This window comes from Equus asinus, chromosome 21, assembly GCF_041296235.1.
Source record: "Equus asinus isolate D_3611 breed Donkey chromosome 21, EquAss-T2T_v2, whole genome shotgun sequence".
In the NCBI taxonomy this organism is placed as follows: Eukaryota; Metazoa; Chordata; class Mammalia; order Perissodactyla; family Equidae; genus Equus; species Equus asinus.
The window spans coordinates 9744379-10032736 of NC_091810.1; the positions used below are offsets into that span (position 1 = coordinate 9744379).

The following is a 288358-nucleotide window of genomic DNA, read 5'->3' on the forward strand; positions in this document are numbered from 1 at the left end:
ATGCTCCTGGGAGGAGGAATGAACTCCTGGGTTAGGCCAGCTGGGAGGGAGACAGTGAGGACGTAGGTGTGCGCGATGTGGGGCAGCGGGCAGGAGAGGGAGGGGCGGCCCTGCAAGCTTGGCGGGAGGAAGGTGCGAGGGCGGTGCGGGTGCTTGAGACTTGGGCAGGGGCCACTGGAGCAGCCGCCAGGGAGCACAGGACCGGCCTGGGCCAGCCCGGCTGAGCGGAGTGCAGCTGGGTGCGGGAGGAGGTGGGTGCGGTGGCTCCATCCGGAGGTGGGTGCGGGGCTGTGTCCACAGATGGGTGCGGAGCAGCGTCCGGAGGTGGGGGCAGGGATGTCGGGGCCCGTTGGGGGGTGGGGTGTAGGGGCCCCATCGGGAGGTGATGTTTGAAGGTCCCAGGTCCACCGTGGGGCCATCCTCGTGTCTTGGCATGTGTGAATCATGCATGTTTAAGGCAGTCCTTCGTAACTCTACAGGACATACATGCAGCGTTGAAATTACTGGACACTGTCAATTTACTGTTGCAGATAGTTGACTTTGCTTCCCAGAGGCTGTATTTGCATCGGTGTCTCTGCCGTCCCTTAGCCTTCTGCGGGGAGACGCTGGCTGTCGGGCTCCTCATCAGGCCTGCCGCCACAGGGCTCTGGGGCTTCCCTGAGGCGGACGCCTGGGCCGAGGCACCTGCCTCTCCAGCAGCCACGGACGGTGGCTGAACGTTAGCCGCCTGTCCTGCTGTGGAGCACCTGCCTGGTCAGGGAGCTCATCCGGTGCAGGGTGGGCCCCTGTGTCCACGATGTGCAGAGACCCTCAGTGCAGCCCCCGCGGGTTTGGTATTGTCTCCTGGCCTTCGGAAGTTAGGTGGCTGATATTTGAAGATGGAGTGCTTTCCCGTTTAGGACCCAAAGGACGAGGAAGGCTGCTCTGCTCTCAGGACTCGCCTGCTCCCGTCTGGCGCCCCCCGTTTCCCTGCACAGCCAGTGTCGGCTGTTCCACATCCTTCAGCGACGTCTTCTGCACTGACGAGCGGGTCCGTGCCAGCTGCGTTCCCATCTAAGTGGCAGACTGTGAGGCTCCCCAACTTTCAGGTTCAGTCTGTCTTTCCTTCTTGCCTGGGCGGGTCCATGGGTGGCGCTGCCGCACTTGTCTCCCTGTGAACGGACCTGGGCTCGTTTCCCGTTTCGAGCTGTCTGTTAATCCTGCCGGGGGCCCTCGTGAGTGAGTCTGCGTGAGAACCTGCGTTTCCCTTTCTCTCGGGTGGATTCCTGAGGTGGAGGGTCTCTGCATTCCATGCGCTTTTTGGGATCCTCCTGTCCAGCTTTACGTAAAGCCTGCTGAGGTTTTGATAGCCATTGTCTCGACCCGACCCGTTTATCCTTGGAAGCAGCCCTGCTCCTCTAGGCCTTGAGCAGGAGCGACTCGTTTTTGAGTCTGTCGTTTTTCTCAGCAGTGTGTTCTCTTTGCTGGGCAGCCTTCCAGGAGTGTGCTGTTCTGTTCTATGCTACTGTGAGTGGAATTGTCTTCTTAGTTCTAGAAGCACTACTGATTTATCTTTTTAGTCTTGTACCCTGTGAACTTGTAGACCTCACATGTTAGTTCTAGTAGTCAGTCAGAGATGCACAAGGATTTTCCACATACGGGAATAAAAACTCTCTTACTGCTTCTCTCCCAGTCTGTATGCCTGGAACTTCTTTTTTCTTTTTCTGTTTTTTTTGCTGAGGAAGATTGGCCCTGTGCTAACGTCTGTGCCCATTGTCCTTTATTTTCTATCTGGGATGCCTCCACAGCATGGCTTGATGAAAAATGCATAGGTCCATACCCAGGATCCAAACCAGTGAAGCCCAGGCTGCTGAAGTGGAACGTGCGAACTTAACCACTATGCCACCAGGCCAGCCCCTGTAACTTCTTTTTCTTGCCTGAGCGCTGTGGCTGGGATCGTGGACATGCCGAGAGCAGACAGCCTCCCTGTGTCCCGTCTTGGGTAGAGACCACCTAGTCTTCGTCAAGGATGGTATTGGTTATGAGTTTTTCTATAGACGCTCTTCACCAGCTTGAGGAGGTTACGTGATCGTCCTAGGTTGTTGAGAACTCTTAACATGAAAAATCACGTTCCTTCTAATCTTGTGGCCGGTGATGTGGCGTTTTGTGGGTTGGTTTTGGGTGTTAAACCTGCCTCGCTTCCTCGGATAAAACCACTTGATCACAGTTAATACTCTCTTTCGTGTGCTGCTGGGTTCTGACTGCTGACGTCTTTGTGAGATCTGTGTGCGGTCAGGGGGACATCCGCCTGGTTTCTTGTTTCCATGTCTTTGGCTTTGGGATTGTGGTAGCACTGGCCTCGTGAAATGAGTTGGGAATCATGTCCCCTCCTCTGTTTTCTGCAGGAGTGTGTGCAAGATTGCTATCATTTCCTCCATAAAGTGCCTTATGAAGTTTAGCCCGGGCAGTAATTCTGGTCTCCATCCCTCCATTTTGTCTGCAAGCAGAGGTCTCACCTTCATTTTTGGAAGGTATTGTCCTGGGTGTCGCATCCTAGACCACAGAGAACAAGTCTGAACAAATGTCAAAAACTTCCTGTCCTGGTGGCCGGCCCCGTGGCCTACTGGTTAAATTTCCTCATGCTCTACTTTGGTGGCCCGGATGGGCTCAGGGCCAATCTTCCTCAAGGGAAAAAAAAGAAAGATTGGCAATGGATGTTAGCCCAGGGCTAATCTTCCTCACAAAAACAAACAAAAAGAGCTTCCTATCTGCAGACAGCATTCTCTCATCACAGTGCAATTCAGAAATCGTTTTTGGAAGATAAACTTGGAAACTCAGGACCAGACTTCATAAAGCACGTCGGTCCAGCAGAAAGCCATCGTGGGCGCTGTAATGAGTGCTCGGAGCCGTGCAGGAATGAGGACATCCCCTCGCTCCTCGCATACTCCAGCTGGCCTTGCAGAGCCTGTGGCCTGGCCGCCTTGTCCTTTTCAGGAGCCAGGGAGCCGGGAGATGCGACCAGAGCCGGGGCCGTGGGCCGGCCTGTGGTGCCTCTTCCTCCCCACAGGCAGTTGACTGAACACGGCGCACCCTAGACGGGCCTCTGTGCCGGTTTTTGGGAATAGCTGTTTTATTTTATTTACAGTCAATTACAGGAAATAAATCACCTCTTAGTATTCTGGGCAACAGTTGGCTCCGAGCTTCGAGAATTACAGGACGAGCATGGAGTTGGGAGGAGTCTTGTCCATGTTGCCACCCAGGAACTTACCCCTGGGAAGGAGGCCAGGCCTCAGAGGTGCCCAGCCTGGGTCCCGGGCCCCGAGCTGCAGGCGCTGTGCACGTGGAGGTTTTTCACAAGCGTGTTCCCAGAGAGCCGCTGCCCGCTACCCCTACGGCAGCAGGCTCCCTCTGCTTCTCATGACCGTGTCTTCAGACCGGCCCGTGGCTCGGGCGTCGGGAGCACAGGGGCCTGGGCTGCTCCCACACGGTCAGAAAATCAGGGATGTGTTGTCTGTCCAGGTGCTGAGGGACCACGTTCCTGAGCAAGTGCTCCCACGGGGTGTGGCTGTCAGAGTCGTCACACGGTGGGGCTGAAGTTCTCCAGCTGGGAAGTGGCCTCAGTTCGGCGGCCAGTCCAGGCCCGCGGTTGCCTCCCTCCCCATCCCAAGACTGCTCCATGCCTACTAGTTTCTCTCTCTGTCTCCTTCCCTCTCTCGTAAATGACCTTTGAGAGTTTGAAGAACTGTTAATCTTTCCCCAAAGTTTATTGAGGAATGGACAAATTAGGAAAAGTTTTCTTTTTCTATTTGTATTAAGATTTCTGGTTTGTAACTTTTTTTTTTTTTTTTTTTTTTTTGCTGGGAAAGATTGGCCCTGAGCTAACATCCGTGCCCACCTTCCTCTGTTTCGTATGTGCAACGCCTCTACATACACACACTGTCAGCATGGCTGCTGAGTGGTCTAGGTCCACACCCAGGATCTGAACCTGCAAACCCCAGGCCGCTGAAGGGGAAGCATGCAAAACCCTAACCACTGTGCCACGGGGCCGGCCCCTAGCCGTGTTTTAGTTGAAGAAGTTAGGTCAGTTTTTATCCAGCCGTCACTACTGGACTTGGCACGTATGTCCTGGCACCAGCTGCAGAGTTTCCAACAGAAACTGGGGAAGCGGGATTGCAGTGGTTGTTTCACCTGACCTGGCGACTCCACAGTGGGGACCTGACCGGTTTGCTGGGTTTCTGCTGGTTCCCCGTCTACCTCCTCTGCTGTGGGCTCTCACTGTTGGGTGCTGCACCGGGCAGCTTGAGCTGTGCCGCATAACCAGCCACCCGGATTCAGAGCTGAGCGCGTCCTCCGAGCTTGTGAACCTGTGCTGGGCGGTTCTGTCACTGCTCAGCACCACTGCTTGTCTGCCGCCCCTGGGCTCTCACCCCGGCCCGCTGGCCCCGTGTGTCATGGCAGGGGCGCTCCAGGAGCCATGAGGGGGCACTGATGCGTCAGCACCCTCCAGTCAGTGCTGGCATGGGGACGCGCGGCCGCCCCCTCAGCCCAGCCCGGCTCTCAGGTGGCACGTCCACACTGCCGCCTCGTGGGACCAGCTGTAAGGCCAACTTGCGGGGGCTGTGGGCCTGCAGGGGAGCACCCACCACTTTCTCAGGCTGCACTGAGGGCATCTCTTCCCAAAGGTTCACAGGGAAGGAGGGAAGCAGAGTGAATGAGCAGGTGCGGCCCGTTGTGCGTGGAAGCCCGATGCCCAGTGAGCGCCAGGACTGTGCTGGCCGGGGAGGCGTGGGGAGCCGCTGCTGCTCGGGGACAGCCCCATCGAGGCCCGTGCCCTCAGCATAGAAGTCTGCTCCACCCTGGGAGCTCAAGTGGTGCTGGGCGGCCGTCCTGCGTGTGGCTCTGGGTCTAAACAGCTTGCAGGACTCCTGCCCCAGGGCCCACACCCGCCGTGGGTCACGTGGCCCCTGATCTTACTGTTGCCTCTCGCTGTCGCACGTGGCCCGGTCTGTCTGTTTGGAGGACTTGGAGGCTGACCCAGGTCCTGGCGGACGTTGGGGTAGTGGGGGAGGAGGATGCAATAGGGCCGAGGGACGGGGAAGGCAGAGGAGGAACGGGAGAGGGGCGCCTTGCAGGACTCTGAGACACGAGTGAGGCTGTGAGGACGATGGACGGGAGACAAAGCCTCCATCCTGTGTGATCCCACAGGGGACCCGCTGGAAGGGATGAGCTAGGGGACAGTGACAGGACCAGTGTCCCAGGGGGATGGATGGGGACAGATGGACAGACGGAGCACAGGGGCTTCAGGGCAGTGAAACTCTTCTGCACGACCCATAACAGTGGACACACATCATTACGTATCTGTCCAAACCCATAGACCATCTGACACCAAGCCTGGTGACCACCAGGGTCGTTTCCTGGGCATCTTTGTCCCCAGGGGCCGGGACGGACAGGCCACATCCACCTGTCAGGTGGCCGGGAGAGCTGCGGGCTGGGGAGGCATCGCTGGGGTCCTGGGACATCTGGGGGGACACAGCTCGACCCGGGCGGGCGGCCGAGTGGGGCCTGGTCCAGGACGGGGTGTGTTCTGAAGCCCAGGGCCTCCCGCCGCGTGGGGCTGCTCGGGGCTGCCAGGGCTTATTCTCGGGACTCCTGTGTTTGTGGGTTTGCTTTTTTCTGCAGCACCAACTCCCCACTGTGTGTGGGGCTGAGCTTTCCATGCACACAGGGCTGGCCCGCTGTCCACGTGTGTGGCCCCTGTGCCGGGCTTGCAGTGGACACTCATAAACTTCGGTGGGAGGAGGGAGGGAGGATGCCCGAAGGAGGAGGGAGAAGCAGTGACAGATGAAACCCCCTTCTTCCTCTCGGGGTCGGGGTTAGAAGGTGGAAGCGGAGCGGGGAGCCAGTGAGCACACTGATCTGCAGGGAAGACTATGCCCTGTGGGCCAGGACGCAGCCCAGGTGGCTGGGGGCCAAGGGCCAAGGGCCAAGGGCCAAGGGTCAGGGTGAGCGGGCCCCAGGGGGCGTCTGGAGTGCGTGAGGCGCTGCCCCCTCCATGCAGTGGGGCCACCCGGGCCAGCTTCTCTGTGGCCGGGAGGGAGGAAGGCCTGGGAGGGGTGTCTGGAGGCTGGCCAGTGCCAGAGGCTTGTGTCACAGAAGACGGGGTTGTGTGCCCCACACACGCCTGTCCTGTGTCCTGCCACCTGCAGCAGAGCCACATGCTCTCTGCGCCCGTCTGCTCCAAAGGCCTCGCAGGGGCGGGAGGGGGACCCTCAGGGACGCCATATTCCCACCCGCCTCACATCCTCCGGCATTTTGGTTCCTATGGGTGTGGGTGTGGGTGTGGGCCGGGCCGGGCCCCGCAGTCCTGCCCTGCTGCTCCAGGTGCGTCCACGGCGGGTTCTTCCTGAGAGATTCTCCCAGAAGCCGTCTGGGCTTCAGGAGGCAGCGCCTCCCCCAGGCTCCGTGCCCGCAGCACCCAGCGTGGGCCCAGGCGACTCAGCCCCCACCACAGCCTTGGCCCTTCCTGCGGGAGAGGGCGGAGGTGCCGGGTGTCCGTGTGTCCGCTGGCCGCATCCTCAGTGCACCTGCTGTCTGCTGCACTGTTGGCGTTTATGTGACCGGCTCCTACCTTACGGTGTGTGTTAGCGCTACATCCTGCGTTGTGGTTACGTTCTGCCCTGTCGGTACTTTGTGCGCTGTCGTTATTTTGGACGTTCTGGTTACTTGGTACTTTGTCGTGACGTTCCACACTGTCGTTCCATATTGTTACCTTGTATGTTGTGGTACTTTCTGCCCTGTCCTGACATTCTACGTTGTCGTGTGGAACCGGCACCAAGACTACAGAAGCCAGAATACTCATTCCCTCACCCGATTTTTGAAGAGAAAACTTTCGGGTGTCCTTTGCAGCTTCAGTATGTTTTCTCAGCCTCTAACAAGCAGGGGAAGCTGGGACGGGCAGACCCCTTTGTTCCCAGTGCCTTTTCAGTGAGGGAACAGCTGCTTGGCTGCATCTGGGTCCCGGGCTGGGGCCTCAGTGCAGAACCCGCTCCTCCGCGAGGAGCCTGTGGCAGGTCCCCTTTCACGGGGCAGGCGGGCAGGCTTTGCTTCTGGGGAGAGCGCCACCTCCCCGCTGTGCGAGTGCTGGCAGGCGGCCCCAGATCGGCTGTCCTTGCTGACCTGTTTGTGCCCTGTGCGTCCGCACTGAGCCACAGCCGGGGTCCCTGCAGACACTGCCCCCTGCACGGCCTCCCGCACCCTCAGCAGCCGCGCAGAGAGAGCTGCTCGGTCAGGGCGCATCGGGTGTCCGCTCCCGCCTGCACAGCCGCCGGCCCACCCGCCCGCGGGAGGGGTGGCCTGCCACCCCTCCTCCAGCCATGTGCCCTCCTCAGCCTGTGGAATGGGCCGCCGGGACCGGCCCCACAGCGCCTGGCCGGCAACGCACGGAGCGCGCTGAGCCCAGCCACCCCAACCGTCCTGCCGGGCGCAGCTGCCGCCCCGAGCCCAGCAGCCCCGGCCAGGCCCAGCCCCGAGAGCAAGAGCCAGAGCGAGGTGCCTGGCCCGGGCCCTGGCAGCCCACGCGAGCCGACATGCGGCTCCGCAAGCGGTTGCTGCGCCAGGACCCCAACCTGAGGCAGGAGCTGGCCTCACTGGCCCGCGGCTGCGACTTTGTGCTGCCCTCCCGCTTCAAGAAGAGGCTCAAGGCCTTCCAGCAGGTCCAGGTCTGCCGCATGTCACCCCCCGGCCCACCCGGGTCCCTCCCGAGTCCCTCCCTGGTGTGGGGGGGGGCCAGGGGCTGCTCACACCCACCCGTGCAGGGAGCGTGGGTCCCGCGTGAAGTTGCTGGGAGAGCTCCTAAGAGCTCGCCCGTTGCTGGAGTTTTGGCAGCAGGTGCCGCGGTGCAGCCAGGATGAAAGCCCCCGGCGCATGGACAGGTTCCGGCTCAGGTGGGGGCCTGACCCTGTGGTCCCAGTGGGAAGCCTGGCCCATGGTCACGGCCATCTCCGTGATGACACGGCCCTGTGGGACGCCTGGCCTTCTCGGCCACGTGGTGTTTACTGGGCTGTGGGGATCTGCACACATGGGCCGGGCAAGTGGATGGCTCGGTGCTGATAGTGAGTACTTGGCATGTAGACACCCTCTCCATGGTTGTGTGTGCTCAGAGGAGTAAGACCTGCTGTGTCTACACCTTGGACGTGTTACGAGTTAGTTTGAGGGACCCAGTCGTTTGGAAGCATCAGACAGCCCGTGATCCCCAGAGTCTGTCTGTGACTCGAGGGGTCTCCGTGGCAGATCTTGTCCTCGCCTCAGCTCTGGGCCGGTGCCGGGGGCAGGGCCACAGGGCTTGGGGCCGGGGCTCCTGCCCCTGAACGCCTCGCCTCTTGCAGTTAGACACCCACACTTTTTCTCCAGGCCAGGACTTAACGTCCTGTTGTGGCCAAAAAAAATGACATCCAGTCAGACTGGGCCATCTGGGGGAAAAAAAGACCTGCTTTCTGCTGATATTTTAATGGGAGTTTTTCTGGGATCATATCTCAGCTTTTACACAGCTTGGGAATTTTTCCTGTCTTGTGTCTTCCAACTTCTAAAGTTTTGTCTGCAGCTGGGGAAGGTGTGAGTCTGTCCCTAGATTTTAAGGAAAGTGCCTGCATTTGGAGATCCAAGAGTGGAATCTGCCCCACACGGGTCCTGCTTTGACGATAGGAAGACAGATGTGGGGCAGTTAGGGTTTCTCCTGATGGTCCACTGGGCTGTGTGGGAGACCCGGAAATCCCTCCAGCCTCGCCCAGGAGGATGGTCGTGCCTGGGGGCCCGGCTCCCCGCAGAGCCCATGCAGGAAAGTCTGCATTGCTTTAGGGCTGCTGCTTATCAAACGAAAATCACTTTTTAGGAATCAAACTTTATGAATTCATTTCATGGGAAGTTGTTTCTTGTCACAGAAAACATGTCTCAACCTTGTTTCTCAGCCGTGACGATGTGCATTGCATAACGTGAGTGCTCCCTGGGGTGCAGGCGGTGGGCCAGTGGGTCTTTCTCATGGGGGTTGTGGGAGGAGCAGAAGGAGAGTTCTCCTGGCTCCTTTCACCCCAGGATGTTGGAGGGCGGATTCGGGACACAACCTTGGGGGGGTCAGCAAACATCTTTGGGAGAGGCTGGGGGTGGAGGGAGAGGCTGGGGGTAGAGGGAGAGGCTGGGGGTGGAGGGAGGGAGGTGGTGCTTCAGCCTGACGGCCATGCCACCCGCTCAGTGGGCCCCCCTGGCCCAGAGCAGAGGACTCTGGGGCACGGCTGTGCCGTCCACAGTGGAGCCATCCCTGCTCCCGCCTCCCATGTCCACCCGCCCACCCTGCCCAGGGATTCTCGGGCCTTCTGGGCTCCGAGCAGCGCCAACTCCCGGTGGTCACTGCAGGCTCCCTCAAGCCCAGGACGTGCTCGGCTCACCCCGCTGGAAGGGGTCCTGAGCGTCCTGTACCCTGGGGGTCCCATCGCCTGCTCTCCACAAACAGGCTCAGGCACAGTTGACGGGCGCCTCTGCTCCTCCACTCTGTCACCTTGCTGTGGGCCCGGACTCGCTGTCCAGCCTCCCTGCAGGGTCCTTCAGGTGGGCACACAGACCCCGCTGAGCATCATTCCAGACCCCAGTGTGGCCACCCCCTGGGGACAGTCCTGGACTCTGAGCTGACCTCCCCTCCCTGGGGTGACAGCTGGGCCTCCCAGCTCTGCCCGTCCCAGCTGGCAAGTGGGTCACAGTCTGGGGTCCCAGTCTGGGTGGGGTCACAGTACCCTGCAGGAAGGGTCATGAATACCCCCTTTGATCCACATTCCCAGGACCCTGGCAGCTGGAAGCGGCCCCTCTGTCCACTCAGCTGTGGATGCAGGTTCCCCTCATAGGCCACTCCAGAGCCGCACGCACGCCCCCATGGGAGCCCATCCTGTGGGGCAGGTGCAGAGCCAAGCTGACAGTCAGTGTCCAGGCCGGGGACCCCGCTCAGCCGGGCTCCCCCGTCTGTGTCAGTGTTGGGGACACAGCTCTGCTCCCTCCTGTGAGCGCGGGTGGCCCAGCAGCCTCCACAGTGAGCCCGGCCCCTCCTGTGCTGGAGGGAGATCCTTCGCACGAACCCGTGTGCAGGGCCTGGCTCCCCCGTTGTTGTCTTTGGCTCCCCTGTGTTAAACTTTGACCTCTGGCTCCCATCTGTCAGAGTGGAGTGTCGTTCGTGCGTTTAGTTGACGCACCTCCTGCCAGCTGGTGTGGAGGGTCCACAGGAGCCGAGGAGAAAGCTCGGGTGGCAGCATCTTTGGGGCCTGGGCTCGCCTGGAATCCACAGTCTGCCCCCCTGAGCTCCCTGGCCCCGTCCAGGGCCCCGTCCCGGCCTCGCTGCTGTATCCGGTCTCAGACGGGGCTGCCCAGGACGCTGCTGGGCTTGGCCGCTCCGGCCCAGCGTCCCTGCCTGGCCTGCTCTCATTCTGCCACCTGTGCCCTGTCCTGGCCCGTTGGAGTCGGAGGGACCCATCCGATGTCCCAGCACGTGCTGTCTGACCCCTCTGGGACCTGACCGTCCAAGGCTGGTGTTGGGAGGTGTGACCCCAGAGACACAGCTGGACGGATTTCTGCTGGGCTCCCCCACACCCTTCTGTGGGAAAAGAGATGCCTTTGCTTTATCCCAGGGCTTGGATTTTGGTCATGGGGGCACCGCTCAGCCCCACTGTGTGTTCTGGGAGGCCCGCGGTCGAGTCTGAGGTCCCAGGAGTGGGGTCGAGTCAGGGAGCAGGCGGCCGGGGCCCTCTACAGAAGTAGCTCTCCGTGAGGCAGTGCCCCTTGATCGGGGCTGCAGGGGGCCTGCGTGGGGCGGGGCGGGTGGGAGCCCAGGCGAGAGACTTGGGGACCTGAATGCCACCTGGTCGGCTGGTTGTCATTTTTTAAGAGGCCTGAGCCGTACTTTAGGACTCTCCTTTCACATACACACGTGTGTGTTTTTGCCACTTTTGTTCATCCCAGTCATCTGGCCGCGTCCCCTGGAGGTCGGGGAATGCGCCCCACGGTCCCTGCAGGACCTGCTGAGACCTGTTTTGTGGCCCAGGAGGCAGCCAGCCCCCAACGGCGCCCTGTGTGTTGGAAAAGAATGTGAGAGCCGCAGCTGTGCTGGGGCCTCATCTATTTCTGTCCCGGAGATTAAACTTGTAAATCTCCCCTGTCCGCAGAAGGCTGTTTGTTTCTCGTTGTCCGGTCAGCTCCATCATCGCTCCGGGGAGCTGGGCCCGGCCTCCCTGGGGGCTGGACCTCTGCTTTTCCCTGCAGCGTCTGCCGTGTCCATGCGGGGCTCCTGGGGCCAACGTCGGCCAGCTCTGAGGCGCGTCGTTTTCCCTGGTCGCCCGGCCTGACGCGGTCCCTGTCTCTCTAGTACTGTCCACACCTCCACCTCCTGTGTGCACGTCAGTCCAGCCACCCCATGGCCCCTCTACCCTTTTCCGTCTTTTGAGAAGATGTTCACCCTCTGCGCCCTTACGTCTTATGTGTGTCTCTTGTGAATAGACACGATTGTCTTTTTCCTTCTGATCTTCATCTTTTAACTGTGTCGTTTGTCTGTTTCCACGTGTTATGACTGTTCGTCCATCTTGGTTTATTTTCGTCCTGTCCTTTCTTGCCTCCTCTTTCTCTTTTCCTCTCCTACTTTGGAGTATTCCCTTGATCCTGGCTGACTGCTCATCCTAGAAATGGCCACTACTGGATTTTTCCAGGTGAAAAATTAATACCTTTGCCTTCCAGCTCAAAACACTCAGATGGGGTCTGGCCCAGTGGCGCAGCAGTTAAGTGAGCATGTTCTGCTTCGGCGGCCCGGGGTTCACCAGTTCGGATCCCAGATGCAGACATGGCACCACTTGGCAAGCCATGCTGTGGTAGGCGTCCCACATATAAAGTAGAGGAAGATGGGCACGGATGTTAGCTCAGGGCCAGTCTTCCTCAGCAAAAAGAGGAGGATCGGCAGATGCTCAGGGCTAATCTTCAACAAAAAAAAACAAAACTCTCAGACACTTCCATTCCATGACCCCATTCATTTTACACTGCTGTTGTTGCCTTCGGAGGGTTTTTAAAAAGAAATAAAATCACCTTCTTATGATGATTCACACAGTCAGCGTGTTGAGATTTGCCCCCCATCCTCCCCTTTCCTGCATCTCCCACTTGCGTCAGGAGCACTTGGCTTCTGCCTGACGCACAGTCCCCCGCACATCCTGGACCAGCGTCTGCTGACGGTGGCCGGCTCACTTTTGCTTTTCTTCCGTTTTGGTCTCAAACTGTCTCCATGTTGGTTTTGTGTGGCAGACACCTCCTGGGAGGTGGCGTTTGGGCAAAAGGGCAGCCGCTCTCCTCCAGCTCTGGCCCCTGCATTTCTGTTGAGAAGCTGGCTGTAGGGCTCCTGGGTCGCTCCTTTGGAGACGGTCCCCTTTTCTGTTCCGTTCCGTCTCCTTGTGGCAGGTTCTGAGGATCTGCCGCTGTCTTGGGTGTTGTCCAGTCTCGTCGTCCAGTGTGCAGTGTGGGTCGCTCCAAGGACTCCTGCTTGGGGTTCCTTGGGCCTCAGGTCTCAGGATGTGTCTCCAGCTCTGCAGCTTCAGGCTCAGCACCTGCGTCTCCTCCCTCCCGGGGCACGAGTCTCTCCCAGCTGTGCTGCTCTGCTCTGCAACCCAGAAAGCAAGTGTGTTTCCTGTTCTTCTGGACGTTTTATTTGGGGCTGTCTTAAGTCTCCTCACTCTTGCATCTTCAAGCCTCTCCCTGTCTTGATATACGAAGCGTGTCGGCTCTCATTCTCAGCAACGTCAGAGTCCGGAGTCTTTGCCAGCCCGGCTGCTCCCTGCTTGCCGGCTCTCCCCCATGGTGCCTTCCTTCCATGTGTGTTTGTGCGTTTTGATCATGAACGCCTCACTTTCCTTGGAACTTGGGGCATTTTCTGAGTCCCGAGTTGAGGATGGTTCGCCTCAGCACATCTTGCTGCTTCCGGGCACTGCTGATCTGCGGCAGCCTGACGTCGTCGGCTGGAGGGTTTGGGGACCAGGCACAGGATGTACATTTGGTTTGCACACTTGACTGGGAGTCTGCTGTGAGCTCTCGGGAGCTTCGCCACCACCCCCTGCCCCCAGCCCCTTGATGCAGCACCAGCTTCCAGGCCTATGATTGTCCTTTCCTTCCTGGGGTCAGAGGTTGGTGGGGATTTATTTCCAGTTCATTCTTCTTGCTGCAGGGGCAGCCCCCGGGATCCCGCTCAGGGGGCAGCCTCCATCGGATGCTGGATGTTGCCTCCTGTCCCCGAGCTCTGCAACACTGTGAGGTGACGGTCACTTCACCCCCTTGAGTGCACTGCCTGAAGGCAGCACCTGTCCAGCCTCTCCTGTCCTCGCGGGGTGCCCCTTCCCAGCGTCCGTGCCCTGAGAGTCCTTCCTCTCTTGCCAGTCCGTGAGGCACTCAGGAAGATGTTTGTCAAGTGCTCTCGCCAGCATTTCCAGCTGCCTTCCTCAGAAGGGCTGGTCCGGGCACCTGGGTCTTGACAGGGCCACAGAAAGAGCACACGTGTTAGCATTTACCTCTCCCTGCGTGATTCTGCAAGTCCAGCACCAGAACTGGGTCATCCAGCGTTGCGCTGTGCCTCAGGGAGTGAGTTGGTGGGAGACGCTTGCTTCCCCATGAGTGTGAGAGACATGGAAGGTTCCAGGCTGGGAGAGACTCACTGTGGACAGAGGGAAACAGAGTCACGTGGCCAAGTTCTCTGAGGTAGCAGCTTTCCGAACACAGCGAAAGGTGTTTTCCTTTCAGGGGAGCTCTTTGGGATGTGTGTTCCATCACTGCATATTGTTGGGGGCCTGCTCTGTGCCAGGTACTGGAGGGTAGCTGCACCTTCTAGATGGGATGACAGAAAAGCCTACAGAGCCTGACTGGGGTGACAGTGCCTGTGAAGGGGCGGCAGGCGGGGTGGGATGTGTGTTCTGTCAGGGATAACCTTGTGACCTGTGGTGATGTATCCTGTGAGGGGGCAGCAGATGGGGTGGGATGTGTGTTCTGTCAGGGATGACCTTGTGACTTGGGGTGAGGTTCCTGTGAAGGGGTGGAAGGTGGGGTGGGATGTGTGTTCTGTCAGGGATGACCTCATGACCTGGGGTGTCCTGTCAGGGATGACCTTGTGACCTGGGGTAATGGTTACTATGAGGGGGCGGCAGGTGGGGTGGGATGTGTGGTGTGTCAGGGATGACCTTGTGACCTGGGACGATGGTTGGTGTGAGGGGACGGCAGGTGGGAGTGGGCTCAGGCTGGGGGTGTTGTGTTGTCTGTTGATGACATGCTAGTGGCAGGTGGGATCTGATCATGGTCTTAGATGAGGTAAGGCAGTGTTTGTGGGGCACCTGGGAACAGTAGGCACAAAGGCCCTGAGGTGGGCAGTGACAGGGGCAGTCGTTAGCGCCTCCACACACCCGCTGTCCCCCAGGGAGCTGTGGTGCAGTGGTTCTCAAACTCCTGACCCAGGGGACCGTCCTCCTGTACCAGCGTGTTGGTGGAAGGGACGTGTGGCGCCCTCAAGGGAAGCCCTCCTGCTGGCAGCAGCCAGTGTGGCCATGCGGGGTGTCTGCAGGGCGCTGTCAAGAGCACCAAAGACCTGTGGTTGTGTCTTTGCCTCTAAGTTTGTAGCTGCCTCCCTTCCTCCCTCCCTCCATCTGCCAAATTCCCCCTGTCTGCATGGCTCTGACCACAGGGGCCGTCTCTCACTGCGCAGCCCATGTGGGTGTCCTCCCTCCACCGTGGTCAAGCTCCCCAGGCAGTAAGCTCGCTCGTGTCCCGCTCTGCCCGTCCTGTGCCGCTGTCCAGAAGGTCATGTCTCATGGAGCCATGCGTGTGTCCTCGGGGCCAGGCCTCAGGGCCCAGAGCAGAGGAAGACAGGAGCTCTGCTGTGTTCCAGGGTCAGAAGGACCCAGGCTGCCGCACGAGGCGAGGGGTTCCTGGAGATCGGCGAGCTGTGTGTCCACCCCCAGGAACAGACACACGAGCTGAGGCAGAGACAGGCCCTCGCGTGGCAGCCCTGGGCGTGGGGGCCTCACGCGTGTGTGTGCATATGTGTGTGTGTCTCCATCGCGACCAGCAGGCCCTTCCCCGCCAGTCCTGACTGGGAGGCCCATTTGGCTGTTGAGCCCCATCCCCTTCCTGTTCCTGCCCCTGGAGACAAGCGGACCAGCAGACAGTGGGGGATGGAGAAGGAGGAACAGGTGACTGAGCCAGTGCCATCGCTGTCGTGGGAATCTCTGCCCCATGTGCTCAGGAAGCGGGTAGAAACCGTCAGATGTGGTTCATCCCGTGCAGTGTGAATACTGCCTCCTAGAGTGCTCAGTCTTTGCAGCTTCGGAAGACGCGTTGGCGCGTCTCCACCCACAGAGGTTTGGTGAACTCGCTTCTGACGCGTGGTTTCGGCCCCTTGCGAGGCCCACACAGGACCTGGGGCTCCCCGTGCCCTTGGCCCAGGCTGGCCCCTCTGCTCTGGTGGCCCATCAGCTTCCCCCTCCTGGACCGCGGCCGAGCCTGCGTCACGGGGGCCCGGTATCCATCCTCCTTGGAACTGGTCCCCCATGTCCTTGTCTGTACCTCCGGCCTCTCCTGTTCTCCGAGGCCTCCCCGCCCAGCAGGGCCATGGAGGGTCGATTGGCCACTGTACAGACCTCAGACGTTGTCCCTGTGGTGCCCGTCGTTCTGAGTTCACGAGCACAGGGCACGTGCTCAGATGTCATAAAGTAGCTCCCAGTGCTGCCTTGGACCATCTGTTAGACCAACGAGAGAATGAAGCTGACTACAAACGTGATCTAAAAACTCCCGTGTGGTGACAGACGTCACAAAGTAAATAAAAAGACGTGGGGCCTGGGGACGGAGGACAAAACTCACAAAGCCGAAGACACGTGCCGCCCTGGGAATGGTCAGAGGAGGAACAGAAATGACGGCACAGCGTGGAGCAGAGAAGGGGCAGGGAAGATGGTGTCCTTGCCTTTTAGACAAATGAGGAGATGCTCCACCCGGTTCAGAGTACGGTGGGGGTGGAGTATGATGCCCGTGTGGTGTCTTAGTTCCCCCAGACGGCACAACCTCAGTGTGATGGCGCCCTCTGCTGACGGGGCAGGAGGGAATGCAGTGTCGGAGATGGTGGTGGCCCCCGGAGCTCCTCCCACAGGAGCACGTGGATGAGCCACACTCTCGCGGTGCTGAGGCCGTGCCGGCCGCCTCCCTGTGCTCCCATTCAGATCGGGGCCTTTGTAAGCTTCTTGCACTCGCTCACCTTTAAACAACGCAGGACAGGCACCCAGCCCGTGGTGGGGATCGCCCACCTTTAGGACTGTGGTGTGTGCAGACACCAGCACCAGGGACACCAGGCCCCCGAAGCCCCGTCAGGAGGTGCTTGCGTGTATCCTCACGCCCAGGACAGGAGCCACGAGCACTCGCTGCTGCTGCTGCTCCACAAAGGGGCATGCTGGCCTCCCGCCCTCCCCTCACGCGTGCTGGCGGCCGGGTCACTGCAAGGTCACCAGGGCACAAAGGCCACATTACTTCCCCAGGCAGAGCCGCCAGGACCCCAGGGCACAGCCTTCCTCGCGGATCCCAGCCTGGATTCGCATCTGCGTAGACAGCGGATTCATGAGCAGGTCTCGTCACCACGCGTGACTTGTGCAGATGAAGACAGACTTCCTCGTGAGTGTCCAGCAAGGTTCCAGAGCTGTCGCTTGGCAGCCCTTGGGCAGGAAATGTCCCTATGTCTCCACAGGAGGGGGAATGGATAGTGGGTGTGAGCGACACAGGGCCTGGCACCACATGTCCAGGACGCCCCAGTGAGCCCACCCCGCTGCTCTCAGGGCTTCGTGTGGTGGAGTCAGCATCACGCCGTCGCCAGCTGGAGTTTGCCTGTGGCCATCCAGATGGAGGAGGGCGCCCATGGAGACACTCGGGCCAGCCAGGGGGGCGAGGGTGAGCCTCGTGGTGGATTGCTGTGCACTGACAGACGCAGGAAGATTTGATTTAAGTTCTTTGTCACGTTCTGTCCATTTTGTCAAAGTCCATTTCTCAGGACCGGCCTGAGTATTAACTGTGTAACGGGTTTGGCAGAAGCCGGCTGACACGGTGACAGCAACTTCGTTTTCAGGAATCACACCTGGTCGTAGGCGAGAGGCCAAGCAGTGGGTCTGCATGGAGGCGTAGCAGCGCTGTCATCCCTCTTCCTTGTCCTTTCCCAGGTGACCAGGTGCACGGCCTCCTAGCACTGACCAGCAGGGAACGACGTCCCTGTGACTTAGCAGCCCAGGGGTCTGTGTCAGCCCAGCCATGTACTGGGGAGAAGGCACATGGTTGACAACTGCTCCAGAACCAGCCCAGGGGCAGCCACCCCACAGTGTAGGTGCCCTGCCCTCTGCCTGGAGCGCCAGACTCCTCGTGCCTCAGTTTTCCCACCGTGAATACAGGATGCTGGTGGCACGTCAGTCACAGATTGTCCTGAACGTGGCAGTTGAGTGAGATGGTGCATGGGAAGATGTGGTCGGTGCTCAGGAAACACCAACACCGTCTTGCACAAAGGTACAAGGGCAGCGACTGTGGCCGACAGCTCAGGGCATTGGGCTCGCAATTGATTCCGCCTCGCTGGAGAGAGGAAAAGAGAAAGACGGGAAAACGGAACCACCGCCACAGGGCAAGTAAACATAGGCACTCAGGGGCCTGCCCCGGGGGCACAGCAGTTAAGTTTACAGGCTCCACTTCGGTGGCCTGGGGTTCACCGGTTCGGATCCCAGGCGCAGACCTAGCACCGCTCGTCAAGTCACGCTGAGGCGGCTTCCTTCATATGAAGTAGAAGAAGATTGGGACAGATGTTAGCTCAGTAACAATCTTCCTCACAAAAAATTAAAAAAACGAAAAACGGTCCTCAGTCTTTGTTCCAGAAATCGAGGGGAAAAGTTATCTTCCTCAAAGCGAATCGTGGGCACCCCCAGCAGGTCTGTTGAACCGAACCCTCTCCTTCCAAGGAGGCAGCTCTGGGTGTGGCTTCCCCTCCCGCCTGTCCCTGGGCCACAGTTGGTGTGGTTTTGGCCCAGTGCTGCTGTGCAGGGCTGTCACATCAGGACTCAGCGATTCTGACACTGTAACCCAATCCCTGTGGAGCAGGACATCCTGGGCTGGGAGGAGGGGGATCAGCCTGTGTCCCTGGGTGCTGACTCGGGCCAAGTCTCGTGAAGGGTGGGCCCGAGGTCATCGTCCAGCCTCTGCTCTGCAGCTCAGTCCACGGTGTGGTCCTCGTGCTTCCCACCGTCCATGGCAGACCCGCCTCGCTCAGCACAGCCGGCCTGCAATAGGTGCCGGAACCTCAGGGCCGCCCTTTGCAGCCTCTCCTTTCTGATCACCGCGCTGTCCACATCTGCCTCTAGGCTCTCAGCACTGAGGTGACCCTGCGTCAAACCCCTGACTGTTTTATTTGCCCTGTTGTGATCACAGGGCCCATTGTCGTGCGTCTGCAGGCTCTCCCCATAGCCCCCCAGTACAGCAGACTCAGGACAGCAACACCTCTGGACGTGTTGCTGCCGTCTGTGGGTCACGTCAGTGGGGCAGGACAGAAAGCGTTTACAAGTGACTCCTCCTCCTAGTGCTGGAGGGAAAGCAGGTGACACAGGGCGTCCCGGGACGTGACTGAGAGGATGCAAGGCCGTCCCAAGACGTGACTGAGGGGACGCGGGGCCATCCCGAGATGTGACTGAAGGGGACATGGGGCCATGCTGAGACGTGAGTGAGGGGATGCGGGGCCACCCCGAGACATGACTGAGGGGGACATGGGCCCCTCCTGAGACGTGAATGAGGGGGATGAGGGACCGTCCCGGGACGTGAGTGAGGGGATGCAGGGCCGTCCTGAGACGTGACTGAGGGGACTTGGGGGGCCATCCCAAGACATGAGTGAGGGGGACGTGGGGCCATCCCGAGACGTGACTGAGAGAACATGGGCCGTCCCTGAGATGGACTGATGGACTGAGGAGGACGCTAGCCAGTCCCAGAGGCTGCAGCTAGGTGGGGAAGAGGCCCCCGTTGCAGGACGAGATGTGTAGGACACCCGCAGGTTTCAGTGTGGAGCCGTGTTGACTGTGTGTCCTGGTGGCAAATTGGTAGTGCTGTTGGTATCTGGTGTTCCAGCCCCTGGTCCCTGTGGCATGAGGCGGTGGCTGCATGAGCTGTGCTCTGTCACTTGGCCTTGGGGAGGGTGGCTGACATGTGAGTGCCCCGCGGCGCATGGAGGGGACCCCTCCACCTGGGCGTTCGGGCCTGCTGGCGGTGCCGTTCCTCTGGGTAAGAACCACGCTGTGCCCGGTCACTGGGCCCGCCCTGAATCCTCTGTGTCATTTCCTCGGCCTGCTGTGTTGTGTGTGTGTCTCCTGCACGCTCAGGGTCTGCAGGTCCTATGTGGTCCCATGGTGTCCCGTGTGCATTGGGTTCCCCAGACCTTGTTGAGTTGGGGACCGTCACAGTGCACTCTCCTGACCATCTGCCCACTCCCGGCCCCATCAGCCCCCGTGGCCTCAGGCATTGGGTTTTCGCTGCTCAGTCCAGTCCTTCCCCAGTAGGACGCTGGGCTGTTCCTGCCTCTTGAGACTGTGGCCTCGTGTCCCCAGCCATAGAATGCAGGGTGTGGACCGGAGATGCGTCCACGGGCCAGACTGTGCCTCCCCGTCACTGCCCGTCGAGGCCGACCGGGTGCCTGGTCCTCAACGGCCGTCTACGACCCGGCTCCCAGGAGCTGTTTCTGGCCCCAGAAGGCCTCTCCTGAGTCAGCGGGGAGATGCTGCTGAGTCCTGCTGGGCTACCGTGCCCGCTGTGGCGGGAACAGCGAGCCTCATGGGCTCGGCCTCAGAGGAGGCTCAGAGCCTCTCCCCCCTCGGTGCTGCAGACCCAGCCTGGGGCCAACTTTCGGCAGTCATTCCTTAACCAGGTCCACTGAACAGCTCTTTCTGCTTGGGGGCATTTTAAACAACCGTGTTTTATATACAGAGTCCCCCCTTCCGCCTGTAACGACAGCCCCACAGCAGGTCAGCTCCCTGAATCCCCGAGGGCACGTCCCGACACCACTGTGTCTTGGAAAGCGTGTCAGGAGGTCAAACTTCTCCGAGGTAGTTGCTGCTGAAGGTGCTGGCTTCACTTGGGGTGGCTCAGCTGCCGTTCTGCCTTCTGGCGAGAAAGAGGCCGCAGGGCCAGATCCTTTCCTGGAGGGCCATCCCAGGTCAGGTGACAGACGTATGTCCCATTCTCCGGGAGGCACACGTGGGAACCAGCGACTGCAGGTGTGGGCCCCAAAGAGAGGCCACACCTGTCCTGGCTGTGAGCGAGTGCCATTGACGGCCCACCTGCAGGACCCTGACCCCAGGAGGACTGCGGGGCAGGCTCCCCACAAGGACCTGTGCCGGCCTCCCAGGCAGCCTGGGCCATCAGCTGTCGCTGTTGCAGGGTCACACTGAGGCAGGGCTGGGGCAGGCTCAGCAGTGGGGATCAGTGGTATGTGACACTCCCTTGTGGTGTGTGACCTTTCGGGTGTGGGTGGCCTCGTGGCTGGAGTTGGCCCCCAGGATTGTCTGGCGTTCTGTGCACATTGGGGTTCCGTGGCCCCGTGCGCTCACTTTGAGAACGGTGCCGCCTCTGTCTGTTACGGGTTCATGTGAGGACGGTGGTTCCTGTTCCCAAGTCCTCACCACCTGTCTCATTTCTCAGGTCCAGACAAAGAAGGAGGAGCCCCTGCCACCAGCCAGCAGCCAGAGCATCCCCACCTTCTACTTCCCCCAAGGCCGTCCGCAGGGGACAGTGAACGTCGATGCCGTCATCGCCAAGATTGAGCGGACCTTCCCCCAGTTTCCGCACGAGAGAGCCACCATGGAGGACATGGGCAAGGTGGCCAAGGTGGGTGCCCCGCGTGCTGCCTCTGGGCAGCACCACGTTCACGGGTCGGTGCTTGTGTTCTGTTTTCAGGATCTGAAACACAGTGGAGACTCTGTATTAACGGTTGTGCCAAATATTGAAGACAGACATGCCTGTGCGTTGTTGCCCTCCCAGATGGAGCAGCGTTCACCTTTGCATTTTTTAAGCAACTGATCCCCTAGGTCCAGCCTGGGCCTTCCTCTGCGCCCTCCTGCCCCGTGTCTCTCCCTGTCTAGGGTGGGTGCCAGTGGACCCACAGTCCATGTGCAGCAACATGTTGATTTTGAACTTAGCCTAACACACGATCCCCCGTGCATCGTCTCATCATTTGGTTTTGAAATTCGGTGGCATGTCTCTAGGCCATCCATGTTGACATGTGTAGACACGTGTAGACAAGCACAGTCGTGGTTTCCCACATCGCCTCAGCCATGTGGGAAGGCTCCCGTGTAGCCGGCGGCTGGCACGGCCCCTCCTGGGTGCTGGCGTTGATGCGTCCCGCTCCCCCATGGATCGGGCTGCCTTGGGCTGTGCTTGTGAGCTCCGCCTTCAGGCTGCATTGGGGTGCTTGTGCTTCTTCCCCTTTGCCCTTGTGCTTCCGGGGTGGTTTCTCTATCTTTCTTCATCCCCACCCTCCCCTCTGGAATGTCTCTTCCTGTTCTGGATGCTGAGCCTCCATCCATGTGTGTTGTGAGCAGGTTCTCTTCCGCCTGCTGAATGGTTCATGTGCTTCCCTTTGCTTGCAGTTTTTAGGGCTTGTCCTCTTTTCTTGTTGGAACTGCTTTATTGAGATATAACTCTCGGACCACAGTTCACCCATTTAAAATGTACAACTCAGCACAATGCAGTGTATGCCCAGAGTTGTGCAGCCATCATCGTAGTCAACTGGAGGACATTTTTGTCACCCCCTAAAAGAAACCCTGTACCCTTTAGCTGTCCTCCCCCCTCCCCCACCCCCAACTAATCCACTTCCTGTCTCTGTAGGTTCGAGTATCCTGGACATCTTATGTAAACAGATTCATACCGTGTGTGGCTTTTTGTGTCTGCCTTCTTTCCCTCAGCACACAGTCAGACCCCGGCGACACTGCGGGCTCGGCTCCAGGCCCCCACAACAAAGTGAATGTTGCCATAAAGCGAGTCACACGAATTGTTTGGTTTACGAGTGCAGATAAAAGTTAGGTTTATGCTACGCTGTCGTCTAAGTGGGTGATAGCATTATGGCTAAAGAAAACTGCATACCCTAATTAAAAAATACCATATTGCTAAAAAATGCTAACCAGCACCTGAGCCTTCAGCAAGTCATCTTCTCTTTGCTGGTGGAGCGTCTGGTGAAAAATGCAATAAAGCAAAGCGCGGTAAAGCGAGGAGCAATAAAGGAAGTGCTTTATTGCAAAAATACAAGTGAGCCTGTGTTTTCAAGGTTCGTCCGTATTGGGGCGTGTGTCGGTGGCACGTCCTTTCAGCGTCCCGTTGTGCATTTATCCATTCATCAACTGATGGACGTCTGGGTTTGCCCACCTTTGGGCTGTGGTGCACAGGGCTGCTGGAACACGTGTGTGCGAGTCTTGGTGTGCAGGTGTAGGGTTCTCTCAGATATACACACCTAGGAGTGGAATTGCTGGGACACATCGCGACACCATGTTTAACGCTTTGAGGAGCCACAAGACCATTTCCCAAAGCAGCTGCCCCATTTTGCGTTCCCACCGGCAGCGTAGGAGGGTTCCGATCTCTCACACCCTCGCCAGCACTTGTGTCTTGCTGATTGTAGACAGCGTGTCCTAGGGGGCACGAAGTGTCTCCTGGTGGTTTTGACTCGCATTTCCCTGAAGACTGTCATGTTGAGCAGCTTTTCATCTGCTTATTGGCTATTTGTGCATCTTCTTTGTAGAAATGTTTGTTTAGATTCTGTGCCCGTTCTTTAACTGGCTTGTCACTTTATTGTCCAATTGTAAGAGTTCTTTATATATTCTAGATTCAAGTCCCTTATCCAATACTTGGTGTGCAGACATTTTTTCCCATTCTCTGAGTTGTTTTTTCTTTTTTTTAATTATATGTACTCAGCACCTGAAAAACTGAGAATTGACCTGAGTCTTTTTTAACCTTTTTTTTTTTTTGCTGAGGAAGACTGGACCTGAGCTAACATCTGTGCCAGTCTTCCTCTATTTTGGATGTGGGCTGCTGCAACAGCATGGCTTGTTGAGCGGTGTGTAAGTCTGTGCCCAGGATCTGAACCCACCAACACTGGGCCACCGAAGCAGAGTGTGCAAACTTAACTACTGTACCACCAGGCTGACCCCTTTTTTCAGTTTTTGATAGTCTTCCATGATGCCAAAAAGTTTTTGTTTGTTTGACAAAGTTCATTTTATCTATTTTTTCATTTGTTGCCCGTACTTTTGCTGTCATATCCAAGAAATCATTACCCGATGCAAGGTCATGAAGATTTGCTTTTGTTTTTTCCTGAGAGTTTCTAGTTTTGGCCTTTACGTCTAGGTCTTTGATCCATTTTGAGTTAATTTTTGAATATAGTGATGCAGCGGTCAAACTCCATTTTTTACGTCTGGAAATCCAGTTGTCTCAGCAGCAAGGCTGAAGAGACCATTCTTTCCCCGTCCAGCGGCCCTGGCCCCCTTGTTGAAAATCAGTTCCCCATAAATATGAGGGTTTAGTACTGGATTCTGATTCTAGCCCTTGACCTGTCCTTGTGTTTTTATGCCAGTCCCACCCTGTGTTGACTACTGCTGCTTTGTAGTCGGTTTTGAAATGGGACGTGTGAGTCCCCCAGCTTTGTTCCTTCTCAAGCTTGTTTTGGCCCTCCGTGGACCCTTGCAATTCCTTATGGATTTTAGGGTCAGCTTGTCAGTTTCTGCAGAGACGCCAGCTGGGGTTCTGCTGGGCTCACGTTGACTCTGTAGATCGGTGTGGGGAGTATGGCCATCTTACTACTGTCTTCTCATCCGTGTACATAGGACGTCTTCCACTCATTTAGGTCTTAGTTTCTTTCGAAAATGTTTTGTAGTTTTCAAGTATAAGTTTTGCACGTCTTCTGTTAAATTTGTTCTGAAGCATTTTATTCTTTTTGATGCTATTATAACTGGAATGCTTCTCTGAATTTTATTTTCAGCTTGTTCATTGCAAGTGTATAAAAATGCAATTAATTCCTGTGTACTGATCTTGTATCCTGCAGTCCTCTGAACTCATTTATTCGTTCTAATAGTGTTTTAGCATATTCGTTAGGATTTTGTGTGTACATGATCATGTCACCTGCGGCTAGAAATAGTTTCGCTTCTTCCTTCCCGGTGTGGATCTGTTATTTCCTCGTCCCGCCCGACTGCTCTGGGAAGAACCTGCAGCGTGGTGTGGTGTTGATGTCCGAGAGTGGAGATTCTTGATCCTGGCCTTGGGAAAAGCATCCAGTCCTTCACCGCTAAGCATGCTGTGAGCGTGGGTTTTCACAGATACCCTTTATCAGGTTGGGGACATTCCTTTCCAGTCCTGGTTTGTTGAGCGTTTTTATCAAGAAAAGATGTTGGCTTGGTCGGATGCTTTTCCTGTGTCTGTTGAGAGGCCCGTGTGGTTTGGTTCTTTATTCTATGGATGATGTGCATTACGTGAGTTGGTTTTTCCAATGTTAAACCAACCTTGCGTTCTGGAGCAAATCCCACTTGGCCATCGTGTGTGGTCCTTTTTCTGTGTGGCTGGATTTCACTGGCTGGTATTCTGTGGATGGTTTTTGTGTCCGTATCCAGAAGAGATACTGGCTGGCAGTTTTCCTGTGATTCCTGTGTCTGGTTTTGGTATTAGGGTAACACTGGTCCAAGAGGAAGATCGGAAGTGTCCCCTTCTCTTCTGTTAGAGATCGCCTTTTTAAAGTGTGTTTTTAAATTTTGTTTTATAAGTATGTAAAAACGTACATGGTTCCAAGGTCAAAACTCACAAACCAGATCTATTCCCATAAGTCCAGAGTCTACCCCTGTCTGTTCAACTCTGCTCTCTTCCTCCCCCATAAGTAACAGTTTTCATAACTTTGGCTTATCCTTTATTTTTTAATATGAGCAAATACCTACAAATATACGTCTGTGTATGTACACACATATTTAATTTCTTCCCTTTCTTGGATGAGAAGTAGCACCCTGTTCTATGCTTGGGTGTGTTCTCTCTGAACATTATGGGTGGCGATCACTCCCCATTGGTGAGGTGGTCCTCGCTTTGCATGTTTGTGTGGGAGCATGAAAGTGACCCCACGAGCTGAAACCTGTGTAGCTTTTCTACTTCTTTGGCGGCTTTCTCCGGGCACGGTTCCTGGGCGAGAAGCAGTGGGTGTCTGCTGTGGACAGTTTGGTGAGCTCCTGTGGGCCTGTCAAGCCGTCAGCACAGTCAGCATGGTGAGCGTCTCCACTGGCCCCTAAACTCTGCTCGATTCTCATCCCTCCCGCCCCCAGCCCCAGGCTCCCTGTGGTCACTATTGATTAGAGATTTCTAGAATTGTACATAAACTAAATCATACTGCAGATACTTTCATTCTTTTTATGGTGGTAAAATTCACATAAAGTTCCACCAACATTTTAACCATTTTAAGACGTACAATTCAGGGGCCTTTATTTCATAGACAGTGTTGCACAACCATTACCACTGTCTGGTTCCAGAACATTCACATCCCCCTACAAGGGAATCCCGGGCTCTGTAGCAGTCACTCCCCATTCTCCACCCCCAGCCCCTGGCAACCATGAGTCCCCTTTCTGTCTGTGGATTGGCCTGTTGTGTTTCAAAAAGATCTGGGCAAAAGTTTTGATACAAATGAAAATAAAACCAAACCCACCTTCCCTAAGCGTCATTTTTTAAGAACAGCCAGAGAAGTGTGATGGTTTGGTGCCTAAGCTTCCTTTCCTGCTGAAATTCTCATCCAGCCTGGCACCAACCTGAAGGAAATCACCTCACTCCTCATGCTCATTGCCCTTCCCTCTTGGGACCTGTGACCTTCCTCCCAGGACCGTGGGGTTAGGGGCTAATAATGGAAGTGAAGTCACTTAGAAAACACAGAAAAGCAACTTTAGGAGATATGTCACTTCAGGTAATCTAATCCCATCCATCAAACAAAATCTGCAAGTGTTTGGTGGTGAGGATGTGGTCTATTTTCCAGAAATCACAGACAGCTTATATTGCTTCCTGTGAAAACTTTTTCACCTCCTGTACAAGCTCCCATCCAACCCAAGTACGTTTCTTAAGTAGTCTCAACAGAAAAACTAACCTGAGAACGATTTAACGGGACTTTCGATTCTAAAAGATCCAGCGTCAAACGCTTTATGATCAACTTCCTTTGCCACCGCAGAGCCCACGGCCTCAGCACGCTCTTCTGGCTGCATCCTCTCTCTCATTGCCTTCTTCACAGCAGCGAGGCGACCCCCATCTGGGATCCCAGCATCGTCCTGTTTTGGTTCACTCGCTATACCCGAGACAACTTTTTCCTACAAAGAGAAATTATGACATTTACTAAAGCAACTCATTACCATCTTATAAGAAAAATGAATAAAGCATGCCTAAAATATTTCACACATCCATCTTATGCTTATCAAGTTCCTAGTATGTGCTAAACATGCTGGGGGTCAAAGGTAAAGGACAAAGTTCCTGCCCTCAAGGAGTTAGTTGTAGTGGTCGTTTAATGTAAACAAAGATAGAACCCTTCAACATGTCTAAAAACTGATGGAAAAGAGAGAACAAGGCTAAGTGATGGGATGAGAGGTCAATGAATAAGAGATCTGGGGGAATGGTTCCAAAGTACAGATAAAAGATTAGTTTGATTTTAACTGTTCAGTAGTCTTAACGGTGGCCTATAAAATAATGTAGGAGAGAAACACTGGTGGTAAGGGGCAGAATTATAAGGCTCGGATATAATGCTATCTTGACACAGCCGTTATCTGCGTCACTGATGGTGTTATGTCCCCAGGACTAAGCACCCGATAAGAAATGGGCACGGCAGGTCCAAATGTCCCAGCATCCTTCCTGTTTAACAGACTTGAAATTCATTCAATCAATCTCGTCACTGTCCTCAGGGCCTTTGTCATTAGTAAGACATTACTAACGTCTTACTAAGACATTACTTCATTAGTAAAATAAGGAGACTTCATTAGTAAAACAATCCTACAATAATCCTTTAATACTCTAACATCTTAAACTCCTAAGACAGAATTCAAAACAGAGTTTTTATTTGGATTACACAGCATAATAAAGTACCAGGTTAGAAACCTGATTTTACAACCAGAGGCATTTTTCTAAAATCTAAAAGAAAAAGTGGCAGGGCTCCAAGCTGGCTTGAGAAGTAGCAATTCTGAACCAAAAGCTTGGAGTTAAAATATTTTAGGAAAAAAATTACTACAAATAGATAAGAATGGAATCTATCATGTCAACAAAGCCAATTTTACAGAGAAAATAGGAAATTTTACATGATAAAATTTGGGAAGAAGAGAGAGAGTCTAAGAGTCATTGTTCCTCTTTTCTACTTAAAAAGTTCTTTCGTTTTGAAATACGTCATGCACAAGAGTATAGAAAGCAGAGATGGCATAACCTGTGGGTTAAGAACATGGGTTCTGGAGTGAGAAACCCAGCTCCACCCTGGGCACGTGCTCGAATCTTCCTGGCCTCAGATTCCCCACCCTGGGATAATGGCACCCACCTCACAGGACTGTTGTGAGGATTAACTGAGTCAATGTGTGTGAGGGCCTGGGAAGCATAGTTGGCACATTATATAAATTATGTACTACTGGTATTACAAAACAATGTATAGGTACAGTTTAAAGAATAAAACACACTGGTACATACCGTTACTTAGCAACTCAGAAGCTCTCAGGGGGACCAAATCCAATCTCAGCCCCACCTCCCCCCCCAGAAATAACCATCCTGAATTTTGTGTTGACCTTTCCTCACTCTTTCAAGACAATCAGGACGTTGTAATAGATGACACGTTTTGTGAAATGATGAAAAACCTGAAGCTAAATGTTTCTAAAGCTTAAATTCATTAAAGTAAAAGTCTATATTAGAAATCCACAAATTTACCTGAAACACATCTTTGCTCGTATTGGTGGCTTTCTCCCATCCACACTCCTCAAGTATGGTCAGATTGTTGAATTTCTGGCGCAGATCCTGTATCTGTTAATAAATAAAGCACAAGTTTATCAGATTAATGCTAACCATATTAAATTTACAAACTAATGCACAAAAGCTTCAAACAAATTGACAACGACTTGGACTGGTGACATAAAATTAGACTGTCATTGTCAATTTTGTATTCAAATCAATTCTTATGGTAAAATTGTTCATTGTTATTTTATGTTAAAAATCTACATAAAGGGTGTCATATGTGAATAACTCTCCCAAACTATTTTGATGACTAAAATGGTAGGAGAGATATCCTAAATTATACAGTGTGAACACAATCTCTCCCGTTTTTTTTTTTTTTCTTTTTTTTTTTTACAGTTTATTTATCCCTTCTCCTACTGAGGAGCATATCCATTGCTTCCAAGTCTTGGCAATTATGAACAATGCTGCTATAAACATCTGTGCACATGTTTGTGTGGACACAGATTTTCAGCTCATTTGGGCAAACACCAAGGAGCGTGACGGCAGCATCGTATGGTAAGATTCTGTTTAGTTTTGTAAGAAACTGCCAAACTGTCTTCCAAAGTGGCTGCACCATTTTGCACCCCCACCAGTGATGAATGAGCGCTCCTGTTGCTCCACATCCTCACCAGCATCTGGTGCTGTCAGAGGTTTGGATCTTTGCCATTCTAATAAGTGTGTACTGGTGTCTCATTGTACTTTTAACTGGCAGTTCTCTAAGGGCATATGATGTTGAGCATCTTATCTTTTCATACACTTACTTGCCATCCATCTGTCTTCTTTGATCAAGTGTCTGTCTGTTCAGTTCTTTTGCCCATTTTTAAAATCAGGTTGCTTGTTTTATCATTGTTGAGTTTTAAGAGTTCTTTGTATATTTTAGAAAACAGTCCTTTATCAGATAGGTCTTTTGCAAAAGTTTCCCCTAGTCTGTAGCTTGCCTTCTCTTTCTCTTGACATAATCTCATTTTATTTTCATTTTTATTTTTTTGGTGAGGAAGATCGGCCCTAACATCTGTTACCAATCCTCTTCTTTTTTTGCTTGAGGAAGACTGGCCCTGAGCTAACATCTGTGCCAGTCTTCCTCTATTTTGTACATGGGTCACCACCACAACATGGCTTGATGAGTGGTGTAGATCCATGCCTGGGATCAGAACCCGCAAACCCTGGGGCAATGAAGTGGAGTGTGCCAAATTTAACCACTATACCACTGGGCTGACCCTGGCACAATCTCATTTTAAAGGATTCAAATAATATACATACTAGCAGGATGGGAATATATGATCCCCATCCTTCTGGTATTTCCAATCTCCTCAAAGTGGTAACCACTGTCAACAGTTTGGTAAATATGCTTTGAGTCTCCGTACTATGCATTTATACAAATAGGTACTCTCAATCTCCCTTTCTCAAAAAAATTTAAATGTCAAAAAGACTCAGGATTACACTTATGACCAATTGATTTTCAACAAAAGTGCCAATGCAATTCAATGAGGAAAAGATAGTTTTTTCCAACAAACAGGACTGGGAAAAGTGGATATCTGCAAGAAAAAATATGAATTTGGGCTCTTTCCTACACCATACACAAAAATGAACTCCAGAGCCAGCCCTGATAACCTAGTGGTCAAAGTTCAGTATGCTCTGCTTCGGCAGCCCAAGTTCAGTTCCTGGGTGTGGAACCACACGACTTGTCTAGCAGTAGCCATGCTGTGGTGGCAGCTCACACAGAAGAACTAGTAGGACTTACAACTAGAATACACAATTATGTACCAGGGCTTTGGGGAGGAAAAAAAAGAGAGGAAGACTGGCAACAGATTTGCTCAGGGCAAATCTTTCCTAGCAAAAAATAATTAATCACAACTTAATTTTTTTAAAAAATGAACTCCAAATGTTCACAGACCTAAGTGAAAGAGATAAAGCTTTTAGAAGTAAACATAAGATAAAATCTTTGTGACCTATGGTTAGGCAAAAAGACTTCTTGGAAATAATGCCAAAATCACAACATTAAAAAAATTGATAAACTGAACTTCATCAAAATTAAAAACAGCTGCATTTCAAAAGATACCGTTAAGAAAATTAAAGAACAAGCCACAAACTGGGAGGAAATATTTGCAAATATTTCTGATAAAGGACTTGGATCTGGAATATACAAAGAACACTTACAACTCAATAATAAAAAGACAAACCCAATTAAAAATGGGCAAAAAGATTCGAATAGATATTTCACCGAAGATGACATACGAATGTCTAATAATAAGCACATGAAAAGATGCTGATCATCATTACTCATTAGGGAAATGCAAATCAAATCTACAATATGACAGTTCACACCCCACAGGATGGCCGATACTAAAAGAGACAGGAGCAAGCACTGGTGAGGACGCGGAGCAACAGGAGCTCTCACACACTGCTGGCGGGCACGTGAAAGGGTGTAATCAATTTGGAAAGCAGTTTGGCAGTTTCTTAAATAGTTAAACAGAAATTTACCACATGCTCCAGCCGTATCTCCCCAAGCGAAAGAAAACATGCCCACATGAAGATTTGTAAGTGAATATTCATAGATTATTCGTAATCGTCAAATAGTGGAAATAACCTATATGTCCATCAACTGGACAATACAGACTGATGTCTCCATGAACCGCTACTCAGCCATGAAAGGAACCAAGTACAGGCATGTGCTGCAACACGGAGGAACCCCAGAGACACCACGCCGAGGGAAAGAAGCCACATACAAAAGACCACATATTGGGTGATTCTACTTAGAATGAAACGTTCAGAAAAAGCAAATCTACAGAGACAGTAAGGAGACTCGTGGTTGCTTGGGACTGGGAGTGGCAATGGGAACTGACTGAAAACAGGCAAGAGGCATCTTTCTGTGGTGATGAAAACGTTCTAAGTTTGGATTGCAGCGACGGTTGCACAACTCTGTAAATTTACTAAACATCATTGACTTTTACACTTAGAATGGGCAAATTTTATCATATGTAGATTGTTTATCCTCAGTATAGCTCTTTAAAATAAATAAAAGCCCTAGGCGCCAACTTGAAGAGGCTCCCACTGGCCAAAACTGGGAAATGAGCATCACTAAAGATAATGAATGTAAACGATGCCAACACAAATACTTTTAAATCCATAAAATAATTATGATACTAAGAAAGACAAAATTAATTGGTCAACATTGAAGGATGCTAGTGAACCAACTCATTATTATGTCAACTGGTCATAAAGTAATGCTGACATTATTCTGACTCCATAAACACTATTCACTTCTGCGCCATATAATTACCAGAATATTGTGTTTCTTCACATTTTTCTCTAGACTTCATCATTGCTTTGCTTTTTGTTTGCTTAGTTTTTTAATGTATCTATCATCAATTTGCCTCTAAACTCTTCACACTGTGTATAAATCCCCTCTTAATACAACTAGAAAAGCGAACCAATTGGGTATTCTATTCCGTTCAGCCTCAGAGACAGCATCTTGCCGAGCCCCAGCTTCCTGCTCCAGTCTGAACAGCTGCTTCCTAAGCCCGCTGCCCACCCTCTTTACTCACCTCAGCCAAAATTCCCTTAGACTTTTTGGGGATCTGTCCCAGCTCCTTCCCCTTTCTTGGCTTACTCCCTCATTTTTGTGAGGGCCGTTCTCAGTTTCCTGAGAAAGGGTGCATGGGAGGTAAAATTTCAGACTGTGTGTGTCTGAAACATGCCTTTCCACCCTCAAGCGTGATTGGCTGGGTATACAATGCCAGGCTGAGTGTTATTTTCCCTGAGAAGTTTGAGGGCCTTGTTCTCCCAGCTTTCGATGTCGCTGTTGAGAAATCTAGGGCTATTCTGATTTTTGACCCTTTGTATGAAACTTGTTTTTGCTCTCTGGAAGTTTCTAGATGTTTCTCCTCATCCCAAGAGTTGTACAATTATATTTCATTGTGCATTGGTGTGTGTCTACACTGACATACAGTGCTAGGCACTCAATGGGCTCCTTCAATCTGGAATTCAGGTCCTCCAGTTCCAGGAAAATGTCAAACTATTTCATTGATCATTTCCTCTCCACTATTTTTTATTTGGATATTATACTTCCTAGACTGGTCCCCTTAATATTCTTATCTAATCTCTCCTCTTTTATCTCTCTGCTCTAATTTATGGGAGATCTCAGCTTCATATTCCATCTTTCTAGTGAATCTTACATTTCTGCTCTTATAGTTTTTAACTTCAAAGAGCTCTTGTTGTCGTTCTCTGAATGTTCTTTTTTGCATAGCTGTTCTTATTTGGCAGAAGAAATGCCTGGTCTCTTTGAGCATATTAACACTTGCTTTTAAAGTTCTTTCTCCTGGATCAGCCCATGGCCTCATCCAGACAGCTTCCTTCCTGTGCTGCTGCGGCCCCTTCTTCCAGGTTTTGGGCTGTCTGCAAATGTCTCATGGTTCTTGGCCACTGGTTCTTGAATTAGTATTTTATATGCTTATTTCTAAAATAAGCTCAAAAAGCTAGAAATTGTCATCTCCCAACCTTCACTGATCTTCCTAGTAACGGCCTCTATCAGCACTTTCTACACCAGATTGGAATGAGGGCTATGTCTGACTCTGATAAAACTATAAACTCCTCTGGGGTAGAGAATGTGCCTATTTGTCAGCTCCTCATACAACGCCTGACACACAGCAGGGACAATAACTGCTGGATGGACCCAGCTACTGAAGACTCGTCCTCATTTTCGCACACATGGAATCATCACAGACTAGGCAACAGCTGAATAGAATCTCAATTTCCAACCCAGATAGAAATTACCCTGACAGTATGCAGGAGGAGGGGACAGCAGCCATTAAATTTAGACAGTGCTTTACAGTTTGTAAAGGGGCTAGTATCTCATTTAATATTACAGATACCTAAGCAGCCTCTACTACTCCCATTTTACTACTGTTACCTCACTTCCAAAAACATGCGACTCGAAAGTTAAGCCATTCCAAATCCTGGCCACATACCTGAAGGCTGGCCATGTCCCAGAACCCATCCAGGTCTGCACACGTGGTATCCTTTTTGCCTCGTTTGTATTCCAAATTGTCCACCAGTTCTTCAAACCGTTTGAATATTTCTGCCTTAAGGAGTCTTTTTTGACCAACTGCGAGGGGAATAAGATCTTCTGCTAAGGGATAGATGAGATTTTTAAAAGCTAGAGAACAAAACAGGACCTTGATTGCAAGTCAGCCAGCTGATAAGACGACCTCACCCCAAATATCCTGGGGCTTCCAGAATCAAACTCTTACCTTAAAGGAAAACAAAAAAACATCGACTACCAAACTTTGTCATACAAATACTGAGCATTGACTGTCTGCTTCTGTTCCCACTAAAACGTAGCAATATTCATTCTCATATATGTTGCTACATAGTAAACAGCATTCTGCTTACCTTGTATTTTACAAGAATTCAACCTCAAACAACTCACTGTACATCAGCATCTAAGGACTTCACATAGCACACAAATGATTTTTTCTAAAAAGCTTCTCCAAATAAGATTAAGGAAATATCAGAAAATTGGTTCCATATTTATTTAGGTAATTTTCATTCAGAAAATATTTTGCATAATTAAACAATACTAGATATAGATGTCACTCAAAAAGTCATAAAAAATCTAACAATAAAATAGGCAGACGTTTAACTCCCAGGAATGATGGCTAGCATTCTAATTGCTTACACCTTATAAGTCATCTACCATTTTAGCACAGAGATACTAGTGAACGTATGTTGAGAAATGAAAAGTCTTGCTATTTTGATTAACAAAACTATAAAGTTAGGCAACACTAGATTTTTGTTTCAGATAAATGTAGACATATTAAAATAAACAATGCAGAGCCAGCCTGGTGGCCAAGTGGTTGGGTCCATGCACTCACCTTCAGCGGCCCAGGGTTCGCTGGTTCAGATCCTGGGCCCGGACCTACACACCGCTCATCAGGCCATGCTGTGCTGGCATCCCACGTAGAAGAACTAGAATGACCTGCAACTAGGATATACAGCTATATGTCAGGGCTCTGGGGAGAGGGAAAAAAAGAGGAAGATTGACAACAGATGTTAGCTCAGGGCCGATCTTCCTAAAAAGAATAAATACATAAATAAAATAAAATAAAGCTAAGACAAAAAACGTAAATGTTCCCTCCCCTTTGTTTGGAATCTATACTTCAAGCTTCCTTTCCCACTCAAGGCAGTCGGTCAATATTAATTCCTCTCTTTCATATTGGAGAATCTTTCTAAAATTATGACATATGTTTCAGTTTTACAAATGTTTCTCATACTAATATCTAAGTATTAGCAATATGACACTTATACAATAGCAGTTTTCCAGAGCTGATGCTTATTTTATGAACTGTGATATATTAAAATCCATAAATACAAGTTGATATCCTATACATGTCCATCTTTCTACACCTAAAACTTACGTGGATGGTTAATGCCAAGAGCCACTTTCCAAGCTAATATTTCTAGTTCTTTCCGTTCTCATTTATCAGAGATGAAACAGAAAGAACCAGACATGCCTGAGTTCTGTCTTTAGTTCTGGTATTGCCCATGGAACTGAGACCAACCCAACTGCCCAGAGTAAGTTGAAGCTAAACCCTGTAAGACTGGAATTACAGTGTCAGGGCCTCACGGATTCTAATCAGTAGGCTTTGCTTGTCCAAGGGCAGTAGTTCTCAACACTGGTCAATTTTGCCCCCCAGGGGACATCTGGCAGTGTCTAGAGCACCTTTGTCACAAACCAGAGGAATGCTACTGGTCTGGGACGTTACACAACATCCTGCGATGCAGAGGACGGCCCCACAACAAGAATTATCCAATCTGAAATGTCAGTAGTGCGAGTTGAGAAACCCCGGCCCAAGATAAATTGAATCTGTTTCTTTATAAAAAGCATCTTAGCAGGAGAAACTGAGGATAGTTTTTTTTCTTAGAAGAAAAAATTAGCTGTTTATATCTAATGAGAACTTAATTAATGAGAAAGGAGACTTGTCTTAGATCCGACATTATTTAGTTGGGTAAATTGCTTATTATCTCAATGTCTCAGTCCAACAACACAGTGGACTAGCTCATCTCTAAAATCCCTTACAATCATAAAACCTTACGTTCTACAAACAGCTGAAGTGGCTCTGAAATATACTCATTCATAATAGAACAAATGAGTATTAAAAGTATAGGAAGATAATATTTCTCCTCTATTTGATTGTCAAAGCCCAAAAAAGTGGTTAGGACTGCAGTGGAAAAGGTGTGAGAATCTCCTTGCTACATTCACTCAAGAACATAGTATGTCATCATTTCCTGTGTGATGTGGAGTGTTGGGGCCTTTCTCCAGATGCAGTCCTCTGATCTGTGTCCAAGGCATTTAGGTGACATGGCATTTAGGTTCCCAAACAGGAACTCTAATTTTCAGTCTTCATAGTTGGAGAAACATAATCCTATCTTATGATTTAGTGGGCCAAGGAGCCTACCATCATCTCCCTCTATCCTTCTTTTGTAAAATAAACATTAACTTAGTTTGTTTGTTTGAAAAAAAAAGGTATGATAAAATAGGAACTCCCATATTTTGCTGAGGGAATGTAAATTGAGGTCTTTATATATTTGCACAGGAGAGGATTGAAAAGCATCCAAGCTTGTTCTTTGCAGGCTTGACAGTAATACTACTAGACTGAACTCAATGGAAACAACCAGAAACGGGCCTACTAAGTAAATCGTGGTGTAGCCATACAATTGGATACCATGCGGCCATTAAAACACACACAAAAACAGCATGAGAAAGTTCTTAAAGGACTCAAATGGAATATCTCCTACATTTAACATTAAATGAAAAGAGAATAGTATGCTACTGTTTACATTAAAAAAAGTTTATCTACATATGCATTATGTATCTCTGGAAGAATTCACAAGAAATGAATAACTTGCCTCTGTGGAAGGTTCAAACTGTAGAGTTGGGAGCAGAGTTGGAAAAAACGCTTCTCACTTGTACCTCTTTCTATCTTTTAAGTTAGGAACCACATGAATATACTACCCATTGAAAAAGATTTTTAATTTAAAAGATAAATAAAAATCACTCAATGTCAGTTTCCTCCTAATTCATCTACGTATTATATTAAGGTTAAAATAGTTTAATTTTGGTTTTAAAAGTCTAGACATTAATACAAAATGCTTACACTGGGAACAAACGCACAGACCTGAAATGCAGCACATGTCATTGCTGAGATGTCTGATCTTCATTTATTTCAAGTGATGGGACTTCTTTTATTGGAAAGCCATGTAAATTTTCAGTAGTAGTTTCATTTTTATTTAAGACACGATCTATAGATTAAAGAAAACATTACATATACATTTCAAAGCAGCAACTCCTATAATGACATCCCCCACAAGACAAATTTCTTAAATCCTTCAATTTTTTCAACATTGAAATTTAAAATTGTAAATAAATTTAAAATTTAAATAAAATTTTATTTCTGCCTCAAAGATTTCATTCATCAGATCTCCTTTTACAGTGTGTCTCAATGTTCTTCATCTCTTCAAATTTACATTTCGGTCCCCCTCTCAGTCTGTAGTCCTCATTCCAACTCTGTCGCCAGATAGCCTTCCCCATGCTTTTCCGTCTCTTCTGACCCTGAGATCACACCCTGAGCTACATGGTGAGACACATGGTGGAAAAGACCCTAAACGATCTCTGATAAACCATAACCCAGAGAAACAAGTAAAAAATTCATGAAAATACCATACCTGTGCTCCCAACTGTCAGAGAACTCAAAGGACGGCGTAATTCATCGGAATCTTGATGTACTGAAGTTTCACTTTTGTGTGCCAACATTTCTTTTGTTACTTCTGGAGCCTCATCACTAAGCAAGAGCAAAAATACACTTCATGAAACATGAACCCCATACATCTCATTGAAGGATTTCAAAATTATGTTGTTTTTTTAAAAACATGGGATAAAATAGAAATATGTTTCTGTTTTTTAAAACATGTCTAATCTGGAGGGAAAAACCGTAAACACCTCCAGCGGGAAGGCCCGTCTCTGCTCCCTGTGATGAGATCCACAGATGCAAAGACCTCTCAACTGGACATACACACTTAGGAGTCTCAGATGCCGCAGAGCAGTTCTCAGTCAATCTGCCGCCAGCCAGCCTTTGGAAAGCAACCTTGCTATTTCTTTTAAAGATTCAAACTGATTTTTTCTCCCCGCTTTACAAGTTAATCTTTTTGTCTTTTGAGATAGCTTTATAAAGTAATAGTAAAAAAAACACAAACAAAAAAATCCAAACCATGTCTGAGCTGCAGTATAGCAATTTCTTCTTTCTAAAAATTTATTTCTAAGTGTTGCAATTAAGTCACTTCTTAAAAGCAAAAAAAAAGCAAATTGAATCGTGAAAATAATGTACAGAAAATATCAAACCTGTCAAATACATTATTGTATCCTTCTGAAAAATTTTTTGGAAAGGTCAAATTTTCATGATTTATAGTGAACATAGTTTACTAACTAAATAACTTAAAAAGCACAGGCCAAATCTAAGAAAGGCATTCATTCTCCATGTCAGCAAGGAATTCATTAATAACATCTCATTCTTACACTTCTGTTTTTAAAGTGATGCAGCTGTAACTGGCTGTCAAAGTAGCGGTGCTTGTTGGAGTCTAGGTGTTACGTCATAGCTCTTCAGACCATCTGGTGGCCGAAACAGAAAATCTACTGGTGCGAAGGATGGCCTCCCTTTCACTTCTGCAGGATTTGTCTCAGGTAACTTTTCCACTTTGGATAAGACTCCATCTGGATCCCTTCCGTTTGTCACACTGGTTTGTGATTCCAAAGTATTTACTTCGCTATCAACTTTAAAAGACATGACCTGGATGTGAATAAACAGAATAGAGTGAGAGTCTCTCTTCTTGGGATATATTCCACCAATTTTTTAGGCCCGAAAATGTGAAAGTTAAGAGATATGTCCCATGTACATAATTTAAGAAACAAAAAAATACAATTAAATGTTTACATGGAGTCAGAGGACCAGCTACATAAACCATTGCTATGGTCCAGAAAGAGGGAGAACCAATCCATATTAAAAAAACAATATAATAGGTTTTAGGTATTACCAAAAATTAAAATATATGAAAACTAAGGTGGAAAAATTCACTCACCTAACAAATACGTATCTTTTTACTTAAATTATGTTGATAATTACAAAGGTTTGAGAATCAGAAATCCAATGTTTATTGGATTACCAGAATTGTCAAGGACAAAATCTTTTTTAATAACTTTGGATTATTATAAATATCATATGAGCAAAACTATTTTTCAGTGTGACACAGTAAGATTAATGATATAAAATGTGAAGCGTATTTTCTTTTTCAAGTCAATTTGTTATTTGGTATTTTTTTTACTGTAATATAATTGGCATACAACACTACATTAGTTTCAGGTATACAACATAATGATTCAATATTTGTATATTGTGCAATGATCACCCCAGTTAGTCTAGTTTACATCCATCACCATGCACAGTTACAAATTTTGTTTTCTTGTGATGAGAACTTTTAAGATCTACTCTTAGCAACTTTCAAATATACAATATTATTAACTGTAGTCACCATGCAGTACATTACATTCTCTACTTACTTATTTTATAACTGGAAGTTTGTACCTTTCGACCACCTTTGCCAATTTAATCCATCCATTTCAACATAATTTTTAGAGGTTTCTACGTTTCTGAGTTTTAATGAGATACGAATTGAAAGCAGAGTATTTCTTCCCGGACGAGAGTTTAAGGGTAACACTGTGCTTGAGGCCTGTATGGCTGCAAAGGTAGACACTAGCGATAATCCTTAAGGAGAAAACCAACCTTGAGGGAGGAGCTGTGAGGTCCAGCTGCTCGCCTGTGAAGATCACCCTGTACTGCCTTCCTTGGAGGATCTATGTCTGATTTTTGGTAAGAACCTAGCCAGGTTTCTTACACTTTGGCATAACTTTGTTGTTTTTTTTTTTTAAGGCTAAGGAATTGTAGCATGGATTATAAATTAAGGGATTGGGTCCTCGAAATGGTGGCTCTTTTTGAAGACTCTACCAGGCACTATGCTAGATGCTGTCAGAAACGTCAGGTGATTTCATTCTTGAAACTACTCTGTGTAGATGTTACAGCTGGGAGAACAAACTCCTAACTTCCCCAAGATTATATAGCCAATTGGAAGCGAGACAATAGGCAAACTCAGGCCTAGCTGAATCCAGAGTCAACGCATTTCACCCACTATACCCATCTCCTAGCCGATGCTCACATGAAGGTTTCCATCAGCTGTGTTTTTATTTTCTCTCTTCTGTTAACCAAACTGCACATTCTCTACCTATAAGGTTTTAAAGATGAGACACCTCACAAACCATAACAGTAAACCCTCTTGACGCTTCCTTGTGCTTCAAGAGGTTTTCACACACGTGGAGGTTAACCTCTTGAAGCAGTTCTGTAAGCTTAATTTCAGCTTCATGAAAATAAAAATGAGATTTTCCAAATGTCTAGAAATAAACAGATACTTATACTCTACCTTGCCTAGTTCTTCTTTGATCTTTTCGGCAGGGCTTCCTTGATCTGGTACTTTTCTTTCTGTTATATTATCTAAAATAAAAATGACATAACAGATCCATTTTGACTAGATAGAAAATTCTGCATTAAAAGTGCTAGGTAAGGAGCCGGTCCAGTGGCATAGCAGCTGAGTTCATACACTCCACTTCGGTGGCCCGGGGTTTGCTGGTTCAGATCCTGGGCATGGACCTATGCACTGCTTATCAAGCTACGCTGTGGCAGATGTCCCACATATAAACTAGAGGAAGATGGGCACAGATGTTAGCTCAAGGCCAGTCTTCCTCGAAAAAAATTAAAAAGTACTAGGTAATTTGGGAAAGAAAAAAAGGCAACGATACGAATCTATGCCTTAATGGATTTTATGATTAAAAGTCATTTTAAAATATCCTATTTAAAATATCCTATTTAAATATGATAAATACAGATAAAACTTCCTGCCAAGTATAGGATATGTGTTTACAAAACCAAAGGTGCTAAAGTATTTTACCTTTTGCCTCTATCAAATGCATATCTATTATAGAAAATCAGGAAAAGCAAAGCACAAAAACAATGCAAAAAAAATCACCCCAGAGGGGCTGGCCCCACTGCGCAGCAGTTAAGTTCACGCTTCTGCTTTGGCAGCCCAGGCGCTCAGATCCCGGTGCGGACCCACCCACTGCCTGTGGAAACCATGCTGTGGTGGGTGTCCCACATATAAAGGAGAGGAAGATGGGCACGGATGTTAGCTCCGAGCCACTCTCCCTCCGCAAGAAAGAGGAGGATTAGCGGCAGATGTTAGCTCAGGGCTAGTCTTCCTCAAAAAATAAATAAATAAAAATCACTCAAGATGACATTATTCAGAAATCATCACTGCTGACAATTGAGGGTATGCTTTTCCAGTTTTTTTCCTATGTTCACATATTCACATACATATTTTAGAATTGTGATCACACTGTTCAGAATTTGACCTGTTTTCTTTGCCCACTTAATATACCCTGAACCATGTCATGAAGTGTCTTTCGCAGGATCGTTCTTAAACGCTACACTGTATTCCACCAAACAAATGGGCTGTAATTTACTGGGGCCATTAATCTTCACTTTGTGGCGCTGCCCACCGATGCACATACTTCACCGCTTAAGCGCCCACTGTGTGCTAACTGGATGGTGGGGCACTGAACCTGTCTTTGGGACCTGGAATCTCCCGTTTCCTCCTCGCCAACTCAGAGACGTACACGATGACTTTAAAAACTGAACACGAAAAACCTCAGGGACCAGAGCATTCTACTTCAGCCACTGATGAAGGAACAGTTCTCACCTCGCGCCGCTGGCGTGGCCGGCGCGGCGGAGGCTGCTCCCGCGGAGGCTGCAGTGGCGGCGCCTGCCCCCGCGGTCTGCTTCGCTCTTTGAGTCATCGACCAAGTGGTTCTCACGCACGTGGGCATTGCGGGCTGCCCTGCTGCGGGAACCATGAAATTAAATGCTTTCGGCAATTACTAAAGCATTGTTGCGGCAACATCAGAGCTTATAATAATTGCTAACACCCCTACCTGTTTTCTCGTTGGACACTTTCTTTTCAGAAGTTTGTCTTTGACCAGATCATGTTGCTCGAACATCACTCCTATTAATGATCTATTGAAAAGATTAGGTGGTATGTGATTTAATTGCTTGATGAATCAAATTACCACATTTTCAATCGGTATTTTGACCCCTCATCTGAAATCTATTGTAAATGACCCAGCAAAAAATCCACCACCCCACATAAGATGAGATGAAAAAAGTTTTCCATTATATAGATTTCCTTACAAACTTTTTGTAGAATCCTAGAATTTTGAAAATGCTAATAGCCTAAGCTATTCAAAATAGCTGACTATAATCTTCTGAGAGTCCTTAAACATACCAGCATGTTTTCGCTTCAAAACTTTTGAATTTTGTCTGGAAAAATCTTCTCCTGGATAGAAAACTCTTCCCACAGTGCACTCTCCAACTTCCTTGGAGACTTCATTCAAAGCGCCACTGTCTCAGTGAGGCCCCATCGGAAGCTCACCCTGTACCAGCTTCAATACTCCCCATCTGCCGCCTTTTTTTTTTTTTTATTTCCCGCATAATACTTATGACCATCACATACTATATATTTTTCTTTTCATTGCCTATCTCACATGTAAGCTCCATGAAAACAGGGAATGTTGCTTTATTCATTACTATATCCTAGAGCCTAGAGGAACATGGCAGTGACTCAATTTATTGAATACATGAAACGGAGCCTTCTCACCTGATAAAGAGACATACTATTTACCTCCTTGCCCACTTCATTTTACTTTAGTAATCGTCCTATTAACTTTGTCCATAATGGTGTTCTGAAGACCCGTAAGTTTATCCCCCACCCTCTGTGCTTTATATCCCTATCTGCATTTTATAGTGACATGGATGCATAATAGAGCCCAGTAAACAAACAGAGTGACACACAGAGTTGGTATAGATCTCATAAGGGATGTTTGGCAATGAATATTTCAAGTGAGTACTTCCTTAGCATCTAGCCAAAACTGCTCTATGTCACCATACCAATAACAGGGAGTTTGGTACTGTTAACTCTAGTAAAATAATCACTCTGATTGAAGCTGATAATAGATTTAAAATGAATTTACTTACTCTGAGAAAAAGAGCACGATTCATCATTTTAGTAACAATTATCTACTATCAACTACACCCTAGTCAGCTCCATTTGGGCTTTGGCCTTTGACCTGGCAATCCATACAAGATGGAACAGCATTAAAACAATCAAAAGAAGATAAAGTTAAAAAAATGAACTGCCATAATTTACTTCCATGTCTCATTACAAAATAAAGTTTCCATTTTAAAGTTAAATTTTACCCTTAGTCATCCAACCCTTACTCATTTATGGCAAAAAGATACTTGCCAAAAAGATACTTGCTAACTTAAATTACTCTCTTTTCTGGTTCTGGTTTGATTTAAATTATGCTTAAAAGCCTCAAAACGTACTCATATTTCTCAGTGAGCACAAAGGAGAAATTTCATACTATATTTTCCAGGTATTAGAATCCTTGTTAATATGATGAACTGGAAATATTTGGAAGGGGTCGATGAAGAGACTAGAGTATTAAGATCTCTTCTCTCCTGTTTATGAAAAGATGCTGCACAGCTTACTTTCTTAGCTTTGACAGTTTGCCTTCAAATCCAATGATTATGCACTTGTCCTCTGTCCATAAGAAAATGGAGACCTGATCAGAAAGCAAGGAAGAAATCCAGCAAGAGAAGGATTGATTAAAAGTGATAAGATATTTATCAACTCTAAAATTCCTGAAGAAGCACAATCAGACTTCTCCTCTAGATTAGGAGCCACTTGCTTCTCCAAATCTCAGGGAAGATCTAGTGCTGAAGAAATGAGGCACAATGTAAACAATATTCAGCGATGGCTATTGTCTAAGTAGACAATAAAAAACTACTGGTGAATCGTGTTATTTAACACAACAATGTGTGTCTTCCCCTCCCCCCCCCCACATATAACACTTTGTAAATAGCTGTTTACAGTTTAGACCAATGACTGGTGCCTTACATACTCTTGAGAAGCCAGATTAAATTCAGCCCCTTCCAAGAGGTCTTCTCTGATGTTCCTCCAAACAGAAATAATCTCGTCCTCCTCTAACACATACACACCATATTTTTCTGTATCTTTCCACCTTGAGCTACATTCTACTAATTTTGGTCACTTCCATGTTATCCTAAGGTCACACGCAGAGTAATCAAAGCTCTCTCAAATAAATCAATGACATTCCTGAAGCAAACAAAAACAGGCGATATCTTGAGCTTTTATGTTATTCACTTCTTATTTAAATCAGGAGTGAATACACAGCCAACAAGAGACTACCTTGAAAAGAGCAAATCACCAGTGACTACCTAATTTACAAATCCAGCTGACTGTGTTCAAACTTCATCCCTCTTCACTCATGGATCATTCTCTTCTTTAGATCACCGCTCCTCCAGCTTCTGTCCTGTTTTAGCTCTCCTGCCAATCTGACCTATCACTGGTACCTGATTTCTGCCCACTTGAAGGTGCTCTCTAGACCTCACTCTTTCACAATGTGTATATCTTTACTGGAGTGGTCTCATTTAGCCCTACAGCTTAAACCCCCATCCGTACTCCCAATATCATATCCTAAATCCACCACTCAGCATGGATCTCTGTCCTGATTTTCAAATTTTTATTCCCAACTGCCTGTTATCCAGATGGCCCAAATGAGCTTAAAAAAAAGCAGAAAAAGCATTATCAATATGCACCCACTTAGGCATGTTCCTTTTCCTGCCTTCCACACCTTTTTTAGCAGCAGCACAATTTATATGGTTGCTCAAACTAATTTATCTTCAGAATCATCTTATCTCCGATTCTTCAATTTCCTTCACCCCTCACCATCTGCTTGGTCCCCGTCAAATTTCTCTCCTAAGATGTCTCACACCTATTTCTTCCTTTAAGCCCACTGCCCCAGTCCCCTTATCCTGTCTCATCTATTCTATCACGACAGTCTCACTACAGTCTTCCTACCTATAAGTTCTTCCCCTTCCAGACTACAATCTTCCAGGCTAGGGTAATCTTCCTGAATTATTAATCTGATCATGGTACAAGCTCATGTATAAACCTCTCTTGACTCTCTGCATCCGACAGGGTGGACGCCAAATCCTTCACCCGGCCTTCACCGTCCAGCCCGGCTCTGACTGCTTTGCTGGTTTTATCCCGTGTCAACCTACCTATGGCTGCACCGAGAGACCTGATCTTTATCTTCTGAACTATTAGGATGTCCTTCCCGGCTCCTGCCAACTAGCTAAGTGAATAAAGGGACTACAGGGAAAGGGTTATTTTAGTCATTTAAACTCGCAAAGAATCGCTTCTTGGCCTCTTGGCTAAGATCAAGTATAATCTCTTAAAGAAAATCTGGTTAAGAACTATTCCCGAATATCAAGTTATGATATTAAATTTACCTTTTTTGGTTGGTGTGCTGGTATTGATGAAAGAAAAATAGGCTTATCAGGTCCATAAACACCCACTATAAATGGTCGTCGCTGAGGTTTCTCTCTTTAATTTTTTCAGTCGCTTTTCCTCCAGGTATTTCTGGAGGATTTGTCTTCGTTGATCACTTAGAAGAGACTTTGCTGATCCTAAGCAGGGGGCAAAATAGCATATAAAAGATTCAAATAAAAAGTTATCCAAATGTCTAAAATACCCTTGTCTAACTTCAACAGCTGCTAAGCAATACTTTCAGTAACTTTGTATTGATTCCTTAGCACGCTAACCACACAAGTCATTTCAACCCCTATTCTTTTAAAATTTCTCTCCCTTTTGCCTTCTCTTGTTCACATATTAACTGCTTGTCAGGTACTAGGCATGCATTACTTCACTTTTAAATTAATTAACTTGTATGATCACCCACCTCCAAGCTGACCTCCAACAATTCTCACCTCCTGGTAGTCACGCCCTTGGGTTGTCCCCTCCACACAGAATAGGGCTGAGCTGTGTCACCAAGAAAAGTGTGGGAATGATGGAGTGTGGCTTCCAAGACTGTATCATTAAAGACAGTGCAGCTTGGCCCTGCTCTCTCTCAGATCACTTGCGCTGGGGAAGTCAGTGGCCATGTGGTGCCTTAAGGAGACTCAAGCAGCCCTATGGAGATGCCACATGACGAAGAACTAAGGCCTCCTGCCAAAAGCCAGCATCCACTTGCCAGTCATGTGAGTGAGTCATATTGGAAACAGCTCCTCCAGCCTCAGTCAAGCTTCAGAGGCATCCCTGGATGACACCTTGACTGCAACCTGCAGGACCACCCGGCTGAGCAGCACCCAAATTCCTGACCCCCAAAAATTGTATGAAATAATAAATGCTTGTTGTTTTAAACCATGACGTTTTGGGGTAACTAATACAATTTTTCCTTTGAGATTAAGGCTAGTTGTCAGATTCCTTACCTCCCACCTATGATTCTCAACTCAGGTTTCTACTATGTATTCTCATGTTTATTTAAACTTGTTTGAAAAATGTGAGTGGCTATTATGTACCAGACATTTTTATGAAGTAAGAATAAGAGAATTTCTGGGGCTGGCCCCGTGGCCAAGTGGTTAAGTTCGCGCGCTCCGCTGCAGGCGGCCCAGTGTTTCGTTGGTTTGAATCCTGGGCGCGGACATGGCACTGCTCGTCAGACCACGCTGAGGCGGCGTCCCACGTGCCACAACTAGAAGGACCCACAACGAAGAATACACGACTATGTACCGGGGGGCTTTGGGGAGAAAAAAGAAAAAATAAAATCTTTAAAAAAAAAAAAAGAATAAGAGAATTTCTGCCCCTGAAGGACTCACAGTATTGTGGGGGAGATCAGCTCAGTTTCAATTTGGTTTAGCATGGAATGAAGACTACGAGAATGCACAATCGAGAATCAGTATAAACCTGTCTGGGGAGGTCAGGAAAGGCTTGTCAGAAGAGAGAATACCCGAGAAGGTTTCTGAAGAATGAGAGTGCGTTTGCCCACTGGGTGAGAGTTTAAAATAATCCAGGGAGATGACTGCACAACTCAGTAAATTTACTAAACAAAAAGGCATTTACTTAAAGGGGTGAATTTTATGGTATGCAAATTCTACCTCAATAAAGTTGTTTAAAAGAAATAATCCAGGCAGAGAACAGAAGATGTGAAAGCTCAGATGATGAAGTGGTTAATCATCGATGAAACCCCTATATCCTCAACTTACCTGAAGTTCCTCTTCCCTTCATCTCTTGATCTAACCGTTACCTGGCTCTCCCCTGAAGACAACGCTCCCCATATTGTCCTCTCAAGTGGTTTACTGATTTCTTCTCCCACAAAGGTCATATCACTGGGCCTGAAGCGGGGGGGGGGGGGGGTCCCTCATTGCTGTTTCTCAATTATTTCTTCCTCTTCACTAAAACAGCCCAGCTTTATATTTCACATCATCAGACCATACTAGACAGTACCCTGACTTGCCATCTATAGATGGCAGGTTCTTTTCTCAGTATTTTACAACTTAGTAAATGGCCACTCCATTTTTTTAGTTGCTTAGGCCAAAACCCTTAAAACCAACCTGACTTTTCTTTATCAACCTACATCCACTCCGTTAGGAAATCCTGTTGGTTCAAACTTCAAAATATATCCAGAATGAAACCACCCAGGGTTGCCGTTCCCACTGTGGTCAGCCATGAGCTAAATTATTGCAGTTGTCTCCTAGCTGGTCTCCTGGAGGCCATGCTGGTCACCCTACCATCCATAAGTGATGCTTTAAAACATAAAGCAGATTATAAACACACGAATCCAACAATGGCTTCTCATGTCACTCAGTGTAAAGCTCGTCTCCCTGTAAAGAAGGCCCTTGGGCTGCATATTTCACTGGTCCTGGAAAATGACAAAATTGAAGCAGTGAACATTTAAACAACTTGAGACCTGATTTAGCTACAAAACTTCTATTTTAATGTCCCTTATCAATTCATCTTGTCAACACTTAATCTTATGCAAACTCCAGAAGTCAGAACTTTATTATCCATATTGTCCTACAGGATTCCTAAAGCGTTACAACACTCCACAAGTGAATGGAACTTTCACAGCCTTTACCTTAAATAGGAAGTATTTAGTCGTAGAAAATATCAAGTTATTTAGAATGGTATTTCAAAACTCCATTCTTCTGGTAAGTTTTTTTTTTTTTTTTTTGATGTGGAAGATTGTCCCTGAGGTAACATCTGTTGCCAAATCTTCCTCTATTTTGTTTGCTGGATGCTGCCACAGGCTTGATGAGCAGTATGTATCCATGCCCAGGATCCGAACCCACAAACCCCGGGCCGCAGAAGCAGAGTAGGTGAACCTAGCCACCAGACCACCCAGCTGGCCCCTGGTCAAGGATTTTTTAACCTCAGGTATTAAACCAACTTTTTCCCCCCTTCAAAGCAGTTAAAATTACAATAGCTCTTTACTTACTTTGCCTCACACTCATCTCTTCTGGAATAGGCTCTTGAGATGTCTCCTCTGATTCAAGATTTCTACCTTCCAAGGTTGGAAGGTTGACATCCGTCAAACCAGAGTGTCTTTTTCGTTCATATTTATCATATCTGTCTGCTTTCTGAGAGAGAAATCTCTCCTCAGCAATTTTAGCTCTAATCATCTCAATACTTAAATCCTTTCTCAGTTAACTGGCAAAATGTGATGCAGCCATCCTGCCAGGGAAAAGAAAGGTAGACAACTTATATAGATTTTCATATTATTTAAAAAATTAAGATTCCAGTTCACCTCCTGCCCCACCTCAGAGCATTCTGAAATAATAAATTTTCAGTACAAAATGGAATAAATATGTGATACTGCAGAGTGGTAAGAAAGTTATCAAAAGATAGTACGATCTATTTTGGGCTTCTACATAGGGCCTTGCTTTACAGATGAAGTGAAGCCCAGGAAGCTATGGGCCATAACATAAACAAGAGGCTCTAGGCTCACCGCACAGCATTACAAAGTGACAAGTGTGAAGGAAAGGAGAGAATAGGGAAAGTAAGTGAAGGACAGTATATAGAATCGTTTCCTAACCTTTCCCTGGTGATGAAGGCAGGCAGCCTGGCATTTTTTCTCAAGCCAAAAAACAAAACAAACCAAACACACGAGATGCCTGTTAGGGATGATAAGCAGGCAGTTGGATATACAAGATTGAGCAAAAGATGGGTTTTTAGAAGAACTACCATGGTGATACAGAAGGATAGCCATACAGTTTGCCATTTGAGGGCATAATGAAATTATTTTCGGCCATGTGAGAAATCATATTGTTTACCTGGCCCATACTCTTTTCTTAGAAAGATTCTTGAGAACGTGTTCAAGCCAAACAAGGGAGAAGGACAAGAAACAGGATTCCATGTGTTCCAGGAAATCCTTCATTCAAATGAGGAAAAGAATAAAGGAAAGTGGAAAGTCTAAGGGAGTCACCTGTGCAGCTGGTATAGAAAACAACCAAGCCCAATGGGAGAAAGATGACTGATTCTCCACAAGGGTTGCTGGCTTAAAAGACAAAAAAGAAAGAAAGAAAGAAAAAGGGGAAGGTCTGCCAATAGGAAGATAAAAAAGTTCTAAGCACACTATACTCTTCCACAACAAGAATAACTGAGACAGTCCACTAGAAAACTCCAGATAAAAGAAAAATCTGCACAAGAAATGCAACCCATTAAAATGTTACATGATTTTAAGCAATCAACAGAGTATATAAAAAGTGAGAATTCTTCTGACTTGGATGCTAATAACATTCTCCTGTAAGAGCCCAGGGGAAGTGACAAAGGACTCTACTTTTCAGTAAGCGTGCTCCTCTACTATTTGACTTGCCACCTCCTGCAAGTATTAATGTGCTAAATGTTAAAGAAAGAATAAACCATTAGTTATTTTAAAATACTGCGTAGCACTATGCACCACAGAGAGAGACGGGGTGTGTCCAAAAGCTCGAGTTAATAGTAAAGGCGTGTTTAATTGTCACCTAAACCCGAACAGGTGGTTAGTATCATCGCTGTTACACAGGTGAGGGAGAGAACTGCCCGCGCTAGCACAGCCAACAGGCGCTGGAGCTGGGATCTCAAGCCCTCAGCCTGGCTCTTCACATACACTACATCTAAGTGCCCCTCTTGGCTGAGTGGAGTTTCTTCCAGCTTGAAAGCCTAGAATGCCTTGTCTTGCTTGCCTAGAGGTTCCCAACCAGGGCGGGTTTAGTTGTTGCTGGCTCTGGGAGCAGCTACTGGAATTGAAGGTCGGGGCCAAGGATGCTAAGCATCGTCCTGCCCCAGAGGCCAATCACGGCCCAGTGGTGAAACGCTGACTGCTGCATAGATTATGGCAACAAATATTTACTCTTCAGGAGGACGGAGCCATCGGCTGCGGGAAGGACAGGTAAGTGGTCCTAGAGGAGCCTCCCCCAAGCGGCGTGCAGCTCGCCGCTGCCCACCTCAGACCCTTCCAGACCTTCTAGGAGGAGGCGAGCCAGCGCCCTTCCTCCAGCTCCCAGCACCCGCCTTCCTCAGGCAGCCTGTCGCGTGAAACCTAAGTCAAACCAAAAGGAAAGGAACGCTCCCTGTCTGGAGAGACGCTGCCACCGCCGCCTCAGAGCAGTGCCGCCTACACCTGAGCCGCCCAGAATCCGAACTTCCCACACCCAGCCTCTGATTGGAGGGCCTTTGAGCAACCCCTGCGGGAAAGGGGCCCGCCCCTTCTCTCCCACGAGGCTTGCGATTGGTTCTCTCCCTGTGCTATTCGAATTGATTGAAAGGTGAACGGACGGTTCAAAGGATGGGCGGGTCCGACGCGATTATGGCTGAGGGGCGGGGGCGGGGCCGGGGCTTAGGTGAGGCGGTGCGGTCCCTAATCCGCCCGGAGCTCCAGGGCCCCAGCATCGGAGGAGAATGAAAGCGCTCCTCGGAGCAGAAGGGACTCTGTTTGCCGGGCTTTTTAACGTCCTTATTTAGTCACACAAGTCCAGCACAGCTTATTGGAACGTCTTCTTCACTTAATATTTTTTAAAAAGGGTTTACTACCGCAGATTTCTCCTTACATCGCTTATCGTTACTTTCCAACATCGCCAGGCTTTTTTTTTTCCCATCCGGTTTTTATTGAGGTAAAATTTAAATACCAAGGATTGATCTTTTAGCGTGTGATTTGATGAGTTTTGCTAAACGTAAACAGCTGTGTAAGCACCACCCAATCGGGATACAGAGCATTTCCATCACTGAGAGTTCCCTCATCCCCTTTCCAGGCGCCCACTGTTAGGCAGCCAATCTCTGCTCTGATTTCCATCACCACACACACAAAGGGGGTAGGTCCTCTCCCAGGTGGGCCTTCTTTCTCTAACCATGCTTTCCAGATCCATCCCTACTGTTGCGTGATGAGGAGTTGGATTTTATTGCTGAAAAGTATTCCGTCGAATACTTTGTCTACCCATTCACCCATTGCTGGACATCTGGATTGTTTCCGTTTTTAGCTATTATGAATAAAGTTGTGTGGAAATTAATAAATAGAAACTTCATTAAATTGGAGTCTTGGGGCCCAAAGGCGGAGCTCTCACACCCTACCTCCTAGCAGAGCCCAACAGGAAGAAGACAGACTTCTTCTTGACCAAGAAGCTCAGCCAATGAGAGACTATCACAACTCAGCTAGTGAAACGCTGCTACGCCTCTGGACTCCATGTTTACAATGGCCGTCCCAACTTCCTCTTCCGCCCAGAAAAGAGTTTCTCCTCCATGCTGCTAGCGACTTGCACCTGGCTCGCGATGGTTTCAAACATTGAATTGCAATTCTTTCTTGGTCCCCCATAAACCCAGTTTTGCTGGAGAAATAACTGGCTATTTAAGGTCAACAGTTGCTATAAACATTCTTGTACAAGTCTTTTTTGTGGGCCTGTTTTATTTCTCTTGGGGAAATATAGATGTGGTATTTCTGGGTCATTCTGGGTATGCTTAACTTTTTGAGAAATTGCGAAGCAGTTTTCCAAAAGAAAGCTGGCACATTGATGGGAACAGAGAGGGTCATGGTGCAATGATAAAACATTCTATTCACCAAGCTAGAGCAATTTTAAACATGTATGGATCTAATAAAATAGGCTCACGATTGATGAAGCAAAAATCTACAGAACTACAGAGAAAAATTGATGAATCCGCCGTTACCGTGAGTGATTCAACACACCTCTCTCAGCACTGATTGACCAAACAGACACGATTCAGCAATGATATAAAGAAGATTCAACAAAAGAATTAACCAACTTGAGCGAATGGACACTCAATAATCAGAGAACACATATTTTCCTTGAGCACATATGGAGGAGTTACAAATGATCACACACTAGGCCATGAAGAAAACTCCAACAAACTGCATAGACTCAAGAAAGTTGGAAATTAAAAGCAAAAAATAAATTTAAAATCCCTGTTTAGTAACTTCTGGGTTTAAGATGAAACTTATGATGGAAAATGTAAATGTCTAAAACCAAAAGATAATGAAAAAGCAAATCAAGACTTGTGGGATATAGCAAAATAGTGCTTTGAAAGGAATTTTGAAAGAAATTTTAAATGCTTATATTAGAAAAGAAGAAAATCTTAAAATTAATATGTGTCCCTCTTAAGAAATTAGAAAAATAATAACTCAAAGAAAATAGAAAGATAGTAAAAGAAAGTACACAAACCAGTGAAACAGAAAGTAAAGATACAATAAGAAAATCGACAGTTAAAACTTCATTCTTTGAAAAAATTAAAATAGATAAAACTCTAGCAAAATTGATCAAAAAAAGAAAACACAAACAGTATCACGAATAAGAATACACAAAGGGGACTATATGCGTTACTCATTCCTGTGTAGCAGATTACCCCAAAATTTGCAGCATAAAACAACCACCATTTTATTTGCTCTTGATTCAATGGGTCAGGAATTTGGGCAGATCTCAGTGGAACAAGTCATCTGTGTTTCATGTCTGTGTTCTCAGCTGGGTTGGCTCAAAGGGCCAGGCACTGGCTGGGATGGGTATTGATCCCCTTTCTAATTCTCTCTTCTCATTCTCCCACTAGAGTGAGAGAATCCACAGCCGTTTCGCTCATCTTTGTGGACCCTGTTGCTGACTATCAAGTGGGGCCATTCTCTCCCTTTGGTTAGTCTTTCCTTCCCCAGCAGATTCTCCATTTCGTCTCTCTTGGACTTCTTTGCCTGGTAGCTGGGTTCCTTCTTGGCATATGTGGAAGGCCTCATAAGACCTCGATTTGGAAGTTCCATATTGGCAGAGGAGAAAAACAAGAGCTGGAGGTAAAGGAACTTGCCCACCTTCTGAAGGAAAGTAGACTGTGAAGAGGGCGCTGAGTCTGTGTGCTTGCCTGTGCCATCTTGCACTCTCTCTTATTCAGGATGATGTGTATTTTTACATGAAGTTTAAATCTCAGGAATAAATATATAGTGTAGTGTGCACTGATAGAGATTACATACAGGAACTGTGATGGAATTTAGCAGGGTGCTGGAATATATCTTTAAAGTGGTTTTACTGTACCAGAGGACATGATTTTTTTTGCGACTCTGATAAATATTTTGAATGATTTCTTCTTTTGAAAGACGGTGTGCTCATTACCATTGCCTTGTCACTCTTGCTAATTTTTGTTAGTGTTTCCTTCTAATCGTTTCTCAAGTATTTCTTTTTGGCTAAATTATTTGTTTATCTGTATAAAGCTAAGGGGGTTTGTTTTTCGGTGTGGATTTTTTAGCAGGAATTTAATAGTGGATTTTTAAAGTAAAGGCCTAGTGCCCATAGGCACATTTTAATGTGTGAATTCTTTATTAAATATGTCTTATAAATGTTGATGAGGCAGTGTGTTAAAATAGTCATTTATTTTTTATTTTTTTTATTTTTTATTTTTTTTGTTTTATTTGAAAATTTAGAAAAGATCAAAATTATTAAAATCTTGCAACACGAGATCTCAGTTATAGAACACTGTATTGGGCAGTTTGTACACAGTATAAATACATAAATATAGTTTGGTACATGAAACTAGAGAACATATAATCAGGTAATATGAACTTATATAAATGTATTAATAGAAATTAAAGAAATATGAATAATTAGGCCTGGTTTTATGGAAGATGAATTGAAACTGGTATTGAAAGTCACCTAAGATTTGGCAGATAAGTGAAAACCATTAGCAAAGACAGACACAGGGGAATGAATATGGCCAGTTTGAGATCAAAGATCACCTGACTAAGGCAATTTGTTGGAAAGTGTTGGCAGAAAAGAGTGACTATGTAAGGTAGGAGCCAGGCGATTTTTTTTTTTTTTGATGTCTGAATAGTCATTTATTTTTAACTAACCTAATTTTTGTTAGAAAAGGATTGCATCGTTAAAAAAATTAAAATAAAAAAGCTTAAAATGAAAAAAACAAAGTCTCCCTCCTCTTCCCAGTTTTCTCCTCTTCTCCCTAGCCCCTAACTCATTTCCCAGAAATCACCTCTTTTAATAGTTTTTAGTTTAGTTTTATATCATATTTCTTCAAGTTTTATCAAGTTTATACAGAATCTATTGATATTCCACTCTGAGGGACTAAGAATTTATCATGATTTAACTACCCTTCCACCTCTGGATTATATTGTTTATATTTTTATTTTCTAGTCATTGCCTTATTTACTCTAAATAGCATATATAAATGTTTAATTCTTGATTTATCAAATTTACTATGGATTCAGTATCCACAATGAAAGGCAAGAACACTACCCTTCTACTCCTCTTCTCTCTAGTTACCTCCCTATTGTTCTTAGTTACATTAGTATTGTCTGAAAAATACTGTGTGATCTTAATTCCTGTTTCCCCTTTTCCATTTTTCCATTCAAGCAATAACATGGTGTGAATTTTATTGCCTCAGGAGAGGCACAGGGCAGGGAGGAGGGCAGAGTTAGCCAGTCAAATGTTTGCCTGTTTTACTTGTCCACACACCTGAGCTCAGCGAGGAGCACACGATGATCAGGAGGACACAGGGGCCCTGGAGGAGCAGGGGCAGGAGAGGCTCCCCCGTCGGAGGTCCGCGAGGGCCAGAGCGGTGCTGAGAAGCTACGTGGGAAACAAACACTGCTCCATGGTGGAGCCCTAGGAGGAGCAAACCTCAGAAAAGGTAGTGGTGCCAGCTATTTGGGGAAAGCAGGACCCTAGCACAGGGTTCCAACCTCAGCTGAGACTCCCATGCCACGCGTGGAGCCCCAAAGGAGCAGAGATCTGCTGCGCTGCAAAGAGTCATTCATGGAGGCTCCCGGTTCCCCGGGTGTGCAGATCACTGAAGCCTGGGGGGCGCCCTTCTCTCTGATGATTTGGCAACTGCATACCTTGGTGGGACCCCGGGAGGGCAGAGAAAGCCCAGGGATGTCTGTGGTTACATTTCCCATCAAGCAGGTCTTATGAGAGAGGTAGAGGGAGAAAGGGAATATTTCCCAGAGGCGGAAATTAAACTGAAATGTAGAAAATAAAGTGACATTTCTTATACACTTGAATTTGTTGGCTGAGATACCCTGCCACGTAATCTTTAAATTGCCAAGCTTTATGAGATTTACTTGCTGTTCTGTAATATAATTATTAAATCTTCTGTGCTTTTGACATTGTTTGACACCCAAAAGTGAAAACCAATAGACGGCATGTACAATATTAAGATTACATAAGTATTATTCACCGCAAACCAAACATTGCGAGTGAACTAATTTAGAAGGAAACTGAAGGCTATGACATTAAAAGTTTGCTGCTTAAATTTTTCTTTTATTTTTTCTGGTTGTACTTAGTTGCCACCATTATGTGCAATCTGATGTCTTGGTTTCCCATTTTTGGCCTGAAGAACTTCAAGTAATTGTTTTCTCGTGGGGAGACTGAATGGTAACTTTTTAATTTCCAGATGTCTTCATTTTATCCTGATGCTTAATTAACAATAACGCTAAATTCAAAAAGTCTTTCCCTAGACCTTTGAAGACATTACTGCACTTTCTTCTATTTTCTTACTTTTGTCTACTTGCTCTAAAATAGATTGAGAGAGGTGAACTGAAGGCTCCATCTCTAGTGGGTTTCTGTTTCTCCTTGCATCTCCTACAGTTGTTGCTTTATCGATATTGATGCTATGTTATTTGGTGCAGAGATTTTATACCTTCATTGCAAATTCCCCCTTTAATATTATAAAGTATCTTGTTTTAATGCTTTTTTGGTCTAAATTCTGACATTACTACAAGTCTGGCTTTGGTTTTTCTCTCAGGCCCAAATACTCTCACGAGGAAGCATCTTGAGGGAACTCCACTGATGGTTGCTCCACAGCCAGCTCCTCCCTTTGAATCCGCTGCTGCTGAGCCTAGAGCTTATCTGAGGCTTCCTAGAAAGAACCTGGCTTGGCTTTGGTGTCCTGAGATGCAATTTCTTCTCTTTTGATTTTTACAGGAAATTTCAACCCATTTGCTTTCTATTTTCCAGGTAGTCCTCAAAATTTCTGGCACACTGACGAGACTGTAATCGTTTTCTACAGATATAGTTCTGTGATTTTGAAAAGTGTCTGTGTTGGAATTTCAGTGGGAGATGAGAGAGTGGGGATTAATCATGTGTCACAGCGTACATCTTGACCTGGAATCTTTCCTGCAAGAGATTCTCAATTGTAAGCTCCACATTTATAGAAATAAAACATTGTTCAGTGCCCATCCACTTTCTTCTTCCCTCTCTTCCTCTTCAGCATGTATTGCATGTGCACACAAAATCATTTCATTTAACACGTGAATACTTTTCCTCAATACTCACTAAAACTCTCAGTGCTTGAGTTCTCTTTTCTTCCCATGCTGAAAATGTAAAATACTGGAGAGATCTGTCTGAACAACGTATCTCTAGTGAGCATTCAGAAATTTCACATGGTTTCCTTTGCTGTGCAGAAGCTTTTTAGTCTGATGTAGTCCCACTTGTTCATTTTTTCTTTAGTTTCCCTTGCCCGGACAGACGTGTGACTTGAAAATATGCTGCTAAGACCGACGTCAAAGATCGTACTGCCTATGTTTTCTTCCAGGAGTTTCATGGTTTCGGGTCTTACATTCAAGTCTTTAATCCATTTTGAGTTGATTTTTATGCATGGTGTAAGGGAATGGTCTACTTTCATTCTTTTGCATCTGGCTGTCCAGTTTTCCCAGCACCATTTATTGAAGAGACTCTCTTTTCTCCATGGTATGCTCTTGGCTCCCTTGTCGAATATTAGCTGTCCATAAATGTGTGGGCTTATTTCTGGGCTCTCGATTCTGTTCCCTTGCTGTGTGTGTCTGTTTTTGTGCCAGTACCATGCTGTTTTGGTTACTTTAGCTTTGTAGTATATTTTGAAATCAGGAAGTGTGATACCTCCAGCTTTGTTCTTTTTTCTCAGGTGTTCTTTGGCTATTCAGGGTCTTTTGTTGTTCCATATAAATTTTAGGATTCTTTGTTCTATTTCTGTGAAAAATTTTGTTGGAACTTTGATAGGGATTGCATTGAATCTACAGATTGCTTTAAGGAGTATGGACATTTTAATGATGTTGATTCTTCAAATCCAAGAGCATGGAATATCTTTCCATTTCTATGTGTCTTCTTTGAGTTCTTTCATCAATGTTTTATAGTTTTCGGTGTACAGATCTTTCACCTCTTTGGTTAAGTTTATTCCTAGGTATTTTATTCTTTTGGTTGCAATTGTAAGTGGGATTGCATTCTTAATTTCTCTTTCTTCTGCTTCATTGTTAGTATGTACAAACGCAACTAATTTTTGTACATTGATTTTGTTTCCTACGACTTGACTGTATTCCTTTATTGAGAAGATATTTGCAAACCATATATCAGATAAGGGGTTAGTGTCCAGAATATACAAAGAACTCATACAGCTCAACAAGAAAACCAACAATCCAATTAAAAAATGGGCAAAAGATCTGAACAGAGATTTCTCTAAAGAAGATACACAGATGGCAAACAGGCATATGAAAATGTTCTCAACATCATTAGTTATCAGGGACATGCAAATCAAAATTACAATGAGGTATCACCTCCCTCTGGTCAGAATGGCTATAATTAACAAGACAGGAAACAACAAATGTTGGAGAGTATGTGGAGAGAAGGGAACCCTTGTACACTGCTGGTGGGAGTGCAAACTGGTGCAGCCACTATGGAAAGCAGTATGGAGTATCCTCAGAAAATTAAGAATAGATCTACCATATGATCCAGCTATTCTGCTGCAGGGTATTTATCCAAAGAACTTGAAAATACAAAAGCATAAAGACGCATGCACCCCTATGTTCATTGCAGCATTATACACAATAGCCAAGACTTGGGAGCAACCTAGGTGCCCATCAAGGGATGAATGGATAAACAAGATGTGGTATTTATACACAATGGAATACTACTCAGCCATAAGAAATGATGAAACATGGCCATTTCTGACAACATGGATGGTCCTTGAGGGTATTCTGCTGAGTGAAATTAGTCAGAGGGAGAAAGTCAAATACCGTATGACCTCACTCATAAGTAGAAGATAAAAGCAATGACAAACAAACACATAGCAATGGAGATTGGATTGGTGGTTGCCATAGGGAAAGGAGGGGAGGGCAAAAGGGGTGATTAGGCTGACATGTGAGGGGATGGACTATAATTAATTTTGGGGTGGTGAACAGGATGTAATCTACACAGAATTCAAAATATATTATGATGTACATCCAAAAGCTATATAATGTTATAATCCAATGTTACTGCAATTAAAATATAAATAAATAAATAAATTTCAGAGTATATATATATATATATATATATATATATTTTTTTTTTTAGGCAGATTAGCCCTGAGCCAATCCCCCTCTTTTTGCTGAGGAAGACTGGCCCTAAGCTAACATTCATGCCCATCTTCCTCTACTTTATATGTGGGATGCCTGCCACAGCATGGCTTGCCAAGTGGTGCCTTGTCTGCACCTGGGATCCCAACAGGTGAACCCTGGGCTGCTGAAGTGGAGGGTGCAAACTTAACCACTGTGCCACTGGGTATATTTTAAGAGACATTGCTGTTATGTAGCCATTAGAGAGTGGCATAATTCTGAGGGGAATCACAGCAATTTGTGGTCAGAATACAGAGCAGTATACAGAATACAGTATAGTAATAAAAAATATATCAATAAGTTCAAAGTTTTGAATAAATTGCTTGCATGTAACTTTATTCTTATACTTTCTACACATTGCCAGGTTCAAGGCATTTTACAGCTAGTGGGTGATAATATTTGCAGTAAGTCAATTTTTTCTTTCTATGATAAATACACAAGCAGAGAGTTATATGTTCAATTTAACTATAAAGACGTGATGTTATTATCTGCCTGATCTTAGATCCTCCTTTTGGAAGATAAATATTTTTTTATTTAATAGAAACATTAGTTCATCTACTTTGTTAGCCCCATCAGAATCTGTATTATCACTTTTCCTTTTGGAAATCGAATGGCTTGAGCCCTTCTCTAAAGGAACCACTTAGCAGTGTGCAGACTCACCATGTGGTGCACCTGAAAGCCCAAAACCCATCATCATACAGACTTGTATTGGGCGTGTCCAAAAATTTAGACAGACAGCTATCTTGTAGGTAGCAACAGGAAATAAAAGAGCTGCAAGACAGTCATAGTAAAAGGATGCAGGAAACGTTCTAGATCTTGATCTGGGTGATGGTTACACAGGTATATACATACGTAAAAATTCATCAAGCTATATATTTAAGATTTGTGCATTTTACTATATGTCTATTATACCACAATAAAAAACAATTTGTGAATATAAATGAGAACCATTTTATATAAGCCTCTAAACTTTGCCCGATTATTGAATATAGCAACAAAAATTTTCAGAGGAGTACTAAGTGTTAGAAATTTCCCTAAACGGTATGAAACTATTTTATGATAGTTATTTTAGTTTCCTGCAATAAATTTAAAACATTCTAAAATTTTCAACTTAAGTTAAAACTGTACCATCAACCGCACAACAGTACAATGGATGGATAATCATGGGTATGATCACATTTTGGAACACTGTGCAGCAATGAGAAGTAAGGAAGCACAGCGGCACTCATAAACATGGATAAACCTCACAAGCGCAAGGTTGGGTGAAAGAAACAAGTCACAAAGAAACTATCAAAGGTAGTCAAAAGGAGCTATTTCGTTATGCATGCTTACACAGGTGGCAAACCTAAAGAGATGCCAGAGAATGATGAAAAAAGCCAGTGGTTACCCCTCCAGGGAGGGAGGAGGATGCTGATATAGGAAAGAACCACAGACGGCGCTAAGGTACTGGCATCGTTCTGCTATGTTTCTTCACCTGGGGGGTGGTTACACACGGGTTTACTTTAGCATTGCTCTTTAAGTATAAAAGAGCCATACTAACAAGTAAAAATCCAAAAATCAGCTATTTTATGGTCCAGAAAGTCCAGGGGTTTACCCTTTGGGAAACTGAAAGTAGTTGCAGGTAGCCGGCATTATGTGCAGAGTTGCCAGATTTAGCAAATAAAAATAAGAAATTACAGCAAATAAAAACACTGGATGCTCAGTTACATGTGAACTCTGATAAACAATGAATAATCTTTTAGATAAGCATGCCCCATGTAATATCTGGTGCCATGCAATATCTGGGACATACACATACTGAAAAATAATTCGCTGTTTATCTGAAATTCACACATTACTGAGCATCCTGTATTTTATCTGGCAACCGTAAATATGTGGCAAGCTGCACAGGCAGAAGCAGTTCTTGGTGGCCCAGTGAGGGGAGTACCCAAAGGAGGGCCAAGGAAAGGGAAGAGAAAGAAGAAGAAAAGTCTTAAATTAGCCTGACCCTAAGCTATTTGAACAATAGAGTAAGTGAATTAGCTGAGTTCAACCATTATTGCAATACTTCAGGAGTAATGAATTCACACAATGTATCAAATAATTTCTATCAACAAAAAGCAGTATCAGCAAATGTTTAAAAGAGCCATCAGTATTTCTCCTAAAAATTGTGTCTCTCTCACTACATCAGCCTCTCTTCTGATCACTTGGGATGAAAATATTGTGAAAAATAGCCTTGAGGATGCTCATTCTGTGACTAAGGTTTCTTAATCTCTAGACAGTGATTAGGAGTCAGGTTGCAATGTAGGTTGTTTCATTTTGCTTTTATTCTACAAATATTATCTGACCACCTATCATGTTCCAGGAACCCGTCTTAGACCCAAAGGACAGATAATGAGTGACACAAACATAGTCCCTTCCTGTGGAGCTCAGAGTCTAGGCCCTAGTGGACGGTAAAATAGATAGATAGATAGACAGATAATTATATGCCCTTGGGAAAACATTATCTAGCAATAGTGGATATCTGCTCTTTGCTGCCCAGCATCCCTCTTTCTTTTGGGAAACCGTCCAGACTCCATTTTATGTTAATTTGTTTGCCTGGAATTGATCCACAAGCCCATTGCCACTATTGATGATGTTTGATTCAAAGATTGGTATACAATCCAGTTAGAACTGATGAACCCTTGAGAGCCAGTAAGTAGAGGCTTCTGGAAAAGAGAAGCATTCCCCCTTGCCTTTGGTAATGGATAGGGGAGCTATCCAGATGATCAGGGCCATCAGGTACACATTCCTAGAGGGCACCATTCACATATGCAAAAGATGAAGTCATGACCCAGGAAAAGCATCCTGGTGACATTGCAGAGCCGTGATTGAAGATGAACTGAAACTCCCCATAGATTTTTCAGTTACATCAAGCCAACAAATTTACCCACTTCTTAGAGCAGGTTGAGTTTCCGTTTTCCGTCATTTGCAGCATAGAGTCCTAACTGATGCAATAAAAGTCTAAGAGGAAAGAAAAGGTTTCCTGCCTGTTCCCAACCTCCAGTTTCATGCCCCGGAGGTAATCACTGTGATGCTGCGTTCAGACATTTGGGTGCGCATGTATATATAACGCATGCCTTTCATGCAAATTGAATTGTATTGTATACATGGTTCCACCACTTGCTCATTCTAAACTTATGTTGTATTGTGGAGATCTTCATTTGTTGATACAGACTATTCTGCAAATTGGATGTATCATCATCAATTTGATCTGTCTTCCACTGGTGAAAATTTATTTTCTCTTCAATTTTTTACTATGATAAACAATACCTTTATTCATATATCTGTGTGCATTCATGCAATTATATCCAAAGGAAAAAAACCCTAGAAATGGAATTGGTCTTTCAAAGGGAATGTAAAAAATGTTGCCTTCCAGAATGATTATACCAATACAGTCTTCTCAAAAACACGTGAGAATGTTTCTTCTCCACCATTACTAACACTGTGTTTTGCCAAATATAAGAAATTTTGCCAATATGATAGTGAAAAGCAGTATTGTTTTCTCAATTTGCATTTGTTTGATGAGTGTATACACACACACATAGACACACATGGAGAGAGATTCATATATATTTAGGCTATATATTTTATAAATTCATTATCTATTTTCCTATAAATTCCCCATTCATATCCTTCACAGATTTTTCTCTTGGGTCATTTATCCTGTCCTTATTGATTTGTCTTTACATATCAGGAAAATAGACCCTTTTTTCATACATGTTCTTTTTTTTAAAATATGCTTTTCTTTTTGTTTTTGGTGAGCAAGAGTGGCCCTAAGCTAACACCTATTGCCAATCTTCCTGTATTTTTTTTTCTCCCCAAATCCCCAGTACATAATTGTATATCCTAGTTCCAAGTCATTCTAGTTCTTCTATGTGGGATGCTACCGCAGCATGGCCTGATGGGCAGTGTGTAGGTCCACACCCAGGATCCGAACCAGCAAACCCCAGGCTGCCAAAGATGAGCACGTGAACTTAACCTCTCGGCCACAGGACCAGCACCCATACATGTTCTGAATATATTTTTCCAAGTTTGTTGTTCACCCTTCAGCATTGCTTTGTTTCTTTATCATTTTTTTAAGTATAACATTTCAAGTGTACAGAAAGCAGGAGAGAATTATATAATAGCACCTATATGTCCACCATCCAGTTTTAAAATGTTACCATAATTTTGCAATATTTGCTTCACCTTTGTTTTTTAAAGAATAAAATGTTACAGGTACAGCTGAAGCTTCTCTTCCACTCTCACTGATGCCGTTCTTCTCCACGTCTCCCCACAGGTGACCACCCCCTCGAAGGTGACGTGCATCGTTTGTGGAGACCCTTTGTACACCTGAAAACCCCCTCACAGGCACCAAAGGTTTCAATATTTTCCTGTGTCTTTTAGAAGAAAAAAAGACAGCAATAATGAATTGTCTGTGGACAGTTGTTCTCAAGTAAGCCTTCCCGGGATCTGCAAGCATCTTTCCAAGAGAGACCAGGTTCACATCGTTGCAACAGTGAGGCTCGCAAAGCTCCCGTGAGAAGCTGTTCATGAACTGTGCCACCTTCTGACTGATGTTGCTAATAAAGAACAGAGGAGAATCTGCCTGTCAAACTTGCCTCAAAGGAGGTCATTGAGTTGTGATTGGATATATTATATATTATACAATAATTTATTTTGACCCGAGGAGAGGTTCATTTGAAAAAGGCCATAATACCTTTCTGCCGGCTTTGGAGCAGATTTTAGCTGGGGTCAAAGCCCTAACGTCTGCCTCTATGAAAGGTTGCAGGCAGGGGGGCTGGGGCGTTCCTATCTGCTCGGGCACATGACAAATGAAGACATTTCCTAAGGAGGGTGATGGAACCAATGTGCTCATGTCTGAACGTTTTTGCAAAAAGAATTAAAGAACAGTAAAAAAAACTTCTGAATACTCTCTGGTCTTTTGATATTCTGAAACTTCTACCTCATTGCTTATTTTTAAAAGAACCCAAATTGGGCTTGGCCTAAACAAGGGAGTCACCTGTGATTTTGACAACACCTTAAACAGTACACTCCCATGGTTTTATACTTTTTCACAGATCTGTTTCTTTAAAAAATGTATATATATAATTTTTTAAAATTATAAAGTTTCTATAAATTGCACCAGACTGTGCATATCATTCTGCAATTCAGCATGGTTATTCACTATGACTTCAAAATTTATCCATGTGGATGCATATAGATTGAGATTATTCCTTTTAACTACCGAATCGTAGTCCCTTTTGTGAATATATTTTTCTATTTTAAAATTAATAAACATTTAGATTATTCCTTTTTCCTTTAGTAAAAACAATGCTGCATTGACATATCTCCTTGTGCACGTGTCCAAGGATTTCCCTAGTGTCTCTGTCTGCAAGGGAGGCTGTTGGTTTGTGAGTCCTGCACCCTCCTTACTGGCTATTGTAAAGTTTTATTCAGCCTGGTTGTCTCATAGAGTTCATACTTTTCCCTAGTAGTAAGTGAGGATTCCTCTTACCCACATCCTTTCTGTCTATTGTGTGTATCCTTTGTGTTTGGGAGTTGTATGATTTTGATAGTAGTATAATTTATCAAACTATTGCCTTATGGCTCCTGGCCCGTGTGTGTGGTGTAGGGTGGTGTGCATGTGTTTTGTCATGTTTAGAGGTTTTTGGTCACGTTTAGTTTTGGCAGTAAATGGTTACTGCAGCTTAACTTGCAAATATAGTTTTGAGGTTGTTCATTTTGTTTCACAACGATGACAGTAAAAGAGAATAGTACTAATAGTCCAGAAATCTGGTAAGCCTGCAGCAGGATTCTATCTTTGCCTGCCAGATATTAAGGGAGGCTAACGGTGAGGTTAAATTAAATTCAGAAACCTGCGATTGGGAAACCATGCTAAACATTGTATGTAGCAGCCAGACGTCTTCGTTGAAAGGCTTCTGCTCACTGCCCAGAACCGGGTTGTCTAATGCAGCATTAATGACTGTATCAGGTCGAGGGCGAAGCATTGATCTGGAGGCTTAAGTACTGATGCTCCTTTCTCCCTATCTTCCTTGTCCTACATCTTTTGAATAATGTTCACTTTCTCCTCATTATCAGGTCAAAGTTTCAGGAAAGTCCTAGATGTAACAAAGTTCAGGCTAAAAATTTTTGAAATGTTAAGCTTATGCAAGACATTAAACTTTGTCATGCCGTCCCAGCCAAAAATAAAACTAAAACTCCAAACCTGTCGCATAACCAGACGTGACATCTGCAGAGCCGGCCTGTAGAAATAAGCAATAAACTACACAGTGAACAAGGAACATAGCAGGTGTGGTCAATCAGGAAGAGCTTTTTGACACAAATTGATGATATTTTTACTTCTGGAACAATCAGAGGTATGTTCTTATTTTATGTGTTCAATCTTTTTTGTAAAACATATTATTTAATAACAGTATAAGATCTAATAATGGTTTATTGCACTATCTGTGGGGGTGAGGGTAGGGCTTACTTTCTTTCACCATCTAAATGTCCCTAAAAGAAGAATCTTTACCTCAACACGTGCGTTCCTCCAAATTATGTGTGAAATTTCCTTTGAAGAGAACTCAAATACTGTAGAAAAGTTTGGATCCTACATAAGGAAAGTCATTTTGATTTTCAATTTTCACCATCTTTAGAAGGTGGTAACGTCTTTAAACTCTTTTGGCTAGAGGTGGATTTTTTAATAAGAACGTGAAGAAAACAAGTCTTGACTCAAAGCACGTGGAAAGACATCCGTAGTTTGCAAAGCCTTCTTAGACCATTAGGGTAAATTCTTCGTAATCCTATTCTCTCCTCAGCAAACTCTAAGGCACTCATGGTTACAATTTGTGTGGCACCATCTGTCATTTCTGTATGACATTTTGGTTACTTAATTATTTGAACTCACCATTCCATAAATCTGCACTTGCCATTTGCCTTCTGACTCCAATTCCTGCCTCGTGCCTTCCTGCAACTCCAGCTCTCAGGTGAGATGGGTCAGCTCAGACCTGAGGAGTGAATGACGGCTGCTTGAGATGATGGAGATGTTGGATTCAGAGCAGCTGCTTGGGAAGCAGGCAGTTGTTGTGAGCAAGAAGGCTCAGTGCTTCAAGGCCGTTACTCTCAGCCCAGGAATAACATTCTACGGGACACAGTTTAATTGCTTCAAGGTTCAATTCATAACCCTTTTTCCTGCATCCCGTCATTATTAGGCCATTTTTTTTTTGTCCCTTTTATTACATTCCAACAGATCTAGGCAAATATTTGCAAATAATTTTAGAGATGAAGCTCCATGTGACTCTTCACTCGAGTGCTGAGTGACTACTATCATAGGCTACAACCAGTAAGCAGTGAAGCCTAGACAAAGATCTGGATACGAAGGGTAATAATTAGTATATTCATCTCTCTTGTTTGTAGTTCCCACAGATACTAAGTGGTTAATTTATTAGCTTAAGAAAGATACTTCACTGTATCATAATTGTCAAGGAGTGAAAATATTGCCTAAAAGCATTGGCTAAGCTGTGCCTCTGCTGTGAAATCTTTTATGTAGGAAACGTTAACGTATCATCATATGCCGATAGGCACCAAGGCCTTTGAGGAAGGCATAAGAAATTAAAGACCAAAATCATTTAATTTGAGAATAGATACATTAACAAGATCAAATAGGAGTTACTTGTCTTTTGTTTCAGATACTACCCTGAGAAAATTTTCCTCAGCACGTACTGACTATATTTTGAAGGAAAAGGAGCATAATATAAGCTTTGAGTCCTGAGAAGAGCAATTGCAGTCAATGGACTTAATGTCTTAAATGGCTTTTATTATCATCATTGGTGGTATATAGAAAAAGGTTATAAAGCCTCTTTCACGGCTGGAACTTACAAATCAATCCTGTTCAGCAGCATTCTCTCTCTGTGCTCACTAATCAGCTCATGCAGCTGGTGGCTGACGTTCATCTCTTCCTAATTAGAGGAGCACGTGCTGCAGAGCCATCATTCTGAATGAGAGCAATGGTGTTTACTGTTTCCCTCACCCTTCCTGCTTTATTCACCGTTAAGCAACCTGTGACAATGACACAGCTTGTCACACAGAGTATGAGGAGATGGAATCACGACATTTGGAGGTAGATTGCTTGGATTTGAGTCTAGGCCTTCAACTAGCTGTGTGACCTCGGGCACGTTACCCAATCTCTCTGAGCTTTGGATTCTCCATCTGTAAACAGTCGTTCCAGTTGCTTCATAAGTTCTGATTGATTAAATGAGATAATACATGGAAAAGCACTACGCAAATATCTTTTTACAATTTTTAATTGTTGAAAATTTCAAACCTATTCTAAGATTGAGAGAAGACAGTTGTACCCTCATGTGCCCATCACCCAGCTTCAACAATCATCCATTCACGGTCAGTGATGTTCATCTATACTCCAACCAGTACTCTCTCTTGCCCCCAAAGGAATCTTATACAGCAAATTCCAGATATCATATCATCCCAATGCTTACATATTTTAGTGTGTATCTCTAAAAGGTAAAGTCTCTTTTTTAAAAGCATAACTATAAAGCCATTATCCTACTTAAAAATTTTAACACATACCTAGTCAGTGGCCATTTCCCAGTTGTCTCATAAAATCTTTTTAGAATTATTTTGTTTGACTCAGGATTTAAATAAGGTCTACACATAGCATTTGACTGGCCTGTCTCTTTAGTCTGATCTGTAACTGCACTGTTCAGCATGGCAGCCGCTAGCCACATGTATCCATTTAAATTTAAACAAATTAATTCAAATTAAATAAAATTAAAAATTCAGTTCGTCCGTTGCAACAGCCACATTTCAAGTGCCAAATAGTCACATGGATAGTGCAGATATGGAACATTTCCACGACTGCACAAAGTGTTATAGCACAGTGCTGATCTACAAGTCTCTCTTCCCTCTCTGTTTCATCCATTTTGATTGTCAAAAAAACCCCAAGTCATTTATGTCATGGATTTCCCACATTCTGGAGTTTTCTGATTGAATCCCCATGGTGCCATTTAACATGTTCCTTGGCCCTCTGTATATAATTGATGGTTATAGCTAGAGGCTGAAAAGCTGTCTGTTTCGTGAGCTCAAGTCCTACCATGTGACCTTCAGCACGTAACTTGACCTCTCTAAACATCAGTTCCCTCACATATAAAACAGGAATAGTAGCAGTACCTACACCATTGGGTTTTTATGAATGTGAAAGGAGATAATTAATCTGAAGTGCTTGGCCTGGTGCATGGCTCATGGCATGGATTAAGTATACATTAGTTATGATTTGCATTATTATAGTGGTTATTAGGCACTGACTCTCAAATCTTAGTCCATGCATTGGCTGTGTGAAAGTCCTCCACAGACATAAACAAAAGCTTTCTAGAGATTCTAATTAAGCAGGCTGTAATGCGGTCTCATTATATTTGTTAAAATAAGTCTATCAAATCCTTGTCTAGGATTTACTTTTATTAATTGATTTGCATTCAAGTGATTAGGATGATTACAATAATTATCCAGTGGACTCTTAAAATTTTACTAACATTCCTCTCTTTGGGCATGCTTGGAAAATCTGTCCCTAAATCAATATTACAAAGTATATACAAAATATTCACCACAGCACTTTTACAATTAAATATTCATTCCATTTTGACTATTATAGCTTAGCCTAGAGAATTAAGTAAATGTGTATTACTTCACTCCTGCACACCCTTTAAACGCAGCTAACAGACACTGAATAAACCAGCCCATCCCCGGCGGGATCAGGAGTTGCTTGCCCCATATGCTGTCCCCAGGCTGCAGCCGCCTGAGGGGACTCGCCCGGGGCCCGCCCTCAGAGCTCACACCCGCCGTGCGCTCTCGCCCCGGGGCCGCCCCGCCGATCCTCCCCCGCGGCTCTGCGCGCACAGGCCGGACGCTCGGAGCCGGCGCCGGACCCCCCTGCTCGGCCTCCTGGGCGCACCAGCGGCCTCCGCGCAGGCTCCGTGCCCGCGCACGCGCCCTCGCGTCGCGCTCCTGGAGGAGAGACCTGCGCTCGGGCCGGGCTCCGGGCGGTTCTCGAGCTGCAGTTCCAACGGGACTTCCGCGCTTCGGCGGCCTTTCTGACGAGCCGCCGCGCCCAGAGATGTTCAGGTTGGAGCGACACTTCCCAGAGGGCAGCGGTCACTCCAGATCTTCGGCTTCCATTCCGTGTTCGCGCGGTTCTCCCTCTTTGCAGGGTGAGTGGAGCTCATTTGTGGATGTGTTAGCACAGGATGCGGGAATCCTGTGAAGCGAGTCACTTCGGAGCCCGACGTGAACCAGGAGGGGTGGCAGTGGAAGCGCTCACAGCGTGGAGGCCAGTAGTAGGGACACCAGTCCTCACGGGACTCTCGGGCCTGAACGGCGGAGGACGGTGTGTGTCTGTGGGGACAGACGGGCAGCGTGTGGCGGGGTGTGTGTGTGAGAGACGCGAGTGAGCGGTGGGATGCGCCTCCGTGCCGTGGGTGTGGCTGCGAGGCTGTGACAGGTGCGTGGCTGTGCTGGGGTGACGGGGATTTGGTCGCATGTCCTTCACCTGTGCGGGTGTGATGGCTGTGGCTCTGTGGCGTCACTGTCTGGTGGCTCTGGGCTCCCTGGCGCTTCCTCCTCTTCTCTCCTCACAGCTGCTTGGCTGCAAGAGGGAAGTAGGACATTGAGCCCTAAAGGAAGATTTCCAGCCAGGGGGCACCGAGGTTAGTTTGGGAAAACCTGGGGAGTTCTCTACTTGGGAGCTCTGAGGGGCAGCTACTGTCTCAGAGCCTCGGGGTTCCCAGAGCTCGGACCCCAGGAACGTGCTGTAAACCTATTCCCGTAGTCCAGGCTCTGTCCTCTTTTCCATCTGTTTATGTGTATGAGCAGGGCGGGTGTGGACCTGGAGAGTGTTATGTAAGGAAGTCATTCTGTGCCCCAAGAACAGCCTGGTGCCTACTGACTTCCTGCTCAGTCCTGCCATCCCCAAAAGAAGAACCTTGATGAGAGGAAAGAATTGTTTTACACACAAAAGTCAACATTGAGGATGGTTGATTTTCTTTCATAAAATCATTGATTTCTAAATTATTGATATAAGAAAAATTTAACAAAACTTTGCAATAATATCTGATTTTTAGTTATCTTCCCAAAAACATGTCCAAATACTAATTGAGATAGAAGAAAATAAGGAATCATTTTATTTACCCACATGCCTTTTGTTGCTGCTTAAGGGCACTGTCAGTCTTACTAATGTTCTCACTTTATGAGACGCTTGATCACATCAGCTTCTTTGCGCAGGTTGTGATTCACAAATGTCTCTTTGTTTCTGCTGCATTTCGGCGGGAGCGAAATTTCCTCCTCCTCTTTTCTAGAAACTCTTGATGTATGAATTAAAAATGCATTCTCAAGCAAAAGATCTAATTTTGCCCATTATTTTTGTGAGCATTATCAGAGCAGGGCTGATAAGCACAATTTTACTCTAGGAAGGAGAATCGTTTCTTTTATAATACCCAATTAGGGGACATGCAATGTTCTTCAATAAAAATAGCTAACATATTTATATGGGATTACAACATATTACTAAGTTTTAATATAGATTATATTTCTCCAACATATTCATGCTTAGTAAGTGATCTTCGTACTCTTGCCTTTACTGATGAAAAACCCAAGACACTAAAATGTCATGAACTCTAAGAGCAGTTACGTTTAGAAAATCTGAGAACAGAATCTATGTCTTAAGTTTCAACTGGATACCATTCCCCAGTTATGAGTGCGTATTTTACACTTGGACCAGTATCATCCTGATTAATAATCCTGTACCTGCCATCATATAGCAGAACCAAATTAATTAACCTGTTCCCTCTTAGATTTTTGTGTTTCTAGTTTTTGGCTGTCAAAAACTCTGTATTGAAGATACTCGTACATGCATTTCTTTATCTCAATATTTTCTTAAGAAATGTCTAGAACTAGAATTTGGGGTAAAATAATCAGATTTTTAGTAAATGCTTATCATATGCCAGACCATGCCATCTTAGTATTTGGGGTGATAAAAAGACTCAAATGACACTGTTGATACTCTTATGTTCCTTCTGGTAGGTAAAGTAAACCCTGAATAGGAATAGATGCATCGAAGGCCACTAGGGAGATTCAGATAATGTGACTTGGTGTTTTATAAGGCAGTGATGTCATTCTGACTGCAGCCACCACTGTCGGGTTGTGATTAAACTCTGATCACCTATGAGAGCACCGTGATGGTAAGGAATTTATGTTGTAAATTTTTACCTTACTTTTTCAGTTGAGATATATACATGATCATAAAATTCCCCCCCCCCTTTTTTTTTTTTGGTGAGATAGTTTGGCCCTGTGCTAACACCTGTGGCCAATCTTCCTCTTTTTGCTTGAGGAAGAGTGGCCCCGAGCTAACATCTGTGCCCATCTTCCTCTATTGTGTATGTGGGGTGCCACCACAGCATGGCTTGATGAGTGGTGTAGGTCCATGCCTGGGACCCAAACCTGTGAACCTGGGCCAACAAAGCAAAGTGTGCTGAACTTGACCACTATGCCACTGGGCCAGCCCCAAAATTCACCTTGTAAAAATGTACTCAAAAGAAAACTTTTTACTATATTCACAAGGTTGTACAAATCAGTACCACTATCTAATTCCAAAATATTTGATCACCTTAGTAAGAAACCCTGGCCTTGTTAGCTGTCACTTCCTATTCCATCGTCCTCCCATACTCTGGAGACCACTAACCCGTCTTCTGCCTCCATGGATTTGCTGAGTCTTGAAATTCAGTCTACATGGAATCATGCAGTATGTGTCCTTTTATGTCTAGCTCCTTTCACTTAGCATGAGGTTTTCAAAGTTCGTCCATGTGGTAGATAAGCACATTATTCTTTTACTTTATTTTGTAAAGTATACATGGCATTACATTTGCCATTTTAACCACTTTTCAGTGTACAGTTCTGTGACAGTAAGTACATTCACATTATTGTGTGACCATCAGCACCATCCACTTCCAGGACTTTTTCATCTTCGACTGAAACTCTGTCCCATTAAACACTAACTCCCCATTCCCCTCTGCTCCCAGCCCTGGCAGCCACCGTTCTCCTTTCTGTCTCTATGAATTTGACTTCTCTAGGACCCTCATAGTAGAGCAATCGTGCAAAATTTATACTTTCATGACAGGCTCATTTTACTAAGCACAGTGTCCTCAAGGTCATCCACGAGGAGTCGGTATCAAAATAGCCTTATTTTTCTGGCTGCGTAATATTCCCTTATATCCATAAATGGCATTTTCTTCATCCATCTGTTGATGGACATTTAGGTTGCTTCCACTTTTTGGCTGTGACAAATGTGAACATTTGTGTACTAGTTTTTGTGTGAATGCATATTTCCATTCTCTTCGGTATATACCTAAGGGCAGAAGTGCTGGGTCACACGGTAACTCCTACTTTACATTTTTTATTCTGATGATGATGGTTGCTGAGTGAGACTGACAGGATAAGATAATTGAGCAGCTTTCTGGAGGACGTGGCTAACAGGATGGGAAAGGGTTCCATAAAGAGAACTTGCAAAAGGATGTAGCCCTGAGACCAGCAACAATACATATTAGCTATACTCAGGGACTTCAGCCATCTGTCTAGACAGTCATCCAACAATGAGCATGCCTAGAAACCTGAGAGGAGATTGTGTCACTGGTAACTGAAGGAATCAAAAACCATTTAATAAAACAACCCAAATTTAGTACATTTCCCCAAGACCAACTAAACTCTGTTTAGAAGAATGAACTTTCCACATTTTGGAAAACAGCTTCCACTTAACACACAACAAATCTTCACATGCATAGATATTTTAAGAAATGAACATTCAATCAGCAAGTTAAGATATACTTAAACAAACAAAACCCCCCATCGGGGGCAAAAGATAAGCACTGTCAACATGTAAATGTAAAACTTTCTAGATTTTTTCTGTCTATTGAAGTCTGATGATTTTTCAGTCGTTTGATATTGAGATACACATATGTTCTTCAAATGGTATCATATTGTACCTATAGTTTTATAACCTGATTTTTCTACTGACAGTGTTTCTGGAATGCTTTCCACGTTCACAATATTTTTCCTGACTTCACGTTTATTACGTGAATATGTCGTAATGTGTTTAATCACAGTCAGTTTTTCTGGAATTGGAATACTGAATACTTCCTGACCAGTTCTATGTCTTTTCTAACCTCTTCAACCTCACGGGACCCCAAGGCCATGAGGTAAGGTGTGGCTGGATGGCGTGGCTCCTTTTCAGTCCTGGAAGGTGTGAATGGAGGGAGGAGGACCTGTTCAGGGCAGGGCTGAGCAGCCTAGTCTCAGGTGCAGAGCAGCTTCCCCAAAGTGGAGGACAGGCCAGAAAACTGTCTGCTGAAGTGTTTGGGTTTCCTGGGCATTAGGGGAAGAGTTTGGGTTTATCTACACTCCTTCTAATTTTTTCATATTGTTATGTTTGTACAGTTAGAGGTATTATGCAAAATGGAATGGAGGAGCCAAATGTTACTTCCTCTCATGGTAACCCTAAATTATGCTTGCTCTCATGGTCTCTTTTTCCTTTCCCAGCTCTAGATTCTCTTTGTTCTTTCCCAGTAGAGGAATCCCAAGGAGGACTGATCTGTTTTGGCAGGTGCAAAACCATGGTATGTGTAAGTTAGTGTTTCCTTCTCGTTGAAATAGTGAGACGTAAACGTTTTCATTAATTGTTCTGAAGCATCCTACCCAAAAGAACCCCATTTGATTATGTGCTTCCCAGTTCCTCCCATTCCAGTGAACTGAACAATGGTTCCAAATAACCTAGTCCTCCTTATGTGGCCCAGTCTCTTCTAGCCACTGTTTATATATTCACTGACCAGATTATTCTCTCCTATGTGTTCAACTTAGTAATATTAAGAGCTATAATGGAGGAATGAAGAAATTAAGTCCTGTCAAGAAATGATTTGAGCTTCCTGTGTCAGGACTGTAGTTGCATGAGAGATGGAGATCCCATTTGGCCAAGCAGGGAAAGACTCTGACATTCTCACAGATGTGAGTTTTCTAGATACATGTGATAAAGCCCAGCAATGAACGGTCTCTGGAGGCTGAGATCCAATGCTCTGTGAGGTTTTTGGAAGTGAATAGCAATATGATTTAAGACTTGAAAATTTATGGATTGTGGTCCTTGGTAAGGGATTCCTGAATGATAAATATGACTATTTTATTGCTGACTAGGATGCGATGAATTTTAATGACTTTGATATAATTCTGGATCATCCTACATTACTATCCTCTAACTCATGAACCACAGAAGTACTAAGTCAGGGATTGCTAGTGGCCATAAGAGAGAGTAAAATCATGTCTTAAATTAACAGACAGCAAGAGCAGAAAAGACCTTTGATATGTTGTCCAACTTAATGTATAAAATCATAATCATCTAACCATGATTAATTCTATTATACCATAAGTTAGAGTGCTATGCAGCCATTCAAAATATGTCAAAATAATGAAACTACATATGATAGAATTTAACAAAGAATTTGAGTATTTAAGATATTCTTTTGTTTCTTTTTAAATGCTGTTTTTCTATCTGTTGTGACAAACTCTAAGTTTCAATTGGAGAATTTTATCCTTTTACATTTAATGTAATTATTGACAGTTAGATTTAGGTCATCCATTTTACTATATGTTTTCTTTTTTTCCATTTGGCTTTTGTTCCCCTTTCTCTTTTTTTCTTCTTTGGGGTTAATAATATTTACTTAAAATTCCATTTTAACTTGCTTTTTCTATATGTGCCTATTTTTAGTGGTTACTGTCTGTATTTAAATATATATATATGTATATATATATATATATATAATTATTTTATTGGGTCATATTGGCTTTCAACCTTGTATACATTTCAAGTGTCTATCATTATATTTCAGTTTCTCTTTAGACTGCATTGTGTTCATCACCAATAATTCAGTTTTTATCCATCACCATACATATGTGGCTTTACCATTTCATCCTCCCTCATCCCTTTTTCCTCTGGTAACCACTAATCTATTCTCATCTATGTGTTTGCTTATATTCCACATAGGAGTGAAATCATACAGTATTTCTTTCTCCGTCTGACTTGTTTTGCTCAAGATCCATCCATCTTGTCTCACATGGGATGAGTTTGTCTGTTTTTATGGGTGAGTAGTATTCCATTGTATATATATACAACACCTTCTTATCCATTTGTCCCTTGATGGGCACCTAGGTTGCTTCCACATCTTGCCTATTGTGAATAATGCTGTGGTGAGCATACGGGTGCATATATCTTTTTGAATTAGTGATTTCATGTTCTTTTGATAAATACCCAGTAGCAGAATGGCTGGATCATACAGTATTTCCGTTTTTAAGTTTTTGAGAAATTTGCATACTGTTTTCCATAGTGGTCACACCGGTTTGCATTCCCACCACCAGTTTATGAGCATTCCCTTTACTTCACATCCTCTCCAACATTTGTTATTTTTTGTCTTGGTAATTATAGCCATTTGACTGGTCTGAGGTGATATCTCATTGTCGTTTTGATTTGCATTTCCCTGATGATTAGTGATGTCGAACATGTTTTCGTGTGCCTGTTGGCCATCTGGATATCGTCTTTGAAAAATGTCTGTTCGTATCCTCTGTCCATTTTTTTATTGGATTCTTCTTTTTTCTTGTTAATGAGTTGTATGAGCTCTTTATATATTTTGGAAAGTAACGCCTTGTCAGATGTATGATTTGCAAATGTTTTCTTCCCATTGGTAGGTTGTCTTTTCGTTTTGCTGATGGTTTCCTTTGCCTTGCAGAAGCTCTTTAGTCTGATGTAGTCCCATTTCTTTATTCTGTCTTTTGATTCCCTTGCCTGTGGAGACACGGTATTCAGAAAGATACTACTAAGACCTACGTCAAATCTGTACTGCCTATATGTTCTTCTAAGAGTTTTATGGTTTCAGGTCTTACATTCAAGTCTTTAATCAATTTAGAGTTAATTTTTGTGTATCATGTGAGACAGTGGTCTACATTCATTCTTTTGCATGTGGCTGTCCAATTCTCCCAACGCTATTAATTGAAGAGACTTTCCTTTCTTCATTGTGTGTTCTTGGCTTCTTTGTTGAAGATTAGCTGTCTCTTGATGTGTGGTTTTACTTCTGGGCTTTCAATTCTGTTCCATTGATCTGTATATCCGGGTTTTTTATGCCAGTACCATGCTGTTTTGACTACTACAGCTTTGTAGTATATTTTGAGTTCAGGGAGCATGATACATCCAAGTATTGTTTTTTTTTTCCCCCTCAGAATTGCTTTGGCTATTCAGTGTCATTTGTTTTTCCATATAAATTTTAAGATTCTTTTTTATCTTTTCATGAAGAATGTCATTGGTATTCCATTCGGGTTTGCATTAAGTCTGTAGGTTGATCTGTAGATCAGTCTGTAGATTGATTTAGGTAATATGGACATTTTAACTGTGTTTATTCTTCCAATACATGGGAATGGAATATCTTTCCATTTCTTTGTCTTCTTGGAGTTATTTCATTAATGTCATAGTTTTTGGAGTATATGGCATTCACCTCCTTGGTTAAATTTATTCCAAGTATTTTATTCTTTTTTGTTGCAGTTGTAAATGGGATTATAGTCTTGACTTCTCTTTCTGCTGGTCCATTACTAGTGTATAGGAATGCAACTGATTTTGTGTGTGTGAGGAAGACTGGCCTTGAGATAACGTATTTTGCCAATCTTCCTCTTTTATTTTCTCCCCAAAGCCCCACTACATAGTTGTATATCCTAGTTGTAAATCGTTCTAGTTCTTCTGTTTGGGATGCCACCACAGCATGGCCTGATGAGCGGTGTGTAGGTCCATGCCCAGGATCCCAACTGGCAAACTGCAGGCCCCCGTTATGGAGTGAAATGCAAATGATTTTTGAATGTTGATTTTGTACTCTGCAGCTTTACTGTATTCGTTGATTATTTCTAATAGTTTTTTGTTGGATTCTTTACAGTTTTCTGTATATAGAATCATGTCAACCACAAATAGTGACAGTTTTAATTCTTCCTTTCCTTTTTGGATACCTATTATTTCTTTTTCTTGCCTTACTTGTTTGGCTAAAATTCCCAGTACTATGTTGAAGAAGAGTGGCAAGAGTGGGCACCCTTGTCTTGTTCCTGTTCTCAGAGAGGAATGGCTTTCACTTTTTGACCATTGTGTGTGATGTTGGCGGTGGGTTGGTCATATATGGCCTTTGTAATGTAGAGGTACTTTCCCTCTATACCCATTTTATTGAGAGTTTTTATCATAAATGGATGTTGGAAATTGTCAGATGTTTTCTCTCCATCTATTGAGATGATCATGTGATTTTCATTCTTCATTTTGTTAATGTGGTACATCACATTGATGGATATGCTAATGTTGAACCATTTCAGCACCCCTACAGTAAATCCCACCTGATCGTGGTCTATGATCCAATTAATGTATTGTTGTATTCAATTTCCTAATATTTTGTTGAGTACTTTTGTGTCTATGTTCATCACTGATATTGGCCTGTAATTTTCCTTTTTTGTGTCATCCTTGTCTGGTTTTCATATCAGGATAATGTTTGCCTCAGAAAATGAATTCAGAAGTGTCCCATCCTCCCAATTTTTCAGAATAGTTTGAGACGCACAGGAATTAAATCTTCTTTGAATGTTTGGTAGAATTCACCAGAGAAGCTGTATGGTCCTGGACTTTTTCTTTGGGAGGCTTTTGATAACAGTTTCAATCTCTGCTTGTGATTGGTGTATTCAGATTCTTTATTTCTTCGTGATTCAGTTTTCGGAGGTCATATGGTTCTAAGAATTTATCCATTTCTTCCAGGCTATTCAGTCTGTTGACATATAGTGTTTCATAGTATTCTTCTGTAATCCAATGTGTTTCTGCAGTGTCCATTGTAGTTACTGCTCTGTAATTTCTGATTGTATTTATTCGAGTCTTCTCTCTTTTTTTCTGAATCTGGCTGAGATAGTGTCAGTTTTGTTTATCTTCTCAGAGAACCGCTTCTTAGTTTCATTGATCCTTTCTGTTGTTTTTCTACTTCCTGTTTCATTTATTTCTGCTCTGATTTCATTATTTCCTTCCTTCTCCTGACGTTGGGCTTTGTTTGTTCCTTTTCTAGGTCTTCCAGGTATAGTGAGGCTGGTCTATTTGAGACCCCACTGGCTTTCTGTTGGCTCCCATAGGCGTGGATGCTGCTGCCCCATGCATGACCGGTGATGATTGTCCTGGGTTGTCTGAAGGTGCTCGTTGCACTGCTGCCAGGGGTGCTGGGTTCACAGGTGTCACTATCCCTGCCAGGGACCTGGAGAACTATGTGTATCTCCTGCTGCTGCTGAGCTGGTGTTGGGGGGTGCCACCAGTGGGGGCTAGGTCACCAGATCTGCTGTGTTTCCTGAAGCCTCTGGTCACAGGTTCCACCTGCCAGTGCTGGGGCAAAGGGGCTATTTCTTCTGCCCCCACCCAGTTTGCTCACACTTGTGTGGGCCAGGCCACCTCCACTGTGCCAGCAGTCACACAGGCCAGGCTGCCACCATCCCTGCTCCACTGGCAGTCAGGTGAGCTGGGCTGTCCTCACCACTTGTGCAAGCCACTGTGTGAGGATCCACAACCTGGATTGCTGCCACTCAGGGAGGGTGGTGGGGGCTTCCACTGCTTACTGGGGGTTGAGTCCACCCACCTTCAGATGTATAGACGCATGGATCTCTTAGGCATCCTCTACTGCTGTATAGGAAATCCTATGTTGGTCAGTGCATGTCCATTTGGCTGTAACTTAGAGGGGTGTGACAAGGGGGAAAATTCCACCATGAGGCTGATGTCACTCATGTTGTCTCAACTTTTTTGAACTTTCCAAAAAACCAGTTTAAAAAAAATTATTGTGGTCTAACTAGTTTATAACATTGTGAAATTTCAATTGTACATCAGTGTTTATCAAACACCATATCGATGTGCCACTGCACCCCTTGTACCCACTCTCCTGCTGCCACAGTAACCACTAAATTGTTCCATTTGTCCATAAGTTTGTTTATATTCCACATATGAGTGAAATCATATGTTATTTTCTCTCTCTGTGTGGCTTATTTCTCTCAACATGATGCCCTCAAGTTCCACCAATGTGGTTGTGAATGGGACGATTATGTGCTTTTTCTGGTGGAGTAGTATTCCATTGTATATATATACCACATCATCTTTATCCAATCATCAGTCGTTGGGCACTTGGGTTGCTTCCACATCTTGGCTATTGTGAATAATGCTGCAATGAACATAGAGGTGCATACGTCTCTTATTGTTGATTTCAAGATCTTTGGATAAATACCCAGTAGTGAGCTGGTGATAGCCTGGTCATATGGTAATTCTATTTTTAACTTTTTGAGAAATCTCCATACTGTTTTCCAAAGTGGCTGCACAAGTTTGCGTTCCCACCACCAGTAGATGAGGGTTCCCTTTTCTCCACAACCTTTCCAACATTTGTTATTTTTTTTGTCTTGGTGATTGTAACTGTTCTAACAGGCATAAGAAGATATCCAACTGTAGCATTGATTTGTATCTCCCTGATGATTAATGATGTTTAGCACCTTTTCATCTGCCTATTGATCATCTTCTTTGGAAATATCTGTATATCTTCTTTGGAAAAATGCCTGTTCATATCCTCTGCCCACTTATTGATTGGGTCATTTATTCTTTCATAGTTCAGCTGTGTGAGCTCTTTATATATTGCAGAGATTAATCCCTGATCGTATATATGATTTGCAAATATTTTCTCTCAGTTCCTGAGTTGTTTTCTCATTTAGATCTTGGTTTCTTTTGCCTTCCAGAAGCTCTTTAGTCTGAGGAAGTCCCGCTTGTTTATTGTTTCTTTTGTTTCCCTTGACTGAGTGGACACTATGTTTGTAAAGATCCTTTTAAGGCTGATGACAAAGAGTGTACTGCCTATATTTTCTTCCAGAAGTTTTACAGTTTCTGGTCTTACATTCAAGTCTTTGATCCATTTTGGGTCTATTTTTGTCTATGGAGAAAGATAACGGTCTACTTTCATATTTTAGATGTGGCTCTTTAGTTTTCTCAGCACCACTTATTGAAGAGGCTTTCCTTACTCCATTCTATGTTCTTGGTTCCTTTATTTTTTATTTATTTATTTGTTTTTGAGGAAAATTAGCCCTGAGCTAACGTCTGCTGCCAATTCTCCTCTTTTTGCTGAGGAAGGCTGGCCCGGAGCCAACGTCTGTGCCCATCCTCCTCTACTTTATATGTGGGATGCCTACCACAGCATGGCTTGCCAAGTGGTGCCATGTGCACACCCAGGATCCAAAGTGGCCAACCCTGTGCCACCAAAGAGGAATGTGCAAACTTTACCACAGCACCACCAGGCCAGCCCCTCTTGCTTCCTTTATTGAGGATTAGCTGTCCATGTATGTGTGGTTTTATTTCAGGGCTTTCAGTTCTGTTTCACTGACCTGTGTGCCTGTTTTTGTACTGGTACCATGCTGTTCTGATTACTACAGTTTTGTAATATGTTTTGAAATCAGGGATTTCGATGCCATCAGTTTTCTTGTTTCTCAGGACTGCTTTGGCTATTTTGCTTTTTTTGTTGCCCCATACGAATTTTAAGATTCTTTGTTCTATTTCTGTGAAGATTGTCATTGGGATTCTGATTGTGATTGCATTGAATGTGTGGATTGCTTTAGGTAGTATGGCCATTTTAACTATGTTTATTTTTCCAATCCGTGTACATGGACTATCTTTCCATTTCTTTATGTCATTATGGATTTCTTTCAGTAATGTCCTATAGTTTTCCTTGTATAGGTTTTACACATCTTTGGTTAAATTTATTCCTAGATATTTTAATCTTTTTGTTGAAATTGTAAATTGGGTTGTAATCTTGAGTTCTTGCTCTATTAGTTCGTTATTAGAGTATAGAAATGCCACTGATTTTTGTACGTTGACTTTGTATGCTACAACTTTGCTGTAGTTGTTGATTATTTCTAAGAGTTTTCCGATGGATTCTTTAGAGTTTTCTATACATTTTTTATATAGAAATCATGTCGTCTGCAAAGAGTGAAAGTTTCACTTCTTCAGTGCCTATTTGGATTCTTCTTATTTCTTTTTCCTGCCTAATTGCTCTGGCCAAAACCTCTGGTACTATGTTGAATAAGAGTGGAGAGAGTGGGCATCCTTGTCTTGTTCCTGTTATCAGTGGGATGGCTTTCAGTTTCCTCCACTGAGTATGATGTTGGCTGTGGATTTGTCATATATGACCTTTATTGTGTGGGGATATTTTCCTTCTATACCCATTTGATTGAGAATTTTTATCATGAATGGATACTGGATCTTGTCAAATGCTTTCTCTGCTTCTATAGAGATGATCATGTGGTTTTTGTTCTTCCTTTTGTGTTTATATGGTATATCACATTTACTGATTCGTGGATGTTGAAACATCCGTGTCCCTGGTATGAATACTACTTAATCATGGTGTATGATCTTTTTAATGTATTACTGTGTTCAGTTTGCCAATATTTTGTTGAGGATTTTTGCATCTATGTTCATCAGTGATATTGACCTGTAATTTTCCTTCTTTGTACTGTTCTTGTCTGGTGGTGGGATCAGGGTGATGTTGGCCTCATAGAATGTGTTAGGGGAATTTCCATCTTCCTCAACTTTTTGGAATAGTTTGAGAAGCATAGGTAATAAATTGTCTTTGAATGTTTGGCAGGATTCTCCTGAGAAGCCATCTGGTCCTGGACTTTTATTTTTGGAGAGGTTTTTGATTACTGTTTCAATCTCTTTACTTGTGATTGGTCTCTTCAGATTCTCTGTTTATTCTTGATTCAGTTTTGGGAGGTTGTAAGAGTCTAAGAATTTATCCATTTCTTCTAGGTTGTCCAGTGTGTTAGCATATAGTTTTTCATAGTAGTCTCGTAATCTTTTGTATTTCTGTGCTATCCATGGAAATTTCTGCTCTTTCATTTCTAATTTTATTTATTTGAGACTTCTTTCTTTTTTTCTTAGTCTAAGGGTTTGTCAATTTTGTTCATCCTCTCAAAGAACCAGCTCCTTGTTTCATTGATCCTTTCACAGTCTTTTTTGTTTCTATTTCATTTATTTCTGCACTTAATTTTTATTATTTCCCTGCTTCTCCTGAGCTTGGGCTTTGTTTCTTCTTCTTTTTCTAATTCTGTTAGGTGTAGATTAAGATAGTTTATTTGAGCTTTTTCTTGTTTGTTAATGTGGTGCTGTATTGCTATAAACTTCCCTCTTAGGACTGCTTTTACTGCATCTCATAAGAGTCAACATGGTGTTTCCATTTTTGTTTGCCTCCGAATATCTTTTGATCTCTTCCTTTATTTTTTTTGATGACCCTTTGGTTGTTCAGTAGCATGTTGTCTAGTCTCCACATTTTTGGTTCCTCTCCCAGCTTTTTTCTTGTAGTTGATTTCTACTTTCACGGCATTATGGTCAGAAATGATAGTAGATATCATTTCAATCTACCTAAATTTATTAAGGTTTGCCTTGTTTCCCAATATTTGCTCTATCCCTGAGAATGTTCTATGTGTTCTTGAGAAGAATGTATATTCTGCTGTTTTGGGATGGAGGACTCTATATATGTCTACTACGTTCATCTCATCTAGTTTTTCATTTAAGTCCAGTATCTGTTTGTTGGCTTTTTCTCTGGATGATCCATCCACTGATGTAAGTGGAGTATTGTGGTCCCCTACTATTATTGTGTTGTTGGTAATATCTCCTTTTAGCTTTGTTAATAGTCGCTTTATGTACTTTGGTGCTCCTGTGTTGGGTGCAGACATGTTTATAAGTGTTATGTCTTCTTGGTGGTGAGTCCCTTTTATTATTATACACTGCCCCTTTGCGTCTCTCTTTATCAGTTTTATCTTGAAGTCTACTTTGTCTGATATAAGTATGGCATCACCTGCTTTCTTTGGTTTGCCATCAACTTGAAGTATTGTCTTCTATCTCTTCACTCTGAGCCTATGTTTGTCTCTAGAGCTGAGATGTGTTTCCTGGAGGCAGCATATTGTTGGCATTTGTTCTTTAATCCATCTTGCCACTCTGTATCTTTTGATTGGAGAATTCAATCCATTTACATTTAGAGAGATTATTGATATATAGGGCTTAACACTCCCATCTTCTCACACATTTCCTGGTTCTTCTGCATTTCCTTTGTTTCCTTCCTGTGTATTTTGGACTACCAATTTGATTAGGTAGTTTCTCTGTTGTTTTTCTTCTTTTCCTCCTCATTTATTGTAAAGATGTCTGTTCTGATTATTTGTTATTGGTTACCCTTAAGTTCATATAAACAATCTCATAGTTGAGATAGTCCATTTTCTGACAGCCTCCTACTTCCTTAGACTATACTGATTCCATCCCTTTACTATTTCCCTCTAAGTTATTTTGTCATATCTTTTTCCAACCTGCGTTGTGCATCTATGGATAAAAAGATGAGGTCATTTTGTTTTGGTATTTTCTGTTTATATTATCCTTGACATTAGAATTGTTTACTAACCTGATCTGATAGAGATCTACCACTTCTTGATTATTGCCTGCCTATTCATCTCCTTGCTCAGGGCTTTGTAGCGCCTTTCCTATTTCTTTTTTCAGATATGAGGGCCTTCTTGAGGATTTCTTGCAGAGGGGCACTTGTGGCAATGAACTCCCTTAGCTTTTGTTTATCTGGGAAAGTTTTTATTTCTCTGTCATATCTGAAGGAGATTTTCATTGGATAGAGTATTCTTGGCTGAAAGTTTTGTCATTCAGGATTTTGAATAGATCATTCCACTCTCTCCTAGACTGTCAGGTTTCTGCTGAGAAATTCACTGAAAGCCTGATGGGGTTCCTTTGCAAGTTATTTTCTTCTGCCTTGCTGCCTTAGTATATTTTCTTTTCTTCTTCTTTTTTTTTTTTTTTTTTGAGGAAGACTAGCCCTGAGCTAACTACTGCCAATCCTCCTCTTTTTGCTGAGGAAGACTTGCCCTGAGCTAACATCAGTGCCCATCTTCCTCTATATGTGGACGCCTGCCACAGCATGGCTTGCCACGTGGTGCCAGATCCACACCTTGAATCCGAACCAGCGAAACCTGGGCCGCCAAAGTGGAACATGCGAACTTAACCACTGCACCACTGGGCCAGCCCTGGTTGTCTTTTCTTTTTGATCCTTGTTCCCTTTTCCTTGCAGAAGCTCTTTAGTCTGATGAAGTCCCAGTTATTTCTTTTTTTCCCTTGCCTGAAGAGACATGGTATTCAAAAAGATCTTTGTAAGACCCATGTCAAAGAGTCTACTGCCTATATTTTCTTCTAACAGTTTTATAGTTTCATGTCTTACCTTCAAGTAGTTGATCCATTTTGAGTTAATTTTTGTTTATGGTGAAAGATAATGGTCTACTTTCATTCTTTTGCATATGGTTGTCCAGTTTTCCCAATGTCATTTATTGAAGAGTCTTTCCTTTCTACATTGTATGTTCTTAGCCCCCTTGTCAAAGATTAGCTGTCTGTAGATGTGTGGTTTTATTTCTGGGCTTTCTCTTCTGTTCCACTGATGTGTGTGCCTGTTTTCTTACCAGTACCATGCTGTTTTGATTACTATATCTTTGTAGTATATTTTGAAGTCAGGGATTGTGATGCCTCCAGCTTTGTTTTTTTTTCTCAGAATTGCTTTAGCTATTTGGGTTCTTTTGTTCCCCGATATGAATTTTAGGATTCTTTGTTCTATTTCCGTGAAGAATGTCATTGGGATTCTGATTGGGATTGCATTGAATCTGTAGCTCACTTTAGTATGGACATTTTAACTATGTTTATCCTTCCAATCCAAGTTCATGGAATATCTTTCCATTTCTTTATGTCATCATCAATTTCTTCCAGTAATGTCTTATAGTTTTCATTGTATAGGTCTTTTACCTCCTTGATTAAATTTACTGCTAGATATTTTATTCTTTTTGTTGCAATTGTAAATGGGATTGTATTCTTGAATTCTCTTAGTTCATTATTAGAGTATAGAAATGCAACTGATCTTTGTAAGTTTGTTTTGTACCCTGTATCTTTGCTGTAATTTTTGATTATTTCTAATAGACTTCCATCTCTGCTCTATTCTTGATCATTTCCTTCCTTCTGCTTGCTTTTGGTTTTGTCTGCTCCTCTTTTCTACCTTCTTAAGGTGAACAATTAGGTATTTATTTAAAATAATTTTTTCTAATATAGGTGTTAAAGCTATAAATTTTCCTCTGCATCCTCGTTAACTTCTTATCAGTTGTGAGATGTTGTTTTTGTTTCATTCATTCAAATTATTTTTAGTTTCCATTGTGATTTCTTCTTTGACATATGGGCGGTTTAGAAGCATGTAGTTTAATTTCCAAACTTTGAGATTTTCCCACATTTCTTTCTGTTGCTTTTTAATTCAATTATGTTGTGATAGAACTTTACATTATTTCAGTTCTTTTAAATATATTGAGTCATTTTATAGCCTAGCATATGGTCTCTGCCTCTATTCTACACATGTGACGTCATTCAAATTGGCAGATAAGATTGTTCATATTCATTTTTTAATCTAGTTTTTCTCTCCATTATTGGGAATGCTGTGTGACAGTTAAAAAATTATTGACTCAGCTATAGTTTCATTCATTCTGGCTGCTCTGTAAATACATCTGTGCTCTTTAATCACACACCCATCCTTGGGTTGTTTTATGGCAGAGTATCCCCTTGGCTCCTGTGTCACTCAGAGCTTCTCCAGTGCCTGGTGCCAGCAGCTCACAGTAATCAGCAGTTTCCATGTGTGTCCTCCATTGCACAGTTTCACACTTAAGTATCTCTGGTGAGATGCCCCACGGACAGCTTTACGCAGCACAGTAGGGGGTGGGCTTCTTGAAGATCCATTACCATGGCTTATTCGCAGAGTCCTTTCAGTAAGTAAAGGCCTTGCCCTCTCCCACAAGGTCTGGATCTCAGTCCTGTCAAGTGGATCTCCCATGGGCTCTCAATCTCAGCCCTGTTTAGTGTTCCTTATATCTGTAGTCTTATACTCTGTAGCATACTGTTTACTTACTTGCTAATCTCTCATTATTCTAATCCCCTTATGTAAGTATTAATTAATAGTTAGTCATTTATATTAACAGTTTCCTGTTCAAATTACTGTGAGGTTTCTCTTCCTTCATTGGACCCAGACTGAGAATGGCATATTAAAGACCCCAGCTATTGTTGACAATTTGTTTATATCTTCTTTAATTCTGCCAGACTTGCTTCATATATTTTGTTGCTCAGCTGTCAAATATGTTTATGTTTATAATTGTTAAATATTTATGTAAGTTTCCCTTTTCCTCCTTATAAAATATTCCTTTTTGTCTCTAGTGACATTTTTTGCATCAAACGGTATTTTGCCTGATATTGATATAGCCACTCCAGCTATTTTGTTACTATTTGCATGGTGTACTTTCCTATGATTTTACTTTGAACCTATTTGTCTATTTGAATTTAAAGTTTGTCTCTTGTAAACAGCATACAGTTGTATATTGTTTTGTTTTGAGACTGACAATCTTTGCGCCCCCCCCCGCGCCCCCCCCCCCCCCACGATTGGCCCTGAGGTAACATCTGTTGCCAATCTTCCTCTTTTTGCTTGAAGAAGATTTTTGCTGAGCTAACATCTGTGCCAGTCTTGCTCTGCTTTAGTGGGATGCTGCTGCAGTGTGGCCTGATGAGAGCTGATAGGTCCCACCTGAGATCAGAACCTGCAAACCTTGGGTGACCAAAGCAGAGCACATGAACTTAACCACTGTGCCACAGAGCTGGCCCCAACCATCTCAGCTTTCAATTGGAGTACTTCATACATTTCAAATTTAATTCAATTATCGATATTGTTAACTTTTTATCTCCCATTTTGCTGTTTCCTATGTCTTATGTGTTTTTGTGCCTTTTTTACTGCTTTTTCATATCAAATATATTTTTTTCTAGAGAAACATTTTACTGGTTCTCTTAATTGCCTGAATTCTTTTCTTAGTAGTTACTCAAGGGAAGACAATATACATCTTAACATAATACTCTTCAGCTTAATATTTACTTCCAGTAAGGTTTAGAAACTGTTTTGATATAGCTCCATACCTCCCTGTCTTTGTGCACTTTTCATATATTACATATTTATATAGGTCCAACATTACAGTTTTTTCATCATTTTGTGCAATCATTTTTACAATCAGTTGAAAGAAAGAGAAAAATGCATTTTCAATGTCATCTGGCCTGCATTGTTTCTGAAGAGAAGTCAGCTGTCAGTTGCTTGTGGTTCCCTTGTACATAATGAGTCCTCTTTCTCTTGCTTCTTGCAAGATTTTCTACTTGTCTTTGGCATTCAGTAGCTTGACTATGATGTGTTTATATGTGAATTTCCTTTTGTTTATCCTACTTGAAGTTTGTTGACCTTCTTGGATTTGTAGATTGGTTTTCCCTCATTTGGGGAAATGTGGGGCCATTATTTCTTCAAAGGACTCTTCTGTCCTTTTCTCTACTCTCCTTCAAAGTAACTATTATACTCCTGGAACTTCTGTCATGTGTATGCTTGCTATGCTTGATTGTTTTCCCAGCAGGTTGTGACATTCTGTTAATTTTTATTCCTTTTATCTTTGTTTCTTCAGACTGGATAATCTCCATTGACCTATCAGCAGGTTGACAAAATCTTCCTTCTGACATCTCAATTTGCTGTTGAGCTTGTCTTTGGAACTTTACATTTCAGATATTCAACACTTTATGTCTTGAATTTCTATTATGTTCTTTTTAAAAAGTAATCTCTCTTTATTGATTCTCTATTTGATGAGCCATTGTACACATTATTTTAGTTCATCAAATATGGTTTCATTTAGATCTTTGAATATATTTATAATAGCTCCTTTTTAAGTATTTTTTTCCTGAGTCCACTATCTTCACCTCCCCAGAAACAGTTTCTGTTGACTTTTCCCCATGTATGGTTCACACTTTCCCATTTCTTTGCACTTCCCATTTTTTATTGTTGACAACTGGACATGTTAGATAATATATTGCACCAACTCTGGATTTAGATCTACTACTCCCCCAGGAACTGATATTGTTGCTTTTGTGTACTGACTTGACTAATTCTGTAATCTGTCTCCTTTGCAACGTGGAGATGCTGATGTCTCCAACCAGTTTATTGCTATTTTTTAAATTCTTTTTTTCCTTTAAGCCTGGCTTCACAGAGTCACTTCTGGGTCAGCATAGCTCAGTGGTCAGCCAGTGAATGCTCAGATGTTGTCCATAAGCCGCTTGATTAGGTGAGCCTTCTACCCCTTGGCAATGGCTCTGAGTGTTGGTTGGGAAACACATTAAAATCCCTGGCTTTTACCAGACAGAAAAAGACAAACACCATATGATTTCACTCATAAGTGGAAGATAAACTAACACACAAAGAGAACAGTTTAGTGTTACCAGAGGCAAAGGGTGTTGGGGGGTAGGGACAAGGGGTGAAGGGGCACATTTATATAGTGACTGACAAGCAATAATGTACAACTGACATTTCACAATGATATAAATTATTATGACCTCAATAAAATAAAACAAACAAATCCTTGGCTTTTTACTTTCTGCAGGGCCTTCTCCTGTCACCTCTTTGCGTACTCAAGGCCTCGTATTCAGCCAGAGATGAAGAGATGGCTAGGGTTCTCACAACTTTATGCATAAACCAACCTTCCGGACCACCACAAATATGTCAAATCTTATTAAGAACTTCTCTGGCTTTCTCATTTCCAGAATTGTCTTGATTAACCTCTGGTTAGTCTCATGATATTGCAGCCTCAGACCGTCTGTGTTGGCTATCCATCCCCAGTTGTTTGCACTGAGGTTCACATTCCTTTTGCACAACACCTCCAGGCATGGGGTTTTTCCAGACTCCATTCCAACTCATGTCAGTCTCCCAGAGCTCAAAGCTGCTGGTTTTCATAGCTTGTTCAGCTCTGGTAAAACCAAGCCAGAGGGAGATGGGAGCATCCCTAGGCTAAAACTCTGGACACTCCCAATGTCCCTTCATGGAGTTCAGTAGTTTTGCTTGAATAAATGCTTCTCGATTCATTTATGTGTTTGCTCAATTTCCACAGAGTGAAAGTAATTGTTTTAATAACGTTATGCAGTTTCATCGTTGCTTTGTGGGGAAAATTGCCAAGCTCCTCATGACACCATTCTGAGGGTCCCACTCAGTTATCTTTTTACTAATTTAAAAAATAAGAAAGAAATATACTTACACACATTTTTATCATGTCTTGTGTAGATCTAAGTTTTCATCTGATTTTATTTTCTATCTGTCTGGGGGACTTTAACATTTTTATAGTGCAGGTATGCTGTTAAATCAATTCTTTCATTTCTTTTGTCTGTGAGAAAATTGGACATACACTAATTTTTACTTTTTTACGAAAATATTTTACTTTGCATAGAATTCAAGGAAATATTTTTCTTTTCAGCACTGCAGAAGGAGTTTGCTCAATTGCCTTCTACCTTCTTGTTTCCAAATAGAAATCTGATTTTATTCTTGTTTTTGTTCTTTATATAATGAGTCTCCTTTCTCTGCTGACTTCCTCTTCATCACTGTTTCAAAATCATGGGTTATGATCAGCCTTGGTTTATATTTCTACATTCCTATGATTACAGTTCACTGAGTTTTAATTTTAGGTCTATAATTTTCATCAATTTTGGAAAATTGTTTACCATATTCTTCAAATAATTTTTCAGTCCCCTCCTCTTTCTTCATTCTTTGGGAGCTTTAATGACAATATTAGTTCACTTAAAGTTGTCTCACAGCTCACTGATAAGTTTACAATCTTTTCATTCTGTTTCTTTTTGATTAGTATACCTTCAACCTCAATAATCTTTCCTCTGCAGTACCTAATCAGTTGTTAATTTCCCCAATGTAGTTTACATTTCAGGCATTGTAGTTTTCATTTCCATATGTTTAATTTGGGTTTTTAAAAATCTCCCATGACTCTCTTAACATGCTCACATTTTGCTCTACCTTTGTCACCATATGAAACATAGGTATAACTATTTTAATAACCTGTCTAATTCTATATCTGAGTCAGTTTTGAATATTGATTTTTCTCCTGATTGTGTATCACATTTTCCTGCTTCTTTGCAGGTGGTATAACTTGGAAAGTGTTTGATCCTTTCAAGGTGCATTTTTAAGCTTTGTTAGGCAAGACCAGAATAGCTTTTAAAAAGTTAAGGGCTTTTTTATGTCATAGGTCTAATTTTTCCTCTCTATTAAGCCAGTCTCCTTTTGCGTACTTTACCCAATATTCCATATATTATGGAGTTTTTCCACTGTGGCTATTGGTTCATTACGTTTGGAGAAATAATAGGGTTCACCTTGACTGTTTATGTAGTCAGGGATCTTAGTCTTGAGCAGTTGACTAATGTCTGAACACTGTCATTTCACACATTTTTTGTTTTGTTTTTTTGTTTTTTTGTTTCAAGCAGCTTTTTATTGAAGTTTAACATACATACACAAAGGTGCACACATCGTAAGTATTACAGCTCGATGAATTTTCATGTGTAATTGGTACTGAAATCAGTAGCCAGACTAAGAAACAAAATATTAGGAGCACCACAAAAGGCCCCGTCACATCTCCTTCCCAGTCATAACCTTGACCCCTGGTAACCACTCACCTGACTTCTATCTGCAGAAATTGGCCTTGCCTGTCTCTGTCCTTCATATAAACGGAATCAGATGTAGGCCGATTTTTGCGGCTGGCTTCTTTCCCTCCACAGAGTGTTTGAGTGTTGTAGTTCATGAATTCCCATTGCTGTAAAACACTCCATTGTTCACACATATTTTTATATTTCTAAGTTGTCTGAGGTGAAAGAGTGCCTGCTATCCTTGTTACTCCATCATAGGGGAGGAAGGGTCTGAAACTATAACTTAACCCATCTCAATCACGTGTTTGTAAGAAGGAAATAAAGGAAAGATATTTAGGGGCCTCCATCGCAAGGTCACCAAGACCTAGGCCCTGACTGAGAAATATTTGGTTGATAAGCTAGATCCAAAACATTCACTTTTTGTGATTACACTTTGTGTGTGTGTGTCAGGCAAAAACATGGAAACTGCAGGAATTATCTAAAATCGTCCAGTTATCATAATCACAGGGGAAATACGGTAAGAAATGAGAATATGAGTAAGTATAAACATAAAAATGGTAATAACAAAATGTAAGTCAACTTTTTTCCAACTTACTATTTTTAAACAATATTTTTGCATATTGTTTCTACTAGACAAGAATTAAGATGCTTTCAAATATCTGACAAAGATTTATGATTTTAACCATATGCTTTACAGTACTCAATTAATTTTGCAAATAATTAAATGTGGCAGTATTTAATTAGTTAAATCCATAAAATTCTCTTTATTTATGTAAAATGTAGGTATTCAGAATATTCCTATCTGATAGAAAGTTTTATGATGATAGAAAACTTCTTTATCTGGAAAGTCCGATATACATGGCTAGTGAACACTTGGTTATGGCTAGTACCCATAAAGGATTCAATTTTTACTTTTATTTAATTTTAATCAATTAAATTTAAATAGCCACAAGTAGCTAGTGGCTATTGTATCTGACAGTGCAAATCTAGAGGGATGTTGATAGTTTAATGAAATCACAATTATTTGATAAATTATAACTTTAGGCATGGTACATTAAACAAATAAAACCATTAGTGGATATTTCTCACCCTGCTTTAAAACCTTCACACATTAAAGAATCTGCACTATTGTTAAGTTTGCTGGTAAGTATCGAAACACGGCTAAGCAGCCACATGGCATTTTATACTCTTGTAGAATGGCCCTGAGCTCCAGCATACTATTGGCCAAGAACACATGATACCTGATTTTCACTGAGGGGCTCATTTAGAGATGATCCTTTTATGTGGGACCCAGCGGTACTACCAGGATGAGAAGTGCTCAAAGGAATTGGGCCGGGGCAGGTACCCAGGTAATCTGTTGGCTTCAAACAAAGTAGAAATGGAAACACTAGTCTGTCAGATGAATTTGGGAAAGTGGTTAACACTCTAATATTAAAATCGCAAGAAAGGAAATGAAATGAAAAAACAGAGCCATATGGGTTTGCAATCAAGTTGAACGTAGATTTTTTTTTATTTTTTGGTGAGGAAGATTGGCCCTGAGCTATCATCTGTTGCTAATCTTCCTCTTTCTGCTTGAGGAAGTTTGTCGCTGAGCAAATACCTGTGCCAGTCTTCCTCTATTTTGTATGTGGGATGCTCACCACAGCATGTTGTGATGAGCAGTGTATAGATCCATACCCAGGGTCTGAACCTGCGAATTCTGGGCCACAAAAGTGCAGCATGCGAGCTTAACCACCAGGCCTGCACCTCTAACTTTTAATGAACATGTAATGGCGATAACAAAAATTTAAGACTATTAAATTCTTAATTTTGAGTATTAATGTATGAAATCAATATTAATACCAATTTTGAATATTTGTACAAAACTTATGAATAAAATATTCACAAGAAAAACTGAGCAGTTTTTCAAGAGAATAATATGCCATGGCCAAGCATGTTATATTCTGCCTCAAGTGTTATATGCGGTTTTATTCATTGTTCTATGCGGTTTTATTGCACTGTCCTCCTCAGCTGTCTGGCTATTCGGTGTCTGGTTATTAAGGAATTCTTAATCCCCTAAATATGCCAGCTACCTTGTCACTAACGTATATTTAGGAAGACCAAAGCTGCTGTCTACTTTGTGTCCACTTGGTGAGTGAAAGCCAAGGGGGAGGGAAGAAGCCCAGGGCAGAGAGCCTCGAGCACCACCGCAGTGCATCCCCTTGAGTGACATTCATTCAGGAATTCCTCTAGAGCCGTTAACGGAGGATCAGCAGTTTTTTTCCTAAAGGGCCAGAGAATAAATATTTTTGTAGTTACTCAGCTCTGCTGTTGTAGCTGGAAAGCAGCCATTGACAATATATAAACAAATGGGTGTGGCTGTATTCCAATCAAATTCTCTTACCCCTTGGTTTAAATTAATAGATAAAAAGAAGCTCTGAGAGATCTCCTTAGTTTGTGTCTGCCAGGTGTAAGAATTTTGGAGGGCAAGTGGTGGAAGAATGAATTTTTAAAATTTCTTTAAAAAAGGACTAAATGCATAAAGCAAAAATAATAATGATGCATTGTATGATGTACATTATAGGCAGAAGTGAGCTTATGATGAAAATAATCCAAAGGATAGGCAGGCGAAAGGTAAATATACTGTTGAACATTCTTACATTATATGCTAGGCAGTATGACTATTTGAGGATGGACTGGGGTAAATACTGGAAACCATAGAATAATCTCAAAAAATAAAACAAAGGGGTATATCTGATAAGTCAAAGTGGAAATACAAAAGAAAAAATTCAATTTAAGACAAGGCAAGAATAGTGGGAAAAGGAAACAAGCAGCAGATAGGCAGACAGGAAAAAAGGCACCAGTGGTACATAGAGACATAAATACATAGATATGTGGTTATTGGACCAGCATTAGAACGAGCGATGAACTTGATAGCATTGCAGATTCATGGGCTCCACCGAACATACTGGTGATGGGTCCAGAAAAGTATGGCTTAACAAGCTCTCCAGGTGACTCTTATACATGTTAAAGTTTTAGAACTGCTGATATAGATAATTACATCAATTGTAAATTGTCTAATGATTACATTTAGAGATTGTCAGGCTGGGTTTAAGAAAGAAAGGACAATACTACACATTTTAATATATATACACATTTACACAATATATACATTTTAAAGAAAAATAGGTCAAAAGTAAAAGGATAGACAGAGAATATCATGGAAACACTAATCCAAAGAAAGCTGTAGTGGCTGTGATAATACCAGACAAAGGAGACTACAAAACAAGGAATATTACCAGAGTCAGAAAGCCATTTCATAATGAAAAAGTATCCAATTCCTCAAGCCCACATTCACAAGTGTGAATGTACATAATAATAGCTTCAAAACATAGGAAACAAACAGAAGTGAAAAGTAATAGGAAAAAAATAAAATGGTAAAGATGCTTCAACACACTTCTCTCAGTAAATAGATAGCAAATCAGTAATAGCAAAGAAGAAAACACTACCAAACAAATAGACTTAATTATAAATTATAGAAAACTCCACCCAACAACAACAGAACACCTGTTCTCTTAAGTGCATGAGGAATAGTCACCAGGTCAGACCATATGTTGGGCAACAAAACTCTAGTCTCATAAATTAGAAATATCCAATCACACAGAGTGTATTCTTAGACCAAAATGGAATTATTAAAATCAGTAACAGAAATATCTGGGAAATGTTTGGAAATTAGGCAATACATATTTATATAACCCATGAGTCAAAGAAGAAATTTCAAATGGAACTTAAAATATGTTGACCTGAATAATAATGAAGATAGAACATGTCAAAATTTGTGACATTCAGGTTAAAAATGGGTTTAGAGGGAATGGCTAAAATTCAAAAGTCTGATAATAAGAAGGATGATAAAGATGTGGAGTCAATGGAGCAGTCATAAATTAATAGTGGGAATATAAAACAGTTTTAAAAATTGGAAAACAGCTTGTCAATTCCTCCTAAAGTCAAACATACAACTACCTTACTTCCTAACAATTTTACACCTAGGTATTTACCTAAGAGAAATAAAAACTTAGACCCATTCAGATACTCTCACAGAAATGTTTATAGCAGCTTTATTCATAATAGCCCCAAACTCGAACAACTCAAATGTCTGTTGACAGGAGAAAGGATAAATGAATTATAATATATCCATATAATGGAATACTACTCAGCTATCTATTGGATTGAACTGATACATGAAACAACATGGATGAATCTCAAAGTAATTATGCTGAGTGGAAGAAACAAGACAAAAAAGAAAACATACTGTTTGATTACATTTATTTACATTTCTAGAAATTGCAAACTAATTTATGGTCACAGAAAGCAGATCAGTGGTTGTCTGGAGGCAGAGGGCAAGGAAGCTGGGAGGTGGGAGGGATTACAAAGGCTTTTGGAGTGATGGATTTGTTCATTATCTTGACTGTAGTCATGGTTTCATGGATGTATACACATTTCAAAATGAATCCATTTGTAACTATATGTGGCGATGGATATTTATTAGACTTAGTGTGATCAGTTCTCAATATATACAAATATTGAATCATTATGTTGTACACCTGAAACTAATATAATGTGATGTTGCTGACGAAATGAAGAAAGTTGGGGCCCCAAAAAAGAGACGGACACCGGTGTCGACAGTGGAAGAAAAAAAGCCCCGTCTGGCACGGGCTGTTTATTTTTATATCCCCCTAGACAAAGCCGGCAACTAGCCAAAGGTGGTGACTTATCATACATGCTTCTACGCAAGCGCGCTCACGTGCTTACAATGCTGTGTTTGTTTCCCATCCCTAGGCTGAATTGCAGGATCTGAGAACACTCCTGTTTGCAGGCAATGTTCTCCCTGGAAGGGCCATAAGAGGACTGGGCAGAACATCCTGTTTGCAAACAAGCTCAGCCACAAGTCAGCTCCATGAAATGTCCTGTATGCAAGCACATTCATGTTCTTAGGCCGGATCGCCTTCAATGTTATATGTCTATTATATCAAAATTTTAAATAAATGAATCCAAGTGTATACTTTAAATATGTGCTGTGTTCTATATCAATACAGATGTTATTAAAAACATGGTATTATAGTTTTATATAAAGATAGATGTAATATATACGACAGCTGCAATATAGAAGATGGGGCTATAAATTGCAAGGTTCTTACACTTGACGAGTAAGAGCAGAGTTCAATATTAACTCTAAGCAGATTCTGAATAGTTAAGAATATATATTATGATACAGACCGTGACCACTAAAAATGATCACAAAGTATAGCACAGAAGCAAATTAACATGGAATTTTAAATAAATAATTAACCCAAGAAGACAAAATAGAGAAATATGGGAACAAAAGCCAGATGGAAAAGACAGAAAATAATAAAATGGATGACCTTAATCTAACTGTATCAATAATTACATTAAATGTAAATGGGCTAAACACTCCAAATGAAATAAAGACATTGTCACAAGGGATAGAAAAATAAGAGGGTTTGATAAACTAAGGGATGTCTTCAATCCTCAAGTTCTTTATGTTAAATCCTATGCCACATAGTTTTCTTATTTTAACAAATATTTTGAATGGCTGCATAGCATTCAAACTTACAGTTATAATGGATGTAATCATCTCCAGATGACTAGGTTTCTATACACTAGGTTGGACAACATATCTAAGGTCTTTTCTGTTCTTCATCTCTGATAACTTAAACAGCTTATGTTTTTATTCTCTTTTATGGCCATTAACAATCCCTCACTGAACACTTTTGCAGTTCCTGATTTAGAGAATACTCGATGTATGATGATGCAGAATTATACCAAGGTCATTCAATTTCAGCACATCCTAGTCAGCAATAAAATATTCATTGTACTCATCATTCAGAAATTCCTTACCAAGAACCATGATCCATATATTACAAGCACTAATTCATATTGCTAGTCAATTCCAAAAACCTCACAGAGCATTGGATCTCAGCCTCCAGAGACCGTTCATTGCTGGGCTTTATCACATGTATCTAGAAAACTCATGTCTGTGAGAATGTCAGTCTTTCCCTGCTTGGCCAAATGGGATCTCCATCTCTCATGCAACTACAGTCCTGACACGGGAAGCTCAAATCATTTCTTTATAGGACTTAATTTCTTCCTTCCTCCATTATAGCTCTTAATATTACTAAGTTGAGCACATAGGAGAGAATAATCTGGTCAGTGAATACGTAAACACCGGCTAGAAGAGACTGGGCTAGAAGAGATACGAGTATCTTCAATACGCAGTTTTTGACAACCAAAACTAGAAACACAAAAATCTAAGAGGGAACAGGTTAATTAATTTGGTCCTGCTATGTGATGGCATGTACAGGATTATTAATCACGATGATACTGGTCCCAGTGTAAAGTACACACTCATAACTGGGGAATGGTATCCAGTTGAAACTTAAGACATAGATTCTGTTCTCAGATTTTCTAAATGTAACTGCTCTTAGAGTTCATGACATTTTAGTGTCTTGGGTTTTTCATGAGTAGAGGCAAGAGTATGAAGATCACTTCTTAAGCATGAATATCTTAGAGAAATATAATCTACATAAAAACTTAATATGTTGTAATCTTGTATAAATACGTTAGCTATTTTTATTGAAGAACATTGCATGTCCCCTAACTGGGTATTATAAAAGAAACAATTTGCCTTTTTAGGATAAAATTGTGCTTATCAGCCCTGCTCTGATAATGCTCACAAAAAAAAGGGGGGAAAAATCAGGACTTTTACTCGAGAATGCATTTTTAATTTATAAATCAAGAGTTTCTAGAAAAGGGGGAATTTCCCTCTCACCGAAATGAAGCAGAAACAAAGAGACATTTGTGAATCATAACCTGCCCAAAAAATCCGATGTGATCAAGCGTCTCATAAAGTGAGAACATTAGTAAGACTGACAGTGCCCTTAAGCAGCAACAAAAGGCATGTGGGTAAATAAAATGATTCCTTATTTTCTTCTATTTCAATTAGTATTTGGACATGTTTTTGGGAAGATAACTAAAAATCTGAAAGTACCAACCGCACACGACGGAATCAGGTCCTGGACACATGGTAGCCACCTGACGGACACACTGGAACCACATTCAGAGCGTACCGGAACCACATGCCAGACATGCAGGAACCACCTGCCAGAAACCATGGAACCCACTGTCAGATACGCTGGAACCAGGCACCCAGTATGCTGTAGCCACCTGCCGAATATGCCAGAACCATGTGCCAGCCACGCTGGAACCGTGTGATGGATACACCAGAAACAGGTACAGCAGAGGCCAGAAACAGGTGCCCGAAGTGCCAGAACCACCTGCTTGACACACTTGAACCACCTGTCAGTCTTGTGAGAACCACTTGCCGGATACACCAGACACAGGTGTCGCACATACCAAAACCAGGTGCCAGACACATCTGAACCACCTGCCAGTCTTGTGAGTACCACCTGCCAGATACACCAGACACAGGTGTCGCACATACCAAAACCAGGTGCCGACATGACAGAACCACCTGCAAAACATGCCAGAACCAGGTGCTGGACATGCTGGAACCACCTGCTGGACACGTCGAAATCCCCTGCCAGATACGCCGGAACCACATGTCACATGTGCTGGAATTGCCTACCAGACATGCCGGGACCACCTGTTGGATACGCCGGAACCAGGTGCCTGATTCACTGAAACTACCTGCCGGACACGCCAGAATCAGGTGTCGGACATGCATGGAAAACACACAGGATATGTTGAAATCATCTGCATGATATCCCGTAACAATGTGCCAGAAAATAAAGTACCTAAGATGTGTGAAATCCTATTGAGGCATATTCATATAATGCATCTATTATCATCTTTCTCGCTTTTTCTGTTTTATTGTTATTATTATTTTTTTTGAGGAAGATTAGCCCTGACTAACATCTACCACCAATCCTCCTCTTTTTGCTGAGGAAGACTGGCCCTGTGCTAACATCCATGCCCACCTTCCTCTACATTATATGTGGGACTCCTGCCACAAAATGGCTTGATGAGTGGTACGTAGGTCTGCACCCAGGATCTGAACCGGCAAACTCTGGGCCTCTGAAGGAGAACATGCAAACCTAACCACTGTGCCACCAGGCCGACCTCAAGTTTTCTGTTTTTTTAAAGCAATTTCAATTCTTGCATTTGTTTCACCAGCAGTGGTATCATCATCTTGGAAAGTTCCTCCAGAGTCACAGTATCTAAAATTTGGAGCATTTTTGTTGCTTGTTTGGATAAGTGATGTCAGAATGTCTAGTAAATCTTCCCTAGGAGAACTGTCTAAGAGACATCTCAATTTAGCAACTGCAGGGACATGTATATTCAACATTTCAATCAATACTAGTTCATTTTTGTAGAACTCTTCTGATACTTCTCCTAGTTTCTCTTTAGTTTTACAGGTGTTGAAAAATCCCTCAAGTCAGTCCAACAGTTCCGCTTTAACAGCAGGATATGACTTCTCTTTTAAATCTGTACCATCTGCAAACAGCACAGGCGTGTGGTCAACAAAGGTGAGTGGGAATTGGGCTGGGTACTGCCCACAATCTGAACCATCAGTGCCGCGGCCCCAATCCTGTGCAGTGGAGGCAGATCCTGAGCATTGTTGGCCAGGTAGGTCATGCTGGGGATGAGACATAGGATGGTGCTCTGCAGCCCTCGAGCAGGCAGCTCCACACCAGCTGCCAGTTGCAAGTCCAGTCCACACTGGGTGCACATGGGGGAGCTTGGAAGCAGGAAGCCATCTGGGTGAGCAGCAGCAGGAAATGGCTGAAGAAAAATTATGGGAAGATGAGGGGAAAAAATGTATAATAAATAAAGCTTGCCTTGTTATGCAGATAAATTTCTCAGTTAAAAAATTCTCTAGGCGGGGCTGGCCCCGTGGCCGAGTGGTTAAGTTCGCGTGCTCTGCTGCAGGCGGCCCAGTGTTTCGTTGGTTCGAATCCTGGGCGTGGACATGGCACTGCTCATCAAGCCACGCTGAGGCAGCGTCCCACATGCCACAGCTAGAAGGACCCACAACGAAGAATATACAACTATGTACCTGGGGGCTTTGGGGAGAAAAAGAAAAAAATAAAATCTTTAAAGAAATAAAAAAAAAATAAAAAAATAAAATAAAATAAAAAATAAAAATTCTCTAGGGGTTGGCCTGGTGGTTCATGGTTAAGTGCGCACGTTCCACTTTGGTGGCCTGGGGTTCGCCGGTTCTGATCCCGGGTGCAGACATGGCACTACTTGGCACGCCAGGCTGTGGCAGGTGTCCCACATATAAAGCAGAGGAAGATGGGCATGGATGTTAGCTCAGGGCCAGTCTTCCTCAGCAAAAAGAGGAGGATTGGCAGCAGTTAGCTCAGGGCTAATCTTCCTCAAAAAACAAAATTCTGTAGGGGCTGGCCTGGCGGCACACGGGTTAAATTCACACATTCTGCTTTGACGGCCTGGGGTTCACCAGTTCAGATCCCAGGTGCGGACCTACACTACACTTATCGAGCCATGCTGTGGCAGGCACCCCACGTGTAAAGTAGAGGAGGATGAGCATGGATGTTAGCTCAGGGCCAATCTTTTTAAGCAAAAAGAGGAGGGTTGGTGGGGAATGTTAGCTCAGGGCTAATCTTCCTCAAAAAAAAATTCTCTAAGAGTCATTCTCTTTCTGGTGCAGATGCTTTTACTAATGGAAATTTCCTTTATAAACATAAATTTCCTTTCCAAAGAGGAAGTCTATCCTTCATTTAAAGCAGTCAAGGTGGAGATCAAGAGTTTTTCCTGCATCTGCTGGCTCTCGATTGCTTTTGGCTCCAAATAATTTGTATGTCAAAGTACCATACTTTGGGCATCTTCAGCATTCCTTCAAGAAGAAACAACTTGTTCTTGGAAGTCTCTGTCTCCTCCCCAACCCAGATGCACTCAAGCTGTTAGGGGCCAACAGCAAACAGGGTTCTGCCTCAAGAAGCTTTGGGGAAGCCTCTTCACCCTCAAAGGCCTGAGACACATTAGAGGGATAGATCACTGCAGGTTCTTCAGCCATTGAAAATAATATAAACAGTTCCATTCTCATAAATTTAACAACTTAAAAACAAGGAACAACTTACCAAAAATTTCAAACTAACAAAACTCAACCAAGATGATAGTATTTTCCTCAGTCGGGCGCTGCTAGCCAAGCTTTTTGCCACAAAACTCAAGACTTGGATTCATGCGACACACCTGAAGAAAGCACAAAACCTGGGGGACTGCACATCATTTGGTGACTTAAAAATAAAGATTTCTCAAAATGGAAGCAGACAGTATCTGATGCAAAGGTTTCCAAGGTGTCTGGACCAGGTCTGTTGGAAGTTTGTCTGCCAAACCTTTGATGATGACATGACACTTCAGATCATCTCCAGTGCCTCTGATCTTGAAAACATACAAACTTTAGGTAAAAAGTGCCAGAGAGTTCTCCCTCCTCTCACTCCATTTTCCTCAAATGTGGTCACGATAGGTTTCCAATCTGTGTGTTTTTCCTCCAACATGGGACATGACTCCCAGAGAAGCTCCTTCCTGGCATCGAGGGACGAGAGGCTACTGAAAGCGGAAAAATCTGACTGCAGATCAATAATGCTTTCAGAGAAAGATCGCAATCAAAATGGGGACATGTGAAAGTTAATAAACGGCAACGTAGTTGAAATAGTGTTGGAAGGCTAATAGAGGGAGTTCTCATGCCCTATGTCAAAAGCACAGTGCAACAGGAAAAATAAAGACTTGCTCTTCCTGACCAGTCAGAAACTAAGCCAAGGAGAGACTGTCACAACTCTGCCGATGAAAAGCCACTGCCCTCAAGACTGTGTCCAATAGCCCCCCAATTTTCCCTACTCTGAGATAAAAGAGCTTCTCCTCTCTTTCTTGCTGGGTGCTCCTGCATGGCTCGCCATGGTTGCACACTCCAAATGGCTATTCTTTGCTAATCCCAGATAAACCAATTTTCGCCAGAGAAATAACTGGCTGTCTATTTGTTTAAGGTCAAGACTTGTTAATAAGCCAAAGATGTAGAGAAAACATTTGATACAATCCAACTCCTGTTTGTCATAAAATTTTCTAGCAAGTTTGAAATAGATGGAAATTACTTTCACTTGTTGAAGGTCATCTACAGAAAATGCACAGTTGACTTCATGCTTAACAGGGAAAGACTAAATGATTCTCCCCATAATAAGGAACAAGGAAAGGAATATCACTTTCACTATTCTTATTCAACAAAATACTGAAGCTTCTGGCAATAACAGAAGTAAAGGAAATAAAAGCCATAGAGTTTAGAAAGGAAAAAATATAACCATTCCTAGTTTCATTGTTGTCTGTGTAAAAAAACTCTGGGAATCTACAAAAAAAAAAATCAGAACTAATACATGAGTACAAAAAGTTCACCAAGTACAAGATCAACACACAAAAGACAATTTTATTTCTACAACTAATGATGAACCTGCAGATGATAAACTTGAAAATGCTGTATTATTGAAAACCACTCCGAAGAACATGAAATATTCAGGCATAAATTCAAGAACATGTGTACAGGATCTGATGCTGAAAATTATAAAATACCGATTACGGTAATTAAAGAAGATGCAAATAAATTGAGAGACTTACTATTGTCAAAGACAAATGCAGCAGAAATTAGGTAAAGTGGTGAAAGCAGATTTTATTCAGTAGCGGCTCACAGAAGCTGAGCTGCGCTCAGATTTGTACGGAGGTGAATTCAGAATTTTAAAGAGGGAATGAAGGAGGAGGGTTCAGGGGCTCAGTGGAGTCAAAGAAGTGAAAAAGTACAAAGGTTGGTCAGTGTAACTGTGATTAGACCCACTGTGTTCGTTACTTTGCAGTTATCAAAGTTAGGATTCTATCCTCACTCAGAAGTTGAGAGAAAGAGTCTCTATCTGTCTTAATGATCGTATTTCAAAGGAGTGGCTCTTAGGTCCTTTAGAGAATTGTGAGAGATACATATCGACAGTTGTAAGCCCTCTTTAGTAAATACTCTAAGAAGGGGGATCACAGGCCTATAATTGGGTGTTGACTAAAATAAATAGCAAATTTTTCTGTCAGCTTTGAGCTCTCAGGAAGGCATTTTAATGGTGGGCTGGAGTCATTCCAGTTACACAGACTTATGCTGCTAGAAGCCATGCCAGAGTTTGGTTGAGTCTCCTCCTGGTGTGGGGGTTTGGAAGGAGTTGTTATGTGCTGAGAATTCTGCAGTCCTCACCATGTTACTGGATAGAATAATGAGTACAGGTCTCAATTATCCCCAAACTGATCCATAGGTCTAATATCATTCTAATAAAAATTCCACCACAGTTTGTAGACATAGACACCTTTTTCTAAAATTTATATAGAAAGGCACATAGCTGAGAGTAGCTAAAACAATCGTGACAGGAAGAATAATGCGGCAGTAAACACTTTAACAATATTTAGTATTGCCTTGTACATACTGTAATCACAGCATCGTCATTTTCATTGTAGGACAGCTACATAAATCAATGGAACAGAGTAGAGAATCCAGAAAGGGACCACAGAGTTAAACCCTAGTGATCTCTGACACCAAGAGTGAACCTTAATGTAAACTATGGACTTTGAGTGATAATGGTGTGCCTATGTATGTTCATCAATTGTGAAAAGTATGCTACTCTGATGAGGGATATTGACAACAGAAAGGTTATGCATATGTGGGGGCAGGGACTATATGAGAACACTGTGTATTTCATTAAATTTTGCTGTAAATGTAAAACTGCACTAAAAAATAACATCCATTTATTTTTTAATAGGCAATACAAGAATACCTTGTGCTGATAAAACTAGTCATTATTTTAGCTGTGATGGATACACAAACTTGCACATCTGATAAAATTGTACAGAACTAAATACACAGGAACAAATTAGTACAAGTAAAACTGGAGAAATCTGAATAAGATAGTGGATTGTATCAATGCCAACAAGCTGGCTGTGGTATCGTCCCATAGTTTTGCAGAATGTTATCATTGTAAGGAACTGGGTAAAGTGTACACTGGAACTTTTGGAGTTATTCCTTACAACAGTGTGGAATCTACAACGATCTCACTATAAATTTCAATTAAAAATAGTTGGCAAATGGAAAGTCAGTCTATGTTCTAAGTTAGGAAGTTTCATTAAATGGTCAGTCCCATTACTTTATAAATTGAATATAATGCCAATAAAAATTTTAACGAGTTTTTCTGTTGAGTTAGATAAATGATCCTACATGGAAAAAATAAACGCATAAGCTAAGCTAGGAAAATATGGACCAGGAAGAACTCTGAGGGAGGAGCTGCTCTATCACACGTTAAAAATATTGCAGAGACTGTAATGCGACAGGAGAGGATTGTTGCATGCACAAGAAGAGGAGAGAAGGGAAAGGGAGGGGAGAGGGTGGCAGAGGTCAGGGGAGTGGGGGAGGGGTGGCCTGATTGGAAGTTGTTGACATGGGGAAGCTGGAGCTCACTAAGTAGAAGGCAGGCATCCTATGTGATGGTTTAGGGAGCATACGTGGCTTTCTCTGGCGGTCCTGTGTTGAAAGGAGAACGAGAGTTTTGGACTGGCAGTTACTGACCAAGTGCTGACTGTTCTGTGCTGAATGCTGCAGGGGCTGTGACTTGGCTTCTTGGGATGTTTGCTTCCCACGTTGGGGGTCAGAGTTATACTGTCATATATGATCTGGCCTTTGTCCATTTGTATGTTCAGTCTCAAAAAAAACAGTCGGTGCACAAATTCATCAGTTAGCTCGTCATTAAAAAATCGTCTCTTGGAAAGTTAAACCTTCGAAAGTTAAAAAGATGAAAATGTTAAAAAGATGAAAGATGCCAAATAACTTTTATAGATGAATAGGAAGAAATTGAATAAGAATCTCAAAATTATCCTTCAACAGATTAGGGTGTCATGAAACAGGTTTCTCAAACTTGAAGTCCTATATTAACATTATTTTCTAAAAAAGAAATTTGGCAAAATGAATTAAAGGACTTAAAAAGTCCTTAGCATTGACTTCATATTTATACTTCCAGTAACTTACAATCAGGAAATAATTCTAAATAGCAATATGTTTTATCTCCTAAATTGATTTTTTGTGTAAATTATTGATTAAAAAAAGAAAGAAAACGAAATAAAGTGTCCAGAAGTTAAGTATATTTACTTGAGAATATATCATGCAAACTATGTTTCAGTAGAGTGTCATTTTTATTATCAGCATAGGAGAAAAGATGAGTTATGGAAGGGATTCTGCTCATGCTCAGTTATTTCCTTTACTTAACATTAAATCTTGAATAAAGTATAATGTCAAGCTGACTCATTTACTCCTTCATTTTAAAAGCTGAAGACTATTTCCTTGGTTTTTAAATAATGAGGTGTAAAGGAGGGGGTGAGGTGTTGAAAATAACTTCCACTGAGATTGACAGTAGCAACTGCTCTTGATTTTTTTGAGAGTTGTGGGGTCACCCATCAAAGCAGGAATGCTATTTATGTTCAGAAATTAACAATCTGAATTTTATTAGAAATTTTGATTTTTATACATCCTCAAAAAAGTAAACTTAGGAATTTATTTGAATTTTTAGCTCTGTTGAGGTATGAGTAATAGACAAAAAATGCACACGTTTTCTATATGTGTATTGATTAGTTTGGACATATGCACACACCCATCATATCATCACCACAACAAAGTGCTGAACACATCCATGACCTCCAAAACTTTCCTTGTGATTTTTGTGTGTTTTTTTAAGCTTAGGAATTTCCTGGATTTTAACCTTATGCTCAGATAAAAGAGGGAGAATATGAGGTGTACATTGTTTCATTGTGGTACCTTAAGACATAGACTTTCAACGTACACATGACTTCTGAAAAGCAACATTTATTACTCTCACAATGAAATATTTTCTCCTATTTCCTTCAAATATATGGCCTTCTTATTCTACCCTCCTCCACTTCCTTTTTGAGTAGGGACTCAGGAGAAATTTCCAATGGTACAAACAAACAGGGTCCAAGGTGTGGCTGCCCCTCAGCCCTGCAGGCTTTTCCCCTGTGAGAAGCGCCCACTTTGCACGTGTGTGAGGCAGTGTGGAACAGGACAGAGTATGTCTGCAGACTGGTTCAGCCTGCTGAGCCCCTTTGCTGCTTCTAACCTATGGCCACGAAAAAGGCTAAATGGAGGGAAATTAAACTTTGATGTGTTGATGATTGAAAAGGAAAGTGCCTTGCTCTCTAAGGGATAAAGTCATTTGGAGGAAAATCAAATAACTATCATAGTTATTTTTTCCTGTCTTATTTTTCCACTGAAGGCACTAGATATTTCAATCTTTCTGACTTCCTAACAGAATCCAGTAGTACTTTCCTTTTCTAAGGCCAATGAACTGTTATGTAAGGGGCTTCTATTGCTTTTTCCAAACCCTCCTGGGATTCTGTTTATCTACCTATCTATCTGTTTGTTTTTCACCCCCTGCTTTTCAGATTGCTTTGTTCACTGTCCTTGTAAAATAAATGTGGCTCATTAAAATAACCAGCATTAATATGTATCTCTTTCACTGTATTTTATCTAATAAATATGCTGAAGATTTTCTGTATTCTGCCTGTGAATCCTTTGTTGAATATTGGAAGTGGGACAATCTCTTCGCATCCTGTGACTTGCAAATTCCCTCTTGTAATGTGTCTTATGATGAACCGAAAGCCTAAATTTTAATGAATCCCAGTTTACCGATATTTCTTGTATGGAGAGTGTGTGTGCGTGTGTGTGCGTGTCTTCTTTGAGAAGTTTTTTCTACCCTGTGGTTCCGAGAATGTTTTCTTATGTTGTCTTCTAGAAGTTTCATTATTTTACCTTTCCCCTTTAGGTCACAGTGTCCAGGAATTGAGTTTTGTGTATTGTGAGGGTAAGGCTCAAGGTTTCTTTTACATCCATATGCTCATCTCTACGAGTAATAACAGGCAGCATTGGGACAGGTGGACACAAGCCTGGGAGTTAGGGGTCCTGTATTCTCAGCCTTACCCTCCCTTTAAAGCACCCTCTGAACGTGGGCAGGTGACTTTCCCAGTTCTCCCTCCTCTCAGACTCCTTCCTTCCTCTCTTTCTTCTATCCTTCATTCCTTCCTCCCTCCCTCCCTCCCTCCATTCTTTCCTTCCTTCCTTCCATCTATCCACCCGAGCATCTGTCCAGGTATCAATCTGTCCAACTGTCCTCCTGCCTGTTCGCCGGTTTGTCCTTCTTCTCTCCTTCCATCCTCTTTCCTCCCATCTCTCAACTTCTCTTCCTTGTCTTTGTTCTTCCTGCTTTCCCTGTGACCCTCCATTTGTCTGCTCTTCCTCTGTCCATCCAGGTATCCCCTCTATCTGTGCCTCTACCTATCTCTTTGTTGCGTCTCTCTTCTTCAAGCACACTGTCTCTCTTGGGTTCATCTCACTCACAGGCTCGAACATCCCTCTACTCACACAATCCCTCCTTCTGTCACTCACATTTATGGCTCACCTGTGAATGGTTGTCCTGGGACAGCCACTGTTGGAGTGCAGATGAGCCTGTGGGGCTTCACCCACTGTGTGGGGTCTCTGTGTCTCCCAGACGACAGCCCTTTCCACAGCTCCTGAGCCAGGCAGCATGTTCCTGCCTACTTCCTCATTGCTTGAGCAACCAGAAGCCACCACAGGCCTAGGGGGCCCCTCTTCCTTCCCCAGAGGAGCTCTCCAGCCCCACACCTCAACTGACCAATTCTTACTGGGCAGCTGGGAAGCCGAAGTGCAATTCTGCTTTGAGGGCAAGCATGTTGATCACAAGGATTATACCAATATTTCAATCTGATGCAGCCCTCAGAGAGCCCCTGGTCTTGTGAAAGTCACAGAAAATTCTAATACAAGGTGGGATGTTTTGAGGAGAAGCACCTGGCATCCTTTGGGTGGGAAGGGCTCTCTGGAGGAAGTTTTGTCCAATTGGGGTCTTTAAGAAGGAGTAGGAGTTATATAGGGAAATAAGGTGTGGAGCGTGTTCCTGGCAGAGGAAATTGCATGAGCAAGGGCCCTGTAGGCAAAAACAACATAGTGTACGGGAGAATTGACAGGAATTTGGTTTGCCTGAAGCACAAAGCCTAACTCAGAGTGAATGCATCAATGAGGCTGAAGAGTCAGCAGGAGCCAGATGTGCAAGGGCTTTGAGTGCCAGGTCAAGAAGTTTGAACTTAACCCTGAAGGCCTTAGGGAGCCATGGGTGATGCTAGAGCAGGAGTGTTCTAGTGAGATCTTCATTTCAGAAAAATGCTTCTAATGTTCAAGGCAGAGAACATCCTTTAGACAATGCATCCAGTGAGCATGTTAGGGTGTTGGTTCCGGTGAGAAAAGATCAGACCTACCTGGGACGTGAATGAACAGAAGGAATGCATTGAGGAGCAATCTGTAGGTGCAATTGGTGTTACTGGCAGGTGAGGGAGGAGGAGCTGAGAGATATGCTGGCTTCAACTTGGATGAGCACAGCATTGGGTGGTGGTTCCACTGGCAGCAAAGGCAACAGATGATACTGAGTTCAGGCTTCTGATCTGGTCTCAGTCCAGCTCTCAGTGATGGCCATCTCTCTCCCTCTCTTCTTGCAGCCAAGGGGCACGACCTGAAGGCCCTCACACTCAACTCCACCATCTCCAACATCCAGTATTTGACAGACATGAGCAAGGGCTCAGCCACATTGAACTCCACTGAGAGAGTCCTGCAGCACCTGATGAGACCCTGGTGCCCGCAGCTCCTGGCAGGATGAGTGCCAGCCAGCCGCACCCCACCTGCTGTCTCTCCTGCTCGTCCTCCTCCTGCCTCCTCCCCTGCTTGGATCCTTGTTCAAGAAGAGCAGCCTGGGCCCCTTGTCTTGGGCTGTAGACTGATCTCCCTCAGGGAAGTCCCTTTTCTGAGCATTTGAGAGTCATGAACACTTTCGGTGACCACCCCAGTTTTCACTCTTCCCACTGACTGCCAATTTGCTCCTCCCTCCCTCTGGCCCCCATTATCAGAGGATTCAGGACATCTCTCTAGAGTCCCCACATTCCTCTCTCCCCGGGCCTGCGGAGGAAGGGGCAGCCTCCAGCATGGAAGCTGTCTGCACCTACCACCCTGACCCCATGGCTCATGATGGAGAGTGTGACAGAGACCCCATGTGACAGAGAGCAGCATTCCTGGGTGCTGAACCAGCTGATCCACCATGTGACCCCAAGGGACCTCTACTCCCTGGTCAGGGACAGCCTTTTTGTCAGTTGTGAGTGTTTGTGCTGAGCTGGATTGACAGTGATCGTTACTTATGCCTGTTCTGCTTTATTTCCTCTCTAACAAGTCAGCCCAGGTTCTGAGTGGGGGACACAGAAACCACATATGTAAAAAGTTTCAACTTACAAATGGAGACTATGTAAATGGATTTGTTGATCCCAATAAAAAAAAAATGTGAACTATCTCACTATTAATTTTTATATAGATTGCCTGGACAAATGGTAATATCTTGGTTATAATGGATTTAAATATACTATTAAAATTAGTTTCACTTGTTTATTTTTACTTTTTTAAATGTGAGTATTTAAAAAAAGTTTAAATTTCATAAGAGTGTGAAATTCTACTGTTGGACAGCACTGTTCAAGACGTGAAAATAAAGCCCAGAGAACGTGGTTAGGGACAATTTTTCCAAGGAAAGGAGTCGATCTGACCCACGTGGCAAGATGCAGAGAACAGTCTCATACACACACACACACACACACACACTTAGAAAGCAAGACCAACATCATCATAGAGTTGAACCACTACTTCTCAAGTGGCAAGAGCTTGCAGTCCTACATTGCAGCCAAGATCCCAGAGAGGTTTTCGGTGGGTGTGATTGAAGAAGGCGCCCAGGTAAGGGAAACTTGAGGAAGTGACCTCACTTCCTTGGAGACAGACCCCAACAGAACTTAGCACACTGGTCTCCAGGCGCCCACATTCTAGACATAGCATCCTATTGAGCCCACTTGAGTGGCGACACTGAAGACAAGAGGATGTTCTCCTGTTGTTTCCCGAGTTGTGGAGGCTTCAGCTTCAGGAAAGCCAAGAAAAAGAGCCTTTTCAGTCACTATAGACACTGGCTTGGCCCTCACCTGCACCGCCTCTGTCCAACTGGCAGGAGGAGCACTCAGGTAATACAGGGAAAGCCAACTGGGTTAGGCCACAATTGGATGCCACCCACACACCACTTTGAGCCTCCTTGTGTGTCGGGGGGGAGTGGAGTGAGGGACAGCGCTGCGGAGCGGGTACCCACCGTGAGCATGAGACATTTATTTGGCCTTAGAACCCTGGCAGTGTGTCATGTTCCCAGCCTAGGTGGTGGCTAGCAGGATGGGAGAGTGAGTGCTGGGGACCAAGCTCCTCTGCCCATAAGTTAGTCCTGAGCCCTCCGGGTGTCATCTCATTCCCCCCCTGGCTGGAGGTCTACGTAGATGCTGCTGTGTACATGATCTGTGCCAGGGTTTCCTCCTGTGGCCAAGTCGAGGCAGGCCCCTGAGACCTCCCTGCCCAGCTCTCGGGCACTGTCTTTGCAGAGATGCATGCAGGAGGCGGTTGAAGAGCTGGCAGATGGCTTCGGGTACTCCATCTCCCTGGACCGGGCGCAGCTCCACCCCGCCAACAATAGTGACCAGGGCTGCTCTGAGGTGAGAGTGGGCACAGAGGGGTCTTCCCACCCAGAACCCTGAGATGACCAGGGCCGGCCCAGAATCCAAATTCAAACTCAGGTTCTCCTGCCTGTCCTTGGCCGATCATTCCCTCCGTTCTCTCCTATAGAGCCTCTACATAGGGCAACTGAAAACATGCACACTTGCTCCCCTAGTTCCAGAGATATATGATACAGGGAAAGAGAGAGATGGAAACATGAGGAGGGAAAGAGGGAGGGGGCTGAAGAAAATGAGTAAGAAGGAAGGGCCAGGCTTTTTGTTCTTAACCCTTGGTTGTGTGCCATCCCATCACTTTGGCTGCATTCTGCTGTTCAGAAGCCACTTCCTAACCACTCTGTGGTTCCACAAGGATGCACACAGCAGAAGACAGTGAGCACCGGGAGCCGTGGTGGAGGCTGCCCACCACATAGGCCGACACGAGGCACTTGGGTCTGATTCTAAGTCAAACAGGAGACCATGCAAGGTTTCATGCCAGTGAATGGAAATATCTGAATTTCCCCTAATTTCCACCTCTTAAAGGTGCAGAGCTGGAACCCAGGCCTGTTTTGAGGGCTACTCCACACTACATCCCACCCCTTCTTGTCATTCATTCATCTCTAAGTGTGTGCATCAGACACATGGTAACCAGACCACAGGTGTTGTCGCTATTGTCTGTTCTACACCTGAGGATGTCCCGAGGGAGATATTTCTGGCATTGTCCCCATCGTGCAGGTTGGGTGATTGAGGAGCCCCTGGGAGGCATGATGGCATTTCCAGGACACAGAGCTTGTAGGAAAAAAGAGGTCGGAACTCAGCTGCATGTCCTCAAGCTTGAACCCTGCTTTCATCACAAGGTCCTGTGTTGGGGTCTGTGCTGGCTATTTGTGTACAGTTCTGGAGGTGACATGGGCAAGGAGGGTGAGCAGCCAAGATCCCAGAGGGGTTTTCGGTGGGTGTGATTGAAGAAGGTGCCAAGGTGAGGGAACCCAGAGGAAGTGACCTCACTTCCTTGGAGACAGACCCCAACAGAACTTAGCACACTGGTCTCCAGGCGCCCACATTCTAGACATAGCATCCTATTGAGCCCACTTGAGTGGAGACGTTCAAGAGAACAGCATGTTTTCCTGTTGTCTCCCGAGTTGTGGAGGCTGTGGCTTCAGGAAAGCCAAGAAAAAGAGACTTTTCAGTCACTATAGACACTGGCTTGGCCCTCACCTGCACCGCCTCTGTCCATTTGTCAGGAGGAGCCCTCAGGTAACACAGGGCAGGCCAACATGGTTAGGCCACAACTGGGTGCCACCCGCACACCCCTTTGAGCCTCCTTGTGTGTTAGGGGGGGAATGGAGTGAGGGACGGCGGGGCAGAGCGGGGACCCACCCTGGGCAGGAGCCGTTTGCTCGGTGTTGGAAGGCTGACAGTGCGTCGTGTTCCCAGCCTAGGTGGTGGCTAACATGATGGGAGAGTGGGTGCTGGGGACCAAACTCCTCTACCCATAGGTTAGTCCCGAGCCATCCAGGTGTCATCTCATTCCCTCCCTGGCTGGAGGTCTATGCAGACGCTGCTGGGTACCTGATCTGTACTGGGGTTTCCTCCCGTGGCCAAGCCGAGGCAGGCCCCTGAAACCTCCCAGCCCCGCTCTCGGGCACTGTCTTTGCAGGGCAGCACACAGGAGGTGGTCGAAGAGCTGACGGATGGCTTCGGGTACTCCATCTCCCTGGACAGGGACCAGCTGCACCGCACCATCATCAATAACCAGGGATGCTCTGAGGTGAGAGTGGGCACGGAGGGGTCTTCGCACCCAGGACCCTGAGATGACCAGGGCAGGCCCAGAATCCAACCTCAAACTGCCGTTCTCCTGGGACCCTAACAGGGCTGTCCCCCATGAGTGTCCCACAGTCTCAAAGGAATCTGGACTTCCGCTCCTCCCCACCAGCTGCATAGGAGGGTAGGAGGGCAGTCTTTGCATTTCCCTAGGAAGATTAGAGAAAACATTGTTGTCGTTGTCACTTCCCAATAGGCCCTGAGTATCTTTGAATTTTTCCTTTTTTGGAAAATGGAACCTCGACAACGAGGGTCTCCAAACTCCCTTTAATGTAAGAGAAATAACCATCAGCGTGTTTTGGAAGCCAAAGGGATTCTCAGAGTGTGTCACTGCCTTGTACACTGTTTCCAGACCTGGGAGGGGTGGGGTGGCTGCATAACGTTTCCCTCCAGGTCGGGGCCCACTGAAGCCTCAGGCAGTTAGAGGGGCTGGCCCTCAGCCCTCACTTTGGGCGGTTCTCAGCTCTGACCCACAGGACCTAGAGAAGCCACTTGGCATGCCTAAGCCTCTGTTCTCCTCTGTGGAGAGGGGGTGTCTGTTGAGGATTCACTGGGCTGGTGCTCTGCACAGAGGGAGCTCTGTTGTCCCTCAGCGAGCAAATGGCCTCGAGGGAGCTCAGTGTGGAATCCTTCGCAGGACCAAAGTCAGATTGTACTGTGAGAGCCCAGAACCTTGCTGAGTGTGGGAGCTCATGTGTCTCCTGTTGCAGATGTGTGGGAGGGGCTAGGAGTTCCTGGGTCAGCTGCAGACCTTGATAATCCTGGTGGTTTGAAGTGGTGGTCCTGACCCTGTGTCCTCCTCATCCCACCCAGAGTGAAGATGAGTCCACTCTGTCTGTCACTGAGGCCTGCAGGATGCGTGCCCTCCAGGCAGGCACGATGCAGAGGCTCTCAGAGTCTGTGCTGCCAGCCTTCCCCAGCAGAGTCCTCTGCAGTGTCACCACCTCCCTCTGCAGCTACTCAGGCTCCAGCACAGCCCACCAGGTGCTGGACCAGCTGTTTCCCAGGTGACTGCCCACCTCCTCCTCAGCACAGTGGTGACTCTGCCCACTGCCAGCTGTGTGTCTTGTCTTGGGAATGTCACCGCATCTCTCTGAGCCTGAGTTGGCGCCTCTGAAACGTGGGGTGGGAGAGGAAGAACTTGCTAGGCTTCTCCCAGGGATGAACGGGATCAGCCCTCCAGGTGCTGCCCTGGTGCCCGGCTCTGCAGAGAGGGTGGTGGGCCGTGCTGTGGTTGCTGGTGGTGATTATTTCTCTGTCCCCCACGGAAAGTAGTCTTTGTCTCCCTTCACTGGCTTGTGGCTTTTTGAGTTTGGAAAAGCACCTGGAGAGCACCCTGTCAAGGAGTTTGAGATGCCATCCAGCTGGTCCTGGTGCTTGTCCTTGGTGTAGCCACTTAGGGATCTCTAGGGCCACAGAGGGGCCACAGGCCCACTCAGACACCTGGGGTGGTTCTGGTTGGAGTTCATTTAACAATGTCTATGAAGGACGTACTGTGTGCAGGGCATCTGGTCACATTAAGTGTCACTCAATAAATGAAGCAGACAGCCTCCCTGGGCCTCCTCTCTAATCTGAGAGTCAGTCACACTTGACATCATTCCTAGGTCCCATCTACCCTCCATCCCGGGCGATGCCCTCATCCCCTTTGGGACACATGGAGGCAGCTTGGCCCATTGTGTGCAGGATGCTGGAAGACAGCACCACCTCCCAAAGTGAGTGGTCTTTGGGTGCAGACGGAGGGCCTCCTGTCTCTAGCAAACAGGGTGCGGGCAGAGGATGGAGGCTGTGGCGGGGTCAGGCCTGGGAGAAGCCTGCCTCTCACCCATCTTGTGATTCCCATGGGAGGGCTGAGTTCTGGTGGCTGCCACTCCAGCAGGACTGGACTCAAAGAGAGATATGCATGGGTCCCAGGCCCCCTGAGAACCGGAAGGGAGGCTGGGCTGAGTTGCCTCCTAGAGACCCAATCCCAGCAGAGTCCCAGCTCCTTCTGCCTCCCTTTCTCCACATCCACCCCTTGTGAGCGCCACCACCAGGTCCATAGTAGGAGGTGCGTGAGCAAGCTGCTCACAGATCTGCTGGAGTCTTCATTCCAGTGGTCCATTTGCATGGAGGGCTGGGGTGGGCTGTGTCCAGACCCTTGGGGAGGAGAGTGTCGGTGGGAACAAGAGACTCTCACAGACTCTGTGTTCGGCCTGCTGGATGAGCAGGCCTGCCACAGCCAGGACAGCCAGCCAGGGCTCATGGCTGGGATGGGCCCCTCCTCTGGAGGGGGAGGGGATGGCACAGGGGCCCAGATGCTAACAAGAGTGCCTTGGGTGGGCAGTGTTTAAGGAAAGGCTGGGCCACTGACTCTCTGGCCCATCTGCCTCCCTGCAGTGCTATCTGTTTCCTGCTGGGAACCTGGCTGGGCCAAGGGCAGGATTGCAGGGAGCCCCTACAGTTTCCATGCTGGACCCTGCAGCTGGCCACTCTGTACATCAGCTTTGGTGGCTCACATGTGGAGGGCCATGCCTACCTTCTGCCAGGACACCTGGAGCACCTGAAGGCCATTGAGGCCAAACAGAAAGGTGAGGGGACTGGAGTCTGAGACTGTCTGTGTTGAGGTTCATGGTCTAGAGTTCCCTTAAAGGCAGTGGAGTCCTTCCTATCTTTGGAAAGGCACAAAAACTGTCAGGTGTGTGGGTGAAACTTTCTCCTTATCCTGCTGCAGAGCCAGCTCCAAAGCTCCTGCCACATCCAGAGCCAGAGCCAGAGCCAGAACCAGCCCCTGGGCTAGAGCCATCTCCAGCTCCAGCCCCACCACCCATGGCAGAGCTGGAGCCAGCGTCACCTGCATCGGACCCTACAGGGCTGGAGGAAGGGGCACCATTAGCTTCAGCCCCAGTGCCAGCTCCTGAACTAGAGCCCACTGGACCCTGGGCTGTGACCACCGAAAACCAGCTGCGGGAGGAGAAGCCGAACATCTTGGACTTCCCTCCCCGGCTGGTGGCAGAGCAGCTGACAAGGATGGAGGCGGTGAGCAGCGGGGCTTGCAGGGCAGGGGGGCCCTGCCTTCCTGTGCTGTGAGCTGCCCCACACCTGCCATTCCCTGATCCAAAATCTGATGATCTGGGTTCACATTCCTGCTCCCCCGTTACCAACACTGCGACTTGGGCACTTTCTTAACCCCAAGCACTCGCTGTCCCCACGTGCACAGCAGAGCCGGACACTAAGGGCACCTGCTGCACGGGGTGGCTGTGCCGATGAATGAGGTGGAACAGAGAGGAAGTTGGGCAGGGTCTGGCCTTTTGGTGCAGGAGGGAGCTCACTGAAGTGCTGCCAGGTCCTTGGGCCGATCACGCGTGTGCCCAGGGGGCCTTCAAATCCTCAGCACACATCAGGCATGTGATGTGTACTGACTCCAGCAGAGACAATCACATAAAGCCGGTGCTTCTCCCTGCCTCGGGGGAATGTGCATGGGAATGGGGAGTGGGACCCGAGGGGGGACTGCGATGGGTGGAAGATGTCCCTTGGGGTGGGCTGGTGAGGTCTGTTTTCCGGAGCTTGGAGGAAGTGAGATGGGGCTGGGAGCAAATGCCCTCCCTTCTGCACAGCACTGTGTCCCGGTCATCTTGTGCTGACACCTTCAGTGGACACAGACAAAACCCAGGGAATCCCACACACCTCAGAGATCACGTCCTCTGCTTCCTGAGCTCCTGCTCTGTCCTCAACCCACCTGGGACTGTGGAGGACCATGGATGCCAAGCTGGGGGGAGGCAGTGCTGGCAACACTCTGAATCTTCCCCAGGAGCTGTTCAAGAAATTGGTGCCTGCCCACTGCCTGGGCTCCATCTGGTCCCAGCGAGACCGCAGGGACCACAAATTCCTGGCACCCACCATCCGTGACACTGTGGCACACACGAACACCTTGGCCAACAGTGTCATCGCTACGTGCCTCGGGGCCCTGGGCATGACAGCGCAGGACAGGGCCAGGATGGTAGAGCTGTGGATTCATGTGGCTGAAGTAAGTCATGGGAGGCCCATGGAGGCCCTGTCTGGAGTCATGGGAATTGCCTCTTGTTTCTCAGCTGTCGATATTGAAGTCTGTGGTCTGAGTCCCTGCGCTGGCCCTAGACACTCCTGCCAGGGCCACACTGACCTTGACTTGAGGTCCTGGTGGTGGCAAGCTCACTTCCTTCCTGTGCTCCTTCCTTGTGTTCAGCTAAAAATCCTTGCGCCTGGCAGTGTTACTCCTCAGGTCCCAGGTGTGCCCTCCCTGGGTTTCCTGGGCATCTGTCTCATCCAGGACAGGAGAAGTCCATGAGGGGACAGAATCCAGAGCTGGAGAGCTCCAGCCCCCACTCACAGCTCAATCTCTTCCCTTCCCTAGGGGTGCCTAGGCCTCAGAAATTTCGCATCCTTCCACACGATCTTTTCTGCTCTGCAGAGCCCTGCCATTAAGCGTCTCAAACACACCTGGGGACAAGTGTCCAGGTGGGTAGGCTGCCCTCCATCCAAGCACCACGAGGGGGAGGTGGACCCTGCACCCGGCATTGGGTCGCCATGGCCCCCGCAGTCAGCTGAGACCACCTGGGAGACAGTGAATGCCTGGGACACGGACTGATCCAGTTCCTGGGTCTCTGAGCCTCTCAGGGCCCTTAGGCCAGCGGTTCTGCCCAGGAACTCATTTCCTTCAATATCAGATCCTGACTTGAGCCCAGTTGGAGATTCTCAAGTGTTTCCTTTGCAGCAACAGAGATCTCCATCCAACTGAAACCAAGAGTGTTCAAAACAGATCGGTGTGGTAGATATGGGAATGGAGGCCCCAGGTGACAACAGGAGAGGCCCCTCCCCAGTCCAATGGTGACCTCAGGGCTCAGAGCAACCCAGTGAAATCCCTCATCCAGGCCCCAGGCTGTTTGGGTCTTCTGGGATCTCAAACAAACGGATTTGCCCTTCAACCATCCCATAATCTTTCTTTCTTTCTTTCCCCACTCCCCCAGGGAGAGATCCTACACCTTTAAGAAGTGGTGCAGGGGACAGCAGCACGTGAGCAAGAGACTGTTCCTGAAGGTAACCTGGGGCTGGAGATCTGGGAGGAGGGGTGTGTGAGGGGGCCGGGAACATCCTGAGGGCATCCTAGGAACTGAGGCTATGGTAAGCCCATCCTGGGGTTCAGAGACCCCTGTGGGTGGGGCAGGAAGGAGATGCCACATGGCTCCCCCAACACCCTCTGCCCTCTCCCTCCATGTCTCAGTTTGGCTATTGTTGGGACACACTCTGGGAGTGCAGAGGACAGGACCGTGGTCAGTGGTGGGGCAGGGCGAGGGGTGAAGGCAGCGGGGACAGGGACTCTGGCTGGGAGGGAGAGTGACCTCTCCTCAGTGAGTCCTTGAGCAAGTCTCTGCCCCTCTGTGGGCCTCGGTCTCCTCCTCTGGGAAATGGAGGGAGATGACATGGTGCAGGCCTCACGGTGGGGTGATACCGTCCAAGGGAGGACAGGAATGGGAGGAGATTTGTGCTGGCTCCTCCTCGAGAGCTGAGGGGAGAGCAGTGATGACAGTCAGATGACAGGGAGTCCTCAGGAGAGCCCTGGAGGCAGGTGGAGTTCTCCCCCACTCTTTCCTGATGAGGAAAGAGTCTCAGGGAGGCCTGGGCAGGCCCAAGGTCACACAACAGTGAGTCCTGGAGCCAGGACTGGTCTAGAATCAGAGCACCCTGGAAGTGGGAACAGCATAGGCAGCAGGGGACTGGAGCCAGATGGCCAGGGTCTGAGGTCAGGGGCCTTGAGGGACATGTGGAAGGGAGCAGGGCCTCTCTGACCCTGTCCTCGGCACTGACAGGAGGCGACCACCGTGTTGGCCACTGCACAGAGGGGCCGCCATAGAGCCCGGGAGAGGCAGCGGCAGCAGGTGAGGGTGCCTGGGGGGGAGGTGCCCAGGAGTCAGAGGAGAGGGTGCTCCCCCTCCCAGCTAGAGGCCTGCCCCATGAGAGGGTCCTTCCTCCTCCAGCGCATCTGCTGTGGCTGCCGAGCCTGAAGTGCCTGCAGTGGCAGTGAGCAGGAGGAGGCCTGGAAGGGCTGCGAGCAGGATGGTTTTGGGGTGGGGAGGGGCAGGGGCCACACCCCCTGGGATTGGCCCACAGCCAGCCCTGGGACGTGACTGGGGGAGTTTGGTGTTCCTGGAGGGGAGGGGAGGAGGGCATTATGTGTGGTGGGGGCTCCTGAGGGTCCTAGGCTACTGTACATGGGAGCCTGGGGTGGGCAGGTGGCTGGGGTAAGGGGTTTCAGGGGAGGGTTCATGGGGGCACCTGAGTGCTGGAACTCATCACCATCCCCACCTTGATGGAGCAGGGTGTCATCCCCTCCCTCGAGATGATCTTCAGTTACCTGGAGCTGCTGCATGATGAGACGGATTATTATGTGGAGGTGAGTGAGCCTGGAGGTGGGGCCCTGGGATAAGGCTCCTGAGGGTTTGGGAGGAGAGAGTCCTGCCTGAGCCCTGAGCTCTCACACTTGGAAAGGTCCTCTGCAGAGCCTCCCAGCCTCCTGTGGAAGCCAGGACATCAGGCCCATCTCAGCAACGAGTGATGGGAGGCTCTGCCTAGGCCGCCATCCAGGCTCCCTGGGCTGCTGAGGCTCAGAGCTGCCTGGCTGTGTGGGCGCAGGAGGTGGTGTCTGAGCTGGACTCAGCCTCTCCCTCTGGCCCTGCCCATGAGGGAAGAGAAGTCGGGCCCCTCCCAGTCAGGAAGCACATCAGTGGCTGAGCTGTCCCTTCCTGCCTGAGGCCTCAGTCTCCCCACGTGTCATCAGAGAGGGTTAGATTACAAGGTCTCAGCTCCTCTGCCCCCAGGTCTGGAGCCCAGAGCCTGGCCCAGGTCCAAGACTGGTCTCTGGAAGGGCCTGCCCACTGGCAGCAGTGCAACACTGGAAGAGGTGGGATGGGGGCTAGTTCTGGGCTAAGGGGGCTGTTTCTGATGGACTTCGGCTGTCTGCCTTCCAGGGCAATGTGCTCAGCTGTCGGAATGAGGTAAGGAGCTGCGGCCTCACTGTGGTGAGTGTGGGTCTGTGGGAATCAGAGAGCTCCCCTTTCATAACAAGCCCTCTAGCTCGATCCCTGGGGTCGGACATTTATTTGCAGAGTTCAATATACAGAGCTGGGGATGCTATGGCATTGGTGGGTAGGGGAAGGGCTCGCATCAATGACCCCTTCCTGGTAGAGGATCTATTTCGGGCCAACTGTGAGAACAGGCACGTCCTGACTGGAATTGCAGGGAAGGAGAGTTCCCAAGTTGGCAAAGGCCCCACACTGGCTCCTTGTCCCCCTCCTCACCCCCTCCAAGAGCCCTGCAGGGTCCCCCACCTAGGCCATGTCTCCATCCTGTCCTTCCTCTGTCCCAGGAATTCAAATTCATCAAGGACATCGAGATGGTCCAGAAGGCTGCAAATCTGTACACCATGCAGCCCGATGAGCATTTTGGGGCCTGGTTCCAGGCCGTGGAGCCCCTGAGCGAGGAGGCGAGGTGAGGCGGGGCAGGAGTTGGGTGAGGGCAGGGCAGACTCTCTCTGCAGACCAGCTCCAGTGTCCATGGCCGTGGCTCCATGGTCAGCCTCAGATCTGGCTGCATGGCGCCCCCTGGGGCCCTGGGACTCCAGCTGCTGGGAGGCTCTGGGAGGCACAGCTCAGGCGTGGCTCCTGGGAGCCAACAACTCCACTCTGTCCTGTAGCTACAGCCTGTCCTGTCAGCTGGAGCCACGATACCAGTGGACCAGAAAGATTCAACTCTTCTTCACAGACAGGAAGAGCCACTCATCTTCCCGCCCAGGGCTGAGTGAGTGTCTGGACTGGCAGTGGATGAATCCAGGGGCTCAGTACAGATTCAGGCCAAGTCTGGGCCAGGGGAGTCGGACAGCTGTGGTGCTGGGGCCCCAGCTCCACCACTGAGCAGTCCTGTCACGGGTGATTCCCCTCGCATTTCTGGGACTGGTTTGTTTCTCTGTGAAGTGGGTGACACTAAATATCAGCCCCTGTGTCAGAGACATGGGGTGCTGTTGGCTGACTGAGCACTCAGCACCGGGGCTGGGGCACAGGGTACAGTGGGTGCGGGGAGGGGGGAGAGTATGCTGTGTTTCTGGGGGAGGCCCCCTAGGAAATTCCTCTCTCTATCCAGACACCAGGCCCCCAAAAAAGAGCCCAGTGGTGGTGGCAGATGATGCTCCTGAGACCAGCTGAACTACAGCAGGGACACAGCAGGGACACTCAGGTGCATGGGGCCACCTCTCAGAGGCTGATGTGAATGAAAACTTTGTGATCCATTTCCTGGGGTCCCTGAAGGCAACAAGGGAGTGGACGATCCCCCCATCTCCCTCACACATTTTCCCCAGCGCCTATTTCCCTCTTTGGAGGGGCCATGTTTTTGTTGTCAATGATAAATGCTAAGTTTGGGTATTCTATTAAATTTCTGTTTTTTTCTCAGCCTGGGAGTGGACATGTGGTTCTTTCGCTCTCTGTGCTCATGAAAATAAGATCCAGAATCTCACATTCCTCCTTGAATTCAGAAACCTCGCAGAGTCCTCAGCTCAGGGTATGTGGTGAAGGGAGAAGTGCCAGTGCCATCCCTGGCTGCTGAAGGACAGTCCTGTGTCCCCCTCACTCAGAGGACAGGATCATTGCAGTGTGGTTCACCTGGTCCTGGAGCAGAAGTGGCCCCTCCGATCTCCCGGGGCTGAGACGTTGGAGGGATTTTCTCTGGCAGAACAACAGTCACGGAAACGGGGGTGTCCTTAAAAGTAGCACTTGCTTCGGGCCAGCCCAGTGGCGCAGCGGTTCAGTTCCCATGGTCCCCTTTGGCCCCCTGAGGTACGCTGGTACAGATCCCCAGTGCAGACCTAAGCATCCCTTGTCCAGCCACGCTGTGGCAGGTATCCTGCATATAAAGTAGAGGAAGATGGGCACGGATGTTAGCTCAGGGTCAGTCTTCCTCAGCAAAAATAGGAGGATTGGCTGCAGATGTTAGCTCAGACCTAACCTTCCTCAATAGCCAAAAAGCTGGCCCTGGCCTGTGCCTAGCACAATTCCTGCCCAGGACCGTGGCTGCCTTGCTGCACTTGGAGGACGAGGGAACATTTTCCCAGTTCCTCTTGCCCAAATGAGGAACTTGTTTTCTGATTCAGCCCCTGGAATTGCATCCACTGTAAGTGGGGAAAATCCTGTAAAACCTCAAAATGTGCACGTGGAGAGGGCGAGGCTAGAGGAAGGTCCTGTGCAAATGGACTAAGGGTGGGCAGGACTCTCCCTCTCTGGGCCCTCTAGGGTCTCCCTGTTCACCTTTGACCTGGGCTTGGTCCTCCTGGGATTCGGGTCCTTGACTCTGATTCCCACTTCCTGCTTATTTTTCTCCAAGGGGAAAGATTGGGGAGGCAGTTTTTAGCGCCACAGCCGGGTCTCCCTCCACGAACCTGGTGCTCCCTGTGAACTAGGATTTTCAGCATCCCTGCACTTCCGCATGCAATTCTCTCTTAGGGCAGAAATTCCCTAGATGCCCCTAGCCTTTCTGTCAGGTCCATCGTGGCCACTCCTTCCAGGCTGGACCTGATGGATCCCAGGGGAGCTCTGGTTTTCCAGGATAACAGACCATCATCCTGACCAGGAATGACCCCACAGTGTTCCTTGCTGCCCAGGGTGACCTCTGGGCCTGTGCGGTTCTCAGGTCCATGGTCTTGGACAATCACCAGTTTACACACTCTGGTGTAATTTTACTGGCTTTTCCGAAAGTGGTAGCTGGGCCCGAGCCCATGAAGCACGTAGCCCCTGGGGTGACTGGGGTCTTTTCCACAGTCTTGTGCTGTGGTTCTGTCATCGAGGTGTGAACCTTTCCTGTTGGGAAGTTGGAAAGATGAGGCCTAAGAAAGGTGTGAGTTGGGGGTCCTGCGGGCAATGCCACCAAACTAACGTTCTGTGGATGTGCATGGACACAGCTTCACCAAGTATAATCTGGAAATGCTCCCCATGTGGGTGTCCAACAGACACTGGTCTGGCTCAACCGGAGAACCCGCCTGAGAACCAACAGCTACAGGGTGACCACCTGGCCTTTTGAGCTTCATCCCCAGGAAACACCATGTAAGCAAGGACCAGATGAATTGCTTGTCACTCCTGAGTTATCCCCTCCTTCCTGATGGCTGCAAGTGTCACTCAGACACTCGGCAGGCCGGACTCTGCCAGGGAGGCCGTCTCAGGACAGCCAGAAGCTGAGGATCAATCCTGGTCCCCGGCAGCCCAGGCCCTTGCTGATGCAGCACAGCCACCCAGGAAAGAGACTTGCCAGAGGAAGGTGGGGAGGGCTGTGCTGTCCCTCCAGGGAGAAAGAGTCGTGGCAGGTCCCAGGGCTAGTCCAGGGCCAGGATGAAGGCACGGGTGTCCCACGAGTGTCTCCTCCAGGACTGGGATGCTCCTGAGAGCCGACCCGGCAGGTAGCAACATTCAGTAAGTCACGTGGGTACAGCTGTGGCAAAGGAGGGACAATTTATCCCATCTTTGGGTTTCCAAATTGGAAATTGTTTGCTGAAGTCTATGAGTAAAGCAGTGAGAAAATCTGGATGACAGGTTTATTTTTGAAGGAAAGTATGAGTTACCAAAACTGGCTTCCTAAGAGCTAACTAAAGGGAAGAGAAAATAACAATGTGAATCTCTTGAAATCCCTCAGGTGCATATAGTGTCAGAGAGAAATCGTCAGAATATTTGAGGAACTGGAAAGCAGGGTTCTGTTTAAACTGTTGCAGGTGTAAGGTGGGGATGGGTGCTTGCATCTCGTCTTCCAGTGTAAGTGAAAACAAGATCACATTAGGAGTGAACTCAGTCTTTCCAAAGTGGTGTAAGACATGGGATTGTACTCCTCACTCACGTCCCTCAAGAATCTCTTGCCACGTGGTCCATTCATTGATGCATTTTCCATTTACAGGAGCTAACAAAAAATCTGTCCCATTGACAGCCATACCATCCAGCTAAATGCCACCTCACCCCACTCACAGTGTCCCGCAAGCCTCTCTTGGTGATCTGTCTCATCACAGTGAGGGATTCATGCCAGAGTATTCCAGAACCCTGGGAACCATATTCATACCACCTCCAATTGCCAAGACAGGAGGGTCTCTGAATGGGAAACCTGACTCCCAAACACTGCCTTTCCCTTGGCTTGCCTTAGGATTTCTCCTTGAATGACATGATTGGCCCATTCACCCGACTGCTGCCCCCTCGGTTTTGGTGGCTCTGGAAGAGGTACCAAGATGTACTGGCCTTTCCTTCACCATTGAGGAGACCAATGAGAACCCCTCTTGACTCCTCAACCTGCCCTTAGGTTTTGATGTGTACACCGCCTGTCCCAGTGACCACAAGACCTTGGAGACCACTCTGACTCTCCTTAGGGAATTGAACTCTCTCTAACTACAACCACCAGACTAGAGCAAAACTGGGGCCACTGTTTTAGGAACAACTTCAGCATTTGCAGCTAAGGTTGGAACACTTCTGGAGATCTACCAAAGCCCCTGGGTAAGGGGTCTGGATTCTGGAGAGAGAGATTCTGGTCTTCACCAATGAGTTCTCTCATCCAATCATAGGGAAAGGCAGAAGCTCTACGTATGTCATCCCAAGGACTTCTCAGTTTGTGAGATTATTAACTGGGTTGGGAAGGAAGATGATGGTGAAGGAGAAGTGCCATGGAAACATTGAGACTCAGCCCAGGGTCATGCTCAAGGCCAATGCATCCACCACACTGCTCCTGGGAACATTGGCTGAGGACAGCTCACAGCTCTTTCCCTCACAGGACATGCCCACAGCATAGGGAACCAGCTAACCTTAGGACACAGCCCTCTCGAGGGACAGCCAGAGGCCCATGTCTGGCTGATAAGGGAATAAGAAGCCTGGTCTCAATTTGGGACAACACCAAAGGGCTGTCCCAGCTCCAGAGATCCTTGAGAGTTGGCACAGACTCAGTGGCAACTGTCTTGGCCTTCAGCTTCTCCTTCAACTCTCTCCGCCTTGCTAACTTCCCATAGGGATATCTCCCCAGAACGCTTCCCTAAACCTTCCACATGGAATCCTCCCCCTCACAGTCTCTTTCCAGGGCCCCATCTGTGACTAGCAGCAATCAGGAGACATTAATGCTGAACACAGCAGCATGAGATTCGGCAAATGCTGTTCTGGAAGAATGATCTGTTAGACAGTCTGAGAGGGTAGGTCATTGTAATCTCCAGGATAACTTAGGTAATGCTCTGGTAATAAATGCAACAATTGAGAAATTCATGACTAAAGATGTATTTCTCCTCAGATTTACATCATACACTGATAGTTGAGGTGAAGGGACCCCTGCTTCCTAAGTCACGTGGGGCAAGGCTGATGGAGGCCCCACGATCTTGTTGGTACACCATCTGAAACTGATGCCTTCTTCAGTTGCCACCAAAGGACAGAAAGAGAACCTAGGGTCTTACACCTCCTCTTTTATTCTTTGGATTAAAAGTGATGCCATTGGTTGGAAGGTGCCACATATCCTTTCCAAAACCAAGAGGTCTAGGAAACATAGTCTTCTGTGTGCCAGAGTGAAAGCAGAAGTGGATGCTGGCACCACACTCTCTTTCTTTTCACCAAAGGATATGATTGCTCTCCCTCTCACATAGAGAATTCACTCACCCTCTTTCCCAAGGAGGACATCTGAAGACCCGGTAGACTCAGAAACCCTAGCTGACCCTTGGGCTAATGGGACAAAGACTTCAGGGACCACACATGACAAAGAATACAGAACTCGCAGGAGTGGATCAGAAAATTCACTAAAGAAATGAACAAGGACTATTGTAATAAGCAGAAACAAGAAACGCTGGGGATGGGGAGAACCTGACATCCTCAATTGTCACATCATCCTATTCCAAATACTCAGTCTCCTGCAAGAAGTTGCAGGGCATACAAAGGGACAAAGAAGGATGGCTCATACAGAGGAAAACTTAATGATTAGAAGGGGCCCTTGAGGAAGCACTGAGGGGTTACTGCAGAAACTTTTGTGTGCTTGTTGCTATGCACATTCCTGTGCTGAGCCTATGTCTTCAGAAGCTTGTCGCGGGGATGCTGAACAGCTCTGTTTCAGGGTAAGACAGAGTCAGAGGTCATGGATACCAGCACCTGATTTGTCTATTCTCTTCTGTCTTTCTCCATGACTATATCTACTGTCTCATCTTGCTTTACAAGCGAAACCTGGAAAACCTACCAAAGCAATTGTTTTTGGGTTTTTCTACCAATAGTACAGAAAATATGGCTGTTACTTTTGGTGCTGAAACTCAATTTTGTGGAGCAAATTTCAACCTGAATTTGAAGTTTGTTTAAAATAGTTAAACATAGAATAACCTGATGACCTGGCACTTCCACTCCTAGATATTCACCCCCTAAAATCGAACACAGGTATACAACCAACAATTTGTCTAGGAATATTCACATCAGCCCTGGGCATAATAGTCCAAGGTGCAAGGTCCATCAACTGATGAAGGGAGAAACAAAAATGGGGACATCCATGCAATGGGATATGAATCAGCCATGGAAAGAAGTGAACTGCTGATGTGTGTATAATCTTTAAAAACACTATGCTAGTGAAAGAAGGCAGACACAAAAGGAGAAATCTTTATGTTTCTATAGATACGAAAAGTCCACAAAAGGCAGATCAATAGATAGAATGTCCCTTCCTGGTTGCCAGAGGCTGGGCGTAGGGTGGAATGGGGAGCGACTGCTTAATTTGTATGGGGTTTCCTTTAGGATGATGAAATCTTGTGGTCCAGACAGTAGTGATGATTGCACAGCACTGGGAATGTCCTAAACCCCACTGAATTGTGGGTGATTCACCTTTTCACAGTGAATTTTACATGACGTGAATTTTACCTGACTTTAAGAAAACAATACAGAGTTCATTAGCTCCCACAACAGAGTGTCAAGAGCCCCTGTGGCTCAAGGATGAAAGGGCTCTATCAACAACCTCATGACTACTCCAGGAGTGGTAGATTTTCATTTTCTCTCATAGTGAGAGTGTTCTGTCCATTGTCACAAGACTATTTGATTCTTGGCCCCAAATGTCCAAAGACAGTGAGAGAAAATATGCCCTGTCATACCCCTTTTCACTAGACAGGGCTTTCCTTCCAGAAGCCCCAAGGGAACTTTCTGGGTCAGGGTTGCAATCCAGCCCATCACTAAGCTACACTTTGAGCAGTGACAGGATTGCATTCAATTCCTTCCCCACTGTTCTCAGGTGAGAAGAAAAGGTCATGTCACCTGAGTCCATGAGATGGGAAACACCCAAACCAAACTTAGGTTCTAGCAAGGAGACAGCCATCAGTACACAAATAACTCCCTGTTCTAGGATTTAATTTTCTTATTAATAGACTTTACTTTTTAGAATAATTTTAAGTTTACAGAAAAATTCAGCATGGGGCTGGCTCAGTGGCATAGTGGTTAAGTTTGTATGTTCCAGTTTGGTGGCCCAGGTGTCCCAGGCTCGATCCCGGGTGCAGACCTATGTACCACTGATGAAGCCATGCTGTGGTGGTGTCCCACATACAAAATATAGGAAGATTGGCACAGATGTTAGCTCAGCAGCCAAGCAAAAAGAGGAAGATTAGCAATACATGTTAGCCCAGGGCCAATCTTCCCCAGCAAAAAAAAAAAAAAAAAAATATATATATATATATATATATATATACAGCAGACAGCACAAGTTCCAATATCCTCCCTCATACCCCAGTTCACACACACTTTCCCTTGTCATCAATATCTTGCATTTGTGAGATACATTGGTTATATTTGATGAGCCAACACTGATACAATATAAAGCAAACAGCTTATGTTAGGGTTCACTCTGTGTGTTTTATCTTTAATGGGCTTTGAAGAATGTATAAGGACATCTATCCACTGTTACAGTATCATACACCATAATTTCTCTGCTCTAAAATTCCTCTGTGCTCCTCCTATTCATTCCTCCCTCCCTCTGCCCAAGTCCCGGTAACTACTGAAGTTTTTACCATCTCCTTGGTTTTGCCTTCTCCAAAATGGCACATAATTGGAATCATACAGTGTGCAGCCTTTTCCAATTGGCTTCTTTTACTAAGAAATGTGCATTTAAGATTCCTCCATGTTTTTTTCTTGGCTTGATAATTCATTTCTTTTCTATTGCTGAATAATATTCCATTGTTTGAATAGACAACAGTTTGTTTATCCATTTACCTCTTGGAGGGCATCTTGTTTATTTGCCATCTTTTCCAATAATGAATAAAGCTGACAGAAACATTCAACTGTAGGTTTTGTGTGGATATATGTTTTCAATTCATTCAAGTATATACCAAGGAGTGAAATTGCTGGATCTTAGGGCAAGAATGTCTAGCTTTGTAAGACACTTCCAAACTCTCCTCCAAAGTGGCTGCACTGTCTTGCATTCCCAACAGCGATGGATGAAGTTTCCTGTTGCTCCATGTCCGCCTCAGCATTTGCAGTTTTTAGTGTTCTGGGTTTTGGCCGTTCTAATAGGCCTGTACTTGTATCTGATTGTTATTTCTAATTTGCATTTCCCTGATGGCAAAGATGTTGAGCATCTTTCTGTGTGCTCATTTGCCATCTGTGTATGAAAGGGCAGAAACAGAATGGACTGCAGGAACAGAGATGGCTGGGATGACAGGAAGGTGGAGGCAGAGATGATCTTCAGGGCTGACTAGGCACTGACTATGCCCTCTGTCAGATAAATTGTGGTCTACCTAAAATTGAGTTTTGAGTGAAAACTCCATAGTATCTGGTTGTGCACACATATATCTTATTGAGGCTTGGGTTTTTATATATGCTTTTACTGAAAGATGCCATAAGCCCTATGTATAAATAGGTTGCTGTACAGCAGGTGATGACGGTGTCAGAGATGATGAGAGTCTATCTTGACTGGATGGTGTCTGCCATGCAAGCAGCATGTGTTGCCTATCACCAGAGGCAGAAACCCAAACACTTCTGCCACTGCGTCTTAGTATTGGAGTCTCCAAGGAAAACACAACGCAGCCAAGCACTGGGTGGAACAATGCTTTACTCACATAGAGGAGACAGAGCAAGATCAGCTTCAGTGGTAGGCAGTGGTCCCCCATGGCCAGCTGGTTCCTCCTGGCAGCTGAGGCAGGGCAGTTGGCCTGCACACACCCCTCTCATGCCACAGAAGAAAGAACCTGACCCTCTCTGCAGGGGACAAGTATAGCAGTGGAGTTGGCCAGCTGCCATGTGACGCCCAAGCTTAAGCAGAACGAAGGAGAACACATTGAGTCTGGAATGGGAAAAGATAGTCCCACAAGAGGTGACAAGTCCAGCACAGGCTGTGCAGACTCCTTACCTCTTGGTGGAGAAGTGTTCCCCGCCCACAACTCCTTCCTAAGTGGCCCAGTGAGGGTCGACAGACCACAGGCGCTGGATTGCCTCTCCCAGCAGTGGCAGTGGCAGCCAATGCCTCTCCCACTATGCATTTTCATTTTGTATTTGCCACCAGAGAGAGCTCTGAGAGGAGCTACATCTCTTTTATCTCTTGGAGGACACTTCATTCCTGAGAAGTTTCCGTATTCTTGGCTACATTGGGTTCATAATCTAATCATTATCATATTTGTGTATGTAGCATGCGCAGTATCCCCTCTCTAATGTTCAGTTCACTTGCAACACTGGAGGTGCTTACTATTATATTTCTATTTGAGAGCTGAAGATTCTGAGGTCAGAAGAGATTACATAACATCTACGAAGTTATTACGTTTACTAAGTGCTGAAGCCATGTTACCAGGTCAGACAAGCTTCCTTCAGAGCTGACCTTTTTAACCTCTAATGACTTCTTGCAGAAAAGAGAAGAGTGAATGCAGGTGCTTTCTCAAGATCATTGATTGAGGGAGTTCTTTGAAAGGAAAACAAAAAGCAATGCTTTTGTGTTAAGAAAAAAACCGTACAGTTCTCCTTTACCCGGTGTCTCATCTTAATTTTCACACGGAACACCTCACTTCACCAAATCTATGTGGGTTTTCCCCACACCAAGCAATTCCGTGGACACCAGCTGGGCGTTCTACAATTTAACCTCATTCTGACACTCTGTAGCTGGAGATAGCGTCAGATCCCACTGGTTGAGGGCTCAGTCCCATGACACTGCCCCCCACTTCAGATGCCAATGGCAAGCGGTAGGTCCCCAGGTTACCCACATTTTCTGTCCAATTTAGCTACAAATCAGAGGTTACCACAACTTCCTCCTCAGGTTCGATTAATTTTCTAGAGCAGTTCACAGAACTCAGGGAATCATTTATATATGTTTACCAGTTTATTGAAGGATATGATGAACGATACAGATGAACAGCCTAATGAAGAGACACACAGGGTGAGGTTGGGGAGGGTCCCGAACATGAGAGCATTTGTCCCTGTGGAGTCGGGATGGATCACCCCCACTGTAGACAGATGTGTTCACCAACCTGGAGGCACCCCAAAGCCCATAGTATTGGGATTTCATGGAGGCTCCCTCACATAAGCATGACCGATTATTAACTCCACTTCCAGCCCCTCCTCTCTCTCTAGAGAAGTTGGAGGAGAAAGGGGGGATGGAAATCCCAAGCTTCTAATCACAGCCTGGTATTTCTGGTGTCCAGCCTGCATCCAAATGCCACACAGGAGCCCACCCAGAGTCGCCTAGTTAGAACAAAAGAAGCTTCTATTGCTCTTGGCACTTAGGAATTTACCAGTGTTCCAGGAGCGCTGTCAGGAACTGTGGGCAGAGACCTATGTATATTTCCTATTAGCTCACAACGTTTTTTCCATTTCACATTACTGTCTCCAGATACTGACTGTCGATACAGCACATGTTTGCACCCTTCTCTGCTGTATTAAGCCTGGGTGGACTTGACTGCTCCCAGAGGCCGCAGACGGCGAAGCGTCCATAATCTGTAATGCCTGTTCATGAGTATCTGACTACAAATACTCTGCTCCTCAGGCATATGCAGACATGGATAAACTGCAGCCAGAGGCTCAAAATCCAGAAAGAAGGGGCTATTAGAAGCTGAATCCCTACATAGGATGGGGGGGAAGAATTTTCCCTCTATTCTTCTAGGTTCTTCTGGCTGTTCTAAGAGTTAAACTGACATAAGACAGAAAAAAGGAGAAAAAGAAAACAAAGTTTAATAACATGTATGCATGGGAGAAACCTAGGAAAACTGAGTAACTCACCAAAACAGCTGAAGCCGCCACCTTAATTACCAACTCAAGCTGAAGACACAGGGGATGTTGGCGGTGGGGGTTTGGGACTTCCAGGGTCAATTCATGTGGAGATGGAAAAGCAAATGTTTGGTAAATAATTGTTTGCCGTACCTGGCAGAGACTTTGGATACAGAGGGGACTGTGATCCACCGGGCCTTTCTGGGTTCCTCGCTGTCTGTCACACCTCGTTCATATCACACTGTAGTTTCCATGGTAAGAGTTCCCTCCTGGAACAGGCCTTCCATCTAAAATTCTTTTAGGCAGTTATGGGGAAGGTCAAAGTCTTTTGCTCTTAAAATTGATCAAGCCAAAGAGACACATTTTGGGGTAGCAAATTCTGCTCCCCTACAGTAGTAGTTAGATTCATGAGGAACTGGAGCAAATGGGAAATGTAAAGTTCTCCTCAAAGGAGGCCCACATTTTAGTTATCAGCATTATTACATATTTAAGTATGTAATGCATACATAGCACAACCGTTCAAAAGGCAAAAGGGGTCAGCAAACTTTCCTTCCAAGTGCTCAGACACACAGTAGTTCACTTCAGAGAGAACAGTGCTTTAATTTTGGTGTGTATCCTTGCAGAGAAGTTACTTTCATATACAAATAGGCAGATGCTGAAAATACACACACCTACCTATATGCGTATATAAATATATAGGTCTATACTATGTCAATATGCAATCTCAAATACATATATGCATTTGTAGGTATTTATTTTTTCTTCACACACATGTGGTTCCAAATCAGTAGATTAGACATGTCATCATTTCCCACAGCTTCAAGTTAGGTCACAGTATGTGTGGCTGCACCCTAGGTTAATTAACCCATCTTCTAGTAACACGCATTAAGGATTTCCCAGTATTCTTACAAGCAGCGCTCCAATTATTAAACCTGCATAAACTACAGTTTTCATCTATGTAGGCTTACATATAAGCTAAATTTTCAAAAGTGTATTTTCTGGGTGCATTTTCACTTGTGATGAGTTTTCACTTGAGTGTCTTTTCACTTGAAAAATTTCTCATGGTGACTGTACCATTTTACGTTTTCACAGCAATGTGTGAGTGTCTGTTTCCCCAGCCCACAGTTCCTACTGTGACTCTCCATTCTTCTTGCGCTAATGCTCTACTTTCTCCTCACCTCAAATATCATTCAAAGAGACGTTTTCCCTCTGTGTCAAGGCTCAGCGAGGATTCCACACTTGTCACTTTAGCCACATTTGTACTACAAACAGGAGAACACTGCAATATTATTCCTTTTGTAGGTTCAGCAAAATAAAATCTCCTTCACACACATATTTCTAAGATTACTTAGGGTATTTCAATCTCTGACAATGGATAAAAACTAGGCTGAGAACATGATCCAGTACCTCTATAAAGAGTTTAACTGTTTAAAAAAATGTTATGTTTTGTGGACACTGAAAGCTCATGGAATAGGAGTGAACATGAGTTGGGAACTGTGAAATAATAAGAAATATATATATTGATGTCTTCCCCTGGTTCCTGACACAGAGCTCCTAAAACCCTTGTAAAAACCTAAGTGGTGAGAGCAGTAGGAGCATCTTTTGTCCCAACAGGTGACTCTGGTGGGCCCCTGGATGACTCCAGGATGGGGGCTGGTTACCAGAAAGACCAAGTCTTGACTAGAAGTTTGGAATTTTGAGCCCCATCCTTCATCCTCCAGAGAGGGGAGAGGGGCTGGAGACGGAGTTAATGATTGATCACGCCCACGAGAGAAAGCCTCCAGAAAACCCCAACAGTACAGCGTCTGGGGAGTTTCTGGGTGAACACGTGGAGGTGCTGGGAGAGTAGCATGCCTGGAGACTGCATGGATCTGTGCCGGTTCCCCATACCTTGCCCTAGGCATCTCTTCCATTTCGTTGTTTCAGAGTTATATTCTTCTATGATAAACTGGTAATCTTAAAAGTAAAACATATCTCTGAGTTCTTTGAGCTGCTGTAGCAAATTAAATTGAACCCAAGGAGGAGGTTGTGGGAACGTCTGATCTATAGCCTGTCGGTCAGAAGTGCAAGTGACAACCAGGGCTTGGGATTGGCATCTGAAGTTGGGGGGGGAACAGTCTGGTAGGACTGAACCCTCAACCTGTGGAATCTGATGCTGTCTCCAGGTAAACAGAGTCAGAATTTGGGTGAATTGAGTTGCATTGTAGGACAGCCAGCTGGTCCAGGGTCCTGGGTCCAGGAACCTCAAAGAGGAACAGAGAAGGAAGTGACATGAAATAGCTGTTCTTTAATAATTCTATTATAAGAATTAATAATATTATCAGAGGAAATGTGGAAATCACACAAGCCAGGAAAGGAGAGACAAATGGCCATAAGATGCTTGTACAATAAAAAGAAATGTGAAAATTTGTTTGTGTGCTATAGGATTTTGCTTGTGTGTGTGCATTTTAAAGTATTATAACTTAATATACAATTATAACCCAGTTTCAGCTATCAGTATCGTAACAAAATAATTTCCCCATACAAAAAAATAAACACTTAAACATTTTAACCGCTACAAAATTATATTGAGGGTGTTTCGTTACTTACTTAACCATCTCAATCTTTGGGAAATTTAGTTGTTTTCCATAATATGCGATTATAAACGATGCTGGTATTAACATATATTCATACTAAAACATTCTGTATATTTTTTTATTTTCTTACGCTAGGCGTATAAGAGAGCATGAACTGAGAAAAATTTTAATTGCTCCTAATTTATATTTCCATCAGCACTACATAAAGTTTCTTATGTCAACAGCGTTACCATAAGGGATTAGTATTTCTTTAAACAATAATTTTGGAAAGGGAGCCTTGGAATGCAATCACAAAGGTAACCATTGCAGGACAGGAATTCTGAGTTTCCTTCCTATACAGATTTTAAGAACTCTGCCTAAAGCCAAAGAGAAGCCCGATCTTCTTTTCTTTATTTTTTTATTTTCCCCAAGGATTGGCACCTGGGCTAACAACTGTTGCCAATCTTTTTTTTTATGCTTTTATCTCCCCACCCCGCCCCCCCCCCCCACCCCGTATAGTTGTATATCTTAGTTGCACGTCCTTCTAGTTGTGGGATGTGGGACACCGCCTCAACTTGACCTGACGAGCAGTGCCATGTCCGCGTCCAGGATCCGAACCCTGGGCCGCCACAGCAGAGTGCACGAACTTAACCATTCGGCCACGGAGCCGGTCCCTGGATCTTCTTTTATTTTATATGAATTTTTTTTCTTTTTTACCCCTTTTACAAAAGAAAGATCCAACATCAAGTGATGGAGCCATTGGCCTCCCCAAAGATGTTCACAGATCGCTGCATCCTTTGTCTCTCTTTTCTGGGAGGGGTACATGTGATCAGGCTGTGTTAAACAACTTGATCACGAATATCATGTTGAGCTAGCTGATTTAATTACTCCTTCCCTGAGACTTCAGTGCCACAGGGACTGCTGGATTTGGATAAAATGACCCGAGACCAAAAGGGGATATTGGGTAGGTTCCAGAACTTTTTAAAAATGTCTACTGCAGCGGAATGAATAAGACAACACAGAGAAACTTTATTAAGCTGGATTTCAGGGTTTCTCAGCCTAGGCTTCCACTATAGGGATAAGGTCCCGAGCAGAGAAATTTTTCTGTTAATCCTAGATCACTTAGAAGAACTATTACTTACTTTTGGAGTGCCAGAACTGACATGTTGAACTAGGACATTGGAAGCGGGAAGAGTTAACAGTGGATGTCTGTGGAGTGTGCTGAGGAAAGCTTTGTCTTGCCATATCTCCTTAACGGACACTAGAAGGTTCATACGTATAAGGGAACTCCATTTTCCTATGAATATGTCCTTGCCTCATTGAAATACAGGAATTTTCTATAATTCAAAGGATGGAATGTATCTCCAAGAAAATTCTGAATGAGAATCAAAGCAAACACTGCTTTATTTTGATAAAAAACAACAATTATAACAAAAACACTGAAGCAGTCATGCAGGTGCCATATCCCTCTGGTGTGCTGGGTTCCCTGCCCTGGTCTGAAGAGGAGAGTCCTCGCTACGACCTCACACAGCATTCCCTTCTGTATGTCTATGACATCTTCCATGTGTTTACTCCTGGAACACAAGGAGAGATCTCCAACTCAGTGACACCACGCCAGTTGATGCACGCGGGCCATCTGGCCACTGAGGGCTCTGACAGTCTTCACTGATGGTCATGACCTCATGATGCATGGCACAGAACAATCTTCTCCACTTTGCCAAGTTTTAATATCCTCCACGATTACAGTGTTTAGACAATGAGTTACATGCTTATACGTTACAGTAGCTGGGAGGGGTTTCCTTCCAACTTCTGGTATTGGAGGAAAAGAAAGGACAACTTTGTGAGTCAGTCAAGCCATAGGAGACACACAAAGGCTGTTCACATTGTAGGAAATAATCAGATCTATTTTTTTTAAAAAAATCAGTCTGTTGAGTGTTGAAGTCATTCTCTCCAACGTTTTGTCACTTGCAGAAATTCTTGTATGAATTCATTATAGGAGAAACCGAGTTTCTTCTGACTTTCTTATTATAATTAGAAACAGTGAGATGAAGGTGCTTAATAGGATTACTCCAGGGCAAGAGGGGTCCTTCTCTGAAGGGTCCTATAGATGTGGATTTCCTACATACAATAAGTAGAATGATGGGATTTCATCTTTAGTTTAAGAAGAGGTCTTTTCATTAAACATTGTTCTTGGAAACAAGAGGGCAAGATGTTCGCAGTAGCAGGGCTAATGAAACTATTTTGAAATAAGCAGAACTTCAAACTGAGGAAACCTAGGGGATTTTTCCAGTGGCAATGAGGAAAGCGGGAACTGGAGAGACTATGCCACCAGCTTGGGGTAACAGGAACCTCACAGCTCCAACGGTGATCTGTCAGCATGAAGGAGGGTTAAGTGGTCTAATCATCAGAATATGAAGAAAAGGACAAAAAGAAGACACCACAAGTCAACTCAGACCTAGGAAGAGACCCAGAGGCTTCACTTTGGGATCCTCCACGGGTAATAAACCTGTGTTCTTTCACAATTGTGAAAGGAGGCTTGCCTCCCCCAACAGTCACATTCAATTTCCATTATTAAGTTGACAAAATTAAGAATTTTCTTCTTTCTCCTCCAATGCATACTGACAAATAAATACTAGATTTGCTGAGGCAGGATTCCTGTTTTGAGATCCACAGCAAAAAGAGCCTGAATGAGTTGTAGCTCTGTGAAAATAATCTTTGAAAATGTCCAGTTAAGCTTATTTTAAGTACTGAGGCAATCAGATCGTAACCTATGGACTCAGAGGTCAGTGTGAGCTGGTCATTGACTTGAAATACATTTACAAAGAACAGTTACACTTGTCCTGAAAACAGTGTTTGTGCTTTCACTTTTTTAGAATCTGAATTTGGAGAAGAACCTGATTGACCAAAATTATAACTTTAAGAACTTCATGAATAGAGAAATTTCTTTCTTTTCACCTTCCTTTCTTCTATTTCATTTTCATTGTGAAATATACAAACACAAAAATGGATACATATTAGACAAGGAGAACTGATCGGTGGTTACCAGGGGAAAGGGGGTGTAGGGGGAGGGCACAAAGGGTGAAGTGGTGTACCCACAACATGACCAACAATAATGTACAACTGAAATCTCACAAGGTTGTAAACTATCATAATCTTAACAAAAAAAATGGATACATATAGATGGTTATTAAATAAACAACTGTGTGACATCAACCCAGGTCAAGAAATAGAGTACTGCTACCACCAGTTGGTCTCCTGCATGCCCCCTACTGTTGCTAGACTCCTCTTGCCCCCAGGGTATCGAATATCCAAATTAGTATAATAACCCTCCCTTGCCTTTCTTTATACTCTTATCATGTCTATTTCTATGCCAAAATCATAGTCTGATTTTTGCCTGTTTTTTTTCCTTGTGTAATTAGGGTAACATATATATACTGTTGCATCTGATTTCTTTCATTCAATATTAAGTATTTAAGATTCATACTCAGTGTTGCAAGTTAATCCTATTAATACACCATTTTGTTTATTCCTTCGATTGTTGATGGAGGTCTGGATTGGGTTCACTTTTGGCAGTTACAAATGATGCTTCTGAGACGATTCTTCTGTGTGTATATATATATATACACACATATATATATCTGGTTACCATTCGCATGGATTTACTTATGGTATTAAGCAGGGATCATAGGGTAACCATATCTTCAGCTTTACTGGGGATATTGTCATTTTTTTCTTCAAAGTCAACAAACCAATTGATAGTCCCACACTGTAATTCCCATATCTTCACATTCTTGCTGACACTTAATACTGTCCAGATTTTAATTTGAGGCTTCTGGTGGGTGTGTGGTGATGACTGTGGGTGTAAATTTACTCAGCCTTTTCTTTTCTGTAATTCTGTCCCTGGTCAAGATTTGTGTGTGGGGGACAGGGTAGGAGGGAACCCGGGATTCCTACATCATCCTACGTGAAAATGTTTGTGGGACACTGATATCATTTATTTCTTTTACTTTATTTGGTATTTCAAGTGCACTGTCCAGTAGTGTGGCCAGGACACAGAGTCATTTCTCAAGGACCCCACGGAGTCTAAATATTAGACTAAATATTAGGTCTTCTTGTTTCCCTTTGAAATAGCTTCTTTTGTCCATCTGATAAAACAACCTCGAGTACTCTTTTTAAAAACAATAATTAAGATATAATTGACATATTATATTAGTTTCAGGTGTACAACATAGCGATTCAATATCTGTGTATATTGTGAAATGGTCACCACAATAAGTCTAGTTAACATCCATCACTATGCATAATTACATATTTTTTCTTCTGATGAGAAATTTTAGGATCTACTCAGCCACTTTCAAATACACAATATAGCGTTAACTATAGTTAATATAAATATAAATAGAGTCAACAAGTGCGTTACATCCCCAAGACATTTATTTATAGCTGGAAGTTTGTTATTCAACCCTCTTCATCCCTTTCACCCCCCATCCCGACCCCCCACCTCAATTACTCTTGAGGGAGCATAAAATCCTCATACTGACTAATCGTGGGTACTTCCAAATTATTTGTCGGCTTCCACCCAGATCTTGCATTGAAAATCTCAAAGAGAGAGTTTAGATTTTCTTTCCTTCTCACTGTCTGACCTGACCAAAATGTCATGCATCGCTACTGGCCTATTGCTACATCCAAGAGAGTCACTTGAGGAACAGACAAAACTGGAAGAAAAAACACATGGATAATTTATCACTACATTGTCATCACAAGCATGGAATTCACCAATGATGCCTAGGAAGAAATTGGGATCATTTATGGAATAGTGTAAAGAGAATATAGGAGATGTCTCAGCTGAAGAGAAAGAAGCTACAAAAAATAATTACGAAAAAGATGGTGCAATAAAATGCATCAGGAGATTCAGGAGCATAAAGAGAGTTAAGGGAAAAAAATGACCCATATTTTCTTAGTTACTCATTATGGAGAGCAGGATCAATTCCTAAAAGGTCAAGTAATTCTGATTCTGATGTATTTGATCATAATGTTTATTACTAATGGTAATTTGTATTTTCAACTATCATCATGTAATGCTGATAATTTGCATATATAATTTATATTTCTATAGTTATTGCTACTCTCCTCTTAGACTAGTGACCATTATTTTGAGCGACAAAAACACAGTGCCTTGAGATTATCTGTCTGTTCATTATATGTAAGTTATTGAATTTTTGTCTTGCATCAATTTTTATTTCATTAATTGATTGTCATTTAGATGATTCGGATGTTTACACGTAATTATCAAGTCAAATCTCAGTATTTATTTAGCATTTCTCTCTTCAGTTACGGTTGGAAAATCTGTCCCTAACTTAATATTACAAAAACATATGCAGGTGTATCTCCAGATCGCTTTTACATTTAATTATTCATTCCATTTTGACTATTATAGCTTAGCCTAGAGAATTAAGTAAATGTGTATTACTTCACTCCTGCACACCCTTTAAACGCAGCTAACAGACACTGAATAAACCAGCCCATCCCCGGCGGGATCAGGAGTTGCTTGCCCCATATGCTGTCCCCAGGCTGCAGCCGCCTGAGGGGACTCGCCCGGGGCCCGCCCTCAGAGCTCACACCCGCCGTGCGCTCTCGCCCCAGGGCAGCCCCGCCGACCCTCCCGCGCGGCTCTGCGCGCACAGGCCGGACGCTCGGAGCCGGCGCCGGGCCGCCCTGCTCGGCCTCCTGGGCGCACCAGCGGCCTCCGCGCAGGCTCCGTGCCCGCGCACGCGCCCTCGCGTCGCGCTCCTGGAGGAGAGACCTGCGCTCGGGCCGGGCTCCGGGCGGTTCTCGAGCTGCAGTTCCAACGGGACTTCCGCGGCCTTTTGGACGAGCCGCCGCGCCCAGAGATGTTCAGGTTGGAGCGACACTTCCCAGAGGGCAGCGGTCACTCCAGATCTTCGGCTTCCATTTCCGTTTTCGCGCGGTTCTCCCTCTTTGCAGGGTGAGTGGAGCTCATTTGTGGATGTGTTAGCACAGGATGCGGGAATCCTGTGAAGCGAGTCACTTCGGAGCCCGACGTGAACCAGGAGGGGTGGCAGTGGAAGCGCTCACAGCGTGGAGGCCAGTAGTAGGGACACCAGTCCTCACGGGACTCTCGGGCCTGAACGGCGGAGGACGGTGTGTGTCTGTGGGGACAGACGGGCAGCGTGTGGCGGGGTGTGTGTGTGAGAGACGCGAGTGAGCGGTGGGATGCGCCTCCGTGCCGTGGGTGTGGCTGCGAGGCTGTGACAGGTGCGTGGCTGTGCTGGGGTGACGGGGATTTGGTCGCATGTCCTTCACCTGTGCGGGTGTGATGGCTGTGGCTCTGTGGCGTCACTGTCTGGTGGCTCTGGGCTCCCTGGCGCTTCCTCCTCTTCTCTCCTCACAGCTGCTTGGCTGCAAGAGGGAAGTAGGACATTGAGCCCTAAAGGAAGATTTCCAGCCAGGGGGCACCGAGGTTAGTTTGGGAAAACCTGGGGAGTTCTCTACTTGGGAGCTCTGAGGGGCAGCTACTGTCTCAGAGCCTCGGGGTTCCCAGAGCTCGGACCCCAGGAACGTGCTGTAAACCTATTCCCGTAGTCCAGGCTCTGTCCTCTTTTCCATCTGTTTATGTGTATGAGCAGGGCGGGTGTGGACCTGGAGAGTGTTATGTAAGGAAGTCATTCTGTGCCCCAAGAACAGCCTGGTGCCTACTGACTTCCTGCTCAGTCCTGCCATCCCCAAAAGAAGAACCTTGATGAGAGGAAAGAATTGTTTTACACACAAAAGTCAACATTGAGGATGGTTGATTTTCTTTCATAAAATCATTGATTTCTAAATTATTGATATAAGAAAAATTTAACAAAACTTTGCAATAATATCTGATTTTTAGTTATCTTCCCAAAAACATGTCCAAATACTAATTGAAATAGAAGAAAATAAGGAATCATTTTATTTACCCACATGCCTTTTGTTGCTGCTTAAGGGCACTGTCAGTCTTACTAATGTTCTCACTTTATGAGACGCTTGATCACATCGGATTTTTTGGGCAGGTTATGATTCACAAATGTCTCTTTGTTTCTGCTTCATTTCGGTGAGAGGGAAATTCCCCCTTTTCTAGAAACTCTTGATTTATAAATTAAAAATGCATTCTCGAGTAAAAGTCCTGATTTTTCCCCCCTTTTTTTTGTGAGCATTATCAGAGCAGGGCTGATAAGCACAATTTTATCCTAAAAAGGCAAATTGTTTCTTTTATAATACCCAGTTAGGGGACATGCAATGTTCTTCAATAAAAATAGCTAACGTATTTATACAAGATTACAACATATTAAGTTTTTATGTAGATTATATTTCTCTAAGATATTCATGCTTAAGAAGTGATCTTCATACTCTTGCCTCTACTCATGAAAAACCCAAGACACTAAAATGTCATGAACTCTAAGAGCAGTTACATTTAGAAAATCTGAGAACAGAATCTATGTCTTAAGTTTCAACTGGATACCATTCCCCAGTTATGAGTGTGTACTTTACACTGGGACCAGTATCATCGTGATTAATAATCCTGTACATGCCATCACATAGCAGGACCAAATTAATTAACCTGTTCCCTCTTAGATTTTTGTGTTTCTGGTTTTGGTTGTCAAAAACTGCGTATTGAAGATACTCGTATCTCTTCTAGCCCAGTCTCTTCTAGCCGGTGTTTACGTATTCACTGACCAGATTATTCTCTCCTATGTGCTCAACTTAGTAATATTAAGAGCTATAATGGAGGAAGGAAGAAATTAAGTCCTATAAAGAAATGATTTGAGCTTCCCGTGTCAGGACTGTAGTTGCATGAGAGATGGAGATCCCATTTGGCCAAGCAGGGAAAGACTGACATTCTCACAGACATGAGTTTTCTAGATACATGTGATAAAGCCCAGCAATGAACGGTCTCTGGAGGCTGAGATCCAATGCTCTGTGAGGTTTTTGGAATTGACTAGCAATATGAATTAGTGCTTGTAATATATGGATCATGGTTCTTGGTAAGGAATTTCTGAATGATGAGTACAATGAATATTTTATTGCTGACTAGGATGTGCTGAAATTGAATGACCTTGGTATAATTCTGCATCATCATACATCGAGTATTCTCTAAATCAGGAACTGCAAAAGTGTTCAGTGAGGGATTGTTAATGGCCATAAAAGAGAATAAAAACATAAGCTGTTTAAGTTATCAGAGATGAAGAACAGAAAAGACCTTAGATATGTTGTCCAACCTAGTGTATAGAAACCTAGTCATCTGGAGATGATTACATCCATTATAACTGTAAGTTTGAATGCTATGCAGCCATTCAAAATATTTGTTAAAATAAGAAAACTATGTGGCATAGGATTTAACATAAAGAACTTGAGGATTGAAGACATCCCTTAGTTTATCAAACCCTCTTATTTTTCTATCCCTTGTGACAATGTCTTTATTTCATTTGGAGTGTTTAGCCCATTTACATTTAATGTAATTATTGATACAGTTAGATTAAGGTCATCCATTTTATTATTTTCTGTCTTTTCCATCTGGCTTTTGTTCCCATATTTCTCTATTTTGTCTTCTTGGGTTAATTATTTATTTAAAATTCCATGTTAATTTGCTTCTGTGCTATACTTTGTGATCATTTTTAGTGGTCACGGTCTGTATCATAATATATATTCTTAACTATTCAGAATCTGCTTAGAGTTAATATTGAACTCTGCTCTTACTCGTCAAGTGTAAGAACCTTGCAATTTATAGCCCCATCTTCTATATTGCAGCTGTCGTATATATTACATCTATCTTTATATAAAACTATAATACCATGTTTTTAATAACATCTGTATTGATATAGAACACAGCACATATTTAAAGTATACACTTGGATTCATTTATTTAAAATTTTGATATAATAGACATATAACATTGAAGGCGATCCGGCCTAAGAACATGAATGTGCTTGCATACAGGACATTTCATGGAGCTGACTTGTGGCTGAGCTTGTTTGCAAACAGGATGTTCTGCCCAGTCCTCTTATGGCCCTTCCAGGGAGAACATTGCCTGCAAACAGGAGTGTTCTCAGATCCTGCAATTCAGCCTAGGGATGGGAAACAAACACAGCATTGTAAGCACGTGAGCGCGCTTGCGTAGAAGCATGTATGATAAGTCACCACCTTTGGCTAGTTGCCGGCTTTGTCTAGGGGGATATAAAAATAAACAGCCCGTGCCAGACGGGGCTTTTTTTCTTCCACTGTCGACACCGGTGTCCGTCTCTTTTTTGGGGCCCCAACTTTCTTCATTTCGTCAGCAACATCACATTATATTAGTTTCAGGTGTACAACATAATGATTCAATATTTGTATATATTGAGAACTGATCACACTAAGTCTAATAAATATCCATCGCCACATATAGTTACAAATGGATTCATTTTGAAATGTGTATACATCCATGAAACCATGACTACAGTCAAGATAATGAACAAATCCATCACTCCAAAAGCCTTTGTAATCCCTCCCACCTCCCAGCTTCCTTGCCCTCTGCCTCCAGACAACCACTGATCTGCTTTCTGTGACCATAAATTAGTTTGCAATTTCTAGAAATGTAAATAAATGTAATCAAACAGTATGTTTTCTTTTTTGTCTTGTTTCTTCCACTCAGCATAATTACTTTGAGATTCATCCATGTTGTTTCATGTATCAGTTCAATCCAATAGATAGCTGAGTAGTATTCCATTATATGGATATATTATAATTCATTTATCCTTTCTCCTGTCAACAGACATTTGAGTTGTTCGAGTTTGGGGCTATTATGAATAAAGCTGCTATAAACATTTCTGTGAGAGTATCTGAATGGGTCTAAGTTTTTATTTCTCTTAGGTAAATACCTAGGTGTAAAATTGTTAGGAAGTAAGGTAGTTGTATGTTTGACTTTAGGAGGAATTGACAAGCTGTTTTCCAATTTTTAAAACTGTTTTATATTCCCACTATTAATTTATGACTGCTCCATTGACTCCACATCTTTATCATCCTTCTTATTATCAGACTTTTGAATTTTAGCCATTCCCTCTAAACCCATTTTTAACCTGAATGTCACAAATTTTGACATGTTCTATCTTCATTATTATTCAGGTCAACATATTTTAAGTTCCATTTGAAATTTCTTCTTTGACTCATGGGTTATATAAATATGTATTGCCTAATTTCCAAACATTTCCCAGATATTTCTGTTACTGATTTTAATAATTCCATTTTGGTCTAAGAATACACTCTGTGTGATTGGATATTTCTAATTTATGAGACTAGAGTTTTGTTGCCCAACATATGGTCTGACCTGGTGACTATTCCTCATGCACTTAAGAGAACAGGTGTTCTGTTGTTGTTGGGTGGAGTTTTCTATAATTTATAATTAAGTCTATTTGTTTGGTAGTGTTTTCTTCTTTGCTATTACTGATTTGCTATCTATTTACTGAGAGAAGTGTGTTGAAGCATCTTTACCATTTTATTTTTTTCCTATTACTTTTCACTTCTGTTTGTTTCCTATGTTTTGAAGCTATTATTATGTACATTCACACTTGTGAATGTGGGCTTGAGGAATTGGATACTTTTTCATTATGAAATGGCTTTCTGACTCTGGTAATATTCCTTGTTTTGTAGTCTCCTTTGTCTGGTATTATCACAGCCACTACAGCTTTCTTTGGATTAGTGTTTCCATGATATTCTCTGTCTATCCTTTTACTTTTGACCTATTTTTCTTTAAAATGTATATATTGTGTAAATGTGTATATATATTAAAATGTGTAGTATTGTCCTTTCTTTCTTAAACCCAGCCTGACAATCTCTAAATGTAATCATTAGACAATTTACAATTGATGTAATTATCTATATCAGCAGTTCTAAAACTTTAACATGTATAAGAGTCACCTGGAGAGCTTGTTAAGCCATACTTTTCTGGACCCATCACCAGTATGTTCGGTGGAGCCCATGAATCTGCAATGCTATCAAGTTCATCGCTCGTTCTAATGCTGGTCCAATAACCACATATCTATGTATTTATGTCTCTATGTACCACTGGTGCCTTTTTTCCTGTCTGCCTATCTGCTGCTTGTTTCCTTTTCCCACTATTCTTGCCTTGTCTTAAATTGAATTTTTTCTTTTGTATTTCCACTTTGACTTATCAGATATACCCCTTTGTTTTATTTTTTGAGATTATTCTATGGTTTCCAGTATTTACCCCAGTCCATCCTCAAATAGTCATACTGCCTAGCATATAATGTAAGAATGTTCAACAGTATATTTACCTTTCGCCTGCCTATCCTTTGGATTATTTTCATCATAAGCTCACTTCTGCCTATAATGTACATCATACAATGCATCATTATTATTTTTGCTTTATGCATTTAGTCCTTTTTTAAAGAAATTTTAAAAATTCATTCTTCCACCACTTGCCCTCCAAAATTCTTACACCTGGCAGACACAAACTAAGGAGATCTCTCAGAGCTTCTTTTTATCTATTAATTTAAACCAAGGGGTAAGAGAATTTGATTGGAATACAGCCACACCCATTTGTTTATATATTGTCAATGGCTGCTTTCCAGCTACAACAGCAGAGCTGAGTAACTACAAAAATATTTATTCTCTGGCCCTTTAGGAAAAAAACTGCTGATCCTCCGTTAACGGCTCTAGAGGAATTCCTGAATGAATGTCACTCAAGGGGATGCACTGCGGTGGTGCTCGAGGCTCTCTGCCCTGGGCTTCTTCCCTCCCCCTTGGCTTTCACTCACCAAGTGGACACAAAGTAGACAGCAGCTTTGGTCTTCCTAAATATACGTTAGTGACAAGGTAGCTGGCATATTTAGGGGATTAAGAATTCCTTAATAACCAGACACCGAATAGCCAGACAGCTGAGGAGGACAGTGCAATAAAACCGCATAGAACAATGAATAAAACCGCATATAACACTTGAGGCAGAATATAACATGCTTGGCCATGGCATATTATTCTCTTGAAAAACTGCTCAGTTTTTCTTGTGAATATTTTATTCATAAGTTTTGTACAAATATTCAAAATTGGTATTAATATTGATTTCATACATTAATACTCAAAATTAAGAATTTAATAGTCTTAAATTTTTGTTATCGCCATTACATGTTCATTAAAAGTTAGAGGTGCAGGCCTGGTGGTTAAGCTCGCATGCTGCACTTTTGTGGCCCAGAATTCGCAGGTTCAGACCCTGGGTATGGATCTATACACTGCTCATCACAACATGCTGTGGTGAGCATCCCACATACAAAATAGAGGAAGACTGGCACAGGTATTTGCTCAGCGACAAACTTCCTCAAGCAGAAAGAGGAAGATTAGCAACAGATGATAGCTCAGGGCCAATCTTCCTCACCAAAAAATAAAAAAAAATCTACGTTCAACTTGATTGCAAACCCATATGGCTCTGTTTTTTCATTTCATTTCCTTTCTTGCGATTTTAATATTAGAGTGTTAACCACTTTCCCAAATTCATCTGACAGACTAGTGTTTCCATTTCTACTTTGTTTGAAGCCAACAGATTACCTGGGTACCTGCCCCGGCCCAATTCCTTTGAGCACTTCTCATCCTGGTAGTACCGCTGGGTCCCACATAAAAGGATCATCTCTAAATGAGCCCCTCAGTGAAAATCAGGTATCATGTGTTCTTGGCCAATAGTATGCTGGAGCTCAGGGCCATTCTACAAGAGTATAAAATGCCATGTGGCTGCTTAGCCGTGTTTCGATACTTACCAGCAAACTTAACAATAGTGCAGATTCTTTAATGTGTGAAGGTTTTAAAGCAGGGTGAGAAATATCCACTAATGGTTTTATTTGTTTAATGTACCATGCCTAAAGTTATAATTTATCAAATAATTGTGATTTCATTAAACTATCAACATCCCTCTAGATTTGCACTGTCAGATACAATAGCCACTAGCTACTTGTGGCTATTTAAATTTAATTGATTAAAATTAAATAAAAGTAAAAATTGAATCCTTTATGGGTACTAGCCATAACCAAGTGTTCACTAGCCATGTATATCGGACTTTCCAGATAAAGAAGTTTTCTATCATCATAAAACTTTCTATCAGATAGGAATATTCTGAATACCTACATTTTACATAAATAAAGAGAATTTTATGGATTTAACTAATTAAATACTGCCACATTTAATTATTTGCAAAATTAATTGAGTACTGTAAAGCATATGGTTAAAATCATAAATCTTTGTCAGATATTTGAAAGCATCTTAATTCTTGTCTAGTAGAAACAATATGCAAAAATATTGTTTAAAAATAGTAAGTTGGAAAAAAGTTGACTTACATTTTGTTATTACCATTTTTATGTTTATACTTACTCATATTCTCATTTCTTACCGTATTTCCCCTGTGATTATGATAACTGGACGATTTTAGATAATTCCTGCAGTTTCCATGTTTTTGCCTGACACACACACACAAAGTGTAATCACAAAAAGTGAATGTTTTGGATCTAGCTTATCAACCAAATATTTCTCAGTCAGGGCCTAGGTCTTGGTGACCTTGCGATGGAGGCCCCTAAATATCTTTCCTTTATTTCCTTCTTACAAACACGTGATTGAGATGGGTTAAGTTATAGTTTCAGACCCTTCCTCCCCTATGATGGAGTAACAAGGATAGCAGGCACTCTTTCACCTCAGACAACTTAGAAATATAAAAATATGTGTGAACAATGGAGTGTTTTACAGCAATGGGAATTCATGAACTACAACACTCAAACACTCTGTGGAGGGAAAGAAGCCAGCCGCAAAAATCGGCCTACATCTGATTCCGTTTATATGAAGGACAGAGACAGGCAAGGCCAATTTCTGCAGATAGAAGTCAGGTGAGTGGTTACCAGGGGTCAAGGTTATGACTGGGAAGGAGATGTGACGGGGCCTTTTGTGGTGCTCCTAATATTTTGTTTCTTAGTCTGGCTACTGATTTCAGTACCAATTACACATGAAAATTCATCGAGCTGTAATACTTACGATGTGTGCACCTTTGTGTATGTATGTTAAACTTCAATAAAAAGCTGCTTGAAACAAAAAAACAAAAAAACAAAACAAAAAATGTGTGAAATGACAGTGTTCAGACATTAGTCAACTGCTCAAGACTAAGATCCCTGACTACATAAACAGTCAAGGTGAACCCTATTATTTCTCCAAACGTAATGAACCAATAGCCACAGTGGAAAAACTCCATAATATATGGAATATTGGGTAAAGTACGCAAAAGGAGACTGGCTTAATAGAGAGGAAAAATTAGACCTATGACATAAAAAAGCCCTTAACTTTTTAAAAGCTATTCTGGTCTTGCCTAACAAAGCTTAAAAATGCACCTTGAAAGGATCAAACACTTTCCAAGTTATACCACCTGCAAAGAAGCAGGAAAATGTGATACACAATCAGGAGAAAAATCAATATTCAAAACTGACTCAGATATAGAATTAGACAGGTTATTAAAATAGTTATACCTATGTTTCATATGGTGACAAAGGTAGAGCAAAATGTGAGCATGTTAAGAGAGTCATGGGAGATTTTTAAAAACCCAAATTAAACATATGGAAATGAAAACTACAATGCCTGAAATGTAAACTACATTGGGGAAATTAACAACTGATTAGGTACTGCAGAGGAAAGATTATTGAGGTTGAAGGTATACTAATCAAAAAGAAACAGAATGAAAAGATTGTAAACTTATCAGTGAGCTGTGAGACAACTTTAAGTGAACTAATATTGTCATTAAAGCTCCCAAAGAATGAAGAAAGAGGAGGGGACTGAAAAATTATTTGAAGAATATGGTAAACAATTTTCCAAAATTGATGAAAATTATAGACCTAAAATTAAAACTCAGTGAACTGTAATCATAGGAATGTAGAAATATAAACCAAGGCTGATCATAACCCATGATTTTGAAACAGTGATGAAGAGGAAGTCAGCAGAGAAAGGAGACTCATTATATAAAGAACAAAAACAAGAATAAAATCAGATTTCTATTTGGAAACAAGAAGGTAGAAGGCAATTGAGCAAACTCCTTCTGCAGTGCTGAAAAGAAAAATATTTCCTTGAATTCTATGCAAAGTAAAATATTTTCGTAAAAAAGTAAAAATTAGTGTATGTCCAATTTTCTCACAGACAAAAGAAATGAAAGAATTGATTTAACAGCATACCTGCACTATAAAAATGTTAAAGTCCCCCAGACAGATAGAAAATAAAATCAGATGAAAACTTAGATCTACACAAGACATGATAAAAATGTGTGTAAGTATATTTCTTTCTTATTTTTTAAATTAGTAAAAAGATAACTGAGTGGGACCCTCAGAATGGTGTCATGAGGAGCTTGGCAATTTTCCCCACAAAGCAACGATGAAACTGCATAACGTTATTAAAACAATTACTTTCACTCTGTGGAAATTGAGCAAACACATAAATGAATCGAGAAGCATTTATTCAAGCAAAACTACTGAACTCCATGAAGGGACATTGGGAGTGTCCAGAGTTTTAGCCTAGGGATGCTCCCATCTCCCTCTGGCTTGGTTTTACCAGAGCTGAACAAGCTATGAAAACCAGCAGCTTTGAGCTCTGGGAGACTGACATGAGTTGGAATGGAGTCTGGAAAAACCCCATGCCTGGAGGTGTTGTGCAAAAGGAATGTGAACCTCAGTGCAAACAACTGGGGATGGATAGCCAACACAGACGGTCTGAGGCTGCAATATCATGAGACTAACCAGAGGTTAATCAAGACAATTCTGGAAATGAGAAAGCCAGAGAAGTTCTTAATAAGATTTGACATATTTGTGGTGGTCCGGAAGGTTGGTTTATGCATAAAGTTGTGAGAACCCTAGCCATCTCTTCATCTCTGGCTGAATACGAGGCCTTGAGTACGCAAAGAGGTGACAGGAGAAGGCCCTGCAGAAAGTAAAAAGCCAAGGATTTGTTTGTTTTATTTTATTGAGGTCATAATAATTTATATCATTGTGAAATGTCAGTTGTACATTATTGCTTGTCAGTCACTATATAAATGTGCCCCTTCACCCCTTGTCCCTACCCCCCAACACCCTTTGCCTCTGGTAACACTAAACTGTTCTCTTTGTGTGTTAGTTTATCTTCCACTTATGAGTGAAATCATATGGTGTTTGTCTTTTTCTGTCTGGTAAAAGCCAGGGATTTTAATGTGTTTCCCAACCAACACTCAGAGCCATTGCCAAGGGGTAGAAGGCTCACCTAATCAAGCGGCTTATGGACAACATCTGAGCATTCACTGGCTGACCACTGAGCTATGCTGACCCAGAAGTGACTCTGTGAAGCCAGGCTTAAAGGAAAAAAAGAATTTAAAAAATAGCAATAAACTGGTTGGAGACATCAGCATCTCCACGTTGCAAAGGAGACAGATTACAGAATTAGTCAAGTCAGTACACAAAAGCAACAATATCAGTTCCTGGGGGAGTAGTAGATCTAAATCCAGAGTTGGTGCAATATATTATCTAACATGTCCAGTTGTCAACAATAAAAAATGGGAAGTGCAAAGAAATGGGAAAGTGTGAACCATACATGGGGAAAAGTCAACAGAAACTGTTTCTGGGGAGGTGAAGATAGTGGACTCAGGAAAAAAATACTTAAAAAGGAGCTATTATAAATATATTCAAAGATCTAAATGAAACCATATTTGATGAACTAAAATAATGTGTACAATGGCTCATCAAATAGAGAATCAATAAAGAGAGATTACTTTTTAAAAAGAACATAATAGAAATTCAAGACATAAAGTGTTGAATATCTGAAATGTAAAGTTCCAAAGACAAGCTCAACAGCAAATTGAGATGTCAGAAGGAAGATTTTGTCAACCTGCTGATAGGTCAATGGAGATTATCCAGTCTGAAGAAACAAAGATAAAAGGAATAAAAATTAACAGAATGTCACAACCTGCTGGGAAAACAATCAAGCATAGCAAGCATACACATGACAGAAGTTCCAGGAGTATAATAGTTACTTTGAAGGAGAGTAGAGAAAAGGACAGAAGAGTTCTTTGAAGAAATAATGGCCCCACATTTCCCCAAATGAGGGAAAACCAATCTACAAATCCAAGAAGGTCAACAAACTTCAAGTAGGATAAACAAAAGGAAATTCACATATAAACACATCATAGTCAAGCTACTGAATGCCAAAGACAAGTAGAAAATCTTGCAAGAAGCAAGAGAAAGAGGACTCATTATGTACAAGGGAACCACAAGCAACTGACAGCTGACTTCTCTTCAGAAACAATGCAGGCCAGATGACATTGAAAATGCATTTTTCTCTTTCTTTCAACTGATTGTAAAAATGATTGCACAAAATGATGAAAAAACTGTAATGTTGGACCTATATAAATATGTAATATATGAAAAGTGCACAAAGACAGGGAGGTATGGAGCTATATCAAAACAGTTTCTAAACCTTACTGGAAGTAAATATTAAGCTGAAGAGTATTATGTTAAGATGTATATTGTCTTCCCTTGAGTAACTACTAAGAAAAGAATTCAGGCAATTAAGAGAACCAGTAAAATGTTTCTCTAGAAAAAAATATATTTGATATGAAAAAGCAGTAAAAAAGGCACAAAAACACATAAGACATAGGAAACAGCAAAATGGGAGATAAAAAGTTAACAATATCGATAATTGAATTAAATTTGAAATGTATGAAGTACTCCAATTGAAAGCTGAGATGGTTGGGGCCAGCTCTGTGGCACAGTGGTTAAGTTCATGTGCTCTGCTTTGGTCACCCAAGGTTTGCAGGTTCTGATCTCAGGTGGGACCTATCAGCTCTCATCAGGCCACACTGCAGCAGCATCCCACTAAAGCAGAGCAAGACTGGCACAGATGTTAGCTCAGCAAAAATCTTCTTCAAGCAAAAAGAGGAAGATTGGCAACAGATGTTACCTCAGGGCCAATCGTGGGGGGGGGGGGCGCGGGGGGGGGGGCGCAAAGATTGTCAGTCTCAAAACAAAACAATATACAACTGTATGCTGTTTACAAGAGACAAACTTTAAATTCAAATAGACAAATAGGTTCAAAGTAAAATCATAGGAAAGTACACCATGCAAATAGTAACAAAATAGCTGGAGTGGCTATATCAATATCAGGCAAAATACCGTTTGATGCAAAAAATGTCACTAGAGACAAAAAGGAATATTTTATAAGGAGGAAAAGGGAAACTTACATAAATATTTAACAATTATAAACATAAACATATTTGACAGCTGAGCAACAAAATATATGAAGCAAGTCTGGCAGAATTAAAGAAGATATAAACAAATTGTCAACAATAGCTGGGGTCTTTAATATGCCATTCTCAGTCTGGGTCCAATGAAGGAAGAGAAACCTCACAGTAATTTGAACAGGAAACTGTTAATATAAATGACTAACTATTAATTAATACTTACATAAGGGGATTAGAATAATGAGAGATTAGCAAGTAAGTAAACAGTATGCTACAGAGTATAAGACTACAGATATAAGGAACACTAAACAGGGCTGAGATTGAGAGCCCATGGGAGATCCACTTGACAGGACTGAGATCCAGACCTTGTGGGAGAGGGCAAGGCCTTTACTTACTGAAAGGACTCTGCGAATAAGCCATGGTAATGGATCTTCAAGAAGCCCACCCCCTACTGTGCTGCGTAAAGCTGTCCGTGGGGCATCTCACCAGAGATACTTAAGTGTGAAACTGTGCAATGGAGGACACACATGGAAACTGCTGATTACTGTGAGCTGCTGGCACCAGGCACTGGAGAAGCTCTGAGTGACACAGGAGCCAAGGGGATACTCTGCCATAAAACAACCCAAGGATGGGTGTGTGATTAAAGAGCACAGATGTATTTACAGAGCAGCCAGAATGAATGAAACTATAGCTGAGTCAATAATTTTTTAACTGTCACACAGCATTCCCAATAATGGAGAGAAAAACTAGATTAAAAAATGAATATGAACAATCTTATCTGCCAATTTGAATGACGTCACATGTGTAGAATAGAGGCAGAGACCATATGCTAGGCTATAAAATGACTCAATATATTTAAAAGAACTGAAATAATGTAAAGTTCTATCACAACATAATTGAATTAAAAAGCAACAGAAAGAAATGTGGGAAAATCTCAAAGTTTGGAAATTAAACTACATGCTTCTAAACCGCCCATATGTCAAAGAAGAAATCACAATGGAAACTAAAAATAATTTGAATGAATGAAACAAAAACAACATCTCACAACTGATAAGAAGTTAACGAGGATGCAGAGGAAAATTTATAGCTTTAACACCTATATTAGAAAAAATTATTTTAAATAAATACCTAATTGTTCACCTTAAGAAGGTAGAAAAGAGGAGCAGACAAAACCAAAAGCAAGCAGAAGGAAGGAAATGATCAAGAATAGAGCAGAGATGGAAGTCTATTAGAAATAATCAAAAATTACAGCAAAGATACAGGGTACAAAACAAACTTACAAAGATCAGTTGCATTTCTATACTCTAATAATGAACTAAGAGAATTCAAGAATACAATCCCATTTACAATTGCAACAAAAAGAATAAAATATCTAGCAGTAAATTTAATCAAGGAGGTAAAAGACCTATACAATGAAAACTATAAGACATTACTGGAAGAAATTGATGATGACATAAAGAAATGGAAAGATATTCCATGAACTTGGATTGGAAGGATAAACATAGTTAAAATGTCCATACTAAAGTGAGCTACAGATTCAATGCAATCCCAATCAGAATCCCAATGACATTCTTCACGGAAATAGAACAAAGAATCCTAAAATTCATATCGGGGAACAAAAGAACCCAAATAGCTAAAGCAATTCTGAGAAAAAAAAACAAAGCTGGAGGCATCACAATCCCTGACTTCAAAATATACTACAAAGATATAGTAATCAAAACAGCATGGTACTGGTAAGAAAACAGGCACACACATCAGTGGAACAGAAGAGAAAGCCCAGAAATAAAACCACACATCTACAGACAGCTAATCTTTGACAAGGGGGCTAAGAACATACAATGTAGAAAGGAAAGACTCTTCAATAAATGACATTGGGAAAACTGGACAACCATATGCAAAAGAATGAAAGTAGACCATTATCTTTCACCATAAACAAAAATTAACTCAAAATGGATCAACTACTTGAAGGTAAGACATGAAACTATAAAACTGTTAGAAGAAAATATAGGCAGTAGACTCTTTGACATGGGTCTTACAAAGATCTTTTTGAATACCATGTCTCTTCAGGCAAGGGAAAAAAAGAAATAACTGGGACTTCATCAGACTAAAGAGCTTCTGCAAGGAAAAGGGAACAAGGATCAAAAAGAAAAGACAACCAGGGCTGGCCCAGTGGTGCAGTGGTTAAGTTCGCATGTTCCACTTTGGCGGCCCAGGTTTCGCTGGTTCGGATTCAAGGTGTGGATCTGGCACCACGTGGCAAGCCATGCTGTGGCAGGCGTCCACATATAGAGGAAGATGGGCACTGATGTTAGCTCAGGGCAAGTCTTCCTCAGCAAAAAGAGGAGGATTGGCAGTAGTTAGCTCAGGGCTAGTCTTCCTCAAAAAAAAAAAAAAAAAGAAGAAGAAAAGAAAATATACTAAGGCAGCAAGGCAGAAGAAAATAACTTGCAAAGGAACCCCATCAGGCTTTCAGTGAATTTCTCAGCAGAAACCTGACAGTCTAGGAGAGAGTGGAATGATCTATTCAAAATCCTGAATGACAAAACTTTCAGCCAAGAATACTCTATCCAATGAAAATCTCCTTCAGATATGACAGAGAAATAAAAACTTTCCCAGATAAACAAAAGCTAAGGGAGTTCATTGCCACAAGTGCCCCTCTGCAAGAAATCCTCAAGAAGGCCCTCATATCTGAAAAAAGAAATAGGAAAGGCGCTACAAAGCCCTGAGCAAGGAGATGAATAGGCAGGCAATAATCAAGAAGTGGTAGATCTCTATCAGATCAGGTTAGTAAACAATTCTAATGTCAAGGATAATATAAACAGAAAATACCAAAACAAAATGACCTCATCTTTTTATCCATAGATGCACAACGCAGGTTGGAAAAAGATATGACAAAATAACTTAGAGGGAAATAGTAAAGGGATGGAATCAGTATAGTCTAAGGAAGTAGGAGGCTGTCAGAAAATGGACTATCTCAACTATGAGATTGTTTATATGAACTTAAGGGTAACCAATAACAAATAATCAGAACAGACATCTTTACAATAAATGAGGAGGAAAAGAAGAAAAACAACAGAGAAACTACCTAATCAAATTGGTAGTCCAAAATACACAGGAAGGAAACAAAGGAAATGCAGAAGAACCAGGAAATGTGTGAGAAGATGGGAGTGTTAAGCCCTATATATCAATAATCTCTCTAAATGTAAATGGATTGAATTCTCCAATCAAAAGATACAGAGTGGCAAGATGGATTAAAGAACAAATGCCAACAATATGCTGCCTCCAGGAAACACATCTCAGCTCTAGAGACAAACATAGGCTCAGAGTGAAGAGATAGAAGACAATACTTCAAGTTGATGGCAAACCAAAGAAAGCAGGTGATGCCATACTTATATCAGACAAAGTAGACTTCAAGATAAAACTGATAAAGAGAGACGCAAAGGGGCAGTGTATAATAATAAAAGGGACTCACCACCAAGAAGACATAACACTTATAAACATGTCTGCACCCAACACAGGAGCACCAAAGTACATAAAGCGACTATTAACAAAGCTAAAAGGAGATATTACCAACAACACAATAATAGTAGGGGACCACAATACTCCACTTACATCAGTGGATGGATCATCCAGAGAAAAAGCCAACAAACAGATACTGGACTTAAATGAAAAACTAGATGAGATGAACGTAGTAGACATATATAGAGTCCTCCATCCCAAAACAGCAGAATATACATTCTTCTCAAGAACACATAGAACATTCTCAGGGATAGAGCAAATATTGGGAAACAAGGCAAACCTTAATAAATTTAGGTAGATTGAAATGATATCTACTATCATTTCTGACCATAATGCCGTGAAAGTAGAAATCAACTACAAGAAAAAAGCTGGGAGAGGAACCAAAAATGTGGAGACTAGACAACATGCTACTGAACAACCAAAGGGTCATCAAAAAAAATAAAGGAAGAGATCAAAAGATATTCGGAGGCAAACAAAAATGGAAACACCATGTTGACTCTTATGAGATGCAGTAAAAGCAGTCCTAAGAGGGAAGTTTATAGCAATACAGCACCACATTAACAAACAAGAAAAAGCTCAAATAAACTATCTTAATCTACACCTAACAGAATTAGAAAAAGAAGAAGAAACAAAGCCCAAGCTCAGGAGAAGCAGGGAAATAATAAAAATTAAGTGCAGAAATAAATGAAATAGAAACAAAAAAGACTGTGAAAGGATCAATGAAACAAGGAGCTGGTTCTTTGAGAGGATGAACAAAATTGACAAACCCTTAGACTAAGAAAAAAAGAAAGAAGTCTCAAATAAATAAAATTAGAAATGAAAGAGCAGAAATTTCCATGGATAGCACAGAAATACAAAAGATTACGAGACTACTATGAAAAACTATATGCTAACACACTGGACAACCTAGAAGAAATGGATAAATTCTTAGACTCTTACAACCTCCCAAAACTGAATCAAGAATAAACAGAGAATCTGAAGAGACCAATCACAAGTAAAGAGATTGAAACAGTAATCAAAAACCTCTCCAAAAATAAAAGTCCAGGACCAGATGGCTTCTCAGGAGAATCCTGCCAAACATTCAAAGACAATTTATTACCTATGCTTCTCAAACTATTCCAAAAAGTTGAGGAAGATGGAAATTCCCCTAACACATTCTATGAGGCCAACATCACCCTGATCCCACCACCAGACAAGAACAGTACAAAGAAGGAAAATTACAGGTCAATATCACTGATGAACATAGATGCAAAAATCCTCAACAAAATATTGGCAAACTGAACACAGTAATACATTAAAAAGATCATACACCATGATTAAGTAGTATTCATACCAGGGACACGGATGTTTCAACATCCACGAATCAGTAAATGTGATATACCATATAAACACAAAAGGAAGAACAAAAACCACATGATCATCTCTATAGAAGCAGAGAAAGCATTTGACAAGATCCAGTATCCATTCATGATAAAAATTCTCAATCAAATGGGTATAGAAGGAAAATATCCCCACACAATAAAGCTCATATATGACAAATCCACAGCCAACATCATACTCAGTGGAGGAAACTGAAAGCCATCCCACTGATAACAGGAACAAGACAAGGATGCCCACTCTCTCCACTCTTATTCAACATAGTACCAGAGGTTTTGGCCAGAGCAATTAGGCAGGAAAAAGAAATAAGAAGAATCCAAATAGGCACTGAAGAAGTGAAACTTTCACTCTTTGCAGACGACATGATTTCTATATAAAAAATGTATAGAAAACTCTAAAGAATCCATCGGAAAACTCTTAGAAATAATCAACAACTACAGCAAAGTTGTAGCATACAAAGTCAACGTACAAAAATCAGTGGCATTTCTATACTCTAATAACGAACTAATAGAGCAAGAACTCAAGATTACAACCCAATTTACAATTTCAACAAAAAGATTAAAATATCTAGGAATAAATTTAACCAAAGATGTGTAAAACCTATACAAGGAAAACTATAGGACATTACTGAAAGAAATCCATAATGACATAAAGAAATGGAAAGATAGTCCATGTACACGGATTGGAAAAATAAACATAGTTAAAATGGCCATACTACCTAAAGCAATCCACACATTCAATGCAATCACAATCAGAATCCCAATGACAATCTTCACAGAAATAGAACAAAGAATCTTAAAATTCGTATGGGGCAACAAAAAAAGCAAAATAGCCAAAGCAGTCCTGAGAAACAAGAAAACTGATGGCATCGAAATCCCTGATTTCAAAACATATTACAAAACTGTAGTAATCAGAACAGCATGGTACCAGTACAAAAACAGGCACACAGGTCAGTGAAACAGAACTGAAAGCCCTGAAATAAAACCACACATACATGGACAGCTAATCCTCAATAAAGGAAGCAAGAGGGGCTGGCCTGGTGGTGCTGTGGTAAAGTTTGCACATTCCTCTTTGGTGGCACAGGGTTGGCCACTTTGGATCCTGGGTGTGCACATGGCACCACTTGGCAAGCCATGCTGTGGTAGGCATCCCACATATAAAGTAGAGGAGGATGGGCACAGACGTTGGCTCCGGGCCAGCCTTCCTCAGCAAAAAGAGGAGAATTGGCAGCAGACGTTAGCTCAGGGCTAATTTTCCTCAAAAACAAATAAATAAATAAAAAATAAAGGAACCAAGAACATAGAATGGAGTAAGGAAAGCCTCTTCAATAAGTGGTGCTGAGAAAACTAAAGAGCCACATCTAAAATATGAAAGTAGACCGTTATCTTTCTCCATAGACAAAAATAGACCCAAAATGGATCAAAGACTTGAATGTAAGACCAGAAACTGTAAAACTTCTGGAAGAAAATATAGGCAGTACACTCTTTGTCATCAGCCTTAAAAGGATCTTTACAAACATAGTGTCCACTCAGTCAAGGGAAACAAAAGAAACAATAAACAAGCGGGACTTCCTCAGACTAAAGAGCTTCTGGAAGGCAAAAGAAACCAAGATCTAAATGAGAAAACAACTCAGGAACTGAGAGAAAATATTTGCAAATCATATATACGATCAGGGATTAATCTCTGCAATATATAAAGAGCTCACACAGCTGAACTATGAAAGAATAAATGACCCAATCAATAAGTGGGCAGAGGATATGAACAGGCATTTTTCCAAAGAAGATATACAGATATTTCCAAAGAAGATGATCAATAGGCAGATGAAAAGGTGCTAAACATCATTAATCATCAGGGAGATACAAATCAATGCTACAGTTGGATATCTTCTTATGCCTGTTAGAACAGTTACAATCACCAAGACAAAAAAAATAACAAATGTTGGAAAGGTTGTGGAGAAAAGGGAACCCTCATCTACTGGTGGTGGGAACGCAAACTTGTGCAGCCACTTTGGAAAACAGTATGGAGATTTCTCAAAAAGTTAAAAATAGAATTACCATATGACCAGGCTATCACCAGCTCACTACTGGGTATTTATCCAAAGATCTTGAAATCAACAATAAGAGACGTATGCACCTCTATGTTCATTGCAGCATTATTCACAATAGCCAAGATGTGGAAGCAACCCAAGTGCCCAACGACTGATGATTGGATAAAGATGATGTGGTATATATATACAATGGAATACTACTCCACCAGAAAAAGCACATAATCGTCCCATTCACAACCACATTGGTGGAACTTGAGGGCATCATGTTGAGAGAAATAAGCCACACAGAGAGAGAAAATAACATATGATTTCACTCATATGTGGAATATAAACAAACTTATGGACAAATGGAACAATTTAGTGGTTACTGTGGCAGCAGGAGAGTGGGTACAAGGGGTGCAGTGGCACATCGATATGGTGTTTGATAAACACTGATGTACAATTGAAATTTCACAATGTTATAAACTAGTTAGACCACAATAATTTTTTTTAAACTGGTTTTTTGGAAAGTTCAAAAAAGTTGAGACAACATGAGTGACATCAGCCTCATGGTGGAATTTTCCCCCTTGTCACACCCCTCTAAGTTACAGCCAAATGGACATGCACTGACCAACATAGGATTTCCTATACAGCAGTAGAGGATGCCTAAGAGATCCATGCGTCTATACATCTGAAGGTGGGTGGACTCAACCCCCAGTAAGCAGTGGAAGCCCCCACCACCCTCCCTGAGTGGCAGCAATCCAGGTTGTGGATCCTCACACAGTGGCTTGCACAAGTGGTGAGGACAGCCCAGCTCACCTGACTGCCAGTGGAGCAGGGATGGTGGCAGCCTGGCCTGTGTGACTGCTGGCACAGTGGAGGTGGCCTGGCCCACACAAGTGTGAGCAAACTGGGTGGGGGCAGAAGAAATAGCCCCTTTGCCCCAGCACTGGCAGGTGGAACCTGTGACCAGAGGCTTCAGGAAACACAGCAGATCTGGTGACCTAGCCCCCACTGGTGGCACCCCCCAACACCAGCTCAGCAGCAGCAGGAGATACACATAGTTCTCCAGGTCCCTGGCAGGGATAGTGACACCTGTGAACCCAGCACCCCTGGCAGCAGTGCAACGAGCACCTTCAGACAACCCAGGACAATCATCACCGGTCATGCATGGGGCAGCAGCATCCACGCCTATGGGAGCCAACAGAAAGCCAGTGGGGTCTCAAATAGACCAGCCTCACTATACCTGGAAGACCTAGAAAAGGAACAAACAAAGCCCAACGTCAGGAGAAGGAAGGAAATAATGAAATCAGAGCAGAAATAAATGAAACAGGAAGTAGAAAAACAACAGAAAGGATCAATGAAACTAAGAAGCGGTTCTCTGAGAAGATAAACAAAACTGACACTATCTCAGCCAGATTCAGAAAAAAAGAGAGAAGACTCGAATAAATACAATCAGAAATTACAGAGCAGTAACTACAATGGACACTGCAGAAACACATTGGATTACAGAAGAATACTATGAAACACTATATGTCAACAGACTGAATAGCCTGGAAGAAATGGATAAATTCTTAGAACCATATGACCTCCGAAAACTGAATCACGAAGAAATAAAGAATCTGAATACACCAATCACAAGCAGAGATTGAAACTGTTATCAAAAGCCTCCCAAAGAAAAAGTCCAGGACCATACAGCTTCTCTGGTGAATTCTACCAAACATTCAAAGAAGATTTAATTCCTGTGCGTCTCAAACTATTCTGAAAAATTGGGAGGATGGGACACTTCTGAATTCATTTTCTGAGGCAAACATTATCCTGATATGAAAACCAGACAAGGATGACACAAAAAAGGAAAATTACAGGCCAATATCAGTGATGAACATAGACACAAAAGTACTCAACAAAATATTAGGAAATTGAATACAACAATACATTAATTGGATCATAGACCACGATCAGGTGGGATTTACTGTAGGGGTGCTGAAATGGTTCAACATTAGCATATCCATCAATGTGATGTACCACATTAACAAAATGAAGAATGAAAATCACATGATCATCTCAATAGATGGAGAGAAAACATCTGACAATTTCCAACATCCATTTATGATAAAAACTCTCAATAAAATGGGTATAGAGGGAAAGTACCTCTACATTACAAAGGCCATATATGACCAACCCACCGCCAACATCACACACAATGGTCAAAAAGTGAAAGCCATTCCTCTCTGAGAACAGGAACAAGACAAGGGTGCCCACTCTTGCCACTCTTCTTCAACATAGTACTGGGAATTTTAGCCAAACAAGTAAGGCAAGAAAAAGAAATAATAGGTATCCAAAAAGGAAAGGAAGAATTAAAACTGTCACTATTTGTGGTTGACATGATTCTATATACAGAAAACTGTAAAGAATCCAACAAAAAACTATTAGAAATAATCAACGAATACAGTAAAGCTGCAGAGTACAAAATCAACATTCAAAAATCATTTGCATTTCACTCCATAACGGGGGCCTGCAGTTTGCCAGTTGGGATCCTGGGCATGGACCTACACACCGCTCATCAGGCCATGCTGTGGTGGCATCCCAAACAGAAGAACTAGAACGATTTACAACTAGGATATACAACTATGTAGTGGGGCTTTGGGGAGAAAATAAAAGAGGAAGATTGGCAAAATACGTTATCTCAAGGCCAGTCTTCCTCACACACACAAAATCAGTTGCATTCCTATACACTAGTAATGGACCAGCAGAAAGAGAAGTCAAGACTATAATCCCATTTACAACTGCAACAAAAAAGAATAAAATACTTGGAATAAATTTAACCAAGGAGGTGAATGCCATATACTCCAAAAACTATGACATTAATGAAATAACTCCAAGAAGACAAAGAAATGGAAAGATATTCCATTCCCATGTATTGGAAGAATAAACACAGTTAAAATGTCCATATTACCTAAATCAATCTACAGACTGATCTACAGATCAACCTACAGACTTAATGCAAACCCGAATGGAATACCAATGACATTCTTCATGAAAAGATAAAAAAGAATCTTAAAATTTATATGGAAAAACAAATGACACTGAATAGCCAAAGCAATTCTGAGGGGGAAAAAAAAAACAATACTTGGATGTATCATGCTCCCTGAACTCAAAATATACTACAAAGCTGTAGTAGTCAAAACAGCATGGTACTGGCATAAAAAACCCGGATATACAGATCAATGGAACAGAATTGAAAGCCCAGAAGTAAAACCACACATCAAGAGACAGCTAATCTTCAACAAAGAAGCCAAGAACACACAATGAAGAAAGGAAAGTCTCTTCAATTAATAGCGTTGGGAGAATTGGACAGCCACATGCAAAAGAATGAATGTAGACCACTGTCTCACATGATACACAAAAATTAACTCTAAATTGATTAAAGACTTGAATGTAAGACCTGAAACCATAAAACTCTTAGAAGAACATATAGGCAGTACAGATTTGACGTAGGTCTTAGTAGTATCTTTCTGAATACCGTGTCTCCACAGGCAAGGGAATCAAAAGACAGAATAAAGAAATGGGACTACATCAGACTAAAGAGCTTCTGCAAGGCAAAGGAAACCATCAGCAAAACGAAAAGACAACCTACCAATGGGAAGAAAACATTTGCAAATCATACATCTGACAAGGCGTTACTTTCCAAAATATATAAAGAGCTCATACAACTCATTAACAAGAAAAAAGAAGAATCCAATAAAAAAATGGACAGAGGATACGAACAGACATTTTTCAAAGACGATATCCAGATGGCCAACAGGCACACGAAAACATGTTCGACATCACTAATCATCAGGGAAATGCAAATCAAAACGACAATGAGATATCACCTCAGACCAGTCAAATGGCTATAATTACCAAGACAAAAAATAACAAATGTTGGAGAGGATGTGAAGTAAAGGGAATGCTCATAAACTGGTGGTGGGAATGCAAACCGGTGTGACCACTATGGAAAACAGTATGCAAATTTCTCAAAAACTTAAAAACGGAAATACTGTATGATCCAGCCATTCTGCTACTGGGTATTTATCAAAAGAACATGAAATCACTAATTCAAAAAGATATATGCACCCGTATGCTCACCACAGCATTATTCACAATAGGCAAGATGTGGAAGCAACCTAGGTGCCCATCAAGGGACAAATGGATAAGAAGGTGTTGTATATATATACAATGGAATACTACTCACCCATAAAAACAGACAAACTCATCCCATGTGAGACAAGATGGATGGATCTTGAGCAAAACAAGTCAGACGGAGAAAGAAATACTGTATGATTTCACTCCTATGTGGAATATAAGCAAACACATAGATGAGAATAGATTAGTGGTTACCAGAGGAAAAAGGGATGAGGGAGGATGAAATGGTAAAGCCACATATGTATGGTGATGGATAAAAACTGAATTATTGGTGATGAACACAATGCAGTCTAAAGAGAAACTGAAATATAATGATAGACACTTGAAATGTATACAAGGTTGAAAGCCAATATGACCCAATAAAATAATTATATATATATATATATATATATACATATATATATATTTAAATACAGACAGTAACCACTAAAAATAGGCACATATAGAAAAAGCAAGTTAAAATGGAATTTTAAGTAAATATTATTAACCCCAAAGAAGAAAAAAAGAGAAAGGGGAACAAAAGCCAAATGGAAAAAAAGAAAACATATAGTAAAATGGATGACCTAAATCTAACTGTCAATAATTACATTAAATGTAAAAGGATAAAATTCTCCAATTGAAACTTAGAGTTTGTCACAACAGATAGAAAAACAGCATTTAAAAAGAAACAAAAGAATATCTTAAATACTCAAATTCTTTGTTAAATTCTATCATATGTAGTTTCATTATTTTGACATATTTTGAATGGCTGCATAGCACTCTAACTTATGGTATAATAGAATTAATCATGGTTAGATGATTATGATTTTATACATTAAGTTGGACAACATATCAAAGGTCTTTTCTGCTCTTGCTGTCTGTTAATTTAAGACATGATTTTACTCTCTCTTATGGCCACTAGCAATCCCTGACTTAGTACTTCTGTGGTTCATGAGTTAGAGGATAGTAATGTAGGATGATCCAGAATTATATCAAAGTCATTAAAATTCATCGCATCCTAGTCAGCAATAAAATAGTCATATTTATCATTCAGGAATCCCTTACCAAGGACCACAATCCATAAATTTTCAAGTCTTAAATCATATTGCTATTCACTTCCAAAAACCTCACAGAGCATTGGATCTCAGCCTCCAGAGACCGTTCATTGCTGGGCTTTATCACATGTATCTAGAAAACTCACATCTGTGAGAATGTCAGAGTCTTTCCCTGCTTGGCCAAATGGGATCTCCATCTCTCATGCAACTACAGTCCTGACACAGGAAGCTCAAATCATTTCTTGACAGGACTTAATTTCTTCATTCCTCCATTATAGCTCTTAATATTACTAAGTTGAACACATAGGAGAGAATAATCTGGTCAGTGAATATATAAACAGTGGCTAGAAGAGACTGGGCCACATAAGGAGGACTAGGTTATTTGGAACCATTGTTCAGTTCACTGGAATGGGAGGAACTGGGAAGCACATAATCAAATGGGGTTCTTTTGGGTAGGATGCTTCAGAACAATTAATGAAAACGTTTACGTCTCACTATTTCAACGAGAAGGAAACACTAACTTACACATACCATGGTTTTGCACCTGCCAAAACAGATCAGTCCTCCTTGGGATTCCTCTACTGGGAAAGAACAAAGAGAATCTAGAGCTGGGAAAGGAAAAAGAGACCATGAGAGCAAGCATAATTTAGGGTTACCATGAGAGGAAGTAACATTTGGCTCCTCCATTCCATTTTGCATAATACCTCTAACTGTACAAACATAACAATATGAAAAAATTAGAAGGAGTGTAGATAAACCCAAACTCTTCCCCTAATGCCCAGGAAACCCAAACACTTCAGCAGACAGTTTTCTGGCCTGTCCTCCACTTTGGGGAAGCTGCTCTGCACCTGAGACTAGGCTGCTCAGCCCTGCCCTGAACAGGTCCTCCTCCCTCCATTCACACCTTCCAGGACTGAAAAGGAGCCACGCCATCCAGCCACACCTTACCTCATGGCCTTGGGGTCCCGTGAGGTTGAAGAGGTTAGAAAAGACATAGAACTGGTCAGGAAGTATTCAGTATTCCAATTCCAGAAAAACTGACTGTGATTAAACACATTACGACATATTCACGTAATAAACGTGAAGTCAGGAAAAATATTGTGAACGTGGAAAGCATTCCAGAAACACTGTCAGTAGAAAAATCAGGTTATAAAACTATAGGTACAATATGATACCATTTGAAGAACATATGTGTATCTCAATATCAAACGACTGAAAAATCATCAGACTTCAATAGACAGAAAAAATCTAGAAAGTTTTACATTTACATGTTGACAGTGCTTATCTTTTGCCCCCGATGGGGGGTTTTGTTTGTTTAAGTATATCTTAACTTGCTGATTGAATGTTCATTTCTTAAAATATCTATGCATGTGAAGATTTGTTGTGTGTTAAGTGGAAGCTGTTTTCCAAAATGTGGAAAGTTCATTCTTCTAAACAGAGTTTAGTTGGTCTTGGGGAAATGTACTAAATTTGGGTTGTTTTATTAAATGGTTTTTGATTCCTTCAGTTACCAGTGACACAATCTCCTCTCAGGTTTCTAGGCATGCTCATTGTTGGATGACTGTCTAGACAGATGGCTGAAGTCCCTGAGTATAGCTAATATGTATTGTTGCTGGTCTCAGGGCTACATCCTTTTGCAAGTTCTCTTTATGGAACCCTTTCCCATCCTGTTAGCCACGTCCTCCAGAAAGCTGCTCAATTATCTTATCCTGTCAGTCTCACTCAGCAACCATCATCATCAGAATAAAAAATGTAAAGTAGGAGTTACCGTGTGACCCAGCACTTCTGCCCTTAGGTATATACCGAAGAGAATGGAAATATGCATTCACACAAAAACTAGTACACAAATGTTCACATTTGTCACAGCCAAAAAGTGGAAGCAACCTAAATGTCCATCAACAGATGGATGAAGAAAATGCCATTTATGGATATAAGGGAATATTACGCAGCCAGAAAAATAAGGCTATTTTGATACCGACTCCTCGTGGATGACCTTGAGGACACTGTGCTTAGTAAAATGAGCCTGTCATGAAAGTATAAATTTTGCACGATTGCTCTACTATGAGGGTCCTAGAGAAGTCAAATTCATAGAGACAGAAAGGAGAACGGTGGCTGCCAGGGCTGGGAGCAGAGGGGAATGGGGAGTTAGTGTTTAATGGGACAGAGTTTCAGTCGAAGATGAAAAAGTCCTGGAAGTGGATGGTGCTGATGGTCACACAATAATGTGAATGTACTTACTGTCACAGAACTGTACACTGAAAAGTGGTTAAAATGGCAAATGTAATGCCATGTATACTTTACAAAATAAAGTAAAAGAATAATGTGCTTATCTACCACATGGACGAACTTTGAAAACCTCATGCTAAGTGAAAGGAGCTAGACATAAAAGGACACATACTGCATGATTCCATGTAGACTGAATTTCAAGACTCAGCAAATCCATGGAGGCAGAAGACGGGTTAGTGGTCTCCAGAGTATGGGAGGACGATGGAATAGGAAGTGACAGCTAACAAGGCCAGGGTTTCTTACTAAGGTGATCAAATATTTTGGAATTAGATAGTGGTACTGATTTGTACAACCTTGTGAATATAGTAAAAAGTTTTCTTTTGAGTACATTTTTACAAGGTGAATTTTGGGGCTGGCCCAGTGGCATAGTGGTCAAGTTCAGCACACTTTGCTTTGTTGGCCCAGGTTCACAGGTTTGGGTCCCAGGCATGGACCTACACCACTCATCAAGCCATGCTGTGGTGGCACCCCACATACACAATAGAGGAAGATGGGCACAGATGTTAGCTCGGGGCCACTCTTCCTCAAGCAAAAAGAGGAAGATTGGCCACAGGTGTTAGCACAGGGCCAAACTATCTCACCAAAAAAAAAAAAGGGGGGGGGGAATTTTATGATCATGTATATATCTCAACTGAAAAAGTAAGGTAAAAATTTACAACATAAATTCCTTACCATCACGGTGCTCTCATAGGTGATCAGAGTTTAATCACAACCCGACAGTGGTGGCTGCAGTCAGAATGACATCACTGCCTTATAAAACACCAAGTCACATTATCTGAATCTCCCTAGTGGCCTTCGATGCATCTATTCCTATTCAGGGTTTACTTTACCTACCAGAAGGAACATAAGAGTATCAACAGTGTCATTTGAGTCTTTTTATCACCCCAAATACTAAGATGGCATGGTCTGGCATATGATAAGCATTTACTAAAAATCTGATTATTTTACCCCAAATTCTAGTTCTAGACATTTCTTAAGAAAATATTGAGATAAAGAAATGCATGTACGAGTATCTTCAATACAGAGTTTTTGACAGCCAAAAACTAGAAACACAAAAATCTAAGAGGGAACAGGTTAATTAATTTGGTTCTGCTATATGATGGCAGGTACAGGATTATTAATCAGGATGATACTGGTCCAAGTGTAAAATACGCACTCATAACTGGGGAATGGTATCCAGTTGAAACTTAAGACATAGATTCTGTTCTCAGATTTTCTAAACGTAACTGCTCTTAGAGTTCATGACATTTTAGTGTCTTGGGTTTTTCATCAGTAAAGGCAAGAGTACGAAGATCACTTACTAAGCATGAATATGTTGGAGAAATATAATCTATATTAAAACTTAGTAATATGTTGTAATCCCATATAAATATGTTAGCTATTTTTATTGAAGAACATTGCATGTCCCCTAATTGGGTATTATAAAAGAAACGATTCTCCTTCCTAGAGTAAAATTGTGCTTATCAGCCCTGCTCTGATAATGCTCACAAAAATAATGGGCAAAATTAGATCTTTTGCTTGAGAATGCATTTTTAATTCATACATCAAGAGTTTCTAGAAAAGAGGAGGAGGAAATTTCGCTCCCGCCGAAATGCAGCAGAAACAAAGAGACATTTGTGAATCACAACCTGCGCAAAGAAGCTGATGTGATCAAGCGTCTCATAAAGTGAGAACATTAGTAAGACTGACAGTGCCCTTAAGCAGCAACAAAAGGCATGTGGGTAAATAAAATGATTCCTTATTTTCTTCTATTTCAATTAGTATTTGGACATGTTTTTGGGAAGATAACTAAAAATCAGATATTATTGCAAAGTTTTGTTAAATTTTTCTTATATCAATAATTTAGAAATCAATGATTTTATGAAAGAAAATCAACCATCCTCAATGTTGACTTTTGTGTGTAAAACAATTCTTTCCTCTCATCAAGGTTCTTCTTTTGGGGATGGCAGGACTGAGCAGGAAGTCAGTAGGCACCAGGCTGTTCTTGGGGCACAGAATGACTTCCTTACATAACACTCTCCAGGTCCACACCCGCCCTGCTCATACACATAAACAGATGGAAAAGAGGACAGAGCCTGGACTACGGGAATAGGTTTACAGCACGTTCCTGGGGTCCGAGCTCTGGGAACCCCGAGGCTCTGAGACAGTAGCTGCCCCTCAGAGCTCCCAAGTAGAGAACTCCCCAGGTTTTCCCAAACTAACCTCGGTGCCCCCTGGCTGGAAATCTTCCTTTAGGGCTCAATGTCCTACTTCCCTCTTGCAGCCAAGCAGCTGTGAGGAGAGAAGAGGAGGAAGCGCCAGGGAGCCCAGAGCCACCAGACAGTGACGCCACAGAGCCACAGCCATCACACCCGCACAGGTGAAGGACATGCGACCAAATCCCCGTCACCCCAGCACAGCCACGCACCTGTCACAGCCTCGCAGCCACACCCACGGCACGGAGGCGCATCCCACCGCTCACTCGCGTCTCTCACACACACACCCCGCCACACGCTGCCCGTCTGTCCCCACAGACACACACCGTCCTCCGCCGTTCAGGCCCGAGAGTCCCGTGAGGACTGGTGTCCCTACTACTGGCCTCCACGCTGTGAGCGCTTCCACTGCCACCCCTCCTGGTTCACGTCGGGCTCCGAAGTGACTCGCTTCACAGGATTCCCGCATCCTGTGCTAACACATCCACAAATGAGCTCCACTCACCCTGCAAAGAGGGAGAACCGCGCGAAAACGGAAATGGAAGCCGAAGATCTGGAGTGACCGCTGCCCTCTGGGAAGTGTCGCTCCAACCTGAACATCTCTGGGCGCGGCGGCTCGTCCAAAAGGCCGCGGAAGTCCCGTTGGAACTGCAGCTCGAGAACCGCCCGGAGCCCGGCCCGAGCGCAGGTCTCTCCTCCAGGAGCGCGACGCGAGGGCGCGTGCGCGGGCACGGAGCCTGCGCGGAGGCCGCTGGTGCGCCCAGGAGGCCGAGCAGGGCGGCCCGGCGCCGGCTCCGAGCGTCCGGCCTGTGCGCGCAGAGCCGCGCGGGAGGGTCGGCGGGGCTGCCCTGGGGCGAGAGCGCACGGCGGGTGTGAGCTCTGAGGGCGGGCCCCGGGCGAGTCCCCTCAGGCGGCTGCAGCCTGGGGACAGCATATGGGGCAAGCAACTCCTGATCCCGCCGGGGATGGGCTGGTTTATTCAGTGTCTGTTAGCTGCGTTTAAAGGGTGTGCAGGAGTGAAGTAATACACATTTACTTAATTCTCTAGGCTAAGCTATAATAGTCAAAATGGAATGAATAATTAAATGTAAAAGCGATCTGGAGATACACCTGCATATGTTTTTGTAATATTAAGTTAGGGACAGATTTTCCAACCGTAACTGAAGAGAGAAATGCTAAATAAATACTGAGATTTGACTTGATAATTACGTGTAAACATCCGAATCATCTAAATGACAATCAATTAATGAAATAAAAATTGATGCAAGACAAAAATTCAATAACTTACATATAATGAACAGACAGATAATCTCAAGGCACTGTGTTTTTGTCGCTCAAAATAATGGTCACTAGTCTAAGAGGAGAGTAGCAATAACTATAGAAATATAAATTATATATGCAAATTATCAGCATTACATGATGATAGTTGAAAATACAAATTACCATTAGTAATAAACATTATGATCAAATACATCAGAATCAGAATTACTTGACCTTTTAGGAATTGATCCTGCTCTCCATAATGAGTAACTAAGAAAATATGGGTCATTTTTTTCCCTTAACTCTCTTTATGCTCCTGAATCTCCTGATGCATTTTATTGCACCATCTTTTTCGTAATTATTTTTTGTAGCTTCTTTCTCTTCAGCTGAGACATCTCCTATATTCTCTTTACACTATTCCATAAATGATCCCAATTTCTTCCTAGGCATCATTGGTGAATTCCATGCTTGTGATGACAATGTAGTGATAAATTATCCATGTGTTTTTTCTTCCAGTTTTGTCTGTTCCTCAAGTGACTCTCTTGGATGTAGCAATAGGCCAGTAGCGATGCATGACATTTTGGTCAGGTCAGACAGTGAGAAGGAAAGAAAATCTAAACTCTCTCTTTGAGATTTTCAATGCAAGATCTGGGTGGAAGCCGACAAATAATTTGGAAGTACCCACGATTAGTCAGTATGAGGATTTTATGCTCCCTCAAGAGTAATTGAGGTGGGGGGTCGGGATGGGGGGTGAAAGGGATGAAGAGGGTTGAATAACAAACTTCCAGCTATAAATAAATGTCTTGGGGATGTAACGCACTTGTTGACTCTATTTATATTTATATTAACTATAGTTAACGCTATATTGTGTATTTGAAAGTGGCTGAGTAGATCCTAAAATTTCTCATCAGAAGAAAAAATATGTAATTATGCATAGTGATGGATGTTAACTAGACTTATTGTGGTGACCATTTCACAATATACACAGATATTGAATCGCTATGTTGTACACCTGAAACTAATATAATATGTCAATTATATCTTAATTATTGTTTTTAAAAAGAGTACTCGAGGTTGTTTTATCAGATGGACAAAAGAAGCTATTTCAAAGGGAAACAAGAAGACCTAATATTTAGTCTAATATTTAGACTCCGTGGGGTCCTTGAGAAATGACTCTGTGTCCTGGCCACACTACTGGACAGTGCACTTGAAATACCAAATAAAGTAAAAGAAATAAATGATATCAGTGTCCCACAAACATTTTCACGTAGGATGATGTAGGAATCCCGGGTTCCCTCCTACCCTGTCCCCCACACACAAATCTTGACCAGGGACAGAATTACAGAAAAGAAAAGGCTGAGTAAATTTACACCCACAGTCATCACCACACACCCACCAGAAGCCTCAAATTAAAATCTGGACAGTATTAAGTGTCAGCAAGAATGTGAAGATATGGGAATTACAGTGTGGGACTATCAATTGGTTTGTTGACTTTGAAGAAAAAAATGACAATATCCCCAGTAAAGCTGAAGATATGGTTACCCTATGATCCCTGCTTAATACCATAAGTAAATCCATGCGAATGGTAACCAGATATATATATGTGTGTATATATATATATACACACAGAAGAATCGTCTCAGAAGCATCATTTGTAACTGCCAAAAGTGAACCCAATCCAGACCTCCATCAACAATCGAAGGAATAAACAAAATGGTGTATTAATAGGATTAACTTGCAACACTGAGTATGAATCTTAAATACTTAATATTGAATGAAAGAAATCAGATGCAACAGTATATATATGTTACCCTAATTACACAAGGAAAAAAAACAGGCAAAAATCAGACTATGATTTTGGCATAGAAATAGACATGATAAGAGTATAAAGAAAGGCAAGGGAGGGTTATTATACTAATTTGGATATTCGATACCCTGGGGGCAAGAGGAGTCTAGCAACAGTAGGGGGCATGCAGGAGACCAACTGGTGGTAGCAGTACTCTATTTCTTGACCTGGGTTGATGTCACACAGTTGTTTATTTAATAACCATCTATATGTATCCATTTTTTTTGTTAAGATTATGATAGTTTACAACCTTGTGAGATTTCAGTTGTACATTATTGTTGGTCATGTTGTGGGTACACCACTTCACCCTTTGTGCCCTCCCCCTACACCCCCTTTCCCCTGGTAACCACCGATCAGTTCTCCTTGTCTAATATGTATCCATTTTTGTGTTTGTATATTTCACAATGAAAATGAAATAGAAGAAAGGAAGGTGAAAAGAAAGAAATTTCTCTATTCATGAAGTTCTTAAAGTTATAATTTTGGTCAATCAGGTTCTTCTCCAAATTCAGATTCTAAAAAAGTGAAAGCACAAACACTGTTTTCAGGACAAGTGTAACTGTTCTTTGTAAATGTATTTCAAGTCAATGACCAGCTCACACTGACCTCTGAGTCCATAGGTTACGATCTGATTGCCTCAGTACTTAAAATAAGCTTAACTGGACATTTTCAAAGATTATTTTCACAGAGCTACAACTCATTCAGGCTCTTTTTGCTGTGGATCTCAAAACAGGAATCCTGCCTCAGCAAATCTAGTATTTATTTGTCAGTATGCATTGGAGGAGAAAGAAGAAAATTCTTAATTTTGTCAACTTAATAATGGAAATTGAATGTGACTGTTGGGGGAGGCAAGCCTCCTTTCACAATTGTGAAAGAACACAGGTTTATTACCCGTGGAGGATCCCAAAGTGAAGCCTCTGGGTCTCTTCCTAGGTCTGAGTTGACTTGTGGTGTCTTCTTTTTGTCCTTTTCTTCATATTCTGATGATTAGACCACTTAACCCTCCTTCATGCTGACAGATCACCGTTGGAGCTGTGAGGTTCCTGTTACCCCAAGCTGGTGGCATAGTCTCTCCAGTTCCCGCTTTCCTCATTGCCACTGGAAAAATCCCCTAGGTTTCCTCAGTTTGAAGTTCTGCTTATTTCAAAATAGTTTCATTAGCCCTGCTACTGCGAACATCTTGCCCTCTTGTTTCCAAGAACAATGTTTAATGAAAAGACCTCTTCTTAAACTAAAGATGAAATCCCATCATTCTACTTATTGTATGTAGGAAATCCACATCTATAGGACCCTTCAGAGAGGGACCCCTCTTGCCCTGGAGTAATCCTATTAAGCACCTTCATCTCACTGTTTCTAATTATAATAAGAAAGTCAGAAGAAACTCGGTTTCTCCTATAATGAATTCATACAAGAATTTCTGCAAGTGACAAAACGTTGGAGAGAATGACTTCAACACTCAACAGACTGATTTTTTTAAAAAAAATAGATCTGATTATTTCCTACAATGTGAACAGCCTTTGTGTGTCTCCTATGGCTTGACTGACTCACAAAGTTGTCCTTTCTTTTCCTCCAATACCAGAAGTTGGAAGGAAACCCCTCCCAGCTACTGTAACGTATAAGCATGTAACTCATTGTCTAAACACTGTAATCGTGGAGGATATTAAAACTTGGCAAAGTGGAGAAGATTGTTCTGTGCCATGCATCATGAGGTCATGACCATCAGTGAAGACTGTCAGAGCCCTCAGTGGCCAGATGGCCCGCGTGCATCAACTGGCGTGGTGTCACTGAGTTGGAGATCTCTCCTTGTGTTCCAGGAGTAAACACATGGAAGATGTCATAGACATACAGAAGGGAATGCTGTGTGAGGTCGTAGCGAGGACTCTCCTCTTCAGACCAGGGCAGGGAACCCAGCACACCAGAGGGATATGGCACCTGCATGACTGCTTCAGTGTTTTTGTTATAATTGTTGTTTTTTATCAAAATAAAGCAGTGTTTGCTTTGATTCTCATTCAGAATTTTCTTGGAGATACATTCCATCCTTTGAATTATAGAAAATTCCTGTATTTCAATGAGGCAAGGACATATTCATAGGAAAATGGAGTTCCCTTATACGTATGAACCTTCTAGTGTCCGTTAAGGAGATATGGCAAGACAAAGCTTTCCTCAGCACACTCCACAGACATCCACTGTTAACTCTTCCCGCTTCCAATGTCCTAGTTCAACATGTCAGTTCTGGCACTCCAAAAGTAAGTAATAGTTCTTCTAAGTGATCTAGGATTAACAGAAAAATTTCTCTGCTCGGGACCTTATCCCTATAGTGGAAGCCTAGGCTGAGAAACCCTGAAATCCAGCTTAATAAAGTTTCTCTCTGTTGTCTTATTCATTCCGCTGCAGTAGACATTTTTAAAAAGTTCTGGAACCTACCCAATATCCCCTTTTGGTCTCGGGTCATTTTATCCAAATCCAGCAGTCCCTGTGGCACTGAAGTCTCAGGGAAGGAGTAATTAAATCAGCTAGCTCAACATGATATTCGTGATCAAGTTGTTTAACACAGCCTGATCACATGTACCCCTCCCAGAAAAGAGAGACAAAGGATGCAGCGATCTGTGAACATCTTTGGGGAGGCCAATGGCTCCATCACTTGATGTTGGATCTTTCTTTTGTAAAAGGGGTAAAAAAGAAAAAAAATTCATATAAAATAAAAGAAGATCCAGGGACCGGCTCCGTGGCCGAATGGTTAAGTTCGTGCACTCTGCTGTGGCGGCCCAGGGTTCGGATCCTGGACGCGGACATGGCACTGCTCGTCAGGTCAAGTTGAGGCGGTGTCCCACATCCCACAACTAGAAGGACGTGCAACTAAGATATACAACTATACGGGGTGGGGGGGGGGGCGGGGTGGGGAGATAAAAGCATAAAAAAAAAGATTGGCAACAGTTGTTAGCCCAGGTGCCAATCCTTGGGGAAAATAAAAAAATAAAGAAAAGAAGATCGGGCTTCTCTTTGGCTTTAGGCAGAGTTCTTAAAATCTGTATAGGAAGGAAACTCAGAATTCCTGTCCTGCAATGGTTACCTTTGTGATTGCATTCCAAGGCTCCCTTTCCAAAATTATTGTTTAAAGAAATACTAATCCCTTATGGTAACGCTGTTGACGTAAGAAACTTTATGTAGTGCTGATGGAAATATAAATTAGGAGCAATTAAAATTTTTCTCAGTTCATGCTCTCTTATACGCCTAGCGTAAGAAAATAAAAAAATATACAGAATGTTTTAGTATGAATATATGTTAATACCAGCATCGTTTATAATCGCATATTATGGAAAACAACTAAATTTCCCAAAGATTGAGATGGTTAAGTAAGTAACGAAACACCCTCAATATAATTTTGTAGCGGTTAAAATGTTTAAGTGTTTATTTTTTTGTATGGGGAAATTATTTTGTTACGATACTGATAGCTGAAACTGGGTTATAATTGTATATTAAGTTATAATACTTTAAAATGCACACACACAAGCAAAATCCTATAGCACACAAACAAATTTTCACATTTCTTTTTATTGTACAAGCATCTTATGGCCATTTGTCTCTCCTTTCCTGGCTTGTGTGATTTCCACATTTCCTCTGATAATATTATTAATTCTTATAATAGAATTATTAAAGAACAGCTATTTCATGTCACTTCCTTCTCTGTTCCTCTTTGAGGTTCCTGGACCCAGGACCCTGGACCAGCTGGCTGTCCTACAATGCAACTCAATTCACCCAAATTCTGACTCTGTTTACCTGGAGACAGCATCAGATTCCACAGGTTGAGGGTTCAGTCCTACCAGACTGTTCCCCCCCCAACTTCAGATGCCAATCCCAAGCCCTGGTTGTCACTTGCACTTCTGACCGACAGGCTATAGATCAGACGTTCCCACAACCTCCTCCTTGGGTTCAATTTAATTTGCTACAGCAGCTCAAAGAACTCAGAGATATGTTTTACTTTTAAGATTACCAGTTTATCATAGAAGAATATAACTCTGAAACAACGAAATGGAAGAGATGCCTAGGGCAAGGTATGGGGAACCGGCACAGATCCATGCAGTCTCCAGGCATGCTACTCTCCCAGCACCTCCACGTGTTCACCCAGAAACTCCCCAGACGCTGTACTGTTGGGGTTTTCTGGAGGCTTTCTCTCGTGGGCGTGATCAATCATTAACTCCGTCTCCAGCCCCTCTCCCCTCTCTGGAGGATGAAGGATGGGGCTCAAAATTCCAAACTTCTAGTCAAGACTTGGTCTTTCTGGTAACCAGCCCCCATCCTGGAGTCATCCAGGGGCCCACCAGAGTCACCTGTTGGGACAAAAGATGCTCCTACTGCTCTCACCACTTAGGTTTTTACAAGGGTTTTAGGAGCTCTGTGTCAGGAACCAGGGGAAGACATCAATATATATATTTCTTATTATTTCACAGTTCCCAACTCATGTTCACTCCTATTCCATGAGCTTTCAGTGTCCACAAAACATAACATTTTTTTAAACAGTTAAACTCTTTATAGAGGTACTGGATCATGTTCTCAGCCTAGTTTTTATCCATTGTCAGAGATTGAAATACCCTAAGTAATCTTAGAAATATGTGTGTGAAGGAGATTTTATTTTGCTGAACCTACAAAAGGAATAATATTGCAGTGTTCTCCTGTTTGTAGTACAAATGTGGCTAAAGTGACAAGTGTGGAATCCTCGCTGAGCCTTGACACAGAGGGAAAACGTCTCTTTGAATGATATTTGAGGTGAGGAGAAAGTAGAGCATTAGCGCAAGAAGAATGGAGAGTCACAGTAGGAACTGTGGGCTGGGGAAACAGACACTCACACATTGCTGTGAAAACGTAAAATGGTACAGTCACCATGAGAAATTTTTCAAGTGAAAAGACACTCAAGTGAAAACTCATCACAAGTGAAAATGCACCCAGAAAATACACTTTTGAAAATTTAGCTTATATGTAAGCCTACATAGATGAAAACTGTAGTTTATGCAGGTTTAATAATTGGAGCGCTGCTTGTAAGAATACTGGGAAATCCTTAATGCGTGTTACTAGAAGATGGGTTAATTAACCTAGGGTGCAGCCACACATACTGTGACCTAACTTGAAGCTGTGGGAAATGATGACATGTCTAATCTACTGATTTGGAACCACATGTGTGTGAAGAAAAAATAAATACCTACAAATGCATATATGTATTTGAGATTGCATATTGACATAGTATAGACCTATATATTTATATACGCATATAGGTAGGTGTGTGTATTTTCAGCATCTGCCTATTTGTATATGAAAGTAACTTCTCTGCAAGGATACACACCAAAATTAAAGCACTGTTCTCTCTGAAGTGAACTACTGTGTGTCTGAGCACTTGGAAGGAAAGTTTGCTGACCCCTTTTGCCTTTTGAACGGTTGTGCTATGTATGCATTACATACTTAAATATGTAATAATGCTGATAACTAAAATGTGGGCCTCCTTTGAGGAGAACTTTACATTTCCCATTTGCTCCAGTTCCTCATGAATCTAACTACTACTGTAGGGGAGCAGAATTTGCTACCCCAAAATGTGTCTCTTTGGCTTGATCAATTTTAAGAGCAAAAGACTTTGACCTTCCCCATAACTGCCTAAAAGAATTTTAGATGGAAGGCCTGTTCCAGGAGGGAACTCTTACCATGGAAACTACAGTGTGATATGAACGAGGTGTGACAGACAGCGAGGAACCCAGAAAGGCCCGGTGGATCACAGTCCCCTCTGTATCCAAAGTCTCTGCCAGGTACGGCAAACAATTATTTACCAAACATTTGCTTTTCCATCTCCACATGAATTGACCCTGGAAGTCCCAAACCCCCACCGCCAACATCCCCTGTGTCTTCAGCTTGAGTTGGTAATTAAGGTGGCGGCTTCAGCTGTTTTGGTGAGTTACTCAGTTTTCCTAGGTTTCTCCCATGCATACATGTTATTAAACTTTGTTTTCTTTTTCTCCTTTTTTCTGTCTTATGTCAGTTTAACTCTTAGAACAGCCAGAAGAACCTAGAAGAATAGAGGGAAAATTCTTCCCCCCCATCCTATGTAGGGATTCAGCTTCTAATAGCCCCTTCTTTCTGGATTTTGAGCCTCTGGCTGCAGTTTATCCATGTCTGCATATGCCTGAGGAGCAGAGTATTTGTAGTCAGATACTCATGAACAGGCATTACAGATTATGGACGCTTCGCCGTCTGCGGCCTCTGGGAGCAGTCAAGTCCACCCAGGCTTAATACAGCAGAGAAGGGTGCAAACATGTGCTGTATCGACAGTCAGTATCTGGAGACAGTAATGTGAAATGGAAAAAACGTTGTGAGCTAATAGGAAATATACATAGGTCTCTGCCCACAGTTCCTGACAGCGCTCCTGGAACACTGGTAAATTCCTAAGTGCCAAGAGCAATAGAAGCTTCTTTTGTTCTAACTAGGCGACTCTGGGTGGGCTCCTGTGTGGCATTTGGATGCAGGCTGGACACCAGAAATACCAGGCTGTGATTAGAAGCTTGGGATTTCCATCCCCCCTTTCTCCTCCAACTTCTCTAGAGAGAGAGGAGGGGCTGGAAGTGGAGTTAATAATCGGTCATGCTTATGTGAGGGAGCCTCCATGAAATCCCAATACTATGGGCTTTGGGGTGCCTCCAGGTTGGTGAACACATCTGTCTACAGTGGGGGTGATCCATCCCGACTCCACAGGGACAAATGCTCTCATGTTCGGGACCCTCCCCAACCTCACCCTGTGTGTCTCTTCATTAGGCTGTTCATCTGTATCGTTCATCATATCCTTCAATAAACTGGTAAACATATATAAATGATTCCCTGAGTTCTGTGAACTGCTCTAGAAAATTAATCGAACCTGAGGAGGAAGTTGTGGTAACCTCTGATTTGTAGCTAAATTGGACAGAAAATGTGGGTAACCTGGGGACCTACCGCTTGCCATTGGCATCTGAAGTGGGGGGCAGTGTCATGGGACTGAGCCCTCAACCAGTGGGATCTGACGCTATCTCCAGCTACAGAGTGTCAGAATGAGGTTAAATTGTAGAACGCCCAGCTGGTGTCCACGGAATTGCTTGGTGTGGGGAAAACCCACATAGATTTGGTGAAGTGAGGTGTTCCGTGTGAAAATTAAGATGAGACACCGGGTAAAGGAGAACTGTACGGTTTTTTTCTTAACACAAAAGCATTGCTTTTTGTTTTCCTTTCAAAGAACTCCCTCAATCAATGATCTTGAGAAAGCACCTGCATTCACTCTTCTCTTTTCTGCAAGAAGTCATTAGAGGTTAAAAAGGTCAGCTCTGAAGGAAGCTTGTCTGACCTGGTAACATGGCTTCAGCACTTAGTAAACGTAATAACTTCGTAGATGTTATGTAATCTCTTCTGACCTCAGAATCTTCAGCTCTCAAATAGAAATATAATAGTAAGCACCTCCAGTGTTGCAAGTGAACTGAACATTAGAGAGGGGATACTGCGCATGCTACATACACAAATATGATAATGATTAGATTATGAACCCAATGTAGCCAAGAATACGGAAACTTCTCAGGAATGAAGTGTCCTCCAAGAGATAAAAGAGATGTAGCTCCTCTCAGAGCTCTCTCTGGTGGCAAATACAAAATGAAAATGCATAGTGGGAGAGGCATTGGCTGCCACTGCCACTGCTGGGAGAGGCAATCCAGCGCCTGTGGTCTGTCGACCCTCACTGGGCCACTTAGGAAGGAGTTGTGGGCGGGGAACACTTCTCCACCAAGAGGTAAGGAGTCTGCACAGCCTGTGCTGGACTTGTCACCTCTTGTGGGACTATCTTTTCCCATTCCAGACTCAATGTGTTCTCCTTCGTTCTGCTTAAGCTTGGGCGTCACATGGCAGCTGGCCAACTCCACTGCTATACTTGTCCCCTGCAGAGAGGGTCAGGTTCTTTCTTCTGTGGCATGAGAGGGGTGTGTGCAGGCCAACTGCCCTGCCTCAGCTGCCAGGAGGAACCAGCTGGCCATGGGGGACCACTGCCTACCACTGAAGCTGATCTTGCTCTGTCTCCTCTATGTGAGTAAAGCATTGTTCCACCCAGTGCTTGGCTGCGTTGTGTTTTCCTTGGAGACTCCAATACTAAGACGCAGTGGCAGAAGTGTTTGGGTTTCTGCCTCTGGTGATAGGCAACACATGCTGCTTGCATGGCAGACACCATCCAGTCAAGATAGACTCTCATCATCTCTGACACCGTCATCACCTGCTGTACAGCAACCTATTTATACATAGGGCTTATGGCATCTTTCAGTAAAAGCATATATAAAAACCCAAGCCTCAATAAGATATATGTGTGCACAACCAGATACTATGGAGTTTTCACTCAAAACTCAATTTTAGGTAGACCACAATTTATCTGACAGAGGGCATAGTCAGTGCCTAGTCAGCCCTGAAGATCATCTCTGCCTCCACCTTCCTGTCATCCCAGCCATCTCTGTTCCTGCAGTCCATTCTGTTTCTGCCCTTTCATACACAGATGGCAAATGAGCACACAGAAAGATGCTCAACATCTTTGCCATCAGGGAAATGCAAATTAGAAATAACAATCAGATACAAGTACAGGCCTATTAGAACGGCCAAAACCCAGAACACTAAAAACTGCAAATGCTGAGGCGGACATGGAGCAACAGGAAACTTCATCCATCGCTGTTGGGAATGCAAGACAGTGCAGCCACTTTGGAGGAGAGTTTGGAAGTGTCTTACAAAGCTAGACATTCTTGCCCTAAGATCCAGCAATTTCACTCCTTGGTATATACTTGAATGAATTGAAAACATATATCCACACAAAACCTACAGTTGAATGTTTCTGTCAGCTTTATTCATTATTGGAAAAGATGGCAAATAAACAAGATGCCCTCCAAGAGGTAAATGGATAAACAAACTGTTGTCTATTCAAACAATGGAATATTATTCAGCAATAGAAAAGAAATGAATTATCAAGCCAAGAAAAAAACATGGAGGAATCTTAAATGCACATTTCTTAGTAAAAGAAGCCAATTGGAAAAGGCTGCACACTGTATGATTCCAATTATGTGCCATTTTGGAGAAGGCAAAACCAAGGAGATGGTAAAAACTTCAGTAGTTACCGGGACTTGGGCAGAGGGAGGGAGGAATGAATAGGAGGAGCACAGAGGAATTTTAGAGCAGAGAAATTATGGTGTATGATACTGTAACAGTGGATAGATGTCCTTATACATTCTTCAAAGCCCATTAAAGATAAAACACACAGAGTGAACCCTAACATAAGCTGTTTGCTTTATATTGTATCAGTGTTGGCTCATCAAATATAACCAATGTATCTCACAAATGCAAGATATTGATGACAAGGGAAAGTGTGTGTGAACTGGGGTATGAGGGAGGATATTGGAACTTGTGCTGTCTGCTGTATATATATATATATATATATATATATTTTTTTTTTTTTTTTTTGCTGGGGAAGATTGGCCCTGGGCTAACATGTATTGCTAATCTTCCTCTTTTTGCTTGGCTGCTGAGCTAACATCTGTGCCAATCTTCCTATATTTTGTATGTGGGACACCACCACAGCATGGCTTCATCAGTGGTACATAGGTCTGCACCCGGGATCGAGCCTGGGACACCTGGGCCACCAAACTGGAACATACAAACTTAACCACTATGCCACTGAGCCAGCCCCATGCTGAATTTTTCTGTAAACTTAAAATTATTCTAAAAAGTAAAGTCTATTAATAAGAAAATTAAATCCTAGAACAGGGAGTTATTTGTGTACTGATGGCTGTCTCCTTGCTAGAACCTAAGTTTGGTTTGGGTGTTTCCCATCTCATGGACTCAGGTGACATGACCTTTTCTTCTCACCTGAGAACAGTGGGGAAGGAATTGAATGCAATCCTGTCACTGCTCAAAGTGTAGCTTAGTGATGGGCTGGATTGCAACCCTGACCCAGAAAGTTCCCTTGGGGCTTCTGGAAGGAAAGCCCTGTCTAGTGAAAAGGGGTATGACAGGGCATATTTTCTCTCACTGTCTTTGGACATTTGGGGCCAAGAATCAAATAGTCTTGTGACAATGGACAGAACACTCTCACTATGAGAGAAAATGAAAATCTACCACTCCTGGAGTAGTCATGAGGTTGTTGATAGAGCCCTTTCATCCTTGAGCCACAGGGGCTCTTGACACTCTGTTGTGGGAGCTAATGAACTCTGTATTGTTTTCTTAAAGTCAGGTAAAATTCACGTCATGTAAAATTCACTGTGAAAAGGTGAATCACCCACAATTCAGTGGGGTTTAGGACATTCCCAGTGCTGTGCAATCATCACTACTGTCTGGACCACAAGATTTCATCATCCTAAAGGAAACCCCATACAAATTAAGCAGTCGCTCCCCATTCCACCCTACGCCCAGCCTCTGGCAACCAGGAAGGGACATTCTATCTATTGATCTGCCTTTTGTGGACTTTTCGTATCTATAGAAACATAAAGATTTCTCCTTTTGTGTCTGCCTTCTTTCACTAGCATAGTGTTTTTAAAGATTATACACACATCAGCAGTTCACTTCTTTCCATGGCTGATTCATATCCCATTGCATGGATGTCCCCATTTTTGTTTCTCCCTTCATCAGTTGATGGACCTTGCACCTTGGACTATTATGCCCAGGGCTGATGTGAATATTCCTAGACAAATTGTTGGTTGTATACCTGTGTTCGATTTTAGGGGGTGAATATCTAGGAGTGGAAGTGCCAGGTCATCAGGTTATTCTATGTTTAACTATTTTAAACAAACTTCAAATTCAGGTTGAAATTTGCTCCACAAAATTGAGTTTCAGCACCAAAAGTAACAGCCATATTTTCTGTACTATTGGTAGAAAAACCCAAAAACAATTGCTTTGGTAGGTTTTCCAGGTTTCGCTTGTAAAGCAAGATGAGACAGTAGATATAGTCATGGAGAAAGACAGAAGAGAATAGACAAATCAGGTGCTGGTATCCATGACCTCTGACTCTGTCTTACCCTGAAACAGAGCTGTTCAGCATCCCCGCGACAAGCTTCTGAAGACATAGGCTCAGCACAGGAATGTGCATAGCAACAAGCACACAAAAGTTTCTGCAGTAACCCCTCAGTGCTTCCTCAAGGGCCCCTTCTAATCATTAAGTTTTCCTCTGTATGAGCCATCCTTCTTTGTCCCTTTGTATGCCCTGCAACTTCTTGCAGGAGACTGAGTATTTGGAATAGGATGATGTGACAATTGAGGATGTCAGGTTCTCCCCATCCCCAGCGTTTCTTGTTTCTGCTTATTACAATAGTCCTTGTTCATTTCTTTAGTGAATTTTCTGATCCACTCCTGCGAGTTCTGTATTCTTTGTCATGTGTGGTCCCTGAAGTCTTTGTCCCATTAGCCCAAGGGTCAGCTAGGGTTTCTGAGTCTACCGGGTCTTCAGATGTCCTCCTTGGGAAAGAGGGTGAGTGAATTCTCTATGTGAGAGGGAGAGCAATCATATCCTTTGGTGAAAAGAAAGAGAGTGTGGTGCCAGCATCCACTTCTGCTTTCACTCTGGCACACAGAAGACTATGTTTCCTAGACCTCTTGGTTTTGGAAAGGATATGTGGCACCTTCCAACCAATGGCATCACTTTTAATCCAAAGAATAAAAGAGGAGGTGTAAGACCCTAGGTTCTCTTTCTGTCCTTTGGTGGCAACTGAAGAAGGCATCAGTTTCAGATGGTGTACCAACAAGATCGTGGGGCCTCCATCAGCCTTGCCCCACGTGACTTAGGAAGCAGGGGTCCCTTCACCTCAACTATCAGTGTATGATGTAAATCTGAGGAGAAATACATCTTTAGTCATGAATTTCTCAATTGTTGCATTTATTACCAGAGCATTACCTAAGTTATCCTGGAGATTACAATGACCTACCCTCTCAGACTGTCTAACAGATCATTCTTCCAGAACAGCATTTGCCGAATCTCATGCTGCTGTGTTCAGCATTAATGTCTCCTGATTGCTGCTAGTCACAGATGGGGCCCTGGAAAGAGACTGTGAGGGGGAGGATTCCATGTGGAAGGTTTAGGGAAGCGTTCTGGGGAGATATCCCTATGGGAAGTTAGCAAGGCGGAGAGAGTTGAAGGAGAAGCTGAAGGCCAAGACAGTTGCCACTGAGTCTGTGCCAACTCTCAAGGATCTCTGGAGCTGGGACAGCCCTTTGGTGTTGTCCCAAATTGAGACCAGGCTTCTTATTCCCTTATCAGCCAGACATGGGCCTCTGGCTGTCCCTCGAGAGGGCTGTGTCCTAAGGTTAGCTGGTTCCCTATGCTGTGGGCATGTCCTGTGAGGGAAAGAGCTGTGAGCTGTCCTCAGCCAATGTTCCCAGGAGCAGTGTGGTGGATGCATTGGCCTTGAGCATGACCCTGGGCTGAGTCTCAATGTTTCCATGGCACTTCTCCTTCACCATCATCTTCCTTCCCAACCCAGTTAATAATCTCACAAACTGAGAAGTCCTTGGGATGACATACGTAGAGCTTCTGCCTTTCCCTATGATTGGATGAGAGAACTCATTGGTGAAGACCAGAATCTCTCTCTCCAGAATCCAGACCCCTTACCCAGGGGCTTTGGTAGATCTCCAGAAGTGTTCCAACCTTAGCTGCAAATGCTGAAGTTGTTCCTAAAACAGTGGCCCCAGTTTTGCTCTAGTCTGGTGGTTGTAGTTAGAGAGAGTTCAATTCCCTAAGGAGAGTCAGAGTGGTCTCCAAGGTCTTGTGGTCACTGGGACAGGCGGTGTACACATCAAAACCTAAGGGCAGGTTGAGGAGTCAAGAGGGGTTCTCATTGGTCTCCTCAATGGTGAAGGAAAGGCCAGTACATCTTGGTACCTCTTCCAGAGCCACCAAAACCGAGGGGGCAGCAGTCGGGTGAATGGGCCAATCATGTCATTCAAGGAGAAATCCTAAGGCAAGCCAAGGGAAAGGCAGTGTTTGGGAGTCAGGTTTCCCATTCAGAGACCCTCCTGTCTTGGCAATTGGAGGTGGTATGAATATGGTTCCCAGGGTTCTGGAATACTCTGGCATGAATCCCTCACTGTGATGAGACAGATCACCAAGAGAGGCTTGCGGGACACTGTGAGTGGGGTGAGGTGGCATTTAGCTGGATGGTATGGCTGTCAATGGGACAGATTTTTTGTTAGCTCCTGTAAATGGAAAATGCATCAATGAATGGACCACGTGGCAAGAGATTCTTGAGGGACGTGAGTGAGGAGTACAATCCCATGTCTTACACCACTTTGGAAAGACTGAGTTCACTCCTAATGTGATCTTGTTTTCACTTACACTGGAAGACGAGATGCAAGCACCCATCCCCACCTTACACCTGCAACAGTTTAAACAGAACCCTGCTTTCCAGTTCCTCAAATATTCTGACGATTTCTCTCTGACACTATATGCACCTGAGGGATTTCAAGAGATTCACATTGTTATTTTCTCTTCCCTTTAGTTAGCTCTTAGGAAGCCAGTTTTGGTAACTCATACTTTCCTTCAAAAATAAACCTGTCATCCAGATTTTCTCACTGCTTTACTCATAGACTTCAGCAAACAATTTCCAATTTGGAAACCCAAAGATGGGATAAATTGTCCCTCCTTTGCCACAGCTGTACCCACGTGACTTACTGAATGTTGCTACCTGCCGGGTCGGCTCTCAGGAGCATCCCAGTCCTGGAGGAGACACTCGTGGGACACCCGTGCCTTCATCCTGGCCCTGGACTAGCCCTGGGACCTGCCACGACTCTTTCTCCCTGGAGGGACAGCACAGCCCTCCCCACCTTCCTCTGGCAAGTCTCTTTCCTGGGTGGCTGTGCTGCATCAGCAAGGGCCTGGGCTGCCGGGGACCAGGATTGATCCTCAGCTTCTGGCTGTCCTGAGACGGCCTCCCTGGCAGAGTCCGGCCTGCCGAGTGTCTGAGTGACACTTGCAGCCATCAGGAAGGAGGGGATAACTCAGGAGTGACAAGCAATTCATCTGGTCCTTGCTTACATGGTGTTTCCTGGGGATGAAGCTCAAAAGGCCAGGTGGTCACCCTGTAGCTGTTGGTTCTCAGGCGGGTTCTCCGGTTGAGCCAGACCAGTGTCTGTTGGACACCCACACGGGGAGCATTTCCAGATTATACTTGGTGAAGCTGTGTCCATGCACATCCACAGAACGTTAGTTTGGTGGCATTGCCCGCAGGACCCCCAACTCACACCTTTCTTAGGCCTCATCTTTCCAACTTCCCAACAGGAAAGGTTCACACCTCGATGACAGAACCACAGCACAAGACTGTGGAAAAGACCCCAGTCACCCCAGGGGCTACGTGCTTCATGGGCTCGGGCCCAGCTACCACTTTCGGAAAAGCCAGTAAAATTACACCAGAGTGTGTAAACTGGTGATTGTCCAAGACCATGGACCTGAGAACCGCACAGGCCCAGAGGTCACCCTGGGCAGCAAGGAACACTGTGGGGTCATTCCTGGTCAGGATGATGGTCTGTTATCCTGGAAAACCAGAGCTCCCCTGGGATCCATCAGGTCCAGCCTGGAAGGAGTGGCCACGATGGACCTGACAGAAAGGCTAGGGGCATCTAGGGAATTTCTGCCCTAAGAGAGAATTGCATGCGGAAGTGCAGGGATGCTGAAAATCCTAGTTCACAGGGAGCACCAGGTTCGTGGAGGGAGACCCGGCTGTGGCGCTAAAAACTGCCTCCCCAATCTTTCCCCTTGGAGAAAAATAAGCAGGAAGTGGGAATCAGAGTCAAGGACCCGAATCCCAGGAGGACCAAGCCCAGGTCAAAGGTGAACAGGGAGACCCTAGAGGGCCCAGAGAGGGAGAGTCCTGCCCACCCTTAGTCCATTTGCACAGGACCTTCCTCTAGCCTCGCCCTCTCCACGTGCACATTTTGAGGTTTTACAGGATTTTCCCCACTTACAGTGGATGCAATTCCAGGGGCTGAATCAGAAAACAAGTTCCTCATTTGGGCAAGAGGAACTGGGAAAATGTTCCCTCGTCCTCCAAGTGCAGCAAGGCAGCCACGGTCCTGGGCAGGAATTGTGCTAGGCACAGGCCAGGGCCAGCTTTTTGGCTATTGAGGAAGGTTAGGTCTGAGCTAACATCTGCAGCCAATCCTCCTATTTTTGCTGAGGAAGACTGACCCTGAGCTAACATCCGTGCCCATCTTCCTCTACTTTATATGCAGGATACCTGCCACAGCGTGGCTGGACAAGGGATGCTTAGGTCTGCACTGGGGATCTGTACCAGCGTACCTCAGGGGGCCAAAGGGGACCATGGGAACTGAACCGCTGCGCCACTGGGCTGGCCCGAAGCAAGTGCTACTTTTAAGGACACCCCCGTTTCCGTGACTGTTGTTCTGCCAGAGAAAATCCCTCCAACGTCTCAGCCCCGGGAGATCGGAGGGGCCACTTCTGCTCCAGGACCAGGTGAACCACACTGCAATGATCCTGTCCTCTGAGTGAGGGGGACACAGGACTGTCCTTCAGCAGCCAGGGATGGCACTGGCACTTCTCCCTTCACCACATACCCTGAGCTGAGGACTCTGCGAGGTTTCTGAATTCAAGGAGGAATGTGAGATTCTGGATCTCATTTTCATGAGCACAGAGAGCGAAAGAACCACATGTCCACTCCCAGGCTGAGAAAAAAACAGAAATTTAATAGAATACCCAAACTTAGCATTTATCATTGACAACAAAAACATGGCCCCTCCAAAGAGGGAAATAGGCGCTGGGGAAAATGTGTGAGGGAGATGGGGGGATCGTCCACTCCCTTGTTGCCTTCAGGGACCCCAGGAAATGGATCACAAAGTTTTCATTCACATCAGCCTCTGAGAGGTGGCCCCATGCACCTGAGTGTCCCTGCTGTGTCCCTGCTGTAGTTCAGCTGGTCTCAGGAGCATCATCTGCCACCACCACTGGGCTCTTTTTTGGGGGCCTGGTGTCTGGATAGAGAGAGGAATTTCCTAGGGGGCCTCCCCCAGAAACACAGCATACTCTCCCCCCTCCCCGCACCCACTGTACCCTGTGCCCCAGCCCCGGTGCTGAGTGCTCAGTCAGCCAACAGCACCCCATGTCTCTGACACAGGGGCTGATATTTAGTGTCACCCACTTCACAGAGAAACAAACCAGTCCCAGAAATGCGAGGGGAATCACCCGTGACAGGACTGCTCAGTGGTGGAGCTGGGGCCCCAGCACCACAGCTGTCCGACTCCCCTGGCCCAGACTTGGCCTGAATCTGTACTGAGCCCCTGGATTCATCCACTGCCAGTCCAGACACTCACTCAGCCCTGGGCGGGAAGATGAGTGGCTCTTCCTGTCTGTGAAGAAGAGTTGAATCTTTCTGGTCCACTGGTATCGTGGCTCCAGCTGACAGGACAGGCTGTAGCTACAGGACAGAGTGGAGTTGTTGGCTCCCAGGAGCCACGCCTGAGCTGTGCCTCCCAGAGCCTCCCAGCAGCTGGAGTCCCAGGGCCCCAGGGGGCGCCATGCAGCCAGATCTGAGGCTGACCATGGAGCCACGGCCATGGACACTGGAGCTGGTCTGCAGAGAGAGTCTGCCCTGCCCTCACCCAACTCCTGCCCCGCCTCACCTCGCCTCCTCGCTCAGGGGCTCCACGGCCTGGAACCAGGCCCCAAAATGCTCATCGGGCTGCATGGTGTACAGATTTGCAGCCTTCTGGACCATCTCGATGTCCTTGATGAATTTGAATTCCTGGGACAGAGGAAGGACAGGATGGAGACATGGCCTAGGTGGGGGACCCTGCAGGGCTCTTGGAGGGGGTGAGGAGGGGGACAAGGAGCCAGTGTGGGGCCTTTGCCAACTTGGGAACTCTCCTTCCCTGCAATTCCAGTCAGGACGTGCCTGTTCTCACAGTTGGCCCGAAATAGATCCTCTACCAGGAAGGGGTCATTGATGCGAGCCCTTCCCCTACCCACCAATGCCATAGCATCCCCAGCTCTGTATATTGAACTCTGCAAATAAATGTCCGACCCCAGGGATCGAGCTAGAGGGCTTGTTATGAAAGGGGAGCTCTCTGATTCCCACAGACCCACACTCACCACAGTGAGGCCGCAGCTCCTTACCTCATTCCGACAGCTGAGCACATTGCCCTGGAAGGCAGACAGCCGAAGTCCATCAGAAACAGCCCCCTTAGCCCAGAACTAGCCCCCATCCCACCTCTTCCAGTGTTGCACTGCTGCCAGTGGGCAGGCCCTTCCAGAGACCAGTCTTGGACCTGGGCCAGGCTCTGGGCTCCAGACCTGGGGGCAGAGGAGCTGAGACCTTGTAATCTAACCCTCTCTGATGACACGTGGGGAGACTGAGGCCTCAGGCAGGAAGGGACAGCTCAGCCACTGATGTGCTTCCTGACTGGGAGGGGCCCGACTTCTCTTCCCTCATGGGCAGGGCCAGAGGGAGAGGCTGAGTCCAGCTCAGACACCACCTCCTGCGCCCACACAGCCAGGCAGCTCTGAGCCTCAGCAGCCCAGGGAGCCTGGATGGCGGCCTAGGCAGAGCCTCCCATCACTCGTTGCTGAGATGGGCCTGATGTCCTGGCTTCCACAGGAGGCTGGGAGGCTCTGCAGAGGACCTTTCCAAGTGTGAGAGCTCAGGGCTCAGGCAGGACTCTCTCCTCCCAAACCCTCAGGAGCCTTATCCCAGGGCCCCACCTCCAGGCTCACTCACCTCCACATAATAATCCGTCTCATCATGCAGCAGCTCCAGGTAACTGAAGATCATCTCGAGGGAGGGGATGACACCCTGCTCCATCAAGGTGGGGATGGTGATGAGTTCCAGCACTCAGGTGCCCCCATGAACCCTCCCCTGAAACCCCTTACCCCAGCCACCTGCCCACCCCAGGCTCCCATGTACAGTAGCCTAGGACCCTCAGGAGCCCCCACCACACACAATGCCCTCCTCCCCTCCCCTCCAGGAACACCAAACTCCCCCAGTCACGTCCCAGGGCTGGCTGTGGGCCAATCCCAGGGGGTGTGGCCCCTGCCCCTCCCCACCCCAAAACCATCCTGCTCGCAGCCCTTCCAGGCCTCCTCCTGCTCACTGCCACTGCAGGCACTTCAGGCTCGGCAGCCACAGCAGATGCGCTGGAGGAGGAAGGACCCTCTCATGGGGCAGGCCTCTAGCTGGGAGGGGGAGCACCCTCTCCTCTGACTCCTGGGCACCTCCCCCCCAGGCACCCTCACCTGCTGCCGCTGCCTCTCCCGGGCTCTATGGCGGCCCCTCTGTGCAGTGGCCAACACGGTGGTCGCCTCCTGTCAGTGCCGAGGACAGGGTCAGAGAGGCCCTGCTCCCTTCCACATGTCCCTCAAGGCCCCTGACCTCAGACCCTGGCCATCTGGCTCCAGTCCCCTGCTGCCTATGCTGTTCCCACCTCCAGGGTGCTCTGATTCTAGACCAGTCCTGGCTCCAGGACTCACTGTTGTGTGACCTTGGGCCTGCCCAGGCCTCCCTGAGACTCTTTCCTCATCAGGAAAGAGTGGGGGAGAACTCCACCTGCCTCCAGGGCTCTCCTGAGGACTCCCTGTCATCTGACTGTCATCACTGCTCTCCCCTCAGCTCTCGAGGAGGAGCCAGCACAAATCTCCTCCCATTCCTGTCCTCCCTTGGACGGTATCACCCCACCGTGAGGCCTGCACCATGTCATCTCCCTCCATTTCCCAGAGGAGGAGACCGAGGCCCACAGAGGGGCAGAGACTTGCTCAAGGACTCACTGAGGAGAGGTCACTCTCCCTCCCAGCCAGAGTCCCTGTCCCCGCTGCCTTCACCCCTCGCCCTGCCCCACCACTGACCACGGTCCTGTCCTCTGCACTCCCAGAGTGTGTCCCAACAATAGCCAAACTGAGACATGGAGGGAGAGGGCAGAGGGTGTTGGGGGAGCCATGTGGCATCTCCTTCCTGCCCCACCCACAGGGGTCTCTGAACCCCAGGATGGGCTTACCATAGCCTCAGTTCCTAGGATGCCCTCAGGATGTTCCCGGCCCCCTCACACACCCCTCCTCCCAGATCTCCAGCCCCAGGTTACCTTCAGGAACAGTCTCTTGCTCACGTGCTGCTGTCCCCTGCACCACTTCTTAAAGGTGTAGGATCTCTCCCTGGGGGAGTGGGGAAAGAAAGAAAGAAAGATTATGGGATGGTTGAAGGGCAAATCCGTTTGTTTGAGATCCCAGAAGACCCAAACAGCCTGGGGCCTGGATGAGGGATTTCACTGGGTTGCTCTGAGCCCTGAGGTCACCATTGGACTGGGGAGGGGCCTCTCCTGTTGTCACCTGGGGCCTCCATTCCCATATCTACCACACCGATCTGTTTTGAACACTCTTGGTTTCAGTTGGATGGAGATCTCTGTTGCTGCAAAGGAAACACTTGAGAATCTCCAACTGGGCTCAAGTCAGGATCTGATATTGAAGGAAATGAGTTCCTGGGCAGAACCGCTGGCCTAAGGGCCCTGAGAGGCTCAGAGACCCAGGAACTGGATCAGTCCGTGTCCCAGGCATTCACTGTCTCCCAGGTGGTCTCAGCTGACTGCGGGGGCCATGGCGACCCAATGCCGGGTGCAGGGTCCACCTCCCCCTCGTGGTGCTTGGATGGAGGGCAGCCTACCCACCTGGACACTTGTCCCCAGGTGTGTTTGAGACGCTTAATGGCAGGGCTCTGCAGAGCAGAAAAGATCGTGTGGAAGGATGCGAAATTTCTGAGGCCTAGGCACCCCTAGGGAAGGGAAGAGATTGAGCTGTGAGTGGGGGCTGGAGCTCTCCAGCTCTGGATTCTGTCCCCTCATGGACTTCTCCTGTCCTGGATGAGACAGATGCCCAGGAAACCCAGGGAGGGCACACCTGGGACCTGAGGAGTAACACTGCCAGGCGCAAGGATTTTTAGCTGAACACAAGGAAGGAGCACAGGAAGGAAGTGAGCTTGCCACCACCAGGACCTCAAGTCAAGGTCAGTGTGGCCCTGGCAGGAGTGTCTAGGGCCAGCGCAGGGACTCAGACCACAGACTTCAATATCGACAGCTGAGAAACAAGAGGCAATTCCCATGACTCCAGACAGGGCCTCCATGGGCCTCCCATGACTTACTTCAGCCACATGAATCCACAGCTCTACCATCCTGGCCCTGTCCTGCGCTGTCATGCCCAGGGCCCCGAGGCACGTAGCGATGACACTGTTGGCCAAGGTGTTCGTGTGTGCCACAGTGTCACGGATGGTGGGTGCCAGGAATTTGTGGTCCCTGCGGTCTCGCTGGGACCAGATGGAGCCCAGGCAGTGGGCAGGCACCAATTTCTTGAACAGCTCCTGGGGAAGATTCAGAGTGTTGCCAGCACTGCCTCCCCCCAGCTTGGCATCCATGGTCCTCCACAGTCCCAGGTGGGTTGAGGACAGAGCAGGAGCTCAGGAAGCAGAGGACGTGATCTCTGAGGTGTGTGGGATTCCCTGGGTTTTGTCTGTGTCCACTGAAGGTGTCAGCACAAGATGACCGGGACACAGTGCTGTGCAGAAGGGAGGGCATTTGCTCCCAGCCCCATCTCACTTCCTCCAAGCTCCGGAAAACAGACCTCACCAGCCCACCCCAAGGGACATCTTCCACCCATCGCAGTCCCCCCTCGGGTCCCACTCCCCATTCCCATGCACATTCCCCCGAGGCAGGGAGAAGCACCGGCTTTATGTGATTGTCTCTGCTGGAGTCAGTACACATCACATGCCTGATGTGTGCTGAGGATTTGAAGGCCCCCTGGGCACACGCGTGATCGGCCCAAGGACCTGGCAGCACTTCAGTGAGCTCCCTCCTGCACCAAAAGGCCAGACCCTGCCCAACTTCCTCTCTGTTCCACCTCATTCATCGGCACAGCCACCCCGTGCAGCAGGTGCCCTTAGTGTCCGGCTCTGCTGTGCACGTGGGGACAGCGAGTGCTTGGGGTTAAGAAAGTGCCCAAGTCGCAGTGTTGGTAACGGGGGAGCAGGAATGTGAACCCAGATCATCAGATTTTGGATCAGGGAATGGCAGGTGTGGGGCAGCTCACAGCACAGGAAGGCAGGGCCCCCCTGCCCTGCAAGCCCCGCTGCTCACCGCCTCCATCCTTGTCAGCTGCTCTGCCACCAGCCGGGGAGGGAAGTCCAAGATGTTCGGCTTCTCCTCCCGCAGCTGGTTTTCGGTGGTCACAGCCCAGGGTCCAGTGGGCTCTAGTTCAGGAGCTGGCACTGGGGCTGAAGCTAATGGTGCCCCTTCCTCCAGCCCTGTAGGGTCCGATGCAGGTGACGCTGGCTCCAGCTCTGCCATGGGTGGTGGGGCTGGAGCTGGAGATGGCTCTAGCCCAGGGGCTGGTTCTGGCTCTGGCTCTGGCTCTGGATGTGGCAGGAGCTTTGGAGCTGGCTCTGCAGCAGGATAAGGAGAAAGTTTCACCCACACACCTGACAGTTTTTGTGCCTTTCCAAAGATAGGAAGGACTCCACTGCCTTTAAGGGAACTCTAGACCATGAACCTCAACACAGACAGTCTCAGACTCCAGTCCCCTCACCTTTCTGTTTGGCCTCAATGGCCTTCAGGTGCTCCAGGTGTCCTGGCAGAAGGTAGGCATGGCCCTCCACATGTGAGCCACCAAAGCTGATGTACAGAGTGGCCAGCTGCAGGGTCCAGCATGGAAACTGTAGGGGCTCCCTGCAATCCTGCCCTTGGCCCAGCCAGGTTCCCAGCAGGAAACAGATAGCACTGCAGGGAGGCAGATGGGCCAGAGAGTCAGTGGCCCAGCCTTTCCTTAAACACTGCCCACCCAAGGCACTCTTGTTAGCATCTGGGCCCCTGTGCCATCCCCTCCCCCTCCAGAGGAGGGGCCCATCCCAGCCATGAGCCCTGGCTGGCTGTCCTGGCTGTGGCAGGCCTGCTCATCCAGCAGGCCGAACACAGAGTCTGTGAGAGTCTCTTGTTCCCACCGACACTCTCCTCCCCAAGGGTCTGGACACAGCCCACCCCAGCCCTCCATGCAAATGGACCACTGGAATGAAGACTCCAGCAGATCTGTGAGCAGCTTGCTCACGCACCTCCTACTATGGACCTGGTGGTGGCGCTCACAAGGGGTGGATGTGGAGAAAGGGAGGCAGAAGGAGCTGGGACTCTGCTGGGATTGGGTCTCTAGGAGGCAACTCAGCCCAGCCTCCCTTCCGGTTCTCAGGGGGCCTGGGACCCATGCATATCTCTCTTTGAGTCCAGTCCTGCTGGAGTGGCAGCCACCAGAACTCAGCCCTCCCATGGGAATCACAAGATGGGTGAGAGGCAGGCTTCTCCCAGGCCTGACCCCGCCACAGCCTCCATCCTCTGCCCGCACCCTGTTTGCTAGAGACAGGAGGCCCTCCGTCTGCACCCAAAGACCACTCACTTTGGGAGGTGGTGCTGTCTTCCAGCATCCTGCACACAATGGGCCAAGCTGCCTCCATGTGTCCCAAAGGGGATGAGGGCATCGCCCGGGATGGAGGGTAGATGGGACCTAGGAATGATGTCAAGTGTGACTGACTCTCAGATTAGAGAGGAGGCCCAGGGAGGCTGTCTGCTTCATTTATTGAGTGACACTTAATGTGACCAGATGCCCTGCACACAGTACGTCCTTCATAGACATTGTTAAATGAACTCCAACCAGAACCACCCCAGGTGTCTGAGTGGGCCTGTGGCCCCTCTGTGGCCCTAGAGATCCCTAAGTGGCTACACCAAGGACAAGCACCAGGACCAGCTGGATGGCATCTCAAACTCCTTGACAGGGTGCTCTCCAGGTGCTTTTCCAAACTCAAAAAGCCACAAGCCAGTGAAGGGAGACAAAGACTACTTTCCGTGGGGGACAGAGAAATAATCACCACCAGCAACCACAGCACGGCCCACCACCCTCTCTGCAGAGCCGGGCACCAGGGCAGCACCTGGAGGGCTGATCCCGTTCATCCCTGGGAGAAGCCTAGCAAGTTCTTCCTCTCCCACCCCACGTTTCAGAGGCGCCAACTCAGGCTCAGAGAGATGCGGTGACATTCCCAAGACAAGACACACAGCTGGCAGTGGGCAGAGTCACCACTGTGCTGAGGAGGAGGTGGGCAGTCACCTGGGAAACAGCTGGTCCAGCACCTGGTGGGCTGTGCTGGAGCCTGAGTAGCTGCAGAGGGAGGTGGTGACACTGCAGAGGACTCTGCTGGGGAAGGCTGGCAGCACAGACTCTGAGAGCCTCTGCATCGTGCCTGCCTGGAGGGCACGCATCCTGCAGGCCTCAGTGACAGACAGAGTGGACTCATCTTCACTCTGGGTGGGATGAGGAGGACACAGGGTCAGGACCACCACTTCAAACCACCAGGATTATCAAGGTCTGCAGCTGACCCAGGAACTCCTAGCCCCTCCCACACATCTGCAACAGGAGACACATGAGCTCCCACACTCAGCAAGGTTCTGGGCTCTCACAGTACAATCTGACTTTGGTCCTGCGAAGGATTCCACACTGAGCTCCCTCGAGGCCATTTGCTCGCTGAGGGACAACAGAGCTCCCTCTGTGCAGAGCACCAGCCCAGTGAATCCTCAACAGACACCCCCTCTCCACAGAGGAGAACAGAGGCTTAGGCATGCCAAGTGGCTTCTCTAGGTCCTGTGGGTCAGAGCTGAGAACCGCCCAAAGTGAGGGCTGAGGGCCAGCCCCTCTAACTGCCTGAGGCTTCAGTGGGCCCCGACCTGGAGGGAAACGTTATGCAGCCACCCCACCCCTCCCAGGTCTGGAAACAGTGTACAAGGCAGTGACACACTCTGAGAATCCCTTTGGCTTCCAAAACACGCTGATGGTTATTTCTCTTACATTAAAGGGAGTTTGGAGACCCTCGTTGTCGAGGTTCCATTTTCCAAAAAAGGAAAAATTCAAAGATACTCAGGGCCTATTGGGAAGTGACAACGACAACAATGTTTTCTCTAATCTTCCTAGGGAAATGCAAAGACTGCCCTCCTACCCTCCTATGCAGCTGGTGGGGAGGAGCGGAAGTCCAGATTCCTTTGAGACTGTGGGACACTCATGGGGGACAGCCCTGTTAGGGTCCCAGGAGAACGGCAGTTTGAGGTTGGATTCTGGGCCTGCCCTGGTCATCTCAGGGTCCTGGGTGCGAAGACCCCTCCGTGCCCACTCTCACCTCAGAGCATCCCTGGTTATTGATGATGGTGCGGTGCAGCTGGTCCCTGTCCAGGGAGATGGAGTACCCGAAGCCATCCGTCAGCTCTTCGACCACCTCCTGTGTGCTGCCCTGCAAAGACAGTGCCCGAGAGCGGGGCTGGGAGGTTTCAGGGGCCTGCCTCGGCTTGGCCACGGGAGGAAACCCCAGTACAGATCAGGTACCCAGCAGCGTCTGCATAGACCTCCAGCCAGGGAGGGAATGAGATGACACCTGGATGGCTCGGGACTAACCTATGGGTAGAGGAGTTTGGTCCCCAGCACCCACTCTCCCATCATGTTAGCCACCACCTAGGCTGGGAACACGACGCACTGTCAGCCTTCCAACACCGAGCAAACGGCTCCTGCCCAGGGTGGGTCCCCGCTCTGCCCCGCCGTCCCTCACTCCATTCCCCCCCTAACACACAAGGAGGCTCAAAGGGGTGTGCGGGTGGCACCCAGTTGTGGCCTAACCATGTTGGCCTGCCCTGTGTTACCTGAGGGCTCCTCCTGACAAATGGACAGAGGCGGTGCAGGTGAGGGCCAAGCCAGTGTCTATAGTGACTGAAAAGTCTCTTTTTCTTGGCTTTCCTGAAGCCACAGCCTCCACAACTCGGGAGACAACAGGAAAACATGCTGTTCTCTTGAACGTCTCCACTCAAGTGGGCTCAATAGGATGCTATGTCTAGAATGTGGGCGCCTGGAGACCAGTGTGCTAAGTTCTGTTGGGGTCTGTCTCCAAGGAAGTGAGGTCACTTCCTCTGGGTTCCCTCACCTTGGCACCTTCTTCAATCACACCCACCGAAAACCCCTCTGGGATCTTGGCTGCTCACCCTCCTTGCCCATGTCACCTCCAGAACTGTACACAAATAGCCAGCACAGACCCCAACACAGGACCTTGTGATGAAAGCAGGGTTCAAGCTTGAGGACATGCAGCTGAGTTCCGACCTCTTTTTTCCTACAAGCTCTGTGTCCTGGAAATGCCATCATGCCTCCCAGGGGCTCCTCAATCACCCAACCTGCACGATGGGGACAATGCCAGAAATATCTCCCTCGGGACATCCTCAGGTGTAGAACAGACAATAGCGACAACACCTGTGGTCTGGTTACCATGTGTCTGATGCACACACTTAGAGATGAATGAATGACAAGAAGGGGTGGGATGTAGTGTGGAGTAGCCCTCAAAACAGGCCTGGGTTCCAGCTCTGCACCTTTAAGAGGTGGAAATTAGGGGAAATTCAGATATTTCCATTCACTGGCATGAAACCTTGCATGGTCTCCTGTTTGACTTAGAATCAGACCCAAGTGCCTCGTGTCGGCCTATGTGGTGGGCAGCCTCCACCACGGCTCCCGGTGCTCACTGTCTTCTGCTGTGTGCATCCTTGTGGAACCACAGAGTGGTTAGGAAGTGGCTTCTGAACAGCAGAATGCAGCCAAAGTGATGGGATGGCACACAACCAAGGGTTAAGAACAAAAAGCCTGGCCCTTCCTTCTTACTCATTTTCTTCAGCCCCCTCCCTCTTTCCCTCCTCATGTTTCCATCTCTCTCTTTCCCTGTATCATATATCTCTGGAACTAGGGGAGCAAGTGTGCATGTTTTCAGTTGCCCTATGTAGAGGCTCTATAGGAGAGAACGGAGGGAATGATCGGCCAAGGACAGGCAGGAGAACCTGAGTTTGAATTTGGATTCTGGGCCGGCCCTGGTCATCTCAGGGTTCTGGGTGGGAAGACCCCTCTGTGCCCACTCTCACCTCAGAGCAGCCCTGGTCACTATTGTTGGCGGGGTGGAGCTGCGCCCGGTCCACGGAGATGGAGTACCCGAAGCCATCTGCCAGCTCTTCAACCGCCTCCTGCATGCATCTCTGCAAAGACAGTGCCCGAGAGCTGGGCAGGGAGGTCTCAGGGGCCTGCCTCGACTTGGCCACAGGAGGAAACCCTGGCACAGATCATGTACACAGCAGCATCTATGTAGACCTCCAGCCAGGGGGGGAATGAGATGACACCCGGAGGGCTCAGGACTAACTTATGGGCAGAGGAGCTTGGTCCCCAGCACTCACTCTCCCATCCTGCTAGCCACCACCTAGGCTGGGAACATGACACACTGCCAGGGTTCTAAGGCCAAATAAATGTCTCATGCTCACGGTGGGTACCCGCTCCGCAGCGCTGTCCCTCACTCCACTCCCCCCCGACACACAAGGAGGCTCAAAGTGGTGTGTGGGTGGCATCCAATTGTGGCCTAACCCAGTTGGCTTTCCCTGTATTACCTGAGTGCTCCTCCTGCCAGTTGGACAGAGGCGGTGCAGGTGAGGGCCAAGCCAGTGTCTATAGTGACTGAAAAGGCTCTTTTTCTTGGCTTTCCTGAAGCTGAAGCCTCCACAACTCGGGAAACAACAGGAGAACATCCTCTTGTCTTCAGTGTCGCCACTCAAGTGGGCTCAATAGGATGCTATGTCTAGAATGTGGGCGCCTGGAGACCAGTGTGCTAAGTTCTGTTGGGGTCTGTCTCCAAGGAAGTGAGGTCACTTCCTCAAGTTTCCCTTACCTGGGCGCCTTCTTCAATCACACCCACCGAAAACCTCTCTGGGATCTTGGCTGCAATGTAGGACTGCAAGCTCTTGCCACTTGAGAAGTAGTGGTTCAACTCTATGATGATGTTGGTCTTGCTTTCTAAGTGTGTGTGTGTGTGTGTGTGTATGAGACTGTTCTCTGCATCTTGCCACGTGGGTCAGATCGACTCCTTTCCTTGGAAAAATTGTCCCTAACCACGTTCTCTGGGCTTTATTTTCACGTCTTGAACAGTGCTGTCCAACAGTAGAATTTCACACTCTTATGAAATTTAAACTTTTTTTAAATACTCACATTTAAAAAAGTAAAAATAAACAAGTGAAACTAATTTTAATAGTATATTTAAATCCATTATAACCAAGATATTACCATTTGTCCAGGCAATCTATATAAAAATTAATAGTGAGATAGTTCACATTTTTTTTTTATTGGGATCAACAAATCCATTTACATAGTCTCCATGTGTAAGTTGAAACTTTTTACATATGTGGTTTCTGTGTCCCCCACTCAGAACCTGGGCTGACTTGTTAGAGAGGAAATAAAGCAGAACAGGCATAAGTAACGATCACTGTCAATCCAGCTCAGCACAAACACTCACAACTGACAAAAAGGCTGTCCCTGACCAGGGAGTAGAGGTCCCTTGGGGTCACATGGTGGATCAGCTGGTTCAGCACCCAGGAATGCTGCTCTCTGTCACATGGGGTCTCTGTCACACTCTCCATCATGAGCCATGGGGTCAGGGTGGTAGGTGCAGACAGCTTCCATGCTGGAGGCTGCCCCTTCCTCCGCAGGCCCGGGGAGAGAGGAATGTGGGGACTCTAGAGAGATGTCCTGAATCCTCTGATAACGGGGGCCAGAGGGAGGGAGGAGCAAATTGGCAGTCAGTGGGAAGAGTGAAAACTGGGGTGGTCACCGAAAGTGTTCATGACTCTCAAATGCTCAGAAAAGGGACTTCCCTGAGGGAGATCAGTCTACAGCCCAAGACAAGGGGCCCAGGCTGCTCTTCTTGAACAAGGATCCAAGCAGGGGAGGAGGCAGGAGGAGGACGAGCAGGAGAGACAGCAGGTGGGGTGCGGCTGGCTGGCACTCATCCTGCCAGGAGCTGCGGGCACCAGGGTCTCATCAGGTGCTGCAGGACTCTCTCAGTGGAGTTCAATGTGGCTGAGCCCTTGCTCATGTCTGTCAAATACTGGATGTTGGAGATGGTGGAGTTGAGTGTGAGGGCCTTCAGGTCGTGCCCCTTGGCTGCAAGAAGAGAGGGAGAGAGATGGCCATCACTGAGAGCTGGACTGAGACCAGATCAGAAGCCTGAACTCAGTATCATCTGTTGCCTTTGCTGCCAGTGGAACCACCACCCAATGCTGTGCTCATCCAAGTTGAAGCCAGCATATCTCTCAGCTCCTCCTCCCTCACCTGCCAGTAACACCAATTGCACCTACAGATTGCTCCTCAATGCATTCCTTCTGTTCATTCACGTCCCAGGTAGGTCTGATCTTTTCTCACCGGAACCAACACCCTAACATGCTCACTGGATGCATTGTCTAAAGGATGTTCTCTGCCTTGAACATTAGAAGCATTTTTCTGAAATGAAGATCTCACTAGAACACTCCTGCTCTAGCATCACCCATGGCTCCCTAAGGCCTTCAGGGTTAAGTTCAAACTTCTTGACCTGGCACTCAAAGCCCTTGCACATCTGGCTCCTGCTGACTCTTCAGCCTCATTGATGCATTCACTCTGAGTTAGGCTTTGTGCTTCAGGCAAACCAAATTCCTGTCAATTCTCCCGTACACTATGTTGTTTTTGCCTACAGGGCCCTTGCTCATGCAATTTCCTCTGCCAGGAACACGCTCCACACCTTATTTCCCTATATAACTCCTACTCCTTCTTAAAGACCCCAATTGGACAAAACTTCCTCCAGAGAGCCCTTCCCACCCAAAGGATGCCAGGTGCTTCTCCTCAAAACATCCCACCTTGTATTAGAATTTTCTGTGACTTTCACAAGACCAGGGGCTCTCTGAGGGCTGCATCAGATTGAAATATTGGTATAATCCTTGTGATCAACATGCTTGCCCTCAAAGCAGAATTGCACTTCGGCTTCCCAGCTGCCCAGTAAGAATTGGTCAGTTGAGGTGTGGGGCTGGAGAGCTCCTCTGGGGAAGGAAGAGGGGCCCCCTAGGCCTGTGGTGGCTTCTGGTTGCTCAAGCAATGAGGAAGTAGGCAGGAACATGCTGCCTGGCTCAGGAGCTGTGGAAAGGGCTGTCGTCTGGGAGACACAGAGACCCCACACAGTGGGTGAAGCCCCACAGGCTCATCTGCACTCCAACAGTGGCTGTCCCAGGACAACCATTCACAGGTGAGCCATAAATGTGAGTGACAGAAGGAGGGATTGTGTGAGTAGAGGGATGTTCGAGCCTGTGAGTGAGATGAACCCAAGAGAGACAGTGTGCTTGAAGAAGAGAGACGCAACAAAGAGATAGGTAGAGGCACAGATAGAGGGGATACCTGGATGGACAGAGGAAGAGCAGACAAATGGAGGGTCACAGGGAAAGCAGGAAGAACAAAGACAAGGAAGAGAAGTTGAGAGATGGGAGGAAAGAGGATGGAAGGAGAGAAGAAGGACAAACCGGCGAACAGGCAGGAGGACAGTTGGACAGATTGATACCTGGACAGATGCTCGGGTGGATAGATGGAAGGAAGGAAGGAAAGAATGGAGGGAGGGAGGGAGGGAGGAAGGAATGAAGGATAGAAGAAAGAGAGGAAGGAAGGAGTCTGAGAGGAGGGAGAACTGGGAAAGTCACCTGCCCACGTTCAGAGGGTGCTTTAAAGGGAGGGTAAGGCTGAGAATACAGGACCCCTAACTCCCAGGCTTGTGTCCACCTGTCCCAATGCTGCCTGTTATTACTCGTAGAGATGAGCATATGGATGTAAAAGAAACCTTGAGCCTTACCCTCACAATACACAAAACTCAATTCCTGGACACTGTGACCTAAAGGGGAAAGGTAAAATAATGAAACTTCTAGAAGACAACATAAGAAAACATTCTCGGAACCACAGGGTAGAAAAAACTTCTCAAAGAAGACACGCACACACACGCACACACACTCTCCATACAAGAAATATCGGTAAACTGGGATTCATTAAAATTTAGGCTTTCGGTTCATCATAAGACACATTACAAGAGGGAATTTGCAAGTCACAGGATGCGAAGAGATTGTCCCACTTCCAATATTCAACAAAGGATTCACAGGCAGAATACAGAAAATCTTCAGCATATTTATTAGATAAAATACAGTGAAAGAGATACATATTAATGCTGGTTATTTTAATGAGCCACATTTATTTTACAAGGACAGTGAACAAAGCAATCTGAAAAGCAGGGGGTGAAAAACAAACAGATAGATAGGTAGATAAACAGAATCCCAGGAGGGTTTGGAAAAAGCAATAGAAGCCCCTTACATAACAGTTCATTGGCCTTAGAAAAGGAAAGTACTACTGGATTCTGTTAGGAAGTCAGAAAGATTGAAATATCTAGTGCCTTCAGTGGAAAAATAAGACAGGAAAAAATAACTATGATAGTTATTTGATTTTCCTCCAAATGACTTTATCCCTTAGAGAGCAAGGCACTTTCCTTTTCAATCATCAACACATCAAAGTTTAATTTCCCTCCATTTAGCCTTTTTCGTGGCCATAGGTTAGAAGCAGCAAAGGGGCTCAGCAGGCTGAACCAGTCTGCAGACATACTCTGTCCTGTTCCACACTGCCTCACACACGTGCAAAGTGGGCGCTTCTCACAGGGGAAAAGCCTGCAGGGCTGAGGGGCAGCCACACCTTGGACCCTGTTTGTTTGTACCATTGGAAATTTCTCCTGAGTCCCTACTCAAAAAGGAAGTGGAGGAGGGTAGAATAAGAGGGCCATATATTTGAAGGAAATAGGAGAAAATATTTCATTGTGAGAGTAATAAATGTTGCTTTTCAGAAGTCATGTGTACGTTGAAAGTCTATGTCTTAAGGTACCACAATGAAACAATGTACACCTCATATTCTCCCTCTTTTATCTGAGCATAAGGTTAAAATCCAGGAAATTCCTAAGCTTAAAAAAACACACAAAAATCACAAGGAAAGTTTTGGAGGTCATGGATGTGTTCAGCACTTTGTTGTGGTGATGATATGATGGGTGTGTGCATATGTCCAAACTAATCAATACACATATAGAAAACGTGTGCATTTTTTGTCTATTACTCATACCTCAACAGAGCTAAAAATTCAAATAAATTCCTAAGTTTACTTTTTTGAGGATGTATAAAAATCAAAATTTCTAATAAAATTCAGATTGTTAATTTCTGAACATAAATAGCATTCCTGCTTTGATGGGTGACCCCACAACTCTCAAAAAAATCAAGAGCAGTTGCTACTGTCAATCTCAGTGGAAGTTATTTTCAACACCTCACCCCCTCCTTTACACCTCATTATTTAAAAACCAAGGAAATAGTCTTCAGCTTTTAAAATGAAGGAGTAAATGAGTCAGCTTGACATTATACTTTATTCAAGATTTAATGTTAAGTAAAGGAAATAACTGAGCATGAGCAGAATCCCTTCCATAACTCATCTTTTCTCCTATGCTGATAATAAAAATGACACTCTACTGAAACATAGTTTGCATGATATATTCTCAAGTAAATATACTTAACTTCTGGACACTTTATTTCGTTTTCTTTCTTTTTTTAATCAATAATTTACACAAAAAATCAATTTAGGAGATAAAACATATTGCTATTTAGAATTATTTCCTGATTGTAAGTTACTGGAAGTATAAATATGAAGTCAATGCTAAGGACTTTTTAAGTCCTTTAATTCATTTTGCCAAATTTCTTTTTTAGAAAATAATGTTAATATAGGACTTCAAGTTTGAGAAACCTGTTTCATGACACCCTAATCTGTTGAAGGATAATTTTGAGATTCTTATTCAATTTCTTCCTATTCATCTATAAAAGTTATTTGGCATCTTTCATCTTTTTAACATTTTCATCTTTTTAACTTTCGAAGGTTTAACTTTCCAAGAGACGATTTTTTAATGACGAGCTAACTGATGAATTTGTGCACCGACTGTTTTTTTTGAGACTGAACATACAAATGGACAAAGGCCAGATCATATATGACAGTATAACTCTGACCCCCAACGTGGGAAGCAAACATCCCAAGAAGCCAAGTCACAGCCCCTGCAGCATTCAGCACAGAACAGTCAGCACTTGGTCAGTAACTGCCAGTTTCCAAAACTCTCGTTCTCCTTTCAACACAGGACCGCCAGAGAAAGCCACGTATGCTCCCTAAACCATCACATAGGATGCCTGCCTTCTACTTAGTGAGCTCCAGCTTCCCCATGTCAACAACTTCCAATCAGGCCACCCCTCCCCCACTCCCCTGACCTCTGCCACCCTCTCCCCTCCCTTTCCCTTCTCTCCTCTTCTTGTGCATGCAACAATCCTCTCCTGTCGCATTACAGTCTCTGCAATATTTTTAACGTGTGATAGAGCAGCTCCTCCCTCAGAGTTCTTCCTGGTCCATATTTTCCTAGCTTAGCTTATGCGTTTATTTTTTCCATGTAGGATCATTTATCTAACTCAACAGAAAAACTCGTTAAAATTTTTATTGGCATTATATTCAATTTATAAAGTAATGGGACTGACCATTTAATGAAACTTCCTAACTTAGAACATAGACTGACTTTCCATTTGCCAACTATTTTTAATTGAAATTTATAGTGAGATCGTTGTAGATTCCACACTGTTGTAAGGAATAACTCCAAAAGTTCCAGTGTACACTTTACCCAGTTCCTTACAATGATAACATTCTGCAAAACTATGGGACGATACCACAGCCAGCTTGTTGGCATTGATACAATCCACTATCTTATTCAGATTTCTCCAGTTTTACTTGTACTAATTTGTTCCTGTGTATTTAGTTCTGTACAATTTTATCAGATGTGCAAGTTTGTGTATCCATCACAGCTAAAATAATGACTAGTTTTATCAGCACAAGGTATTCTTGTATTGCCTATTAAAAAATAAATGGATGTTATTTTTTAGTGCAGTTTTACATTTACAGCAAAATTTAATGAAATACACAGTGTTCTCATATAGTCCCTGCCCCCACATATGCATAACCTTTCTGTTGTCAATATCCCTCATCAGAGTAGCATACTTTTCACAATTGATGAACATACATAGGCACACCATTATCACTCAAAGTCCATAGTTTACATTAAGGTTCACTCTTGGTGTCAGAGATCACTAGGGTTTAACTCTGTGGTCCCTTTCTGGATTCTCTACTCTGTTCCATTGATTTATGTAGCTGTCCTACAATGAAAATGACGATGCTGTGATTACAGTATGTACAAGGCAATACTAAATATTGTTAAAGTGTTTACTGCCGCATTATTCTTCCTGTCACGATTGTTTTAGCTACTCTCAGCTATGTGCCTTTCTATATAAATTTTAGAAAAAGGTGTCTATGTCTACAAACTGTGGTGGAATTTTTATTAGAATGATATTAGACCTATGGATCAGTTTGGGGATAATTGAGACCTGTACTCATTATTCTATCCAGTAACATGGTGAGGACTGCAGAATTCTCAGCACATAACAACTCCTTCCAAACCCCCACACCAGGAGGAGACTCAACCAAACTCTGGCATGGCTTCTAGCAGCATAAGTCTGTGTAACTGGAATGACTCCAGCCCACCATTAAAATGCCTTCCTGAGAGCTCAAAGCTGACAGAAAAATTTGCTATTTATTTTAGTCAACACCCAATTATAGGCCTGTGATCCCCCTTCTTAGAGTATTTACTAAAGAGGGCTTACAACTGTCGATATGTATCTCTCACAATTCTCTAAAGGACCTAAGAGCCACTCCTTTGAAATACGATCATTAAGACAGATAGAGACTCTTTCTCTCAACTTCTGAGTGAGGATAGAATCCTAACTTTGATAACTGCAAAGTAACGAACACAGTGGGTCTAATCACAGTTACACTGACCAACCTTTGTACTTTTTCACTTCTTTGACTCCACTGAGCCCCTGAACCCTCCTCCTTCATTCCCTCTTTAAAATTCTAAATTCACCTCCGTACAAATCTGAGCGCAGCTCAGCTTCTGTGAGCCGCTACTGAATAAAATCTGCTTTCACCACTTTACCTAATTTCTGCTGCATTTGTCTTTGACAATAGTAAGTCTCTCAATTTATTTGCATCTTCTTTAATTACCGTAATCGGTATTTTATAATTTTCAGCATCAGATCCTGTACACATGTTCTTGAATTTATGCCTGAATATTTCATGTTCTTCGGAGTGGTTTTCAATAATACAGCATTTTCAAGTTTATCATCTGCAGGTTCATCATTAGTTGTAGAAATAAAATTGTCTTTTGTGTGTTGATCTTGTACTTGGTGAACTTTTTGTACTCATGTATTAGTTCTGATTTTTTTTTTTTGTAGATTCCCAGAGTTTTTTTACACAGACAACAATGAAACTAGGAATGGTTATATTTTTTCCTTTCTAAACTCTATGGCTTTTATTTCCTTTACTTCTGTTATTGCCAGAAGCTTCAGTATTTTGTTGAATAAGAATAGTGAAAGTGGTATTCCTTTCCTTGTTCCTTATTATGGGGAGAATCATTTAGTCTTTCCCTGTTAAGCATGAAGTCAACTGTGCATTTTCTGTAGATGACCTTCAACAAGTGAAAGTAATTTCCATCTATTTCAAACTTGCTAGAAAATTTTATGACAAACAGGAGTTGGATTGTATCAAATGTTTTCTCTACATCTTTGGCTTATTAACAAGTCTTGACCTTAAACAAATAGACAGCCAGTTATTTCTCTGGCGAAAATTGGTTTATCTGGGATTAGCAAAGAATAGCCATTTGGAGTGTGCAACCATGGCGAGCCATGCAGGAGCACCCAGCAAGAAAGAGAGGAGAAGCTCTTTTATCTCAGAGTAGGGAAAATTGGGGGGCTATTGGACACAGTCTTGAGGGCAGTGGCTTTTCATCGGCAGAGTTGTGACAGTCTCTCCTTGGCTTAGTTTCTGACTGGTCAGGAAGAGCAAGTCTTTATTTTTCCTGTTGCACTGTGCTTTTGACATAGGGCATGAGAACTCCCTCTATTAGCCTTCCAACACTATTTCAACTACGTTGCCGTTTATTAACTTTCACATGTCCCCATTTTGATTGCGATCTTTCTCTGAAAGCATTATTGATCTGCAGTCAGATTTTTCCGCTTTCAGTAGCCTCTCGTCCCTCGATGCCAGGAAGGAGCTTCTCTGGGAGTCATGTCCCATGTTGGAGGAAAAACACACAGATTGGAAACCTATCGTGACCACATTTGAGGAAAATGGAGTGAGAGGAGGGAGAACTCTCTGGCACTTTTTACCTAAAGTTTGTATGTTTTCAAGATCAGAGGCACTGGAGATGATCTGAAGTGTCATGTCATCATCAAAGGTTTGGCAGACAAACTTCCAACAGACCTGGTCCAGACACCTTGGAAACCTTTGCATCAGATACTGTCTGCTTCCATTTTGAGAAATCTTTATTTTTAAGTCACCAAATGATGTGCAGTCCCCCAGGTTTTGTGCTTTCTTCAGGTGTGTCGCATGAATCCAAGTCTTGAGTTTTGTGGCAAAAAGCTTGGCTAGCAGCGCCCGACTGAGGAAAATACTATCATCTTGGTTGAGTTTTGTTAGTTTGAAATTTTTGGTAAGTTGTTCCTTGTTTTTAAGTTGTTAAATTTATGAGAATGGAACTGTTTATATTATTTTCAATGGCTGAAGAACCTGCAGTGATCTATCCCTCTAATGTGTCTCAGGCCTTTGAGGGTGAAGAGGCTTCCCCAAAGCTTCTTGAGGCAGAACCCTGTTTGCTGTTGGCCCCTAACAGCTTGAGTGCATCTGGGTTGGGGAGGAGACAGAGACTTCCAAGAACAAGTTGTTTCTTCTTGAAGGAATGCTGAAGATGCCCAAAGTATGGTACTTTGACATACAAATTATTTGGAGCCAAAAGCAATCGAGAGCCAGCAGATGCAGGAAAAACTCTTGATCTCCACCTTGACTGCTTTAAATGAAGGATAGACTTCCTCTTTGGAAAGGAAATTTATGTTTATAAAGGAAATTTCCATTAGTAAAAGCATCTGCACCAGAAAGAGAATGACTCTTAGAGAATTTTTTTTTGAGGAAGATTAGCCCTGAGCTAACATTCCCCACCAACCCTCCTCTTTTTGCTTAAAAAGATTGGCCCTGAGCTAACATCCATGCTCATCCTCCTCTACTTTACACGTGGGGTGCCTGCCACAGCATGGCTCGATAAGTGTAGTGTAGGTCCGCACCTGGGATCTGAACTGGTGAACCCCAGGCCGTCAAAGCAGAATGTGTGAATTTAACCCGTGTGCCGCCAGGCCAGCCCCTACAGAATTTTTTTTTTTGAGGAAGATTAGCCCTGAGCTAACTGCTGCCAATCCTCCTCTTTTTGCTGAGGAAGACTGGCCCTGAGCTAACATCCATGCCCATCTTCCTCTGCTTTATATGTGGGACACCTGCCACAGCCTGGCGTGCCAAGTAGTGCCATGTCTGCACCCGGGATCAGAACCGGCGAACCCCAGGCCACCAAAGTGGAACGTGCGCACTTAACCATGAACCACCAGGCCAACCCCTAGAGAATTTTTATTTTTTATTTTATTTTATTTTTTTATTTTTTTTTTATTTCTTTAAAGATTTTATTTTTTTCTTTTTCTCCCCAAAGCCCCCAGGTACATAGTTGTATATTCTTCGTTGTGGGTCCTTCTAGCTGTGGCATGTGGGACGCTGCCTCAGCGTGGCTTGATGAGCAGTGCCATGTCCACGCCCAGGATTCGAACCAACGAAACACTGGGCCGCCTGCAGCAGAGCGCGCGAACTTAACCACTCGGCCACGGGGCCAGCCCCGCCTAGAGAATTTTTTAACTGAGAAATTTATCTGCATAACAAGGCAAGCTTTATTTATTATACATTTTTTCCCCTCATCTTCCCATAATTTTTCTTCAGCCATTTCCTGCTGCTGCTCACCCAGATGGCTTCCTGCTTCCAAGCTCCCCCATGTGCACCCAGTGTGGACTGGACTTGCAACTGGCAGCTGGTGTGGAGCTGCCTGCTCGAGGGCTGCAGAGCACCATCCTATGTCTCATCCCCAGCATGACCTACCTGGCCAACAATGCTCAGGATCTGCCTCCACTGCACAGGATTGGGGCCGCGGCACTGATGGTTCAGATTGTGGGCAGTACCCAGCCCAATTCCCACTCACCTTTGTTGACCACACGCCTGTGCTGTTTGCAGATGGTACAGATTTAAAAGAGAAGTCATATCCTGCTGTTAAAGCGGAACTGTTGGACTGACTTGAGGGATTTTTCAACACCTGTAAAACTAAAGAGAAACTAGGAGAAGTATCAGAAGAGTTCTACAAAAATGAACTAGTATTGATTGAAATGTTGAATATACATGTCCCTGCAGTTGCTAAATTGAGATGTCTCTTAGACAGTTCTCCTAGGGAAGATTTACTAGACATTCTGACATCACTTATCCAAACAAGCAACAAAAATGCTCCAAATTTTAGATACTGTGACTCTGGAGGAACTTTCCAAGATGATGATACCACTGCTGGTGAAACAAATGCAAGAATTGAAATTGCTTTAAAAAAACAGAAAACTTGAGGTCGGCCTGGTGGCACAGTGGTTAGGTTTGCATGTTCTCCTTCAGAGGCCCAGAGTTTGCCGGTTCAGATCCTGGGTGCAGACCTACGTACCACTCATCAAGCCATTTTGTGGCAGGAGTCCCACATATAATGTAGAGGAAGGTGGGCATGGATGTTAGCACAGGGCCAGTCTTCCTCAGCAAAAAGAGGAGGATTGGTGGTAGATGTTAGTCAGGGCTAATCTTCCTCAAAAAAAATAATAATAACAATAAAACAGAAAAAGCGAGAAAGATGATAATAGATGCATTATATGAATATGCCTCAATAGGATTTCACACATCTTAGGTACTTTATTTTCTGGCACATTGTTACGGGATATCATGCAGATGATTTCAACATATCCTGTGTGTTTTCCATGCATGTCCGACACCTGATTCTGGCGTGTCCGGCAGGTAGTTTCAGTGAATCAGGCACCTGGTTCCGGCGTATCCAACAGGTGGTCCCGGCATGTCTGGTAGGCAATTCCAGCACATGTGACATGTGGTTCCGGCGTATCTGGCAGGGGATTTCGACGTGTCCAGCAGGTGGTTCCAGCATGTCCAGCACCTGGTTCTGGCATGTTTTGCAGGTGGTTCTGTCATGTCGGCACCTGGTTTTGGTATGTGCGACACCTGTGTCTGGTGTATCTGGCAGGTGGTACTCACAAGACTGGCAGGGGGTTCAGATGTGTCTGGCACCTGGTTTTGGTATGTGCGACACCTGTGTCTGGTGTATCCGGCAAGTGGTTCTCACAAGACTGACAGGTGGTTCAAGTGTGTCAAGCAGGTGGTTCTGGCACTTCGGGCACCTGTTTCTGGCCTCTGCTGTACCTGTTTCTGGTGTATCCATCACACGGTTCCAGCGTGGCTGGCACATGGTTCTGGCATATTCGGCAGGTGGCTACAGCATACTGGGTGCCTGGTTCCAGCGTATCTGACAGTGGGTTCCATGGTTTCTGGCAGGTGGTTCCTGCATGTCTGGCATGTGGTTCCGGTACGCTCTGAATGTGGTTCCAGTGTGTCCGTCAGGTGGCTACCATGTGTCCAGGACCTGATTCCGTCGTGTGCGGTTGGTACTTTCAGAGTGTCCAGGTGTTGGTCCCAGCATGTCTGGAAGTTGGTTCTGGCATGTCAGCCTCATGTTTCCAGTGTGTCCAGTGGGTGGTTCCAGGTGGATCTGGTTTGTCCGGTGGGTGCTTCTGGTGAGTCTGGTGGGTCGTTATGGGATGTCTGTGTGGTGGTTCCAGAGTGTTCGGCGGGTGCTTTCGGCATGCCTGTTGGGTTTTTCCAGCATCTAAGGTGGCTGGTTCAAGCATATCCAGCAGGTGAGTTCTTTCTCAGCTTCCTAAAGAGCTGGAAGCAAGATGGTTTGTGTCTTGTCTCCCCTGGAGGGATGGAGGCAGTGCTTTGTGCCTTCCACCTCTAGAGCAATGTAGGGCATGGCTGAGAGCAAAGGCGCCTTTCTTCCATAGGTGCTTTCTGACACTCTCTCCTCCAGTGCACAAGGGTGGTTGGTTAAAAGCCTATTGTCTCTCTCCTCCTAAGCATGTGGACGCACAATCATTCGGGCCTCAGCCTCCTTGCTTAAGGAGAAGATGTAGGCATTTTGTCTGAGCTGGGTTGGCAAGATGGAAATGCCCCAAAAGCAGAAGTTCTAAAGCAATGAGTTAAGGGCTCCAAATAAACAGCATTTCAGGTGCCTTTGTATGAGATGTTCAAGGTACACTATAAGAACAGTGTGGAAAGTGAGTTCTTTCTCAGTTTCCTAAAGAGCTGGAAGCAAGATGGATTATTGCTCATCTCCCCTTGAGGGTTGGAGGCAGTGTTTCGTGCCTTGCAGTTTTAGGGCAATGTAGGACTTTGCTGAGCAAACTTGGCCTTTCTTCCATAGCTGCTTTCTGAACACTCTCTCCACCCATGCACAAGGGCAGCATGAGAGATTGCCGGTATGCTGTAAGAGCACTGTGGAAAGCCAGTTTTTTCTTAACTTCCAAAGAGTGATTGGTTAAAATCCTATTGTCTCTCTCCTCCTAAGCATGTGGAAGTACAATCATTCGTGCTTCAGCTGAATGATTCGGGTGGGACTTGTGTGACCCACCTGCCATAAATGCTGGAACCAACTGTCGGACACTTCAGAAGCATCATCTGGAAACGGTGGAACCACCCACTGCAGATGTGAGAATCAGGTCCAAAATGTGCCAGAGCACCTGCAGGACACACCACAACCATCTGACTCAAACGCCAAAATCACCTGCCGGATACACAACAACCACTTGATGGACACTCCAGAATCACATGATGGGCATGAAAGAACCATCTCTCAGAGTGCCAGAACCATATGCTGGAAACGCCAGAACCACATCACTGACAGACATGAACCACCTTCTGGACAAGCCAAAATCACCTGCCGGATACACTGGAACCAGGCCCCTTAGAAGCCGGAAAAAGCTAACAGACATGCCAGAAGCACCTGCTGCACACTCTGGAACCACCATACAGACATGCCTGAATGACCCACCGTACACACCAGAAGCACCCACCAGACACGCCAGAACCACCTGGAACCACCCGCCGGACACACTGGAACCATGACACTGACACACCAGAACCACCTTGCAGACATGCCAGAAGCACCCAAAGGACATGCTGGAACCATCTTCCGAACGTACCAGAACCACATACCAGACACACAGGAACCACCTGCCAGACACTTCGCAACCACCTGTTGGATATGCCGAGACCACGTGCCAGATACACTGAAACCACCTCCCGAATACGCCAGAACCAGGTGCCGGCCATGCCACAAACACCTGCCAGACAAGCCGGAACTACCAGCCTAACATGCCAGCACAACCTGCCGGACATGCCAAAATCACCTGCCAGATAAACCGGAACCAGGTCCTGGATATGCCAGAACCAATTTCCAGAAAAGGCCAGAACAACCTGCCAGACAGCCTGGAATCCCCCACCAGGCATGCGGGAACCAACTGTCAAACACGCCGGAACCAACACCTGGACACACTGAACGTACCAACCATACACGAAGGAATCAGGTTCCGAACACACGGTAGCCACCAGCCAGACACGCCGGAACCACCTTCAGAACGTACTGGAACCATATGCCAGACACACAGGAACTACCTGCCAGACACCACGGAACCAACGGTCATATACGATGGAACCAGGTGCCCAGTACGCTGAAGCCACCTGCTGAACATGCCCAAACGCTGTGCTGGACATGCCAGATCCATATGATGGATACACCAGAAACAGGTCCAGCACAGGCCAGAACCAGGTTCCAGAAACACCTGAAACAGCTGCCGGACACACCCGAACCACCTGTTAGACCAGACTGAACCACTAGATGGAGAATCCTGAACCACATGCCAGGCACACTGGAACCAGGTGCCCGACATGCCAGAACCACCTTCTGGACAAATCTGAACCACCTACAAGTCTTGTGAGAACCACCTGCCAGATACAGCAGATACAGATGTCGCACACACCGAAACCAGGTAATGGACATGACTGACCACCTGCAAGACATGCCAGAACCAGGTGCCAGACACACTGGAACCACCTGCCAGACACCTCAAAATCCCCTGCTGGATACGATGAAACCTTGTGACACAAACGTCGGAATCATCTACCAGACATGCCGGGACCACCTGTTGGATATGCTGGAACCAGGTGCCTGATTCACTGAAAGTACCTGCCAGACACACCAGAACCAGGAGTCAGACATGCCTGGACAACCCACAGGACACGTCGAAATCACCTGCATGATACCCTGGAACCATGTGCTAGACATAACGGAACCACCTGCCAGATACACCTAAACAGGCACAGTACATGCCGGAACCAGGTGCCCCACACGACTGATTCACCTGCCGGACAAGACTCAACCATCTGCTGGATATGCCGAAACCACCTTCTGGGTGCGCTGGAACAATCAGTGGCACACGCCTGAACCACCCGCCACACAAGTGTGACCCATGTGCCTGACATGCTGGAACCAACTGTTGGACATGTTGGAACCATCATCTGGACACTCTGTAACCACTCACCACAGTCGTGAGAATCAGGTCCAGAACGCGCCGGAAGCACCTGCAGGAGACGCCAGAACCACCTGACTCACACTCCAAAATCACCTGCTGAATATGCCAGAACCACTTGACGGACACTCTGGAATCACATGCAGGGCATGCCAGAACCACCTCTCAGATATGCCAGAAACACGTGCCGTACATGACGGAACCACTTCCCGGACAGACCTGAACCACCTGCCAAACACACCGGAACCACCTGCTTGACTCACCAGAACCACCTGCGAGACATGCCAAAATCACCTGCCAGATGCACTGGAACCAGGCCCCTTAGACGCCAGAAATACCCGACAGCCATGCTGGAACCACCTTCTGCACACTCTTTAACCACCACACAGACATGACAGAACGACCCGCCAGACACACCGGAAGCACCCACCAGACACACCGGAACCACCTGGAAACACCTGCCGGACACACTGGAAACATCACTCTGACACACCAGAACCAACTCCCACACATGCCAGAAGCACCTAACGGACACATCGGAACCATCTCCTGAACGTACCAGAACCACATGCCAGACACACAGGAACCACCTGCCAGACACTTTGCAAACACCTGTTGGATATGCTGAGACCATGTGCCAGATACACTGAAACCACTGGCGAATATGCCAGAACCAGGTGCCAGACATGCCACAAAAACCTGTCAGACAAGCCAGAACCACCATCCTAACACACCGGAAAAATCTGCCAGACACAACAAAATCACCTGCCAGATACACCAGAACCAGCTCCTGGATACACCAGAACCAATTTCTGGAGAAGGCTGGAACAACCTACCAGACAGACTAGAATCCCCCACCGCACATGTGGGAACCAACTGCCAGACATGCCGGAATCAACACCTGGACACTCTGAGCGCACCAACCACACACAACTGAATCAGGTCCTGGACACACAGTAGCCACCTGCCAGACACGCTGGAACCACCTTCAGAACATACCGGAACCACATGCCAGACACACAGGAAACACCTGTCAGACACCATGGAACCAACTGTCAGATACAGAACCGGGCGCCTGGTACACTGAAGCCACCTGCTGAATACGCCAGAACCATGTGCCACACACGCTGGAACCATGTGACGGATACGCCAGGAACAGGTCCAGCACAGGCCAGATCCAGGTGCCGGACACGCCTGAAACAGCTGCCAGACACCCTTGAATCACCTTCTAGACCAGCCTGAACCACTTGACAGAAAATCCGTAACCTGGTTCCGGTGTGCCCAGAATGTGGTTACGGTATCCGGTACCTGATTCTGCCATATGTGAGAGGTGATTCCGGCATGTCTGGCAGTTGATTCTGGGGTGTCAGGCTCGTGCTTCTGCCGTGTTTCATGGGTGGATCAGTGCTGTCCAGCACGTGGATCAGTTGTGTCTGGTGGTGGGTTGCAGCATATCTGGGGGTCATTGCGGTGTGTCCAGAAGGTCGTTCCGTCGTGTCCATCATGTGGTTCTGGCGAGTCAAGCAGGTGGTTCCAGCGTGTACGGCAGGTGGGTCAGGCGTGTCTGTCAGCTGGTCGAGGTGCATCCACCAGATGGTCCAGGCATGGCCGTCCCCTGGCCCAGGCATTTCTGAAATGTGGTTCTGACGTGTCCGAATGATGTTTGGGCATGTCCTGCATGTGATTCAGTCCTCTCCAGGAGGTTCTTTGTGGTTGTATGGCAGGTGGTCCGGGTGTATCCAGGAAGTGGTTCAGCATAGCCGGCGTGTCCTTCGAGAATGTCTAGCCTGGGGTTCTGGCATGTCCCACAGGTGGTTCCAGCATGTCTTGCACCTGGATGTAGCGTGTTCGGCTTCCAGCATGTCCACCAGATGGTTCCAGCGCATCCTAAAAGTGGTTACAATGAGTTCATCAGGTGGTTCAGGCTTGTCCATCACTTGGTTCAGTCATGTCCAGGATCTGGTTCCAGGATGTGCAACACCTGTTTCTGGTGTATCCAGTAGGTGGCTCCAGGGTGTCCTGCAGGTGGTTCAGTTTTGTCTGGCACCTCGTTTCGGTGTGTGCGACACCTTTTTCTAGCACATCTGGCAGGTGATTCTGGCATGTCTGGCAGGTGGTACTTGCATGTCTGGCAAGTGTTTTGGGCATGTCCAGCAGGTTTTTCTGGCCTTAGGGCACCAGATTCCGCCGTGTCCGGCAACTGGTTCTGGCATATCCAACAGGTGTTTCCGGCATGTCTGGTAGGTGTTTGCAGTGTGTCTGGCAAGTGGTTCTGTTACATTGGTAAGGTGTTTCCAGCATTTCCAGTGCCTCCAGGGTGTCCAGCAGTTGGTTCTGACGTGTGTGGCTGGTGCTTCCGGCGTGCCTGTGTGGTGGTTCTGAAGCGTCTGGCTGTTGCGTCTGGGGTGTCTGGCAGTTGATTCCCACGTGTCCGGCAGGTGGCTACAGTGTGTCCGGGACCTGATTTCATCATGTCAGGTGGTGGTTTAGCATGTCTGGGTGGTGGTTCCAGCATGTCCATCAGTTGATTTTGACATTGAAGTTGCTTCTGGTGTATTCAGGACCTGGTTATGGCATATCCAGCAGGTGATTTCAGCTTGTCCGGCCTGTTGTCTGGCGTGTCTGGCAGGTGGTTCTGGCATGCCCGGCAGGTGGTTGTGATGTGTTTGGCATCTGCTTCTGGCATATCCTGCATGTGGTTTTACAGTGTCCGGCACCTGGTTCTGCCATGTCCGACAGGTGGTTCCAGTGTGTCAGGCAGGTGTTTCTGGGATGTCAGGCAGGTGGTTCTGGTGTGTCCGACTCGTGGTTCAGCTGTTTTTGGCAGGTGGATCAGTGCTGTCCAGCAGGTGGATCAGTCATGTCTGGTGGTTGGTGGCGGCGTATCCAGGGGTGGTTCCAGAGTGTCAAGAAGGTGGTTCCGTTGTGTCCAGCAGGTGGTTCTGGCATTTCCAGAAAGTGGGTCCACTGTGTCCAATGGGTGATTCTGCTGGTTCCTGCAGGTGATTCCAGCGTGTCCAGGACCTGATTCTGGCATCTCCAGTGCATGGTTCCAGAGTGTCTGGGTGGTGGTTCTGAGGTGCCCAGCAGTTGGTTCCAGCATATCAGGCAGGTAGTTCAGGTTTTTCCAGTGGATTGTTTCAGTATGTCCAGTGGGTAGTTCAGCTGTGTCCGGCAGGTTGTTCAAGCATGTCTGTCAGCTGGTCCAGTTGCATCTGGCACTTGGTCCTGGCATGGCCGTCCCATGTTCCAGGCATTTCTGAAACGTGGTTTTGATGTGTCCGAAATGTGGTTTTGGCCTGTCTGGCATCTGATACATTCCTCTTCAGGAGATGCTTTGGGGGTGTCCGGCAGGTGGTCTGGGTGTTTCCAGGAAGTGGTTCGGCATGTCTGTCATGTCCTTCAATTACGTCTTGCCTGTGTTTCTGGCGTGTCCAGTAGGTGGTTACAGTGTCTCCAGTAACTGGCTCCTATGAGAGCAGCAGGGGCTTCCGGCATGTCTAGCAGGTGGAGCCACCTGCTGGAAATGCCAGAAACAGGCACAGCCGGACACACCAGAACCACCTTAAGAATGTACCAGAACCACATGCGAGACACACAGGAACTACCTGCCAGACACCATGGAAACAATTGTCAGATATGCCGGAACCAGAGGCCCGGTACGCTGAAGCCACCTGCCGAATACACCAGAACCATGTGCCGGACACGCTGGACCCATGTGATGGGTACACCAGAAACAGGGCCAGCACAGTCCAGAACCAGGTGCCGGACACACCTGAACCACCTTCTAGACCAGCCTGAACCACGTGATGGACGATCTGGAACCACATGCCGGGCACACCGGAACAAGTTGTCCAACATGCCAGAACCACCTGCTCGACACTCCTGAACCACCACTCAGTCCTGTGAGAACCACCTGCTGGATACACCAGAAACAGGGGTTGCACATGCCAAAACGAGGTGCTGGACATGACTGAACCACCTGAAAGATATGCGAGAACCACATGGCGGACATGCTGAAACCACCTGCAGGACACGTCAAAATCCCCTGCCGGATACAGGGAAACCATGTGCCGTACACGCCAGAATCACCTACCAGGCATGCCAGGACAACCTGTTAGATATGCCGGAATCAGGAGCCTGATTCGTTGAAACTACCTGCTGACATGCCAGAACCAGGTGTCAGACATGCCTGGACAACCCACATGACACATCAAAATCACCTGCATGATAACCCGGAACCATGTGCCAGACATAATGGAACCACCAGCTGGACACACTGGAGCCACCTGCCAGATATGCCAGAAACAGGCACAGCACACGCAGGAACCGGGTGCCACAGATGACTGATCCACCTGCCAGACAAGACTGAACCATCTGCCGGACATGCTGAAACCACCTTCCGGATGTGCCTGAACCATCTGTGGCACACGCTGGAACCACCCACTGGACATGTGTGACGCACCTGCCTGACAAGCTGGAACCAGCTGTCAGACACATAAGGACCATCATCTGAGCACTCTAGAATCACCCACCACAGACGCGAGAATCAAGTCCAGAATGCACCAGAAGCACCTGCAAGACATGCCAGAACCTCTTGACTCACATGCCAAAATCACCGGCCAGATATGCCAGAACCACTTGACGGACACTCCGGAAGCACATGCCAGGCATGCCTGAACCACCTCTCAGATATGCCAGAGCCATGTGCTGGACATGCCGAACCACCTCCTGGACAGACCTGAACCACCTGCTGGACACGCCTGAAACACCTGCCAGATATGCTGGGACCAGACCCCTTGGACGACGGAAAAGCCTGACAGACATGCTGGAACCACCCACCGGACACACCAGAACCACCTGGAATCACCCACCAGACACACTGGAACCATGACTCTGACATGCCAGAACCAGCTCCCGGACATGCCAGAAGCACCCAACAGACATGCCATAACCATCTTCCGAACCTACCAGAACCACATGCCAGACACACAGGAACCACCTGCCAGACACTAGGGAACCAACTGTCAGATATGCCAGAACCAGGCGCCTGGTACACTAGAGCCACATGCCGAATATGCCAGAACCATGTGCCAGACACGCCGGAACCATGTCACGGATACACCAGAAACAGGTCCAGCACAGGTCAGAACCAGGTGCCAGACACTCCTGAAACAGCTGCTGGACACACAAGAACCACCTGCTAGACCAGCCTGAACCACTTGACAGACAATCCAGAACCACATGCCAGGCACACCAGAACCAGGTGCCCAACATGCCAGAACCACCTGCTGGATATGCCTGAACTACCTGCCTGTCTAGTGAGAATCACCTGCCAGATACACCAGAAACAGGTGTCGCACACACCAAAACCAGGTGCCAGACACGACTGAACCACCTGCAAGACATGCCAGAACCAGCTGCTGCACACACTGGAACCACCTGCCGGACAATTCGAAATCACCTGCCGGATATGCTGGAACCACGTGCTACACATGCCGGAATCACCTACCAGACACGCCGGGATCACCTTTTTGCTATAACGGAACCAGCTGCCTGATTCGCTGAAAGTACCTGCCAGACATACCAGAACCAGGTGTCCGATATGCCTGGAAAAACCACAAAACGCGTGTAAGTCATCAGCATGATACCCTGTAACCATGTGCCAGACGTAAGGGAACCACCTGCCGTATATGCCAGAAACAGGCACAGCACACGCCAGAACCAGGTGCCCCACACGACTGATCCACCTGCCGGATGAGACTGAACCATCTGCCAGACACGCCGAAACCACCTTCTGGGTGTGCAGGAACCTGTGGCACACGCCGGAACCACCTGCTGAACCTGTGTGACCCCCCCTGCCTGAGATGCTGGAACCAACTGTCGGACACGTTGGAACCATCATCTGAATACTCTGGAACCACCCACCTCAGACGCGAGAATCAGGTCCAAAACTCACAGGAAGCACCTGCAGGACACACCAGAACCACCTGCCTCACATGCCAAAATCACCTGCCGGATATGCCAGAACCACTTGACGGACACTCCGGAATCACATGCCGGGAATGACAGAACCACCTCTCAGATATGCCAGGATCACGTGCCAGACATGCTGGAACCACCTCCCTGAAAGACATGAACCACATGCTGGACACACCTGAACCACCTGCCGAACATACTGGAACCACCTGCTAGACTGGCCAGAACCACCTGCCAGACACACCAAAATCACCTGCCAGATACCCTGGAACCAGGCCCATTGTACGCCAGAAAAAAGTGACAGACATACCAGAACCACTCGCTGGACACTCTGGAACCACCACACAGACACGCCAGAACAACCTGCCAGACACACTGGAAACACCCACTGGACACGCCAGAACCACCTGGAACAACCAGCCGGAGACACTGCAACCATGACTCTGACACACCAGAACCAACTTCCGGAAATGCCAGAAGCACTGAAAGCACACACCAGAACCATCTTCCGAACATACCAGAACCACATGCCAGACACTTCGGAACCACCTGTTGGATATGCTGCAACCACGTGCCAGATACCCTGAAACCACCTGCCGAATACGCCAGAACCAGGTGCCAGACAAGCCACAAACACCTGCCACACAAGCCGGAACCACTAGCCTAACACACTAGAACAACCTGCCGGACACTCCAAAATCACCTGCCAGATACAGCGGAACCAGGTCCTGGATATGCCACAACCAATTTCCGGAAAAGGCTGGCATAACCTGCCAGACATGCCGGAATCACCCACCGCATATGTGGGAACCAACTGCCAGACACGCTGGAACAAACACCTGGACACTCTGAAAGTACCAACAGCACACGACGGAATCAGGTCCCAGACACACGGTAGCCAGCTGCCGGACACGCGGGAACCACCTTCAGAATGTACTGGAACCACATGCCAGACACACAGGAACCAACTGTCAGAAACACCAGAACCAGGTGCCCGGTACCCTGAAGCCACATGCTGAATATGCCAGATCCATGTGCCGGACACACCAGAACCATGTGATGGATACACCAGAAACAGGTCCAGCACAGGCCAGAACCAGGTGCCGGACACACCTGAAACAGCTGCCGGACACACTTGAACCACCTGCTAGAACAGCCTGAAACACTTGATGGACAATCCGGAACCACATGCCCTGCACACCGGAACCATGTGCCCGACACGCCAGAACCAACTGCTGGATATGCCTGAACCCCCTGCCATTCTAGTGAGAAGCACCTGATGGATACACCAGAAACAGAATCGCACACACCAAAACCAGGTGCCGGACACGACTGAATCACCTGCAAGACATGCCAGAACCAGGTGCTGGACACGCTGGAACCACCTGCTGGACACTTTGAAATCCCCTGCTGGATACGCCAGAACCATGTGCTGCACAAGCCGGAATCATCTACCAAACATACCGGGACCACCTAATGCATACGCCAGAACCAAGTGCCTGATTCCTTGAAACTACCTGCCTGACACGCCTGGACTACCCACAGGAAACGTCAAAATCACCTGGATGATACCGCGGAACCATGTGCCAGACATAACGGAACCACCTGCCTGACACACCAGAGCCACCTGCCAGGTACACCAGAAACAGGCGCAGCACACACCGGAACCAGGTGCCCCACAGAACTGATCCACCTGCCATACAAGACTGAACCATCTGCCGGACATGCTGAAACCACCTTCCGCATGCGCCGCAACCGTCTGTGGCACACGCCGGAACCAGCCGCCAGACATGTGTGACCCACCTGCCTGACACGCTGGAACCAACTGGCGGACACGTTGGAACCATCATCTGGACACTCTGGACTACCCAACGCAGATGCGAGACTCGGGTCTAGAAAGTGCCAGAAGCACCTGCAGGACACGCCAGAACCACCTGACTCACATGCCAAAATCACCTGCTGGATATGCCAGAGCCAACTGACGGACACTTTGGAATCACATGCCAGACATGCCAGAACCACCTCTCACATATGCCAGAACCACCTGCCTGACACGCTGGAGCAATCTGCTGGACGTGCCCAAATGACCTGCCGCGTATGCCAGAATCAGGTCCTGTAAAAACCTGCCGGACACGCTGGAACCACCAGATGGACACGCTGAAACCACCAACCCAATATTGGTGGTCCCGCATCTGGTTCCAGCATGTCTGGCAGGTGCTTGCGGCGTGCCAGGACCTTATTCTACTGTCTCCAGTGGTTGGTTCCAGAGTGTCCTTGTGGTGGTTCTGATGTGTCCGGCAGTTGGTTCCAGCATGTCAGGCAGGTGGTTCAGGCGTTTCCAGGAGGTGCTTTGGGGTGCCTGGCACGTGGTCCGGGTGTTCTGGCACCTGGCTCCGGCGTGTTCGGCAGGTGGTTGGGTCATGTTCACCAGATGTTTCTGGTGCATCCTGAAGATGGTTATGGAATATCCGGCAGGTGGTTCAATCATGTCCAGCAGCTGGTTCAGTCTTGCTCAGCAGGTGGTTCAGTCGTGTCCAGCACCTGCTTCTGGCATGTTCAACACCTGTTTCTGGCATATCCGGCAGGTGGTTCTGGCATGTCTGGTAGGTAGTTCAGTCATGTCCAGCAGGTGGTTCAGGCTTGTCCGTCACTTTGTTCGGTCGTGTGCAGCACATGGTTCCGGTGTGTGCAACAACTGTTTCTGGCATATCAGTTAGATGGCTCCAGCGTGTCCGGCAGGTGGTTCACTCATGTCCAGCACCTGGTTTCTGCATGTGAGACACATTTTATTTCCTAGCCTATCTGGCAGGTGATTCCAGCGTGTCCGGCAGGTGGTTCACACAAGTCTGGCAGGTGGTTCCGGCCTGTCCAGCAGGTGGTTCTGGCCTTAGGGCACCAGGTTCCACTGTATCCAGCACCTGGTTCTGGCATATTCATCAGGTGGTTTCAGTGTATCCGGCACCTGGTTCAAGCTTATCCAACAGGTGGTTCTGGCTTGTCTGGCAGTTGGCTAATGTGTGTCTGGCATGTGATTCTGGTACGTTCGGAAGGTGGTTCCGTCATTTCCAGTGGGTGCTTCTTGCATGCCCAGCAGTTGTTTCTGGCAAGTGTGATGGGTGGTTCTGGCATGTCTGTGTGGTGATTCCGACATTCCAGATCCACATTCCGGGCATGCTGGAACCAGATGCGTGACACACAAGTACCACCTGCTGGACACACCTGAACCACCTCACATCCTAGTGTGAACCACCTGCTGGACATGCTGGAGCCACATGCTGGATATGCCTGAAACAGTTTTTGCACATGCTGAACCCGGGTGCTGGACACGACTGAAGACCTGCCAGACACGATGGAGCCACCTGCCTTATACACCAGAAACATGTGTCGTGCATGCCAGAACCAGGTGCTGGACATGACTGAAACACATGCTGGAGAAGCCTGAACCCCCTGACAGCCTTGCATGAATCACCTGCCAGACACGCTGGGACCACCTGCCTGATATGCCAAATACAGGTGTCAGACATGCCAGAACCAGGTGCTGAACACGACTGAACCACCTGCCTGACCAGCCTGAACCACCTGGTGGGCACGACAGGACCAACTGCCTGACGTGCCATAATCTCATTCAGCATGCACTGGAACCATCATTTGGACATGCCGGAATCACCTGCACAGCACTCCGGAGCCAGGTACCGGACACTCCAGAACCACCTGCTGGACACGTCGGAACCACAGGCCAGACATACTGGAACGACATGCCAGACATGCAGGAACCACTTGCCAGACCAACCTGGACCACCTGCCGGACACCCCGAAAGCCCTGCCCAGAGAGGCATGAATCACCTGCCAGACATGCCCAACGCACCTTTCAGACACATGAGAACCACATTTCAGAAATATGTGGACCTCAGAAGGGCCATTCCTTGACCATGTGTTTGATGCACCTGGACCAGCTGACAGACATGCCTGAACAACCTGCCGGACATGCCAGAACTACCCACTGGATACACCAGAACCATCCAACAGAAACACGTGAACTGCCGGGGTCCAGCCCCAGCCGAACAGGGTCTCCTGAGGGATGGACGGCGTCGGCGAGGGAGGAGGCAGTGAGACAAGGAGTTTAGTGTCCAAGTCTAACTTTATTTTGTGTGTGTATGATTTATATAGGGCTCAGGGTATGCAAGGATGATTTCATGAAACAGTCCCAGTACATATCTTTGGCTCGTGTAAGCGGGTTTTTGCAAGGTAGACAATAGTCCTAAGAGTAATTGATTGTAAGGTAGACAATAGTCCTAAGAAAAATTGATTGTGTGCAGGCCTGGGGGGAGTCAAGCATCTGTAATTCTGTACTTCAAGGAGGCTACCCCCAGCGGCCTCCTGACTCAAAGGGCCGTGCCAACCAACGTCCTCCCAGAGAGATCTGTGGGGGCTACAGATTTCTTTGTTCCCTCTCCACTCCCATCGCTTCACCTGACCGAAGGACGGGTCAGAATGTTCTTTCCCTAGAAGATGTTTTTCCCCAGAACTTTCCCTAGGATATTGTATTGTATCATTCTCATTCCCAGGGCCGGGCTGAATTCCCCTGAAATAACGCCAGGTGTAGAACAGAGTAAGCAGAGGCAGGAAAGTCAAAAGTACCAGGGAGACTTGTTGCAGGGGCAGCCTGGTAGACTCCCTTGAGGGTCGCCGTGCGTCCCCTCATCTCTCTCCTGGCCCGTGTCACAAGGCAGAGGCTTAACTTGTAGGCTGACGGCTCCCAGCAGTGGACCACCTGCCTGACACGCTAGAACCAAATGCCAGACTGTCGGAACCACCACCCAGACACTCTGGAACCAGACATTGGAGACTCCAGAATCAGGTCTCGGACAGGCCGGAAGCACCTTCTGGACACACTGGAATCACATACAGGAAGTGGAAAATCACCCACAGTACACAACGGAACCATCTTCTGGACACACTGGAACCAACTGACTGACAGGCTGGAACAACCCCCGGATATGCAGAAACCAACCGCTGGACATGACTGATCCACCTGCTGGATAGCACTGATCCACCCACCAAACATGGCTGAACCAGTGGCCGGACACGCTGGAATCACCTGCCTGACACCCTGGATCCACCTGCCGGAATCTCTGGAACCACCTGTTGGATATGCCAGAACCAGGTGCCGGACACAGTAGATCCACCTGCCAGAAAAGCGAGAACCACCTGCCAGACATGCCGCAGCAGCCTGCTGGACACACTGAAATCACCGGCCAGATGTGCCAGGACCAGGTCCAAGATATGCCCTAACCAAATTCCGGACAGACTGGAAATACCTGCCAGAAATGCTGGAACCACCACCTGGACATGCCGAAACCACCAACCCGTCCCGATGCAATCAGGTCTCGGACACGCTGTAGCCACTTGCCGGACATGCCGGAATCACCCACCAGAAATGTAGGAATCCACTGCCAGACACCCCAGAAGCAAACACCGGACACGTTGGAACCACACGTTGGATATGCCGGGCCCAGGTACTGGAAACACCAGAACCACCTGCTGGACAAGCCTGAACAACCTGCCAGACTTGTGTGAATCACCTGCTGGTCATGCTGGTATCAAGTCTAGAATGCGCCAGAATCATCTTCCAGACAGGCCCGAAAAACCTGCCGGACATGCCAGAACCACCACCCGGAAACATTGATACCACCAACCAGACATGACGGAATCAGCTCCTGGACACGCCAGATCACCCACCAGACATGCGGGAACTAACTGCCAGACACCCTGGAAGCACCCACCAGACACATCAGAACCACCTTACAGACATACCAGCAACTCATGCCAGACACACAGGAACCCCCTGCTGGAAACACTGGAACCACATGAATGACACGTCAGTACCATTGGCCAGACATGCCGGAGCCACCTGCCAGACAAAACTGAACCACCTTCCAGACAAGACAGAACCACCTGTCGGATAGTCCTGAACCACTTGACGGACACTCTGGAACTACATGCTGGGCACGCCAGAACCACCAGTCAGATATGCCAGAACTGGGTGCTGGACATGCCGGAACCACCTTCTGGACAGGCCTGAACCACCTGTCAGAGAAGAATGAAGCACTTGCCCGATACGCCTGAATCACTTGGTGGACAGTCCAGAACCACCTGCCGGGCACGCCAGCACTATCTGCCAGATAAGCCAGAACCAGCTGCTGGACACGACTCAACCACCTGCCGGGCAACCTGAACCACCTGCTGGAGAGACCTGAGCCATCTGCCGGACCCCCTACAACCACCATCCAAACGTGCTGGAACAATGTGGTGGACAAACTAGAACCACCTGCCAGACACACAGGAACCAGTTCATGGGCATGCCAGAAACACCTGTTGAACAGGAAGTAAGAAGCCGACAGACAACCCTGATCCAGTCAACAGACACGCTGGAACCACAGGTCAGACAAGACAGAATCATGTTCCAGACATGACGGAACCATGTGACTAAAATGCCGGAACCACAAGCCAGACACGACGTAACCAAATTCTGGACACTCCGGAACAAATCATCATACATACCAGAACGAAATGCAGGACAACAGGGAATGACATTCCAGACACAGCAGAACCACCTGACTGATAGGCTGGAACCAACTTTTGGACACATCGGAACCATCATCTGGACACTCTGGAACCACCCACCACAGATGCAAGAATCAGGTCGACAACGCACCAGAAGCACCTGCAGGACATGCCAGAACCACCTGACTCACACGCTGAAATCACCTGCCGGATATGACAGAACCACTTGATGGACACTCTGGAATCACATGCAGGGCATGGCGGAACCACCTCTCACATATGCCAGAACCATGTGCCGGACACGCCGGAACCACCTCCCAGACAGACCTGAACCACCTGCTGGACATGCCTGAACCACCTGCTGAACATGCCAAATCCACGTGCTTGACTCGCTGGAACCACCTGCCTGACACGACAAAATCACCTGCCGGATACACTGGAACCAGGCCCCTTAGACGCCGGAAAAACCCGACAGACACATGGGAACCACCCGCCAGACACTTTGGAACCACCACACAGACATGCCTGAATGACACTCCAGACACACCTGAAGCACCCACTGGACACGCCAGATCCACCTGGAACCACCCACTGGACACACTGGAACCATGACTCTGACACTCCAGAACCAACTCCTGCACATGCCAGAAGCACCCAACGGACATGCTGGGACCATCTTCCTAACGTACCAGAACCACATGCCAGACACTTTGGAACCACCTGCCAGACACTTCGGAACCACCTGTTGAATATGACGCAACCAGGTGCCAGATACACTGAAACCTCCTGCCGAAGACGCCAGAACCAGGTGCCGGACACCCCACAAACACCTGCCACCCAAGCCAGAACCGCCAGCCTAACATGTCGAAACAACCTGCCGCACACGCCAAATCACCTGCCAGATACACTGGAACCACGTCCTGGATACGCCAGAACCAATTTCCATAAAACGCGGGAAACACCTGCCAGACACGCTGGAATCACCCACCGGACATGTGGGAACCAACTGCCAGACACACCGGAACCAACACCCGGACACTCTGAAATCACCAACCAGACACAATGGCATCGGGTCCCGTACACACAGCAGCGACCTGCCGGACACGCCAGTACCACCTTAAGAATGTACCAGAACCACCTTCCAGACACACAGGAACCACCTGCCAGACACCATGGAACCAACTGTCACATAAGCCGGAACCAGGCGCCCGGTACGCTGAAGCCACCTGCCGAATATGCCAGAACCATGTGCCAGACATGACGGAACCATGTGAGGGATACACCAGTAACAGGTCCAGCACAGGCCAGAACCAAGTGCTGGACACGCCTGAAACAGGCGTGGACACACATGAACCACCTGCTAAACCAGCCTGAACCACTTTACGGACAATCCAGAACCAGTTGCCCAACACGCCTGAACAACCTGCTGGACACTCTCGAACTACCCGCCGGACATACGCCCAGCGTCCACCAGAAATGCCTGAACCACCTCCCAGACACTCTGGAACCAACCGCTGTAAAAATCGGAACCACTACCTGGACAATCTGCAAACACCTGCCGGAGACACCAAAATCAGGTCCCAGCAGGTGGTCTGGGTGTGTCTGGCACCTGGCTCCGGCGTGTTCGGCAGATGGTTCTGGCATGTCCACCAGATGGTTCTGGCGCATTCTGAAGGTGGTTACGAAACATCAGGCAGGTGGTTCAATCATGTCCAGCAGCTGGTTCAGTCTTGTTTGGGAGGTGCTTCAGTCATGTCCAGCACCTGCTTCTGGTATGTGCAACACCTGTTTCTGGCGTATCCAGCAGGTGGTTCAGTCGTGTCCCCCACCTTGTTTCTGTGTGTGCAACACCTGTTTCGGCGTATCCGGCAGGTGGTTCTGGCGTGTCTGGCAGGTGTTTCCCTCAAGCCTGGCTGGTGGTTCAGGCGTGTCCATCAGGTGGTTCCAGTGTGTCGGGCACCTGGTTCCAGCATGTCTGGCATGTGGTTCTGGAATGTCCATAAAGTGGTCCTCGCTGGTCCAGCAGGTTGTCCAGGCTGGTATGGCAGCTGTTCAGGCTTGTCCAGCACCTGGTTCTGGCCTGCCCTGGACCTGTTTCTGGCATAACCAGCAGATGGTTCCGGCGAGTCCAAGAGGTGGCTCTGCTGTGTCTGGCAGATGGTTTCGGTGTATTCAGCAGGTGATTTGGACGTGGCCACCAGGTGTTTGCACCATGTCTGGCAACTGGTTCTGGCATATTTGGCAGGTGGTTTCAGGGTATCCGGTACCTGATTCTGCCATATGTGAGAGGTGATTCCGGCATGTCTGGCAGTTGGTTCTGGGGTGTCAGGCTGGTGATTCTGCCGTGTTTCGCAGGTGGATCAGTGCTGTCCAGCAGGTGGATCAGTCATATCGGGTGGTGGGTTGCAGCATATCCTGGGGTGGTTGCGGTGTGTCCAGAAGGTGGTTCTGTCGTGTCGGGCAGGTGGTTCTGGCGAGTCAAGCAGGTGGTTCTGGTGTGTACGGCCAGTGGGTCAGGCGTGTCTGTCAGCTGGTCAAGGTGCATCCAGCAGATGGTCCAGGCATGGCCGTCCCGTGGTCCAGGCATTTCTGAAACGTGGTTCTGACGTGTCTGAATGATGGTTTGGGAGTGTCTGGCATGTGATTCAGTCCTCTCCGGGAGGTGCTTTGGGGTTGTCCGGCAGGTGGTCCGGGTGTATCCAGGAAGTGGTTCGGCATGGCCGGCGTGTTCTTTGAGTATGTCTGGCCTGGGGTTCTGGCGTGTCCAGCAGGCGGTTCCAGTGTGTCTGGCACCTGGCTCCAGTGTGTTTGGCAGGTGCTTCCAGCATGTCCACCAGATGGTTCTGGCGCATCCTAAAAGTGGTTACGATGAATTCATCAGGTGGTTCAGGCTTGTCCGTCACTTGGTTCAGTTGTGTCCAAGACCTGGTTCCAGCATGTGTGACACCTGTTTCTGGCATATCCAGTAGGTGGCTCCATGGTGTCCGGCAGGTGGTTCAGTCTTGTCCAGCACCTGGTTTCGTCATGTGCGACACCTTTTTCTAGCGTATCTGGCAGGTGATTCCGGTATGTCTGGCTGGTGGTACACGCAAGTCTGGCAAGTGTTTCGGGCGTGTCGAGCAGGTGGTTCTGGCCTTAGCGCACCAGATTCCACCATGTCTGGCAACTGCTTCTGGCATATCCAATAGGTGGTTCCGGTGTGTCTGGCAGGTGTTTGTGGTATGTCTGGCAAGTGGTTCTTTTACATTAGTAAAGTGGTTCTGGCGTTTCCAGAGGGTGCTTCCAGGGTGTCCAGCAGTTGGTTCCAGCGTGTGTGGCTGGTGCTTCTGGCGTGCCTGTGTGGTGGTTCCAATGTGTCTGGTGGGTGCTTACGGGGTTTCCGGCAGTTGTTTCCCACATGTCCAGTGGGTGATTCCAGCGTGTCTGGCAGGTGGCTACGGCACGTCCGGGACCTGATTCCATCATGTCGGGTGGTGGTTTAGGAATGTCTGTGTGGTGGTTCTGGCATGTCCGGCAGTTGATTTCGATATGTACGCCAGGTTTTTCCAGTCTGTGCAGAAGTTTGTTCTGGCGTATTCAGGACCTGGTTCTGGCGTATCCAGCAGGTGATTTCAGTGTGTCCAGCAGGTTGTTTCGGCATGTCTGGCAGGTGGTTCTGGCATGTGAAGCAGGTTGTTGTGGTGTGTTCGGCATCTGCTTCTGGCGTATCCCGCAGGTGGTTTTACAGTGTCTGGCACCTGGTTCTGCTATATCCTACAGGTGGTTCCGGCATGTCAGGCAGGTGTTTCCAGGGTGTCAGGCAGGTGGTTCTGGTGTGTCCGGTTGGTGGTTCAGCCGTGTTTGCCAGGTGGATCAGTGCTGTTTGGCAAGTGGATCAGTCATGTCCAGTGGTTGGTTGCAGCATATCCAGGGGTGGTTCCAGTGTGTCAAGAAGGTGGTTCCGTTGTGTCCAGCAGATAGTTCTGGCGTTTCCAGAAGGTGGTCCACCGTGTCTGGCAGCTGATTCTGCCAGTTCCTGCAGGTGGTACCAGCATGTCCAGGACCTGATTCTGGCATCTCCAGTGCATGGTTCCAGAGTGTCTGGGTGGTGGTTCTGAGGTGCCCAGCAGTTGGTTCCAGCATGTCAGGCAGGTAGTTCAGGTTTTTCTGGCGGATGGTACCAGTATGTCTGGCGGGTAGTTCCAGTGTGTCCGGCAGGTTGTTCAAGCATGTCTGTCAGGTGGTCCAGTTGCATCCTGCACTTGGTCCTGGCATGTCCATCCCGTGTTCCACACATTTCTGAAACGCGGTTTTTATGTGTCCGAAATGTTGTTTGGGCATGTCCGGCATCTGATTCAGTCCTATTCAGGAGGTGCTTTGGGGGTGTCCGGCAGGTGTTCCGGGTGTTTCTGGCAAGTGGTTTGGCGTGTCTGGTGTGTCCTTCAATTGTGTCTTGCCTGTGTTTCTGGCATGTCCAGTAGGCAGTTCCAGTGTGTCTGGCACCTGGTTCCAGCGTGCTCAGCAGGTGCTTCTGGCATGTCTAGCAGATGGTTCCAGTGCATCCTGAAGTTGGTTACGGTGTGTCGAGTAGGTGGTTCAGGCTGTTCCGTCACTTGGTTCAGTCGTGTGCAGCACCTGCTTCCAGCGTGTGTGACATCTGTTTCTGGCGTATCCGTCAGATGGCTCCAGCGTGTCCGGCAGGTTGTTCAGTCATGTCCGGCACCTGGTTTCGGCTTGTGCGACACCTTTTTCTAGCGTATCTGGCAGGTGATTCCAGCATGTCCATCAGGTGGTTCGCACAAGTCTGGCAGGTGGTTCAGTTGTGTCCAGCAGGTGGCTCTGCACTTAGGGCACCAGGTTCCGCCGTGTCCAGCACCTGTTTCTGGCATATTCGGCAGATGGTTTCAGTGTACCTGGCACCTGGTTCAGGCATATCCAACAGGTGGTTCTGGCATGTCTGGCATGTGGTGCAGGGGTATCTGGCATATGGTTCTGTTATGTTCGGAAGGTGGTTCTGGCGTGTCTGGTGGGTGCTTCCGGCGTGTCTGGCAGTTAGCTCCGGCATGTCTGGTGGGTGGTTGTGGCGTGTCTGAGTGGTGGTACCAGTGTGTCCGACGGGTGGTTCTGGCATGTCTGTTGGGTTGTTCTGGCGTCTAGGGGCCTGGTTCCAGCATATCTGGCAGATTATTTTGGCCTATCTGGCTGATGGTTCCAGCGAGTCAAGCAGGTGGTTGCGGTGTGCCCAGCAGGTCATTCATGCGTGTCCAGCAGGTGGGTTCAGGCCTGTCCAGAAGGTGGTTTCAGCACTTCCGGCACCAGGTTCTGGCATATCTGACATGTGGTTCCTGCATTCCCGGCATGTGGTTCCACATTGTCCATCAAGTGGTTCATGCGTATCTGGCAGGTGGTTCAGCTTGTTTGGCAGGTGGTTCTGGCATGTCCTGCCAGTGGTACTGGCATGTCACTCAGGTGGTTCCAGTGTGTCAGGCTTGGAGTTCCTGTGTGTCAGGCATGAGTTTCCGATATTTTTGGAAGGTGGTTGTGATGTGTCAGGTGGGTGCTTCCAGGTTGTCCGGCTTTTGGTTCCTGCATGTCCAGAGGGTGATTCCAGTGTGTCCAGGACCTGATTCTGTATGTTGGGTAGTGGTTTTCGCATGTCTAGGTGGTGGTTCCGGCGTGTCTGGCAGGTGATTTCAGCATGTGCAGCAGGTTTTTCCAGACTCTGTGGAAGTTGCTTCTGGTGTATTCAGGACCTGGTTCTGGCGTATCCGGCAGGTGATTTTGGTGTGTCTGGCAGGTTGTTCCAGCCTGTCTGGCAGGTGGTTCTGGCTTGTCTGGCAGGTGGTTCTGGCGTGTCTGGCACCTAGTTCTGCCATCTCTGGCAAGTGGTTTCAGGGTGTCTGGACCTGGTTCTGCCGTATCCGACAGGTTGTACTGGTGTGTCTGGCAGGTGTTTGCGTGGTGTCAGGCAGGTGACTACGGTGTGTTCAGGACCTGATTCCATCATTTCGGGTGGTGGTTTTGGCATGTCTGGGAGGTGGTTCTTGTGTGTCTGGCTGGTGATTTAGGCATGTACCACAGGCTTTTCCGGCCTGTGTGGAAGCGTGTTCTGGTGTGTCGGGCAGCTTGTTCTGGCGTGCCCGGCATGTGGTTCTGGAATGTCCGTAAAGTGGTTCAGGGTGGTCTAGCAGATGGTTCAGGCTAGTCCTGCAGCAGCTGCAGGCTTGCCTGGCACCGGGGTCCAGCCTGTGCTGGACCTGTTTCTGGCGTATCCGGCAGATGGTTTCAGCATGTCCTGCACAAGGTTTCAGCTTAACCAACAGCTGATTTGTACGTTTCTGGCAGGTGTTTCTGCCATGTCCAGCACCTGGTTCTGGTGTATTTGGCAGGTGGTTTCAGTGTATTTGCCACCTGGTTCCCGTATATAGAACAGGTGGTTCTGGCATGTCTGGCAGGTGTCTGGCATGTGATTCTGGTACGTTCAGAAGGTGGCTCCAGTGTGTCCAGTGGGTGCTTCTGGAGTGTCCGGCAGTTGATTTCGGGATGTCTGTTGGGTTGTTCCAGCATATAATGGCGTGGTTCTGGTGTATCCAGGAAGGGATTTCGGTGTGTCAGGCAGGTTGTTCCAGCAAGTCAACAGATGGTTGCGCATGTCCAGCAGGTGGTTCAGGCCTGTCCAGAAGGTGGTTCAGGCTTGTCGTGAAGGTGGTTTTTGGGTGTCCAGCACCTGGTACTGGCATATCTGACATGTGGTTCTTGCATGCCCAGCATGTGGTTCCAGATTATCTGTCAAGTGATTCAGGAATATCTGGCAGGTGGTTCAGTCTTGTCTGGCAGGTAGTTCATCTTTGTCCGGCAGGTGGTTCTGGCATGCCCTGCCAGTAGTACTGGCGTGTCATTCAGGTGGTGCCAGCATGTCAGGCAGGGGGTTCCTGAGTGTCTGGCATGAGTTTCCAGTATGTCTGGAAGGTGGTTCCAACGTGTCAGGTGGGTGCTTCCGGGGTGTCCAGCAGTTGGTGCCCACATGTCTGGCATGTGATTCCGGCATGCCCTGAATCTGGCTATGTCGTGTCCAGGACCTGATTCCGTCATGTCAGATGGTGGTTTTGGCATGTTTGGGTGATGATTCCAGCATATGTGACAGGTGAATTCGGCATGTCCTGCAGATTGTTTTGGCGTGTCTGGCAGGCGGTTCCAGATTGTTTGGCATGTGGTTCTGGTGTGTCCGGCACCTGGTTCTGGGATATCCAACAGGTGGTTCTGGCATGTCTGGCAGGTGGGGCAGGTGTATCTGGCATGTGGTTCTGTTATGTTCGAAAGGTGGTTCTGGCGTGTCCGGTGGGTGCTTCCGGCGTGTCTGGCAGTTAGCTCTGGCATGTCTGGAGGGTGGTTCTGGTATGTCTGGCACCTGGTTCTGGCATATCTGGCAGGTGCATTCGCATTGTCCGGCACCTACTTCTGCTGTATCTGACCTGTGGTTTCAGCTTGTCAGGAAGGTGGTTCTGGGGTGTCAGGCAGGTGTTTCCGCTGTGTCCGGCTGCTGGTTCAGCCATGGTTGACAGGTGGATCAGTTCTGTCCAGCAGGTAGATCAGTCCTCTCTGGCGGTTTGTTGCAGCATGTCCTAGGGTGGTTCCAGCATGTCCAAAATGTGATTCCATCATGCCTGGCAGGTGGTTCCAGCGTGTCAGACAGGTTCTTCTGGCATGTCAGGAAGGTGGTTCCATTGTGCTTGGTGGGTGATTCTGGCAGTTCGTGCAGGTTGTCCCACCATGTCCAGCAGGTGCTTCCGGCATGTTCGGGACCCGATTCTTGCATCTCTGGGGTTGGTTCCAGAGTTTGCAGGTGGTGGCTCCCATGTTTCCAGCAGTTGGTTCCAGCGTGTCAGGCAGGTGGTTCAGGCGTTTCTGGTGGATGGTTGCGGTATGGCCAGAGGGTAGTTTGGCAAGTCTGGCAAGATGTTCAGGCCTGTTCGTCAGCTGGTCCAGGTGCACCTGGCACATGGCATGGCACATGGCATGGCCGACCTCTCCAGGCATTTCTGAAATGTGGTTCTGACGTGCCCAAAAGATGGTTTGGGTGTGCCAGACATCTGATTTGCTCCTCTCCGGGAAGTGCTTTGGGGGTGTCCAGCAGGTGGTCTGGGTGTTTCTGGCAAGTGTTTTGGCATATCCAGCGTATCATTTGATTATATCTGGCCTAGGGTTATGTGCCGTAACCACCCACAAGACATGTCGGAATCACCTGCTGGACACACTGGAACCACCTTATGGAGATGCCAGAACCACCCCTGGATAAGCTGCAACCAACAGGCAGACTCGACTGATGGCTGGATCCAAGCTCCTTCTACGCCAGGAAAACCGACCACATGTGCCGGCACCACCTGCAGGACACACTGGAGGCACTGCAGAGACACACCAGAACCACCCCAAACACACATCGCAATCAGGTAGGGGGCATGGTGCAACCTCCTGCTGAATGGTCTGGAACCACCTGCCAGAAATGCTGGAACCAGGTGTCCAACAGGCCAGAACCACCTGCTGGACATGCCTGAGCCACATGCCAGACTTGCAAGAACCACCTGCTGGGCACACTGGCACTACCTGAAGTATAATCCAGAAACAGGTATTGCACACGCCAAAACCAGGTGCAGGAAGTGAATGAAAAACCTGCAAGACATGACAGAACCAGGTGCCAGATATGCTGGAAACACCTGCTGGACACGTCGAAATCACCTGCCAGATACACTGCAATCATGTGCCACACACACCAGAATCACCTACCAGACATGCCAGGACCACCTGTTGGATACGCTGGAACCAGGTACCTGATTCGCTGAAACTACCTCCTGGATGTGCCAGAACCAGGTGTCGGACACGTTGGGACAACCCACAGGACACGTCAAAATCACCTGCATGATACCCGGGAACCATGTGCCAGACATAATGGAACCACCTGCCGGACATGCCAGCGCCAGCTGCCAGATACGCCAGAAACAGGCACAGCACACGCCGGAACCAGGTGCCCCACATGACTGATCCAACTGCCAGACAAGACTGAAGCATCTGCCGGACATGCAGGAACCACCTTAAGAATGTACCAGAAACACATGCCAGACACCATGGAACCAACTGTCAGATATGCCGGAACCAGGCACATGGTACGCTGAAGCCACCTGCCAAATAAGCCAGAACCATGTGCCAGACATGCCAGAACCATGTGACGGCTACACCAGAAACAGGTCCAGCACAGGCCAAAACCAGGTGCCGAACACGCCAGAACCACTTCCCAGACAGACTTGAACCACCTGCTGGGCACGCCTGAACCACCTGCCAAACACACCAGAACCACCTGCCAGACACGACAAAATCACCTGCCAGATACACTGGAACCAGGCCCCTTAGATGCCGTAAAACTCTGAAAGAAATGCCGGAACCACCAACCAGACACTCTGGAACCACCACACAGACATGCCTGAATGACCTGCCAGACACACAGTAAGCACCCTCCTGACAAGCCAGACCACCTGGAACCACCCACCGGACACACTGGAACCATGAGACTGAAACGCCAGAACCAACTCCCGCACATGACAGAAGCACCCAACGGACATGCTGGGACCATCTTCCAAATGTACCAGAACCACAGGCCAGACACACAGGAACCACCTGCCAGACACTTCGGAACCACCTGTTGGATATGCCGGAACCAGGTGCCAAATACACTGAAACCATCTGCTGAATATGCCAGAACCAGGTGCTGGACACGCCACAAACACCTGCCACACATGCTGGAACCACCAGCCTAACACACAGGAACAACCTGCCGGACACGCCAAAATCACCTGCCGGATACACTGGAACCAGGTCCTGGATATGCCAGAACCAATTTCTGTCAAAGGCCAGAACAACCTGCCAGACATGCCAGAATCACCCACTGGACATGTGGGAACCAACTGCCAGACACGCTGGAACCAACACCTGGACACTCTGAAAGCACCAACTGGACACGCCGGAATCAGGTCCCGGATACACAGTAGCCACCAGCCGGACACGCAAGAACCACCTTAAGAATGTACTGGAAACACACACACAAGACACACGGGAACCAACTGCCAGACACCATGAAACCAACTGTCAGATACGCCAGAACCAGGCGCCCAGGATACTGAAGCCAACTGCCAAATATGCCAGAACCATGTGCTGGACACTCCTAAACCATGTGATGGATACACCAGAAACAGGTCTGGCACAGGCCAGAACCAGGTGCCGGACACGCCTGAAACAGCTGCCACACACACCTGAATCACCTGCTAGACAATCCGGAACCACATGCCAGGCACACCGGAACCAGGTGCCCGACACGCCAGAACCACCTGCTAGACCAGCCTGAACCACCTGTCAATCTTGTGAGAACCACCTCCTGGATACACCAGAAACAGGTGTCACACATGCCAAAACCAGGTCCCGGACATGATGGAACACCGAAGTCACCTGCCAGATACGCCAGAACCACTTCACGGACACTCTGAAATCACATGCCTGGCATGCCGGAACCACCTCTCAGATATGCCAGAACCACGTGCTGGACACGCCGGAACTACAGGTGATTTTGGCGTGTCCAGCAGGTTGTTCTGGCGTGTTAGGCTGGTGGTTCTGGCTTGTCTGGCAGGTGTTTGTGGCGTGTCCGGCACCTGGTTCTGGTGTATTCAGCAGGTGGTTTCAGTGTATCTGGCACCTGATTCCGGCATATCCAACAGGTGGTTCTGAAGTGTCTGGCAGGTGGTTCCCGTGTGTCTGGCATGTGGTTCTTCTACGTTTGGAAGATGGTTCCGGCGTGTCCATTGGGTGCTTCCGGCATGTCCGGGAGTTGGTTCTGGAGTGCCATAGTCATGGTTCCATCGTATCCAGAAGGTGGTTCCTGCATGTCAGTCAGGTGCTTCCGGTGTGTCCTGTGGGTACTTCTGGCGTGTCCTGGCCCTGATTCTCGAGTCTCTGGTGGGTGGTTCCAGAGTGTCCGGATGGTGGTTCCAACATTCCGGCAATTCGTTCCATCGTGGCAGGCAGCTGGTTCACCCATGTCCAGTGGGCGGTCCTGGCATCTGCAACAGACGGTCCGGAAAGTGCTTTCAGCATGTCCGGCAGATGGTTCAGTCTTGTCCCTCAGGTGATTCAGTCGTGTGGGGCACCTGGTTTCGGTGTGTGCTGCACCTGCTTCTGACGTATCCAGCAGGTGGTTCTGGTGTGTCCAGCACCTGTCTGTCATGTCTGGCACATGGTTCCAGAGTATCATGCAGGTGATTTCGACGTGTCCAGAGGGTTGTTCCAGTGTGTCAGGCACATGGCTCTGGCGTGTTCAGCAGGTAGTTTCTGCAAATCAGGAACCTGGTTCCGGCGTATCCAACAGGTGCTTCTGGCATGTCTGCTAGGTGGTTCCGGCGTTTCTGGCACATGGTTCTGGCATATCTGGGAGATGATTTTGACGTGTCCAGCAGGTGGTTTCAGCGTGTCCAGCACCTGGTTCTGGTGTATCTGACAATTGGCTCTGGAGTGTCTGGCATGTGGTTCCAGCATGCTGGGCACCTGGTTCTGGTGTCTCTTGTAGGTGGTTCAGTCATGTCCAGCACCTGGTTTTGGCACATGCAACACCTGTTTCTGGAGTATCCGTCAGGTGGTTCCGGCGTGTGTGGCAGGTGCTTCTCACAAGTCTGGCAGGTGGTTCAGGCATGTCCAGCAGGTGGTTCTGGTGTATCAGGCACCTGGTTTCGGCATGTCCAGCAGGTGGCTCCGGACCATCTGGCAGGAGGCTATGCCATGTCTCCTCCCTGATTCCGGCATGTGATTTCAGTGTGTCTTAGTGGTGGTTCCAGTGTGTCTGGTGGGTGGTTCTGGTATGTGTGGTGGGTGGTTCTGGCAGATAAGCTTGGTTCCAGCAGGTGACTTCAGCTTATCCGGCAGGTGGCTCTGGGGAGTCAAGCAAGTGGTTCTGGTGAGTCAGACAGTTGGTCTGGTATGTCCAGCAGGTGGTTTAGGCATGTCCAGAAGATGGTTCAGGCCTGTCTGGAAGGTGGTTCTGGAGTGTCTGGCACCTGGTTTTGGCATATCTGTCAGGTGGTTCCAGTGTGCCCGACATGTGGTTCCAGAGTGTCCATCAAATGATTCAGGTGTATCCAGCAGGTGGTTCAGTCTTGTCTGGCAGGTGGTTCAGTTTTGTCTGGCAGGTTGTTCCGGCATATGCGGCGGGTGTTACCAACTTGTCATTAAGGTGGTTCCGGCATGCAAGGCAGGAGGTTCCTGTGTGACTGGCATGAGTTACTGGTATGTCTGGAAGGTGGTTCCCATGTGTCCATTGGGTGCTTCCGGGGTGTCCAGCAGTTGGTTCCCGCATGTCCAGTGGGTGATTCCAGCCTGTCCGACAGGTGGCTACGGCATGTCTGGGACCTGATTTTGCCGTGTCCAGTTGGTGGTTTCATCGTCTCCAAGAGGTGGTTCTGGCTTGTCCGGCATGTTTTTCTGGCCTGTCCTGAAGTTGGTTCAGGCATATCTGGGACCCGGTTCTGGCACATATGTGTGTGATTTCAGCTGTCCGGCAGGTTGTTCCGGCATGGCAGGCAGGTGGTTCTGGCTTGTCCAGCAGGTCATTCTGGCATGTCCAGTACCTCACTGTGGCATATCTGGCAGGTGGTTTCATGGTGTCTGGCACCTTCTTCCACCATATCCAACAGGTGCTTCTGGTGTGTCTGGCTGGTGGTTCTGGGAGTCAGGCAGGTTGTTCCAGCATGTCCGTCCGGTGGTTCAGCCATGTTTGGAGAGTGGATTAGTGTTGTCCAGCAGGGGATCACTCGAGCCCACCGGTTGGTTGCAGCATGTCCAGAGGTGGTTCTGGCATGTCCAGAAGGTGGTTCCATCATCTTCAGCATATGGTTACTGCATGTCCAGCAGGTGGTTCACGCAAGTCTGGCAGGTAGTTCAGGCATGTCCAGTGGGTGGTTCTGGCGTGTCTGGCACCGGGTTCTGGCATGCCCGGCATGTGGTTCCAGAATGTCCATAAAGTGGTTCAGGCATCTCCAGCAGGTGTTTCAGGCTTGTCCCGCAGCTGCTTCAGGCATGTCTGGCACCTGGTTCCGGCCTGTGCTGGACCTGTTTCTGGTTTATCTGGGAGATGGTTCCGGCTTGTCTGGGAGGTGGTTTTGGCATGTCCGGCACATGGCTTTGGTGTATGTGACAGGTGATTTGGACATGTCCAGCAGGTGTTTCTGGCTTGTCTGGCACCTTGTTCTGGCGTTTTCAGAAGGTGGTTTCAGTGTATCCACCACCTGGTTCCGGTGTAACCAACATCTGATTCTGGTGTGCCTGGCAAGTCATTCCTGTGTGTCTAGCATGTAGTTCATGTACCTTCAGAAGGTGGATCCAGTGTGTGTGGTGGGTGCTTCTGGTGTGTCAGACAGTTGGTTTGGGCATGTCTTGTGGGTGATTTCAACGTGTCCGGCAGGTGGTCCTGGAGCATCTGCCAGGTAATTGTGCTGTGTCCCGGACCTGATTCTGGCATGTGTGGAGCGTGGTTCCAGCGTGTCTGTGTGGTGGTTCCAGTGTGTCCTGTAGGTGGTTCTGGCATGACTGGTGGGTGGTTCCAGTGTATAAGGAGCCTGGTTCTGGCATATCTGGCAGGTGGTTCTGGTGAGTCAAGCAGGTGCTTCCAGCGTGTCAAGCAGGGGTTCAGGCGTGTCCAGCAGGTTTTCCAGGCCTGTCCCGAAGGTGGTTCCAGAGTGTCCAGCAGTTGGTCCTGTGTTTCAGGCAGGTGGTTCAGGCGTTTCCAGTGGATGGTTCCGGTATGTCTGGTGGGTAGTCCTGGCATGTCCAGCAGGTTGTTCAGGCATGTATGTCAGCTGGTCCACGTGGATCTTGTATATAGTCCAGGCATGGCTGTCCCATGGTCCAGGCATTTCTGAAGTGTGGTTCTGACGTGTCCGAAATGTGGTTTCAGCATGCCCAGCACCTGATTCAGGCCTCTCCAGAAGGTGCTTTGGTGGTGTCAGGCAGGTGGTCCGGGTGTATCCGGCAATAGGTTCTGGCGTGTCTGGCGTGTCCTGCCAGTATGTGTGGCCTGTGGTTCTGGCATGTCCAGCAGTCAGTTCCAGCGTGTCTGACACCTGGCTCCAGCGTGTTTGGTAGGTTATTCTGGCATGTCCAGCAGAGGGTTCCACTGTGTCCCGAAGGTGCTTATGGTGTGTCTGACAGGGGTTCAGTCATGTCCAGCAGGTTGTTCAGGCGTGTCCAGCTGGTGTTTCTGTCGTGTCCAGGACATGGTTCCAGAGTGTGCAACACCTGTTTATGGCATATCAGGCAGGTGGCTCCATCGTGGTCAGCATGTCTTCAATCATGTCCAGCACCAGGATTCAGCATGTGCCACAACCATTTCTGGCATATCCAGCAGGTGATTCAGGGGTGTCCAGCAGGTGATTCAGGCGTGTCTAGAAGGTGGTACTAGCGTGTCGGGCACTTGGTTCCAGCGTGCCCAGTATGTGGCTCCAAAATGTCAGATTACCTGGTGGACACCCTGGAGCCACGTTCCAGACATGCCTGAACCACCGGCTGGACATGCCTGAACCACCTGCTGGACATCACGGAACCAACTTCTAGACATGCTGGAACCACCTGCCAGAAACGCTGGAACCACCAGTCAGATATGGTGGAACCTGGTGCTGGACACAGTGAAACCACCTGCCGGATATGCCAAAAGCAGGTGCCTGACAGGCTGGAACCACCTTCTGAACATACCAGAACCACATGCCAGTCACACAGGAGCCACCTGCCAGACACGCTGGAACCATATGTGGGAACCGGTGGAATCACCCTACGGACACCATGGAACCACCTTCCGGACATACCGGAAACTCATGCCAGACACACAGAAACCCCCACCTGACACGCTGGAACCACCTGAATGACACACCAGTACCACTGGCAGACAGGCTGGAATCACCTGCCAGACAAGGCTGAGTCACCTGCCAGACAAGACTTAACCACCTGCCGGATACACCTGAACCACTTGACCGATAATCTGGAACCACATGCCGGGCATGCTGGAACCACATGTCAGATATGCCAGAATCAGGTTATGGACGTGCAGAAACCACCTTCCAGACACACCTGAACCACCTGCTAGACATGCCTGAACCACCTGCCAGACATGCCAAAATCACCTGCTGGATACACTGGAAACAGGACCTTTATATGCTGGAACAACCCGACAGACATGCCAGAACCACCCACTGGACACACTGGAAGCACCACTCAGACACACCAGAACCACCCAGCAGACATGTCAGAACCAACTGCCGCACATGACAGAAGAACCGAATGTACATGCCAGAATCACCTTCTGAACATACCAGAATCACATGCCAGACAAACCTGAATGAGCTGCCAGACAGGCCAGAACCACCTGCCAAATATGCCAGAACCAGGTGCTGGACATGGAAGAAATACCTGCCGGACACATCCAAATCACCTGTCTCATATGGCGAAATCATGTGCCGGACACGCCAGAACCATCTGCTGGACCAGCCTGAACCACTTTACAGACATTCCGGAACCACATGCCGAGCACACTGGAACCAGGTGCCCGATATGGCAGAACCACCAGATGGACACACCTGAACCACCTGCCAGATTGCATGTACCAACTGATGGACATGCCAGAACCACCTGCCAGATACACCAGAAACAGGTGTCACACATGCTGGAACCAGGTGCTGGACATGACTGAACGAACTGCCAGACATGCCGGAAACACCTTCATGACGCCCCAGAACCATGTGGTGGACATGCCGGATCCACCTGCCGAACTCACTGCAGCCAGGTGCTGGACCGCCTGCTGGACATCCCAGAATCAAAGTCCAGACATTCTGGAAGCACACGCTGGACATGCTGGAACCACTTGCCAGACACACACAGACCACCTGCGAGACATCACCAAACCACCTCCCAATGAGGCCTGAATCAGATGCCGGGCACGCCCAAACCACTTTTCGGACATGTCAGAACAACGTTTCAGAAATGCCAGGACCACGGGACGGCCATGCCAGGACCATGTGCCAGATGCAATTGGACCAGCTGACAGACATGCTTGAACAACCTGCCGGACAAACCAGAACTACCTGCCGGATATACTGAAACCATCCACTGGAAACGCCTCAACCACCTGCCTGACATGTTGGAAGCAAATGTTGCACTCGTCAGAACCACCACCTGGACACTCTGGAACCACGCACTGGAGATGCCAGAATCAGGTCCTGGACATGCCGGAAGCACCTAGTGGACACACTGGAACCAGGTGAGGGAACCGGTGGAATCACCCACAGGACATGATGGAACCACCTTCCGGTCACCTGGAACCACCTGACTGACACGTCAGAACCACATATTGGAAACGTCAGAACCACCTCCGGATGTGCTGCAACCAACTACCTGGCATGACTTATCCACCTGCTGAACAGCACTGATCCACTGGCCAAACACGGCTGAACCACCAGCCGGACACACTGCAACCACCTGCCTGACACCCCAGAAACACCTGCCAGACACACCGGTGCCACTTCTCATATATGGCGGAACCAGGTGCTGGACACCATGAAACCAACTGCTGGATTTGCCAGAACCAGATGCTGGACATGCCAGAACCACCTGCTGGACAAACTGGAACCACCTGCCAGACACGCCGGAACAACCTGCTGGACACACCAAATTCACCTGCCGGATACGCCGGAACCAGGTCCTGAATATGCCAGAACCAACTTCCACAGAGGCCAGAAAAACCAGCTGTACATGCCAAAATCACCTGCCAGACAAGCAGGATCCACCACCCAGACATGCTGAAACCACCACCTGACATGACGGAATTAGATTCCAGACACACTGTAGCCACCTGCCAGACACACTAGAATCACACACTGGACATGCAGGAACCAACTGCTGGACACCCCAGAAGCACCCACTGGACACGTTGGAACCAGCAAACAGACATGCTGGAACCACCAGCCACACATGCTGGAACCAACTGCTGGGCATGCCAGAAGCACCCACTGGACACGCAAGAACCATCTTACAAATGTAACAGAACCACTTGCCAGATCCACCTGAAGCAGCTGTCAGACACGCCGGAAACATCTGTTGGATATGCCGGAGCCAGGTGCTGGATACACTGAAACCACTTGCAGGATATGCCAGAACCAGGTGCCAGACACGGCGGAACCTGGTGCCCTAAGGCCAGAACCACTTGCTGGACATGCCTGAACCACCTGCCAGACATGCTGGAATCACCTGCCGGATATGCTAGAAAAAGGTGTCACACACGCAGAAACCAGGTGCCGGACATGACTGAACCACCTATTGAACACACTGGAGCCACCAGCTGGATAGACCGGAAACAGATGTCGCACACGCTGGGACCAGGTACTGGACACGACTGAACCAAGTGACGGACAAGCCTGAACCACCTGCTGGACCCACAGTAACCACCTTCAGGATGCACCAGAACCATCTAGTGGACATGCTGGAACCACCTGCTGACCATGCCTGAGCCAGGTGCTGGACAGGCTGGAACGGCCTGCTGGACATGCCAGAATGCCAGGCCAGACATACTCGATGGACACGCTGGACATGCCAAACCACTTGCTGGAAACACCCGGACCATCTGCTGGACACCCCAAAAGCACCACCCGGAGAGGACTGAATCGGATGCCGGACATGCCCAAACCATCTTTCACACATGTCAGAAGCACGTTTCAGAAATGCCTGGGCCATGGGATGGCCATGCCTGGACCACGTGCAGGATGCACCTGGATCAGCTGACAGACATGCCTGAACCACCTGCTATACACGCTGGAACCACTGGCTTGACTCCCCAGAACCACCTGTTGGACACGATGGAACCACCTTCTGGACACACTGCAACCACCCCCAGATATGCTGCAACCCACCGCCAGACATGACTGATCCTCATGATGGGCAGCACTGATCCACCCGTGAAACACGGCAGAATCACCAGCCTGACACCCGGGAACCACCTGCCAGACCTGCTGGAACCACCTGTCACATCCGGCGGAACCAGGTGCCAGATACACTGAAACCACCTGCCAAATATGCCAGAACCAGTTGCCGGCCACGCTGGAAACACCTGCCAGCCACGGCCAAATCGCCTGCTGAATACACTGAATCCATCTACCGGACACACTGGAACCACCTCTTGGACACACTGGAACCATCTGACAGATACGCCACAAACATGTCCAGAACAGGCGGGAACCAGGTGCTGGAGAAGCCTGAAGCAGCTGCCGTACTAGTCTGAACCTCCAGCTGGACAAGCCAGGACCACTTTACAGACATTCCGGAGCCAAATACTGGGCACGCTGGAACCAGGTGCCCGACACGCCAGAACCACCTGCTGGACACGCCTGAACCACCAGCCAGACTTGTGTGAAACACCTGTCAGACACTCTGGAACCACCTGCTGGATATGCCAGAAACAGGTGTTGCACACACAGAAACAAGGTGCTGGACACGACTGAACCACCTTCCAGACATGCTGGAGCCACCTGCCAGATATGCCAGAAACAGGTGTCGCACATGCCAGAACCAGGTGCTGAACAAGACTGAACCACCTGCTGGACATGCTTGAACCTCCTGCTTGACATGCTGTAACCACCTTCAGGACACACTAGAACCATCTGGTGGACATGCTGGAACCACCTGACGAATACGCCAGAGACAGGTGCCAGACATGCTGAAACCACCTGCTGGACATGCCAGAACCACAGGCCAGACATACTGGAAGGACACACTGGACATGCTGGAACCACATGCTGGACACTCCTGGACCACCCGCCAATCACCCCCAAAGCAGCTCCCGGAAACACCTGAACCACCTGCCTGACATGCTGGAACCAGCTGCCGGACACATCAGAACCACCACAAGGACACTCTGGAACCACCCACCGGAGATGGCAGAATCAGGTCCCAGCACACCAGAAGCACCTGTCAGACAGGCTGGAACTCCCCGTGGGAACTGCCAGAATTGGTTTGGTGGTTTCGGCGTGTCTGGGTGGTGGTTCCATTGTGTCTGGCAGGTTTCTCCAGGACATGGTTCTGGCGTATGTGGCAGGTGATTTCAGCGTGTCCGGCAGGTTGTTCTGTTGTGTCTGGAACCTGGTTCTGGCGTATCAGACAGGTGGTTTCATGGTGTCCGACACCTGGTTCCGCTGAATCTGACAGGTGGTTCCGGTGTGTCCGTAAGGTGGTTGCGTTGTATCTGGCAGGTGATTCAGGCGGTTACCGAAGGTGGGTCCAGAGTGTCCGGCATGTGCTTCCAGCATGTCCGGGACCTGATTCTGGTGTCTCCAGTGGGTGGTTCCAGATTGTCGGGGTGGTGGTTCCGACGTTTCTGGCAGTTGGTTCCAGCGTGTCAGGCAGGTGGTTCAGGCATTTTTGGTGGATGGTTCTGGTATGTGCAGTGGGTAGTTCCGGCGTGTCCAGCTGGTTTTTCAGGCATGTCTGTCAGCTGGTCCAGGTGCATCCGGCACATGGTCCAGACATGGCTGTCCCGTGGTGCAGACATTTCTGAAACGTGGTCCTAAAGTGTCCAAATGGTGGTTTGGGCGTGTCTGGCAGCTGATTCAGGCTTCCCCAGGAGGTGCTTTGGGGGTGTCCGGCAGGTGGCCCGGGTGTGTGCAGCAATTGGTTCCTGCGTGTCGGTCGTGTCCTTCCAGTATGTCTGGCCTGTGGTTCCCGGGTTTCCAGCAGGTGGTTCCGGTGTGTTCAGCACCTGGTTCCGGCATGTTCGGCAGGTTGTTCCAGCATGTCCACCAGATGGTTCCTGCGCATCTGGAAGGTGGTTGCAGCATGTCCACCAGGTGGTTTAGGCTTGTCCAGCAGGTGGTTCCAGTGTATCCGGGCTGTTGTTCCAGAGCGTCCATCAAGTGGTTCAGGCATTTCCGGCAAACAGTTCAGTCATGTCCAGCACCTGGTTTCGGCATGTGTCACAGCTGTGTCTGGTGTATCTGACAGGTGGTTCCGGCATGTCCCCAGATGGTTCTGGTGCATCCTGAAGATGGACACGGCCTGTCCAGCAGGTGGTTCAGTCATGTGCAGCAGGTGGTTCAGGCTTGTCCAGCACCTGGTTTCGACGTGTGCGACACATGTTTCTAGTTTATCCGGGAGGTAGTTCCAGCGTGTTCAGCAAGTGGTTCTGGCGTTTTGGGCACCTGGTTCCAGCGTGCCTGGCATGTGGTTCCGGAAGGTCTGTAAAGTGGTTCAGGCTGGTCCAGCAGGTGGTTCAGGCTAGTCCGGCAGCTGCTTCAGGCTTGTCCGGCACCTGGTTCTGGCATCGCAGGACCTGTTTCTGGCGTATCTGGCAGATGGCTCCGGCATGCCTGGGAGGTGTGTCTGGTGTGTCCAGCACATGGTTTTTGCGTATCCGACAGGTGGTTTTGATGTGCCCGGCATTGGTTCCGCCATGTCCGGAACCTGGTTCTGGGGTATTTGGCAGGTGGCTTCCGTGTATGCAGCACCTGGTTCCGGCATATCCAACAGGTGGTTCCAGCATGTCTGGCAGGAGGCGCCTGTTGGTCTGGCATGTGGTTCTGGTACGTTCAGAAGGTGGGCCCAGCATGTCCGGTGGGTGCTTCCAGCGTGTCTGTAGCTGGTTCCAGCACATCTGGAGGGTGGTTCCAGAGTGTCTGAGTGGTGGCTCCAGTGTTCCTGGGGGTTGTTTCATGCATTTTGGTCGGGTTGCTCTGTTGTATAATGTTGTATAATGGGTTCTGGGGTATCCGTAAGGTGATTTCTGCATATCCAGCACGTGGTTCTGACAAGTCAAGGAGGTGGTTCTGGCATTTCCAGTAGGTACTTCAGGCGTGACCAGCAGGTGGTTCAGATCTCTCTGGAAGGTGGTTCCAGCGTGTCTGGCATCTAGTTCTGGCATATCTGACAGGAGGTTCTGGCATGCCCAGCATGTGGTTCCGGAGTGTCCATCAAGTGGTTCAGGCCTGTCCGGCAGGTGGTTCAGTCTTACCTGGGAGGTGGTTCAGTTTTCTCTGGCAGGTGGTTATGGCATGTCAGGCCAATGGTACTGGCGTGTCATTCAGGTGGTTCTGGCGTGACAGGCAGGGGGTTCTTGTGTGTCTGGCATCAATTTCTGGTATGTCTGGAATGTGGTTCCAACGTGTCTGCTGGGTGCTTCCAGTGTGTCCTGGTGTTGGTTCCCATATGTCCGGCGGGTGATTCTGGCTTGTCCGGCAGATGGCCATGGAGTGTCCGGGACCTGATTCTGTCATGTCTGGTTGATGCTTTCAGCATGTCCAGGTGTTGGTTCTGGCATGTCCAGCAGTTGGTTCACGCATGTCCGATGGGTGATTCCAGCATGTCTGGCAGGTTGTTCTGGCCATTTACGGACATTGGTTCTGGTGTATCCAGAACCCCAATAGATGATTTTGGCATTTCCAACAGGTTGTTCCAGCATGTCATTCAAGTGGTTCTGGCGTGTCCAGCAGGTTGTTCAGGCATGTCCAGCACCTAGTTCTGTCACATCTGACAGGTGTTTCCGGCGTTCCCGGCATGTGATTCTGGAGTGTCTGTCAAGTAGTTCAGGCATATCCGGCTGGTGATTTCAGCGTGTGAGTCACGTGGTTCTGGCATGTCCTGCAGGTGCTTCCGGTGTGTTCTGGACCTGATTCTCGCATCTTAGGTGAGTGGTTCCAGAGTGTCCGGATGATGGTTCTGACGTGTCCGACAGTTGGTTCCAGCGTGTCAGGCAGGTATCTGACAGTTGGTTCCATGGTGTCTGGCATGTGGTTCTGATATGTTCTTAAGGTGGTTCTGGCATGTCAGGCAGGTGGCTACCGTGTGTCCAGGACCTGATTCCATCGTGTCCAGTTGGTGATTTCAGAGTGTCCAGAGGTTGGTTCCAGCATGTCTGGCAGTTGGTTCCCGCATATCCGGTGGGTGATTCTGTCGTGTCCGGCAGGTTGTTCCGGCCTTTTACGGAAACTGGTTCTGGCATATCCAGGACCTCATTCTGGCATATCCAGCAGGTGATTTCGGCATGTCCGGCAGTTTGTTCCAGCGTGTTTGGCAGATGATTCCGGCTTGTCTCGCAGGTGTTTCTGGCATGTCCAGCACCTGCTTCTGGCGGATTCAGCAGGTGGTTTGAGTGTATCTGGCACCTGGTTCCAGCATATCCAACAGGTAGTTCCAGCGTGTCTGGCAGATGGTTCCTGTATATCTGGTGTGTGGTTCTGGTATGTTCGGAAGATGGTTCCAGCGTGTCTGTTGGGTGCTTCCAGCATGTCCAGGAGGTGGTTCCGGCATGTCTGGCACAGGATTCCAGAGTGTCTGATTGGTGTTTACAGTGTGTCTGGTGGGTGGTTCCAGGTGGTTCTGGCATGTCCGGTGGGTGCTTCCTGCATGTCTGGCAGGTTTTACCAGCATATAAGCTGCCTGTTTCTGGTGTTTCTGGCAGGTGATTTTGGTGTGTCCAGCAGTGGTTCCAGCAAGTCAAGCAGGTGGTTACAGCTTGTCCAGCACCTGGTTCTGGTGTATTTGACAAGTGGTTCCGGCATGCCCAGCATGTGGTTCTGGAGTTTCCATCAAGTGGTTCACGCGTATCTGGCAAGTGGTTCAGGGTGTCCAGCAGGTGGTCCAGGCATGTCCAGAATGTGGTTCCAGCATGTCCGGCAGGTAGTCTGACATTCTGAAGCACCATGCCACGCACGCTGGAACCAGATGCCCAACACGCCAGTACCACCTGCTGGACACGCCCGAACCACCTGCCAGACTTTTGTGAACCACCTGTCAGACACGCTGGAAGCACCTGCTGGATATGCCAGAAACAGTTGTGGCACACGCCGAAACCTGGTGCCAGACGTGACTGAAGACCTGCCGGACACTATGGAGCCACATGCCTGATACACCATAAACAGGTGTCGCACACCTGAACCAGGTGCTGGACATGACTGAAACACCTGTTGGAGAAGCCTGAACCACCTGCCTGACATTCCTTAACCACCTTCAGGACACGCTGGAACCCTCTGGTGGACACGCAAGAATGACCTGCCAGACAAGCCAGAACCACTTGCCTGCCATGTTGGAGCAATGTGCGAGACATGCCGAAATCACCTGGTGGATACGCTGGAACTGGGTCCTGGATACGCCAGAACCAACTTCAGAACAATATGCCAGACATGCCAGAACCATCACCTGGAGACACTGAAACCACCAACTAGACTCGATGAAATCAGGTCCCAGACATGCCATAGCCACCTGCTAGACATGCTGGAATCACCCGCCGGACATGCGGGAACCAACTGCCAGACTCACCAGAAGCACCCAACGGACACGTCAGAACCACCTTCCAGGCATCCCAGAAGCTCATGCCAGACACACAGGAACCTCCTGCCTGAGACGCCGGAACCGTCTGAATGATAAGCCAGTAGCACCCACCGGATATGCCGGAACAACCTGCCAGACAAAACTGAACCACCTGTCAGACAAGATTGAACCACCTGCCAGATACACCTGAACCACTTGACAGACACTTCGGAACCACATGCCGGGCATGGTGGAACCACCTGTCAGATATGCCAGAACCAGGTGCCAGACATGCTGGAACCACCTTCCAGACAGGCCTGAACTACCTGCTGGACACACCTGAACCACCTGCCCGACAGTCTGGAACCAACTGCTTGACTCGCTGGAACCACCTGCCGGACAAGCCAAGATCACCTGCTGGATATGACAGAACCAAGCTCCTTATACACCAGAACCACCCAGGACTCATGCTGGAATCACCCACTGGACACACTGGAACCACCATTAAGACACACCGGAACCACCCCCCCCCACACACATGGGAATCAGGTAGGGGACACAGTACAACCTGCTGCCGGATGGTCCGGAACCACCTGCCAGACACACTGGAACCAGGTGCCCGACACGCCAGAACCAACTGCTGGACACGCCGGAACCACCTGCCAGACTTGCGAGAACCACCTGCTGGACGCACCGGAATCACCTGATGGATACTCCAGAAACAGGGTGCCTGATTCACAGAATATACCTGCCGGACATGCCAGAACCAAGTGCCGGAAAAGGGAAAATAGTACTGGGTGAACACTGGGTTTCATCCAGGGGTCACTGATAGGGAGGGCAAGGAAAGAGACCTAGGAGTCCAGAAAAGCCAGACTGTGGAAAAACAAGATTGATGTCGAGCATCCTCAACAAAAACAAATGACAAGAAAACAGACTCACCAACTCCAGAGGGGGCTTGACTGCATCTAAGGGGACCCCTCTCTGATCACAGGTACAACACAAAGACAGACTTAGTGACTTTGGTGGGGGAGCCTAAAAGCCCCACCTCATCATTCCAGAGGAGATTCATTCTCCAGAGGGGTCCAGAACCCTAGACTAGTCAACAGGGATTGCTCCTGTTCACCAGAGAGGTTGGGCTGTGCAATCCAGATGTGACTCAATCTCCAGAGAGGACCTGAACCCCTGACTAGTCAACAGGGATTGCTCCTGTTTCACCAGAGCCAAGCATCGTCCCATCCTGAGTGGCTGGGTCATGCAATCCTTCCACTCAGAGGGGACTCTCACTCCCCTGAGCCAGGCTACCCCCAGATGGGACTCAAACCCTGAAGCCAGACATTAACAGGAAGACTTTATGAGGCAACTTAAAGAAATAAATCTTAGAGCCATGCTGTGGGGTTGGCGCCACTCACCTCCATTGAGAGATCCACAGAGCAAAGTGCTCAGTGCAGCTGCTGCTGGGTCTCCCAAGGGGGCAGAGACATCAAGCTGGCAACATGAGCACCACAAAGAGGCAAGCCCGATATTGGGTGCCAATTTGTTACTGAAAGCAAAATGCGTTCCATCCTGGTGAGTTACATCAGACTCTCTACCAGAAGTAGTTGTCTCACAAAGTAAACTCTATTTGCAGCAAATAGGAGACCATGAGGAATCATTTCCAGAGTCATGGTGTCCCCAAACAAAGGGAAGGAGGGACATTTATTTCAGATGGGGAATGAATATTCAAAAGGGAGAGGTAAGTATGCTCTTGCACAGACTCAGATAGAAAACATGCTTCCACACACACTGCAGGTGATGGTAACAAGGCCTAAGCTCCTCCTGGAGAGAACTTAGCATTAAAAATAAGGCAAAAGTCATACATGTAGCTCTTGTGGGAAGGTCTGGTCTGGCACCAGAAGGTTGGTGATGGCATCTCCTTAACATAACAAAAGGAAAAAAATTTGGAAAAAGTTAAATTCTTGTAAACCCACTCTTGAGTTCCTCAGGACAACTAGTCAGGTCCCTGTCAGTTCTGACAGGGTCACTGTGAATTCAAGGGAGGACTCTGTGAGGTCAGAGGGGTATATGTGAGGCCAGGGGAGGTATCTGTGAGGTCAGGGGCACTCCCCCTGAGTTCGGGGGGGGGGGGTCTCTGTGAGGTAAGTGGGTGTCTCTGTGAGGTCAGGGCAGGTCTCTATGAGGTCAGATTTGGTCTCTGTGAGGTCAGAGGGGTTGCCTCTGATCACACGGGAGGTCCATGTGGCCAGGGGAGTTTTCTGTTAGGTCAGGGGAGGCCTCTGTGAGGTCAGAGGGAGTCTCTGTGAGGACAGATGTTGTCTCTGTTTGATCATGGGTGGTCTTTCATGTCAGGGGAGGTCTCCGGGTGGCCATGCAGGTCTCTGAGTTCAGGGTCATCTCTCTGAGGTCAGAGTTCTGTAGGGGAGGAAGACATTTCCTCTATCCACTCTGGGTCCTTCTGGCTGTACAATGAATTAAATTCACAGGAGAAAATTAAAGCTTTATAACATGTATACATGGGAGAGACCTGGACAAACTGAGTAACTCCCCAAAATGGCTGAAGCCTTCACCTTAAATACCATATTCAGCTAAAGACAAAGGAGGATGTTGGGGGTGGAGGGAGTCAGTTATGGGAGATTATCAGAAAAGCACAGTAAACAAGAGTAAGGTTATTATGCAGATTTAAGTCCTTGCCTTCTGCATTGATAAGAGTTTCTAGAGATAAGGTCATCCCCCTTCTTCCTGGTACAGAAAGGGAGATATCTTTACAGATGGAGATTTCCTTTACAAATGTAAATATCTCTTAACAGAGGGTAAGTAAATTCTACTTTTCAGAGTTTCTCTCATGTCTGCAGTTTTTTAAAAGATTTTTAAATTTTTTTTATTCTTCCTTTTTCTCCCCAAAGCGCCCCCTCTACACAGCTGTGTATTCTTAGCTGTTGGTCCTTCCAGTTGTGGCATGTGGGATGTTGCCTCAGCATGGCTTGATGAGCAGTGCCATGTCTGCACCCAGGACTCAAACTAACAAAACCCTGGGCCACTGAAGAGGAGCACGTGAACTCAACCACTTAGCCATCGGGCCAGCCCCCATGTCTGCAGTTTTTAAAATTAACCAGCCCAAAATAATCCTCATGCTAAAGAGACGTATCTTGGGGTGGCCAATTCCAGTCCCCCACAGTTCTCTGTGTCTTCATGGGAGGTCTCTGTGAGGTCAGGGATTTCTCTGAGATCAAGGGAGTTCTCTGAGTTCAAGGGAGGCTTCTGTGAGGGGATGTGAGGTCTCCAAGGTCAGCGGAGGTCTGTGTGTTGTCAGAGGAATTCTCTGTGAGGTCAGAGGAGATATCTATGATATAAGGGGAGGTTTCTGTGAGATCAGGGTAGGTCTCTGTGATGTAAAGGGATGTCTCTCTGAGGTCAGGGTCGTCTCTCTGAGGTCAGGGAGGTCTCTTGATGTCAGCTGTGGCTTCTGTGAGGTCAGGGAGTACTCCGTGGGGTCAGAGGTGGTCTCTGTGGGGTCATGGGAGTTCTTGGTGAGGTCTTGGGAGGTCTCTGTGTTTCAGAAGTTGTCTTTGTGAGGGCAGGGGAGGTCTCTGTGACATCAGAGTGTGTATCTGTGAGGCCAGGGGAGGTCTCAATGAGGTCAGAGGGGCTTTCTGTGAGTTAGGGGGAGGTCTCTTTGTGGCCAGATGGTGTGTCTATGAAGTCAAGTAAAGTCTCTGTGAGGTAGGAGAGGTCTCTGTGAAGTCAAGGGTGTCTCTGTGAAATAAGGGATGTCTCTGTGAGGTCAGAGGGGCTGTCTCTCAGGTCAGGGTAGGTCTGTGAGGACAGAGATGTGTCTCTGATGTTAGGCGAGGTCTCTGTGAGAGAAGGGAGGCCTATCTGATGTCTGGGGAGGTTTCTGTGAGATCTGGGTGTTTCTCAGATGGCAGAGAGGTCTCTGTGAAGTCAGGAGAGACCTCTGTGATTTCAAGGAGGTCTCTGTGAGGTCAGAGGTCTCTGTGAGATTAGATCTTGTCGCAGTGAGGTCAGAGAGCATGTTGTGACATCAGGGGAGGTCTCTGTGAAGTCAGACCAAGTTCTGTGTGGCAAGATCAGCTCTCTGTGAGGTCAGAGTGGGTATCTGTGAGGTCATGGGAGGTCTCTGAGATCAAGGAGATCTCTGTGAGTTCAGGCAGGCCTCTGTGAGTTCAGGGGAGGTCTATGTGAAATCAGGGGAGGTCTCTATGAGATAAAAGTGGGTCTCTATTGGCCAGGGAAGGTCTCTATGAGGTCAGAGGGTGTCTTTCTGAGGTCAGGAGAGGTCCTCAAAGACAGGAAGGTATCTGTGATGTCAGGCAAGGTCTCTGTGAGACAGGGGAGGTCTATCCCAGGTCAGGGGAGGTTTCTGTGAGATCAGAGAATGTCTCAGAGGGCAGGGAGGTCTCTGTGTGTTCAGAGAATGTCTCTGTGAGGTTGGAGAGGTCTCTTTGAGGATAGAGATGGTCTCTTTGAGGTCACTGGAGGTCTCTGTGAGGTCACATGAGGTCTCTGTGAGGTCAGAGTGGTCTCTGTGACATCACTGGATGTCTCTGTGACCTCACACAGGTCTCTTTGATGTCAGGGAGGTGTCTTTGAGATCCGAGAGGTCTCTTTGTGCTCACTTGATGTCTCTGAGTTCAGTGGAACTCTCTGATGCCACTGAGGTCTCTGAGGTCAGGGAGGTCTCTGTGAGCTCAGGGGAGGTATCTGTGCAGTCAGGGGAGGTCTTTTAGGTCAGGGAGTTCTCTTTTAGGTCAGGGGAGTTCTCTCTGAGGTCAAAAGTGGTCTATCTGAGTTCACAGGAGGTCTCTGCTAGCCCAGAGGACATCACTGTGAGGTGATGTGAGGTCTCTGTGTCATCTGAGGGAGTCTCTATGAGGTGTGGGGAGGTCTCTGTGAGGTCAGAGGGTTTCTCAGTGAGGTCACGGGAGGTCTTTGTGAGGGCACAGTTGGTCTCTGTGAGGTTAGGGAGATCTCTTGATGTGAGATGGGGTCTCAGCAAGGTCATGGAGGTCTCTGTGAGATCAGGGGATGTCTCGTGTGTCAGAGGGGGTCATCATCAGGGCAAGGGAGGTATGTGCATGGTCAGAGGGGCTATCTGCAAGGTCAGAGGCGGCCTCAGTGAAGTCAGAGGGCTCTCTGTGAGGTCAGGGGAGGTCTCTGTGTGGTCAGAGCAGACCTCTGTGAGATCAAGGAGGTCTCTGTGAGGTCAGGGGTGTCTCTGGTTAGAGGAGGTCACTGTGAGGTCAGGAAGGACTTTGTGATGTCAAAGGTGGTCTCTGTGATGTCAGAGGAAGTCTCTATGGGGTCTTTTTGAGGTCAGGGTGTGTCTTTATGAAACCAGGGGATGAGTTTGTGAGGTCAGATGGCATCTCTTTGAGAACAGAGGAGGTCTCTGTGAGGCCAGATGGGGTCTCTGTGAAGTCAGGGGAGGTCCCTGTGAGGTCACAGTAGGTCTCTGAGGTCAGCTAAGGTCTCTTTGATGTCAGAGGAAGTCTTTGTGATTTCAGAGGAGTTCTCTTTGTGGTCACAGGAGGTCTCTATGAGATCAGGGATGTCTCTGGGGTCAGGGAGGTCTTTGAGTTCAGGGGAGGAATCTATGATGTCAGGGGATGTTTCTGTGTCATCACCGGGGTTCTCTTTGAGGTCAGAGAAGGGGTCACTGCAGTCAGAGGTGGTCTCTGAGGTCACTTGACATCTCTATGAGATCAGATTGGGTGTCTGTGATGTTGGACATCTCTGTGAGGTCAGGGTGATGTCTCTGTGAGGTCAGAGGGGGTCTCTATGAGGTCAGCGGAGGATGTGACATCAGAGTAGGTCTCTTTGAGGTCATAGGAGGGCCCTTTGAGGACAGAAGGGGGTCTCTGTGAGGTCTTGGTAGGTCTCTGTGAGGTGAGAGGGTTTCTTTGTGAGGTCAGGGGAGATCCAGGTGAGGTCAGATGGGGTGTCTCTGAGGTCAGGTGAGGGCTCTGTGAGGTCAGGAGAGGTCTCTCTGAGTTCAGAGGGCATCTCTTAGATTAGGGGAGGTCTCTTGAGGTACGAAGATCCCTCTCCCCACCACTGCCAAGACAATCAACCTCCCTTGGGACCCAGGGCATGGCCAGCAAGGACCCAGTTGAAGAGGGCACTACCTCCCATGTAAGGCACATGACACACCCAGGGGCTCCCTCCCCCAGCAGGGCCAATGACACCTCCCAGAAAACCTTCAGGACTCAGGGCCCTTTCCTCTGTCCTTGCCCCACTGACAGAGTCTTGGCCCAAATGAGTGGGACAGTCAACCTCCTTTGGGTGAATCAGGCAAGCCCTAGGGTGGTCTCCCTCTGCCCCTCCTCGGTGGACTCAGGGAGACGGCCAGGAGAGGGCTTCTCTCAGCCCTTCTTGTCAGGTATCTCCCACGGGGAGCACCCTAGGCGGAAGGAATGCGGGCTTTCCTCAGTCCAGAGTGGAGGATGGGAACCGCTGATGGAAGAGCATGCCTGTGGGTTTCCCCTTCGTTCCCTGGGTGGCATGCCTGTGCTGCCACACTCCTTTGGCAAGTCTTTCTCAGCCTTCTGACTTGACACAGCCTTCCCAACTCCTGGGGAAGAAAGGTTCATTTGTGATGAGAGGCTGTGTTTTTTCCAGCAATAAGTGAGGATGGGGATGAACCAGCTGGCACAGGGAGAGTCTTGCTGACCTTCTGGGTCAGTTGGGAGCAAACAGGGCCAGAAAACCTCTTCCAAGGAGGAAAGCAACTACCCGAGCAGAGAAGGGAAAGGGTCGTGAGAAGCCCTGAAGGAAATGGGAACCCGAGTTCCCTGGCAGCTGCATGGGGCCTCCGCCAGAGGGCACCCCCACCCCGCCAGATCCCCCGGAACCAGTGCGGGGCTCCCAGCGAGGCCAGAGGCCGGACCCCTCCCTCCCACCCATGCATGCACAGTGGGAGGAATGGTCCTCAGGCCAGGGAGCAGGGCTCCCAAAGTCGTGAGAGTCAGTCAGAACCCTAGGTCAGGTCGGGGAGGTAGAGAGGCCATGGGTGCACCTGCCCTCCTCTCCTCAGGTCCCCAAGATTCTGGATGCCCAGGTGGCAGCCGGCGAAGCCAATGTCCAGCCGTCCCTACAGGTTTTTCTCCCACCGCTGCCCTACAAGGCGCAGGGAAGGCCAGACAGGGTGCTGAAAGGCAGTTTCCAGGCATCATCCATGGCCTCCAACCTGGATCTGGGTGCAGGAGGATAGCATCCGCCGGGGAAGGCGGGGCAGGACACAATCCCTGCAGAAGATCCCCGAGGGCCGCTCCTGGTGACGATGATGCTGGCCACCACCCATCTCGACCCTGAGGCGGCTCCCTCCCCCAGACTTGGCCAGAGGTGGCCCGTTCCATAAGGCCACCGCCCAGGGATCTGTGACTCTCCCAGGGAAGCCCAAGCAACTGTGGAATGCCCCCTTCACCGCAGGCATCCCTCAGGCCAAGGCCAAGACTAAGTCTGGCATCCTCCCTGGGGAGCCCAGGCAGGGCACTAAGGACCCGGGTGTGGCGGGCAGCAGCTCCCAGGTCGGCCACACCAGAATTCCAGCAGCTTCTCCCTCTGATAGGGCTGATGACCCTTCGCAGAAAACTTTCTGGACCCAGGGCTCTTTCCCTCCTAGTAGTCCCATGGACACCATCTTGGCTCGAGGGGCTGCATTGGCTGGCCCTCTTTGGGAAAGTCAGCAAGCTATGGGGTTCTCCTCTCCCTCTGCCCCAGAGTGGCATGTGCGTGGGTCCTCCCAGTGCAAGCACTTACCTGGGGGGATGCCCCATCCGTTACCTAGGTGGCCAGTCTGCTGTGCCGCTCTTCTTTGCAAGGAGCTCCAGGCCTTCTGACAGACTAGGCACAGTCTTCCCTCCTCCTGGGGCAGAAATGTTCAAAGGTGAACTAGGGTCCACCTTTCCTTTGCCTATTTCTCACCTCCCCTTCTGACCTTCGGCTCAGGTGTCTGCTGGCCTTCTCACAGGGGAGGCCTTCTGGCCCTGTTTTCCAACAACGACTGGGGGAGGACACCCAGGCTGTCTCTCTGCCAGCTGGCTCATTCCAGGCCTCAGTGACTGGTAGAAAAAATCACGGCCCCACATCACAAATGAAACTTTTGACTCCAGGAGGAGGAAAGGCCCTGTCTATTCAGAAGTCCCAGAATGCCTTGCTCAGTAGTGTGGCAAGGCAGACAGGCCACCTAGGGAGCAAACCAGGAGCCCTCCATGCAAGCTCTTCCCTCAGCAGGACTCACCCTCAACTCCAGAAGTCAGAAAAGCCTGATGTCCTTCTGCCTGGGGTGCTACCCTTGCCAGAAATCCTAGAATAAGGGCGGAGAGACACCTTCTCCTGGCTCTTTCCCTGAGTGCACAGCCACAGGGCAGAGGGGGAGGCGCACTCTGGCTTGCCTGCTTTCCTTCAGCTGTGTTTCACATCCTCTTCCCCCGTTCTGCTCAGGTCACTGCTGCCTCCTTGGAAGAGATTTTCCAGCCCTGTTTGCTCACATCTGACCCAGAAGGTCAGCAAGACTCTCCCTGTGCCAGCTGGTTCATCCCCATCCTCACTTATTGCTGGAAAAAACACAGCCTCTCATCACAAATGAACCTCTCTTCCCCAGGAGTTGGGAAGGCTGTGTCAAGTCAGAAGGCTGAGAAAGACTTGCCAAAGGAGTGTGGCAGCACAGGCATGCCACCCAGGGAACGAAGGGGAAACCCACAGGCATGCTCTTCCATCAGCGGTTCCCATCCTCCACTCTGGACTGAGGAAAGCCCGCATTCCTTCCGCCTAGGGTGCTCCCCGTGGGAGATACCTGACAAGAAGGGCTGAGAGAAGCCCTCTCCTGGCCGTCTCCCTGAGTCCACCGAGGAGGGGCAGAGGGAGACCACCCTAGGGCTTGCCTGATTCACCCAAAGGAGGCTGACTGTCCCACTCATTTGGGCCAAGACTCTGTCAGTGGGGCAAGGACAGAGGAAAGGGCCCTGAGTCCTGAAGGTTTTCTGGGAGGTGTCATTGGCCCTTTTTTGGGAGGAATCTCCTGTGCATGTCATGTGCCTGACATGGGAGGTAGCACCAGCTTCATCCGGGTCCTTGCTGACCATGTCCTGCCTCCTGAGGGAGGTTGATTGTCTCGGTGGTGGTGGGGAGAAGGATGTGAGTGGTGAGACTGGCCTTCCATCATTTCCTGTGTTGCCCTGGGAGGAGCTGGGTACCCCAGGTTGTGGGGCCAGGGAACGGGCTGCCCCTGGCCTGGTCTTGGAAGGACTGTCTTGTGGTCCAGAGATCGTCAGTTGCCATGACCATACATTGGAGTGGGACTCAGGGATCCTCCACCACCACCTCAGTGGATTTCATCCTGCCTCATGCCCCCCTTCCCCATGAAACCAAGTCTGGTTCAGAGGCCACAGATGTGACGTGGGGACCCAGCTTTCACCGCTCTATTGGGCCTATGCTGAGATATTATTGGCAGTGGTGAGAGAAAGGGGGGGCAGTGGCTGCTTTGGTGGGGGTGTGGAGGTGGCTGTAAACCAGACACCTGGCATCTTGGGAATCTGAGGAGAGTGTCATGGACAGCCCACACCATCCCCAAGTCCCTGACCTTTCCCAAAGTTCCTACTGACTCTCACCCCTTTAGGAGCCCTCTTGCCTTTATTTAAACCCATCACTCCAACTACACATGACTCGCGACTGGTGCCTGTGACCTCGCAGTGACCCTCACGATGGCTGAGTATCGGGTCAGCAGGGCTCTGATGGTGTGGGGCACTCTCTTCCAGTGATCATGTGCAGGTGAAGGCTCGGTGGGTCCCATTTCATTCAGCTGTGCCTCACATCCCCTTCTACTTTTCCAAGGGCCCATTTGCATTGTTTGGCAGTGGTGGTTTCCCACCCTCTTTGCCTGCAACAGACCACAGAGTCAGTCAAGCTGTCCCTCTGCCTGATGGTTCGTTCCAGGCCTCATTTGTTCTTCTGACAGACACTGCCTCTCATCACAAATGAATCTTTTGACACCCAGAGAGGGAAAGACTTTGTCAAGTCACAAGACCGAGTACAGCTTGCCAAAGGAGTGTGGCCACACAAGGCAGACACCCTAGGGAACAGACAGGGAACTCATCAGGCATGCCCTTCCATCAGCAGGTACTGCCCTCAACTCTGGAGTCAGGAAAGCCATGCTCTCCTGTTCCCTAAGGCACTAACCTTGTGAGAAATCTGTGACTGTGAGCTGATACTGGCCCTCCCCTGGCCCCCTCCGTGAGTGCACACATGGGGGCAGTAGGAGAAGAGCACCCTACAGCTTGCCTGCTTTGTCCAAAGGAGGCCAGCTGTCCCAGCCACCTAGGTCATGATAAATGTCAGTTATAAAACCCATTGGGGGCTATGACAGATGCAGCTGTGGGAAGGGGAGATATTGTTGTCCTGTGGGCTTGGGGCTTGGTCATCAGCCATGCTGAAAGGTCAGAGGGGCCTGAGACTTTTTTTGTGTGGTGAAACTGACATGTAAAGTGAGTAAAGTTGGGGCTGATTTGGGGAAGTTGGTTGAGCACCCTTGAGGACCCCCTGCGGTGGGAGAACCTGGGCATGGGAGACTGTGTAAATAGGCTGCACTGGGAAGCATTGTGATAAGAAGGGGTGTCTCTGATCACTCATCTGAGAGGTGACATATCCAGGTAAAGCTAGAGTCTGGGGGCCACCCCTCAAGACCACCGGGTTTAGGAATTTGAGATTCAGAGACAGGCAAAGCTAAGTTTAAGTTCTGGTTCTGTCATTTTCTAGCCTCATGATTTTGTCATTTTAATCAAGCTTTCTGAACCTAGCTCATGTCACTTATAAAATGAATAACTTGTCTATAACTAGCAGCGTTATGGTAGAGGTTAAAGAAGCAAATGCATGTAAATCCCCATCACAGGGTTTCAATTAAAGCTACGAGAACTGTTTTCTCTTTTTGGGACCTCCAGGGTCAAAGTGTTTTAAGCCATCCTTGTTCCTGACACATTATCAGTATTTGACCTTGCAGTAATGAATGATTAATATTGATTTAGGGCCAGCCCCGTGGCCAGGTGGTTAAGTTTGCGTGCTCCACTTCAGTGACCCAGGATTTCACCGGTTTGGATCCTGGACACGGAGATGGCACTGCTCATCAAGCCATGCTGAGGTGGCGCCCCACATAGCACAACCAAAGGCACCCACCACTAGAACATACAACTACGTACTGGGGGGCTTTGGGGAGAAGAAGAAGATTGGCAACAGATATTAGCTCCAGTGCCAATCTTTTAAAAAAATATTGATTTAGGTAGTACTTTACAGTTTATAAATATATATGCATATATATAAATTGTGAGGTGAAGAATGTTTCCGCCAATGATAATTACTAAGACGGAACTCTAGCTAGCATTTCACTAAGATATCTGCAGGAGTCAACTCAATTCCCCCAAATTAAACTCCTGCACTCTCTGTTTGCTCCGCCTGTCCGCCCTGTGGGGACTATGGGACACGACTAGACTTGTGATGTGTGTACTCCTGCTTCTTCCTTGTGTGAGAGGTGTTAGTGCCTGACTTGTGTAATGAGAGTCACTGACGTGAGTCCTTAAATTGTTCCACTCACCATTAAAAAGATACTACAGGGGCTGGCCCGGTGGCGCAGTGGTTAAGTTCGCACATTCTGCTTTGACAGCCCAGGGTTTGCTGGTTTGGATCCTGGGTGCGGACATGGCACTGCTTGGCAAGCCATGCTGTGGGTAGGTGTCCCACATATTAACTAGATGAAGATGGGCATGGATGTTAGCTCAGGGCCAGTCTTCCTCAAAAAAAAAAAAAAAAAAAGAGATACCACAGGAGCCTGGCCACATGTCCAAGGCCATGTTGAGCAGAGCTATGGCTGAATTTCTGATGTTATCTGAATCCCACATGTGGGGGAGCCAAGGGGACTGAAGGCAGGTGCATCCAGAGAGTAGTGGCAGGGCAGAGCAGGGAGGGTGGGGGCTCTAAAGGGCTGGGGTGGTGTTGGAGAAGCAACCCTGTGCACCTAACCAAGAATTATTAACCCATAAATTCCAGAGTGGTGTCTTGCTGTGGAGACAAGAATCCCCATGTGACAATTGTGAAGGTTTCCTAGGATATGGTTTTAATCCTAGGAATTAAAAATTAAATAACAACTATGAACAGAAGGTCTAATTAAAGTCTAAAACTATTATTATTCGGCGTGGGCTGCCTTAACCAAATACTACAAACTGGGCTTAAATAACAGAAATGTATTTACTCGCAATTCTGGAGGCTGAAAGTTGATCAAGGTGTCAGCAGGGTTGGTTTCTCCAGAGACCTCTCTCCTTGGCTTGCAGATGGCTGCCTTCTCACCACATCCTCGCATGGTCTTTCCTCTGTGTGTCTTCTTCTTCTCAAAAGGACACCAGTCTAGGGGCTGGCCCCGTGGCCGAGTGGTTAAGTTCGCGCGCTCCGCTGCAGGCGGCCCAGTGTTTCGTTAGTTCGAATCCTGGGCGCGGACATGGCACTGCTCATCAGACCACGCTGAGGCAGCGTCCCACATGCCACAACTAGAAGAACCCACAACAAAGAATACACAACTACGTACCGGGGGGCTTTGGGGAGAAAAAGGAAAAAATAAAATCTTAAAAAAAAAAAAAAAAAAAAAAGGACACCAGTCTAATGGTTAGGGCCCCGCCCAGAGGACCTCATTTGACGTTCATTAGCTCTTTAAAGACCCTGTCTCTAAATACAGACACAGTGGGGCTTGGCACTTCAACATGTGAGTTAGGGGGACACAGTCCAGCCCATAACACCCCCTGATGCTCACTTTGTTATCTGTAAAATGGGGATATTGCTATCTTCCTATGTGCAAAGTCACCAAAGCTTTCTTACTTTTGACCCTGGGAGGGGAGAGGGTCCCCCTGCTGGTCTTCATTCACAGGGCATTCCTGTGGCTTGGGCTTGGTGGGGGCCACTCCCAGGTGAATGTTCGGGGGTTCGTGCCTGGTGTATCAAGCAATACTTTCTACCTATGTGGTCTCTCTTTTGTTTTAAAGACTGGATTCTCATGACTTCCTTTTCTTTCATCAACTTTATCTGCTTAGTTCTCAAACTGTTCCTGGATGAGACACAGAGGAGGATGGGTGGCAGCTGAGCTCCTGACAATGACACAACAGGTGAGAAGGGACTTGCTCTCATTCCTGGATTGATCCCTCTTTTGCCAAGTGGTCGGGTTTCTCCTTTGGGCTTGGATCTTCTAAACACTCTGAGAAATTTTAGTATCCATTATGTTCACCACCCTGTTAGGTGTGCAGCAGGTGAGGGATGGGTGTGGAAATGATCTTCCCAGCATTCACACTCACTTGTCCTAGTCTCCATTGAGGCTGTGTCTTCACAGAAGAGATGGGAAAGTTTTTCTTCTCATCCAGCCCTTGGGCTCAGTGGAGAAATAATTCCCTCACTTACCATGTTAGTAGCTGCAGTGGCCTTACATATGTGTGAACACAGGCAATAGAGATGAGTGAGGGCAGAAGTTTCTAGACCAGTGAGGAGGTAGGTGTTTCATCAGGTGAGTCCAGTGTCACAAGAGCTGGAGTGGAGGCTCTGCAGCCTGGAGGTGGGGGAAGAGGATAGGACCAGAGAGAGCGATGAGGACCACTTATTTATGTCCCTCAATTTTGAACATATTAAAGTTTTTATAAACTGTAGTATACAGAGGAAAGCCCATGTGAGGATGTGGTGAGAAGACCAACTCTTCATTTCACAATTTACATATGTAACAGCATTTGTAATCTGTAAAGTACCAACTAAATCAATATTTTTTTTTGATTGGCACCTGAGCTAACATCTGTTACCAATCTTCTTTTTTTCTTTTTCTTTTCTCCCCAAAGCCCCCCAGTAAATAGTTGCAGCCTGGAGGTGGAGGGAGAGGATAGGACCAGAGACAGCAATGAGGAACCACTTATTTATGTTTCTCAATTTTGAACATATTAAAGTTTTTATAGACTATCCTTGAACATTTTGATAGTATCAAAAAAAGATAAAATTCTCTTAACAAAGACAACTCAATTTCCCTCTCTTACTAACCTTGGTTCAAGTTTGAAAGCCAAATGCAATATATGCATAATATTGTTTTCTTAATTATGATTGTGTGTTCTGGAGAAGGAGTGGAGTAGAAAGAATAAAATGCAATGGCAGATTAGGAAGCTCCAAGCTCTCAATTTGTGGTAACATCAAACAAACAAACAAACAAACTTGAATCAGCTCGGGATGACAGCTTAGGGGACCAAGAAGTGGCAGCGATGGTCTCCTGAAATGTTTTTTACTACACCACTGCTGGGCCCCAGCAGGAGGACCAACTGGCCCTTGGGGAGTGTGTGAGTGTGTGTGTTGTGTGTGTCTTTCCCCTGCCTGCTGGGTGACCCTGGACCTAAAGAGAGCTCATGCCTCCCATGAGAGCAGTGGATATCAGTAGGCCAGTGGGGCCTGAAGCATCAGTCATCTTGTTTCTCCAGAGCGGAGGGCACTCAAAGTTTGTAAGATGGGGTCCAGGTGCAAAGGGATGCTGTGCCCTTGGCTCATCCCTGCCATATGACAGGAATGTCCTTCCCTTGGGAAAGCAGCCTGAGTCTCCTGCAGAGCAGGACTGCACTGGCCCAGGGATCAGGACTGCCAGCCCCAGGCCTTGGAGTGTTGGGACAGCCCACTGAATTTCCAGGGGCTCTCGTATAGAGAAGAGGCCAATGACCTAGAGGCTTGGGGTCCCACCTACCCTGGTTGCCCCCAGCTCAGGGTGGAGCAGAGAGACTGAGGGGCTGGGATACCAGCACCTGCCTGGCTCTGTGGCGGACAGGGGCAAAGAAGTGGGGATGGGCTCCTCCTTGTTTCTGAGGACACTCTGGTTTCTGCTCCTGACGCCAGAATCTTCTCCTTCTCTTTCTACCTCTCTGGATGCTCCTCCGCAGGAATGTTTGCCAGCAGAGCCTCCTCTGCCTGGGTTTTAATAATTGAAGTGCTCCATGCTCAACTCAGGGCCGTAATCTTTTATCTCTATGCTTTCATTGTTTTAAATAACCTCTGGGTGATCCAATCCATTCTGAAGGCATTCATTACCACCTCAGTGCTTATGAACCCCAGATTTATCTCCACCCAGAATCAGACATACAACTGCCTGGTTGATCTTCTGGCTTGGATGTTGTCTGAACATTACATTCCAAGAATGATCTGACACTAAAAGTTTGTTCAACGTCATCTGGGCCGTGCCCCAGGCTTCCCCCCTGAGTGGACTGTATCCCTGTTCACCTAGTGACCTCACTCTTTCCAAACTCCAGAAGTGTGTCCTCATCCTGGATCTCCCCACATCTCACACAATCCATTGCCCGGTCCTGCCCAGTCCTCCTCTGGTATGTGTCTCCCAACACCTCTCTCCATTTCCACCCACTGTTCTACCAACCCCCAACCCTTTGTTTAGCCATTTGCTCTTTGAAGGACATTGTGTGGTTTCCAGCTTGGAGCAGTGATGAACAGAGCTGCTGGCATCATTCATGTCTAGGATTTGGCATGAACCTCAGTGATGTGGGCCCAAGGGTGGGGTCCTCCAGATCACAGTCAGGTTTGATACTTCACCCCCTAGAAGCACTCGTGGGACTGCTCAAAGTTGGCTGACTTCCTGGAGGTTTCTTTGGTTTTCAGGTTCCTTTTGGAATCAGGGTTGGGAATACAGCAACTCTTTTGTTTTTAGTTTCCTTCAGGGCTCAGGGCTAGGACTCCAGCGACTTTCTTGGGTTTTCAGAGGACATTTCGGAAATGGAATCCCAGTCATCTAAATGTTCTGAGGGAAATCTTCCTTCAGGGATGCCAGCCGGGTTATGTTTAAGAACTGTGGGCCTCTACGTGTGCACTTTTAACTAAGTGGGATGAACTGACCAAAAGCAGTTCAGAATTGCAATGGCCATCACGGAGAACTTTCAAGCTCCCCAAACTAGCTTTTCTTAAAATCAAATTGGAAGACCATGGCTCTAAAATGAAGCAAAACACATGGTAAGTGTATTTTCATTGGATACCCACAAAGCTCTCAAATTGCCTCACTACTAGACATCTTGTCTAAATTCACCAAAACAACTAAAAAACTGAGGGAAAACAAAAAGCTTTCTTAAGCCTCCTGCTCCCTTCCCCCTTTCTCTGTCTCAGGCGCCATCTTGTCTTCCCAGACTCCTTTGTCTCAGGCTCCACCCCAGATGCCACCTTCCGCTCTTCCTCTCTGCAAAAACCTGCCCCTTTAAAATCAGACCTCTGAGGATTCAAAAGCTTAACTCCTTATTGCTATTTCTAAGTTAACTGGAACAAATAAAAACTAGAAGGAAAAGTTTAAATATCAACTACCCTAGACTTTTGATGATAGACAAAATGACTCCAAAAGTAGCTCTAAAATGATGCAAATAAAAACCTTCAGTAAGAGACTTCAGCCGTCTCTGAACAACTAAACTTCACCTTAGTCCATCTGCCGGAAATACAGCTTGGATCCAATTATTCTTTTGAGACATATCTAAAGTTCTTTAAATGAAAGCTATGAGATCTTTGTTTGTGTCTGTCTATGTGTCTCTGTATGTATGTTATAGAGATGTGATATTTTTCTACCTCCAAATGATGTTACTAGAATTGACTTGTAAAAAGCTCAATTTAATTGGCTTGAAATTAGCTGCTTATAAATTAAGTATTCCTAAATCTCAGAAATATAATAGAAACTAACTCAAATGCTTTTCAAGTTTATGTGATCTAGAATTAATCTTTAGTAAATAAAAGCTGGCTGAAGGTTGCTGGTGTAAATAAAAAGTAGGCATATCTTCAGAGTCCTTAGTTGGGTGTAATGCAAATGTGCAACTCTTCTCTCTGCCTGGGTTCATGAGTCATGTAGGCTCATGCTGTCTCTGTCTGCTACAAAATTTGTCAGCAAGAAAGTAACAAGACGATGGTTGGCTATTTAATGTCTACTCCAAGCATGATTGCTAAAGCAAGTAATTAAAATAAATGTAAATGAGATCAAAGTTTATACTAAGTTAAACTAAATAATGGCTAGTCATCAAATCCCTAAATCATTTTCCAAACTAAACAAAATACTAAAACATTAATTACTGAACATAAGTTTATCTCATTTTGGCTTCCTGTGGCAGAAAACTAAAGATATTTGAGTCTATTAGTGAACAAGTTCTATGCCATGCTGGGAAATTTTCTACAGAAAAAAGGGCAATGTTTCTAGAAATTTATAAAAGGTATTTTAGGTTTGCTAAGCCACAAAATGCTAATATAGTTCACAATTTCTTATCTCTTAATTTTTACCAGGAATTGGGGACTCTAAGGGTTAAGAATTCTAATATATGTAACTGAAGCTACCAGAAATAAAAAGGGAAACACCCCTGTATGCAAGGGAAGTAGCATGTGTTTTCGGTAAAAGAAGGTATAAGGATTGGAAATGCATTTTATTGAGCAAAAAGAAAGTAATTTTGTCTTTAAAAGAAGCTGGTTATTTTGGAATGGGAAAGAGGGAATCATAGGACAAAATCTAAATGTAAAAAGAAAGCTGTAGAAGGTTTATGGAAAAGAATCTTGAGAAAAGAATTTTAATGTGTGGTCAAGCTGGATAAGATTAAAATGAATTTATTAAAATGAGCTTTAATACTAAAATAAGGTGATGCAAAATTAAAATTTGGCCTTCTTTTCTATGGAAAGGACAAGGTTTTCTTGGGCTATTGGTCTGCTCGTGATAACAGATTTGGAAAGCTTCTTTGCCTTTAAGTAATATGCCTACAAAACAGAGGTTTTATGTTTTATCAAAGTGATTTCTTGTGCTTTTTTAAATTAGGTCTCTACTTTCCTAGGAAAACTGAATCTTCTTAGGGTTGAAGTTGAGTTTTGCTTATCACCACGTGACTTTTTTATTTGCCTTTGAAACCTGCTCTGTAACTTTGGTCAAATAGATACTTAAATATTATTTTATACTGATGTGTGATCCTATTTGGTCAAATGTCCAAACCTTTTGCTATTTTTGACAAGCTTCCCAAAATATTCAAATTCTAAATGAAGTTTTTTTCAACCTGGATATAATTTTGGGATTTTCTGAGCGGCACCTGGGACATCTCAAAAGATTTATTCCCTCTCCTTATAAAAAGAGACATATTACACTAATTAGGCTTATTTGATATATCAAATTACATGAGAAACATGGCCAAATAAGCAATAATAAATCATTTTAGGTTTATTGTATGGGTGAACGTTACTAAAGTGTTGTAGAAATTGTATATAATTCCTAAAAATCTGATATGTCCTATTCTAATGCTATTGACTGCAATTCTAGTTACTATCTAAAATGTATGTCAAAAAATACCTGAATTTCCTTGTCAATTGTATTTCCTCACCGCCTTTCTGAAAGCCTTTCGTCAGTCACAGTCAGTTATTATTTTACGCTGATGCTTCTACAAATATGTTTCATTTTCAAGGAGAGTCTTGAAAAAGACTGACAAGTACCCTGGAACACAGATTTTGATAACTTTAAGATCATAACTCTGAACTGGGTGGAAATTTCTGGAACTCGAGTGGAAGACTGATTGCTTTGACATTTTGTTTTCCAGATGTAAAGGACCCCTTTTTCTCCTCTACTTTAAGCAATCCATAACTTACAACATTTTGGTAAAGTGTATCTTTGCAACAAGGTTGAAACATTTGTTTTCTCTACCTGATCCCTCCAGAATTTAGGGACTTTTAAGTATTCTTTTTATGATGATATATGTATTTGCACAGGCTCAGTGAAGATCTGTTCTCCTTGTAACAAAACACAATTAGAAACATTGGTTACATTGCCAAAGCTTTGACTAGAATGTTATATTTAAGAAAAATGTATGTAGACTCAGACCTGACTGATGGCTTTAAGAAACTGCTTGAAAAATCAGCATAGTACCTTTCTTACAAGGTTCCAGAAAAGCAATCTTTAAAAAGAGCTTATATGGTCAATCACTATCCTTGTTTCATTTATATAATAATCAGGCGAAGTTTAATACAAACAAATTAGTTTTACTTTGATTACCTTTAATAAAAGCCAGGCTAATTGTGGAGGAAAAAATTCTGTTTTCACCTGTATAGATATTAAATTCTAGCCCTATTAATTGCCTTTAAGGCTTTGTTATACCTGTAAGCTAAATTGGATCCTAAATTCTTCCTGTTTCCTTAAATGTCTGGATACAATACTCCAAAGTAATGTTCCCAATTTTACTGCCCTTGAGACTCTCAGAAGGGACTATACCAGGCCGTCCTGACCACCAGAAGGCAGCCAAACTTCAGGGACTTGAGACTTGGGTGCACATCTCACAGCCGAAGAAGGCTCCACCTGACATCTGGTCCTGTACAAACCCTGGGGATCTCCGAATCAAATTGGCTACGAAGAGAAGCAGCTGACATCTGAGGCGGACAGGTTTCCCAAGATGACCGGACCACTCGTATATACCCGCATCCCACTGCTGTTTCTTATTTATTTTCTCCTTCCCTTTCCTGGAAGAACAATGCCCTTGTTCACGTTTCCCAATCCCTTTCAAAAGAGGGAAACTTCTCTGATTGTTGGGTTTACCATCAAAAACCTCTGTCTGTCCAAGACAGTAATGACCCCTTAGTTCACCCTATAAGTACTTTCACTGAGATTCCAGATGCTGCTGTTTGTCTAAATTGCTCTGCTGGTCCATTTTGCCAAGTCAGGATGCTATGCTCGCCTAAACTTGTCCTTCCTTTACTTTAATCCATCCTTGGGAGGAGAAAACAAGATGTTTTGAATATTTGTATGAAAAGTTTTGTGGGACTATCAATGTAAGTTGAATCATTTGCATATTTCTTAACATGCCCATGTATTTAGGCAACCTTTCAGTATCTAACAACATACTATCTGAGCCTTGGTTATATAATGCTAATTCCTCTATGTCGATGAACGAGTCTATAGATGATATCACTTATGCTGGGACCTTATTTACACTCCCTGATTTATGTCATCTATGGAGGTTTCAGTAAAGGCCTTTATGCTTGGACAACTCGTTGCTTTGACAGCAGCTGGAGAATACAAGGACAGTGTGCCCTGGCCATATTCAGTGTCCTGTTCTCGCTGCATAATGAATCAGAGGGCTCTCATTGGTCTCTCCCATTGAATCTCCATAGTTCCTTTAAATGAGAACTTCCAGGAGGTCTACATGACTCTGGGTTTGCCTTCGTGGGCAGAGCTTTCTTCCGATGGATCAGAGTGAGTGCCAGAGAAAAAATGACCAGAAATCTCTCCTTGATACTAGCAGAACTGGCTGATTCCACAGCCAAAGCAATTTCAGCTCAGCAAAGGTTGCTTCACTCATTGGCTGAGGTAGTTTTAGATAATCATATAGCCCTTGATTATCTACTTGCTGAGCAAGAAGATGTCTGTGCTGTGGTGAACACCTCCTGTTCACTTGGATAAATGCCTCCAGGGAAGTAGAAACCCAATTACATAAGATTAGAGAGAAAGCACATTGGCTACCATTAATTTCGCTTAACCCATTGTCTTTTGATCTGTCCAGCTGGCTGCCTTCTGGTCTGGGCTCCTGGCTTAGAACCATCCTGAGAACTAGGCTTATAGTGTTGCTCTTCATCTTGCTCTGTAAACCTGTTGTGAAGTTCTGTCCCCTTTGCCTGTCAAACCTCTGTAAAAATGACGTGCCCAATAAGGTGATGTTATCCCAGCACTTTGAGATGAACTCCAATGCCTATGACCTTGGAGAAATATAGACTTTAGATGAGAAATGCCTCAGCGTTCCCCCTCCTAACCTTCCTTGGTACTCAAATGTGGCCTAAATAGTTTCCAACCTCTAGGTATTTTACCTCCAACATGGGACACAACAACCAGCAATGGTTCTTCCTGGCACAGAGGGACATTCAGCTTGAAATAGTCCACATACCGGTGTGGCACATCTTGGAGCAGCCTGCCCTGAACCCCATCAATAGGAACCAATCATATAAAAGATCCAAGAAGAAGCTGAATGAGAAACATGTCAGATTTGTGGGAGAAAAAAACTATGAAACAACAAAAAAGTGTACAAAATAGTACAAAATAAAATGAGTACTGTTCCTAGGTAACTAGGAAGAGAATGTTATTGTGACTGTGAATTGTTTCTAAATTAATGTTAGTTGAATGCAATTCCCAAAAAAAGCACTTTTCCTGACTCTTCACCAGCTAATACTAAACTACATATGGAAGAGTGAAGGAGCAAGGAGAACAAAGAACTCTTGGAGTGAACAAAAATAAGAGGGTCCTGCAATACAAGTTATGAAAAAATATTCTAAGATTATTATTGTATTGCTACAAGAATATGTGTGTTAAGAGCTACAAGACATACTATTGAATCAAAAAAAAAATAAGCTGCAGAGTAAGTTCTGTACACAAATGTTAATCACGCAATCAAAAGTCAAAAAAATTTTAAGGATATGCATGTGCTTATAAAACTGATCTGAAGGATCAGTGTTTGTGCTTGGGAGTGCATCTGGGAAAGAAACTAGTGGCACTTTCTGGCTCCTCTAAGCTTTGGAGTTACTCAGGGCTCTGACCTGGACCCCTTCTTTCTCTGTCTCCATACTTGGTCTAGCTCACCTCACCCAGTCAGATGGTTGGCTGTGTGCATTAGCTATGTGCTAATGATGTCCAAATCCACATCTCCAGCTTTGGAGCTGCAGACCCATCCAACTAACCATTTCATCGTCTCCAAGGAGGTCAAATATGTGTTTCCAATGTAATATGAGAAAAACAACTCAAGGTTCCTCCCATGCCCAACTTACTTCTCTCCGGTAATTTTCATCTCAGTAGATGGTACCACCATCCATGAAAATACAGATAGTAACCATGGTTCTTCTGTCTCCCTTGTCCACCACATCTACTCAATATATCTCACCTACTAAATCTGCAAAACGACCATGCCCCTCTAATGCCAACACTGCCAGGCTAGTCCCAGGGACTGTCATATCTCCCTAAAAAACTGCAAAGACATCTTCTGACCTCTCTGCTTCCACTCTTCTATATCTACTCTCCTCAACGGGTGGCACAATTGTTTAAAAACATCAGTATAACTATTTCACCTACCCTTTTAAACTCATGCAAATAGACTTTTGTTTCTGGCAATAAGAGGGACCAGATTTCTTCTGAGATGTTTCCTATTGTATTTTCCTAAGTGATGATACAGAAAAAAATTAATTTACTATTCTGATGATACAAGCAAAGAAAATCCAGAGAAGCCAGAAATCAGGAGACAGTGTGAATCCAGAAATATATTTCAGAATTGACTCTGGGTCTTGGGAGCAATTCTGGTCTATGGAAGCTGAGAGGCGGGCATTTTGTGGGTGTGATAAAATATACATAACATAAAATTCACCATATTTAAGTATACAGTTCAGTGGCATTATATACATTCACCTTGTTGTGCAATCATTACCACCATCCATCTCCAGAACTTTCACCATTCAAACTGAAACTCTGTGTCAATTAAACACTGACTCTCCATTCCCTCCTCCCCCAGCCTCTGGTAACTACTGTTCTACTTTCTGTCTCTATGAATTTGACTATTCTAGGTACCTCATATTAATGGAATCAAGCAGTATTTGTCCTTTTGTGTCTGGCTTCTTTCACTTAACATAATGTCTTCAAGGTTCATCCATGTTTTAGCATGTATCAGAATTTCCTATCTTTTTGAGACTGGATAATATTTCATTTTATGTACTGTTGATTTAAGAAAATAAAAAAGGGGGTTATTCAGGAATAGCAGAGGAATTACGATTCAGGACAAGCAAACGATTGCAAAAGCCATAGGCAAGTCCAGCACACAAAGGAGAGGAATGCTATTTTATAGAGAAAGAGGAATGATTTGGGAGGGTTTGATTTGAACAAAAGTCCATTGGAGGAAAGCGAGAGTTCACAGTGATGATTTCTCATTGGCTGAGTTGCTGGGGTAGTCAATTTCTTGTTGGGAATGCAATGGACATCTTTTCCTGTTGGGGTCTGTAATTGATGATTCTTCTTGTAATTGATATCAAGTGGTAGCACATGAGGGCTGCCCCTTCTGGCCTCCCAGTATCATTTCAAATGAGGTTTCCTTTATTCTGTTTCACAGTATATACAGTATTTTATGTATCCATTCATCCATCAATGGACACGGGTTGTTTCAATCTTTTGGCTATTGTGAATAATGGGGCTATGAACATTGGTGTACAAAACTCTATTCGAGTTCCTGCTTTCAATTCTTTATATGTAGATAGATAGATATATAGATGGATCTCCAGAAGTGGTGTTGCCGGATCATATGAGAGTTCTATGTTTAACTTTTTGAGGAACCACTACATTGTTTTCCACAGTAGCTGCACCTTTTCGTATACCCACCAGCAGTGCACAAGGGTTCCAGTTTCTCCACAACCTTGCCAACACTTGTTTTCTGTTTTTTGCACAGTAGTCATCCTAGGGAAGTAGTAACTCATTGTGATTTTGATTTATATCCCCTTAAAGAGTAGTAACTGTTGAACATCTTTTCATGTGCTTATTGGCCATTTGTATATCTTCTTTGGAGAAAAGCCTATTTAAGTTTTCTGCCAATTTTTAACCTTTTGTTGTTGCCGTTGGGTTTTAGTAGTTCTCTATATATTCTGGATATTAATTCCTTATCATATATGTGATTTACAAATATTTTCTCTTATTCTGTGGGTGAGAGGCAGGCATTTTACAGGCTGTGTCCACAAGGCAGGAAATAGACCAATGGGGAAAAAGGATCAGACCTTTCTTGCGTGAAGTCAGGAACCCAGTGGATGAGCCAGAAAAATCTCGATCCAGAGAAGGAGGATTAGGAATTCTTCCTTTACCATTTTTATTCACCAAAAGGAACAAAATAAAACCCAACTGTCTCCCACTTCCCATATAGCAAACTCACTCTTTACTTTTAGGTTAGAATTAACACTACCTTTGTGGACTAAAAATGTTAGTTTACACGTACCAAATTTGAAGATATCTAACAGAAAACATATGAAATTTATTCTACAGGAATGTACTTTAAAACAAATTTCTTCTATTGAAAAAAGTTTTAAGGAAACAATCCAAAGCCATACAATATGTTAATAAAAGATGAGAAGAAAAAAAGTGAAAACAAAGCAGATCCTCAAGACTGAAGATTGAAAATGACAAAATCTATATATTTACTGTCTTATTTTCAAAAGAGTGTATTGACATCAAGATGAAAGATTACCAAAAAGGTACAATTTAAAAGAACCAAATGAAACTTGTAGAATTAACACATCACTGAAATTATAAACTCAGCTAGTGGGCTAAGCACATACAAGAGAATTAGTGAACTGGAAGCCAGATTTGAAGATATTATCAACTGTGCCACAGGGATAAAAAGATAGAAAATGTTAGTGTAAAACTCTCCGTGGAATTTCGAAGCACTTATAAACTTGTGCTCACTTCCAAGGCCTATTGGGGTGGGAATCTTTCTTTTCTTCCTCATTGACCTCATTTGGTACCATCTTCCCCATACCTTGTAAGCTTCATTCACTCTTGTGGAACATGTTGCAACAGTTAACTTTATGCGTCAACTTGATTGGGCCACAGGGTGCCCCATTTGGGTGAACATTATTCTGGGTGTGTCTATGAGGATATTTTGGGATGAGATTAACATCTGAACTGGTACTGAGAAGAGTAGATTGCCCTCCCTAATGTGAGTGGGCCTCATCCAATCAATTGAAGATCAGAACAGAACAACAAGGCTGAGCAAGGGCAAGTCCTTCTCTCTGTCTGGCTGTCTTCTCCTGTCTTGGTCACACATATGTGAGCCAATTTCTTATAGTCTCTTTCTCTGACATCCTTTTCCTATGTATATTTCCCACTGGTTCTGTTTCTCAAGAGAACTCTGATTAATACACATGGAATGTCCCTATCCTGACTTAGTGCCATTGATTCAGTTCTTTCTCTACCTTGGGACATTTTTCCTGATCTTGGCCTGACTGATTATTCTTGCTATGAAGATTTCAGTTAGGGCATCTCAGAGAGGTCTAAAGTTGCCATGTCACCAATTGCTGTCCCTTCACAGCTCAGCACAGCGGCTATCTGATCCACCCATATTTGTATATTGATCCCTTGCTTTGTCATGGTCTCCCCCCCTCAACTAGAATATAAGCTCACATAGCAGGCCCTGGAGCTCTTATTCATTTCTCTCCAGCATGGAACTGAACTGTTCCACATTGGAGTGAATGACATTTGTCCTTTTGGTTGTGTGTGCCCAAAATAAAGGCGGGTCCTTGACAACCCTGCTCTCTCACCCACACCTCTGCCCCCTCTCCATCACATCCCCTGTGCTCTCCTCTGGCGAGCTGTGTCGTCTGGTCATGTCTTCAGGGAAGATTTTACCTGACCTCGAGAATAATTCTAATCCCTTTAGTTCATGCTTTCAGGACAGCAGTTTCTGTTCTGTATAAAAGTAGATGGGAGAAGCAAGTTTTAAAATGAGAGAATTCAATACTATATTAGAGCTACAAGTCACAAAGGGGTATTAGGCATTACATAGCAAGGATGAAAAGAGCAAATTAATAATCAAATGGTGCGTAGGAGGGGGCAGAAAATATATCATGCCATTCCTTTCTATCTTGTAAGGTTTCTGCTGAAAAGTCAGCTGATAACCTTACGGAGTTTCCTTTGTATGTCATTTGTTGCCTTTCTCTTGTGGCTTTTAGGATTCTCTCTTTCTCTTTAACTTTGGACATTTTAATTATGTGTCTTCGTGTGGGCCTGTTTGGGTTTATCTTGTTTGGTGATCTCTGTGCTTCCCATACAGGGATGTCTGTTTCCTTCCTTAGGTTAGGAAAGTATTCAGCTATCGTTTCTTCAAATAGATTCTCTGTCCCTTTGTCTCTCTCTTCTCCTTCTGGGACACCTATAATATGGATGTTAGTGCACTTGATGTTGTCCCAGAGGTCCCTTAGACCGCTCTTGTTCTTTTTAATTCTTTTTTCTGTCATCTGTTCAGCTTGGGTGATTTCCTCTATTCTTTTTTCTGTCATCTGTTCAGCTTGGGTGATTTCCTCTATTCTTTGGTCCAGCTCGCTGATCCGTTCTTCTGTATCACCTACTCTACTATTGAGTTCCTCTACTGAATTTTTTGCTTCCAGTATTGTATTCTTCATTTCTGATTCATTCTTTTCATATATTTTCCAATTCTTTGTTGATATTCTCACTGTGTTCATCCATTCTTCTCCCAAGATCAGTGAGCATCCTTATGACCTTTTGCTTAAAGTCTTTGTCAGGTAGATTGTTTATTTCTGTTTCATTTAGTACTTTTTCTAGGGTTTTGCCTTGTTTCCTTGATCAGGATGTACTCCTTTGCCTCCTCATTTTGCCTCTTTCTTAGCGTATATAGCTAAGTATCAGGTGGGTCAGCTGTGTCTCAAGATCTTGGAGAAGTGGTTTTATGTAGGAGACACATTTTCAGGCTCAGCAGTGTGCTTCCCTCTTGTCACCAGTTCCAAATGTTCCAGGTGTGAACCCTGTGGGATACATGTGTCTTTCTGTTGTGGTGGTTGAGCTGCTCTTGCTGCAGGTGCCCAGGGAGCCTAGCCTGTCCCCCTGGCCAGCTGGTTGTAATGCTTAGTTGCATGTGGCTGGTATGGACCCTTCAATCTGTTTACCAGGGTTGAGGAGCCCCAGCACAGTTGGATGCAAGATGTAATAGCGCATTCCTGTTGCAGTTTTCTGTTAAGTGGGTAGACCCCCAGTGTGGCCGGCTCAGGGGCTTAAAACTGCTGCAGGCCTCTTGCTTGCAACGCTGATGTCAGCTCTGTCAGGATTGCAGCTGAGTGGGCCTGGCCCCAGGCACAGGACTACCCAATTGTTTCAGGCCTTGGAAGGCAGTGCCAATCCACTATGTGGCTGTTTGAGAAGCACAGGTCTTCTACCTTGATAAGCCCCACAGCCCACATGTCCACAACCACTTTCAAGACAGTGCTGGCACATATACACATCCAGATCACCTGGAGCAGATCCACTTTCCCCACTGCAGAGGCCCACACACACTCAACCAATGCCGCGCACACTCCACCCACTTCTCATGCCCACCCTGCCCTGCAGAGGTGGACCCACTCACGTGACTGCAGAAGATCCAGGCACACAATCTATGCAGGCCAAAATGTTGCTTTAGGGCTTGCGGTTGGGTGGGGCCAGTCTCTAGGTTGGGCTGTCTGCCCTGGCTGAGCTGGATTTATTCTACACTCTAGTGGGTGGGGCAGACTCTGGGCTAACATGCCAGGGGAAGAACTCCAAGGGCATCTGCCAGCATCTGTGTCAGCACACCTGTACTAGGTCATAATAACGGCTACTGTCAATGTCCCCGTCACTGGAGAGGTCTTACATCTCACAGAGATGCACCCAGAGCCTATCAGATGAGTCTCTTTTCACCAAAGGACTTTATACCTTTCTTTCTGAATTTAGGTTGCTTCCCAAAACAGGGAAGTTTGTGTGTGGGCCCTTTAAAAGCAGACTTTTTTGCCTCTTCTGTCCAGTAACTTTTCTAGTGGTGTTCCCCGTTGTAGTTAATAGCCAGCAACATCAGATATTATGACACTACTTTCAGTTATGCTAAATGTAAAGGATGCTTTAGGGGTAACAATCCCCACCAGGTCCCCCACTCCTCCAGGGAAGGCTGTACACCTTAGGATTGCTCCTAGCTAGCTGTGAAGCTCTGCAGCTCAGGAAGTTGGCTTTTTTTCTCTCAGACAGGAAATTCTGGCTCTTCTGACTCAGTCAGGAAAGTCTCATGAAGCAGGGGTTCTTTTTATCCACTTTTCAGTTCAAGTTGTATCTTGGTTCTGTTTGTGGGAGTAGGAGAGTTCAAAGTCCCCCTACACCTCCAACATGACCTCTCAAGCTGTGGCTCTTCCAGATCATATTTGTAAGTGACTTTTAATAGACAGCCATTCAGTCTACACACAGGCTCGCATCGCATGTGATGAAGGAAAACTATTGCTGAGCTCAGCTTGCAAGGAGCTGGAAGTGACATTTTCCCGGGAGAGCACTTAAGCATTTCACTACAGCTGGGAGAAAATAACTATAACACGTTCAAGCAAAGTACGCTGTGCAGAAAAGCTCTGGCTTCTGGCTGTTTCAGATCATCTAGGTAAGTGCCTCATGTATTGCAGTTCATGGCCTTTCTCATCATGAAAGCTTGTTCCTGCTGTACTCAGCTCCCCATAGCTGTGAAGGGACATCTTCCAAGGAGAGACTGAAAACCTTTCACTTTCTCTGGGACAGATTATCTGTAACATTCATCCAGTGCTAGCACACACATTGGAAAACGTGCTACTTGTGGCTGTTTCATTTTGTCTTCATAAGTGACTTTTAACTCAGTGCCAAGCAGTCTAGTCACAGGCTGTCATACCCATATGAGGAAGGAAAACTATTGCTGAAACCACCTTGTCAGAAGCAAGATGTGACATTTCCCAGGAGAGCTTTAAGATTTTATTACAGCTGGGAGAGATTATCTATAACACACATTCAAGCAAAGTACACTGTGCAGAAAATCTCTGGCCTGTAGCTCTTTAGGATCATCCTGGAAAGTGCCTTTTCACAGCTTGCAGTTCACTGCCTTCACTCAGTCTCTCTCCCATGTCATGAAAGCACCTTATTACTGAACTCAGTTGCCCATAGCTGTGAAGGGACTTCTTCCAGGGAGAGATTTATAAGTTTTCACTACACCTGGGACAGATTATCTGTAAGAAATGTTCAATGAGGGTTCATAGAAAACCTCCTGCTTCTACCTCTTTAGTATCTTCTTGATAAGTGACTTTTAATACACCGCAGTTCAGTCTACACACAGGTTCTGATCGCATGTGATGAAGGAAAACTATTGCTGAGCTCAGCTTGCCAAGAGCTGGAAGTGACATTTTCCTTTGAGAGATTTTATTTTATTTTTTATTTTTTTAAAGATTGGCACCTGAGCTAACATCTGTCGCCAATCTTTTTTTTCTTCTTCTTCTCCCCAAAGCCCCCCAGTACATAGTTGTGTGTTCTAGCTGTGGGTCCTCCTGGTTGTGCTATGTAGGATGCTGCCTCAGCATGGCCTGATGTGCTGTGCCACATCCATGCCCAGGATCCAAACTGGTGAAACCCTGGGCGGTCAAAGTGGAGCTTGCGAACTTAACCATTTGGCCATGGGGCCAGCCCTTTGAGAGCTTTTAAATACTTCAGTACAGCTTGGAGAGAATATCTATAACATCCATTGTTGGAAAGTACAATGTGCAGAAAAGCTCTGTCCTGTAGCTGTAAGGAACATGCTGTTAAGTTCCTTTATACACATTGCAGCTCACAGCCTTCATGCAGGCTCTCTCTCCCACATCATGAAATCATGCTCCTGCTGACCTCAGCTGCCCATATGGCTGGAGGGACCTCTTCCAAGGAGAGATTTGAAGGTTTTCTCTGGAGCCAAGACATATTATTTGTCACATCTATTCAACAAGGGCACACGGTGTAGAAAACCTCCTGCTTGTAGCTCTGTAAGATCTTCTTGATAAGTGACATTTCAGACATTGTCGTTCATCTACGCAGAGGCTCTCACTTGCATGTGATGAAGGAAAACTATTGCTAAGCTCTGCTTGCCAGGTGCTTGCAGTCACATTTTCCTGGAAGAGCTCCTAAATTTTCGCTACAGCTTGGAGAGAATATCTATAAAATCCATTCAAGGAAAGTACACTGTGCAGAAAATCTCTGGCCTGTAGCTGTTTAGGATGGTCCTAGTAAGGGCTTTTGCACACACTGCAGTTCACCGCCTTCCCTCAGGCTCTCTCCCAGGTCATGAAAGCATCTTCCTGCTGAACTCAGATGCCCATAGCTGTGAAGGGGCTGCTTCGAAGGAGAGATTTAAAAGCTTTCACTTCAGCTGGGACAGATTATCTGTAACTTTCATTCAATGAGGTTACACTGTGTAGAAAGTCTCTGGCTTGTGGCTCTTTAGTATCGTCTTCATAATTGACTTTTCATACATGCCATTCAGTCTACACAGATTCTCTCACTCTCATGTGATGAAGGAAAACTATTGCTGAGCTCACCTTGACAGGAGCTGGAGGTGACACTCTCCTAGGAGAGCTTTTTAACATTTTACTACAGTGGGAGAGAATATCTATAGCATCCATTCAAGGAAAGCATACTGTGCAGAAAATCTCTGGCTTGTAGCTGGTTGGGATCGTCCTCCTAAGTGCCTTCTCACACACTGCAGTTCTGAGCCTTCACTAGGATTCTCTCTTCCATTGCATGAAAGCATGTTCCTGCTGAACTCAGCTGCCTGTACCTGTGAAAGTGTTTCTTCCATGGGGAGATTTAAAAGTCTTCACTACAGCCAGGACAGGTTATCTGTAACGTCATTCAAAGAGGGTATACAGTGTGGAAAAGGTCCTGCTTGTGGCTGTTTTGGATCTTCTTGATAAGTGACTTTTAACACATTACCATTCAGGCTACACACAGGCTCTCACGTGTGATGAAGGAAAACACTTGCTGAGCTCTTCTTGCTCAGAGTTGTGTTGATATTTTCCTAAAAAGGCTTTTAAACATTTCACTACAACTTGAAGAGAATATCTATAATATCTATTGAAGGAAAGTGCACTGTGCAGAAGAGCTCTCAACTCTAGCTCTCTAGGATCATCAGCAAGTGTCTTTTCCCACATTGCAGCTCAGGCCCTTCACTCAGGCTCTTGCTCACATGTATTGGAAGAATGTTCCCCCTGAACTCTGCTTCCTGGTAGGTGTGAAAGGTTTTGTTTCTAGAAGAGATTTAAGACTTCTCACTCTAGCTGTGCAAGAATATCTATAACATCCATCGAGTAGAGTACTGTGGTGGGGAAAACTCTTGCTTCTCCCTCTTGAGAATCATCTTGATATTTGCCTTTTCAATCTTTGCAGTTCTCGGCCTTCACTCAGGCTCTCTCTCACATTTATTGAAAGAGTGTTCCTGAAGAGAGTGGTGTCGAGATGGTGTTGTAGATGGACTCTGAACTCACCTCTTCCCATGAGCACAACGAAGTTACAACTATGTTTGAAGCAATTACCCCTAAGAAAGAACTGAAAACTGGATAAAAGGAACCCCCGCATCATGAGACATTCCTGACTGAGGCAGAAGAGGCAGAAATTCCTGTCTGGAGAGAAAACAGCCAACTTTGTGAGCTGCAGAGCTTCACCCTGGGTGGGAGGAGCCCTAAGGTGTGCAGTCTTCCCCAGAGGAGCGGGGTACCTGGCCAGAAGAACACTGCCACTATAAGCATCCTTCAGACTCAGCACAACTGAAATGAGTGTTATAATACCTGGCTTTGTTGACCACTAACTACAATAAGGATTATCCCTAGAAAGCTATTGGACAGAAGCAGAAAAAAGCCAGCTCTCAAAAGGCCCACATACAAACTCCCCTGCTTTGGAAAGCAACCTAAAATTACCAGAAAGAAAGGTGCAAGGTCCTTTGGTAAAAAGAGACTCACCTGATAGGCTCTGGGTGCATCTCAGTGAGATGTAAGACCTCTTCAAGGACTGAGACATTGGCAGCAGCCTTTGTTGTGACCTAGTACAGGTGTGCTGACACAGATGCTGACAGATGCCCTTGGAGGTCTTCCCCTGGCATGTTAGCCCAGAGTCTGCCCCACCCACTAGAGTGTAGAATAAATCCAGCTCAGCCAGGGCAGACAGCCCACCCTAGAGACTGGCCCCACCCAACAGCAAGCCCTCAAGCAACTTTTAAGCCTGCATAGTCTCTGTACGTGCATCCTCTGCAAGTGGGTCTGCCTCTGTGGGGAAGGGCATGCGTGAGAAGTGGGTGGAGAGTGTGGGTCACTGGTGTAGTGTGTGGGTGGCTGTAAAGTGGAATGACTGGGTCTGTTCCAGGGAGTTGAGAAGTGTCCACAGGGCCAGGACTGTGTTGATGGTGGGTGTGGACCTGTGGGCCATGGGGCTTGTCAGAGGCAGAAGGTCTGTGCTTCTCAAACAGCCACATAGGGCATTGGTCCCACCTTCCAAAGCCTGGAACAACTGGGTACCCCCATGCCTGGTGCCAGCCCCAAACAGCTGCAATCCTGAAAGAGCTGACAACATTTTTGCAGGCCAAAGGCCTGCAGCAATTGTAAGCCCCTGAGCCTCATGATCAGCTCTGTTCTTGACCCACCCACTTAACAGAAAACCTGCAACAGAGATGTGCTATTAGACCTTTTGGTCAGCTCTACTGAGGCTCCCCAAAGCCAATAAACAGACTTAAGCATCCATATCAGCCACACGCAGCAGAGCACTACAACCAGTCAGCCAGGGGCACAGCCTAGACTCCCTGGGCACCTGCAGCAAGAGCAATCCTGACACAACAGGAGGACACACATAGCACATGCAGAGGTCACTCCTGGAACATTTGGAACTGGTGACAAGAGGGAAGCACACTGCTGGGTCTCCAAAGATGCGTCCTACATAAGGCCACCTCTACAAGATCAAGACATGTAGCAGACCCACCTAATACACAGAGAAAGAGGCTAAATGAGGAGGCAAAGGAGTATACTCCAAGCAAGGAAACAGGACAAAACCCCAGAAAAAGAACTAAATGGAAAAGAAATAAACAATCTATCTAACAAAGAGTTCAAGTAAAAAGTCATAAGGATGCTCACTAATCTTGGGAGATAAATGGATGAATACAGTGAGAATGTCAACAAAGAATTGTAAAATATAAAAAAGAACAAATCAGAAAAGAAGAATACGATACTGGAAATGAAAAATTCACTAGAGGGATTTAATAGCAGGGTAGATGATACAGAAAAACAGATCAGCAAGCTGGATGAAAGACTAGAGGAAATCACCCATGCTAATCAGATAAAAGAAAAAAGATTATAAAGAATGGTAACAGTCTAAGGGAACTCTGAGACAACATCAAGTGCACTAAAATTGGTGACATTCATATTATAGGTGTCCCAGAAGGAGAAGAGAGAGACAAAGGGGCAGAGAATCTATTTGAAGAAACAATATCTGAAAACTTTCTTAACTTAAGGAAGGAAAAAGACACTCAAGTACAGGAATCACAGAGAGCCCCAAACAATATACACCCAAAGAGGCCCACACCAAGACATAGTATAATTAAAATGTCCAAAGTTAAAGAGAAAGAGAGAATCCTAAAAGCCACAAGAGAAAGGCAACAAGTGATATACAAAGGAAATCCCATAAGGTTATCAGCTGAGTTTTCATCAGAAACCTTACAAGATAGAAGGGAGTGGCATGATATATCTATTTAAAGTGCTGAAAGGAAAAGCACTACAGCCAAGAATACTCTACCTGGCAAGGTTACCATTCAGACTGAAAGGAGAGACAGTTTCCCAGACAAGCAATATTAAAGTTTATCTTTAAGAAGCCAGCCTTAGAAGAAATGATAAAGTGACTTATTTAAGTGGGAAAGAGAAGACCACCAATAGGAATTAGAAAATTATCAAAAGAAAAAAATGCGGCAATAAAATAACTGATAATGGTAAAAATACAGTAAAGGTAGATCAACCACCTATGAAGATAATATGAACATCTAAAGAAAAAAGTGCTGGGGCTGGCCCCATGGCCGAGTGGTTAAGTTTTTGCGCTCCACTTCAGTGGCCCAGGGTTTTGCCAGTTTGGATTCTGGATGCAGACATGGCAGCACTCATCAGGCCACGCTGAGGCAGTGGCCCACATAGCACAACCAGAGGCACTCACAACTAGAATATACAGCTGTGTACTAGCAGGCTTTGGGAAGAAAAGAAAAAGAAGATTGGCAACAGTTGTTAGCTCAGATGCCAATCTAAAAAAAAGAAGTGTTAAAATTCTCTGTTTCAATGATAGGAGGATAATGGATACATGCACACAAAATAAGAGGTTAGATATGCTATCAAAAACATAAAATGTGGGCAGAGAGGAGTAAAACAGAAGAGCTTTTATAAAGAGTTCAAACTAAAAGACCATCAACTCAATATAGATTGCTATATACATAGATTATTATGTATGAACCTCATGGTAATCACAAACCAGAAAACTATAATAAATACACACATAATTAAAAGAAGGGAATCGAACATAATACTAAAGAAAGCCATCAAACCACAGGGGAAGGGAGTAAGAGAAGAAGAAAGGAACAGAGAAGAACCACTAAAACACCCAGAAAAAAGTAATAAAATGGCAATAAGTACATATGTATCAATATGTATTTTAAATGTCAGTGGACGAATGCTCCAATTAAAAGGCATATAGTGGCCGATTGGATAAAAAAGTAAGACCCATATATATGCAACATACCAGAGACACACTTCAGACCTAAAGACATTCACAAACTGAAAGTGAAGGGATGGAAAATGATATTCCATGCAAATGGCAAAGAAAATAAAGCGGGGGTAGCAATACTTATATCAGACAAAATAGACTTTATAACAAAAACCGTAACAAGAGACAAGGAAGGTCACTACATAATTATAAAGGGAACAATCCAACAAGAGGATATAACACTTGTAATTATCTATGCACCCAATACAGGAGCACCTAAATATATAAAGCAATTATTAACAGACATAAAAGGAGAAATAGACAGTAACACAATAATAGTAGGGGACTTTAACACTCCACTTACACCAATGGATAGATCATCCAAACAGAAGATCAATAAGGAAACACTGGCCTTAAACCACACATTTGACCAGATGGACTTAGTAGATATTAACAGAACATTCCATCCAAAACCCACAGAATACACACTCTTTTCAAATGCTCATGGAACATTCTCCAGGGTTGATCACATACTGGGCCACAAAACAAGTCTCAATAAATTTAAGAAGTTTGAAATAATACCAAGCATCTTTTCTAACCACAACAGTATGAAACTAGAAATCAACAAAAGGAAGAAAACCAGAAAAGCCACAAATAGGTGAGATTAAACAAAATGCTACTGATGAATGATTGGGTCAATGAAGAAATCAAAGGAGAAATAAAAAAATATCTGGAGACAAATGAAAATAAAACATGCCAAAACCTATGGGATACAGCAAAATTGGTTCTAAAAGGGAAGTTTATAGTAATACAGGTGAAACTCAACAAACAAGAAAAATATCAAATAAACAACCTAACAGTGCACCTAAATGATCTGGAAAAGAAGAACGAAAATATCCTAAATCAGTAGAAGGAAGGAAATAATAAAAATCAGAGCAGAAATAAATGAAATGGAGACTAAAAAAAATCGATGAAACCAAGAGCTGGTTCTTTGAAAAGATAAACAAAATTGACAAACCTTAGACTCACCAAGAAAAATAGAGAGAAGGCTCAAATAAATAAAATCAGAAATCTAGAGGAGAAATTTCAATGGACACCTCAGAAATGCAAAAGATTATAAGAGAATACTATGAAAACCTATATGTCAACTAATTGGATAAACTAGAAGAAATGGACAAATTCTTAAAATCATATAACCCTCCAAAACTGAATCAATAAGAAACAGAGAATTTGAATAGATCAATCACTAGTAAGGAGATTGAAACATTAATCAAAAACCTCGCATGGGGCCGGCACAGAGGCACAGAGGTTAAGTGCACACGTTCTGCTTCTCAGCAGCCTGGGCTTCGCCGGTTCAGATCCCGGGTGCGGACATGGCACCGCTTGGCAAAAAGCCATGCTGTGGTAGGCGTCCCACATATAAAGTAGAGGAAGATGGACACGGATGTTAACTCAGGGCCACGCTTCCTCAGCAAAAAGAGGAGGATTGGCAGATGTTAGCTCAGGGCTGATCTTCCTCAAAAAAAAAAAAAAAGAAAAACCTCCCAGAAAATAAAAGTCAAAGACTCCATGGCTTTCCTGGTGACTTCTACCAAAGATTTAAAGAAGAAGTAACACCTATCCTTCTCAAATTCTTCCAAAAAATTGAAGAGGAGGGAACCTTCTTAATTCATTCTAAGAAGCCAACATCACCCTGATAATGAAACCAGACAAGGACAACACAAAAAGAGAAAATTACAGGACACTATCACTGATGAACATTGATGTAAAAATCGTCAACAAAAGGCTAGCAAATCAAATACAGCAATATATTAAAAAGATCATATACCATGATCAAGTGGGATTTATTCCAGGGATGCAGGGATGGTTCAACATTTGCAAATCAATGTGATAGACCACACTTAACAAAATAAAGAATAAAAATCATGTAATCAGGAAACAGGACCAAGATGGCAGAGTGAGTAGTTTCTTTCTCTCTCCCCCTTCGAATCTACAACTAACTGGACATTCATCGCTTAACAAAGGATATCCATATAGCATCTCAGGATGCCTGAGAGACCCGTGCTGCTGTACATCAAAAGGCAGACAGACTTCCCGCCCCGGGAGGAGGTGGAGATAGGTGAAAACTCTCAGACCCCCAACCCCCAAACAGCCTAGTACCTGCAAGTGGCTTTCTTCCAGTGGACTCCCCCACAGCATTGCCACAGACCAAGGGCAGGAGTGTGCGCACACTGGAGGAGTGAGAGTGGAAACAGGTGACTACAGCCCTACCTAAGCCCCCCGAGATTACACCTAAGCCCAGGGGGAAACTCCAGGGTCCCGCACCAGCGGCAGGGAAAGCCTCTACTCGCCATTAGCTGAGAGGCCCCACCCAGCAGTCAGAACACTGGGATGGTCCAGAAGAGGAGAATCCCTGGCAGGGCAGCAGCCAGCCAGCTGCCACCAGACTCACCAACACCAGCTGTCCCCAAGACGAGGCAAGGGGTTCCTGGAGATCCCGTGGGAGAGGACTGGGGCTGGGTAGAGTGCCAGAGGCCTGGCTCTGTGGCCCAGGGGGAAACTCTACAGTCTCACAGCAGCCTCAGTGAAAGCCTCTGCACAGCACTAGTAGAGAAGCCCTACTCCGCAATCACAAGGCTGGAAGGCCCAGAGGCAAAAGTAGCATAGCTAGGTGAGGTAAGCACAGACAGCAGAAGATACCCATAGCTCTCCTGTGACCTATAGCGGGCAAGTGAGATTTTGTGGGCTCCGACAGTGACAGAGCTGCAAATATAGGTGATCCTGCTCCCGGCCGCTGGGAAAGCCCATAACACCACTGCAGACCCTAAGGAGTGATCACATCTAGGTGGTCTGCAACAGTAGGCACCAGCAGCCTGAAGCCCCCTTGCGACTGCCCCCACAGCTGAAGAGGGACCACACAGGACCACTGTGACTATGAGGAGGAGCCCAGGTCCAGTTAGCAACAGCTGACAGGGTTCCTGGTTGGTACAGTCTAAACAGCTGCTCCCCCTCCACACCAGTAGAAACCAGTAACTAAACTCTATCTCTATGCAGAGGCACAAATCTACACCGTCCAGCAGTATGAAAAAATATATTAAATCTCCAGAACAGAAGGAAAATGACAAATACCCAGAAAACAATCCCAAAGACAATGAAATCTATAACCTAAATGATGATGACTTCAAAACAGCCATTATTAAAAAACTCAATGAGTTAAAAGAGAATACAGATAGACAACTCAACAAGTTCAGGAGCTATGTCACAAAACAGCTTGATACTATAAAGAAGAACCAAACAGAAATACTGGAAATGAAGAACCCAATGGAGGAGATTAAGAAAAATCTGGATTCTCTGAACAGTAGAGCCAATAATATGGAGGACAGAATTATCAATTTGGAGGATAGGAATATGGAAATGCTACAGGCAGAGGAGGAGAGAGAACTAAGACTAAAAAGAAATGAAGAAACTCTCCAAGAATTATCTAACTCAATTAGGAGATGCAACATAAGGATTATAGGTATACCAGAGGGAGAAGAGAAGAAGGGGGCAGAAAACTTTTTCAAAGAAATAATGGCTGAGAACTTCCAAAACCTGGGGAGAGAGATGGAACTTCATGTGACAGAAGCCAACAGATCTCCAAACTTTATCAATGTAAGAAGACCAACCCCAAGGCATATAGTAGAGAAGCTAGCAAAAGTCAATGACAAAGAAAAAATACTAAGGGCAGCCAGGCAGAAGAAAATAACCTACAAAGGAACCCCCATAAGGCTATCAGCAGATTTCTCAGCAGAAACTTTACAGGCTAGAAGAGAGTAGAACGATATATTCAAAACTCTGAAGGACAAAAACCTGCAGCCAAGAATACTCTACCCAGTGAAAATATCCTTCAAATACGATGGAGAAATAAAAACTTTCCCAGATAAACAAAAGTTAAGGGAGTTCATTGCCACAAAACCTCCTCTTCAAGAAATGCTCAGGAAAACCCTCATACCTGAAAAATCAAAAAAAAAGGAAAGGGGTTACGAAACCAAGAGCAAGGGAGATAAGTAGGAGGACAATAATAGAAAGTAGCAGCTCTCCGTCAGAACAGGTTAGCAAAAGTTAAATAAAACATTAAAGATAAAAGGAAGGGAAACACCAAGAATAAATATAACCTGGTAATTTTAACCACAAACTCACAACACAAGAAAGAAGAGAAAAAAAATCTGACAAAACCAACCTAGAAGGGGAAGAGAAAAGGGATGGAATGTTTTAATTCAAGGAAATAACAGGCTATCAGAAAATGGACTATCTCATCTATGAGATGTTTTATACAAACCACCTGGTAACCACTAAACAAATAACAAGAATAAAGACACAAATTACAAATAAGAAGAAATCCAATACAGAAATTTACATACCTGAATTACTAATCCAAAAATCATGGGACAAGAAACAAAGGAAATGCAAGAGAACTGGAAAACAAGAGATAAAATGGCAGCAGTAGGCCCCCACATTTCAATAATCACTCTAAATGTAAACGGATTGAACTCTCCAATCAAAAGACACAGAGTGGCAGGATGGATCAAAGAACAAGACCCAACAATATGCTGCCTCCAGGAAACACACCTCAGCCCCAAAGACAAACACAGACTCAGAGTGAAGGGATGGAAGACAATACTCCAACCTAATAATGAACAAAAGAAAGCAGGTGTTGCTATACTAATATCAGGAAAGTAGACTTCAAAGCAAAACAGATAAAGAAAGAGAAAGAAGGGCAGTATATAATGATAAAAGGTACACTCCACCAAGATGACATAACACTTATAAATATATACACACCCAACACAGGAGCACCAAAATTTGTAAAGCAACTCTTAACAGAACTAAAAGGAGACATCAACAACAATACAATAATAGTAGGGGACCTCAACACCCCATTAACACCAATAGATAGATCATCCAGACAGAAAATCAACAAGGAAATTATAGAATTGAATGAAAAATTTAACCAGATGGACTTAATAGATATATATAGAACACTTCATCAAAAAACAGCAGGTTATACATTCTTCTCAAGTGTGCATGGAACATTCTCAAGGATAGACCATATCTTGGGAAACAAAGCAAGCATCAATAAATTCAAGAGGGTTGAAATAATATCAAGCATCTTTTCTGGTCATAATGCTATGAAACTAGAAATCAACTACAAGAATAAAGGTTGGAAAGGGGCAAAAATGTGGAGATGAAACAACATGCTACTGAACAAACAATGGATTACTGAAGAAACTAAAGAAAAAATCAAATATTATCTGGAGACAAATGAAAATGAAAACACGCCATACCAACTCATTTGGGACGCAGTAAAAGCAGTCCTAAGAGGGAAATTCATTGCAATACAGGCTCACCTCAATAAACAAGAAAAATCTCACATAAGCATCCTCAAGCGACACCTAACAGAATTAGAAAAAGAAGAACAAACAAAGCCCAAAGTCAGTAGTCGGAGGGAAATAATAAAAATTAGAGCAGAAATAAACGATATTGAAACAAAAAAGACAATAGAAAGGATCAATGAAACAAAGAGTTGGTTCTTCGAAAAAATTAACGAAATTGACAAACCCTTAGCCAGACTCACTAAGAAAAAAGGAGAGAAGTCTCACATAAATAAAATTAGGAATGAGAGAGGAGAAATCACAACGGATACCATAGAAATACAAGGGATCATAAGAGAATACTATGAAAAACTATATGCCAACAAATTGAAAAACCTAGAAGAAATGGATAAATTCCTATACTCTTACAACCTCCCCAAACTGAATCAGGAAGAAATAGAGAATCTGAATAGACCAATCACAAGTAAATAAATAGAAACAGTAATAAAAAACCTCCCCAAAAATAAGAGTCCAGGACCAGACGGCTTCTCTGGAGAATTCCACCAAACATTCAAAGAAGATTTAACACCTATCCTTCTCAAACTATTCCAGAAAATTGAGGAAGATGGAGCACTCCCTAACACATTCTATGAAGCCATCATCACTCTGACCCCCAAACCTGACAAGGACAACACAAAGAAGGAAAACTACAGGCCAATATCACTGAAGAACATAGATGAAGAAATCCTCAACAAAATTCTGGCAAACCGAATACAGCAATACATCAAAAAGATTATACACCATGATCAAGTGGGATTTATACCAGGGACACAGGGATGGCTCAACATCCGCAAGTCAATCAACGTTATTCACTACATTAATAAAATGAGAAACAAAAACCACATGATCATCTCAATAGATGCAGAGAAAGCATTCAACAAGATCCAACATCCATTTATGATAAAAACCCTCAATAAAGTAGGTATAGAAGGAAAGCATCTCAACTAATAAAGGCCATATATGACAAACCCACAGCCAACATCATACTCAATGACAAAAACTGAAAGCAATCCCTCTGAGAACAGGAACCAGACTAGGGTGCCCACTTTCACCACTCCTATTCAACATAGTACTGGAGGTGTTGGCCAAAGCAATTTGGCAGGAAAAAGAAATAAAAGGAATCCAAATAGGCAATGAAGAAGTAAAACTCTCACTGTTTGCAGACAACGTGATCTTATATATAGAAAACCCCAAAGAATCCATAGGAAAACTTAGAAACAATCAACAGCTACAGCAAAGTTGCAGGGTATGAAATCAACAACATAAATCCGTAGCATTTCTATATGCTAAGAATGAACTAACAGAAAAAGAACTCAAGAACTCAATCCCATTCACAATTGCAATGAAAAGAATAAAATAACTTGGGATAAATTTAACCAAGGAAGTGAAAGATCTATACAATGAAAACTA

General features: G+C 45.9%; 3 protein-coding genes across 45 annotated transcripts; 2 read left to right on the forward strand and 1 right to left on the reverse strand.

The window, feature by feature from the left end:
• The first annotated feature begins 7158 nt into the window (after nt 1–7158).
• Nucleotides 7159–64354, forward strand: LOC123277824 (serine/threonine-protein phosphatase 2A regulatory subunit B'' subunit beta-like). Its single transcript, XM_070493306.1, has 4 exons — nt 7159–7697; nt 20719–20904; nt 58290–58329; nt 62226–64354. Exons 1-4 carry the CDS (start codon nt 7353–7355, stop codon nt 62330–62332), a joined length of 678 nt encoding a protein of 225 aa, XP_070349407.1. The 5' UTR covers nt 7159–7352; the 3' UTR covers nt 62333–64354.
• Nucleotides 64355–67253: 2899 nt separating this feature from the next.
• Nucleotides 67254–167200, forward strand: LOC123276003 (uncharacterized). Of its 43 annotated transcripts, XR_011496545.1 has the most exons (9): nt 67257–68148; nt 68575–68643; nt 70096–70173; nt 72005–72183; nt 72524–72600; nt 74016–74112; nt 77092–77212; nt 90787–90940; nt 94407–94636. XR_011496545.1 is itself a non-coding variant. In XM_070493311.1 (4 exons), exons 1-3 carry the CDS (start codon nt 67713–67715, stop codon nt 70137–70139), a joined length of 549 nt encoding a protein of 182 aa, XP_070349412.1. In that variant the 5' UTR covers nt 67254–67712; the 3' UTR covers nt 70140–70173; nt 94407–94636. The 43 variants fall into 43 exon arrangements, 6 of the variants coding, with proteins under 6 accessions (XP_070349412.1, XP_070349410.1, XP_070349413.1 ...); XR_011496544.1 differs by lacking the exon at nt 90787–90940; XR_011496547.1 differs by lacking the exon at nt 77092–77212.
• Nucleotides 140716–171742, reverse strand: LOC123284122 (uncharacterized). The gene is made up of 4 exons (XM_070493512.1): nt 171590–171742; nt 167207–167687; nt 162755–162831; nt 140716–140945 (listed from the first exon to the last, which is right to left on the reverse strand). Exons 1-4 carry the CDS (start codon nt 171740–171742, stop codon nt 140790–140792), a joined length of 867 nt encoding a protein of 288 aa, XP_070349613.1. The 3' UTR covers nt 140716–140789.
• Nucleotides 171743–288358: the final 116616 nt, after the last annotated feature.

Coding starts and splice junctions, on each gene's coding strand:
- LOC123277824 (XM_070493306.1), top strand. CDS start 7,353: ATGTGCCCTCCTCAGCCTGTGGAATGGGCCGCCGGGACCGGCCCCACA. Junction 20,905..58,289: donor ACATGGGCAAGGTGGCCAAG/GTGGGTGCCCCG, acceptor ACACATTGCCAG/GTTCAAGGCATTTTACAGCT. Junction 58,330..62,225: donor AGTGGGTGATAATATTTGCA/GTAAGTCAATTT, acceptor GTCTCCCCACAG/GTGACCACCCCCTCGAAGGT.
- LOC123276003 (XM_070493307.1), top strand. CDS start 67,713: ATGCTGTCCCCAGGCTGCAGCCGCCTGAGGGGACTCGCCCGGGGCCCG. Junction 68,149..72,523: donor CGGTTCTCCCTCTTTGCAGG/GTGAGTGGAGCT, acceptor TTCCTTTCCCAG/CTCTAGATTCTCTTTGTTCT. Junction 72,601..94,406: donor TTGGCAGGTGCAAAACCATG/GTATGTGTAAGT, acceptor TCCCATCCCTAG/GCTGAATTGCAGGATCTGAG.
- LOC123284122 (XM_070493512.1), bottom strand. CDS start 171,742: ATGCAGGTGCCATATCCCTCTGGTGTGCTGGGTTCCCTGCCCTGGTCT. Junction 167,688..171,589: donor AAGGAGAGATCTCCAACTCA/GTGACACCACGC, acceptor CGCAGCTAACAG/ACACTGAATAAACCAGCCCA. Junction 140,946..162,754: donor TTGGCAGGTGCAAAACCATG/GTATGTGTAAGT, acceptor TCCCATCCCTAG/GCTGAATTGCAGGATCTGAG.